The 249048-nt window shown below is 40.6% G+C and overlaps 9 protein-coding genes across 11 annotated transcripts; 5 read left to right on the forward strand and 4 right to left on the reverse strand.

The window, feature by feature from the left end:
• Nucleotides 1–13500: 13500 nt before the first annotated feature.
• Nucleotides 13501–20167, forward strand: LOC307130336 (C3a anaphylatoxin chemotactic receptor-like; the record flags this gene model as incomplete). The annotated part of the gene is made up of 4 exons (XM_079823300.1): nt 13501–13553; nt 14794–14869; nt 17902–17998; nt 19290–20167. 4 exons carry the CDS (start codon nt 13501–13503, stop codon nt 20165–20167), a joined length of 1104 nt encoding a protein of 367 aa, XP_079679426.1.
• A 13067-nt stretch (nt 20168–33234) lies between these two features.
• On the forward strand, nt 33235–54161 carry LOC307130337 (C3a anaphylatoxin chemotactic receptor-like; the record flags this gene model as incomplete). The annotated part of the gene is made up of 3 exons (XM_079823301.1): nt 33235–33537; nt 42812–42908; nt 53221–54161. The coding sequence occupies 3 exons, from the start codon at nt 33235–33237 to the stop codon at nt 54159–54161; spliced, it is 1341 nt and encodes a 446-aa protein (XP_079679427.1).
• Nucleotides 54162–114803: 60642 nt separating this feature from the next.
• LOC307130339 (C3a anaphylatoxin chemotactic receptor-like) lies at nt 114804–115927 on the forward strand (the record flags this gene model as incomplete). Its single annotated transcript, XM_079823303.1, has 2 exons — nt 114804–114807; nt 114930–115927. 2 exons carry the CDS (start codon nt 114804–114806, stop codon nt 115925–115927), a joined length of 1002 nt encoding a protein of 333 aa, XP_079679429.1.
• Nucleotides 115928–126513: 10586 nt separating this feature from the next.
• lin37 (lin-37 DREAM MuvB core complex component) lies at nt 126514–135797 on the reverse strand. Its single transcript, XM_079823674.1, has 11 exons — nt 135688–135797; nt 135033–135168; nt 132230–132304; nt 132063–132129; nt 129965–130015; nt 129800–129829; nt 129195–129280; nt 128600–128757; nt 127581–127712; nt 126903–126976; nt 126514–126796 (listed from the first exon to the last, which is right to left on the reverse strand). Exons 3-11 carry the CDS (start codon nt 132261–132263, stop codon nt 126718–126720), a joined length of 711 nt encoding a protein of 236 aa, XP_079679800.1. The 5' UTR covers nt 132264–132304; nt 135033–135168; nt 135688–135797; the 3' UTR covers nt 126514–126717.
• On the forward strand, nt 135231–155273 carry proser3 (proline and serine rich 3). 2 transcript variants are annotated; one of them, XM_079823649.1, is made up of 14 exons: nt 135231–135284; nt 135515–135606; nt 135697–135808; nt 137230–137519; nt 138418–138572; nt 138694–138809; nt 141499–141584; nt 146894–147027; nt 147345–147553; nt 148112–148581; nt 148707–148896; nt 149461–149611; nt 153155–153236; nt 155126–155273. In XM_079823649.1, exons 2-14 carry the CDS (start codon nt 135587–135589, stop codon nt 155154–155156), a joined length of 2046 nt encoding a protein of 681 aa, XP_079679775.1. In that variant the 5' UTR covers nt 135231–135284; nt 135515–135586; the 3' UTR covers nt 155157–155273. The 2 variants fall into 2 exon arrangements, with proteins under 2 accessions (XP_079679775.1, XP_079679776.1); XM_079823650.1 differs by having other exon boundaries at nt 135247–135284; nt 135576–135606.
• Nucleotides 155274–155279: 6 nt separating this feature from the next.
• On the reverse strand, nt 155280–157220 carry hspb6 (heat shock protein, alpha-crystallin-related, b6). The gene is made up of 3 exons (XM_079823676.1): nt 156730–157220; nt 156158–156280; nt 155280–155989 (listed from the first exon to the last, which is right to left on the reverse strand). The coding sequence occupies exons 1-3, from the start codon at nt 156886–156888 to the stop codon at nt 155822–155824; spliced, it is 450 nt and encodes a 149-aa protein (XP_079679802.1). The 5' UTR covers nt 156889–157220; the 3' UTR covers nt 155280–155821.
• A 4552-nt stretch (nt 157221–161772) lies between these two features.
• psenen (presenilin enhancer, gamma-secretase subunit) lies at nt 161773–169323 on the reverse strand. Its single transcript, XM_079824452.1, has 4 exons — nt 169210–169323; nt 168720–168819; nt 168527–168631; nt 161773–162806 (listed from the first exon to the last, which is right to left on the reverse strand). The coding sequence occupies exons 2-4, from the start codon at nt 168778–168780 to the stop codon at nt 162667–162669; spliced, it is 306 nt and encodes a 101-aa protein (XP_079680578.1). The 5' UTR covers nt 168781–168819; nt 169210–169323; the 3' UTR covers nt 161773–162666.
• Nucleotides 169324–170263: 940 nt separating this feature from the next.
• On the forward strand, nt 170264–222269 carry kmt2bb (lysine (K)-specific methyltransferase 2Bb). Of its 2 annotated transcripts, none has more exons than XM_079824453.1 (37): nt 170264–170700; nt 177082–177160; nt 177483–180785; nt 181033–181232; nt 182549–182653; nt 183002–183158; nt 188719–188929; nt 190262–190326; nt 190423–190680; nt 190831–190937; nt 191037–191147; nt 191359–191472; nt 192657–192806; nt 195183–195275; nt 196152–196269; nt 198657–198770; nt 199417–199622; nt 201100–201201; nt 201664–201774; nt 202945–203021; nt 203133–203353; nt 203437–203540; nt 203978–204115; nt 204282–204440; nt 204593–204710; nt 204827–204905; nt 205019–205179; nt 205259–205429; nt 205526–208547; nt 208648–208740; nt 209105–209214; nt 209334–209471; nt 209883–210135; nt 211116–211223; nt 212670–212753; nt 213282–213411; nt 219420–222269. In XM_079824453.1, exons 1-37 carry the CDS (start codon nt 170392–170394, stop codon nt 219693–219695), a joined length of 11355 nt encoding a protein of 3784 aa, XP_079680579.1. In that variant the 5' UTR covers nt 170264–170391; the 3' UTR covers nt 219696–222269. The 2 variants fall into 2 exon arrangements, with proteins under 2 accessions (XP_079680579.1, XP_079680580.1); XM_079824454.1 differs by having other exon boundaries at nt 192657–192803.
• A 114-nt stretch (nt 222270–222383) lies between these two features.
• igflr1 (IGF-like family receptor 1) lies at nt 222384–229192 on the reverse strand. Its single transcript, XM_079824455.1, has 7 exons — nt 229049–229192; nt 228525–228705; nt 228195–228252; nt 227941–228052; nt 227222–227314; nt 226285–226422; nt 222384–224677 (listed from the first exon to the last, which is right to left on the reverse strand). The coding sequence occupies exons 1-7, from the start codon at nt 229131–229133 to the stop codon at nt 224355–224357; spliced, it is 990 nt and encodes a 329-aa protein (XP_079680581.1). The 5' UTR covers nt 229134–229192; the 3' UTR covers nt 222384–224354.
• Nucleotides 229193–249048: the final 19856 nt, after the last annotated feature.

Below are 249048 nucleotides of genomic sequence, written 5' to 3' on the forward strand. Positions count from 1 at the left end.
AAAGGTGCAAGCCCACTGTAAGCACTCAGAGGAAACGCCCAGCGAACCGACAGATTTCTTCTGCTCGCGACCACCGCTGTAAAGCACCGTCACACCGACACTGGAACAGGTAAGCTGATCTTCTCGTAGAGACTCGTTTAGTTTGTGTAAACACACTCTTCGTAGGAACATGTAATGCTCGGCTCCAAAGTTGAAAGCAATATGCGGTACTTCCACTTCCGTATTTATACCCGCAATGCGGGGCGGTGCGTGGAATGCGTGCACCGCATGCCAATGTCCATTGGCTCGTTTTTAATACACTCGAAGTAGATTGGTCTCTGAAACAGATCCCAATTTGTCGGTCAGTTCCGACGTACGTCGAACGTGACCGACTGAAAGGGAACAGTACATTAGCATGACAAAAAACTCTGCTAGCTATTGAAGAAGATGGCCGGGACGAATCAGCACATTGGCATGACACAGTGGCCCTTAACCACCACATTTCTGTGTGGCTTTAAAGTTACTGTACAGTCGATTTACCCATAGTGTTTGCCTCAACTAGATAGACCATGTGAACTTGGAATATAAATCTGACGGCACACGACAGCCTGGCCTGCCATGAACGTGAGATGACGTTTCACGGCCAAATCAAATAACCAATCGGAGGAGAGCCCGTCTAGCCAAACATAGACGAAAAAGGCGGTACCTTCCCCTACCATCCTGGGAAAAAAAATATTGCCCGCGGGACCTCTAGACGCGCGTCAACGCGCCTTTCCATTGACTTAACATTGAAATCAAATCACTCGCTCCAGACACTCTATTTGCGTTTGGTGTGAACGCAGCATAACGTTAGCTGTCCGTCGATTATGCTGAATCAACATTGCTTGCGCTATGGTCCAGCCGTCAGCCCCAGCTCTGGGCTACAGAACGCGTAGAGACAGACCCACCTCCTTTGAATGTATTTTCTTTTTAACAGTTAACGTTACATGACCTACACTAGTTCTGGGAAAGAAAAAACCGAAAAATCTTTGTCTCAATAGACGCTTATTACAATAAAAAATTGTTTAAGAACATTCGAGAGAAAGAAAGTAATAGGAAGAGAAAGAGCAATCATTTGACAGTCAAAATCAAAATGAAGTTTAAAATAAAGCGGTTAAATACAAGCTTTTTCTTATGGTCTTAATTGAATAGGCAATTAAAGATTATTAATAAATATTAATCTATATACTATTATGAAATATTTTATATATTGTTAAGCTAAATCGCCCAGACCATTTAAACCTAAAGAAAACACAGTGTCCTCTCTGAAACATTTTTGAATGATGATCGATACAAGACACCTAAAAGCAAAATGGATTTGTGGTAAATTTTAGTAAAGAACACTGTAAAAAAAATCAGGTCCCCAATTGAAAATTTTCTAGTGAGCGATCACATCTAAATTTCTCAGTTGGCCAAATTGAATTAATGTGAATTGATGCATTTTAATTCAATTAAAATTCAAGAAATTAAATTTGGCCAACTGAAAATTTTAGATGTGATCGCTCACTAGAAAATTTTCAATTGGGCACCTGATTTTTTTTTTACAGTGAATGCATTCCATGCTGTGAAGGTTTAAAATATGAACAGTATGTAAGAGTTAATCAACCAATAATTAAATAATATAATTTAACATTGGATTTCTTTTAATTTACCCTTAATTGTAATCGCACATACATATAAACTTTCATGCATATACACCTATAAACACTCGCACTTACTTATAAACTTCCATGCATACACCTTGAACACTCGCACATACATATAAACTTCCATGCATATACACCTATAAACACTCGCACATACATATAAACTCGATGCGCGCATACACATCCATAAAACACTCGCGCATACATACAAAATAAAACGTGGATGCATGCTTTAGTTGTGTATATATGTATATGCGAGTGATTTCATGTGGATGTGCGTGAACTTTTCAGTGCAAACGGAAGGCATTTCAGTGTAAAAGGAAGTCATTTCAGTGTAAAAGGAAGTCATTTTGTGTACACGGAAGTAACCTGCCTATTTACCACATTTGCAACTTTGCAATCATGGAGAGGGATCGTGCTACAACTGAAGCAATTAGCATTTTGCGAAATGTGCTTGCTTCGCCCACTATTATAAGATCAATTGCTAATTCAGTTGAATCGAATGTGTCGCCTTCTGCTCAACTGCAGTCAGAATCAGAAACTGAATGGCGCACTTTGTTTTGGCCATCGGCGCCTGCTGTACAAAGCATCAATAACAGGCCAACATCATCTGCCGGCGAAGTATATCGCAGGGCTCTCAAGTCTCACGCATTGGGCGTGAGACACATGTATTTCAACCCGCTCACACTCCACACCTTGTATTTCTCACGCAGAGAAATTTCCAGGATAATGCCCACAAAATTGTGCTGCTATTAGAGGAATCAAGTGAGTTCCACATTGAGTTCAGAAGGCCCTGCCACGCACCAGCCAATCAAATAAAAAATACAGCTACCGAACAGCCAATCAGAAAATAGCATTGCTGTATCCGGGTAAGATTTAGATATTCCCGCAACAACAACGTTTACATTCTGCCACCTACTGGTGGTTTAGTTTAGTGTTTTCTTTCCAACATTTCTTAATTGTATATTCAAAAATATTCTTAATTGTATATTCAAAAATATTTAAAACAATCTCATAACATTTTTCAGTGTAAATGATTTAATTTGATTGGCAACAGCCCTACAGTGTCTTATTTATAGATACAATTTAAGAATATAAAATGAAAGCTGAAGCATAGCCTACATATATTTAATAAGATTATGGGAAAATGCCCTTCATAAAAATATCAAAGATATGCAGATTTAAATATCTCAAAGCTGATTGAACACTGGTGAGACTATTGCTTCAGAATAAATTATATTTACAACACAGTAAATTCTGAAAAAAAAATATTCCAAATTATTATGGATCATTAATTTGCCTCTTTCCTGACATCTTTCTTTGAAATAGAGAAATGCAAGAATTAATACTATGCGCACACACACACACAAACACACACACACACATACACACAGAAATGTTAAATTAAATAAATAAAAAATATATTATTTATTTATTTATACAAATTAGTGTCATTTTTCAGATGAGAACCTCGTACCCACCCAAACCCCTGCTGCCGTCACCAAAATCTCACTCTGAACTCAGTTCAAAACTTGAGAGCCCTGATATCGTCTTCATTGCACCTTGCACAAGCAAATAAAACACTAACAAACGTAACAGCTATTAAGGTCACTCTGAAATTGGTGTCGATCTGCATGAGCAAGACATCCCTTAATGACTTCCTTTTACACTAAAATGCCTTCCGTTTGCACTGAAAAGTTCACGCACATCCACATATGAAATCAATCGCATATACATATATACACAACTAAAGCATGCATCCACGTTTTATTTTGTATGTATGCGCGAGTGTTTTATGGATGTGTATGCGCGCATCGAATTTATATGTAGCCTATGTGCGGGTATTTATAGGTGTATATGCATGGAAGTTTATATGTATGTGCGAGTGTTTATAGGTGTATATGCATGGAAGTTTATATGTATGTGCGAGTGTTTATAGGTGTATATGCATGGAAGTTTATAAGTATGTGCGAGTGTTTATAGGTGCATGGAAGTTTATAAGTATGTGCGAGTGTTTATAGGTGCATGGAAGTTTATAAGTATGTGCGAGTGTTTATAGGTGTATATGCATGGAAGTTTATAAGTATGTGCGAGTGTTTAGAGGTGTGTATGCATGGAAGTTTATATGTATGTGCGAGTGTTTATAGGTGTATATGCATGGAAGTTTATAAGTATGTGCGAGTGTTTATAGGTGTATATGCATGGAAGTTTATAAGTATGTGCGAGTGTTTATAGGTGTATATGCATGGAAGTTTATATGTATATGCGAGTATTAATAGGTCTATGCGTGTGTCAAGTTTATATGTATATGCAAGTTATTCACAGTGTGTATGCATTCATTACTAACATAATATGTATTGGTATGGATTTCATATTAGTGTGCACGTGTATTTCATATATGTATTTTGAACATCCAATAGTATACATGTATATGCGAGTAATTTATAGGTGTAAATGCATGTGTGTTATGTATGTATTGATAAGCGAAGTTTGATTCAAATCATAGACAGTAAAAGAAATGGACAGAGCGACTCCATAGACTTCAACGGGGAGAACTGAAGTCAGGTAGAAGCACTCACTTCCTGATGGCTGAGCGTACTGCGCAGCCTCAGACTGAGCTTGACGACGTAGATGTGACGTGAGCAGCCTGTCCGACAGTGGCAAGTCTTCTAGTAGTTGTGCAACGTGAAATCTGAATCACCGAATCTTGCAGAGACAGAATCTTGCAGCACATTGAGAAGAGGGTGAGCAGGAGCAACATTTGATGAATGAAACAGGATCCGAAACATCTCTATCTGCGTTTATGCCTCCACGTCCCCCCGATTGCCTCATAGACAGTAAAATATTGCCTAGCTTCTCCTCGGGTCTATACGGTAATTTGCCCAACAGCGCGACACAGTCGCGTGGTTATGACGCAATCGTTAGCCTATATTTTACAAAAACAGCTTCAACGGGGCGATAGTGTATACAAGGTAATGGAGCCTTTTATACATTGTCGTGTTTGTTTAGAAATAAACAATGGACGAATGGAGTCTTTAAACGCCTCAGATGTCAAGATATTCACTGTCAAAGTGAGGCCAAAATGAATGGGAGTCAATGGGATGCTAACAACAGGTGATGGCTTGGTTAGCAATGGCCGCGCCTATGGGTGGTACGCTTTCCGGGGGCTGGGCTAGCCCCTTGATTTAAATCCAACGTGGCGCCTCTTCTTCTTCTTCTTCTTCTTGTTTTACGGCGGATCGCATACAAATACGTGCATTACCGCCACCTATGTCAGAAATGGACCATTGACACTTCCTATATTCCTATAACCAACATAAATTCCCCTTATTTACCCGCATAGAGACATCATCGAATTTCATCCAGCGCTGCATGTTCAGCTCCTCCGTCCACTCTCAGCCCCCATGACAGAAAAAAAAAATAATAATATTAATTTAAATACGCTTATTTAACCCAGTATTTCCCAAATAATCTACCAATAAATGTATTCTACTCCTATTACTCCTATCTGATTTTAATACATTTTGAATAGTCAACTTAACTCCTATATTATTTAATTCCTCCTTCAACTCTTTCCTTTCAACCTTATATCTCCTACAGTGCACTATTACATGTTCAACTGTTTCACTAACTTCACATACCTCACATAAACCTGTTGGATGCTTTCTTATTAAGTGCAATGTGCTATTCAATCTTGTATGCCCCAATCTTAATCTTGTAATCATATTCTCTTCAATCCTACTCCTACCTGATATTCTTCCCTTGTCCACTGTTGACTGTATTTGATGCATATGTCTACCTTTTAGTTCATTGTCCCAATACTGCTGCTATAATTTCAGAACATTCTTTTTAATAATTGATTTAATTTCTGACCTGCTAAATAAAATCTGTATAGCCTATCTACTATTTCTCGTTCTATTGCCTTTTTGCTAATGTATCCGCCTCCTCATTACCTCTCAATCCAATGTGAGCTGGAACCCACAAAAACTGTACCTCTAAACTAGCTTGTTTAATTGAATATAATTCTTGAATTATCTCTATTACCATATCCTGTCTTGTTTCTGACTTCATCTCCTTCAAACTTATTAGAGCTGAACTACAATCTGAACATATTACTGCCTTGGATATTTTAACTTCCCTAATCCACTACAAGCACAAATGATGAACACCTGTCTCTTGTTGCAGTAATTGGCGTGGAGAGAGAATATATACCGGGAGGAAACTAGGACAAAACAGAGAGAGCTGGAGACGGACAGACACACTTGGACTCGGCTGGCCATGGGAACTGCTGGAAAGAAAACTATTACTATATGTCTAAATAATAAGATGTATAAATGTATATTTAAATAGTTTATCAATCCTTTACTTACACTTTCTAAATGATCTGATGAATCACTGACAACTCCAAAATAACTGGTTTGTATATAATGTAATACTTAATTTAGAAATTATAAATTAATCATTTATAAAGTATGACAATACAATTATTAAACACATTATAGATATGCTTATAAATCAAGAATAAAGCATATATAGCTGTATTTATAAACTGCTTAGTAATGTCTATTTACGTTTTTAAAATTGATTAATTAACTATTTACTAATGATTAACTAATGCTTCATAGCGTGTAGTTATTATAAAGTGTTACCCATATAAGCATAAACTTGATTGGAGAGCACATTGAGAAGTCTTTTAAAACAAGATGCAAGTATGTTCTCTATATATGAAATTCATTTCTCCCAACCTTTTGTTAATTGCTCTACTTTTAGGTCACTGCAACTCCAGCAGATGTAGAGGGAAGCCTCTCTCTGCCCAGTACCCCAAGACTGATTGCACTTGGTAAGTCTATTAAAATGCTTTTTTTAATTGATAGGCTGAGATTAAAGTTGGCCAAGTCCAACATCTACCAGCAGACCGACACACGAGAGCTGAACGTCTGCTCTTGCATCAACACAGCATGCATGCGTCGCGGTGCTCTTGTGAACGCATGTTGGAGATTAATATTTTGTAAATAAAGTGGTAAATTATGTTTAATTATTTTAGGCAGCAGCCAATCCAACCAGGCTGTACATCACAAACACTTATCCTAAAGCTTTTAGGCTGCATTTATTTGATCAGAAACACAGTAATATTTTTAAATATTATTGCAATTTAAAATAACTGTTTTCTTTTTAAATATATTTTAAAATGTAATGTATTCCTGTTATCATAACTCCAGTCTTCAGTGTCACTTGATCCTTCAGAAATCTTTGTAATAAGATGACTTGCTGCTCAAGAAACATTTCTGATTATTATCAATGTTGAAAACAGTTATGCTGCTTTTTTATTTGCATTGAGAAAGTAATAGATGTTTTTTTTAAGATTCCAAAGAACAGTATGTATTTAAAAAAATCTGCTATGATGATGTCTGTTACAGGAGATTCTGTTCCCTTTCAGTCGGTCACGTTCGACGTACGTCGGAACTGACAGACGAATTGGGATCTATTTTCAGAGACCAATCTACTTCGAGTGTATAGAAACGAGCCAATAAACATTGGCATGCGGTTCACGCACCGCCCCGCAGCGCGGGTATAAAACACGGACGTGAACAACGCATACCGCTTTCAACTTCGGAGCCGATGGTTTTGCTGCTTACCTGCACAAGACTGTTTCTGCCGAGAGTGTTCAAGAGAACGAGTCTGGAGAGTGCTCTTCCTGGTGTTGGCGTGACGGCGCGAGTCAGCGAGTGGCCGCAAAAGACTTCCGGTGTTGGTTCGTTGGGCGTTTCCTTTGAGTGCTCACCCGCGGGCTTGCACTATCGGACCGCGGGGAGCCGCGGCCATCTCCCTGAGTGCTTCAGCACTATAAAAGAGCATTTTTCCATTCACAAAAGAGCAAAATACACGGTTTGACCCTGCGTCTTTTTCAAGATGTCATTCAAACCGTGTGTTTCTGGATGCCGTCGTTTTCTGTCCCCAGTTGACGGTCATGATCGTTGTCTCACGTGTTTGGGCGTTCAACACGCTGAGGCAGCGTTCGTGAATGACTCATGTTCCCATTGCGGGAACATGACCATCGCAGTGCTTAGATCTAGGCTCGAATACCTCAAACGGGGTGGAGTCCCAATGCGCATCTCCCGATCTAGCGGTCCTCCCGCTGCAAAGCAGAGGGCTGCTACTTTGGCGGATGCCTTTGGTGGAGATCTGAGGGTGACGGTCAGGGCTTCCCCGACGGGCCAAAAACCCCTTGGGCCCCTCCCACCCTCCGCTGCGCCGGTGGAGCTTTCGGAGGAGCGCGCTGGTTCTTCCCACGGGGGGCCGGCCGTTTCCTTTGGGGCTCCGGCTGAGGATATGATTTCACTGGCTGCATCGGAGGATGAGCTAATGGGTTCTGGAGATGACGACCCGGCTGCGTTGCCCCCTTCGGGTGTGGCAGCGTTGTCCGAGCCGGATCCAGAGCTTACGGCTATGCTCTCCCGGGCCACCGCGAGTGTCGGGCTCGAGTGGAACCCTCCACCGTGTCCCGAACCCTCGCGGTTGGATGATTGGTATCTCGGGGCGGCCCGTGCTGGTTCTCAGCGCCCCGCCCCAGTGCCATTCTTCCCGGAGGTGCATCAGGAGCTCACGAAGTCGTGGTCGGCGCCCTACAGCGCCCGCCATCGATCGACTGACTCCTCCATCCTCACTACCCTCGACGGTGGTGCGGCTAAGGGCAACGTGGGGATACCTCCGGTCGAGCGCGCCGTGGTTATGCAACTGTGTCCCAGGGCCGCGGTCGACTGGCGGAATGCCCCGCGTCTCCCCTCCCGGGCGTGTAAGTTCTCGCCCGGGTTACTGGGCAAGTCTTACGCTGCCTGCGGAGAAGCCGCATCATCGCTGCATGCCATGGCGCTCCTGCAGGTCTACCAGGCCAAAGCGCTCAAGGAGATGCACGAGGGTAGTGCCAACCCAGGGATCATGCAGGAACTGCGGACAGCGACGGACCTCGCCCTCTGGGCGACGAAAGTCGCTGCCCGCTCCCTGGGTCGGGCGATGTCCACTATGGTGGTCCAGGAACGCCACCTGTGGCTGAACCTGGCTGATATGCGCGAAACCGACAAAGTGCGGTTCTTCGACGCCCCTGTCAGTCAGGCTGGCCTCTTCGGCGACGCCATCGAGAGCTTCGCCCAACAGTTCTCGGTGGCCCAGAAGCAGACGGAGGCGATCAAGAACATCCTGCCCCGGCGGACCGCTGCTGCCTTCACCCCTCCGCCGGGTCCAGCTCCTCCTCCTGCTCGTCGCCGAGGGCGTCCTCCTTCGTCCGCCTCCGCCCCTGCTAAACCCAAGCAGCAGCCTCCACCCGGGAAGCAGGGCGCCGGACGCAAGGGGGCCGCCCAACCCGCTCAGGGCCCCGCTAAGTCTGCCGGTAAACGTAAGGGTAAGCGGCCCTGAGATGGGCAGCCCAGGGACGGATGGATCTGCTCGGAGGGAGATGGTGTCCGCACTCCTCCCCCCCCCGGAGGAGGACCGGGGGGCCAACTACATAACATCTCTGCCACTAGCTCCTCGGAGCTCAGTGGTACCCACATTGTCAATAAAAGAGCAGTTTCCTATGTCCCTGGGCCCCAAGAGGGCCAAGATCGTTGTGCGCGACGCCCCCGGGCCTTGCCACTCCAGTCTTCCCCTCTTCTCGCCAGGGGGCAGTGTGAGGCTAGAGGACGCCCCCGGGCCTTCTCTCCCACACACTGCCCCACCTCGGAATGTTCAGACCCTTCTCCGGGTCGCCTCCGGGCCGTCCGAGTCAGGTCTGAACATTCCACCTCGCTGCCTCACCCCGGGTACGTCTGTGGTGCCGTTGGTCCCGCTTGCTCAGTTTCTGGGAGCCTGGCTAGAGCTCCCGGGGCTGTCTCGCTGGCTCATCCGTACCATCAGACTCGGTTACGCGATTCAGTTCGCGCACCGGCCCCCCAAATACAAGGGCATCCTGTTCACCTCAGTGCGGAGCAGCGATGCCCATGTATTGCGGGCGGAGATCGATGTCCTACTGGCGAAGGGCGCGGTCGAGCCGGTTCCTCCAGCCGATATGAGGTCGGGGTTCTACAGCCCCTACTTCATTGTACCCAAGAAAGGGGGTGGGTTACGGCCAATCTTGGATCTGCGCATTTTGAATCGGGCCCTGCACAGACTTCCGTTCAAAATGTTAACGCAGAAACGCATCTTCGAATGCATCCGTCCCCAAGATTGGTTTGCAGCGATCGACCTGAAGGACGCGTACTTTCATGTCTCTATCCTTCCTCGACACAGACCGTTCCTACGCTTTGCGTTCGAGGGGAAGGCATATCAGTACAAAGTCTTGCCCTTCGGGCTGTCCCTGTCGCCCCGCGTCTTTACGAAAGTCGTGGAGGCAGCCATTGTTCCACTCCGAGAACGCGGCGTTCGCATTCTCAACTATCTCGACGACTGGCTTATACTCGCCCAGTCTCGGGAGCAGTTGTGCGAACACAGGGACCTGGTGCTCCGTCACCTCAGCCTGTTGGGCCTTCGGGTCAACCGAGAGAAGAGCAAACTCTGTCCCACGCAGAGGATCTCTTATCTCGGCATGGAGCTGGATTCGGTCAATCGGACTGCGCGCCTCACAGAGGAACGAGTCCAGTCAGTGTTGAACTGCTTGAATACATTCAAGAGCAGGACGGCGGTCCCACTGAAATTCTTTCAGAGGCTCCTGGGGCATATTGCATCTGCAGCCGCGGTAACGCCGCTCGGATTGCTTCATATGAGACCGCTTCAGCGCTGGCTACACGACCGAGTCGCTTCAAGAAGCTGCTTCAGCACAAACACGTACTGGTCCGCACGGACAGCACTGCGGCCGTTGCGTACATCAACCGTCAGGGTGGTCTGCGCTCCCGTCGCATGCTCCAACTCGCCCGCCACCTCCTCCTGTGGAGTCAGAAGCATCTGAGGTCGCTTCGTGCCATTCACATCCCTGGTGCGCTGAACCAGACAGCCGACAAGCTCTCTCGTCAGTGTCCACTTCCGGGAGAGTGGCGACTCCACCCCCGGAGCGTCCAGCTGATATGGGACCTTTTCGGAGCCGCACAGGTAGACCTGTTTGCCACTCCGGACTCGTCCCATTGCCAGTGGTACTATTCCCTGAACGGGGGTACCCTCGGCACAGATGCACTGGCGCACAGCTGGCCCCGGGACCTACGCAAATATGCGTTTCCCCCAGTGAGCCTTCTAGCACAGACTCTGTGCAAGGTCAGGGAGGACGAGGAGCAGGTCTTGCTAGTTGCGCCCTACTGGCCCAACCGGACCTGGTTCCCCGAACTTACACTCCTCGCGACAGCCCCACCCTGGCCGATTCCCCTGAGGAAGGACCTTCTTTCTCAGGGAGGGGGCACTCTATGGCACCCGCGTCCAGACCTCTGGAAACTCCATGTCTGGTCCCTGGACGGGACGCGGAGGTTCTAGGTGGCCTGCCACAGGCAGTGGTAGACACCATCACTTCAGCTAGAGCCCCCTCTACAAGGCGCCTCTATGCCCTGAAGTGGAACCTGTTCGTTGACTGGTGTTCTTCTCGCCGCGAAGACCCCCGGAAGTGTTCGATTAATGTTGTGCTTTCTTTCCTACAAGATGGGTTGGAGCGAAGGCTGTCTCCCTCCACCCTGAAAGTGTACGTCGCAGCAATAGCGGCGTATCAAGATGTAGTGGAAGGTAAATCCTTAGGGAAGCATGACTTAATCGTCAGGTTCCTCAGGGGTGCGAGGAGACTAAATCCTCCTCGTTCTATCTCGCTACCCTCTTGGGACTTAGCCCTGGTGCTCAGAGCACTTCAGGGCCCTCCTTTTGAGCCTTTGCAGTCCGTTGAGTTAAAAATCCTGTCTATGAAGACGGTACTCCTGACTGCATTGGCCTCAATCAAGAGGGTGGGGGACCTGCATGCGCTTTCGGTCAACGAATCGTGCCTAGAATTCGGGCCCGGTAACTCTCACGTCATCCTGAGACCCCGGCCCGGATACGTGCCCAAGGTTCCTACCACTCCCTTTCGGGACCAGGTGGTGAACCTGCAAGCGCTGCCCTCGGAGGAAGCAGACCCAGCCCTGGCTTTGTTATGTCCCGTCCGCGCTCTTCGCGCTTACGTTGACCGGACACAAAGCTTTAGGACCTCAGAGCAGCTCTTCGTCTGTTACGGAGGCCAGCAGAAGGGAAAGGCTGTCTCCAAGCAGAGGTTAGCCCACTGGATAGTGGACGCTATAGTCTTAGCGTACCAATCGCAAGACGTGCCTTGCCTGTTCGGGTTGCGAGCGCACTCCACAAGGAGTGTTGCCTCCTCCTGGGCGCTGGCTCAAGGCGCCTCACTGACAGACATCTGTAGAGCTGCGGGCTGGGCGACACCTAACACGTTCGCTAGATTCTATAGCCTCCGTGTGGAGCCGGTTTCTTCCCGTGTACTCGCCTCCAACGGCCGGTAAACGCGAAGTGCCCGTTCCTGTGTCGGCTTGCTATGCCACTCCCGCCTATGGCCGGATACGTGCGTTATTTTTTCTCCAGTTGTGTTCCCCAGAAATGGTGAACCCTGTCGAGCTCCTCCGTCACCCCTTCGGTGTCAAGACGTGGCGGCCGTCTGACACCAGGCCTGCACCCGTATGCTTGTGGAACGTGTGTGTTAGGCTGGGTCCATATGTAGCGGTTCCCTCACGGTGACCCCATATGTGTATTTCCACGGTACCTGCTACCCTACTCGGCTAGCCCCGTGTCTTTCCCTTGACAGAGCCCGCTCTGTCGTCTCTGGGTGTGTTCTTTCCCCCCTGGGACCAGGTTGGATCCACCCCAGAGACTGCCATATGTAGTTGCTACCCAGTCAGGCTAGTCCATATGAGTATTTCCACCTCTCCTCCTCCGGAGGACGTGGCTCCGCAAGCGTACCATCTCCCGAGACGGGCACGCTTTCCCAGCGTTATCCAATAGTCACGCTGAGTGGGTCTTGCAGAAACAGCAGTGTCGGACCTCCCTGCTTAAGCCCTGTCTGCTGCTCCAACTAGGAGCACCCAGTGAGCTTGAGCAGGGCGCTGGATGGGCTAGCACCCTGGCGTTTTTGTAGGGATCCCAATTCGTCGGTCAGTTCCGACGTACGTCGAACGTGACCGACTGAAAGGGAACGTCTCGGTTACGTATGTAACCCTCGTTCCCTGAAGGAGGGAACGGAGACGTACGTCCCGTCGCCAGGTGCTGTGCTTCAGCTGCAGGCCCGAGTCACATCTCGGCTCCTCAGTTGTAAAAGCGGTATGCGTTGTTCACGTCCGTGTTTTATACCCGCGCTGCGGGGCGGTGCGTGAACCGCATGCCAATGTTTATTGGCTCGTTTCTATACACTCGAAGTAGATTGGTCTCTGAAAATAGATCCCAATTCGTCGGTCAGTTCCGACGTACGTCTCCGTTCCCTCCTTCAGGGAACGAGGGTTACATACGTAACCGAGACGTTTTCATTGCTAAAAAATGGATGCTGACAATGGAGGGCAGAGTCATCATAGCAACAGATTTTCAATCTGCATTAGCTATCTTGTTTGGCTGCTATGTGTTCAATGTGCAGTACCAGGAAGAGGCAATGAATACGTTCATTCAGAGGTAATCATAAATTAATTAAAAAGCGTTATGATATTGACCAACAATGATGTAGAGCATCTGCATCTGGCGAGAGCAGGGGTGCCCTGTAAAAACGGCATACAACTTTTTTAAATTGCTAAAATGTGTAAAAAAATAACTAAAAAAAGTACTCTTTCGCACTTCAACGAATAATAGCACAATTATGCCAAAACGTCCGGTTTGTTGAGTATCCTCAAAAGAGCAGTCTTAAATGAGCGTAAAGAGTTGTGAGAAAATGGGACGCGTGCTCCACATGTGCAGCAGTGACAGCAGAATCAAAGAACACAGGTACAGAGAAAATGACCAGTAACATAGTTATACCCTTGCCAAAAAGTGTATTGATTGACCCTTTAAAAGGTATTTCAATAAGTAAAAAGGACTGAATGAGCTGTCAAATATAACCATCATGAATGAAATCAAGTAATATTTAGGCAGAAAGAACAGTTCAATAAATAAGTGGAGGCTTTAAATCACTTTTTGGCAAGTGTATAACTATGTTAATGGTCTAACTTGCCATTTAAAGGCATTTCAAGAGGTAAAATTTGTGGATAAGATATAATCTGTCAAATATAATAACCATGAATGAAATCACGTAATTTACCACGCACAAAATGTTATGTCTATTTGCAGGTTATGGCCATTTGTTCCTGATAAAAGGAGCTAGACGTGTAGAAACTGGGGCGATAGCTTTAACATGCTGCGCACGCTCCTTTTGCGCGATGACTTCTGGTTCATTCAAGCCAGCAAATTTTCGACGGAAAAGCCCATTCAACTTAAGAATGCGCTTCAGTGTCTTTCTCTTAATAACGTAACCATGTCTTAATGCCAGATACTGCACTTTATCTGTATATGCCATTCCTAATTCAAAGTAAAATGATGTTTCATGAGTCATATCCATTTCCGACTGCTGTGGTTACAGTAGGCTATACGTACCGGTGTGGTTCCCTAAACATAACTCGTGGCCACGAGAAATAGATGTCATTCTCTCAAAATATGAAGTCGAGGCCACGACATAATGATGTCGTTAACTCAACAAAATGATCTCGTGGCCACGATTAATTATCACGTTCCCATGACTTAATATGACATTCCCAAGAATGCATATCTCATGGCAACAACATATTATCACGTTCCCACAAGTTTAAATATTGTGGCCATGACAAAACTAAGTGAACCGAACATGTCCCCTCCCGGTCACTGTACTGAATCACCTAAGTGTTTCCCGATAAAGTATCTTCATTCACAAACCACTGTTATTTTAACAGAAAATCATGCTTAGGCTACTGGATGTTTGAGTTGGCATGGCAGAAAGCACGCAAAGAGCTGTCCCTTTATAATCACAAAAAATGTGTCCCTCGTTTTAATTGCAATCCCACAAAGTTCCATTATAATCTGTCTACACTGTACAATTAATTATTTATTTATATAGTACATATTGCTTTTATCAACATCAAAGTGCATACAGCACCATGTTATGACTGTTGGGAAAGCAGTGGTTTGATAAATGTGTTTTTTCTTGTGCTTGCAGGTTCATTCTGAGAATAAACCCTGATGGCACCAAATGCCAATCAAAATCACAGATCAGCCAGACATCTGGAAAAAGGGTCCAGAGAAAAATCGCCAGCCTAAATTCCCTTGTGGCATCTTTCATCAGAGAGCTTGTTGACTTCGATTGGCAAAATTATTGAAGGCTTGTTCTGCTTTTCAGCATGTTTTCATTTTTAGCCATGTTCAAGGACAACTCCGGTGAAAAATGAACCAAGAGGTAATTAACATATGGTTCCCAAATAGATAGTTCTCTGGGATGCGTTTTCATGAAAATCGAATGTAAAGAGTTTCATCTCTAAAAACAGATTAGCTTATAATGCTAGTATATGGGGCATAGAATAAGTAAAATTAAATTGCTAGTTAATACCACTAACAAGGCTCAAAATAGCCTCACATACAGACAGGAGCCATCTTGGAAAACAGCCTCGACAAGTTGAGCCACGGTTGAATAATCCGCCATCTCTTTAGTGTGTATCCTTTTGAAGCACTAGTCGCTGTTGCGTTCAGTTAAAAAAAAAATATATATATTTTTATTTATTTATTTTCTCTGTTGTGTTCAGTGCTTTCTTCCGGAAACAACTGACCATATGAGATTCCAAGTCACAGTTCATCACCAAGGGGGTAGCCTAGCCCCCGGAAAGCGTACCACCCATAGGGGCAGCCATTGCTAACCAAGCCATCACCTGTTGTTAGCATCCCATTGACTCCCATTCATTTTGGCCTCACTTTGACAGTGAATATCTTGACATCTGAGGCGTTTAAAGACTCCATTCGTCCATTGTTTATTTCTAAACAAACACGACAATGTATAAAAGGCTCCATTACCTTGTATCTTACACTATCACCCCGTAGAAGCTGTTTTTGTAAAATATAGGCTAACGATTGCGTCATAACCACGCGACTGTGTCGCGTTGTTGAGCAAATTACCGTATAGACCCGAGGAGAAGCTCGTAGGCAATCTTTTACTGTCTATGAGGCAATCGGGGGGACGTGGAGGCATAAACGCATATAGAGATGTTGCAGATCCTGCTTCATTCATCAAAAGATGCTCCTGCTCACTCTCTTTGTTTCTGCAAGATTCGGTGATTCAGATTTTACGTTGCACAACTACTAGAAAACTTGCCACTGTCGGACAGGCTGCTCACGTCACATCTACGTCGTCAAGCTCAGTCTGAGGCTGCGGAGTACACTCAGCTATCAGGAAGTGAGTGCTTCTACCTGACTTCAGTTCTCCCCGTTGAAGTCTATGGAGTCGCTCTGTCCATTTCTTTTACTGTCTATGTTCATGTAAAAGTTTTCACTGGAGGCAAGTTGCTGAACCCATGTGCAGTTCTTTATTTATCCAAACATAAATCTTAACATAAATCATAACTTGGCAAAACAACAAACAAAACTTGGCTGTGACAAACTAGACTGAATAAAACAGACTTGACAAGAAAACTCACCACCAACAGGTTACAACGTTAATAACAGACAAGGACACACAGCAAACATGAGGGCTTAAATACACAGACTAATGACAAGACAAGTGACACCTGTGAACAGTGATTAAACAATGAACCAATGACAGGACAAGACACAAGATCACGTGAGGGCATGGGAGTCACATGACAATGAAACACGACAAAACCAGGAAGCTAACAGAACAAGAAAAACTTAGAAACATGACAGTAAACGTGATGAACTAAAAACATGAACTAACACCAAAACACCCTGTGACAGTTCATCACTTAGCACAGCGTTCGCGGCTCGATTCGTTGAGACTGTTTTCCAAGATGGCTCCTGTCTGTATACGCGTAATGTACTGTCTTTATAAAGTATCTTTCATTATGCTACCGTGTTAGTGTGAGGCTATTTTGAGCCTTGTCAGTGGTATTAACTAGTGATTTAATTTTACTTATTATATGCCTCATAGACTAGCGTTATAAGCTAATCTGTTTTTAGAGATAAAACTCTTTACATTCAATTTTCTTGAAAACGCATCCCAGAGAACTATCTATTCGGTAACCATGTGTTAATTACCCCAGGTTCATTTTTCCCCAGAGTTGTCCTTTAAATACACAGGATGAATTCAAACACATTAGTAAAATGTACTTTTTAAAGTAAATGTTAAACAGTTAAACAATTAAACAGCATATTTGAATGACAAATGTTCATGAGGACTCATGATTTTTTGGAGGGTAAAAAACATAGTTTACAGTGCTGTAGTGGTTTTTCATTATTTAATCATCAGTTACACCTGTTGTTAATTTCATTAATTGGTTTGTCTTTTTAAACTCAGTGTTTGGTTTGGTTGTTTTGTTCCTTTGTTTTCTGAGTATTTTGAGTTCTGTGTTAAATAAAACTGACTGCTGTGATTAGATCCGTTTCAACTTCATTGCAACCTTACCTATGACATGTAGATTAAAATTAAATTAATTTTGTTTAAAGTAAATTAAGCTAAACTCAAATCGTAAAAAAAAATATAATTTTTTAATAGGAAATCATTTCTAATACTGTAAAGAAAAATACGGTACTTGTACTGTAAATGAAAAACAGTACTCATACTGTAAATAATACAATATACAGTATTATTTCTGTAAATGAAAATATGGTACTTGTACTGTAAATAAAAATACAGTACTCATACTGTAAATATCAATACAGTATACATTATTATTACTGTAAATTAAATTACAGTAATGATACTGTAAACACTTTTACAGTAACTTACTGGCATCCAGCTGCCAGTAAGTTACTGTAACATTTACAGCAACCTTTTTACAGTGTAGTGGAGTTACTATGCAAAAAATACAATTTTTAGAAGAGTTAAAATACTTTGAATTAAGTGTTTTGTTTTGCAAGAGATGTGATGTTTTGCATGTTGTGTTTTGTGGTTTTGTGTGAAGAGTTTCGAGAAATGGAGCCATAGTTTCAAAAATTGTGTAAGCATTTAAACAAAAAAAATTAAGAAAACTATAATGTTTCCTTTTTACTTCAGACCAAACATACTATTTTTGTGACTTTCAGATTAATTATAGAAAGATTTTTTTTATCAGTTCATGCATTTGAATGTAATATAGCACTATGCTCTGTGTTTGAGCTACAGGAACATTCTGTGGAAGGACAGGTTCTGCGGTACATGTCCACTTCCCACTGTGATGCCATATACCGCTGTAATCATTTCATCAAGATGGCCACTATCAGTAACAGCAGATCAGTCTAGGGCTGTACCAGGGTTTGCTGTCCAAGACCAACAATCTCTCAGCAAGACTAAGAAGATTCCAAGATACCGGCTTGTCCCAGTGCATTAACAGCTCAAAATGGGTAAGATGTTGTTGTTGTTGTTGTTGTTGTTGTTGTTGTTGTTGTTGTTGTTGTTGTTGTTGTTTTTAAACACCTCTCAGTAGTAAATGCAAAACTGTTTATGATACAGTCAATACAAACAGATACCGTGCCTGCTAAATCCAATTATATTATTAATAAGTATATAATAGCAAATAATACAATATTACAAACTATTTGTTAGTCTGTATATAAATGTATCCCATGAATACATTTGCCTCACAGTTTAAAAATTACACTTAGATTGTTGTGGAATATATAACAATATTGCATTTTTTCATTTACATAAGGGGCATATTATTTTTCAAATGAATAAAACTGGACAAACAATAAATCAATAAACAAAAGTTAGATTACAGAGTAGGAATGTATTAAATAATTTGGTGCCCGTGGCATTTGCCCAAACAATGTCTTCAAAATGTAACCGATAACTTCTGGAATAACACTATTTTAATGTTAGACTGAACTGCATTTGTTCTTCTTTCTTCAAGCGGTTTGCAGTCTGGATTGTGACTGATCTTCTTTATTTCATCTAACCACCTTTACACTGTAAAAATATTTTCAAAAAGTATATAGTACTCCTAATAATAAGTGCATTTTACAATATTTGTTTAATATTTGTTTTAAAACTCAGAAACTCTTTTTGTTGACTCATTGCTTTGATTTACAATTCACTCATAAACACCTCATTCACAATTTTTTATGTTTCACAAATCTCCCTAAAATCAACTGATGAAATTGAAATTATTTGTTCAAACACTGTGGTCAATATCTGGTGCTGATTGCCACGCAAATGCCCATAAAGCACGAGGACAATGCCAAAAGTTTCTTATTCAATACTATGGACAGACTCCTCATAAATGACAAGACAAAATATTTATTAAAAGATTAAATCAGATTGCAGAATTTATGTGAATTACTGTAGTTTATGTTAAATATCTTTGTCAGTTCCATTTTCCTTTTGTTGATGTTTTAATCAAGTTTTATGTTAGGTTTGTATCCCCAAAATCTCAAGAAAATGGCATTTTGGTGTGTGAAACTGCATGGAAAAATTATGTCGCACACGAAATACAGAAATGTTAAGATGATGCAAACCCAAAAAGCAGCACTCACATGTGTATTAATTTTTCTTTTTTTTTCTTTTTTTTGTAGAAGCCACACGTTTTGGATATGGAAACTTGACCAGAGGCACAACAGATGATTTCCTACACTATACAAACTTTGAGATCTTCTATATATCAATTTCCATTGTCACCTGTATAGTTGGTTTAATTGGAAATGGGATTGTCATATTTCTGACTGGCTGCAGGATGAAGACGACAGTCAACTCTATTTGGTTTCTCAACTTGGCGATTGCAGACTTCCTCTTCATATTAGCCTTCATCATAACAGATAGTATTCCTTACTTTTCGTACCAATCCTTTATGCATTTTGTCCACATGACGATAGCTCTAAATATGTTTTCTAGCATTTTATTTCTTGTAGTTATCAGTCTGGACCGATGCCTGTGCACATGGATGGTTGTTTGGGCTCAAAATAACCGAACTGTGTTTAGAGCCAGGATCATCTGCATGATCGTGTGGGTTTTATCCATCAGCTGCTGCATCCCTTTCTTCACTGTACATGCGTATTTGTTTCTGATCACATATGAATTTTTAGTGGGTTTTCTCATCCCCTTCCTGATCATTGCATCTTCATACATTGCTATTGGAGTACGAATCAAACACCTCAAAATGAGGAAGCAGCTCAGCTCGTACCGGGTCATTATCGCTGTTGTCCTGACATTTTTTATATGCTGCTTCCCATATCATGTTTTACATTTCTATGAAATAACTGCACCCATCGGGACTGAACTTTGGAATGCAATGAGAATCTGTTTCTATCTGGTTAAACTCAACAGCTGTCTGAACCCCATTCTCTATGTGTTCATGTGTGATGAATATAAGAAGAAGCTTAAACAGTCTCTGCTGCTGGTGCTGGAGACGGCGTTTGCTGAAGATCATCTGGACTTTAGAGGAAGGCAGATATAAAAGGATGGGCAGAACCAGACAAACACATTTTAACTGTTTGAAAGTGTCTAAAATAATTGCGACAACCACAACCACTGAATTCCATATCTAAAAAAACCTGTCAACAACAAAAACATCACTTTCAAAATTCATGTTTGTTGTATGACTGTGTAATTTGTGTTGAACCAAATGGTGAAAGTCTCTTCTAACGATTATGGGAAAATTATATGTGTTTGTGATTTTTTTATAAATACAAATATGCAACAGTTCAATTTGTTATGCTGATTTATGTTTGAACTTTATTCTGAATAAAACAAACAATATATCAGTGCATCAAAAATATGTATTTGATTGAAATTTTCTTAAGGATTTTATGTTCTCACAGAATTTTAGCAAATTCTTATTGAAGGGCTTTATTCACCTAAAACATCAAATAACAAATAATAAGTGATGTATAAAGTACTCAAAAGCCATACTTGAGTATAGATATCTTGCCAGAAAATTACTTAGGTAGAAGTTAAAGTCACTGTTTAGAATATGTAAAAGTTTTAAAGTATGTGATATGTATTGTACTTAAGTATGAAAAGTATTTTTTTTTTCATATTAAACGTACTTAAGTATTGAAAGTAAAAGTACAAGTAAATGCAAAACACAAAAGGAGTAAACAAATGATTTAAAAATTGTTCTATACACAGTTGGAGCAGCAAAATTGTGTTCAGTTTTAACATTTATGTTAATTCATAGTACAGTAACTAATGTAAGAGACAACTTTAAAATGTATTAGTAAATGTTGATGAACAATACTTTTATCAACCTTAGTTAATGTTAAAAATGGACTCTTATCGCAAAATGTTACCATTTCATAAATCCAAACAGTCATGCTTAAAGATGGCCATTTTCACACATAGCATTGAAAGACACATATGTAGGCCTATATTATATATAGCCTATATTTCACACTTTATTAGCTTCTACTTTAGAACACTTGATGGTTATCTAATCAAAATATGTTACAGATAGATATATATATATATACACTGAAAAAAAAAATGATTATTGCCCTTACTAAATTAAGCTTAATAAAATTTAGCTTTCCTAAATCATTTAAATTTAGTTTTTGAATTTAATAAAAGCTAAGTAAATTAATTAAATCCAGTATAAAAGTTGGTCCAGTGGCTTAAAACCATGGAACTGATATGCAGAAGGTTGCTGGTTCGATCCCAGCGGTCACCACCAGTGTGTCCTTGAACAAGGCACTTTTCTCCATGTTGCTCGGGGGGGGATTGTCCCTGTAATAAGGCCACTGTAACTCAGTCCACTTTGGATAAAAGCGTCTGCCAAATGCATAAATGTAAATGTAAAAAAAAGGTTGGTTCTCTGCGCATGCGCGTGAATACTGTTTCTTTGGCGCCTTTGCAGTCAGTTTCACGCATAGGTTTCACGCAGTGAGAGTTTAATCAAGTTTCATCATTCAATGGATTCGCACGGTAAGTAATATTTCATATTATACATTACTGTTTATCACAATAAATAGTTTTTTGACTATAACGTTAAAGAATATAAAAGGTTCAGAACCCATATTGGACAAATTCCACAGCGGCCATCGATCACATAAGTTACCTCGCGCGCCGGCAGCCTTATATACAAATACCAGTGATGCGCGGGTTGATCCAAAATGAGCGGGTGCCCGCGGCCACCCGCGGTTACCCGCGGTTACGAGTCATCCAAAAATATTTTTAATGATATTCGGGTCACGGTCGGTCGGATCGTCAATAAATCCTTATTTACCTTTTGAATGTTGAGCGTTATTAACTTTTGAATAAATGCTGACGCGGGACAAAATGCCCGATTTCCCAAAACGTTGAACTGAGCAATGCCATTGTACCATTTTAATAGGCTACTTTTAAACGCATTTAAAGTCAGTTTTATGTATTTTCTGAGAGGGGGCGGGATTTTTGTTGGGAAAGTCGGGGGAGAGACGCACACTTCGATTAGACTGGATAAACACATGCAGCATCTTAATTGTTAAGAAAATTAAACGAAATAAATGAATAAATCAAGCCTGTATTACATAACACTAGGCTATATCATACAGCATTCAGAAAAATAACAGTTTGCGCTCCTAAGGGCTTTCACACTTTTCCAAATGTTTTCCAAATGTGGGCTGATGAATTCTTCAAGCCGGGTCGAAACATAAACATCGCGTTCATCAATAATAGGCCTATGCATCTGGAGCTGAAATGGAAAATGATGGGCCGCCGCAAGAACTTCCTGCTCTCGCTGCTGCACCTCTGAGCGCACCACGCCAGGGCCTGAAACATTTTCTCAATGGCCCAATGAGCTACGATGAGCATTTACTACTTTTAAAAAATGCGGGTCAGGAAGCGGGTCGGGTACAATATTTTCTTCTTTTTTTTTGCGGTCCGAGTTGCGGGCGGGTTAGTTGAAAACGTCGGTCGGGTGCGGGTTGTTTAAACATTGACCCGCGCATCACTGACAAATACTACCGATTTATGTCATGTAATGTACTTTTAAGATATTTTTTGGCAAGAATGTTGCTTTATAAACGTAAAATATACCGTTTATTCATAAAGATAGCTCCTATTTAAAGTTGCTTCAACGTTTTTGAGCTCCAGTCGTCATCAGCCGTTCACACCGAGAACAGCTTTAACGTGAACCGCCGCCGGTGCTGCTAGAATCTAGCCTGGGAATACCCAGACAACTTCCGGCAAATTTAGATTTGCTCTGCAAGTAGTCTGGCAAAGAGCCCATTCAAACCCATTTCTAAACCCCAGAAATCGAGGCACCAATCAGAAACGTTGAGGCGGGCTTTACACGATGACGACAGCGCAGCGACAGTGAAGCAGATTTTGTACACTGACTACAAAGATGGATGCAGCAGTGGAACATCACTATCAGCTATCGCGGCTGTTTTAAGCGATTTAAACTTTCCCATTCCGTTAAAACCAGAGCAAAGAACAACACTAGAAGCCTTCATATCTAAAAAAAGATGTTATCGCTGTCTTACCGACTGGATTCGGCAAAAGTCTGATATACCAGCTTGCTTGTCTTAGCGAGAGCCCTCTGGTAGTGTTAATGTTTCACAAAATATAGTTTTAAGTCCTTTTCAGGCGAGAATGTAGTTGTTTTTAAAGCTCAAATCTGTGGTTTATTTATAAAGAGAGCGCCTTTTTGAAAATTTGATCTGCCGTTTTCGGGAGTTGTGAGCTCCAGTGGACCAGCGGCGCTCAATTGCTCAACCCCACCGAGAGGCGCCTTTCCTCGGCCAGTCCTTCTGCCGTCTGCCGCTGGCTCTGATGTGAAGATATGATTCGTCTTGTGTAGATCTAACGGCTGATCTTTGCTCTCATTAATCTATAATTCGTTCCCTGACAGATCGTTTTGTCTGAGGGCAAAGTGAAGTTTCATAACTTTATATTTGTAAGCTATTAAACTTTATCGTTGTAGTCTCCTAGCGCTGACTTTCTTTGACTGAATTGCTTTATGTATTGTATAGCTTCTTATACCTTTTACTTATACTTTTAAAATGGATATTGATCACGCATTAAACTAACATTTAACAAAAAGAGACTGGATTTTGTTTTATGTCATATCTCATTGTATTACAGTGATAATCATTGCCTATATTATGCACACATATTACATGTTTTTATTTTTTAATGTAAACGAAAAGAGGCCGGGTTTTTTAAATATTTCGTTTTGTTATATACATGCATTGAAGATAATATGCATTGCCTTCACTACATTTGTGTGGCTATAATATGTTTAATATTAACTATTACCGTCATCGGGAGTTCATTCTCCACGCAAGTCAGAAGTTCGCGTACAAAATATGTCATAAAACACCACTGCCTCATTTCATAAAAAAACAAAACAAAAACTTAAACATATTAGCCACACACATGTGGTTCAGGCAACGCGTAGTTAGGCCTACATTCATTATCTTATATATTTATAATAAAACGAAGTATAAAACACCCTGCCTCTTTTCGTTTACATTTTAAAAATAATTAAACATTAATATGTGGTTTAGGTAAGGTGACCAGACATTTCCTATTTGAGAACACAAGTACAGACCATAGACAGTACAGACAAAAACGCATATTGAGAAACGGCCAGAGTAGATGTTTCTCCGTCGCTCTGCATACGTCATCTCCCTCATCGCTCTGATTGGTTTTAGGTCTATCCAATTGCGCCCAGAGGCATTTGAGCGACGCCCGTTGGTGACGCCCCTTTGGAAATGATTTGTCTATGAAGGTTTGCCAGACCATAACTCAGTCACTACTGAGAATGGTCTGGTTTTAACCAGGCTAGCTAGAATCGGCTGTGGCTTCTAATGTGTCTTTGGTGGTTACACATACAAGTTAGCCGAGCGCCTGACGGTTTCAGTGGCTGAAAATCACTGTGGTGACACGTGAAACACGTAAATGTAGCGTTTGTGTAAGTTACATAGAAAAACAATGGAATGGAAAACGCGTTCTGTGTGAAAAGCCTCCAATAAATCAGTCAACGACTGTGTGTGTGTGTGTGTGTGTGTGTGTGTGTGTGTGTGTGTGTGTGTGTGTGTGTGTGTGTGTGTGTGTGTGTGTGTGTGTGTGTGTGTGTGTGTGTGTGTGTGTGTGTGTGTGTGTGTGTGTGTGTGTGTGTGTGTGTGTGTGTGTGTGTGTGTGTGCTGTAATATTTTATAAAATGTGGAGAATTTCCACATATTTCCTATAGTTCAAATTCACATTCACAGTATAGCGTTGGAATTCTGAACCTTTTTAGTGTTACACTTTAACAAGGGGTTACTATGATCCTGCAAATATCTTTACCACTGAAGCCATTCATTTAGCTAACTTTAATAGTCTGATAAATGTATCCAGAATGAACAATAATAATCATTGTATGCTTGCTTTTCTTTGAGGTGTTCCTTGCATAGAGTTTCCAGGTTCACATTTAGTCCAGTCCCAGAGTTTTGTTCCAACAATTTGCACAGTAAGTAGTATTTCAATATGGAACATCATTCAATATAGTAAACAATCTGTTGACTGATTTAAGAAAATAGTGGTTATGAAGCATTATATAATATGCTCAACGCTAGAACATTTATATTTGGTTATGGATGTTTTTTTATCTTTACTACAGAGACATCCCTTCTTTTTGCTAGCTTTAAAAGTGTGGTAAATGTATCCAGAATGGAGAATAATAATCATTGTGTGCTTGCTTTCATTTGAGGTGTTCCTTGCACATGCAAGTGACAACAGACGGAGTTTCCAGGTTCACATTTTCAGTCCAGTCCGAGAGTTTTGTTCCAACAATTTGCACAGTAAGTAGTATTTCATTATGGAGCATTATTCAATACAGTAAACAATCTATCTAAAAACACTAAACCAATGTTTTAACCATGCATGTAATACTAGCTTTTCCGAAATGTATGAAAGATTATTTTATAGAAGGTTCGAGTGGTGTGTGTATGAGAGGAAATGGAAACAAGCACAATATGGTGCGTGTCTACTGCTACGGAGCGAGCATATTCAGTTCTTTCCTATGCAAGTTGAGCATCTTCAGGTTCGCAAGAGTGAAGCCCCCCTAGTGTCAACTGGCACGGAGCAGGGGGAGCATTTTCAGTTAATTCTTATTAAAGTTGAGCGTGAAGTTCAACTTTCATAGGAATGAACAGAAAATGCTTTGCTCGCTTCATGCCAGTATTACCATTACGCTGCAGAACAAATATTGCCCAGCACTTGCCCTCCAACTTCAGGGAGAAACTGCTGTCTTTCCAGCGCTATGTGATAGGCCTAAGCGAAAAACAAAATATGGATCATGTGGATCAAACCCCTGTTTGTCATGCCAAAATCTGTCAGAAAATAAATCAGTCATTGTGAAATCTACTGGAAATGAGAACTACAGGTGATTTTAATTTTTATTGTATTAAAGTCTTTTTTTATTTTTTACCAGTATTTACCAAACGTACAATATAAAAATAAAAATGTGCAATGTGACAGTATTTTCAATTTGGTCCTAAAAAAGGGGTTTGTCTTATATTCAAAACAATGGGTTATAATTAAGGTAATTCATTTTTCTGCCAACTGTTTATGGATTGTAAATATTACAAATTAGATTTTTTTCAGACAAGTGATGTCCATATAAAGAGAGAGGCTATCCTCAGAGCTCGATGTATCTACCTCGGTGAGGATGAGGCATGCCTGGTGAAGGAGTACATGGTGAGTGTTTGTATTTTTCTGAAGAACAGTGGGCAATTTAAATGTGCTGGACAAACTAGTGATTCAACTATCAAAAAAAGTTGTTGCTCATCTAGGTAATCAGGGCTTTTCGTGGCTCATAAATGGTTAAAAATTTAAAAAAGTCAAAAAAGTTTTGTATGCTCACCAAGGCTGCATTTATTTAATTATAAGTACAGGAAAAACTGTAATATTGTGAAATATTATTAAAATTGAAATAACTCTTTTCCACTTGAATATGTTACAAAGTTGATTTTTTTTTATTTTTATCATTACTCCAGTCTTCAGTGTCACATGATTGAAAACTTTTTTTTTTTTTCAGGATTCCTTGATGAATAGAAAGTTCAAAAGAACAGCATTTATCTAAAATGCAAAGCTTTTGTAACAATACACTACCATTTAAAAGTTTGGGTTCAGTAAGAATTTTATTTTAATTAGAAATCAATACTTGTATTCAGCAAGGATGCACACATCAAGTATTTTTTGAGCATCAAATCATCATATTAGAATGATTTTTGAAGGGTCATATGACACTGAAGACTGGAGTAATGATGATAAATTTATGGGATGATTTTTGACTCAAAATGATTAATGAATGCACGCACAATTATCCATGTACTAGATAAATGTTATGAATGTATCTTACTAGCGACAAACAAATGCCATTCGATTTGAATCTGTGGAATTCGGGTCTGAATGATTGTGCAGCGATTTATACATGTTTGCGAATAAAAATGTTCTGTTCTGCATTCATAAATCATAAATTGCTCATTCAAAAAGTAATCTGTGCATTTGTGAATCAGGTGACATGCGTGCATTTATTGAGGTCTTGTTCGAGTGGATCGCGTTCGGTTCATTTGGATTTTGAGACTTCCTTTTCGCAGTTTACAGCATTTCAAGACCCGCACACACACAAACAACCAACTAACAAGCCCAGTGCTATTCATCAATGTGTAAACGATTTTAAAAATTTGCAAATGTGCGTTACTACACTGAAACAAATGCTTTTCAACTGGTGTCTGTAGAATTAAGATTTTCATTAACGTGAAGCATTTTGTACCAATAAAGTCATTTTGTGAGTATATATATGTGCTATTTTGTAGTAAAGTGTCATGATTTCCACGTGCAAAAAGTAATCCGTGCATTTGTGGATCAGGTTACGCGCATGCATTCATTGACTTGTTTGTGAGTCGATCCTATTTGATTCATCAAACGCTTAACGTGGCTTAATGCAGTAAGATGGTGATAATAAAACTATACATCTAATTGAACATCCACTTGCTATATTGCATGTTAAGCATTGTATAATGGTCTTCTATTGGAGAATAATGTTGTGATGATAAAATGTTGTTCATAACCTGATTCAATCTGCTTGCCTATACAAAGTAGCAAGACTGTGATTTTAATGTTAGCCTACTGTTAAGCGTTATCTTTACAACGAGGAAACATTCGCGTTTAGAGTTCATATTTTTCTGCTTGTCTGTAGCCTACAAAATATGTTTTATAAATAAAGTGTGTAGTGAATTTGGTGTTTTAATATCACTTTCTTAAGCCACTTTAAGCATAATATGGGTGAGAACGCTTGATTCCGGTGCCGGTGTCTGTTTTGGCAGATACTGCCATCTAGTGGCAGCAGGTTTTCTTACACATCTCTCTGTGTGTGGATCGTGCAAGGCCAAACCGGCGAAATGAAAGTCTCAAAATCCAAATGAATCAAATAGGATCGACTCACAAACGAGTCAATGAATGCATGCGCGTCACCTGATCCACAAATGCACGGATTACTTTTTGCACGTGGAAATCATGACACTTTACTACAAAATAGCACATATATATGCTACAAAATGACTTTATTGGTACAAAATGCTTCACGTTAATGAAAATCTTAATTCTACAGACACCAGTTGAAAAGCATTTGTTTCAGTGTAGTAACGCACATTTGCAAATTTTTAAAATCGTTTACACATTAATGAATAGCACTGGGCTTGTTAGTTGGTTGTTTGTGTGTGTGCGGGTCTTGAAATGCTGTAAACTGCGAAAATGAAGTCTCAAAATCTAAATGAACCGAACGCGATCCACTCGAACAAGACGTCAATAAATGCACGCGTGTCACCTGATTCACAAATGCACAGATTACTTTTTGAATGAGCAATTTATGATTTATGAATGCAGAACAGAAAATTTTTATTCGCAAACATGTATAAATCGCTGCACAATCATTCAGACCCGAATTCCACAGATTCAAATCGAATGGCATTTGTTTGTCGCTAGTAAGATACATTCATAACATTTATCTAGTACATGGATAATTGTGCGTGCATTCATTAATCATTTTGAGTCAAAAATCATCCCATATAAAACGGTCTGATGCTTTCCGGGTTGTATGAAGCCAGTCCCTCAAAAATACGTGATGGGCTCAGATTGGTTAGCTGGCCCAGTGTGTTCTGATTCGCTAACCGCAGTGCACGTTTGTCGGAAGCGATACACCCCTTTATCGGTAGACTGTGCTTTGGTCAGTATTAGAAACGATGGCGTCAATAAAACCATACCAATCTGAGCCCGAATCAGACCCAGAACATTTTAGTGAAGATAATCGAGCAGAACCTGTTCAGTCCTCAAGAGTAAAGACTGCGGATCTATAGTGATCGCTACTGAATGGCACTTTTGTATTTTTAGAACGATTATAGCCAAATATCTGTTGCAAGAACTATTAACCCAAAACAAACACTAAACACTGGCTTTACTATAGTAGCCATATCACACACAGAACCATGTTTAGCATGCCTGTAGATAAATAATACATAAAAGCTCTAATCAAAGAATCATTTACACTAATGCCAAGTTCGCTGTTGAGATTTTAACGTTAGGTGTTCGTCGGATAACGTTAAAGGGGTGGTAAAACACATTCTTTTGAAGGCTTGACTGTGTTTGTGGGGTGCACTGTAACATGTGTTCATGCTTCGTTTTAAAAAAAATTGCCTTATTTTTCATATATTTGACCTTTATTCTACACTGCTCCTTGTAAAACGGTCTGATGCTTTCCGGGTTGTATGAAGCCAGTCCCTCAAAAATACGCAGTGGGCTCTGATTGGTTAGCTGGCCCAGTGTGTTGTGATTCGCTAACCGCCTAGTGCACGTTTGTCGGAAACGTCTCGGCCCTTCCCTTTACCGGAGGCTGTGCTTTGGTCAGTATTAGAAACAACGGCGTCAATAAAACCATATTAGCCCGAATCAGACCCAGAACATTTGAGTGAAGATGATCGAGCAGAACCTGTTCAGTCCTCAAGAGTAAAGACTGCGGATCTATAATGATCGCTACTGAATGGCACTTTAACTTTTGTATTTTTAGAACGATTATAGCCAAATATCTGTCGCAAGAACTAACCCAAAACGAACACTAAGCACTGGCTTTAACTAGTAAGTTAGCCAAATCACACACAGAACCATGTTTAGCATGCCTGTAGATAAACAATACATAAAAGCTCTAATCAAAGAATCATTTACACTAATGTCAGGTTCGCTGTTGAGATTTTAACGTTAGTGTTTGTAACATTAGGTGTTCGTCGGATAACGTTAAGTATGAATGAGCATTTAACAGACTGGTTTGCAGAACAGCGTTGTCATCTGTTTACTTCCTTGCTACAACCTATTACAGGAAAACACATCGATGAAAAATAAATCAGACTTACAGGTTGTGGCCCGTAAACAGCTTCTGTTTGTAAATCCAGCTTTCAGGACAAGCCGAGGTGCATATCCTGTATTGAACTCGCGAAGTTTGTGGAAGTTTGTGTTGTCCTCCGTGAAATGTGCAGCGCGCGTCGTGCATCCACGCACCGGCAGTGTTTTTTTCACGCAGCAGACGTTGTGCAAATCTGGCATTGAAATCGCGAAGACGGTGGATGTTTTCCTCTGTTAGATGTGCTGCAGGGAGCCCTGCGCGCGCCTGATTCCCCGCTGTCTCATACACACGTACATATAACATGCTGTATGTTAAACGCTCTGCAACGCACCCCCGTCCCAAGGAAGGCTGAACAGAGCAAGTACCCCAGACCTGCAATCCGGATGAAAATAACAGCGTTTCCTTGGTATCGCGGCAACACCACTCCAGCCTAACTATACCACAACAGCGCCGCGATACAAAATGGCCTCACCCCCCCTTATTTAATATTCTCGGAGGAGGGGTTTATGTAAATATTGAGCCTGGTGATGTCACCAACCCTGGAGGAATGTGTGTAGTCGCCTGCTGGCCGTTTGCTGTAGTTCTTAGAAACTGATTTCTTTAAAAGCAAATAAAAGCAAATATCTCCCTTTGCTTTAAACTTTGAACGTTGTAACTTTGCAGATGTTGTTTATGCTCAAGCAGCAACATTACACGTTAGCTAAAGTTAGAATAGTGAAATCGTGGTTTTCCACCCCTTTAAGTATGAATGAGCATTTAACAGACTGGTTTGCAGAACAGCGTTGTCATCTGTTTACTTCCTTGCTACAAAGTACAATTAAGCTATTACAGGAAAACACATCGACGAAAAATAAATCAGACTTACAGGTTGTGGCCCGTAAACAGCTTCTGTTTGTAAATCCAGCTTTCAGGACAAGCCGAGGTGCAAATCCGGCATTGAACTCGCAAAGTTTGTGGATGTTTTCCTCCGTGAAATGTGCAGCGCGCGCTTCGTGCATCCACGCGCTGGCAGTGTTTGTCTCGCGCATCTGACGTTGTGCAAATCTGGCATTGAACTCGCGAAGATTGTGGATTTTTCCTCCGTGAAATGTGCAGCGGGAGGCGCTGATTCACACTGAACCGCTCATGAATTGCAACGGACGAATATTGTCCATTATGTCACATTTTCCAGTCTTCTCCTCCGACCCTGTCTGTCTCGTGCTTTATGATGGGCAGCATATATCTGAGACCTGTTCCCCTCTGTCTCCAACACATGCATATAACATGCTGTATGTTAAAATTATAACATGCTGTTTGTTTAAATTGAGATAAAATCAATTGAGTGCAACCACTTACGATAATTTTTTTTAGGCAACAGGTTGCGTGAGCTCTTGTTTGCACATGTTTACTTGCAGGCTTCCGAATTTATTGTGTAGTAAGTAACGAAAATGCTTTGGGGAAATGCATTGGAGTAGAAGTATACATTTTATATCGGAAATGTAGTGGTGTAAAAGTAAAAGTTGACAGAAATATAAAAACTTAAGTAAAGTACAGATTCTCCCAAAAAATACTCATGTAGATACAGTAACTAAGTATTATTACTTCGTTGCATTACACCACTGCAAATAATAAGATTCAAATTATAAATATAGCCTAATAGGATTTCTGGTATATATTCAAATATGCAATTATGATAAATTAGAAAGATAATGGTTGACAATGTAAGCAGTTTAACTCAGGATATACATGAAAAAAATGAATAAAATACAATATAATGTGTATTTATATTACTAAATAAATAATACAAAGTATAAATAAACACAAATAAAAAAAAGTGTTCTCTGTTATTTTGATAACAAATTCAGCTGTAGATAAACAAATACATGAATGAAAATGGCACAATCCACCCCACACTGAATACCCAAACACGCACACTTGAAGTATCAAGTATTCAACACAGCACTCCGTGCAAATACACAAAATCAACTAATAACCACAGCCGACCCCTCCCGTTTAAAGATCCAAACCAAAAAGAAATACACAAACAAATGTTGTAATATAACCCAAGAATCCACATTCGAACAAACAAAAAAACAAAACACACTTGGAATTACAAACAAAAATCACACTTTAACGAAATCAAACAAAATATATTTAAATCAAGGCAAAAAAAAAATACAAAAATAAAATGAATGGTGATGAATGAATGAATGAATGAATGAATGAATGAATGAATGAATGAATAAAATGAATGGTGGCCCTAGACCCTTCCAGAGCCCAACGGGAGCCCAAAACACAAAGACGTCCTAATGCCCTATGAAGCAGTGGTTGACAAATAGGTGGTTCGTGGAGATGTCATTTATATGCAAATTAAGCACTCAAATGAGTTGAAAGTTACATGAATGTGTTCGTTTGAGTGTGTCGAGTACAGTAGAGGTGTTTAAAGTAAAAAAAAAAGTTAATTATCATCAATAAACCCTAAGTCCACGACCCCCCCCCCCCCCCCCAAAACGGTGTCCAAACGGAGGCAGTCCGTAAAATTAGTGGGTAACCGGACAAATAGTGGTTCCGTGGGAGGGGGCGTGGCCCGGGGGAGGTCAGCGGGGGCCCGGGGGTCATTTGCCCACTTTAGTGGGTAATCGAAACAAATAGTGGTTCCGTGGGAGGGGGCGTGACCCGGGGGAGGTCAGCGGGGGCCCGGGGGTCATTTGCCCACTTTAGTGGGTAATCGGACAAATAGTGGTTCCGTGGGAGGGGGCGTGGCCCGGGGGAGGTCAGCGGGGGCCCGGGGGTCATTTGCCCACTTTAGTGGGTAATCGGACAAATAGTGGTTCCGTGGGAGGGGGCGTGGCCCGGGGGAGGTCAGCGGGGGCCCGGGGGTCATTTGCCCACTTTAGTGGGTAATCGGACAAATAGTGGTTCCGTGGGAGGGGGCGTGGCCCGGGGGAGGTCAGCGGGGGCCCGGGGGTCATTTGCCCACTTTAGTGGGTAATCGGACAAATAGTGGTTCCGTGGGAGGGGGCGTGGCCCGGGGGAGGTCAGCGGGGGCCCGGGGGTCATTTGCCCACTTTAGTGGGTAATCGGACAAATAGTGGTTCCGTGGGAGGGGGCGTGGCCAGGGGCAGGTCAGAGGTGGTCCGGCAATCGGGGGGAATTAGGAAAGCGTCCACTCGCAGGCTAAACGAATGGCTCGAGATCCCATTGAACTAATGGGGACGTGGATGCGGTGGTGGCGACACACTGTGGATGAAGGCGGCACTGCATCTGCGGGTCTCGAACTTGGGGGGGCCTCCGTCCGGCCCCCGGTGGGGTCAGGTCCCCCAAAACCCGACCAGGGTCATCGAGCGGCCGGGGAGGGTCGGCGGGCGGCGTCAGCCGCACCCACAAAAATTTCGGGTGGGCGGGGCGCACCGTCCAAGAACCCTCTACCACGAACCCACTGTGTAATGGACCGTTTGGACGCCTTACGAGTTTACGCACTATCAGAAGTAAGGGCACTGAGCGAGCTGTAACTGTCTGTGGAAGCCATTGCTAAAGGTTCGGTAAAGTAAAATTAACTTGAGGAATCGCACGGCGAACCTGCAAGCGTTGACATTAATTTCTTAATTTATGTCAGGAGTGCAAAATAACCGATCTGTAGGTAATGAACAATATCAACAAGAATCAAAAGCCACGTCTTCTCCGTTTTATTTGTGGTCACAGACATGCACTAACCTGCATGTGTTCGGGCTCTTAGTGAAACAGTGTGCATATTTGGAAAAATATATATAGATTTATTCTAGTTGCCGGACAGCGCTGGTTGTCACGGGCAACCCATGCAGCTTGCATTGCTCGGCACTTCAGATGTGCGGTCAATACTATGAAACCTCAAACGGGGTTGAGTCCCTTCACATATCCCCAGATCTAGTTTCTTTTCTGGTGCACCAGAAAAGGGGCTACTTTGGCTGATAAGCCTGGGTGACCTGAGGATTACAGTGAGGCTTCCCTGCCGAGTACATCTCTGTGGGCCCCCACTCCTCTATCGCATCGCAAGCATGTAGAGACTGTGTTCGTGGGTGGTTCATGTTCTCTCATGAGAGCATAACCATGTTGGCGTGTTGTTCATCTTGCCAAAAAGTGTGCATATTTGGACAAATATAGATTTATTATCACAGGTTTGCAAAATATTTCGTCATACAGAATAACATTTCTTTTCATTTCTCACTGAATTAGCCTATGCTGATCTGAAGAGCTGAATGACATTCAGAGCGATCTCTGTCTGTTCATCCTGCTGCATGCCACTTGTGATCTCAGAGCTCTCTCATTCGCTGTACTCATCCCTCATCTCATCTCTCTGTTGTAAACATTGCCAACATGTGAGCCAAGAACATGTCTCAGAACTGCTGTAACTGCTGCTGTCGGTATTGCTATATGTCCCCTGTGTCTGTGCATTGCCGGTTTGCAAATTAGCTAATTTTAATGCGCCTAATGACACTCCCCTATTTATGCGAACCATTCCCTCTTTCCACACAATACCCATCCCACCTTTTCGCAGTCGACCACGCCCCTTTTTGGAAGCCTTTTCAAATCGAAGGTGTGAAAAAACCCAGCTGCAGCAGGGGGGGGTTCATAACCCTTTAAAGAGCACCCATCATGGAATTTTGAAATTTACCTTTCATGTAGTGTGTAACATAGATCTAAGTGAACAAAAACATCCTTCAAAATTTGAAAGATGACAGTGCACCGTATATATAGTTATTTTCTTTCAAAAGTAAGAGTCGACTCCGAGTCATTTTTAAGAATCATTAGAAGACCGAAGCTTTTTCTCTGACTAGATGACGTCAACTTGTCAAGTTATTTGAATACGATATGCCCACTTATTGCGCTCCAAGACGCCAGTGAAAACTAGAAAACATCATGGCCACGAGACGCTGTGTTCTGAAGTGTGACTCAAAAGCATACTTTTTTTCATCTGCCCAAGGATGAGCATTTGAAGACTAAGTGGCTTGAAGACAAACCATACATCGTCGCGATTGTGTGTTTATTAGTCTTCAAATGTCTCTATTTGCATGTGTCGCAATCTCAGGAAGCTTTTATTATGGACTTCTATTATGGCACATGGTATCTTCTTCGTCTGTCTGTACATGGACTACATGTGCACAGTGCGCCATCCGGCTGCCAGTATGAATTGAAAACAACACATAAGAGACTCAATCGTGATTAGGATATATCTGCGCAATTTGAGGAAGTATTGAATAAAAAAAAAATACTCCTGTTTAGAAATTTGACACAGACATATGAGAATCTATCAATATGTCTCCTCATCTGCACACTTTTGAACTAAAAGCCCTGAGGGATGTTGATTTGTCGCGAGTCTTCGTGACGAGAATAGAGGAGTTTTTATGAATGAGATCAGCTGAGGCTCATATTACAATCAAACGGTACCGACGCGGTTTTCATATTCATAACTCCTGACACATATTAACAAATTACTGTCACTATAAGACTTTGATGGGCGTTCCGTTTCCGAAAATATCTGCACAGACTATACCAATCACAACTGACTGGGTCATCGGACCAATCACCGCAGATTAGCATCACGTAAAGGCGGGGTTTGAAAAGTGAATCACTAAAGGAATCATTTGAGAATCACTGTCAAAACAGGTAAAAATAAATGCATATTATAAGAAAACTAAAGTCTTTTGTCATTGCATGCATGCAAAACGTCTCGGGTTATGACTATAACCCTTGTTCCCCGAGAAGGGAACGAGACACTGCGTCGTCGAGTGACAACACTCTGGGAACGCCCACAGCGTTACGCATCTGAAGCATGAATGAAATCAAGCCAATCTGATTGGTGTTGCGTCGTGACGTAGTAGATGACGGCATACCCGGAAGATACAAAAAGGAAGCTGATGCAAACACACACTAGCTCTTTTGCGATGAAGCAAGCGCTCTAGCCGTGATAGGTGTGGCGACGAGACGCAGTGTCTCGTTCCCTTCTCGGGGAACAAGGGTTATAGTCATAACCCGAGACGTTCCCCTTCGAGGGAACTCGCACTGCGTCGTCGAGTGACAACACTCTGGGAACGTTAATACCCACTAGGCCACACCAAATCACCCCACGTCCCAGTGTGAAGCTGGGTACCCAGGCACACTTAGGACGCAAGAACTCGAGCACCAGGCGTCACCGGGAGGTGCAGACTGTAGAATCTTATGAAGGTGTGCGGGGTGGCCCACCCGGCCGCCTCGCATACTTCTTGAAGCAAGACGCAGAAAGAAGGGCCACTGAGGAAGCCATGCTCCTGGTGGAATGGGCCCTCACGGCCATGGGTGAAGGCAAATTGCGCACCCTATAAGCCGTGGCTATAGCCTGGACGATCCAGTTACTGATCGTCTGAGTTGACGCAGGCAGCCCCTTCTTGGGTGAGCCAAAGCACACCAACAACTGGTCTGACCTTCTCCAATGGGAAGACTTCTCTAAATAGATACTCAAAGCTCTGACCGGGCAGAGCAGATGAAGTCTCCCCTCTTCCGCCGTCAGGTGGGGAGGGGGATGGAAAGCCTGAAGAACCAGAGACCGGGCTCCCTGAGATGGAACCTTGGGAATGTAACCCGGTCTAGAGTGAAGGATGGCCCTTACTCTGCCGGGGGCAAACTCCAGGCAGGTTGGCGTGACCGCCAAGGCCTGGAGATCTCCCACTCTCCTCAGAGAGGTAATGGCGAGTAGAAAGGCCACCTTCAGGATCAGGTTCTTAGGCTCAGCCAGCTCCAGTGGCTCGAAGGGGGCCTCAGCCAGCCCTTCCAGAACCACCGCCAGGTCCCAGGTTGGGACTCTGGAGCGAGCTACCGGCCTCATCCTCCGAGCCCCACGGAGGAACTGTACAACCAGGTGGTGCTTCCCCAAGGGTCCATCACCTAGAGGTGCGTGGAAAGCCCCAAGGGCAGCCACGTACACCTTCAGGGTGGACGGGGTAAGACCAGCGGAGAAGCGATCTTGGAGGAACTCCAGCACTGAAGCAAACTGTGCAGTTAACTGGGTCCACCTCACGCTCTCTACACCAAGTGGAGAATACGTTCCACTTGAGGCTGTACAGTCTCCTGGTAGAAGGAGCCTTGGAGCTGAGCCAGGTCTCGACCACCTCTGCTGACAGGCCCGCCTCTAGGTACCGAGCCCCCTCAGGGGCCAGACCCAGAGGCTCCATAGCTCTGGCCGGGGGTGAATATTGTGCCCCCTGCCTGAGAGAGCAGATCCCTCCTCAGAGGGATCCGCCCTGGAGAGCCGTCTAGCAGAGCTATGATGTCCGAGAACCCTACTCGAGTGGGCCACCGGGGTGCTACTAAGAGCAGGCCGATGCCCTCCCGGCGGACCCGCTCCAGAACTCCCGGGAGCAGAGCGATCGGGGGAATGCGTACAGACGCAGCCTCGGCCACGTCTGCATCATGGCATCCAGCCCTAACGGAGCTGGATGCCTGAGAGAGAACCACAGTGGACAGTGGGACGTCTCTCGAGACGCGCACAGGTCCACCTCCACTGGGCCAATCTCTCGCACATGGCCTCCACCACCTCTGGGTGGAGTCGCCACTCCCCGGTCCTCAGCCCCTGCCTCGACAGGATGTCTGCTCCCTAATTTTGGTCCCTGGGAATGTACATCGCCCTGAGGGACGATAACTTCCCCTGGGACCACAGGAGGATTTGATGCGCCAGTCTGCATAGAGGGCGCAACCTCAAAACCCCCCTGGTGATTGAGATACGCGACAACCGAAGTGTTGTCTGAGCGTATCAGGACATGGTGGCCGCGGAGGTCCGGGTAAAAAGCTCCTCAGAGCTTTGTAGACCGCCAGCATCTCCAGGCAGTTGATGTGCCATGAAGAATGTCGGGTCTCCCACAGACCTCTCGCAAAACGGCCTTCCATGACCGCGCCCCAACCAGTGAGGGAAGCATCTGTTGAAGCGGCTCTCCGGCAACATGATGCTCCCAGCACCGGTCCTTGGGACAGGAACCAAGGTTTCCGCCATATGACGAGGAAACGAAGGCATTTGCGCGTTACCCTGATCATACGAAACGGATTTCCCCTCGGGGAAAACCCCTTGGCCCTCAGCCACCACTGTAGGGGTCTCATGTGCAGCAGGTCAAAAGGTATCACCTTGGACGCTGTTGCCCTGAGCCCCAGCAGTCTCAACTGCTTCACAGTGAGGCTGCAGCCTGGCTTCACTCAGGAGACCATCGCCAGTATGGACTCCACGCGTGAGGGAGACATTTGTGCCCGCATCGACGTGGAGTCCCCTACAACCCCCAGGAATGTAGTCCGCTGGGAGGGCGAGTCTCAGCCCCAAGCATCTGATGTGGGACAGAACGACATCTCGATGCCGAACCGCCACCGCAAGGGGAGAGTGCCAGGCCGAAGGGAAGAACCCGATATTGGTACGCTTCGCCCCCGAAAGCGAACCTCAGGAACTTCCTGTGACATGGAAGGATGGAATATGGAAGTATGCGTTCTTTAGATCTATCGTGACGAACCAGTCCTCGGACTGGATCTGACTCACGATGGCTGGAATTATGAGCATCTTGAACGTGAATCTCCTCAGAGACCGATTCAAGAGCCTGAGATCTATTATCGCACGCAACCCACCATCCTTCCTTGGAACTATGAAGTACCGGCTGTAGAACCCGGAGTCCCTGTCCGCCAAAGGAACCCGCTCTATGGCTTCCTTGGCTAACAGGGCTTGTACTTCTTGTTCCATAACCCGAACCTGCTCTGGGCCGACCACAGTCCGGACCACCCCGTTGAAACTCGGGGGAGGAGAACCGAACTGCAGCCTGTAACCCAGCTCTACAGTCTGCAGGACCCATGTAGATACACTCGGAGGGCATGACCATGCGCCAAGATAATCTACTAAGGGAACCAGCCTCTCGAGGCTGGCCTCGGGTGTCAACCGAAACTCGTTCCCGACCCCCCTGAAGCGGCTAACCGGCAGGGAGCAGTCGAGAACGATTTTCGGTGGGCGCACACGTTCGCTGCCCAGTCGCAAGTCCCCTTGGAGGCGACGAAGGCAGCGTGTGTGCGCGGGAAATCAGTGAGGCCCGAAGCGTCTTTGACGGCGGGAACACAGCACTGATTTCCCGAGAGCTCCTGGGGGAAAACGACCTCGGTCGCTCCTACCCGGGAGAGGGGGCTGGCCAGCAGGGGCCTCATCTAAGGGAGCAGCTCGACAGGGCCGCAACACTAGGGCGGACACTACGCCTAGCAACCGCCTGAAACTGATGTGTCCCGCAGGCCACCAGGCGGCGAGAACGACATCAACTTCAGGAGGGCTCCCTCTTAGATGAATATCCAGACAAGTCAAACACGCTTGGGTGACAGACTGATTAAAGTATCTAACTTATCAAAGTCAGAAAACATGACACTCAATTCCTCAGAATTAAATGTCATCATAATCACCCAACCCGTGCAACCTAGTCTGAATAACAGGCTGAATAAAAAATACATCTAACTCCTCACGTTAGATAATACTTTAATTTAATTCCTCAGAATTAAATGCAGCCATAATATGGTCTGAATGATAGGCTGAATATCTAACTCCTCAAAGTCAGATCATATATTATTTAATTCCTCAGAATTAAATACAGGCCAAATCATCAGACGATACTGTTTTATTGTATTTATATGGCTCGTAACCATACGTTGCCTCAGCAACGTGGCTCGAGCCGTTATAATACAATTGGCTTTAATTCCTCGGAAAAAAAGTCAAACAGGCGCGAGGCTGAAACACCCGAAAAGCGTACGGTAGTACGCGTCGAGATATTTCTCAATGAAAACAGCCAGCACCCTCAGGCGCTGACCGAATGCCTCGCACCCAACAGTATCCACAATACAGTGAAACATGGTCAGAAATGACACCAGACGATACTGTTTTATTGTATTTATACGGACTCGTAAACCACACGTTGCCTCAGCAACGTGGCTCGAGCCCTTATAATACAATTGGCCTTCATCCCTTGGGAAAAAAAGCCAAACAGGCGCGAGGCTGAAACACCCGAAAAGCGCACGGCAGTACGCGTCGAGATATTTCTCAATGAAAACAGCCAGCACCCTCAGGTGCTGACCGCATGCCTCGCACCCAACAGTATCACATTTCACCGTATCACGTTGTATCACTTTACTAGCAGACTCGAACCTACGCGCTGCCCTTTTTTTGTTTTTGGCAACGCGAGATTGAATCTTGCATAGGAAATGGCGAGCCTCGATACGGAGCACGTCTAATTCCTCAAAATCAGACAGCTCACGCATCGGGTCCTCCACCCCGGGGGAAGAAGCCGCAGCGCGGGCTTCCACACGGGGAAGGAGAACAATGGAACTGTCAAACAGGGAAGGAGAAGATGCCTCAGCACCCTCTCAAGTTCCCCTGACAGCCCATCTGCGAGTCCCATGATTGATCAACCGTGCTGTCTTTTTTTTTTTTTTTCGACAGACACAGGACCAGCCACGGGGTTCGCGAGCCCTGCTTGTGAACAACGTTGGTAGACAAACAACATCAAATAAGACTGACAAAACACAGAGCGCTTCGCTGAAGAGCAAAAAAGCTAGTGTGTGTTTGCATCAGCTTCCTTTTTGTATCTTCCGGGTATGCCGTCATCTACTACGTCACGACGCAACACCAATCAGATTGGCTTGATTTCATTCATGCTTCAGATGCGTAACGCTGTGGGCGTTCCCAGAGTGTTGTCACTCGACGACGCAGTGCGAGTTCCCTCGAAGGGGAACTGTTGTTGGGGACTTCTAAAACAATATTTGGAACATTTTAAATGCCATAATTGTTACAGTACACAGGAGGCAGACAGACGTAACAGGTAATGGTAGTTTATTTGACCACAGTAGAGCAGATGAAGTAACACAGGTGAGTAAACTGGTTGTAGATAGACGTTGAATGGATATGATAGAGATAGTTACTGTCCTTTGCTTTGCAGATAGATGAACGTTGGAGCTTGGAGATCGCTGGAGAACTGAGGAGCTGACTGGAACACACACACACAGCAGACGAGGGACACAAAGGGAAGGAGACACGCTGGAGACAGGTAAGTATGCAAAGAGAAGTCATTGAGGTAAGCATAGCACAGAGTATACGCGAACGAGACCGGACATGGAGTGCTGTGTGAGTGTGTGTTATATAGTGCTGGTGATGAGTGCCGTGATGAGGTGCAGGTGATGGTGATCAGAACTCAGGAGATGGCGTGCGTTGTGATTGGTGGAGGTTGGAACCTGACGTGTCTGTGACAATAATAGGTGCTCTTTAAGTCAGTTCAGTGTTGATTCAGTTCAGTTAAATAACTGTAAAATTCATCAATTGTGCATACATATACAGCATATTTATGCAGATACATATATGTGTGAGTGATATGACAGACTCCTACACTCCACTGCACAGAACAAACAAAAGACACAATATAGTAGTGTTTTACACTTTTCACATGTGTGTAGTTGACATGTATGTGGCTTACCATTTGATAGTGTGTATGTGTAGTTAGGGGAGAACCGGGGCGAAAGTAACACAGGACGAAAGTAACAAAGCGATTTTCTCCGAGCCCTGACTATATTTGCATTTCAAGTTATGACAGCACATTCAGCACACAACCCTTGACGGATCTGCCAAATATCACGTAATTCCGTCATTGTTTTCCGCGGTTAGGTCCGAAATATAGTTTTCAAGTACAGAAAGTAAATTAATGAAGCGGTACTTTTTTTTCTAATTACAAGTTGTGTTTCACGTGTCACAGTAATGATCAATCTACGGGTTATTTAGTGCTGTTACACACCCTGAAGGTTTGTCTTTTCAGTATAAAAGTAAATCGTGTTTAAATGTCAGGACTTCCTGTCGGGGCGAAAGTAACACGCTATTATATATATAATGCATATTATGCTAATTTAATTTAATTTAATTTAATTTTCATATTGTTCATTCTGTTGAAGAAAAAACTTATCAAATAGATTTACATTGCAAATAAAAAAATATTCTAAACAATTCAAGTGTGTTCTGTCAGGTTACATTTGAAACATTTGATAAACTTTAACATTTAAAATGAAAATGTAATTTAATATTTATTTTGCAAAGATAAAGGACAAAATATGTTGCAGTTACATATTAACATGGTCATAGTCAGGTATGTTTAAAAAAAAAACAAGAGTATCACAAAAAAATCTAGCTTGTATTGTTGTGTTACTTTTGACCCACCTGTGTGTTACTTTCGTCCCACCTGATGGGGTCAAAAGTAACAATGTGCAGCTTATGTTCAAAGTGAAAATATACTGTAGTCGTTCTACATTTGTACAAAATACCACCTGCTATTTATAGACCACACTTGTGAGTTATTTACCACAGCAAAAATATATCTCGTCTAAAATATTATCTTTCAAAATTACGTTTTTCTGAAAAATGGTACTTTCGTCCCTGCTCTCCCCTACTATGCAAAAGAACAATTTTTAGAAGAGTTAAAATTGTTTTGAATGAAGTGTTTTGTTTTTGCAAGAGATGTGATGTTTTACGTTATCTGTGTGTTTTGTGGTTTTGTGTAGAGTTTCGAGAAATAGAGCCATAGTTTCAGAAATGATGCAAGCATTTAAAAAAACAAACTGTAATGTTTCCTTTTTACTTCAGACCAAACATACTATTTTTGTGACTTTCAGATTAATTATAGAAGCATAATTTTTTCCAGTGAATAATTGTTTTTATCAGTTCATGCATTTGAATTGAATATAGCACCATGCTCTGTGTTTGAGCTACAGGAACATTCTGTGGAAGGACAGGTTCTGCGGTACATGTCCACTTCCCACTGTGATGCCATATACCGCTGTAATCATTTCATCAAGATGGCCACTATCAGTAACAGCAGATCCGTCTAGGGCTGTACCAGGGTTTGCTGTCTGGTATAAAACCAACAATCTGTCAGCAAGACTAAGAAGATTCCAAGATACCGGCTTGTCCCAGTGCATTAGCAGCTCAAAAATGGGTAAGAACTGAATGTGTGTATTATTCATATGACATATTTTCTTTAAACACCTCTCAGTAGTAAATGCAAAAAGATACAGTCAATACAAACAGATACAGTGCCTGCTAAAACCAATCAGTTTATTAATAAGTATATAATATCATATAATATAATATTAAAAAACTATTTGTTAGTCTCTATAGAAATGTATCCCTGCATACATTTGCCTCACAGTTTAAAAATTACACTTAGATTGTTGTTGAATATATAACAATATTGCATTCTCATTTACATAAGAGTCATATGATTCTTCAAATGAATAGAACTGGACAAACAATACATTAATAAAAAGAACAAAAGATAGATTACAGATTAGGAATGTATTAAATAATTTGGTGCCAGTGGCATTTGTCCAAACTATGTCTTCAAAATGTAACCTATAACTGCTGGAATAACACTATTTTAATGTTGAACTGAACTGTATTTGTTCTTCTTTCTTCAATCCGTTTGCAGTCTGGATTGTGACTGGTCTTCTTTATTTCATCTAACCACCTTTACACTGTAAAAACATTTTTAAAAAGTATATAGTGCTGCTAATAATTGCATTTTACAATTTTTTTTACAACCCAAATCAGAAAAAGTTGGGACAGTATGGAAAACGCAAAAAAAAAAAAAAAGTGATTTCTAAATTTACTTTGACTTGTATTTCATTGCAGACAATATGAACACAAAATATTTCATGTTCCCTTTCAGTCGGTCACTACGACGTACGTCGGTATTACTGACAAATTGGGATCACTTTAGAGAGCCCCTATCAGCTTCGAGATTTAGAGAACAGGCCAATGGGCCATTGGCGTGCGAGATTTGCATCTCGCGCTCCGCCCCGCGCCACGGGTATAAACAGGAAGCGAGAGCATCGCACTGACGTCATTCACTTCGGAGCCGAACGGCGTTGATGAAGCAAGCCTGCTTTTCTAAAAGAAAGCCTATCTGCAAGAGAGATGCTCCAGAGAACGAGAAGGACGCTCTGTGTTGGCGAAAAGGCACAATCAGCGCGACCGCATGTTCACCGCTGAATCAGCATAACAAACTGCTGTTCTCACAGCAACTGTCGGTTCGGTGAGGGCGTTTGTTTCAGTGAGTGCACCACAGGACTGCACTTACCACCTGTGTGTTGCCGCGGTCTTCCCCTGGGTGCTTCAGCACTGTTTAAAGAGCGTTTCCTCACAAAAGAGCAACACGGGTGTGACACTGCGTCTTTTTCAAGACGTCATTCCACTCGTGCGTTTCTGGATGCGGTTGTTTCCTGTCCCGACGGCCACGATCCCTCTCGCATAAACATGTTGAGACTGTGTTCGTGGGTGATCCGCGTTCTCTCAGGGGAACGGGATCACGTCGACGCGCTGGTCATCTCGCCTTCCGCGTGAGGGTTTGAGTGTTTGAGTGTTCAGCGTGCCGTGTGCCGTTTAGCTGCCGAGTGACAGCGCGGGTTGCCACGGCAGCTCAGCGCGCGTCACTCGGCGGCCACGCATGTTGAGACTGTGTTTGTGGGTGGTCTTTGCTCTCTAATGAGAGCATAGCCACGTCGGCGCGCTGTTCGCCTTGCCTTTTTCATGAGGGCTTGAGTGTTCAGTGCGCCGTGTGCCGTCTCACGGCCACGCCCACTGTCTCACATGTCTGCTGGTAGCTTACAGATGGGATTGCTGGTCCTAAAAAATAAAAAATAAAAAAAATAAATAAAAAAAAGGACCTAGCGCTTCATTTGGGTCTCTAGCAGAGGACAGATGTCAATCACTGCATCGGAGAGAGGGCTGTTATGTGTTGAAAATGAAGATGATGCTGAGATTCCCACTATAATAGTGGGCGCTCGTGCTGAATCCGATTCATACTCGACAGCCATGCTTTCCCGGGTGGCTGAGGCATAGTGCAACGCATAAATCGCCTTGCCTGCCCCTTGCCTTTCCCGGATGTGCGTTGGAAGGCTTTTGCATTATGGAACTATTGGTGCCAAAATATGGAACACCAATAGGGCCATAATCTGTATAAAGTTTTCCTCTCTCACTACCCTCATCGGTGGGGTGGCAGTGCCACTGGCAGGCCACCTCCGCCCTGCTTAGGGCATGAGGGTAGTTCTCAGCCGAGGTTGAGCTGCGCACAGCGCTGGCCCTTGGCTAGACGATGTCCAGAAACACCATTGACCCGGATTTGGTTCGGAACTGTTCTTCCCCCGGAGGAGGGCTGGGTGAAAACCATTAGTAATTCTGTTCCGCCACTGGGGTTAAAAACAGCCAGTGGTACCCAAAAAAAAAAAAAATATATATATATATATTAAAAAAAAAAAAAAAAAAAAAAGAGAAGAACAGTTCCAATATCTCTGGGTCTCGGGAGTTCAGGAATGGCAGCGTGTGACGCTACAAGCCTCGCCGCCCTCATTCCCCTCCCCACAAGAGGGCGAGAATGGCAGTGTGTGACGCTACAAGCCTCGCCACTCTCATTCCCCTCTTCTCAGCGGTGTGTGGACGACAGTGCGCAACGCTATGCCTCGCCGCTCTTGTTCCCCGCTGAGGAAGGAGGTGAGGCAGACCGTGTGCAATGCCACAAAGCCTTGCCACGCTCAGCCCCTCCTTCATTTGGAGAGCGCGCTGGGCGGTGTACAACGCTCCCATGCCTTGTCAGCCTCTGGTGCCTCTCCAAATCGCCAGCAGGGGGTGCCGGCTGTGGGAACGCACTCAAGCGGCCTTTCCACACTCGCACACCCCCTCAGCGAATGCAGGTCGTGTGTCAGACCCAGACCCCTACACGGACCACTCCCATGTCGTCCTGGGGTCCCTGCATTCCGCCTTGCTGCCCTGCTGCGGGTACGTCTGTGGTACCGATGACCCTGCTTGTTCGGTCTCTGGGGGCCTGGCTAGCGCTCCCCAGCCCGTCTCGCTGGGTCGTCTGTACCATCAGACTCGGCTTGCGATTCAGTTCGCCCGGCGTCCGCCCAAGTTCGGGGGCGTTCACTTCACGTCTATTGCGTGGGTGGATGCCCCTGTGCTTCGAACGGAGATCGCTGTCCTACTGGCGAAGGACGCGATAAAGCCGGTCCCTCCAGCCGATATGAAGTCCGGGTTCTACAGCCCGTACTTCATTGTACCCAAGAAAGGCGGCGGGTTACGGCCAATCTTGGACCTGCCTTACTTGAACCGTTCCCTCCACAGGATGCCGTTCAGAATGTTAACGCAGAAACGCATCTTCAGGTGCGTCCGTCCCCAGGATTGGTTTGCAGCGATCGACCTGAAGGATGCGTACTTTCATGTCTCGATTCTCCCTCGACACAGACCGTTTCTACGCTTTGCTTTCGACGGACGGGCATGTCAGTACAAAGTCCTGCCCTTCGGGCTGTCCCTGTCGCCCCGTGACTTCACGAAAGTCGCGGAGGCGGCCATTGCTCCCATGCTCCCATGGTGTTCGTCTTCTCAACTATCTTGACGACTGGCTGATTCTTGCCCAGTCGCGGGAACAGTTGTGCGAACACAGGGACATGGTGCTTCGGCACCTCAGCCGGTTGGGTCTTCGGGTCAACTGGGAGAAGAGCAAACTCTGTCCCGTACAGAGGATCTCTTTTCTCGGGATGGAGATCGACTCGGTCGCCATGACAGCGCGCCTCACCGAGGAACGCGTCCAGTCGGTGTTGAGCTGCTTGAATATGTTCAAATGCAGTACAGCGGTTCCACTGAAATAATTTCAGAGGCTCCTGGGGCATATGGCAGCAGCAGCCGCAGTAACGCCGCTAGGGCTGCTCCATATGAGACCGCTTCAACACTGGCTACATGACCGAGTCCCGAGATGGGCGTGGCACAGCGGGTCCCTCCGTGTCCAAGTGACGCAGAGATGCCGCCAAACCTTCAGCCCGTGGTTGGACCCTTCATTTCTACGGGCAGGAGTGCCTCTAGAACAAGTGTCCAGGCATTCTGTTGTCTCCACGGATGCCTCATCCACGGGCTGGGGTGCCACGTACAACGGGCTTGCAGTATCGGGTCTGTGGACGGGGCCCCAACTGCAATGGCATATCAATTGCCTGGAGTTGCTGGCGGTTCGTCTTGCTCTCAGCCACCTCAAAGGGTCGCTCAAAGACAAGCACGTTCTGATCCGGACGGACAGCACTGCGGCCGTTGCGTACATCATCAAACAGGGTGGTCTACGCTCCCGCCGCATGTCCCAACTCGCCCGCCATCTCCTTCTGTGGAGTCCGAAGCATCTGAGGTCCCTTCGTGCCATCCACATTCCGGGCCCGCTCAATCGTGCGGCCGACGAGCTGTCACGGTTGCCCGTGCTGCCCGGGGAGTGGAGACTCCACCCCCAGGTGGTCCAGCTGATTTGGAATCACTTGGGGCCGCACAGATCGATCTGTTTGCCGCCCCGACACGACCCACTGCCAGTGGTACTATTCCCTGCCCGGGGGAACCCTCGGCACGGATACCCTGGCACACAGCTGGCCCCGGGGCCTACGCAAATATGCGTTCCCCCCCAGTGAGCCTTCTTGCACAGACACGGTGCAAGGTCAGGGAGGACGAGGAGCAGCTCCTCTTTGTAGCTCCGTACTGGCCCAACAGGACTTGGTTCCCGGAACTAGTGCTCCTCGCGACAGCACCTCCTTGGCCCATTCCTTGGCCCAAGGACCTCCTGACTCAGAGACGCGGCACCCTGTGGCACCCGCGTCCGGACCTCTGGAAACTCCATGTCTGGTCCCTGGACGAGATGCGGAGGTTCTAGGTGACCTACCGCAAGCGGTAGTTGACACCATCACTTCCGCCAGAGCCCCCTCTACGAGAAGGCTATATGCGTTGAAGTGGAACCTATTCGTCGACTGGTGCTCTTCTCACCGAGAGGACCCCCGAAAGTGTTCGGTCAGATCTGTGCTCTCTTTTCTTCAAGACGGGTTGGAGCCCTCCACCCTTAAGGTGTATGTTGCCGCTATAGCGCAATCATGACCTGGTTAATGGTTAATTCATTAGGCAAGCACGATCTGATCGTCAGGTTCCTGGGGGGACGAGGAGATTAAATCCGCCTCGTCCTCCCTTTATACCCTCTTGGGACTTGACTCTGGTGCTGACGCACTTCAGAGGGCGCCCTTTGAGCCTTTACAGTCAGCGGAGCTTAAGATCTTGTCTCTAAAGACAATACTCCTGATTGCATTGGCCTCAGTTAAGAGGGTAGGGGACCTGCAGGCATTTTCGGTCGACGAATCGTGCCTGGGATTCGGGCCAGGTGACTCTCAGGTAACCCTGAGACCCCGGCCTGGATATGTGCCAAGGTTCCCATTACAAGTGGTGAGCCTGCAAGCGCTGCCTTCGGAGGAGGCAGACCCAGCCCTGGCTTTTCTCTGTCCAGTTCGCGCCTATGTTGACAGAACGCAAAGCTTAGGACCTCAGAGCAGCTCTTTATCTGTTACGGAGGACAGCAGAAGGGAAAGGCTGTCTCCAAGCTGAGGATGGCCCACTGGATAGTGGACACCATCGTCTTGGCTTATGAAGCCCAAGACGTGCCCTGCCCGCTCGGGATAAGAGCCCACTCCACTAGGGGTGTTGCTTTTTCTTGGGCGCTGGCTCGTGGCACCTCGCTGACAGATATTTGTAGAGCTGCGGGCTGGGCGACACCTAACACGTTCGCTATGTTTTATAGCCTACGTGTAGAACCGGTGGCTTCTCGTGTGCTCGCTTCCCATAGTCAGCTTCACTGAAGTGCCCGTTCTAAATGTCGGCTTGCTGCGCCATTCCCTTCCCCATGGAACGGATACGTGCGCTTATTTTCTCCAGTCGAGTTCCCCAGGATTGGAGAACCCTGTTGAGTCCTCCGCACCCCTCGGCAGTCGGATGTGGCGGAGCGTCTGACGCCAGGTCTGGCACTTGTATGCATTGGTGGAACTTGTGTCGGACTGGGGTCCGTATGTCGTGACCCCTACGGCGGTCCCATACGTGTGTTCTCCATGGTACAGCTCCCTACGGCGAGCTCGTGTCTTTCCCTTGGCAGAGTTCCTCTGCCGTCTCAGTTCGGTGTCGTCCCCCGCCTGTATAGGCCGGGGCCACCTCTGGGACATCCGTATGTTGAACTGCCCACGGCCAGCCCATACGTGTTCTCTCCACATGGTAACTCCCTCCGGGCATGATGTGGCTCCCGCAGCGTCCTTCGGGCACGCTTTCCCAGCGTTATCCAATAAGTCTGCTGAATGGGTCTTGCAGAACAGCAGTGTGACTCTCCCTGCGTGAATCTCCCCGCCCGCATCAGACCGGGGTCTGAGGGGCTCTCGCTGGGCACTGGAAGTGGTAGTAACTGTGGCGTTTTCCATAGGGATCCCAATTCGTCGGTAATACCGGCGTACGTCGTAGTGACCGACTGAAAGAGAACGTCTCGGTTACGTATGGTAACCCTCGTTCCCTGAAGGAGGGAACGGAGACGTACGTCCCGTCGCCACAGTTCCTTACCATCACTGCATGGCCGAGTCACTAGTTCGGCTCCTCAGTGAAAAACGTCAGTGCGATGCTCTCGCTTCCTGTTTATACCCGCGGCGCGGGGCGGAGCGGAGCGCGAGATGCAAATCTCGCACGCCAATGGCCCATTGGCCTGTTCTCTAAATTTCGAAGCTGATGGGGGCTCTCTAAAGTGATCCCAATTCGTCGGTAATACAGACGTACGTCTCCGTTCCCTCCTTCAGGGAACGAGGGTTACCATACGTAACCGAGATGTTTTGTCTGGTCAACTTCATGTCATTAATAAATAGGCATCCTTTCCTCTCATTCAGACCTGCAACCCATTTTAAAAAAAGTTGGGACAGTAAAGCATTTACCACTTTGTAATGTTGCCATTCCTTTTCACAACACTTAAAAGACGTTTAGGGACTGAAGACACCAAGTGATGAAGTGTTTCAGGTGTAATTTTGTCCCATTCTTCCTGCAAACAAGTCTTAAGGTGGGCAACATTACGGGGTCTTTGTTGTCGCATTTTGCGCTTCAAAATGCGCCACACATTCTCTATTGGAGACAGGTCGGGACTACAGGCAGGCCAGTCAAGTACCCATACCCTCTTCCTCCGCAGCCAGGACTTTGTAATGTGTGCAGAATGTGGTTTTGCATTGTCTTGTTGAAATATGCATGGACGTCCCTGGAAAAGATGTCTTCTTGAAGGCAGCATATTATGCTCCAAAATCTCTATGTACTTTTCAGCATTAATGGTACCTTCACAGAAGTGCAAGTTACCTTTCCCAAGGGCACTGACACAACCCCATACCATGACAGACCCTAGCTTTTGGACTTGTTGCTGGTAACAGGCTGGACAATCCTTTTCTTCTTTGGTCCGGAGCACACGGCGTCCATTCCTCCCAAAAAATACCTCACATACTGATTCATCTGACCACAGTACACGTTTCCACTGTGTGATGGTCCATCCCAGATGCCTCCGAGCCCAGAGAAGTCGACGGCGCTTCTGGACACTGTTAACATAGGGCTTCCTTTTGGCACAGTATTAGGCACTACGTATTGTGGTACTTGACAAAGGTTTGCCAAAGTAGTCCTGAGCCCATGTGGTGATATCGCTTATAGATGAATGACGATTCTTGATGCAGTGCCGCCTGAGGGATCGGAGATCACGGTTGTTCAGCTTAGGCTTGCACCCTTGTCCTTTATGCACTGAAATTCCTCCAGATTCCTTGAATCTTTTAATTATGTTATGCACTGTTGAATGTGAAATATCCAAATCTCTTCCTATCTTTCTTTGAGGAACATTGTTTTTAAACATTTCAATAATTTTCTCACGTATTTGTTGGCAAACTGGCGATCCACGGCCCATCTTTGCTCCTAAAGGATTAGACCTTTCTTGGATGCTGCTTTTGTACCAAATTATAATTACAATCACCTGTTGACATCACCTGTTTCAAATTACATCATTATTTAACCATTTTACCTCATTACTAGCCCTAAATTGCTCCTGTCCCAACTTTTTTTGAAATGTGTTGCAGCTCTGAATGGCAGGAAAGGATGCATATTTACAAATGACATGAAGTTGACCAGACAAAACATGAAATATTTTGTGTTCATATTGTCTGCAATGAAATACAAGTCAAAATAAATTTAGAAATTTGCGTTTTCCATACTGTCCCAACTTTTTCTGATTTGGGGTTGTAATATTTAGTTTTTCAAAACTCAGATAGAAACTATTTTTGTGGACTCATTGCTTTGATTTACAATTCACTCATAAACACCTCAAATTTGTAATATTTCACAAATCTCCCTAAAATCAACTGCTGAAATTGAAATTGTTTGTTCAAACACTGTGGTCAATATCTGGTGCTGATTGCCACGTAATGGCCATAAAGCACGAGGATAATGCCACTGTGAGGGACTCGACATGGAGGCAAGATGGGATCCAAAGGCTGGAAGTTTATTAGAAAACAGCAACCAAATCCTAGGCAACAGGCAGAGACGTAGTCGTTAAAGCAGGCAGAATAAACAGTGATGAGTAAACAGCCCAAAGCAACCACTGCAAAAGCGTAATCCAAAAGGCAAAAATCCAATAAAGCAGGCACAAAGGTCAATACTTCGCAAAGTAGCAGTGGAATTGCATGACTATTTATACAGGAGTGTAACAGGAAGTAACCAACGAGCAAGAGTCCAAGTTAGTATTAAGGAGAGGGTTCCCTCTGGTGGCTGGATGAATGAGTGCCAGCCTCTTCCATTACAGCCACAAGTTTCTTATTCAGTACTATGGACAGACTCTTCATACACGACAAGACAAAATATTTATTTAAAGATTAAATCAGATTGCAGAATTTATGTGAATTACTGTAGATTATGTTAAACATCTTTGTCAGTGCCCGATCCACTATGCACCGGCCCCTTACGCTCTCTCCTGCAGGTGGTGAGCCCACAGGAGGGCGGCCCCACGTCACTCTTTCGGGCTGAGCCCGGCCGGGCCCCACGACGTCTCGGTCCTTGATGTCATTGTAGTCAAAAAGGGTTTGTGACTAGGGGCTGCCCTTTGTCACCGGTTCTATTCATAATTTTTTATGGACAGAATTTCTAGGCGCAGCCAAGGGCCAGAGAGTGTCCGGTTTGGGGACCATTCGATTTCGTCACTGCTTTTTGTGGATGATGTTGTCGTGTTGGCCTCCTCAGACCAGGACCTTCAGCGTGCCCTGGGGCGGTTTGCAGCCGAGTGTGAAGCGGCTGGGATGAGAATCAGCACCTCCAAGTCCGAGGCCATGGTTCTCAGTCGGAAAAGGGTGGAATGCCCACTTCAGGTTGGTGGAGAGTTCCTGCCTCAAGTGGAGGAGTTCAGGTATCTTGGGGTCTTGTTCACGAGTGAGGGAAGGATGGAACGGGAGATTGACAGACGGATCGGTGCAGCTTCTGCAGTAATGCAGTTGATGTACCGGTCTGTCGTGGTAAAGAAGGAGCTGAGCTGTAAGGCAAAGCTCTCGATTTACCGGTCGATCTACGCTCCTACTCTCACCTATGGTCATGAGCTGTGGGTCATGACCGAAAGGACAAGATGCCAGATACAGGCGACTGAAATTAGCTTTCTCCATAGGGTGGCTGGGCGCTCCCTTAGAGATAGGGTGAGAAGCACGGTCACTCGGGAGGAGCTCAGAGTAGAGCCGTTGCTCCTCCACATCGAGAGGAGCCAGCTGAGGTGGCTTGGGCATCTATTTCGGATGCCTCCTGGACACCTTCCCAGGGAGGTGTTCCAGGCAAGTCCCACCGGGAGGAGGCCCCGGGTATTACCTAGGACACGCTGGAGGGATTATGTCTCCCGGCTGGCCTGGGAACGCCTCGGGGTTCCCCCGGAAGAGCTGGAGGAAGTGGCTAGGGTGAGGCAAGTCTGGGAGTCTCTGCTTAGACTGTTGCCCCGCGAACCTGCCCCGGATAAGCGGAAGATGATGGATGGATGGATGGATCTTTGTCAGTTCATCAAAAAATGTCTTGATGCTTTAGACTATTTGCAATTAATCACATTTTATTTTAGGTTTTTATCCCCAAAATCTCAAGAAAATAGCATGTTTGTGTGTGAAACAGCATGGAAAAATTATGTTGCATATGAAACACTGCAATGTTAAGATGGTGCATCCATAACAGACCTAAAAGCAACACTCACGTGTTCTCTCTCTCTCTCTCTCTCTCTCTCTCTCTCTCTCTCTCTCTCTCTCTCTCTCTTTTTGATGTTGTGTAGAAGCCACAAGTTTTGGACCTGAAAACTTGACCAGAGGCACAAGAGACAATACCACTATCCAATATGACAACTCATCCTCTAAAAGCTTTATCTTTTACCTATGCATTTCCATTGCCACCTTTATAGTGGGTTTCATTGGAAACGGGCTTGTCATATTTCTGACTGGCTGCAGAATGAAGACGACAGTCAACTCTATTTGGTTTCTCAACTTGGCGATTGCAGACTTCCTCTTCATATTATCCTTCATCACAGCAGATATTTTGCCTTACTTTCTTCCATACAACTACTTTATGTATTTTGTCAACACGACGAAAGAACTAAATATGTTTGCTAGCAATTTTTCCCTCGTAGTTATCAGTCTGGACCGGTGCCTGTGCACATGGATGGTTGTTTGGGCTCAAAATAACCGAACTGTATTTAGAGCCAGGATCATCTGCATCATAGTGTGGGTTTTATCCATCGGCTGCTCCATCCCTTTCTTCACTGTAAATGCACATTTTTATATATTTTTGGTCATATATGAATTTTTAGTGGGCTTCCTCATCCCCTTCCTGATCATTGCATCTTCACACATTGCTATTGGAGTACGAATCAAACGCCTCAAAATGGGGAAGCAGCTCAAGTCGTACCGGGTCATTATTGCTGTTGTCCTGACATTTTTTATATGTTGCTTTCCATTTCATGTTTGCAGTTTTTATGGATCGAATTGGAAAGCAATGAGAATCAGTTTCTATCTGGTTCATCTCAACAGCTGTCTGAACCCCATTCTCTATGTGTTCATGTGTGATGAATATAAAAAGAAGCTTAAACAGTCTCTGCTGCTGGTGCTGGAGACGGCGTTTGCTGAAGATCATCTGGACTTTAGAGGAAGGCAGATGCAAATGGATGAGCAGAACCAGACAAACGCCTTTGAAATGTTTGAAAGCGTTAGTCTAAAATGATTGTGACAACAAAATAATCTCACCAACACCAAAATAATTACAACAACCACTCTAGTCCATATCTAGAAACCTATCAACAACAAAAAACACTTTCAAAATTCATGTTTGTGGTATGACTGTGTAATTTGTATTAAAACAAATGGTGAAAGTCTCTTCTAATGATTGTGGGAACATTATATATGTTTGTGAAACTTTTTATAAATACAAATATGCAACAGCTCAATTTATGTTATGCTGATTTATGTTTGAACTTTATTCTGAATAAAACGATACTCGGTTACTTAATGTAACCTCGTTTCTCTCTAGAAGAGGGAACGAGTATTGCGTAAGTTCCTTACGCTACGGGAAAGTATTCTTTCTTCAAGATTTCTGAAAAACCCAAAATTATCCTTAATTTTGTAACATTGTCAACGCAGTGCGGCAGCCTGGCAGACCATAGCAGGCTATTCCAGCATGCTATTGGCTGCTCTGCTGGCAACTGCAGCAGCCTATCGGTGAGCCCGCGTGACGTGGCGACCAATGAGGGCGCTTTGCGCCCACCTGGCTTCATTTGCCTACAGGTGGGGCGTGGCCACGTGTATATAAGCAGGGCTCACGGGCTGCATGTTCGGTTTTCGTAGTTCTGAAGCGTAAAAGCCCGCGGGGCGCACGGCAAGGAACGCAATACTCGTTCCCTCTTCTAGAGAGAACCGAGGTTACATTAAGTAACCGAGTATCGTTCTCTTACGAGAGGTTCTCTCGTATTGCGTAAGTTCCTTACGCTACGGGAACATATTGTCAACGCCGTGCGCGCCTCGCATACAGCATATGTATCCTAGGGAACCGGGGAAAAAACACTGCTCGGGCAGGGTGGCCGGTAAAGAAAACGGGCCACCACATATACAGACACTTAATTCGAACTGACGGGTGGTTACGACGGGTGGTTACAACACCCTGTCCCATGAATGAGGGAACGGCACCTGCCGGTCTCCTTCAAATTCACCACACCTTGTCTCATGAATGAGGGAGCGGCAACGCCGGTCGCCTTCAAATTCACAATATCTTGTTATATGAGTGAGGTAACGGCACCGCCGGTCACCTTCAAACTCACAACAGCTCGTCTCGTAAATGAGGGAACGGCACCGCCGGTCTCCTTCAAATTCACATGAGCCTAGTACCGAACTTACTACCAGTATGTGAGCTATGTCTGCGCAGAACCACTGGGCAGAACCAACAGCCCTATTGAACTGATAACACTTTCGCCTGTAAGGCAGGAACTTCCAGATTGTAAAATCTCACGAACGTAGACGGGGAGGCCCAGCCTGCCGCCATACAGATATCGTGGATGGAAATCCCTCTGGCCCAAGCCCACGAAGAGGCCATGCCTCTGGTGGAGTGTGCTCTGACACCTAGCGGGCACTGCAGGTGTTTGGAAGCGTATGCAGTTGCAATCGCGTCCACTATCCACCTGGACAGGGTCTGTTTCGAGGAGGCGAGACCCTTAGTGCGCCCACCAAACGAAACAAATAGCTGCTCAGAACGCCTGAAGGCGGCGGAGCGTGTGACATAAACCCTCAATGCCCTGACAGGGCAGAGGATATTGCCACCGTCCCCCTCATCGGATGCTGGCAGAGCCGAGAGGGAGATAATCTGCGCCCTGAAGGGAGTGCCGATCGCTTTGGGGACATAACCATGCCTCGGTCTGAGAATGACCTTAGAGTCATTAGGACCGAAATCCATACACGTCGGGCTCACTGAGAGCGCGTGTAGATCCCCCACGCGTTTCACTGAAGCCAGAGCTATCAGAAACGCGGTTTTTAGCGAAAGGAACCTTGGTTCCACAGTCTCGAGCGGTTCAAAGGGATGAGCCTTCAGGGCCTCTAGGACCAAGGCCAGATCCCATATAGGAACCGACGGGGGCCGCGGGGGATTCATCCGTCTGGCTCCTCTGAGGAAACGGATGATGAGCTCGTTCCTTCCTAGCGTGCTACCTAGCGTCGTCTGAGCGAACGCTGCTATAGCCACCACATACACTTTGAGCGTGGAAGGGGACCTGCCCAATTCCAAAAGCTCTTGGAGGAAGGAGAGCACCCGCTGGACCCCACATTGCTGTGGGTCCAATCCCTTGGAAACACACCACTTAGTGAACACCGACCACTTAGAACTATATAACCGCCTCGTCGAGGGGGCTCTAGAGTGTGAAATCGTGTTCATAACCCCTTCGGGCAGGTCAACGGGTATCCGTTGGTCACCCATACATGCAGAGACCATCGCTCTGGATGGGGATGCCAAACTGACCCTCCTGCTTGAGAGAGAAGGTCTGCTCTCAGCGGAACTGGCCAGGGGGGTGAGTGCGACAGCTTCACCAGCTCTGGGTACCAAATCTGGTTCTCGCAGCGCGGTGCTATAAGGAGCACCGGGCGGCGCATTTCCCTGATTTTCGCTATGACCTGGGGCAATAGGGAAATCGGCGGGAAAGCATACAGCGGGAGGCTGGGCCAAGTTTGGGACAGCGCATCCTCGCTTTTGGACAGAAACGTCGGGCAGCGGGCGTTCTCTTTTGTTGCAAAGAGGTCGAGCTCCGCTCTGCCGAAGAGGCGCCATACCAGCTGGACTGTCTGGGGGTGCAGGGACCATTCTCCTGGGAGAATGAGGCCCCTGGACAGCTTGTCCGGGCCCACATTGAGGTGGCCCGGCACGTGTGCAGCTCTCAGAGAGCGCAGCGAGCTGTGTGCCCACACGAGCAGGCGTTCTGTCAGATTGCCCAGACATCTGGACCTGACACCGCCCTGCCGGTTCACGTAGGACACCACTGTGGTATTGTCCGACCGGACTAACACGTGGTGTCCTCGTATAAGCGGGAGAAACTGCCTGAGCGCGTTCTCTACCGCTATCATCTCCAAACAGTTTATGTGTAGGAGTTTTTCCTCGCTCGACCAAAGGCCCGAGGCTGATCTGCCCTCGAAAACGGCGCCCCAACCCGTGGTGGAGGCGTCCGTCGAGATGACCTTGCGGTGTGAGATGGCTCCCATCGTCACTCCCCTCTGGTACCAGTCGGCTACTAACCAGGGCTCTAGGGCTGACACGCAGCCCTGAGTCACTCTGATCCTGAAGCCTCCGGACGCCCAGGCTCTGTGAGGCACCCGGGCGTTTAACCAGCATTGCAGCGGGCGCATGCGCATTAAGCCCAGCTGGAGCACAGCTGCAGCTGAGGCCATACGTCCCAGCATCCTCTGAAAAAGCTTGAGAGGTGCGATTTTGCCCGGCCGGAAGTACGCAGCCATGCGCCGAACTTGGCGCGCGCGTTGGGGTGACAGGCGGGCTGACATTGCCACAGTGTCCAGATTCAAACCCAGAAATGAGGTTGATTGCGTGGGCACTAATGAGCTCTTGGTCCAATTGACCGTGAGCCCTAGGCTGTCCAGATGGCTGATCAGCATTGCCCTGTGGGCGAGGAGCTCGGCCTCCGACTGCGCCAGGATGAGCCAATCGTCCAGATAGTTCAATACTCGCATCCCTCGATTTCTCAGAGGAGCGAGGGCCGCGTCCATGCACTTCGTAAATGTACGGGGTGCTAGTGACAGGCCGAATGGAAGGACGGTGTATTGATAAGCCTGGCCGTCGAAGGCGTATCGTAAGAATGGCCTGTGACGCGGCGTTATCTTGATTTGAAAATATGCATCTTTCAAATCTAGGGAGATTAGCCAGTCTCTCGGGCGAATATGCGCGAGGATCTGCTTGGTCGTGAGCATCTTGAACGATCTTTTCATAAGAGCTTTGTTCAGACGCCTCAGATCCAGAATCGGTCTGAGCGACCCATCCCTTTTTGGCACGAGAAAATACCGGCTGTAAAAGCCTGACTCGCTCATAGAATGGGGAACCGGTTCTATAGCCCCTTTGCACAGCAGCGTGGCTATTTCTGCTCGAAGTAGATGTGCTACTTCCTCGCTCACTCTCGTCTCTGTACGCGCACAGAAGCGCGGAGGGCGGCGAGCGAACTGCAGAGTGTAGCCGTGCTTCACTGTTTTCAGCACCCATTCTGATACACCTGGAATGGCTTCCCACGCTCTCGCGTGCGCCACAGGGGATAGAACGGCCTCCGGGCTCGAAACGCCGCGCTTCGCGGGTTTGACGGCCTGTATAGGAGGGGTGCTGTGCTGTGGCTGTGGCTCTCTGTGCTGTGGGCCAGCCGATCGCTCGCGATGGCTGGCCGCCCTACACACTGCATCTCTGCCGCTTCGAGCGGGGAGTGGCTTGTGTGCGGCCCTACACTCATCGCTCCGGCCACCCTGGGCGGAAAACAAATGGTGTGTGGCGCGGCGCGTGGCGCCTGAGGCATAATGTTCGCGAAAATGTGTGAGCGCGTTTGAGCGGGCACAACTCTTACGCGTGGAACATGACCGGTTAAGAGTGGCTGTGTGACAGCGCGTGTGGTGGTTAGTCGTGGACGCAAACAAGCGGACACGTGACCTAACTCTAGCACTCGAGCGGCCGGTGGCCGCTTTATGTGAGTGGGGGACACAGGGTTTATAGTGCTTGTGTGCAGGGGTGAACACAGAAAAGTGGGCACATTTACTGCATTTGAAACACATACGGCGTGAGCCGTGCAACCAGAAATAATGCAACTTTTGTGATTTCTCTGGTTCGCCGTAAAAACGGTGGTTATTGACAGGCGAGAAGGCGTTTTTGCCGGCTCGTTGGCTGCGTGAAATCCATCTGCAGCAGCCACAGTGGTGGGGGCTGACAGGAAAGAGAGTTTTGACTTGGTGGCGCGAAGGGAGAGATCCGTCGCGCTTCGCAAATCCGTGATTAACTCAGCGTCACAGCTTTTCTCGTCCAGGTCGCGGAGGAGATTAGCTTGGAGGATTTGCAGCACGGCCATAGAGTGCAGAGCAGACGCAGCTTGACCGGAGGCAGCGAAAGCGCGGCCGATCAGCGATGACGTCACTCTGCAGGCCTTAGACGGGAGGGCAGCCTTTGAGCACCAACCGGAAGGCGGGCAAAGGTGCGCTGCGACCGCCTCTTCCACCGGAGGGATAGCGTTGTAGCCTTTCTCAGCCGCGCCGTCAACTTGTGAGAGCGTTGAAGAAGCCTGAGACGAGACCCTCGCGGAGAATGGCGCGTTCCAGGACTTTGCGAGCTCCTCGTGAAGCTCTGACAGAAAGGGTGCAGTCCTGGAGGTGGGCGCACGGCGGCGACTGTTTAGGAAGCATCCGTCAAGTCGGTTCGGCGCTGCCACCTTGGGCGGGGCCCATTCGAGGCCTAGCTGCTCGACAGCCCGGGTGAGAAGGCGCAAAAGTTCGGCGTCCTCACCCGCTCGAGAGTGTCCGGAGCCCCGGACTGAAGAGGTCGCGGAAGACCAGTCCTCGCTGTCGGAAGCCATGATGGAGCAGCTGTCGGCGCGTTCCGCGGCCGCATCCGCCTCATCCCCGGAGGCGGCAACAGAAATGGCGGCCTGGGGTGGGGGCGGGGAAGGCGAGAGTGAGGCAGGCGGGAAAGGTTCCGGCGAGCTTCTCTCTGCGAACTCCGGAGTCCGCTGCGAGCGGTGCTTCTTTCTGCGCGGCGTAGCAGGGACTGGAGGGATATCATCGTTGAACAGGACGAGTCGAGCCCGCAGGGTCGACATCGTCAGTTCTTCGCACTCCTGGCATCCGCCGGCGAGAAGTGCGGCGGCGGCGTGATCACGGCCCAGGCAGAGAGCGCAGATCACATGGCGGTCCCCGGAGCTGAGCTGCGCGTGACACGAGTCGCAGGTGGAACGAGACATTTTGCATCAAACGCTCGGCTCTTTTTGTGAAAAGTGTGACGCAGCGGCGACAACACTTGAGCGTAAAGGATATGGGCTGCCGGATAGCAGAGCAGGCACGGATGGCTGAAGGTGGCGCGATGCTGCCGGCTTCCTCAGGCGCTGTCCTCTGCTTGCTTGTCTGCGCGGTCACGGCGGCGGGTTCCAGATCCAGCGATGCGAAGGGCTTCGCTGAAGAAAAGAAAATCGAATATGCAGCCCGTGAGCCCTGCTTATATACACGTGGCCACGCCCCACCTGTAGGCAAATGAAGCCAGGTGGGCGCGAAGCGCCCTCATTGGTCGCCACGTCACGCGGGCTCACCGATAGGCTGCTGCAGTTGCCAGCAGAGCAGCCAATAGCACGCTGGAATAGCCTGCTATGGTCTGCCAGGCTGCCGCACTGCGTTGACAATGTTACAAAATTAAGGATAATTTTGGGTTTTGCAGAAATCTCGAAGAAAGAATACTTTCACGTAGCGTAAGGAACTTACGCAATACGAGAGAACCTCTCGTAAGAGAACAATATATCAGTGCATCAAAAATATATGTATTTGATGGAAATTTCCTTAAGGATTTTATGCTCTCACAGTATCTTAGCAAATTCTTATTGAAGGGCTTTATTCACCTAAAATATCAAATAACAAATAATAAGAATCAAATTATAAATATAACCTAAAAGGATTTCTGGTACATATTCAAATATGCAATTATGATAAATTAGAAAGATAATGGTTGAGAATGTAAGCAGTTTATCTCAAGATATACATGATAAAAATGAATAAAATTCAATATAATGTTGATTTAAATAAATAATAAAAAGTATAAATAAATAAACAAATAAAAAAACTATGTTCTCTGTTATTTTGATAACAAATTCAGCTGTAGATACACAAATACATGAGTGAAAATGGCACAATCCACCCCACACTGAATAACTAACATGCACACTTGAAGTGATACAAAGTATTCAACACAGCACTCCATGTAAATGAACAAAATCAACTGATAACCACGGCTGACCCCTCACGTTTAAAGATCCAAAGCAAAATGAAATACACAAACAAAAGTTTGAATTGTAACGGAGGCCAGCTAGTAGTTGCTGTGTGAGTAAAACCTCACTCCCCTGATCTCAAGAGATGTTCTAGCGACTGACACTAGTGGTTGTAGCCTTTAGCCTCCTTGTTAGAGCGTCCGACTCTCATGCCGGTGGACCAGGGTTCGAGTCCCGCTTGGAGTGGGTGGTTGGTACAGGAGGAGTTACATGACCCAATAATCCACATACGAACAAACAAAAAAACAAAACACTTGGAATTACAAACAAAACCCAAAAATCACACTTTAACAAAATCAAACAAAATATATTTAAATCAAGGCAAAAAATTTAAAATTAAACTGAAAATAAAAGTCAATTCTATAACAGTTAGACACAACAAATAAAATAAACAAAACACAAGTTGTGAAAAGTCCCTGGAGGAATATATAGACCATGCCCTTCAGTTGAGTGGTTCCTCATTTACTGTGGAAGCTGTGGAGGAGCCCCACAGCTCTTGTCCATGTCCAAAGTCCGGCGACGTCTCCTGTCCACGTCCAGAGTCCGGCAATAACGTCTCCAGCCTGTGACCAGAGTCCAGATAGGGCTCCAGCCACTGACCAGCATCCAGAGAGGGTTCCAGCCCCTGACCAGCATCCAGAGATGGCTCCAGGCCATGACCTCATAGCTCCGCCCAAGAAAAGGGTTAGGGTTAGGCAGAAGGTTATGCTACAATAAGTAATTGTCAATTGGGGTGGCTCTGATTTCATTTGAAACTCGTCTGTACCCTATCCTTCTACCTCTCCTCCCTCCTCTTACACCTTCCTCTCTCCTTCCCCTCTGTCCATATCTTCTTATTTTTTCTGTATACATTTGTTTGTAAAAAGGGTGCACAAATCATTGTGATTTTTGTAAAAAACAATAAAAGGAGCTGCAAATTGGAGGCAAGCTTGCGAATCCAAATGCAGTTTATTCAAGAATCCAAACATGAAACAAAGACTAGCATGGCTAAAGCTGGGCATACACTGTGTGATTTCTGTGCGATTTCAGCAAGGTTCCTACTCACACTGTACGAGTAGATCGCATACGATGTAAAAGTAAAAGCTCACGATTTATGTGCTCACACTGTGCGGTCTGATCGTCAAGCGCGACTTGTCTGCTCACACTGTACGAGTGAAATATGTATAAAAAAAAAACCGAGCCTAGTGCGACGATGGTGTGGGCTATAATAGTGAGATAGCCTATCAAATGCATCAGCTGTCGATATCAAGAGGATTTAGCATTTACAGTTTACCTATAAAAATTATTATTATTATTAGGGTAGGCCTGCTTAAATTGATATTACATTTAATTTGACCCCGCGATAATTTCATAACGCATCAATGCATAACGACACGCTGCATAATAAAAGAATGGATTAGCTTACTCCTCATTATTTAAAAACTTTTTGCCCAATTAAACAAGGAATAATTAAATTAAATTGTATATATAATATAATTATAATATAATTAAAATGATTGTCAGTCTATATGTCAGAACACTGCAATAATATCAGTCTCAATGAAAAGTAAGAGCCGCTTTTTTTTTAAAAAACTACTTGTTTAACACGAAATGGGCCTATTTCTCTTATTTTTTTCTTCACAATATGGGCCACAAGAGAAATATTAAGAATATGAATTAAGACCGTTATAGGCTACGTTATCAGCATATGTTAAAAATGTATCTCTTGTCTCTGTGGGAATATGCCCCGAAAGCTCGTCAGATTTGACTTTCACTTTCTGTAGCCTAGTGAATAGGTTTGAGACTTCACCGATCTTGCGCACATTGCATGAGATATATATATATATATATATATATATATATATATATATATATATATATATATATATATATATATATATATATATTGCGACGTGACATTTTGTGTCAAATGATGGACAATGGTTCACATTTTCCCGTGATAATAAAATTAAGTACATATTAAATAATAGTAAATAAAAGTAAATAAATAAATAAATTGTTAAAGTAAAACAAGTAAATTCTCAAGTAGCTAATGAATAAAAGAGGCACTTGTTTAGCTACTCTGTGGTTTGAAAGACTTAGATTATCCATTTTACAACATGGACTGGAGGCATGCAACAGTTTTTATGAATTGCTTCTATTTTATAACTGCCTACAGAACTTAAAGATCGTCCTCTTTTCGTTTTCTTTCTTGCTGCATTAAAGATGAAATGGTTCAACTTTTGCGCAGCTCCGCTTCAGCTGTGCGATAACCTCATGAGGGCCGACCAGAATTTCTGACATTCACCCGACCATCCGATTGCCAATCGGGACAGGTTTATTGTGTCTTGTTTCCCCCTGTACAATGCACGAACACCTCACGACAAACGACGCACGATAAAGCTGAAAATCGTCCCGACCCAAAAAAGAGTCGCACGAGTCAGAATTCGGCTCGAAATCGGACGAAAATCGCACAGTGTTCGCCCAGCTTAACAGAAAACACTCACCAAACAGTGTGTTACAAGGTTAATACCAGACAAGGGAACAAGGCAAACATGAGGGCTTAAATACAGAAGGACTAATGAGTAAGACAAGGGACACCTGTTAACAATGAACCAATGACAGAACTGAGAACCCACATTACTAAATTAACCAATGACAACATGACACAAGAAACTAGGGAATCAAAATACAATGGAGCACATGGCAGGATCACATGACGAACAGGAAACATGAACAAGACCGAAAACATGACTGAAATAAACTTGAAAATAAAAGGCATGAAGCGTGAACATGAACAAGACCCAGGATAATAACATATCCTCTCCTCTAACAAAACAAAAGTCTAGGAGGGGGAGGAATGGTGGGCCAGGCCCGTGCAGGCAGACAGGACGTGGAACCTGGCAAGGCAGAGATGGGCCTGGGAGCATGGGCAGACCTGGACCGTGGGAGGACCTGAACCGTGGAGCGTGGGCTGACCTGGACCATGGAGCACAGGAAGCCGTGGCAGTGTAAGAGGTTCAGGGGTCCATGGTGGTACAGGCAGTTCAGGAGGCCACAGAGGCGCTGCCTGATCAAAGTAACCCCCCCCCCCTAAAAAATATTGCGCAGAGCTCTGGGGTCATGGCCTGGAGCAATCTCTGGACGCTGGTCAGTGGCTGGAGCCCTTTCTGGACTCTAGTCACAGGCTGGAGCCCTCTCTGGACATGAACAGACTGTGGCAGGGCAGGCATGATGTGAACGATATCAGGCATGACAGACACTGTGGAACTGTGGGGCTCCTCCTCCGCCGTTCCCACAGTAAATGAGCCACTCAACTGAAGGGCATGATCAATACACTCCTCCAGGGACCAGAGGACCCCCCCCCCCCCCCCCCCCCCCAGGAAGCATTGAGCACAAGGGCTCGTTTAAAGGTCCCATGGCATGGATTTTTTTATTTTATTTTATAATGTATTCTGAGGTGTACTTATATTGTTACTATGATTTTTACATCATAAAATGTCATAATTTAGAAATAAAAGGCATTTTTTCTATACTGATGTTTGCCCACTGGCTGAATGCCCCGTTTAAAGGGGTGTGTCTGCTGTGTAAAAGTAAAAACGCCCACTGTTGTGATTGGCTGACATGTTTGCATTTGAAATGAGTGGAGGGGGCGTGGTTTAACAAGGTCTACTAGGCACAAGCCTGCCAGAGAGACTGATGTCACTTCTCATTAGTTCTCTCAGCACGTCTCAGTTCAGTGAACTGTTGTAGTTACTAGCATATACTTCAGCTTATTAGTTATTAGTGGGACTGTCACTCATTTCAGAAAGTTCGTAACTTTAGTAAATGATAGATCAGCGTTGACTCGAGATGTAATCCAGTTTATTGTGGGGATAGCTGGCTAGCCTAGCCCGGATACCCTCACGCTTACCCCCCTTCTGCTTAATCTCACGCCGTGCATGGTGCCTCCGCTGTGGGCGAGATGCAGTAGTGTGGGTTGGTAATGTTGACGATGGTCACGAGTCCGAAATCGGACGAAAATCGCACAGTGTTAATCGCCCAGCTTAACAGAAAACACTCACCAAACAGTGTGTTACAAGGTCAATACCAGACAAGGGAACAAGGCAAACATGAGGGCTTAAATACACAAGGACTAATGAGTAAGACAAGGGACACCTGTGAACAATGATTAAACAATGAACCAATGACAGAACTGAAAACCCACAACATGACACAAGAGACTAGGGCTGTGTTCGAAATGGCCCCCTATACCCTTAAATAGGGCACTATTTGAGGGAAAAGCCATTTGTAGTGGTGTCCGAAACCATAGTGGACGTTTTTGAGTGCACTCATTCAATCCCACAATGCACCGCAATAACAAGTGTACAGCCGATGTAGTACGAGCAATGGCTTGTTCATTGCACCAGCGCTGCGTAGACCAATCGGCTCATAAGTACCGCAAGACGTTTCGAGAGCAAACGACTCCTTATGCTTTTGAATCGCTCTCACTCTCAACCATAGACTGTGCTCTCAACGCACTGTGAGAGTCGCGCGCTGAATGAATTACTGCTGTCCGATTTGCCCCGTGTACCCTCATTCCCCATTACTTCACTAGTCCACTTAAAGGAGTGAATGAAATCGAGTGAGCGAATTCTGACACTGAAGGCGCCAGAGGGGATGCCGTTTTGTTTGAGCTTTGCTTGTTTGTTAAAATAAAATAAAATAAAATAAATGCTTACAGTGTGGTGATTGCTTTGTGTCACGCGCAGTGCATATATCTGCACGAGTATTCCCACAAGATTTTCTCTCAGAGCTGCTGCATCACCACGTCGCGCTTTTACGAAATATTATCTTCCATTGTTCTTCAAATTATAGAACCGAGAGAACAACAAAATGAAGATCTTTTCATACAACAAGACGTCCTATTCTCTTAAGGCCTGTTCACACCGGGACGATTTTTGCGCGCGTTTATCGCCGACGTTTAACGCCTTGTGACTAAACAAAGGGTGCCAATGTGAGTGTGCACATCGACGCGTAAAACAGCAGGCGTAAAAGCGTAATAAAAAAAAAAACGCCTCGGGTTCGTTTTCTAATTTTGACGCGGCGCGTTAAAAACTGGCCGACCAATGAGATCCGCGCTTTTGTTCACGTGCCTGGAGCTGCTGAAGTGACAGTAAAACACGACTTGGTGGCGCTCAAGCACAAAACGGTCTTGCCGAGCACACATTGATACGATGAAGAAGTAGTAAGTAGACAAAGAAGAAGATGAGCTGCTAATGCTGCTTGCCAGTTAGCAAAAAGTGTGTGAATGGTTTTGGCCATAGACATAATATGTCTTTGGTTTTGGCACGCATGTAAATACTGTCTCTCTTCTTCTTCTGTGTGACAAGCGAGTGTCAGAAGCGTAAAGTGCTGCAGCACCATCTTGTGTGGGAGCGCTATCTACTGAATGTGCACGTTCACTCGGCGCATCGCCAGTGAAAATCGCTTGGGTGTGAACACTCAAGACACGCCGAAAAATGTCACGAAAAACGCTGGCGATAAGCGCGCGCGATATTCGTCCCGGTGTGTACAGGCCTTTAAGCTATTCTCTTACGCTCTTACGCAATTTTCTTACTCTATTCTCTCTTCTATTCTCTATTCTCTTGTAAGTCAACAAGCCTAAAGTTAACCCTATAGCGCTCTCTACTTGTGTGGCACTGAACTTACTGGGAAATAATGTACAAGGAATAATAATAAAGTAACTCATAAGCATTTATTTTAAAAAATAACTTTATTTTGTTCGAATGCTATATATTATAGTAGTAGGCTACTATAATATATAGCATGGGTGTTGGAAACAACAACAAAAATGTGGGTGATCCTTTCACAGAAATTTTTTACTGGAGTAATTGAAACTGATTTGTGGTTAGTGGTTTTAGAATAAACACGAAACACACATGATCGCTGTCATGCGGTGAATCTGGCCAATCATGGAACAGCTGTGTCGCCATCAGAGTGCAGTCTGGTGCAGCCGCTCTAGAGATATGTATTAACCGGCTGCTCTCGAATCGCTCTTGATGACATACGTCACTGTCACGTGGCGTCGGTGCTACCTCAAGTCGGACAGAATTTCTAGCCAGCCGCAAATCGGTCTGCGCATCGCTGGATCGAACAAGTCAAACAAGCCTATTACAATGGAGCACATGGCATGATCATATGACAAACAGGAAACATGAACAAGACCGAAAACATGACTGAAATAAACTTGAAAATAAAAGACATAAAGCGTGAACATGAACAGGACCCAAAACAATTACAGTTAACTGTGAGAGCAGTGATCTGAGTTTGGAGAAATGTACCAAAATTGATTGAGAAAACTGTAAAACATTATATTGTGAAACAAATGATATAGAAACAAATGATAAACAACATATGCATAATTTCATTTGTAAATACCCTCCCATCCCCCGTAAAAGAAGTAGAAATTAATGAATGATAAGAAGTTATACTTCTATCTAATTTTCTTCCAGCATTTGATATTGCACACTTTAAAGCGGACCTGCTATGTCCTTTTACCGAGATTTTACAAGATTAGGTTTTCAAAAATCACATATTTTTACATTGTTGCAGCACCTCTCTTCACAGTCTGTGTCAGTAACACTCTGGGCTGTGTTTCCCAAAAGTATCGTTAGCAAACTTTGATCGCAAGTTCTATTAACTCTATTGGTAACGACGGAACTAGCAACCATAGTTGGATTTGGGAAACGCACATCTGTTTAGTTCTCGTCTCTATGAAGCCTCTACTCCTGAAAAGCACATTGTGCTCTGATTGGTCAGCTTGACCACTGTGTTGTTATTGGTCAACAACTTCAAGCGGGTTTCGCAAATGTCATGCCCCTTAACCATAACCACGAGTTTCAACACACTACTTACGCAACTCAACCAGACCTCACCCACTTTATTTTGCATATGCCTTGGGCAAGAATTATTTAAATGAGGAATACTTTCCCCAAAAAAGACTAAAATGTATATGTTTCAGGGAGTTCAGAATAGAGAGAACGTGAGAGACGAACGTGATCATATCTGAGCTCCGCCATTACTTCCGCCAAATGAGTTCAAATACGATCGTGGTCATAGATATATCGATCGTAGATGCCTCATTCTACTGATCCGTGCAGGCGCTAATGAGGCATCTACGTATACATCTATGACCACGATCTAATTTTACCTTACTTGCCGGAAGTTATGGCGGAGCTCAGAGACGATCGCGTTCGTTTGTTAAGAGGTAAAATAATAGCATAAATACTGCTTGGTTTCTCGCAGAAACTGATAGTTTTTGCTAGATAAGACCCTTATTCATCGTCTGGTATTGTTTAAAGCCCTTTGAAGCTGCACTGAAACTGTCATTTGGGCCGTTTGGGGTTCAAAACTTTAATTTCTTTTCGACTGCAGAAAGAAAGACATGGACATCTTGGATGACATAGGGGTGAGTAAATTATTAGCAAAAGTTTATTTAAAAGTGAACTAATCTTTTAATAACACTCCTATGTCTCCGATGCGGTGGCCGGGACATAAACCTACCAACATACGTGGCATAATTTTTGGAATGACTTATCGAATATTGCTGAACTACTGCACAATGTTTCAAACAAATGGAAAATTCTGAACAAAGACTTTGTTTTGGTGAGTGATTTGTTAAATGTCTCTAACATGACTGTTGCAGCTCGGCAAGTTCTCTCATGTGAGATGTTATGCGCACACTGAATTTGGCTAAAGTTGTTTTTCTTCTGCATTAGCCAATGTTTGAAAGATTTTTTTTTTGTGACTCTAATATAAATTTGTTAATAAAATAAAAGTATTGAAAGAAATCTTCATAATCATTTTTAATATGGCATTACTGTCAAACAGATATTCTAACTAAAAACAAAACGCATATTAGCTCCAATTTTGGTTAAAATGTAAAGTTCATGTATTTGCACAGGAGGTTAATTAGTTACCAAAAATGTATGCTAAGAATCGTTTTGGGAATCGGATCATTACTCCCAGAATCGGAATCGGATCGAATCGTTAAGTGCCTTAAGATTCCCATCCCTAATCACAAGCGCAAAAATGTGAAAGATATGAGTGACAGGTTTAATTAATCTATCTATAAATATCTTAATATTGATTAAACCTGCTAATTTTTTGGTCTTGTTGAAGAAACAGCTGGCCATTTATTTTATGATTGTGGTACAAGCAAAACATTTTAACCCTACTAATCTGACCCAGTTTTATTAGGCTTTTTTTCTTTCTTTTTTTTATCCTTGCGAAAACCCAAAATCGTGATCTCTTGAATTTGTTAATTTATTTATTTTATATGCAAAAAAATTTATCCACATGCAAAAGTGGCCTAAATCTCCTTTTATATTTTCCTCTTTTTCTTGTTAAATTTAACTCCTGTTTCATCCCTCAGGCTTACGGAATAACAAAAATTATTGCATTAGTAATTATTCAAAGATATCTAACCTTGTTATTGTTTTTTTCTGTGTATAATGTATGCAAACCCATGATATTTGTTTTGTTTTATCACTATGATAGTTCATTGTTAATGGTAAATGGACTACATTTATATAGCGCTTTCAACAGACCCATGACCATCCAAAGCGCTTTACATCTTGCCTCACATTCACCCATTCATACACCAACGGCGGTGTCAGCCATGCAAGGTGCCATCCATCTCGTCAGGAGCACCTGGGGTTAGGTGTCTTGCTCATGGACACCTCGACACTTGGTCAGGTGGAACTGTTCTGGTGTGGAACCATTTTTTTTATTTTTAACAGAGAGACTCAACTTAGACCTACTCAAATCACTAGAAACTTGATGAGTGAGAAAAAATTAATCTGCCATTAGGACAGCATCTGACATTTTAGTCACTTTATGTTCATTAAGATACAACCCCAAATCAGAAAAAGTTGCGACGGTATGGAAAACGCAAATAAATAAAAAAAGAAGTGATTTATAAATTTACTTTGACTTGTATTTCACTGCAGACAATATGAACACAAAATATTGCATGTTTTGTCTGGTCAACTTCATGTCATTTGTAAATATGCATCATTTCCTGTCATTCAGACCTGCAACACATTTCAAAAAAAGTTGGGACAGGAGCAATTTAGGGCTAGTAATAATAATTAAATAATGATGTGATTTGAAAAAGGTCATGTCAACAGGTGATTGTAATTATGATTTGGTGCAAAAGCAGCATCCAAGAAAGATCTAATCCTTTAGGAGCAAAGATGGGCCGAGGATCGCCAGTTTGCCAACAAATACGTGAGAAAATTATTGAAATGTTTAAAAACAATGTTCCTCAAAGAAAGATAGGAAGAGATTTGGATATTTCACATTCAACAGTGCATAACATAATTAAAAGATTCAAGGAATCTGGAGGAATTTCAGTGCATAAAGGACAAGGGCGCAAGCCTAAGCTGAACAACCGTGATCTCCAATCCCTCAGGCAGCACTGCATCAAGAATCGTCATTCATCTATAAGCGATATCACCACATGGGCTCAGGACTACTTTGGCAAACCTTTGTCAAGTACCACAATACGTAGTTACATCCACAAATGCCAGTTAAAACTGTACTGTGCCAAAAGGAAGCCCTATGTTAACAGTGTCCAGAAGCGCCGTCGACTTCTCTGGGCTCGGAGGCATCTGGGATGGACCATCACACAGTGGAAACGTGTACTGTGGTCAGATGAATCAGTATTTGAGGTATTTTTTGGGAGGAATGGACGCCGTGTGCTCCGGACCAAAGAAGAAAAGGATCATCCAGACTGTTACCAGCAACAAGTCCAAAAGCCAGGGTCTGTCATGGTATGGGGTTGTGTCAGTGCCCTTGGCAAAGGTAACTTGCACTTCTGTGAAGGCACCATTAATGCTGAAAAGTACATAGAGATTTTGGAGTATAATAAGCTGCCTTCAAGAAGACATCTTTTCCAGAGACGTCCATGCATATTTCAACAAGACAATGCAAAACCACATTCTGCACACATTACAAAGTCCTGGCTGCGGAGGAAGAGGGTACGGGTACTTGACTGGCCTGCCTGCAGTCCCGACCTGTCTTCAATAGAGAATGTGTGGCGCATTTTGAAGCGCAAAATGCGACAACGAAGACCCCGTACTGTTGCCCACCTTAAGACTTGTTTGCAGGAAGAATGGGACAAAATTACACCTGAAACACTTCATCACTTGGTGTCTTCCGTCCCTAAATGATGTTTTATAAACATAGTTCGGGAGGAGCACGTTCAGATAATTGACACAGGTGGAGAGCACTCAGCTAATCAACAGTAAGAGGTATATATACACGCAGCAGTCTTGCCTCCATTCATTGACAGTTTTCTAGCATCCCTCCACCACCCCTTCTCCACACTTTTATTTTATCAACCACTTACATACACGGGGGGTACTCTGGGTTCGGGCTAAATTCCGAGCTCGAAGCCCTCCCCCCGTACAGCACGCCAAATACGCATTTAAATTACTCTCCATAAATTATATGTAAGTGTGAACTCGTGAAACGTCTTTAAAGTGTTGTGAAAAGGAATGGCAACATTACAAAGTGGTAAATGCTTTACTGTCCCAACTTTTTTTTAAATGTGTTGCAGGTCTGAATGACAGGAAAGGATGCATATTTACAAATGACATGAAGTTGACCAGACAAAACATGAAATATTTTTTGTTCATATTGCCTGCAATGAAATACAAGTCAAAGTAAATTTAGAAATCACTTCTTCTTTTCTTATTTGCGTTTTCCATACTGTCCCAACTTTTTCTGATTTGGGGTTGTACATAGCGACAGAACTTGGAACACAGTTTTTAAATTCTTCCAGAAGAATGAGCTCTCTAAGCTGTTCCTTAGTTGTAACTTTTAAAGAGGAACACCAACGGTCAAACAGGTTCTCTTTCTCTCCAGCAAACTCAAGATACGTGCACTTCTCAGCCTTAAAATGACTCCTAACTTTCTGGCGATATGCCTCAGGTGCCAACTCATAAGCATGTAAAACAGCAGACTTAACAACATCATAGTCACCACTTTGTTCCATAGTCAACGCTGAATACACTTCTTGTGCTCTCCCTACTAATACACATTGCAAGAGTAATGTCCAAAACTCTTTTGGCCATCTCAAAGTCTCTGCAACACGTTCAAAATGTTGGAAATACTTCTCTACTTCCTTCTCTAAAAACGGCGGCACTAATCTAAGGTTTTTAAAAACATCAAAAACGGGTGCAGCAAACCGAGCCTCAACAGGTGACGCGTGGATTGGAGTTCCAGGTGGATTCGCATTCAGCTCTAGCTCAAGTTTTTTTAACTGAAATTCTCTTTCCTCCTTTTCTTTTTCAAACTCTAACTCCATTCTTCGCATCTCAAACTGCTGTTGTAACGTTAACTTCTTTAATTCTAAATCATTTTCTAACTCTAACTCTTTCTCTTTAAGTGCACACGCATCACGCTCAGCACGAAATCTTTCTGCATCAACACACAACTGTTTCTCTTGCAACGACATCTCACTAAACTTCACGTTTCGATCGGGACCACAAAGAGGAGAGGTTAAAGATACATCAGGATCAATAACATGAGCTCTTACCTCTAAAAGACCCCGCTCGAACAACGCAGTTTTCACAACTTTCATCAGTGTCTCTTTCATCAGTGTCACAAGTTTCTTATCATTAGTTGTTACCTCCACATCAAAACGTTCGGCAATCTGCAACAGCTCTTCCTTCGTACATCGCTCCAACAGTATTTCCGAATCTACAGTATTTTCCTCGACTACCGATGCCATTTCTGCAAAAAGAAGCAGGAGAGCAAACAACAACAATACAAACACCCGCGAGACGCCGCTAAGCTAACACATGAGATGCCGCTCAAATAAATATAATTACTAAACTAAATTAAATACATCAACTAAATTACTGATCTGCCCACATTGTCACTGTATGATAATTTAAATGAGCTAGATGACATCACCGTTTTCTCCAGAGCAAAAAAAAGCGCTATATAAATAAAGTTGACTTGACTTAAAATCCATCAATTGTGCATACATTAACAGTGTATTTATGCAGATACATGTAAGTGTGAGTGATATGACAGACTCCTGTACACTCCACTGCACTGAACAAGTAAAAGACACAATATAGTAGTGTTTTACACTTTTTACATCTGTGTGTAGTTGACATGTATGTGGCTAATAATTTGATAGTGTGTGTGTGTATAGTTATGCAATAACACAATTTTTAGAAGAAAGTTAAAAATAGTTTTGAATGAAATGTTTTGATTTTGCAAGAGATGTGATGTTCCCTTTCAGTCGGTCACTACGACGTACGTCGGTAATACCGACGAATTGGGGTCACTTCAGAGAGCCCCTATCAGCTTCGAGAACTTAAGAACAGGCCAATGAACAATTGGCGTGCGAGATTTGCATCTCGCGCTCCGCCCCGCGCCGCGGGTATAAACAGGAAGCGAGAGCATCGCACTGACGTCATTCACTTCGGAGCCGAACCGGCGTTTGAAGAGTACGGACTGCTTTCCTGATTATTCAGCAAAGACAATCACAGAGAGAACAGAGAAGAGGATCGTGTGTTGGTGTGACGGCACTTTCCAGCGGGACCGCGAACTCAAGCTGCAAGGAACAACTGCTGTTATCACAGCAAACAAAACTGTTGGTATCGGTGGGCGTTCCATTTTGAGAGCAAACACAGGCTGCACTATCCCCTGTGTGTTGCCGCGGTTTCCCTGGGTGCTTCAGCACTCTCTAAAAGAGCGTTTCCTCACAAAAAGAGCAACACGGGTGTGACTGCGTCTTTTTCAAGATGTCATTCCACCCGTGCGTTTCTGGATGCGGTCGTTCCCTCTCGCCCGCTGATGGCCACACTCACTGCATCACGTGCCTGGGCTTACAGCACGCTGAGGCAGCGTTTGTGAATAGCTCGTGTTCTCACTGCGGGAACATGACTATTGCGGTGCTTAGATCTAGACTCACCTACCTCCGGGAAGGCGGAGTCCCCCTCCCCATACCTCGATCTAGAGCTATCCCTAACCAGGATAGACCTACTTCGACGGATCACCGGGGTGATCTGAGGATAACGTTCAGGACAAACCCGCCTAGTGTCCCTACGCAGGTCCCTGAACCCTCACAAGCACCGCTGCCGGTGGCGCCACCGGAAGAGATCGCTGGTCCCGCCCACGGGCGCCCAGTCATCTCTTTCGGAGCGCCCGCGGACGAGCAGATGTCGATCGCAGCATCGGAGGGGGAGTTCCAGTCCTCGGAGGATGAGGACTCAGCTGTACTGCCTCCCTCTGGGAGAGTGGCAACGGTTGAGTCGGACCCCGAGTTGACGGCTATGCTTTCCCGGGCCGCCGAAAAGGTCGGGCTTGTGTGGAACCCTCCACCACGTCCCGAACCTTCTAGGTTGGATGATTGGTTCCTGGGGGGGGGGTCGCGCTGGTTCTCAGCGTCCCGGAGGTGCATGAGGAGCTTTCCAGGTCGTGGACGACACCCTTCAGTGCCAGAAACAGACCTGGAGGCTCCTCCCTCCTCACTACCCTTGACGGTGGACAGGCCAAGGGTTACGAGAGGATCCCGCCAGTCGAACGCGCCGTCGCGATGCAGCTGCGTCCGGCGACCGCCTCCGAGTGGCGTGGTGATCCTCGTCTCCCGTCCAAAGCCTGTACACTTTCGTCCAGTCTGACTGTGAAGGCCTACAGGTCTTGCAGACAGGCCGCGTCTGCCTTGCATGCCATGGCGTTGCTCCAGGTGCACCAGGCCCAGGCACTCATGGACATTCACGAGGGTAGGTCTGACCCAGAGCTCCTCCGGGAGCTCCGGGCGGCGACGGACCTCGCCCTCCGGGCGACGAAAGTTACTGCCCGTTCCGTGGGTCAGGCGATGTCCACCTTAGTGGTCCAGGAACGGCATCTCTGGCTCAACCTGGCCGACATAAGGGAGACTGACAAGAACCGGTTCCTGGACTCCCCCATATTGTCGGCCGGGTTGTTCGGCGACGCGGTCGAGAATTTCGCCCAGCAATTCTCAGCCGCCCAGAAGCAGACGGAGGCCATAAAGCATATCCTGCACCGGCGGCCCGCTGCTGCCTCCACCCAGCCGCCGGCTGCAGCACCTCCGCCTGCCCGTCGCCGAGGACGTCCTCCTGCGGCCACCCCCGCTCCCGCCCCAGCCCAGCAGCAGCCTTCCACCGGCCGTGGCTGTGGAGCCGGTCGCGGGAAGAACGTCCAGCCCGCTCAGGCCGCTGCCAAGCCAGGTGGCAAGCGCCGTCGGAAGAGACCCTGAGACGGGCCGCCCAGAGATGGAGGAAACTGCTCTTCAGGAGATGGCTGCAGCACCACTCCTTCCCCCGGTGGAGGGCCGGGGGAACACCATTTGTTTTTCTGTTCCGTCACTGGCCTCAGTGCCAGTTTTATTGCAAATTTTCAATAAAAGAGCAATTTCCAACATCTCTGGGTGCCAAGAGAGCACGTCTGGCGGTATGCGACGCTACCATGCCTCATACCCCTCAGACACCTCTCTCCTCGCCAACAGGGGGCGTCGGTTGTGCGGACGCACACAATGTGCCTCCCCACGCTCGCCCGTCCCCTCAGCGGATGCAGGTCGTGTGTCAGACCCAGACCCCTGCACGGACCACTCCCATGTCGTCCTGGGGCCCCTGCGTTCCGCTGCGCTGCCCCGCTCCGGGTACGTCCGTGGTGCTAATGATCCCGCTTGCTCGGTCTCTGGGGGCCTGGCTAGCGCTCCCCAGCCCGTCTCGCTGGGTCATCCGCACCATCAGACTCGGCTATGCGATTCAGTTCGCCCGGCGTCCCCCGAAGTTCAGGGGTGGCGAAGGACGCGATAGGATTGGTTTGCAGCGATCGACCTGAAGGACGCGTACTTTCATGTCTCGATTCTCCCTCGACACAGACCGTTCCTATGCTTTGCTTTTGACGGACGGGCATACCAGTACAAAGTCCTACCCTTCGGGCTGTCCCTGTCGCCTCGTGTCTTCACGAAAGCGCGGAGGCGGCCATTGCTCCCATGAGAGAGCGTGGTGTTCGCATCCTCAACTATCTCGACGACTGGCTGATCCTTGCCCAGTCGCGGGAGCAGTTGTGCGAACACAGGGACATGGTGCTCCGGCACCTCAGCCAGTTGGGTCTTCGGGTCAACTGGGAAAAGAGCAAACTCTGTCCCGTACAGAGGATCTCTTTTCTCGGGATGGAGATCGACTCGTCGCCATGACTGCGCGCCTCACAGAGGAGCGCGTCCAGTCGGTGCTGAGCTGCTTGAGTACGCTCAAACGCAGTACAGCGGTTCCACTGAAACATTTTCAGAGGCTCCTGGGGCATATGGCAGCAGCAGCCGCAGTAACGCCGCTAGGGCTGCTCCATATGAGACTGCTTCAGCACTGGCTACACGACCGAGTCCCGAGATGGGCGTGGTACAGCGGGTCCCTCCGTGTCCAAGTGACGCCGAGATGCCGCCAAACCCTCACCCCATGGTCGGACCCTTCATTTCTACGGGCAGGAGTGCTTCTAGAACAAGTGTCCAGGCATCATGTTGTCTCCACGGATGCCTCACCCACGGGTTGGGGTGCCACGTACAACGGGCTTGCAGTATCGGGTCTGTGGACGGGGCCCCAACTGCAATGGCATATCAATTGCCTAGAGTTGCTGGCAGTTCGTCTTGCTCTCAGCCGCCTCAAGGGGTCGCTCAAAGACAAGCACGTTCTGGTCCGGACGGACAGCACGACGGCCGTTGCGTACATCAACAAACAAGGTGGTCTACGCTCCCGCCGTTTGTCCCAACTCACCCGCCATCTCCTCCTGTAGAGTCAGAAGCATCTGAGGTCCCTTCGTGCTATTCACATTCCGGGCCTGCTCAATCGTGCGGCCGACGAGCTGTCACGGTTGCCAGTGCTTCCCGGAGAGTGGCGACTCCACCCCCAGGTGGTCCAGCTGATTTAGAGTCGCTTTGGGGCCGCACAGATCGATCTGTTTGCCGCCCACGACACGACCCACTGCCAGTTGTTTTATTCCCTGTCCGAGGGGACCCTCGGCACGGATGCACTGGCACACAGCTGGCCCCGGGCTCTGCGCAAATATGCGTTTCCCCCAGTGAGCCTTCTTGCACAGACACTGTGCAAGGTCAGGGAGGACGAGGAGCATCTCCTCTTGGTAGCTCCGTACTGGCCCAACAGGACGTGGTTCACGGAACTAGTGCTCCTCGCGACAGCACCTCCTTGGCCCATTCCTCTGAGGCAGGACCTTCTGTCTCAGAGACGGGGCACCCTATGGCACTTGCGTCCAGACCTCTGGAAACTCCATGTCTGGTCCCTGGACGGGACGCGGAGGTTCTAGGTGACCTACCGCAAGCGGTAGTCGACACCATCGCTTCCGCCAGAGCCCCCTCTACGAGACGGCTATATGCGTTGAAGTGGAACCTGTTCGTCGACTGGTGCTCTTCTCGCCGAGAAGACCCCCGAAAGTGTTCGATCGGATCTGTGCTATCTTTTCTTCAAGACGGGTTGGAGCGAAGGCTGTCTCCCTCCACCCTCAAGGTATATGTTGCCGCTATCGCCGCAAGCCATGACCTCATTAATGGTGAGTCCTTAGGCAAGCATGATCTGATCGTCAGGTTCCTGAGGGGAGCGAGGAGACTAAATCCTCCTCGCCCTTCCTCTATACCCTCTTGGGACTTGACTCTGGTGCTGACCGCACTGCAGAGGGCGCCCTTCGAGCCTTTACAGTCAGTAGAGCTTAAGATCTTGTCTCTAAAGACAATCCTCCTGATTGCGTTGGCCTCAGTTAAGAGGGTAGGGGACCTCCAGGCATTTTCGGTCGACGAATCGTGCCTGGAATTCGGGCCGGGTGATTCTCAGGTGACCCTGAGACCCCGGCCTGGATATGTGCCCAAGGTTCCCACTACTCCCTTCCGGGACCAAGTGGTGAGCCTGCAAGCGCTGCCTTCGGAGGAGGCAGACCCAGCCCTAGCTTTTCTCTGTCCCGTCCGTGCTCTCCGGACTTACGTGGACAGAACGCAAAGCTTCAGGACCTCAGAGCAGCTCTTCGTCTGTTACGGAGGACAGCAGAAGGGAAAGGCTGTCTCCAAGCAGAGGATGGCCCACTGGATAGTGGATGCCATCGTCTTGGCGTATGAATCCCAAGACGTGCCCTGCCCGCTCGGGATTAGAGCTCACTCCACCAGGGGTGTAGCTTCTTCCTGGGTGCTGACTCGTGGCGCCTCGCTGACAGACATTTGTAGAGCTGCGGGCTGGGCGATGCCCAACACGTTCGCTAGGTTTTATAGCCTGCGTGTAGAGCCGGTGGCTTCTCGTGTGCTCGCTTCCCATAGTCAGCTTCACTGAAGTGCCCGTTCTAGTGTCGGCTTGCTGCGCCATTCCCTTCCCCTGGAACGGATACGTGCGCTTATTTTCTCCAGTCGAGTTCCCCAGGATTGGCAAACCCTGTTGAGTCCTCCGCACCCCTCGGCGTCGGATGTTGCGGAGCTTCCGACGCCAGGTCTGGCACTCATATGCATTGGTGGAACTTGTGTCAGGCTGGGTTCCGTATGTCGTGACCCCTACGGCGGTCCCATACGTGTATTTTCCACGGTACAGCTCCCTACGGCGAGCTCGTGTCTTTCCCTTGGCAGAGTTTCTCTGCCGTCTCAGTACGGTGTCGTCCCCCGCCTGCATTAGGCCGGGGCCTCCCCTGGGACTTCCGTATGTTGTGCTGCCCACGGCCAGCCCATACGTGTTCTCTCCACATGGTAACTCCCTCCGGGCATGATGTGGCTCCCGCAGCGTCCTTCGGGCACGCTTTCCCAGCGTTATCCAATCAAGTCTGCTGAATGGGTCTTGCGGAACAGCAGTATGACTCTTCTGGCGTGAATCTCCTCGCCCGCTTCAGAACGGGGTCTGAGGGGCTCTCGCTGGGCGCTGGTAGTGGTAGTAACTGTGGCGCTTTCCATAGGGATCCCAATTCGTCGGTATTACCGACGTACGTCGTAGTGACCGACTGAAAGGGAACGTCTCGGTTACGTATGGTAACCCTTGTTCCCTGAAGGAGGGAACGGAGACGTACGTCCCGTCGCCACAGTTCCTTCCATCACTGTTGGCCGGGTCACTGGTTCGGCTCCTCAGTGAAAAACGTCAGTGCGATGCTCTCGCTTCCTGTTTATACCCGCGGCGCGGGGCGGAGCGCGAGATGCAAATCTCGCACGCCAATTGTTCATTGGCCTGTTCTTAAGTTCTCGAAGCTGATAGGGGCTCTCTGAAGTGATCCCAATTCATCGTATTACCGACGTACGTCTCCGTTCCCTCCTTCAGGGAACGAGGGTTACCATACGTAACCGAGACGTTTTACATGTTATCTGTGTGTTTTGTGTGTAGAGTTTCGAGAAATGGAGACATAGTTTCAGAAATTGTGTAAGCATTTAAACAAGACAAAAAACTGTAAAGTTTCCTTTTTACTTCAGACCAAACATACTATTTTTGTACAGTGATTTTTTGTTTTATCAGTTCATGCATTTGAATTAAATATAGCACCATGCTCTGTGTTTGAGCAGGAACACAGGAACATTCTGAGGCAGGACAGGTTCGGCGGTACATGTCCACTTCCCAATGTGATGCTATTCAGTGCTTTAAGTGGGCCGGTACGCGCCGGTACTCAGTACCGCCACTTTCAAATATAGCTCTTGAGCGTACCGCCACCTCTCCGTGCGCCCAGAACATGCTTTTAGCGTACCGGTACGCTCATTTGCGAGCAGAGACTATATTACCCATACACCCTTGAGTTTTACAAGTGAAAAGCGCATGCGTCACTTTTGCCGCTGTCAGTGTCAACAGCTGTGTCCCAAAGTGAAGGGTGCGCACTTCGAAGGCTGTGCACTTCGAAGGCCAGACCAGGCCACGCCTTCGAAGTGCACGAAGTGCATGAAGGGCGAACTGAGGGACAGGGTTGCCAGATCTGCACAACAAAACCCCTCCAATTCCTAATCAAAAGTAGCGGAATCACGGCCAAAATGGGCCAGCATATGCCAAAACGCGGGGGGCGCCCAGTACAAATATTGCTAAAGTAAAGACAACTTACACCTGTGGACTATAGGCTACAAACAAAACAAACCACATCAACAGTAAATGCCTCCCAATTCCAGACTTGGCAACACTGAACCGAGCGTCCTTGAATGGGCTGTAGCAGGTGTGTGACAACTGACAGCGGACGTTCGTGAGGAGATTTTAAAAAGAGAAATGGAGCAGAATTTATTTATTTATTTTTTGATTTTATTTTGACATGCTTCAAAGCCTGCGATGATGGGAGACCGGACCATAAGCACGTAAATCTGTATATATTTAAATATTGAATCGTTAAGTTGCAATTATTGTTTATTTATTATGTTAAATGTAACTGTTACAATATATTTTAAACATTTATATATTTACGTCCAAGTCTTTATTTAAGTACTTATTTTTATTCAACTCACATAATTTCAGATGCAATTGTAGCTACTTTTTGTGACATGCCAGCCGTCGACCGATTCAGCCCCGCAAACCTGCGGACAGTGGAAATATGCGCTCATCCCAGAAGAAGATGAAGATGATGTCCCGCTGGCACAGGCCTTACCAGGGTTTCTATTGTGCATTACCATCCCAGTCCAGCTCCACCAGCGTCTCCCGCTCAGCTCAATGAAAGTGTAGAAATGTGTTCTTCTGTTTCAGCTGTTAATTTAAATTTCTGTTGTTTCATATGTTTATTGTAGGCTTATGAATAGTTGTAAAAAGTACTTTAAGTAATGTATAGACCAATGTATTTTCATTTCCACATTTTAATTTACATGACAAGAAAATATATGCATGAACATATGAATTTCTACAAATTATAACTTGCATTACAAAAATAAACAGAATGTACAAAACAACCACTTCTCTTTTATTTAGCCTACACATTTCAAGTTAACGAAAATTAACAATAGACAGCAATTACTTGGTTTGATTTACAAATAACTTGCATAAAATAAAATAAAAATAATATAGAGAAATTGTTCTGTGCATCCCGGCCACGACTTTACATTCAGCCTTTGGAGGAGACTTTCGGTATAATGGACCGTCGTCAGTGAGCGACATTCATTTATTCATTCATATAAAATACTTAATTTTGCAGTAAAGTCAGCAGTTTTCGTTTATTTGCATTTTCACTTATAGTTTTGAGTGACAGATGTCGTATTTGATTTAGCCTATTTTTGTCTGTGACATATTTTAGGTGTTGACAGTATGCATATAAGAAAAAATAAATAAATGATTGCTTGGCCAACATAGCCTTTTACTTCAGTTATCCCCAGTCTCTCTCTCTTTCTGTAGAGGACATTTAAAAGAGAGATTCTGGAAACAAAATCTACATTTAGCTGGATCGGTCGGGAATAAAATAATTTATAGCGCGTGAGCACGGAGTGAATTTGAAGCGCGAGCGGGAGGGTCGCGGTGCTTAATAGATCTTATTGCGGGAGCGGGACGAAAAAACAGCCCCGCGCAGATCTAATTTGTAGCTATTTAAAGAAAGTGCAGAAATAAGAAAGATAAAAGAAAAAAAGAGCAAAAAAGGAGAGAATGGACTGATTCCTCTTCTTGAGATAAAGGTTGAGAAATAAATAACACTTATATGCAAGTTAAAATTGGGAAATTATCTTGCCAGGTTTCTCTACCACGGATGCACTAAACGTTTTGTTTACTTCAAGTTCAAGCGGTTGCGCCAGGCTACACTTGAGTTACCGACCGCTACCGTCTTTCACTGGGAAATTTAAACCCGCGCTGCAAGAAATCTGATCGAGTGCCGCGGGAATGCGGACCAGTCAAATCCTGTAATCACCAGTGTGCTATGAATTCTGGGATAGGGTAGGCTGCGAAGTTGTGGTAAGGTGAGAGGAAACATTCTTAGAACAACATTGTTGGAACGTTTTTATGATGTTATTTGTGCTTGACTGATGTTCTCATAATGTTGCGCAAAAACGTTCTCATAACAATGTTCTTGCAACGTCTTTATCATGTTATTTGTGCTTGACTGATGTTCTCATAATGTTCAGTGAAAACGTTCTCACAACAACGTTCTTGCAACGTCTTTATCATGTTATTTGTGCTTGACTGATGTTCTCATAATGTTCAGTGAAAACGTTCTCACAACAACGTTCTTGCAACGTCTTTATCATGTTATTTGTGCTTGACTGATGTTCTCATAATGTTCAGCGAAAACGTTCTCACAACAACGTTCTTGCAACGTCTTTATCATGTTATTTGTGCTTGACTGATGTTCTCATAATGTTCAGCGAAAACGTTCTCACAACAATGTTCTTGCAACGTCTTTATCATGTTATTTGTGCTTGACTGATGTTCTCATAATGTTCAGCGAAAACGTTCTCACAACAATGTTCTTGCAACATCTTTATCATGTTATTTGTGCTTGACTGATGTTCTCATAATGTTCAGTGAAAACGTTCTCACAACAACGTTCTTGCAACGTCTTTATCATGTTATTTGTGCTTGACTGATGTTCTCATAATGTTCAGTGAAAACGCTCTCACAACAACGTTCTTGCAACGTCTTTATCATGTTTTTTGTGTTTGACTGATGTTCTCATAATGTTCAGCGAAAACGTTCTCACAACAACGTTCTTGCAACGTCTTAATCATGTTATTTGTGCTTGACTGATGTTCACCGTAATGTTGCGCGAAAACGTTCTCATAACAACGTTCTTGCAACGTCTTAATCATGTTATTTGTGCTTGACTGATGTTCTCAAAATGTTGAGTGAAAACGTTCTCACTACAACGTTCTTGCAACGTCTTTATCATGTTATTTGTGCTTGACCGATGTTCTCAAAATGTTGAGTGAAAACGTTCTCACTACAACGTTCTTGCAACGTCTTTATCATGTTATTTGTGCTTGACTGATGTTCTCATAATGTTGAGTGAAAACGTTCTCATAACAACGTTCTTGCAACGTCTTAATCATGTTATTTGTGCTTGACTGATGTTCTCATAATGTTCAGCGAAAACATTCTCATAACGTTCTTGGAATGCCATAATTTTAGAAGTAATGGGAACAGAAATTATTATATTATAATATTAACAATTTTACTGATCTTTCTTTAATTAACATGGCTGCAGCTTTTATTTTTTCTTACCTCTTAAGTTTAACTTAAGAAATAAAATACACTCCTGAACAAGAACCAATAACTTTTATTCTATTTGTTTCCCTATATTGTCCTAATGACAAATTTATGATTGCTTTATAAACTACCCACACTCTGTAATAACTCATCATGTATTTTATGAACAAAATGTAATTTCTTTGCACAGAATAAGCCAGAACATATAGGCTATATCTTATTTTATATTTTCTGTATTTTAAAGGTTATGTCAATAACCACTGCATTACTGTAAAAAAGGTCGTTTTTCAAGCACCTTATTAAGACCTATATTTACACGCGCCCTCTAGTCGGCGTAAAAATAATGACAGTCTGTTGTCATTAAAAATGTTACCAATCAAAATGCGTGTTCATTTAAACGCAATGTGTGGACTTTACGTGAACATTTAGAATTTTTATGTATTTATTTTATTAACGACTACACTTTCCCCATCCCTAAACCTACCCTTAATGATCTAGTGCATAGAATCTTTATGAGCACATGCGTTCCGTTCCCTGGGATCGAACCCACGATCACATGATCACATGATTGTATATTGATATTGCAATGCTCTGCCAACTGAGCTACAAGAAACTGTAAATAGGCTTAAATTTAGGTTCCTATAGGTCCTATTTCAGGGGCGTGACAAACGACTTATATAGGCATATTGGTTGGAGAAAATGTTGCATTGTGAATGGATCGTCAGATTTTGTTTCCCAAAGACTTTTTTTATTCTTGAACACGGGTCGGCAGAATACACATGTCTGTTCGCTAACCACTTGACTACCACAGCCAAGGTAGCGCAAGTGCATTGATCTCGCGGCAGTGTTAATTTTGACAGCATATTTTGATTTAGTTTTAGTCATAGTCTTTTGACTAAAAAGCCATTTAGTTTTAGTCATATTTTAGTCACCTGAATTGTTTTTAGTTTTAGTCGACTAAATATCATAAGATTTTTGTCGACTAAATCTACAGTAGATTTAGTCTCCTAAAACCTATGAGTTTAGTTAAATTGTAATACATTAAGCATTTAAGTATTACATAACCGACTGCACTTGAACTGACATTTTGACATAATTTTGTTTTTGACATTAAAAATACACGAAAGAGAGCTCAATTCACTTTTTTGTTTGTTTTTAAAAACATCTATATAGTTTTTATAACTTTGCATTTCTGTTTTAGTTAGTATATCATGTTAAGCTAAAGCTTCAAATAAGTTTGTTTGTTTATTTTTTAAATTTCAGTTAACATTTATTTAATTTCAAGTAACAAAGATTTTTTTTAATGGTTTTAGTTAACTATTATAACCCTGACACTTTATTTAATATGTGTCAAATACTGGTCTTTCCTCCTGACTATGAATTAAATGGGAATTAAATTAAATACAGTTTATTGTGTAAGCAAAAATGAATATATAATACGGGACTTTTAATTATAAACCAGCTGGAAATACACCGGGACTCTTATTTTGAAATCTCGGCTTACTATTGAAGTTGCAGGAGTTCATTCAAGTTCAGATGAGGAGATAAATGCATTGTTACAACCGTCTAAAACATATTACTATATAAACATCGTAAAGTTAACATTGTCATTATTCATCAGCATTAGTAAACACTGGTCTGGCATAAGTGTGTTATTGATTGATTGAGCCGCTCTGGAGCGCTGGATTGGGGCGATCCTGTAGGCCGTGTGTTTTTCAGCGGTTAGATCAGTTCAGATCAAATGTGCTCATCTGTGACACAGGACATCAGTTCTGACCGCATCTCTTCCCTAATCCACCCTCACTTACATTTTCGTCTCGTTTTTATTTGTTGACGAAAATGACAGTTGATTTTCGTTATAGTTTTTGTCATCCAAGTTCCAACACTAGTTTTGATTTAGTTATCGTCTCGTTTGTCTCGCGGTCATACACCGATTGGTCTGTGCTGTGGTTTACTGTCTGTGGTGCTGTGCACTTCAAATCAAACATGCCATCTTCCACGTTCTGACGTCACCTCGGTGTATACTCATTGTGCAGCGCCATTTTCAAATCAATGGTATCCAAAGTCTGCAGTTCACCTTTCTATATGTCGACTTCTGAGGCCAGATTGCAGACCTTCTAAAAGGTGAGTCGATTAGACGTTAGTGTTTTTTGTTGTTGTTTTGTTATTTATGCAAAATTTGTATGACTGGGTAGTACTGCAGTCATTTCTGGGGGAGACAAATATGGGCTAACAGTTATTTGTTGTGATGTGTGATTTATTTTTAAATGGTTGGCGTGTGTTAAATTGAACTACTATTTGAGTGCAGATGGGCTTTGCCGCTTTATATTTTATGAATTAGTGACTCTTACATGTTTCATAATATCAATTTTAACTTAAAATACTTATTAATTAACATTAGCCGTTTCCCCCCTGTTGGACCAAAAGCAAGTGTGCCAGGGCGTGCTCTCTCTGTTGCTCTGGCAGCATTACTATTATCATTATTACCATTAGAAATAATTGTATGTTTAGTCTTAACCTGTGAATTTAATGCCATCAAAGTTCCATTCAGTTTGTAAAAAATTGTCAACAATATTTTCCCCTTGTTTGTTCTTTTGAAATATAAAGGCCATTAATGTCTTTGTCTGTAAAACAAACAAACATTTATTTGTCTGTAAATGTCATCACTAATTTTAATAAAATCAGGTTATTTAATTAATTCATATTTTATAATAGTTATTATTATTATTAAATTATTATTAAAGTTAATTAAATTTTTAATTGCTATACATTTCTGAAACTGTTAGTTGAAAGTTTAATTAGAAAATGAATCATCTGTATGTCAGTACTTACACACACTCTCTCTCTTTCTCACACACACAGTGATTTTTCAACAGTTTCTCAAACCTATCCAAATGGAGTTCGACATGAACAGGGTATGATCCTTTTTTGCCCCATAGCTTATATTTTTGGACCCCAGTTTATTTTTTAATAAAGCAACTCAAATATATGTACAAATACAATTATGCAAAGAAAAAAATCAGGCCTATAACAAATGCTGGAAAAGGACAAAAATATTCCAACAAAGCACTGAGTCAACAGATACAGTATATTTCAGAGCAAGCTAGTCCAAAGACTGCATATGAGGTATTGAGAAAATGAGCAGTATATTGTACATACTGTATGCTTAATCTTAATTTATTGTAAGTAACAGTAACATGTTTGGGTTTTGTGTATCTTTACTGGATTTTAAGATGCCTGTCGTCGAACACACCAAGGTGGTGGAAAAAGTAATTGAGGACTTCATATCAGAAACACTGAAGTTTGCTCACAGAGATAAGGTAAGGCTTTTGTAATTTTTGTAGTTTGTAAAAAATTAATAAAGAAAACAATGCAAATGATATGCAAATGATATACTAATACTATGTTTTGTTTCTACAGATGTCTCAATTTAAGGTGTCACTTCAGCCCGAAGCAGAGACTTCTGGAAAAGAGGACACACAACACACTTAATTAGTTGTTTTACACACAAAGTATCTCGTTATACGATTTGGAATGTTTCAGTTTGTGGAATGTTTGAGGATATAAAATGTGAAGGCAACATAAGATATCAGTTATGATATTGTTTTCATTTAGATGTACTGTATGTTACAATGCACTTATCCTTGGCAAAAGGTTGACAAATAAAATGTGAAAATATATTAAAATATGAAAAATGTTTGTGTAGTGTCTTACAGTTTTTGGTGTTGACAAATATAAGTAGTAATGTTTTATCAAATGTTATTGTTTGAATTGATATTTCTTTAAAAAAAAATTCCGAGGGCAGTGTTTGGAGGAAAGTTAAACGTTTTTCCTTGCATTCTCAAGATGACAGAAATGAATGTTCCTTTAACGTTCACATTAACCTAGAAAAACACATTAATACATGGAAAAAAACGCACATTTTAAACACTTAAAGAACATTAACTAATAACATTTTCATAACGTTTTCAAGATGATAGAATGGAATGTTTCTGTAACGTTCACATAAACCAAGAAAAAACGTTCTTAATACATGAAGAAAACGCACATTTTAAACATTTATAGAACATTAACCAATAACGTTCTCATAACGTTTTCAAGATGATAGAATGGAATGTTTCTGTAACGTTCACATAAACCAAGAAAAAACGTTCTTAATACATGAAGAAAACGCACATTTTAAACATCTATAGAACATTAACCAATAACGTTCTCATAACGTTTTCAAGATGATAGAATGGAATGTTTCTGTAACGTTCACATAAACCAAGAAAAAACGTTCTTAATACATGAAGAAAACGCACATTTTAAACATCTATTGAACATTAACCAATAACGTTCTCATAACGTTTTCAAGATGATAGAATGGAATGTTTCTGTAGCGTTCACATAAACCAAGAAAAAACGTTCTTAATACATGAAGAAAACGCACATTTTAAACATTTAAAGAACATTAATTTAATAACATTTTCATAACGTTTTCAAGATGATAGAATGGAATGTTTCTGTAACGTTCACATAAACCAAGAAAAAACGTTCTTAATACATGAAGAAAACGCACATTTTAAACATTTAAAGAACGTTAACCAATAACATTTGCATAACGTTTTCAAGATGATAGAATGGAATGTTTCTGTAACGTTCACATAAACCAAGGGAAAACGTTCTTAATACATTAAAAAAACTGGACATTTTAAACATTTAAAGAACATTCCGTAATAACGTTTTCATAATGTTTTCAAGATGATAGAATGGAATGTTTCCGCAACGTTCACATAAACCAAGAAAAAACGTTCTTAATACATGAAGAAAACGCACATTTGAAACATTTAAAGAACATTCCGTAATAACGTTTTTGTAATGTTTTCAAAATAATTGAATGGAATGTTCCTGTAACGTTCGCAGAGACCCCACAAAAAACGTTCTTAATACATTAAAAAAACTGGACGTTTTGAACGTGTTCAAAACATTCCCAAATAACGTTTTGATAACTTAAAGGGAATGTTAACAAAACGTTCTGACAACAAATTTTTGTTAGCTGGGGGTGTGTGAAACGCCACGTGAGACTGGGTTGGAAACGCGCAACCATAGCTGCTCGTTTAAAATCTATGGTTAAAATACAAAGCACTTGTGCCGCGGACGAGGACGAGAGACACCACTTCTACCGATGACAACAGCCGCATGTTGTAGCTGGGTCGTTCCTGTTATACAGTGACTTTTCTGTCTTTATGATTTACTTACTCATTTTTTCTATAAAATGAGTCACATAAGAAATGGCTTAAATTATAAATGTAGGTCTTCTTTATCACTTAAACAGATATAATAGGTATTAAAAATACTATTTTGTATTTTGCACACCTTTTTATTGATATATGCATTCAATTTTATCATGTCCTCAGTGCAAAGTAATCAACTTCCACAAGAACTATAAACCATGAAATGATGAAAATCTCAAAATATTTTTAGATTATGTTATAGAATAGGCTAAACTACCTCTAGTTATACATATAAATCATGTGAAACTATATATATATATATTTTTTTACAATTGTCTTCATTTACTGTGTCCCTGAAGTCATCTTCCACCCTGTAAGTAGCCTATGTATTTCTCGACTTCCAAAAAAGACCACAATTTCATTGAGACAATTTTCAGGAAATTACATAATTAGTTTTTCCTGCTGGAATTCAACCGCACAAACTTAAGTAAGCTTCAACTCACCTCTACCTTTTTTTTAGTTTTTGAAATGTTATCCTGCTTGTCCCACTCTTAAAGTTCCACCCTGTTAGGCTCTGTTATAAAGAATGTTTGTCCGGTCAAAAAAATGTTAAAACATATCTGACATAGTTATAAAAGTTCTGTTTATCTGTAAAAGGTTAGTTAGCTAAACGTTGATCCCTCAAAGAGCTACGGCTAACTTATCTTAAAATGTTCCACCCTGTTGATTCCGCCCTGTTAGATCTATAAACCTAACAGGGTGGAAATTCTAATAGAATAAATCGTATTGTGTGTATATTGCAAATTCTATAAACACATATATGCATATATAAATATTATATATAAAACCATGTTATATAGGTGCAGTGCCACACATTACTGATGGCAAATCATGCAGGACAATGAGGGAAAACTCATCCACTGTTATGGTCTTCCACCCTGTTAGGCGAGTCATTTTTAAATAATAATTTGACAGCAACGTTAAATGTTTTGCATACTTAGGTTTCATTTTGGGAGGTGAGGATCATTAAAAGCATATACAATATATGTTTTTAAACACATTTTTTTATTATTTACCATCCTGTTGGCAAAAATGGGTACAAAAAGTACCTGTTCTTAATAATCAAGACATTCTATTCATCAATAATAGTTTTGTTATTGTTTCAAGAATTAAAAAAAAATACCATGATGGCATAAGGGACATATACTATCCAAGAAAAACTTGTTATTGTTTAACATTTACATTATTAACATTTTGTGATAACTATGTATATGTCCCTAACAGGGTGGAACACCTTCACGGCCCGTGTCTAAACAATGAATCTACCCATAATTATTATTAATTATGAGCTTGACCAATATGTATTCCGACTAGTTAAACATGTCACCATTTTGGTAGAATGCTAAAAACATGAAAATCATGTACTTTTTTTTTCAAACATTTATGAAGCCAAAATGTTACCGCATACCAGGAATGACCCAGCTATAGTTTCTAACCGTGTTGCTATTTGATTAGAAAAAAGAAAGACAAAAGTTAACATTGGCCTGCATGGTAGCCTAATGAGGTGCCGTCAATGGTCTTGCTTTGTAAATAAACCCTTATTGTAACAAATTATATATTTACACAATTACAAGAACTATTTGTAAGTACTAAGGCTGAGAACAAGTTAGAAAGAGCTTTAAAATACGGACCTTCTTGAATTATTGACTAAACAATCCCCCCATAACCACGCCCCCAACAAAGCCCCGCCCCCTCTGGTGCTCTGTATACAGCTGTAATCATTTCATCAACTCTGATGGCCACTATCAGTAACAGCAGATCAGTCTGTAGAGCTGTACCAGGGTTTGCTGTCTGGTATAAAACCAACAATCTGTCAGCAAGACTAAGAAGATTCCAAGATACCGGCTTGTCCCAGTGCATTAACAGCTCAAAAATGGGTAAGAACTGAATGTGTGTATTATTCATATGACATGTTTTTTTTAAACACCAGTAGTAAATGCAAAAAATATACAGTCAATACAAACAGATACAGTGCCTGCCAAAACCAATCAGATTATTAATAAGTATATAATATCATATAATACAATATTAAAAACTATTTGTTAGTCTGCAGGACCGTGCACAGACTTTTTGAGGGGCAGTGGCCCAAACTAAAAAAAGTGGGACTTAAGGTGGTTGAGTATCATCAAACCTTTTACAATTATATTATAAATACAATTGTTTTGCTGTAGTGCTAATTCAATATATGTTGTTGTAATCATGCTTCCAAAAAGTTCATTTGCGCTACTTTGATCTCATATTTAATGTTTTACGAAATGTTGTACTTAATGTTGCAAATGAAAATTGCTAAAATTATTCTTTATATTTTGAGGGTCTTGTTAATGATTTTCAGTTTTGTTTAAAGGTGGGGTAGGTAAGTCTGATCTAAAACACTTTTGTCCAAATTTGTTTAAACTGTCTTTATATGTCAATACATAATTAAAATTTAAGTACTCTGAAAAAGAGAGTATAAAAATCGAGTGACTCTAGACTTTTTAATCTGCAATTAACACCGCTCATTATTTTCGTTCGGGCCGAATCAAGTGATTGGCTTGGGCGCCTGTCACTCTCTCTCGCTACCATGGCTACCGCCGCTTTTGCTACAGGATCTGCCCACATGCGCGCGCTCCAGTGTTGCCAAGTCGGGCTACTTCAACACTGTTGCCGCGGGCTGTTTTTCATGTCCGCGGGTTGAATCGACCCCAATTATGTGATGTTTTGCCCCGGGATTTGCGAATTTTAGCAGGCAGCCCTACCAAAAAGACACATATTTTACCCCCCAAATGCGATTTTTACCGGAGAAACACGATCAGGCTTGTTTTGGGCTAGTTTTGAGTAGCAATTGGGCGGATTTTGTTGTGAAAACCTGGCAACCCTGGCGCACCCGTTTGAGTTCAAGAGGCTGTATTTCTGCTGGACAGGTAATCTTTCATTTTGATTATACATTTTTTTGGTTTATGTTTTCATGAAGCATGTCTCACTAGCAAACGTAGCTGCCTAATATAGCTAACATAACATTTCTTAGCATAAAGTTACAATGTTATACACTTAGCGAGCCATTAGTAGAGATGATAAATACTCAATATGCTTAGCTCAAGTTGATCGCTGTCGTGTTGAATTTCGCAAAATGTAACTTTAGATAACAAAATGCATGTGTAAAAGCTAGTACACCGCATCCAGGAACTTTTTTTAGAACTAAGTTAGCTTTAGCTACTACCCTCTGTCTAAACTCTTCTACCATGTTCACCGGGAACTTTACCTGCACGTTTATTTCGGCCCTTGGTTTGTTTTTATATACTCTACCAATGTTTAGGCCTACATCTTGTATATGTGTTGTGTGTGTATTTTAAACTTTACCAGTATCGTTATTCTAGCTTGAGAGTGAGTACTAAAAGACATCTTATTTGTTTATATTCATAATGATAAAGTTAGATTTTTTTTATTACATGTGATTCTGACATGATGTCACTACATGCACTCCGCTCCTTCTTCTCCGCTCGCCTCAGGTAAATAATGCGTCTTCCTCCAGCTGAGCGGAGCGGTCGTTGTGGCGCGTTCATGTGTTTTGGGAGCGTGGCTTTGGAAAGAGCCCAGAAAGGAGAAGGTGGACTGAATGGAAATAATGAGCTGTCTTTAAAACAGTCGTGGGAGGTCTACAGGCACTCAATTTTCATACTTTCTTTTTCAGAGTACTTACATTTTAATTATGTATTGGTATATAAAGAAAGTTTAAACAAATTTGGAAAAAAAGTTTTTTAACCAAATCCTACCCTACCTTTAACGTAAATAAATCAACAGTTTTTCAATAACGGGAGATTATGTAAAAGTATGGTATTTGGGGTAAAAGGCACAATAATTAACGTGATAATAAATAGTTAGCTGACTTTAACATTTGTTGACATGACATGGTTAGAATAAGACAGTAAATATCATATATTAAGTTGGATGGCCACTTAGAGATGATCATCATATTTATAATTAAACCATCAGATTTAAAAATATTATAATAATCATAAAACATATATTTGTTAGGCTACTATACTGTAAAGTATTAAGGGATCGCATTCAATACTTTCAGAATCTTTACTTTGAAAAATATTGATTCTATATTTTTAATATATATATTTTTATATTTATTGAACAATAATGAATTATATTATTTATCAAAATAAACAGAAAATAGTACAAACTTTGCTAAAGAGATTTTTTTTGAACAAGTATTAACTTGACATGATTAAAAAACACATTTTTATTCGGGTGTGCCTTTAGCCCCATTGTACTTACTATGACACAACTCATTTAGAACATTTAGTATATTACCTTTTTAATTGTGCATACTGTTAATATGTATGTTATAGATACTAGTATTAACTCAGACAATTGATTCAAATGGGAAATATACTTTACAGGAGTGTGACTGTTTGCTAAATATTATATTCTTCTAAATATCCTATATGATGATTTACCTGCTGGTTGGCTGGAGCTTTGAATCCATATTTGCAATGTTGAACGAGCATCAGCCTTCCTTTGCTCTTTCTCGCTCTGTCTTTTTTTGTGGTAATTGTTTTTTTTGTCTACAAAGTGTGCTGACAACAGCAAATTTGGTGTTATTTATTTTAGATCAGATCAGGTACAATAATTTGATTAGACAATTAATTATGTTCCAATTAAGAACGTGGATATTTCGCACAAGATGTTAGCACTATTAGAAGACCAGGAGCAAAACAATACCGGCAAAAATACAAAAACAAACTACCAAATTATTAATTCTGCAGATAAACCCATTGTCTTTAATGTGGATTGTAGTTTGTAATCGACCTGTTAATAGGACGACATTCTGCGTCTCCAGAGAGCGGGCACAACCACAGCCACAGACTGTGAGCGATGCTGCGGAGCCAGCGGGAAAACATGGAGAGGATTTGCGGAATTTAGTGTATTTTTAGCGGAACAGAGCGTTTTTTTTATGGGAATCCACCAATACTTTCGGCGTGAGAGAGGGAAGGGGGGCAAGAGGGGCACCTCAGCCGATGAGGGCAGAGGGGCAGTGGCTCTAGTCACCAGGCCACCCCCCGTTGCACGGCCCTGGCCAGAGCTCCTGTTCTCGCATATTACGATCCTGAGAAAACCACTATGGTCAGCGCAGATTCGAGTAGTTTCAGGTTAGGAGCTGCCTTGCTCCAAGTTCTTGGTGATACAGCACATGCCATTGCATTCTATTCCAGAACCTTGACTGAAGCGGAGTGCAGATACTCCCAAATAGAAAAGGAGTGTCTGGCTGGTGTGTGGGCATGTGAGCGGTTCGCCCACTAGATTAGATTAGATTAGATTAGATTCAACTACCTTCAAGGCTTGGAGAACTTTTGCCTGCAAACAGACCACAAACCTTTGGTCCCACTCATTAACTCTTATGACATTGATCGTGCCCCATTACGGTGTCAGCGGTTACTAATGCGCCTCATGCGCTTCAATGTGAAAGCAGTGCATGTCCCTGAGAAATGTTTGGTGGTGGCGGACACACTTTCTTGGAATCCTCTTAGAGGGCACTGCCACTCAGCGATGGAGGATGAGGTGAAGGCATATGTTGAAGCAGTCGTCACATCGAAAGAGGTGTCACAATCAAAGCTAGATGTCATTAGAGAGACCACAGAGGAAGATGCAGATCTCCAGGCAGTGATAAGCTTTCTCAACAAGGGTTGGCCAAAGCATAGGGGAGAGCAGGCACGAAAGTACCATTTTTCAGAAAAACGTAATTTTAAAAGATAATATTTTAGACCGAGATATATTTTTGCTGTGGTCAATAACTCACAAGTGTGGTCTATAAATAGCAGGTTGTATTTTGTACAAATGTAGAATGAGTACAGTATATTTTCACTTTGAACATAAGCTGCACATTGTTACTTTTGACCCCATCAGGTGGGTCAAAAGTAACACAACAATACAAGCTAGATTTTTATGTGATACTCTTTTTTTTTTTTTTTTTTAACATACCTGACTATGACCATGTTAATATGTAACTGCAACATATTTTGTCCTTTATCTTTGCAAAATAAATATTAAATTACATTTTCATTTTAAATGTTAAAGTTTATCAAATGTTTCAAATGTAACCTGACAGGACAAACTTTAATTGTTTAGAATATTTTTTTATTTGCAATGTAAATCTATTTGATACGTTTTTTCTTCAACAGAATGAACAATATGAAAATTAAATTAAATTCAATTAAATTAGCATAATATGCATTATATATATAATAGCGTGTTACTTTCGTCCCGACAGGAAGTCCTGACATTTAAACACGATTTACTTTTATACTGAAAAACTCTGAAAAGACAAACCTTCAGGGTGTGTAACAGCACAAAATAACCCGTAGATTGATCATTACTGTGACACATGAAACAAGAAACACAACTTGTAATTAGAAAAAAAAGTACCGCTTCATTAATTTACTTGCCGTACTTGAAAACTATATTTCGGACCTAACCGCGGAAAATAATGACGGAATCACGTGATATTTGGCAGATCCGTCAAGGGTTGTGTGCTGAACGGGCTGTCATAACTTGAAATGCAAATATAGTCAAGGGCTCTGAGAAAATTGCTTTGTTACTTTCGTCCCGTGTTACTTTCGCCCCGGTTCTCCCCTATACCCTTCCAGCTGAGTGGTTATCATACCGCCAGGGCTTCCTTGTCTGTTGTCAATGGGCTGCTCCTGTACGAGGACAGGATTGTAATTTCTGAATCGATGAGGGAGGAGGTGTTAAGCTGAATTCATGAAGGGCATCAAGGTCTCTCCAAGTGCCGTCAGAGGGCAAAGATGTCAGTTTGGTGGCCTGCAATAGGTAATGACATTAACAGGAAGGTCTCAATGTGCACCTTTTGTTTAGCCCACAAACCCACACAAAGGAATGAACCCTTGATCACTACCCCCTTGCCTGCTGGTCCCTGGTGCAAAATTTCAGCAGATTTATGCAAGTTGAATGGTAAAACGTACTTAGTAGTCGTAGACTATTACTCGCGTGACATCGAAATAGCCCATGTTCAGACACCATCCAGCTTCCATGTTATCAACAGACTGAAGTGCATGTTTGTAAGATGGGGAATTCCCAGGGAGCTTGTATCTGACAACGGCACAAAGTTCACCTCGGCTGAAGCAGTTCTGTGCAGACTACGATTTTCACCACACAACCTCAAGTCCTCATTTCCCCCAAGCCAATGGAGCTGCAGAGAGAGTAGTTCAAATTACAAAATGGATTCTCAGCCAACCTGACCCTCATATGGCACTGATGTGCTACCGGGCGACATCCATTGCTGCAACTGGACTAAGCCCTGCCCAGATAATGACAGGTCGACAGATCCGAACCAACCTGCCAATGCTTGAAGAAAAACACCAGCCTCAACCCATTGATTACAAAGCCATGGAGTGGAAGGATAAAGCTGCAAAGGAATAATACAATTCTTCTATGATCGGAGACACTCTGCTCGTGTTTTACCAGAACTTCAACCTAGGGAGAAAGTTCTTCTTAAACTGGACAGTGAGAAAGGCTGGAAAACACCAGCTGTGGTGCTGAACAAAACATCTGAATCAAGATCTTACATGGTGCAAACACAGAACGGAGCAGTTCTACGCAGGAACCGTAAACATCTGCAAGCAATGCCACTGAAACCAGATGTTACTGGGTGCAGTGAACGTCAAGGAGGGAGGAATTCAGGCCCTCATGGTGGAGGGACAGAACATTTAAATACTCCTGTGGTTGCTCCTGCTGCTCCTGTGAAGTGGTAACTTCCAGTGGTAGAGTTGTGAAAACACCAAAACGTTACTTAGCCTAAAATCAGTTACAGTGACTGATTAGAGAGTTGCTTTGTTCTATTGTTCTGGTTGAAGAAAAAAAAAAGATAAAAGGAGAAAATGACACAAGAAATGCTATATCATATTGTTCTTTAATGTCTTTAATTGAAGAAAAAAAAAAACACAGTGACGTAGTTTAATTGTGTTGCATTTATTTTGTCATTGTGTTAAAGGGAAATAGAATGTTATTTTTCAAAGGGGGGAGATGTGTGGAACCGGCCTTATTATGTTGGCCAATCAATTGTACCTGTTGATGGGGACTCCACCCGCGAGGGGATATAGAAGGAAAAGCCCGGGAAAATGGGCCAGTGTTGATTTGTGCAGTTCATGCAGTATGTTTAATAAGCGCACAGTTGATAAGCCACTTAAGTGTTCCCTCTCGTGTAGGGTTGGGTACCGAAACCCGGTGCCAATATGGCACCGGTACCTTTATGACCGGTATGTACCAGACCGAATCAGAACACAGATTTCGGTGCCTCATTTCGGTGCCACTTAAAATCAAACGTGCTTTCGCGCTTTGGCCGGCGCTGAGCCAGAGACAGACATGCTCAGCGCTCGTCACATATCACAACTATTCAGTGTTTTCATCCACATCATGTTTATTTTAGGTTTCAGACATTTAAATGCTCATAAGTACTAGCAAAAAATACACAATGATGTCTATGGAAGCGGCAAAAACAATCCTTTCAGACAGTTAAGATAACTTGACTAAGTGTTTTATTCACATCAGATACACATTATATAGTGACTATACAGTTTACTCTATTCTTCTCCCAGTTCAGCACGTCACTTACTTTCATGTATTTCGTGAGATGAAGATACATGTATGTGATGTAAATCCGACAGATCCGATTCTCTGAGGCGCAAACTAACGTGGCGCCGCCCATCGCGCAGTATAGATCAACTAACACACATTTACTCACACACATATTTGAAAATCAGAATATCAGATAGTTCATGACATAGTTAGAAAGTTTGTGAATATTTTGATTAAAAAAGAAAAAGCGAAATAAACCCGATACAGCTGAGTGAGCTGTCATACAGCGCTATTGTAGCAGCTGTGTGTCATGTGAGAAGCATGACGCGTCTCCATGGAAACAATAAGGTGATGCGCTCTAAATTATTTAGCCAGAGAATATGGTCATATTTCTTGAAGCTGGTTTGTAGCATACCAAGAATACAGACTACTGCTGTTATTACTGTATTTAGAGTTAAATTAGGCCTATTGTAGTTGGGTTAGGTGGCTTTAGTTTTACTGTGAATTTGTTATGTAAATTGTGTTTTGTATTTTGTAGAGAAGTCGTGTGTGTGGGTGAAGGAAGGAAGAAGATGGGGTCGGCTTGACTGGGACTGTGCTCTTTAATACTCAAAACTGGTTGTATTATAAACATAAACAGCGCACGTGGGCGCAAAGACACAACAACGTGTAGTCAAAACTTTCTTTCAGACGATCACTCAGATTCCATGTAGTTTGCTCAGGCAGGCAGTGTGCACAGCGTCCCAGTCCAACTCTCTCTCCTCTCTCTCTCACAACCGCGGGTTTTATGGTCTCTCCACGCCAATTACTGGAACAAGAGACAGGTGTAAGTGATCTGCACTTGACCTACTTACTCACCGCTCGTCTCCGCAGTCTCTCTCTCCCGCTACAGACTTCGCAGAACAACGCCCCCTTCGCCACATACCCCCACCGCCCGCACCAGGCCGGGGAGCCATCCGGCCTGCAGCCCCCCCCCCCCCCCCTCCTGGAGAGGAAGTCAGCCACAGCCATCTGTGCACCCGGCCTGTGGACCACCTTGAACTTAAAAGGCTGTAAAGCTAGATACCAACGGGTGATCCGGGCGTTGGTATCCTTCATGCGGTGGAGCCACTGCAAAGGGGCGTGGTCCGAACAGAGGGTGAACTCCCGGCCCAGGAGGTAGTAGCGGAGGGTGAGCACGGCCCACCTGATAGCCAGGCATTCTTTTTCTATGGTGCTGTACATCGTCTCTCTCTTAGAGAGCTTGCGACTGATGTACAGCACCGGCCGTTCCTCGCCCTCCACCTCCTGGGAGAGGACTGCCCCCAGCCCCCTGTCCGAGGCGTCCGTCTGTAGGGAAAAAGGGAGAGAGAAATTAGGAGCTTGTAAGAGCGGCCCACCACACAGAGCAGCCTTTATTTGGGTAAAAGCCTGCTGGCACCGCTCCGTCCACTGAACTGTATCCGGCACCTCCTTTTTAGTCAGATCAGTCAGCGGGCTAGCGAGGTCCGAATAATTGGGTACAAACCTTCTATAATATCCCGCTAGCCCCAGGAACTGTCTAACCTCCTTTTTGGACTTGGGCCTTGGGCAGGTCGCAATAGCTGCAGTTTTGTCAATTTGGGGCCGCACCTGTCCATGACCCAAGTGGAAGCCCAGATATCTTACTTCCACCCGCCCAATCGCACACTTCTTTGGGTTGGCCGTGAGCCCCGCCCTCCTCAGCGACTTTAGGACAGTGCGCAGATGCCGCATATGCCGCTGCCAGTCCGCACTATAGATGATGATATCATCCAAGTACGCGGCAGCATATGCAGCATGCGGCCGGAGAACCCTGTCCATTAGCCGCTGGAAGGTCGCGGGAGCCCCGAACAACCCAAAAGGAAGGGTGACAAATTGGTGTAACCCAAACGGCGTGGTGAAAGCTGACTTTTCTTTGGACATTGGCGACAAGGGGATCTGCCAATATCCCTTAGTTAAGTCCAGCGTCGAATAAAAGCGAGCGGTCCCAAGCCGATCAAGCAACTCGTCCACCCTTGGCATTGGGTACGCATCAAACTTCGACACCGCGTTCACTTTTCTGTAGTCCACACAGAATCGCACTGAGCCGTCAGGTTTTGGTACCAAAACTATCGGGCTCGCCCAATCGCTGCTGGACTCTTCTATTACCCCCATATCCAACATAGCCTCTAACTCAGCCTGAACCACCTTTTTTTGTGTTCGGGTAAACGGTACGGCCGGCTGCGAACTACCACGCCCGGCTCCGTCTCAACATGGTGTTGAATGAGGTCTGTGCGACCAGGGAGGGGCGAGAACACGTCAGCAAATTCTGCCTGCAACGATTTAACGTCAGTGAGCTGCGACGGCGAGAGATGATCCCCCCCTGGGGCCAGAGCGAGCGATTGCGGTTTTTGTATCGCCTCTGGCCCGAGATCATCTTCCGCCGTCACGACCGTCGCTAGCAACACTGACTCTGCCTCCAACCACTTTTTAAGGAGGTTGAGGTGGTAAATTTGACGTGCTCCCTCCCTATCTGAGCGCACCACCTCATAGTTGAGATCCCCAACTCGCCGTGTGACTACAAAGGGTCCTTGCCACTTTGCGAGTAATTTAGAAATGGAAGTAGGGAGCAATACAAGTACCTTATCTCCCGGAGCAAATTGACGGAGTCTAGCCCCTCTGTCGTATAGCTGTCTTTGTCTGTCCTGGGCCTGTAACAAATTCTCCATTGACAGCCGCCCCAGAGTGTGGAGTTTTGTTCTCAGGTCGAGGACATACTGAATTTTGTTTTTACTCGCGGAAGGCCCCTCCTCCCAAGTCTCCCTAAGGACATCCAGCACCCCCCGAGGCTGGCGCCCATAGAGAAGCTCGAAGGGGAAAAACCCCGTGGAGGCTTGCGGGACCTCGCGGACAGCAAACATCAGAGGCTCTAGCCATTTATCCCAATTTCTGGCATCCTCGTGAACGAACTTACGAATCATGGATTTTAACGTGCGGTTAAACCGTTCGACCAAGCCATCCGTTTGTGGGTGATAGACGCTTGTGCGAACCGATTTAACGCCCAACAATTCGTACAGTTCGCGAATAGTTCGTGACATGAACGGCGTGCCTTGATCGGTGAGAATCTCTTTCGGGATTCCCACCCGGGAGATTAAAGAAAACAGTGCGCTCGCAACACTTTTCGCCGAAATTGTGCGGAGCGGGACTGCTTCCGGGTATCGCGTTGCATAGTCTACCATAACTAATGCAAAGCGATGCCCGCGTGCTGACCGCTCTAATGGCCCGATGAGGTCCATACCAATTCTCTCAAAGGGGACCTGCACTAGCGGGAGTGGGCACAATGGTGCTTTTGGGGTGGCCGGTGGATTCACCAACTGACATTCACGACAAGACGCACACCATCTGCGTACATTCTCGTGAATGCCCGGCCAGAAGAAACGGGCCATTAGACGGTTGAGTGTAGCCGTTTGTCCTAAATGCCCGGCCATAGGATTAGAATGAGCCGCCTGGAAAAGCATTTCCCGGCGGCTTTTAGGTACTAACAACTGGGTTGTATCCTGCTTTGATTGGGTGTCTTGGGTCACCCGATACAACCTATCCTTTAAAATACAAAAATAGGGATAAGAGAGCGGCTGGTCAGGCTGGAGGAGGTGGCCGTCGATGGAACGGACCTGATTAAACGCGTTTTTCAGCGACTCATCCCGGGACTGTTCCAGGGGAAAGTCATCGCGGTCTGTGAGAACGGGCATCTCCAGACCGCTCTGTTCCCCTGGACCGGCCCCCGGAGGTCCCGAATCCACCTCTCCCAACTGAGCAACCGTCTCTTTCCCCTTTACATGGTTTCCCCAAGAAGCATCCGCACACAAATGCCCCAACAATTTATTAAATGCTGGCCAATTGGTCCCCAAAATTAGCGGATGCCGGAGGTGCGGGTTAACTGCCACCTCAACACTATGCGTTTGTCCCCGAAATTGAATATCCACGGGCAACAACGGATAGTTCACCACTTCCCCGTGCACACACCTCACCGTAACCGTGCGGCCAGTACCCAATGCCACAGGGTGAATCAGGCTTTGGTGGATAGAGGTCTGGTTACAACCCGAATCCACCAAGGCCTGATAAGTACCCCCCTTGATACTCACAGGAATCAGGTACAATCCGGCTTGATCGGGGGCGGCTTGTGGAGCGTCGGGGACCCGGACCAGCGTCCCGACCTCCATGACGGGACAGCGGTCGATGAAATGCCCCGGATCCCCGCAGCGCCAACAAGCCGGCCCAGACTTCCCCGCCGCCCTAGTGGCCGGAAGTAGGTCTGGCGATTGGCGTGGAGAGAGCACTGGAAAGGAGGTGGAGGGATAGGGATCCTGGCCGGCTGCCGCTCCCCTCTGGATCGGACGGGGAGGGGCTGGCGATTCAGCGGCCCCGCTCGTTCTCCATCGTGGGGCTGGCCTAGGTGGCCACACCCCCCGCGACCTGGGAAGGGGAACAGGTTTGGGGAGAGAAGGGGCAGAGACAGCAGCAGGGCGAGAGAGAGAGAGAGAAGCCGATGGTAAGGGCTCGCCGACCCCGGTGCACGCCACCATGTGGTCCTCCGCCAACTGGATGGCCTGGGTCAGCGACGTCGGGCGGTGGCACTGGACCCACTGTGCGGTCTTCTGGGGAAGCCGCGCGACGAACTGCTCCAGTACCACCCGGTCAATGACTCCCTCGACGTTGCTTCCGCCGGCCATCAGCCACCTGCGGCATGAGTCCCGGAGCTGGTGAGCGAAGACGAAGGGCCGGCCAGAGTCGCTGAGGGTCAGGGTCCGGAAGCGTTGTCGCTGTTGCTCCGGACTCCGGCCGACCCGCTGCAAGATGGCGCGCTGCAGGTCTTCGTAGTCCAGGAGGTTCTGGACTGGCAGTTGGTGGCCCCTGACAAGAGCGGCAGTAGCCGCATGGGCCAGTCGGATCTGGGCCACCCCCGGGACTCGGCGGACCTCTCGAAGAGGTCGAGGAATGCCTCCGGATCATCCTCCGGACCCATCTTCGAGAGGCTGATGGTAGCTGCCGAGTCGGTGTTAGACGGGGGAGTGGCCGGAACCTCCCGGACGATCCAGCTCCGGAATAGCTCGCGGTCTTCGTGTTGAGCCCGGATGAGGGCCTCGAACCGTTTATCTTGTTCCACCCGGACGGCCAGCAGGTCCTCGTGAGTCTGCTGGTGAAGACCGGCGAGCGATTGGACCAGGTCCGCAAGCAGCGTTTTTGGCGGGGTCTGCATAGCAGCGGCACTCTTCTTCCTTCCCGGGTTTCGGCACCAGTCGTGTGTGTGGGTGAAGGAAGGAAGAAGACGGGGTCGGCTTGACTGGGACTGTGCTCTTTAATACCCAAAACTGGTTGTATTATAAACATAAACAGCGCACGTGGGTGCAAAGACACAACAACGTGTACTCAAAACTTTCTTTCAGACGATCACTCAGATTCCATGTAGTTTGCTCAGGCAGGCAGTGTGCACAGCGTCCCAGTCTAACTCTCTCTCCTCTCTCTCTCACAACCGCGGGTTTTATGGTCTCTCCACGCCAATTACTGGAACAAGAGACAGGTGTAAGTGATCTGCACTTGACCTACTTACTCACCGCTCGTCTCCGCAGTCTCTCTCTCCCGCTACAGACTTCGCAGAACCACGCCCCCTTCGCCACATATTTATTTATATTTACATATTTAAGTATACTTTAAACTTGTAATAAATTGTTCAATTTAAATAATAATAATAAAAAATCCATAAAAAGCCATTCTTTAATCTCATCCACCTCGTTTTGTGGCTCTTTTTTTAAAGTATCGGTTCAGGCACTGTTTAGGCACCGGTACCGTTTTAAAAGTATCAGTTTGGCACCGGTATCGGAAAAAACCCAAACGATACCCAACCCTACTCTCGTGACAATGTCTCATATATGAAATATCCTAATATGCTCATATAGAGTAAAAACATAAATGCACATATATGCACACCTATCAGAAATTCCATATATTGACATCTCTATTCCACATATTATATATGTTTAAATTATATATGCGACAAATCAATATCGCTGGCAAATGTCATAGAGTTTTAGTAGATTTTATTTATAAAACAAATTACATTTAAAATATAAAATATTTGTATTGTTACTTATTGTCGTGTGAGGCAAGGGATGAAGGACTCAATGATGCAGAGGTTAATGGGCTTTTTATTAGACTTCAAAAATAAACAATCAAAACACAAAACAAACCCCTTCATGCTTGTAACTGGCTTGCCTTAGTTTTTTATACAATAAGAAAGCCTCATAAAAGGGGAATTCACTTTTGCCAATAGTTTGTGTTCAAAATTACTGTAAGAGTCTCAATGAAGGAGTGAAAATAAATTGTATCTATTGAATCACTGAATGATAACAGTATGGACGAAATCCAAGACAGCATTGTGAATAGCAAAGCTCAACACTAAAAGCAAAACTAAAAGCAGCACTAGGTAGGTTTTGCTCTTGGGGTCCCCCTACAGTTGGGAAACAGTATTGTCCTCTACTACTGTCGTAAACTCTTGTCATCTTACATCAGTGGATGCATCGCACGTGCATTTGTTGACATGACAACTATGATAGCCCCCAGGAGTTCACATGCAGGTGTTCTGCTTGCGTCGCGTGTGAATTGTCTTCATCCCAGGTACAGTGGCATATGTTTCAGCATGTCATATGAATATAATTTCATGGGTTTTATTCTTTTCAAACGCTATATGATACTTCAATTCAATGTTTGAGTGGTAATATTCATACATCGTCAATATTATAATATCAAGCTACCATAGATGAATCTGCAAATTTGAAAAATCGATTTGCATTATAGCTTGAGGCAAGACAAATAAAAAAATATCACAGACATGTTAGGTATCCTAAAATATGATTTTGTACGTCTTATGTATTTACTTGCAAGAATGTTGCCCCTCCGCCTTCAGCTCACGCCAACGAGCAAACGCTGGCCCAATGTTGATCCTCGTCCTGCCTTTAATCCCATCACTTTCTAGTTTCCTCTTTTTGCTTTCCTCCGACAAAACCTTTCCTTTCTTATTATTCTGTGCTGCTTCGGCCATGACTATAACGTCCGGCAAACAAACGATAGTTGGGCTCGCTCGTCCGAATTTAAGGAAGTGGGGGTGGTGGTGGAAGTGACGTATATGCCGTAAAGCAGTCGAATTTTGTAGTTCTTTTTGTTCTCGGGTTACTACCCGAAACCCGAAGTTTAAAAGTACGATTAAAAACGATACAGACCCCGTCAGGCTATGGCAGACGTGTCATTCAACCTATTGTAAGTCGATGTATCATCACAAGAGTCTTGAAAATATATTATGAAGGTTGAAAAGTTACCTAGTGCTGCTTTAAGTAAAAAATCTGTAAATCTGAGTTTTGTAGTAGTCCCAGTCTGTGTAAAGTCCCAGCAGACAATTAAGATAAACAATCCTAAATCATAGATAAGGCACTGGCACAATCCGACACAGGTAAGAAGTAGGTATCAGCGCACTCAAGCCCCATAACAGAGTAATCTGTGAGCCTCTCTGCAAACTTCCAAACACTATGAATTAACATTTTTATGGGTACATAAAAATGTGCATTTGAATAAGATTGTAAAGCATTAGAATGTACAATTTACTTAATTCCTCAAACACAATGACTGCATCCGAAAACCTAAAGCCGTACACTGTAACAAATTTCTGTAGTTTTCACAGCATTATTACTGTAAAATGAGCAAATACTTACTGTAGAACCTGTATACAGCATGTTGCTGTAGATCTGCAAAGCATCATGGTCTTTTTTCAACGGCGGGTAAATACTACAGTAATTTTTTTTTTCCTGTGAATCACAATACAGCAATTTCTAGAAGATTTTTTTTCATCCAAGGAAAGCTACGAGATTTCCCACTTTCATCTGAATTTTTTACTCCAGAAAGGTAACATAATTTATTTCCAAAGTTTACTCTTGTAAAGTCACCTGTTTGTTCAACTTTAAGAGTGCACTGAGAGAGAAAAGAGTAATGAGCAGCACACTTCGTAGTAGGCCTAAACGTCTCATGTGTGTGCATTTTATAATTTTATTACCACAAATATTTCTGCATGATTTCGATATATTTTCTAGTCTGGCAACATTTGATAACGTCATTAATTTATAGCATTGTTAAATAAAAATTAAATTGGAATTGTGAATGTGATCTCTTTTGGTGCAGATACGTCACATAATATGATCACTTTTTTTCCTGTCACCACTTGCGCGTGAGGCAGTGAGCCTGCCGACTCTCGACGGTCTCGAGCTGAAAGAAAACGCAGCTGAGGTACGTTAGGCCTAATACTTAACCTATTTTTCATAGTGATTCACCATGATTTTTCTGAACGTAAACCCCCAGAAACGAGATTGGTGAAATGCTATTCAAACTTGTGGGAGCATGGCATGGGCTGTACTGTATTAAGATTTGTCTTATCCGGCAACATTACATTTTTAACGTCTTTAATTTGATTAAAGTCTAACGTTAGCATTGTGAAATGACATTAATTTAAAATGGTGTAATTTTTTGTATTTATTGGCGCGGTAGCCGTTTAATAATCTCTCGTTTTTTTCTCTTGCTTGCTGTTGCCGCCTGAGGAATCAGACATTGAAGTTAAGCGGGCCGAGAAAACGCAGCTAGAGGTAGCAGCTAAGTTACGTTATCTAACATATTTTTTATAATTTCATGATTTTTCTGAACTTCATTGCCTTCAAGCTGCAGAAACTATAACGTTAGATTGTTAATAGCCTAATTAGAAGTGCCTTTCCTGACTTTTGGGAGCATATATTGTATTAATATTTGTCTTATCTGGCGAAATTACATTTATAACGTCATTTTTTTTTTAATTCAAAGGTCCAGATTAGCAGACGAACTGGTAAGGTGGTCCAAAAAAAAAAAAACGATTGCCTCAATCCACACGTGGCATCATTCATCAGGGACTTCATTGAGTATGACTGGCAGAACAACTAATACCAGGTGAGACTTTTAATTGTTACCTTGAATACCTTGGAATAACTGGAAGCCAGTTTGGGTGGGTAGTTGGTGGTTGAAAGTCAGAGGTGGCCCGCAACTTGTCTATTAAAGGGATAGTTCACTTTAAAATTTACTCTCAAGGACTTCCAGTTGGGTAGCGAAACACGATGGCGGGTTAAGCAGCGAGCTCCCTTAAGTCAGTTTAAATAACTCCGCTAAACTCGATATATACTTTTTAAGAATCTTCATGTGTTGAGAGATGAGCGGAGGGACCAAATCTAAACCTAAAAGAAACCTCGAAAAGCAAGGTAAAGATTCCAAACGAACAGAGACAGACAGCATGCAAGAAAAAGTTGAAGATGGCGACGGAGAAACCACAGACTCACTGCGCGCGGGTTTAAACAGCATAAGTAAACAGATAAGGGAATTCCGCAGCGAGCTGAAAACGGAACTCGTGACGTTTAAAGATGAACTTAAAACTCAGATGAAAAGTGAGCTAGAGGAGTTTAAAGAGGACATCAATCAGAAACTTGCATTAACAACACAAGAAATGAAGGAACAAAATGCAAAAGTTGAGGCCACGTTGTCGCGTGTTGAAGAAATGGAGTGCTGGAACTCCGAGACTGATGGTCTGCTACACGATTTTATACAAGAACACAAAAAGATGACGGAAAAACTGAATGATCTCGAGTCACGGTCCAGAAGGAGTAACCTGCGGATTTTCGGAGTCCCAGAAAATACAGAAAAGGGGTCTGTTATTCAATTTGTTGAAGAAATTATCCGGAGAGAACTTGACATTGATATCGACTGTCAAATTCAGCGGGCACACAGGGCTCTGGCACCGAAACCCAAAGCAGATCAACCCCCGAGGGCTATCGTGGTCAATTTCTTGCAATACATTACAAAGGAGAACGTTCTGAGAAGAGCCTGGGAGAAGAAAATAATCTCACTCGGAGAGCGAAGGATTTTCTTCGACCACGATTACACCTCGGCTGTGGTACAGCAACGCAAATCGTACATTAAATCCAAGAAAATCTTGAAAGAAGCGGGGATCCGCTTTCAGACTCCATTCACTAAGATGAGGGTTCACTGGGAAAATGGAGTAAAAACGTACAACGAAGCGAAAGAGGTGGAGAAAGATTTGCGTGATAGAGGGTAAAAAGTGGATGATTCCGAAGATGCAGTGGGCCCAACAATGTTACTGGAACGAATCGAGGCACGGAAAAGTGTAGCATGGCAACGGGTCGGCAGAGAGCGGGGAGCAGAGGCAAGCAAAAGGGCACGGAAACGGCTGGAGGATTTTCGGCGGATGAGCCCGGTGAATCCGTAAGAGAACCTCTATGTGACGACGTGAAGAAGGGACTGAATCGTACAGTTAAGGAGAAACAATGTGCGTGAAGACCGGAATTTAATATGTAAAATAATTCGATAATACAGTAAGGGGCTTTCGTGTATATGCAGTGACTTATGGGAGACATGAACATTAACAAAATATTGATCTAGTATGGGTGCAATAACCTACAGCAGGCAGCACCTCATATCTAGAAGAGGGCCCTCCATTCAGCTGAGGCTTTCCCTCTATATGGAGACAGTGACTCTAAACCCTAAGTTATGGGGGAACATTCCTATCTGGAGGTCAGTTGATGTCTATACAGTTCATTTAATACTCCTTGGTTCATGTAAAAGTTGTTTAGTTGTTTATAGTTTTTTAAATGTTAGCCAGTGGGGTTATCATTATACGAGGATTGTTGTAGAGAGTTAAATGCAGGAGAGAGACATTGAGATAATGTCTTTGAATGTTAATGGATTAGGGAACCCAGTCAAAAGAGCTAAAGTGATAGCTAAATTGAAAAGGGAAAAGAAGCATATTTTTTTCCTGCAAGAAACACATTTGTCAAATGAGGAACATGAAAAACTGAAAAAATTTGGGTTTAAAAATATCTTCTATAGTTCATGTTCAAACCACCGCAAGAGAGGGGTCATTATCTTAATTCCAAAAGGTGTCAATTTTGAGTATCATAAAGAAGTAAAGGATAAAGAAGGGAGATGTTATTGTTAAAGGAACAATTAATAATAACTTGGTAACTTTGGTAAATGTTTATGCCCCACCGGAAAGCAATAAACAATATTTCAAAGTATTATTTGATATTGTGGCTAAGGAGATGGAAGGGGTTTGTACATGTGGAGGGGACCTAAACATAGTACTAAACCATGACCTGGATACTACAAGCAACAAAAGAAACAAAAAACATATAACAAAATTCATGAACCACATATGTTCAGAAATGGGCCTAATAGATGTCTGGAGGGAACTGCACCCATTAGAGAAGGATTATAGTCACTACTCTGCTACATATTCAGTATATTCTAGAATAGATTACTTTCTCCTACAAGAAGATAATAGACACCGGATACAGAATTGTCAAATTGGGGGTGGGGGGGAATAAACAATCTGTGGAGATTAAATCTAGGAATATTAAAAAACAAGTCAATTGTTGAGCAAATTCGAATAGAAATAAAAAGATATTTAGAGGAAAATAATAATGGTGAGGTGGACCCCTCTATACTATGGGATGCACTTAAGGCAGTGATTCGAGGGAAATTAATAGCTATCACAAGCACATTGAAAAAAGAAAGATTAGCTCATTATGAGAAACTTATTTCAGAACTTAAGCAACTGGAGCTTAAACATAAACATAATGCAAATAAAGAGGTGATGGCTTGGATTTCCTTCAGAGTGGTATAGAGTGTTCTATAAAGAACTGATGCCATTACTAAGGGACACTTTTAACTGGATCATAAAAGAAGGGAAAACTCCTCCATCATGGAAAGAGGCTATAATTTCCGTAATCCCCAAGGAGAAAAAAGACAGGGAACACTGTCAAAATTATAGACCCATATCTCTCCTTAATACAGACTATAAAATTTATAGTTCTATTTTAGCATCCAGAATACAGTTGTTCTTATCAGACTTGATAGATGAAAACCAAACAGGTTTGGTTAAAGGTCGTCAAACATATGACAATATAAGAAGAACTCTTCATATAATAGATAGGGCCCATCAAAATAAACTTCCTGTTGCTCTAATCAGTCTTGATGCCGAAAAGGCCTTTGACAGAGTCAACTGGGAATATCTTTATTTATCACTAGAAAAGTTTGGTTTTAATGTAAAATCTGTCCAGTGTATCAAGTCAATATATCAAAAACCGACAGCTAGAATAAGAATAAATGGGTCTTTATCAGAAAGTTTCCTCCTGGAAAGAGGAACTAGACAGGGTTGCTGTCTTAGTCCCGCCCTTTTTGCCATCTATATAGAACCCCTGGCTCAATTAATCAGACAGCACTCGTCGATTCCAGGGGTCGAAGTTAACGGTATGGAACACAAAATTAGTCTTTTTGCGGATGACATTATGATTTATTTAGCTGAACCCAAAAAACATTTTTCAAATCTTATGCAAGTATTAGCGCAATATAATGAAAATGCCGGATATAAATGAAATGTAACAAAAACCCAAATCCTTCTACTGAATTGTAAACCTAACACGGAACTCAAACAAAGCTATGATATTAATTGGGATGCAAAATGCCTAAAATACCTAGGTGTAAATTTAACTAAAGACTTAACAAAATTGTATAAAGCCAATTATGATTTAATCACTAATAATATAAAGACTGACATCGAGAGGTGGTCCACATACCCCATGAGCTTCAGTGATAGGATAAGAGGAATAAAAATGAATGTCTTGCCGCGCTTGTTATATTTGTTTCAATCCCTACCAGTGAAAATCCCCCCAAAGCAATTCTCTGAATGGGACAAAGTAATATCCAGGTATATATGGGGAGGTAAAAAACCTAGAGTGCGCTATTCAACTCTCCAATTACCTAAAGAAAAAGGTGGTATGGCTCTACCAAATTTTAAAAATTATTTCTGTGCAGCACAATTACGCCCCATCTTTTATTGGTGCACTCCTAGTTACATAGCTAAATGGAAAGACATAGAAACAAATACACAAGGTCTTCAAATTCAGTCATTTATAGGGGAGAGTGAACTTCATGGATATAGTAAGGACAGACTGGACCCAATAACGAAATTCTCACTGAAGGTTTGGCATTCTATTGTTAAACATTTAAAATTGGAGAAAGAAATTGGAATACTTAGGTGGATTACACATGATGAGGAATTTAAGTCAGGAAGGGAGGATCCAATATTTCAACAGTGGAAGGACAGGGGAATAACAGCATTGTGCTGTGTAATTGCAGGGGGTGAAATTAGAAGCTTCCAGGATTTAAAGGATGCATTTGGACTAAGAAATCATGATTTATTTAGATACTTCCAGTTAAGGGATTATTACAACAAAAAAAGGAAAATTAGAGAAATTAATATCCATCCCCGAACTAAAATGATGATGAATGCCTATAGTCTTACATTACCCAAAATAATTTCTTCTGTGTACGAGGCGTTGATTCAAAGCAGTCCCTCCTCCACAATATATATAAAATTGAAATGGGATAAAGAATTAAAAACTGAGATAACAGAAACGGATTGGTACGACATGTGGTTAATGCACCAAACTACTACCAGCTCACAAATATGGAGGGAATTTTGCTGGAAGTGTCTCATTCGCTTCTTCATAACACCTAAGATCAAAAGCAAACAAGTCTCCAGACAACAGGTGTGCTGGAGACAATGTGGACAGTTAGAAGCGGATCACACACACATCTTTTGGAGCTGTGAGAAAATTCAGTCATTTTGGGATGATGTACAGGTAGTTTTGTCTGAAGTGTTTGGATATAAAATACCTAGAACTTCTTTGTTTTTACTTATGGGAAATATTAAAGGCATAGTACCTAAAAGTGATCAATATTTATGCAAGATACTTCTTGCGGCTTGCAAAAAGAATATAACTAGGAATTGGCTTAAAGATACTACTTTGAATTGTAAACAGTGGTTTGAAATTATTGAAGAAATCCTGGCTATGGAAGAACTTACATATATTCTAAAGATGAAAAAAAGTACTTTCAAAAGAGACTGGGAAAAGTGGTTGATATATAAAGAACATAAAGACATCCTCATCTAAGTAAACCGTAATTGTTATAGGAACGATTAACCCCACAAGTTTGGCTGTGTTGTTCTGTTTTTGTTTATCTATTTTATTTATTTATTTATTTTTCCTCTTTTTATTTGGGGGTCAGTACATGTATGCGTATGTATAAGTACATTGATGTTTAAGTTTACAGTTGTGAACGCTGTATTGCATATATTTGATTTGTATAATCTCTTTTCTCCCTTTCTGTTAATATATATATATATATAATTATTTTTATTTTTTTTATTTTATTTTTTTCCTTTCATTGTACATTTTTCTCAAGTTGTTTCAAACCTGTATGAATTTCTTTCTTCTGCTGACCACAAAAGAGGATATTTTGAAGAATGTCGGTAACCAAACATTTAACTGGAGCCAGTGACTTCCATAGTAGGAAAAAAAAATACTATGGAAGTCACTGGCTCCAGTTAACTGTTTGGTTACCGACATTCTTCAAAATATCCTCTTTTGTGGTCAGCAGAAGAAAGAAATTCATACAGGTTCGAAACAACTTGAGGTTGAGTATATGATAATAGCATTTTCCTTTTAAAGTGAACTATCCCTTTAGGCCTGCCAAGCATCATTTTCAAATCATGCAGTTTTACAGCGTCAACACAAGGTGATTCAACAACACTGACATGAAAAAGAAGGAACATTGTGTGACAACACCAGCCAGTTAGAATACTTTTCCATTCACAACTCACAAACATTTACCATAAATTTCACTGTTTTATCACTAACTGTAAACATGGTATTGTGGCAGAAATGTGGGATATTCATGTACAATTTTATAATATTATTAATGTAGACAGTTATTAAATATTAAAGGGGGGGGGGGGGAACACTCAGTTTCAGTCAGTCTCATGTCAATCTTGAGTACCTATAGAGTAGCACTGCATCCTGCATATCTCCGAAAAGTCTTTATTTTTATTATAATTATAAAAGAAAGATGCGCTGTTCCGAGTCTTTCCGGAAAAAGCCGTGCGGCTGGGGGCGTATCGTGTGGGCGGAGCTAAAGAATGTCGAGCGCGCGCCGCTGTTACTGTGTTGAGTGCGTCTGAAAGCTGCGTCATCCCTAAAAGCGGGGAAAAACTTTATTCAACATAAAAAATGGCTTTTAATCAGATACAGCCATACATCTATGATCCGGAATCAGACCCAGAGGCTGAAGTTGAACAGGAGCAGCAGCAAAAACGACTAGAGCAGGACGTCAACTATGTGGTATAAGTTACACTAACTATATAATATGTTTAGCGGCTTGTGTTATTTAGAACACCATGTCAAGCGCGAGTGTTACAATGTGTGTGTGTGTGTGTGTGTGTGTATGTGTGTGTGTGTTTACGCGTGGTTTGTGAAGACATGATTTGTAGTAAGCGGACTGGTTTTGCGCGTCAGGCTAGTGTTTACATAGAAAGACATGGAATAGTAGCGCATTTGAATGAAGAACCGCGCTTATTTAGTTCAACATATTTCCCCATTCTTTGTGTATTGTTGTTTGGAGTGCTTTTACAATACACAAACATACACATATAGTGGCCAGCTAAACAAATGTACACACACTATACATCGCATGCTCCATTGATCAATACGTGATCATGTTTGGGCTACTTGATGGGCATAGGCAAAAACAGACATTTGAAGCAGTCAAACCTGCGGTTCCAACGTTGGGACCTTTATCGTTGGGACCGCTCCATCCTTCAGTATTAGGCGATCTGAAAATCCGGCGTCGAACTGGGCCATGTTTATAAAACAATCGGCACCGAAATGCAGGGAACAGACATAAATATTTGCGCAACTCAGTTGTTGATCCGGAAAAGCAAATTCCATCTGTACGAGCCAGCGCTTTGATGGGCGTAGCCTATTGCTTTCACGCTCTCTCTCTCTCTCGCGCGCGCTCTTCCGGTAGAATTGTCCGTACGGCCCATACAAGGAAATTCCGCCCTGTTGACGTCAAGCGGACCCATGATCGAAAAAAACTTTCCGAAACTTATGACTAACAGGAAGTACTAATTTTGGCAAAGAAATACTCCCATCAAACGTCCACCTTAGCTTATGAAACGGTGTCCATGTTTAGCATGGGAATCCAAGTCTTTAACAGTGCCAAAAGATCAGTATGCATGAAACAGCATTTCACCCCCCCTTTAAAGTAATGGCAAATGACAGAAACCAATACTGTCTAATAAGAGTCGAGTTGCAACTCCATAAGAATATTTACATTTTATCTTTTAAAAATAGGTTGTTATTTTTACAGATGTTACAGTTTGTGTTAACGAAAATAAATTTACATTTTACATCTTTATTCAAGCTATAAAATAAAGATGTGGGGGATGCTACTCCACAAACCACCAACAAAGCATATAAAAAAATACTAATATTTATTTAAAACTTGTATGTATATGTCATCAACCCATCTGTCTTGCTTTTACACTTTTATATTAATAATGAATTTCTTCCTCTATAGGGTAGAAGACTCCAGCCCAGGAAGTCCAGGTCAAGTTTTAAAAGAATAATAGTTATGAAGAAAAAAAAAAAACTTCTTGGAGAAAAACAATATTCAGGTTTGAAATCCTGCTGTTTTTAAAGGGATAGTTCACCCAAAAATGAAAATTGTGTCATCATTTACTCACCCTCAACCTGTATGAATTTCTTTCTTCTGCTGAACACAAAGAAAGATATTTTGAAGAATGTCGGTAACCAGACAGTTGATGGGTCCCATTGACTTCCATAGTAGGAAAAAAAAATACTATGGAAGTCAATGGGACCCATCAACTGTCTGATTACCGACATTCTTCAAAATATCTTTCTTTGTGTTCAGCAGAAGAAAGAAATCCATACAGGTTGAGGGTGAGTAAATGATGACACAATAAAAAATTTTGGGTGAACTAACCCTTTAAATCATTTAATTTTTATAGATTTGTAATTTTACCCAAACATTTGAATACATATTGATTGTTTTGTTTGCTCAGAAAAGTGTTGAAATGAAATGAATTGTTCACAGAGAAATGATAACTTATTGAAAAAAATGTATATGTTCAGAAAATATATAGGTTTGAAATCCTGCTGTTTTTAAATCATTACATTTTTATACATTTGTAATTTTATCCAAACATTTTAATAAATATTGATTGTTTTGTTTGTTCAGAAAAGTGTTTTTTGTATGTTCAGAAAAGTGATGAAATTAAAGGTTCACAGAAAAATTGTAACATTGAAAAAAATGATGCTATACTATTTTTATTTTATGAATTTTTTAAATTAAAAGTGAGAAAATAAATGGCATTTGTGACAGTGTCTTTATTTTACAGTACACAAAATTAATGCAGTAATCCCCATTACAGTAGTAGTTATGAAATGCAGTACTGTGATTATTACTGTAAAAAAATTTACAGTAATTTTAAAGTTACTGCGATTACATTTACAGTAAGAATACTGTGAATTGAAATACAGCAACTTACTAGCTAATTGCTGCCAGCAAGTTACTGTATTTTTCACAGTAATCTTTTTACAGTGTAGCTACGTCATAGGCTGTGTGTTGCACGCGTAGCCTATGACGTACCCTGACGTGCACCCCTCCAAAAATGTAACAACGAGTAAATTCTACACGGACCGCAAGCGCTGTGATTGGTCTGCAAGAACTTCTCCCTCAGGTGAATAAATAAATAAAAAATCTGTTATAGGAGTGTATGTGTGTCTGGAAATGGGATGGACAGACTCCTCATACACGACAAGACAAAATATTTATTTAAAGATTCAATCAGATTGCAGAATTTATGTGTATTACTGTATTACTGCAAAATCTCAAGAAAATTGCATTTTGGTGTGTGAAAGAAGCCCTCACATGTGTTCTCTCTCTCTCTCTCTTTTTTGTTGTTGTTGTTGTTGTTGTTATGTAGAAGCCACAAGTTTTGGACCTGAAAACTTAACCAGAGGCACAACAAACGATACCACTATCCAATATCACGACTCATACTATACAAGCTTTAAGATCTTTTACCTATGCATTTCCATTGTCACCTCCACAGTGGGTTTCATTGGAAACGGGCATGTCATATTTCTGACTGGCTGCAGAATGAAGACGACAGTCAACTCTATTTGGTTTCTCAACTTGGCGATTGCAGACTTCACCTTCATATTTTCCTTCATCATAACAGATATTATTCCTTACTATCTTTCGCACAACTCCTTTGTGGGCTTTTTCGACATGACGATAGCTCTAAATCTGTTTGCTAGCATTTTTTTCCTCGTAGTTATCAGTCTGGACCGATGCCTGTGCACATGGATGGTTGTTTGGGCTCAAAATAACCGAACTGTGTTTAGAGCCAGGATCATCTGCATGATCGTGTGGGTTTTATCCATCGGCTGCTCCATCCCTTTCTTCACTGTACATGCGTTTTCTGCTACGTTTCTGATCACATATGATTTTTTAGTGGGCTTTCTCATCCCCTTCCTGATCATTGTATCTTCATACATTGCTATTGGAGTACGAATCAAACGCCTCAAAATAAGGAAACAGATCAGCTCTTACCGGGTCATTATCGCTGTCATCCTGGCTTTTTTCATATGTTGCTTTCCATATCATGTTTGCAGTTTTTGTTTAATACCTGGAGTTTACTGGAGTGCCAGTGATAAAGAAGTACCGAAGGAAATAATATTCAGTTTCTATCTGGTTAAACTCAACAGCTGTCTGAACCCCATTCTCTATGTGTTCATGTGTGATGAATATAAGAAGAAGCTTAAACAGTCTCTGCTGCTGGTGCTGGAGACGGCGTTTGCTGAAGATCATCTGGACCTTAGAGGAAGGCAGATACAAAAGGATGAGCAGAACCAGACAAACACATTTGAACTTTTTGATTGTGACAACCATATAATCTCACCATTACAACAACCACTGTAGTCCATATCTACAAACCTGTCAACAACAAAAACATCACTTTCAAAATTCATGTTTGTGGTATGACTGTGTGTAATTTGTGTTGAACCAAATGGTGAAAGTCTCTTCTAATGATTATGCCAACATTATATATGTTTGTGAAACTTTATAAATACAAATATGCAACAGCTCAATTTGTTGATTTGTGCTGATATATTTTTAAACTTTATTCTGAATTAAAAAGTATATCAGTGCATCAAAAATATGTGCATTTGATTGAAATTTCCTTCAGGATTTTATGCTCTAACAGTATCTTAGCAAATTTTTATTGAAGGGCTTTATTCACCTAAAACATCAAATAACAAATTATAAATATAGCCTAATAGTTTTGAACATATTCTTTAGTCCTGTTGCACGACTCTAGTAGCTTGATTCTTCTACTAATATTTTATTTCGTTGTGTGTGATTTTTAGCCTTGTATTACTGCCATAGCCAATTGCAAAATTGCTTTTGAATAAGATAATCTGACGTTGGTATTACCGAGACAGCATTGCACTTAAGTTGCCTAGATCCAGGCATAAATTGGTTTTGATTTAAAGACATTCACGGCCTATCATCTGCGCGTTGAACTGCAATTATCAGAGGCAGCTGAGCGAACGAAATAGTGTATATATACAGTAGTCAGGTGTGTTGCCATTCGGGAAAGCGAACGGCTTTTGAAGCAGGTCGGCGGAGCGCGCATGTAAGTTTTGAACATATTCTTTAGTCCTGTTGCACGACTCTAGTAGCTTGATTCTCCTACTAATATTTTATTTCGTTGTGTGTGATTTTTAGCCTTGTATTACTGCCATAGCCAATTGCAAAATTGCTTTTGAATAAGATAATCTGACGTTGGTATTACCGAGACAGCTTTGCACTTAAGTTGCCTAGATCCAGGCATAAATTGGTTTTGATTTAAAGACATTCACGGCCTATCATCTGCGCGTTGAACTGCAATTATCAGAGGCAGCTGATCTCACTCAGCAACGAATAGGTTCTATTTAACGACACACATCATCAACACATCGCTCTGCACTGGCACTTTCCCTACCACTTTCAAGCAGGCTCGGGTAACTCCACTGCTTAAGAAACCCACTTTAAACGCATCACTCATAGATAACTACAGACCTGTCTCTCTCCTGCCATTCATAGCAAAAACTCTTGAACGAGTTGTTTTCAACCAGGTTTCATCCTTCCTCTCACAGAATAACCAGCTGGACTCGAACCAATCCGGTTTCAAAAGGGGCCAATCCACAGAGACTGCATTACTGTCGGTCACCGAAGCCCTGCGGATAGCTAAAGCTGAGTCCAAATCATCAGTCCTTGTCCTCCTTGATCTATCTGCTGCCTTTGACACGGTAAATCATCAAATTCTTCTGTCCACCCTCTCATCACTGGGCATCACAGGGACTCCGCTCCATTGGTTTGAAACTTATCTCACAGGTTGGTCCTTCAAGGTTGCCTGGAGAGGAGAGGAATCCCAAGCGCATCAACTGACCACGTGGGTTCCTCAGGGCTCAGTGCTTGGACCTCTCCTTTTCTCCATTTACACTACTTCATTAGGTCCCATCATACAGGCACATGGCTTCTCATATCACTGCTATGCTGATGACACTCAGCTCTACCTTTCATTCCAACCAGACGACCCCACAGTAGCTGCACGAATCTCCAGCTGTCTGGCTGACATCTCTGCATGGATGAGTAAAAATCACCTACAGCTCAACCTGGCAAAGACTGAGTTCCTCATCTTTCCCGCCAGTCCCACTATGCAACATGACTTCACTATCCAGCTAGGTGCATCCCTGATCTCCCCTTCAAAATCAGTCAGAAATCTTGGAGTTACATTTGATGACCAGTTGTCCTTCAGAGATCACATTGCTAAGACAGCTCGCTCTTGCAGGTTTGCGCTCTACAACATCAGGAAGATCAGACCGTTCCTAACAGAACACGCAACACAGCTTCTTGTCCAGGCCCTGGTTATTTCGAGACTGGACTACTGCAATGCGCTTCTGGCTGGACTCCCCTCTTGTGCGATCCAAACACTTCGAATGATCCAGAATGCAGCGGCACGTCTGGTCTTCAACGAGCCCAAAAGGACCCACGTCACACCACTCTTCATCTCTCTGCACTGGCTACCACTCGCTGCTCGCATCAAGTTTAAGTCGCTGACGCTTGCCTACAGAGCCACCACGCACTCAGCTCCTGCATACTTTGACTCGATTCTACGTCGTCACACCCCCACCAGAAGCCTTCGCTCAGCTAAGGAGCGAAGGCTTGTGGTACCATCACAGAGAGGCAAAAAATCCCTCTCCAGAACATTTTCATTCAACGTTCCCAGCTGGTGGAATGATCTGCCCACCGCCATCCGAAATGCGGATTCATTGACAACATTCAAAAGTCAACTAAAAACTCATCTCTTCCGTGAGCACTTAACCTCCAAAAAAAAAAAAAAAAAAAAACTTTCCTTTCCTCTTTTCCTCCTCTTTCCCGCCCTACTCTAGCCTGTGCTACACTGAGAAATGTACACGGACCAAGTATTTCAGGCACTTGTTGCGCTCACTCGACTCTTCACGACCAATCGCTTATTGTACCCCCAAGTTGTAAGTCGCTTTGGATAAAAGCATCTGCTAAATGCATAAATGTAATGTAAATGTAATAGGATTTCGTACATATTCAAATATGCAATTATGATAAATTAGAAAGATAATGGTTGACAATGTAATGTACACGAGTCCTCGTCCGAAAAACAGCCTATTATGACCTATTAGGGCTGGGTAAATAAAATATGGATTTCTCGATTTTGAAAGACTGAGAAAACTTGCATAATAAACTTGCGTAAGCAGCACGATCAAAACTGACCTGATTAACATGGAAAATGACAAATTTCACCATAAAATCATCTAGTGAAGTGTCCCGTGTTTCACAATCACCATATGACATCCAGCGCTTTGAAAAAATAAAATAAAATACACGAAAACACAACACTGCCAGAAGTTTTTGCCCAAACTTCAAAATCCTGTTTAAATGATTGAAACTAGAAGCATGTCTTCACTTTAATGTTACATTTATCATGTGAACTACTTATATACAATATGTTATATGCATGTGTGTATGAGACAGAGGGGAACACGGTGGCATTTGCAGCAGATATATGCTTCCCATCATAAATCAAAGCACGATACAGACAGGGGTCGGAGGAGAAGACCGGAAAATGTGACATAATGGACAATATTCCTCTGTATTTGCAATACACGAGCCGCGGTTCAGCTGCGCGAGACAAACGCTGCCAGTGTGAATGCACAACGGGCACGCGCGGCTCCCGCTCTCCATACGCACTGCTCCCGCTCTCCATACGCACTGCTTGCGCGTGCAGTGTGAAGCCGGTTACTCACGGAGAGGACACTTTTCACAGCCGACGTCACACTGAGCAAATCAACTGAAAATAGCCTTAATTTACATGTATTTCCCTTCTCCTAAATTTCCCACATCCCACTCAACTTCATGCTGAGATCACCCTAAATCTGTGTGATTTGGATGCAGATTCTCACTGTACAATGTGTTTGATATCGTTTGAAATGTCTTCATGTCTACAAAAATCTCATCCCCACAGAAATATACAAGAAGTTAATACGTTTTTAGAGCTTAGAGATATTTTACTCATGACGGTGTAATCATCAAAATTAAAATAAATAAACATTTTAAATATATCAGTCTGTGTGTAATGAATTAATAGAATATACACTCACCTAAAGGATTATTAGGAACACCATACTAATACTATATTTGACACGCTTTCGCCTTCAGAACTGCCTTAATTCTATGTGGCATTGATTCAACAAGGTGCTGAAAGCATTCTTTAGAAATGTTGGCCCATATTGATAGGATAGCATCTTGCAGTTGATGGAGATTTGTGGGATGCACATCCAGGGCACGAAGCTCCCGTTCCACCACATCCCAAAGATGCTCTATTGGGTTGAGATCTGGTGACTGTGGGGGCCATTTTAGTACAGTGAACTCATTGTCATGTTCAAGAAACCAATTTGAAATGATTCGAGCTTTGTGCCATGGTGCATTATCCTGCTGGAAGTAGCCATCAGAGGATGGGTACATGGTGGTCATAAAGGGATGGACATGGTCAGAAACAATGCTCAGGTAGGCTGTGGCATTTAAACGATGCCCAATTGGCACTAAGGGGCCTAAAGTGTGCCAAGAAAACATCCCCCACACCATTACACCACCACCACCAGCCTGCCAAATTCTGACTCTACCATCTGAATGTCTCAACAGAAATCAAGACTCATCAGACCAGGCAACATTTTTCCAGTCTTCAACTGTCCAATTTTGGTGAGCTTGTGCAAATTGTAGCCTCTTTTTCCTATTTGTAGTGGAGATGAGTGGTACCCGGTGGGGTCTTCTGCTGTTGTAGCCCATCTGCCTCAAGGTTGTGCGTGTTGTGGCTTCACAAATGCTTTGCTGCATACCTCGGTTGTAACGAGTGGTTCAGTCAAAGTTGCTCTTCTATCAGCTTGAATCAGTCGGCCCATTCTCCTCTGACCTCTAGCATCAACAAGGCATTTTCGCCCACAGGACTGCCGCATACTGGATGTTTTTCCCTTTTCACACCATTCTTTGTAAACCCTAGAAATGGTTGTGCGTGAAAATCCCAGTAACTGAGCAGATTGTGAAATACTTAGACCGGCACGTCTGGTACCAACAACCATGCCACGCTCAAAATTGCTTAAATCACCTTTCTTTCCCATTCTGACATTCAGTTTGGAGTTCAGGAGATTGTCTTGACCAGGACCAAACCCCTAAATGCATTGAAGCAACTGCCATGTGATTGGTTAATTAGATAATTGCATTAATGAGAAATTGAACAGCTGTTCCTAATAATCCTTTAGGTGAGTGTACAAGTTTAACTTTTTGAATGGAATTAGTGAAATAAATCAACTTTTTGATGATATTCTAATTATATGACCAGCACCTGTATAATAATTATTCTATGGGTATTTCATACTGGGTATAAACCTATATCTTCATATATCGTGAGGCTGTATATCTGTGCTAATAATGTATTGCCTTATATGAAACATATGACATCACTACTCGGATATTAGGGACATATATGTACATACCGGTATATTACATTTCCATATGGGATGAAAATTAAGGGAACATTCAATTATCACAGTATAATTCAATTTAAAAAGAGTCAATTAAAGAGCACCTATCATGGAATTTTGAAATTTACCTTTCATGTAGTGTGTAACATAGATCTAAGTGAACAAAAACATCCTGCAAAGTTTTGAAATATGACAGTGCACCGTATATATAGTTATTTTCTTTCAAAAGTAAGAGTCGACTCTGAGTCATTTTTAAGAATCGTTAGAAGACCGAAGCTTTTTCTCTGACTAGATGACGTCAACTGTTGACTCAAAAGCAAACTTTTTTCATCTGCCCAAGGATGAGCATTTGAAGACTAAGTGGCTTGAAGACAAACCATACATTGTCGCGATTGTGTGTTTATTTAATCGTCAAATGTCTCTATTTGCATGTTTCGCGATCTCAGGAAGCTTTTATTATGGACTTCTATTATGGCACATGGTTCTTCTTCGTCTGTCTGTACCATATCTGACTACATGTGCACAGAGCGCCCTCCGGCTGCCAGGATGAATTGAAAACAACACATAAGAGACTCAATCGCTCATGATTAGGCTATATCTGCGCATTTTGAGGAAGTATTGAATAAAAAATACTCCTCTGTTTAGAAATTTGACACAGACATATGAGAATCTATCAATATGTCTCCTCATCTGCACACTTTTGAACTAAAAGCCCTGAGGGATGTTGATTTGTCGCGAGTCTTCGTGAGGAGAATAGAGGAGTTTTTTTATGAATGAGATCAGCTGAGGCTCATATTACAATCAAACGGTACAGACGCGGTTTTCATATTCATAACTCCTGACACATATTAACAAATTACTGTCACTATAAGACTTTGATGGGTGTTCAGTTTCCGAAAATATCTGCACAGACTATACCAATCACAACTGACTGGGTCATCGGACCAATCACTGCAGATTAGCGTCACGTAAAGGCGGGGTTTTGAAAAGTGAATCACTAAAGCAATCATTTGAGAATCGCTGTTAAAACAGGTAAAAATAAATGCATATTATAAGAAAACTAAAGTCTTTTTTGTCATTGCATGCATGCAAAACTGTTGTTGGGGACTTCTAAAACAATATTTGGAACATTTTAAATGCCATGATAGGTGCTCTTTAAATTTCAAGAAAATATCAATCTGTACAATTAGAAAGCATAAAGCAGTGATTTTGAATCTGTTTCACCTGCTTTGGTGCAAATAAAAGTGACAACAGGTACTCTGGAGGGGCAATTAATCATCAAAAAGGGAATGATTTTGCAGGTGGTGGCCACAGACACTTTTTCTCTCCTTATTCTTCCTGACTGATTTGTCTGTAGTTTTGGGTTTTATTATGGTCATTGTTACTGTTTGTAGCATTAGGCTGTGCCTGCAACCCGATCAGGTTGCACAGGCATTCCAGTTCCTCAAGGGTGGCATGTCCATACATGTCATCACAAGGAGGTTTGGTGTGTCTCCCAGCACAGTTTCAAGAGTACAGAGGAGATACCAGGAGACAGGCCGTTACACGAAAGAGAGCTGGCCAGGGACATAGAAGGACAATAACCCAGCAGCAGGACTTAATATCGACTCCTTTGTGTGAGGAAGAACAGGAGAAGCACTGCAAGAGGTCTGCAAAAAGACCTCCAGCAGGCAACTAGTGTCCATGTTTCGAACCAAACTGTCAGAAACAGACTTCATGGGGGGTGGCATGAGACCTGGATGTCCTCTATTGCGACCTGTGCTCACAGCTCAGTACCTTGCAGCTCGATTGGCATTTGCCAGCGAAACACCAGAATTGGCAAGTCCGCCATTGGTGCCCAGTTCTCTTCACGGATGAGAGCAGGTTCACACTTAGCATGTGACAAACATTAAATATTCTGGAGATGCCATGGGCAACATTATTCAGCATGATTGGTTTGGTGGTCGGTCAGTAATGTTCTGGGGAGGAATATCCTTGGAGGGTCACACGAACCTCCATGTGCTAGCCAATGGTTCCCTTAGGCCGCGTGTCCACCAAAGCATTTTTATCCAGCTGAAAACACTAGGCGCTCTGCTGAAAACGCCTCGCTATGGGTGCTTGAGAGCGTTTTGGCAGTGCAGCGTTTTTTTTTTCAGTTGAGACTCTTTGCTTGTTATGATACGGAATATCTGCGGAAGTGTTACTAGTATCTCATTTCACCGATTGTTTTTTTCTGTATTGATTCTATATAAAAATGCGGATACAATGTAAAGTATTTGCTCTGGCTCTTGTTTTAAATTATTTTGTTCCGTTATTACACTGCTTGTTGTCATCCGTTGACGTTGTACAGTACAAGCAGAATGTTGCGGTTGGTCGGTGTTGTATTTGTCCTGCCCCCTCCTCCACTCTGATTGGACGGCTTGGTGAAAAGTGACAGTAGCCGCGTTTCCATTACAGATTTGCGCAAAACTTTTGCGATATTTTCTAAAAGTTGACAAAAAAATATTGCGAAATGACAGCGTTTCCATTAACTGATGTTATGCGACTAAAACCATTTTTTCCCTCTCGTGATAAATCATTCCAAAAATCATGCTACGTATGTTGTTAGGTTTATGTATATCCCAGCCACCGCACGCCATTATTTTTACTGGTAAGAGACGTGCATGTTATCCAAGCACTGCTGGCAAAGAAAGCACCTTATACTTGAGCGGCACATATGAGGTGTTATGATAAATTGTGGCATTTTGTATTCTATTGTTTTTTTTATGAGTTTAATAAAGAACTCGTCTTCTGTCCAAACATACCATCATCTGTAAAGAATGATCCACTTTTACATACGCCAGGTTATTGTGACGCATTGCCACTAGGGTGACCACCTGTCCCGCTTTGCGTTGTACCGCACAGCATTTTCACCCCTTGTCCCGCATGTCGCATATTGAGAAAATGTCCCGCATTTTCACCAGTCTTTTGATTTTTAATGATCATATTGAGAAAACATGCATGCGTTCTTTTGCCTTTTTAAGAAAGCATTTTATTTATTATTTTTGCGGCATCGTTTTTCACCTATATTTAACAGCGCTTCGTCAGAAGTAACATCCCGCCTTACACAAATACAAAAGCCATTTTTTAAACCATATCCAATGGTGTGTAACACGGTCACTAGTAGGTTGTGACGGCTGTCAATCAAAATGTGGAGCGGTGATTCGTTCCATGTGTTCCCTGTCAGAAAACGAATGGATAGTTCTGTATATAAATGAATATATATATATATATATATATATATATATATATATATATATATATATATATATAAAAACTACAGTCCCCCCCCCAAAAAAAATATATATATATTATATATATATAATATAAATAAAACAACATTAAATTAGTTAATCATATATATATATATATATATATATATATATATATATATAATTAACTAATTTAATGTTGTTTTCAAAAGTAGTTATCTGCATGATGCCTGCTGCCTTTGGGCTCAGTGATGTTGAATTTAAGATTATACAACAGTTTCAGGTTATGTTTTAGTGTTGCTAACATGTCCCACATTGTCCCACACAAACTTAGTAATCGTCCCACATTTGGTTTGTTTGATGGTGGTCACCCTAATTGCCACATACAGAGACGAGCAAAAAGTTTGAGTTTGCATGGTGGTAACTCAAAGGTTTTTTTTACCACTTCGTTATTTTGGCTCGGAATTTCGTTTTTTGGAAATATAAACTGAATTTAGAAATGCTTTTGAAATGAAAAACTTTGCGTTTAAAAAACAAAATATATTTTTGAAATGAAGACAGCGTTTGGAGTGGAGTGCAAAATAATCTGTTCCCTGAGTCCACGGCCTTTGCTGTTATCGTGAGTGTACACAAATACAAGTAGAGAGTTTACAGTTTATAATTATGTCTTGCACATCTGTATGGCTAAAAATGAATCTGAATATTGAGAGTTTCCTGGAATAAGGAAAAAATCCATCAAAAGTTGCCAACGACTTCGTCGGAAAGAGGGTTAAACAAAACGTAGCCTATTTAGTTTCATATAGCTAGTTAGGCTATGTCTAAATATTATAATAATATTTGTTTATAATATCTAAATATTTATTATAATCTTTTATATTATATTATATATTTTATATTATATTATATATTTCATATGTTGATTATGAAAAGTGAGCAGCATGAGTAAGGCAAATCAGATGCGCATATGTCTGGAGACATGGATTTTGAGCACAATTGAATTGTTTTCTAGAAAGTCTTTCTTTAAAATTAATTTTGTTTTGTATAAATTGTATTTTAATTTTGATCAATGTTTAATCAACTATTTGGCTGTAGGCTATATTTAATAAATAAGAAGCAAACCAAGATCGTCGGGAATGGATTGACCTAGTCTTTGAGCAAGGCTGAAACTATAGCGTCTTTCTGTTTTAATACATTTCTTGAATATATGTCATAATTACAGGCCTATAGATAGTTATGATATTTGTGGTTGCACCTTTTGTTCTGGTTGTTCACTTTTTTTTCAAAGTTACGCCACTTTCCTTATTAGAAGAAAATATATGTTGTCTTAACGACATAAGATCTCGTACATACTTGAGTGGAAAAATAATTATATGTAGGCCCTATGTGAGAGCAATGCGTGGCCGTACCAGGTGACCTGTAAATGCGAAAAAAACTGTTTCCATTGCAGTTTTGCGGAAATTTCCTTTTTCGAATTGCCTGAAAAACCACCTCATGCGGGCGTAAAAACTTTTTTGCGATATATGGGAGTTTTTGCGAAATTGACGCGTTTCCATTGGGCATATTTTCAATTCGCAATTTCAATTTGCGCAATTTGAAGGGTAATGGAAACGCGGCTACTGATGAGCGCCGAGTTTTACTCACAGTTGAACATTCTTCAACTCTCGGCGACCAGTAAAAAACGCTTTGCGCTCAGCGCCTCGTTACGCTCATGGCGTTCTAAAAACGCGGCGCTCCCATTGAAAACAATTGAATTTACACAGCTTTACTCGCTGTTAGGTACTGGGATGAAATCCAGTGGGCCCTGGGTTCCTCATGTGGCTAGTGTGTATAGGCAGTTTTTCAATGACGATGACATTGATGCCATTGACTGGCCCTCACGTTTCCCAGACCCGAATCCAATTGAGGTTTCTGTATATTTTACTATAACTCTTTACATAAATATAATTTTCTATTTAAAAATATAATTCCGTTATTTTAATAACCCAACTAATGACTCTTCTGCACTTTACAATAGGTTGCGCGTGAGGGGGAAAAAACGTAGCTTTCTTCCACTTAAAAGTTGTGCACTGATGATATCGTCCATCGGCACAAATGTGCAGTTTCACAAATCTGTTATCTCAGGATGTTACTGATTGACAAACACTGAGCATTGAAATAGCAAAGGGTCAAGAACTGTCATAAAGAATTCCTTAAAATTATTCAATAAATGCATTAAATTCACTTTCAGTACTGTAGATTTATTAGAAATCAATGTGGATTTGTTTTTTATTTCAACGGAAAAAAAAAGATTACAAAATAATTTACTCGCTAAATTTAGTTCAGCTCGCAATTCAACATTTTAGTTACAACTATTTCACTATCATGGACATTTCGTTTCATTTTTTAACAAATTTTTCTTCAGATGCACTGGAATGCGTGTGAACTAGCGTTCATACATTTCCTTCAGGATTTTTATGCTCTCGCTGTATCTCAGCTGGTTCTTGCTGGAGGCCTCCTTCCACCTAAAACACACATGAAACAAATGATAAAGAACATATGCATGATTTATGCATGAATACCCTCTCATCCCCCGTAAAAGAGTGGAAATGAATTAATGAGAAGTTATACTTCTGTCTAATTTTCTTCCAGCGTTTGATGTGACTGAAGATAAGAGGTGATGTGCCTGCTGCAGTGTCTGCGGACTGAAAAAGAAAAAGACCTTCAAATACCCAATGGATATGGCCACATGAAGCACACAAATAAGCAACATTAGAGTATTGCAAACTTTAAGGCCTGGTTTCACAGACAGGACTTAGACTAAGCCAGGCTTAGATCTTTGTTCAATTAGGACATTTAAGTAACATTTATAAACATGCCTTAGCAATAAACATTACTGGTGTGCATCTTGAGATAAAACAATGGCACTGAAATATTTTAAGATTTGTCAGTGCAAAGTTGCTTTCAGTTAAAACGGCTCAAATATGCATTTTAGTCTGGGACTAGCTTAAGCCTTGTCTGTGAAACTGGGGGTAAGACTTTTACAAAGTCTTGATTTTGTTTTTGGGGTCTACAAGAATAGGTTTTCATGTGTGCATGTTCAAAAAACACATTGACAAGAACAAGAAAACAGGTTTATTTATCACATTTCTAACAAAGATTGCTGAAGGGTTAAGCAGAAGTGTGAAGGTAACTTTATCTTCTGTATTTTAGTAGTTCCTGTCAAAAGGATTGCTTAAATGCAGATCTTCAGAGAATGATAAGCATTTCCTGAACACTATGTACGGCACAACAGTTGTCTTAGCCCACCTGGCTCTCTGCAGGTTTCTCTACAGGTGGAATTCTGACATTAACAGGTTCACCAGCTGAACCTACTGGACAGGAAACAGGTGGAGGAAGCCTGTACACGTTCTGTCCTTTGCCATTCAGCATGTCAGTCATCTGAAAGAACAAGAAACAAAGAACAGTTTCCCTCCATTATGATGCCTGTTGTGGCATAAATTACTCCCTTTTTCAAGGAAGTGAAGCCAAGGACAAAAGCCAAGTGGTGAAAGGAAGCCATAGAAATTCAATGTAAAAAAGATTAATTTATCTCTCCACTGGGTAACTGAATTCAGAATGGAAAGTGAAGTCAGATGTTGCAGCATTATTAACAAAAACATGCAAAAGCTTTGAACTTTACAATTAAAACGATATTATGCAGCAGTGGGCCAAGACATGTGTTTTTAATTCTATTGCCTCAAGGACAAACTTCTATTACAGAAGAATGAGGTGAACCAAGTGTTTTAAGTTCAATGCCACTCAAGCTGTCCGACATGATTTACAAAGATACGGTTATAAAATAAAAATAAAAACTTTTGAGAGATCACTCTCAGAGTAATTTATAGTCAAAGAAATACTGTGTTTAACTAAAAAAAATGTATCTTGACTGGAGAAATTGTAATGACTGTTTTAGGTCTCGGAAATGCATTTTTGGAGATTCCCTGTTTCTTGGACCGTGTGAACTTCATTGCCAGGATAATATAAACAAATGTTCATTCCGCAAAAAAACCTAACCCAACCTTAACTTGATTTACAAACATTTTTAGTACATCATTTATGCAAGTGTGCTAACAAAAATATAAACTTCACATTTCATGAATTCCACTGTAATTACATTACTGTAAGCATGATTTTGTTTGCAAATAGCAATGCGAGACAGAGTTTAGCTTGTATTTAACTTCCAAGTGCAATTATAGCCTGAAATACAACGGTGTTATTTTGAGTAGTTCAATGATCTAAACAGGATGAGTATTCAAAATCATTGCGAAGTGACTGAAGGGTGTGACCTCGTCCTCTCCGGAGCTGTGAGGGGGGCTGGGCGCAGTGCTTTCTCGCATAGAGGGGTTGTTTCTCATCCACGCACGACAAATGGGATACAGTGGCGTTGTGGTGCTGAATTGAGCCAAGTCCACACTGCGGTCAAATAACTTGATAATATATGCATCTGATGGAGAAGATGAGATGTGGAGCACATAAGAAAACAGGAAATGGGTCTTATGAGAGGAAGATAAAAAGTCTCTAAAACAACCACAAAATGTTCCCTGATATGAAAACCCAACAGCGCTTCTCAGAAATGATAAAACATGTTATTTATCTGTAAGATACAAAACTACCAATATACATTTGTCATTCATTTCAAATTTACCTGAATTCTATAAACCACCATTTGGTCTTTCCCTTACTTGGTTATTTTGACTTTAAATATTCATGCACAATTTAAAAAAGATAAGTGAGCAGCTGCCTGCCACAACAGCTAGCAGATAAGGCAAAATGACTTGCCAATGTGAAAACAAAATACCCTAGTTTGGCGGTTGCTGGGTGTTAATTTACCAAATGAGAGCAGTAGACAAAGCGAAGAGGCTTTTGTGATCTAGCAATTACTTTGTTTGTGCTGGTTGGTTTCTGCCAGACCATCATCCATCTCTTTACGCTTCTTTCTTCTGTGTTGTGGGAATCGTGACGATGGTCTGTGAAAGGAAAAAAGAGCCCTTACAGGAAAATCTCCCAACCATTTAGGAATGGATATTTGCTGCAGTGTAAGTATTACTATTGTAAATATTTACAAAGCACTCTCAAATGCTGAAGAGCTTTCAGAGGTTCACACGCAGCTAGGAAGGCTAGGCGACATAAGGTGATTGATATATTTGCAATATAAAATGAAAGGGTTAGTTGAACCAGAAATTAAAAACTGTCATCAATTACTCACTGTCACGTCATTCCAAACCCGTAAGACTTTCTTTCATCTTCAGAACACAAATATATTCACAAATGAATATATTTAAATTATATCTGAGAGATTTGGTCCCTCCATTGACAGCTACGCAACTACCATTTTTTCACTTTAAAAAGAGGTAGGGCTGTGACGGTGGCAGTTTTTTTTACCACCGCGGTGGTAATGGACCAACTATCGGCGGTGGCGCTTTTTAAACAAGTGGTTAACTTTTTAAATAATTTTAAATATTTTTTAATCAGAAGATTTTCCTTGCCTTTTCCCTGCAGAAGAAGGTGATAAATCCCTGCAAAAGAGAAAGGAAAGACAAAAAAATTGTGCATTACATATAATTGTTACATTAATCTTAACCATTTACACATTTCTAGTCAGGAGAAGACTGTGTTTATAGCAGTAGCATAAACATTCTGTATGTGCATACTTGCTCAAAGAGTCTGCCACCATTTTCCCAGAATCCTCTTCATTCTGCTCTCTGTGCAGGAAAAGGAAGGAAAAAGCACAGGATTATACAGATGCCAATTTCCCGAAAACAACTGCTCCTTAAATTCTGAAAGCCATTTACTGACCAACATTTACTCAAGACACAATTTCCTATTCTTGAATTACTTAACCAAATACTTTGCAAGGTTCTCAGGAAACAAATTAATGCATTAGTGTTAATGATCACTAATGTGATTTTCCTTAAAAAAAAAAGAAAAAAAAAGAAAGAAGGAAAACATGCTAATAGAGTATTACCGGAAATATATTTATAGCAGTAAATGACCTCAGACCATCAGGGTGGTAATTATTAAGACAGCTGAAATATAAATGGATTGTAACAAAGAAATTAATCAATAGTACACTAAGTATTTTCATATGGATATGGATACAAGCTCATTGGAAACAAAACCATAAATGGTCATTATCTTAAGAGAATCCAGACTCCCTAATCATTTCCAGTCACATTTGGCAGATTAAAGCTAGATGTTTACATTTTGCGATTATTTAAACAATCAAGCTGAGATTTACTCTATAGCATACACTGATGAGCCAAAACATTATGACCAGACATAGGTGAAGCGAATATCATTAATCATCTCCCAACAAGGCCACATATAAAGTTCTGGGTAGATTAGATAGCACACAAAAAATCAGTTCTTGTAATCAACGTGTTGGATGCAGGAGAAACGGGCAGGAATAAAAATCTGAGCGACTTTGACAAGTGGCAAATTGTTATGGCAAGGCGACTGGTGGTTATGGAAGGAATGTGTCACAACTGCTGCGTATGGGGTTAGCTGGAGACTAATCAGAGTGCCTATTATATGACCCGTCCACCATCGAAAGCGCCTACAATGGGTACGCGAGCCACGGAACTAGACCTCGAAGCAGTGGAACAAGGTCACCTGGACCGATGAGTCCTGTTTTCTTTTACATCACGTGGACAGCTGTGTATGTGCGCACCGGTTACCTGGGGAAATGATGCACATGGGACAACGAGCCAGTGGAGGGAATGTTCTGCTGGGAAACCCTGGTTCCGGCCATTTATGCGGACATAAATTTGTCACGTGCCAGCTATTTGAACATTATTGCATTCCAGGTACACACACCCCTTCATGACAAAGATGTTCCCTGGTGGAAGTGGCCTCTCTCAGCAGGATAATGCACCCTGACACACGTTGTTCAGGAATGGTTTGAGGAACATGATGAAGAGTTCAAGGTGTTGCCCTGGCCTCCAGATTCCTCAGATCTAAATCCAACTGAGCATCTGTGGGATGTGTTCGATCCATGCCAGCTCCACCTCTCAACCTACAGGACTTGAAGGATCTGCTGCTGACGTCTTGGTGCCAGATACCACAGAACACCTTCAGCTGTCTTGTAGAGTCCATGCCTCGGCAGGTCAGCGGCGAACCGACGGCATATTAGGCAGGTACATCATAATGTTTTGGCTCATCTGTGTATCGCTTTACACGAGGATACAGTATGTATGCAGGTAAAGTTGGATATACTTATATACAATTTTATATAAAATTGTGCAATAATAAGAGTTTACATTTTGCAACAATATGTTTAAGTCAAACACTGTGATGAATGACGCATAAACACTTTGAATATTAAAGTCTAGGCACTAGTCACTAATACTGTAGATCATACATTAATCATGTTCTGATTGGCTGTATTTTTCATCTTGCAGCACGTAACAGATAAATAATTTTAGAGTACAATATTATGATGTTGTACCTGGTTAGTGGTTAAAACACAGGCACTTTTAAAGAAAGCGCAGTTTCAGCACAGTCAGAACAAACTTTGCAGCTGTTCCATAGCTCAAACACAATGCAATCACTAATGTGAAATAACACCAAAAGGACAACAGATTTCTGTGGGAGTACATTGGGTGAGTATGCTATTAAGTATATGTTACCTCACATTCTGGTTAACTGACAAGAAGTGGACTCATCACTAATGAGCTTTAATTGCCTGAGGTCCATTTGCAGTGTTACAGTCTGAAGCTTTCAATGCTCAAGGCACATTAATGCACTAACCTCTCACTGTCACTCCTCTCAACCAGACCTTGCAATACTGCATCAAGGCGGTTTCGAGCCCCGGCATCTGTAAAAGAACCATTTTACCACATAAAATCACTTTTTTTCAGGGACACTCTACGTAGTTAAACAAAAATGGAACAAGAAGCTCTTGTTTGCTACCTCACCTGTTTTTTCAGTCTTGATTTTAGAGTGAAGCATTGTGCCTTCAGACTGATCCTCACACAACAGGGATTCTTTACCTGTAATATCATTCAGATGAGGATTTAGTTATTTGGTACTTACTAATGGCTAATATAAATTAAATTGGTTAAGTGAAATTACACAGAAAGAAATATAAAATTAAATGGATGGGCTGCAATAGATATTGACATTTTCTCATCAGGGCACAGGAACAGTTTCTACCCACAGGCCATTTCCCTTTTGAACAGTTAAATACCTCCCCCCCCAGGCAGATGCCTGTAAGTGCAATACTCCCACTGTTTAGTGCAATTGTGTGTTTGTGTGTGTGTGTGTGTGTGTGTGTGTGTGTGTGTGTGTGTGTGTGTGTCCCTGAACCACAAAACATAAGTTGCAGCGGGATATTTGTGGCAATAGCCAACAATACATTGTATGGGTCAAAATTATCTTTATATTATTATTTTATTTTTATTTTATGCCAAAAATCATCAGGATATTAAGTAAAGATCATGTTTCATTGAAGATATTTTAAATCTATAAATATATAGAATGTAATTATAATTAGTAATATGCATTGCTAAGGACTTAATTTGGACAACTATAAAGGCAATTTTCTCAATATTTAGATTTTTGTACACCCTCAGATTCCAGATTTTCATGCATCTCTTCATGTATTTCCCCGAGTATCTCGGACAAATATTGTCCTCTCCTAACCAACCATACATCAATGGAAAGCTTGAAAATGAAAATGTGCAAGTGCCATATATATTATACATATATACATTCAAGCCCGAAATTATTCATACCCTTGGTAAATATGACCAAAGAAGGCTGTGAAAATAAATCTGCGTTGTTAATCCGTTTGATCTTTTGTTTTAAAAATTTATAAAATTTTAACCTTTCATTGGAGAATGAGAATTTTCTCATCTCATTATGAAATAAATGTTTTTGTCTAATACACATTGCTCACAATTAATCATACCCTTTTACTCATCGTCTATAGTGTTAAGGTCAGGGACTGGGATGGCCATGGCAGAAACTTGGTTTTGTACTCAGTGACACATTTTTGTGTTGATTTTGATGTTTGTTTTGGATCACTGTCCTGTTGGAAGATCCAACCTTGGCCTATTATAAGATTTGTAGCTGAGACAGTCAGGTTTTAATTTTGTATCTGTTGGTATTTGCTAGAATCCATGTATCTGAACAAAATGTCCAGGATCTCTAGAAGAAAGATAGCCCCACAACATTAAAGATACAGCTGAGTATTTCATTTTACACATGGGGTACTTTTCATCCCTGTGTGCACCTAGCCCAGGGGTAGGCAAGTTCAGTCCTAGAGAGCCGCTGTCCTGCAGAGTTTAGCTCCAACCCTAATTAAACACACCTGAACCAGCTCATCAGTGTCTTCAGGATTACTAAAGCTACAGGCAGGTGAGGGTTTTTCAGGGTTGGAGTCAAACTCTGCAGGACAGCGGCTCTCTAGGACCGAACTTGCCTACCCCTGACCTAGCCCATCATGAGTGTTTGCTGACAAAAAGCTTTTTTTTTTTCTCTCATCTGACCACAGAACCATGTCCCGTCTGAAGTTCTAGTAGTGTCAGTTACTTTTCAAACGTTCTGTGGTCAGATGAAAAAAAGAAAAACAAAACAGCTTTTTGTCAGCAAACACTCATGATCTTACAACACTCAAGAAATCTTATAATGGGCCAAGGTTGGATCTTCCAACAGGACAGTGATCCAAAACAAACATCAAAATCAACACAAAAATGTGTCACTGAGTACAAAACCAAGTTTCCCAGTCCATGACCTTAACACTATAGAAGATGTGTGGGGTAAAATGAAGAGAAGAAGCACCAACATGGATCTGGGAATCTGAAGAGATTCTGTTTGAAGGAATGATCTCTGATCTCTTGTCAGGTGTTCTCCAAACTCATCAGGCGTTATAGAAGAAGACTGTTATCTTGGGAAAAAGAGGTTTCAAAAAGTATTTAATAAAAGGGTATGATTAATTGTGAGCAATGTGTATAAGAGAAAAACATTTATTTCATAATAAGATTTTTCCCCCATTTAAAATTCTTATTCTCCAATGAAAGTTTAGAATTTCATAATTTTTTAAAACAAAAGATCAAAAGGATTAACAACACAGATTTATTTTCACAGCCTTCTTTGGTCATATTTACCAAGGGTATGAATAATTTTGGGCTTGACTGTATAACGTGTGTATATATATATATATATATATATATATATATATATATATATATATATATATATATATATATATATATATATATATATATATATATATAGGGCACTTGCACATTTGAACTTTTGGCATGCCCCAAGCCCTAGTTAATTACTATCCCTTCTCTTTTTTTCCATTTACAATTTATATGTATATGTGTGTGTGTGTGTGTGTGTGTGTGTGTGTGTGTGTGTGTGTGTGTGTGTGTGTGTGTGTGTGTGTGTATATATATATATATATATATATATATATATATATATATATATATATATATATATATATATATATATATATATAGTTTCATAGTTTCAGTAAATCAAATGAAAAGTTTGAAAAGGGGAAGTCACAGAACTCATGATATACAAGGAAAAAAATACTCTTTTTGCTAATCAGCTAACGTTACAATGATATAAACAGCTGTCGTTAGCTAACGTTAGCTAGAACTCTTCACCGACTTCACAAATGCCTTTAAAAAACTAATACTGTAAATAATATAACGTCGTTCGTAGAAATACTTTATAAACACAAAACAACACGTTATTCACCTTTTAATCCTTGGCTGAGAGACTGACGACGAGCCGCTTGTCACAATCCGACTTTCCTCTTCCGCGCGCAATGAGATTCCCGGCTCGTCATTGGTTGCAGCGGATGAAGGTTCATCGCTCTTATTGGTTCAAATTGCTGTCGATCACAAAATACTAAATGTGGTTGGTTGGTCAGCTGTCTTCGACAACAATGTAAACAACAGTTTTCGGACTGCATATCCCAGGATACAACACGTTCACGCAATTCGAAAAGTAAGTGGAGACACTTGAGAAATATCAAACTATACAACAAATATGCAATGGTATTGTGATTATTTATGATAGGTATTGTTTTTAAGATTTTAAATCGCGTGTTCCTTAATAGATACTGAGCTAAATGGCCGTTTAATCCCCTAGTAACGTACTCACGCGACGGTTAGGATAGGTTCAGGCTCATAACAACGGATCATAATGTAGTTTCACTAAATTGTGTCTTTATGTAGAAATTCATGGATCCTACAGTATGATGAAACTCCACTTGCGCCCCTTGTTTTTATTGAGCAGAGCAGGTTTGCATGAAAACTATGAGATCAAGGTGAGTTGGATGTTAAATGCTATCAGAGTATCAGATTATAAACTGGATTATATAACAGATTGATGTAAAACACTTTCTCACTATTCTTAGCGGTGGAGCTGTTTTCACAAGACAGAATCCATTTCCTCCAAATCCTCCTTTGTCCAGGAGCCACTACAGCCCATCTAGATCCAGAAAAATCCCAAAGCAACAAAAAAGGCTGGTGAGAGAAGTGACTTTACATTAAACTTAGTTTTTATGTCTATGTGTGTATTTTGTGACGCTTTCCTGATTTGCATTGGATACAGTTTCGGTGGTTGTAGATTACAATTGGCAGACATGTGTTTGGAGTAGCATACTCTACTATCTGTATAAATGTACACTACACATGTGCATTTTGAATGTTAAACAAAATTCCTTTTATGGGACAAAAATGACAGTATGGAAGAGGATTACTGCTTGAAACGTTTACCATTGCATAGTGAATTGTGGTTCACATACTGTTTTTCCAGTAGTAGGCAGTACGCACTATAAACTACGTGAAAGTGTCTTGAGCTTGTGTTCACCACAGACCTTATTTCAGCCATTTAACCAAAACCCCATTGAAAAAAAACATTGACTTCGTGACTAGGGAACCAGAAGTGCTAAAGTGCGAACTCACTTCCACGTTTTGGCCTACAAAAGTGATGTCACTACTCTATAGGTTGAATGGTTGTGGTTTGCTATTGGTCGATCTCATGTGAGTTACAGATTGTCCCGCCCTCATGGCAGTAAACGCATCATCAGGGAAAAGATGTTGTGCATAAGGGAGGGAAAGTTGTTTGGATTAAAGATTATGAGGTCACATGTATTTATATAGTCAAGTCAAGTCACTTTTATTTATACATAGCGCTTTTTACAATGACAATTGTTTCAAAGCAGCTTCACAGTGTTAAACAGGAAAATAATGCAACATAATTTGCTTCAGCTGGACAGCCGCTCTGGAGAAAACAGTGATGTCATCAGCTCATTTCAATAATAATTATATAGTGTCGATGCGGGCAGATCAGTAATATAGTTGAATATTTAGTATTTAGTGTCCCCAACTGAGCGAGCCAAAGGCGACAGAGGCGACGGTGGCAAGGAACCAAAACTCCATCAGGTGACAGAATGGAGAGAAAAAAAACCTTGGGAGAAACCAGGCTCAGTCGGGGTGCCAGTTCTCCTCTGGCCAACGGACAAACAGTATATGATTATGATTCTGGCAACATTACAGGTCAGAAGTCACATTAGATCAAAATAATTTACAGTGGGGAGTCTAATTGACACAGTCTCTGCAGACATTTCAGAGATGTGTTGGTCTTGTCTGGGCGCAGGTCCACCATCTGATCTGGATACGGCCTGGATCCGGCTGACTGCAGTAAACTTCGGGATAAACAGAGAGACTAACATTAGCGTAGATGCAATTCTTCTGATGATGTAACGAGTACATCAGGTGTTATGGGAAGTGTACAAATTTTCCATTAAAAAAACGGTGACTTTAACAAATGATTGGTATCACAATGCTATGATAACTGGTATCTGAAAGTGCCGAGATTAGAGAAACATGGCCTTAATTTACTAAAGCACATGGTGATGTTGTCTTTTTTGCATTGCATATTGCAGGCCTTGAGTCCTGTCCGGTTTGCTGAGCCACCCAGTCATCCAGATCCTGCTACTCAGACATCACCTTTGAGAACAGAAGACCAGGTTTTCCATGAAAGATCACGTAGTGTCCTGCTCTGCCCTCCTTCGGCTACGGAACGCCAGCTGAGCTTCTCAGAGTCTTGGCCTTCTTCTGACCCGAGTTGCTCCACAGACAACACTAACGCTTCTCCTTGCTCTGAAGCTCAGAAGCTAGCCATGAGAAACATGGTTGTGACAACTGGGTCAAGGGAACCCTCAGTTCTTGCAAAGTAAGAGAAATCTTTATTGGCAATATTACTTCTGATTATAAACCTTTGATTTGAAGCAAAAATAATATTTGAAAATCAAAACAAAACTGTATTTATTCTTTTATGAGGCTGATCTGAACTACTCATCCCATGACGCAAAAATACTAGTGACTTTAAGTGATTGGATATAAAATGCTATATATGTATCGCCAGATTTTCAAATATAAACACCAGTTCAAAAGTTTGGGGTCAGTAAAAAATGTTTTTTAAGGAAATGATTTTATTCTGCAAGGATACATTACACTTGAAAGTGACATTAAAGACATTTATAATGTTACAAACGCTGTTCTTTTTAACTTTCAAATCACAGAATCATGAAAAAAATTATCACCTTTCCACTCAAAAGCAGCACAACTGTTTTCAACATTGATTATAGTAAGAAATATTTCTTAAGCATCAAATCAGTATATTAGAATGATTTCTGAAGGATCATGTGACACTGAAGACTCGAGTAATGATGCTGAACATTCAGCTTTAACATCACAGGAATAAATTACATTTTAAAATATATAAAAGTAGAAAACAGCTCAATTTAAATTGTAGTAATATTTAATATTATTACTGATTTTAGTGTATTTTTGATCAAACAAATGCAGCCTTGGTGAGCATAAGAGACTTCTTTTAAAAACATAGAATTTTTTAAATCTTGGTCATGGTAGGTCTGTTTAAACATTATTATTATTATTATTATTATTATTATTATTATTATTATTATTATTATTATTAATAATAATAATAATAAAAAAACGTTTCTCTATTGAGTTTTTTTACATCTGGAACAGGACTTTGTTGTTAAAAATATGGTAATTTCACACACTGTTCGTTATGTGACATCCTTCTTGCAATTAAATCCTTCAAGGTACATTGATCGCTTCCGTTTCGGGAAGCCACAGAGTCGAGAGGAAAGACAGCTTCAGGCAACTGAGGGAACAGATGATCAGCCGTTTTGGTGGATGTCCACATCCCCTCCGTCCACTTCAACACCAACGCAAACATCAGAGAAACATATCAGAGGTCTGCAGACTCCATTACTTAATACAGGCCTGTTCTTCTTCGAATGGTACATCTGTCATTTTTAGTTTGTCACTTTTCCTTTGTACTTAGTCTTTCTCGTGTGTGTATGTCCTGTGTTTAGATCTACATGACCTCATGAATGATGGCCCTGCCAGCTCCCAGAGCCCAATCTCAAAGCCACTGCATGATGAAACCACACTGTCTCCAGCTGGACACATGCTTGACCTCAGTATTCTGGTAGGTTTTGCATCAATTTGAACAACTGATTTGCCTAAAAGAGCTGAAGAACTTTTGCCCGTATGTTAAAGAGAATGCCAAACATTTTACAGTTCATAGTTATATATATAAAGAAGGTTATATTTATGTATGTAGGTCTTATACATGCAGTTGAATTGTGTTTATGAAGTAAATGAGAACACTAGATATATTTTCTCATGTTGCCAGATGTTGTAATGCAGTGTGGTGGATGATTTTTGCCATCTAGTGGTGGCAACTGGAAAATCTCCCTCCATGAGGGTTCTTTATTTAGACTTTAGAGCAGGAGTATATGTATAAAGCTTGGGGTCAGTGAGATTTTTTTTTTAAAGAAATCAATACTTTTATTCAGAAAGGATGCATTAAATTGATCAAAGGTTGAAGTAAAGACATTTATAATGTTCCAAAAGATTTCTATTTCAAAGAAATGCTGTTCTTTTAAACCGTTATTTTAATTGTAATGATATTTCACAATATTACTGTTTTTACTTTATTTTTGATTAAATAAATACATCCTTGGTGAGCATAAGAAACTTTAAGAGACATTAAAAAATCTTGCAGATCCCAAACATTTGAACTGTGTGTGTGTGTGTGTGTGTGTGTGTGTGTGTGTGTGTGTGTGTGTGTGTGTGTGTGTGTGTGTGTGTGTGTGTGTGTATTGAAAAAAAATTTAAAAAGTTGAAAGCAGTCTTATGCTCACCAAAGTTACATTTATTTAATCAAAAATATAAAAATAGCACTATTGTGAAATATTATTGCAAATTAAACAGTTTTCTATTTGAATATATGTTTTAAAATCTAATTTATTCTTGTGATCAAAGCTGATGCTTTGTATTATAAATAACACATTTATTAAAATAGAAAACAATTATATACAAAAATTGTAATGATATTTCACAATATTTCTATTTTTACTGTATTTTTATTAAATACATGCATCCTTGTTGAGCATTAGAGACATCTTTAAAAACATAAAAAAAAAAAAAAAAAGTTTCCAAACTTTTGACAGGTACTGTATATATTTAAATATATACAGGGCTCCAGACAAAAAAAAAATCAATTAAGGAGCCATTGGCTCATATAAGGGAAAATAATAGGCGCCAAATAATTTTAAGTGCCAATAAAAAAAATGGGTTTAAATTTGTCATGTGTTGTCACGTCTGCCCTCCTTTTACAGCATCAGTATTTTCATCCATCTTGTGGATGTCCTAGGAACTAAGATTCGCTTAAAGAAGGAACTGAATTGCTTTTCCATACAGTCACAAAGAATCATACTTTACACAGAATCTGAACCAGTGTCACACACCGTAATAATGTCAGCATCACTTGGCCAATGAGAATAGTTTGGCAAAAGGCAGAAAATAGTTAGATAAATTTGGTGAAAGGTAGCTCTTCACATGCAATTATATGGGCGATGTTTAATTAAATGTTTAGCTCCTTCCATTCCTTCTCATGTAGACAACAGGTTAAGTAAAAATATAAGGATTACTGCATATAGTGCATGATATAGTGATATGCACTGCATATATTTAGCAAAATGCGTTTTTCTATAGCTGTTTTTCTAGCTGACTAACGAGTTTATGAGCATTGCATGTCTTTTCTAAGGTTAATTTGACGTTACATGATATGATATACAAGCTCTTTCCATGGTCGAAATGCTGAGCGATCTGTCAGGCCACATTAAAGACCACCAAAACGACATTTATTGCTTGTATTTCGTGATAAAATTAACAAACACATTAAAAGGTGACAATTAAGTACAAATCTTACTGCGATTATGGATGGCTGCGCTACAAATAATGTGAAGTTCAGACAGTAACAGAAAACAGCACAGATGAAAAGATATTGAGGATACGAATCCATATCAGATTCAGTAGCCCTAGCCTACGTTAAGATTCGTAAGATTAGTTTGTGTCCACACAGCTGTCATGTTTATCCACGTTGTGTGCATGAAATCGACACTGCCTTTCTGCCCTTTTACAGTAACTTACTTGGCTGTTCATTCATTGACACATCTCCGTCACTTTCTATCTCTCTCATGCGGGCACAGTCGTTAGTGTTGTTGCTCGATAGAGATGAGGACTATAGAGAAAAGCCCGATATTTTTCATTTTGACACATGTTTCTGACACGAAATCCTCACTGTTTAACTTCCATGTTGCACTTATGGAAACGGCTCTAGAATGCCTCAGCATTAAAGGAAGAAGAACTCACTCGGACATAATCAAACCACCTGCTATAAAGCGTGTCTGTTGAGCATCAAATGTTATGTATTTATAAATTCCCCACAACAGAGAGTTGTTGTGCAACCCTTGGCACACATTCCCTGTTTTGAGTTGCAAGCCGTCACTCGTGGTCTTGTCCTCAGCATGATTTACATGCCTGATGGAAACTATCCCAGTCCTGTCCTTAACTGTCAGTGTTGTAAAGCATTGTATACAAGTGACTGTTTTTACTGGTGACAGTATTAGAGTTGTTGATAATGTCATGGATCTCCACCACAAATTTCTTAATTATCTGATTTACATTTTCAAATTTGGAGTGGTAGTGTCTGTATATATAAAAAACATAATATTGCAAAATATTATTACAATATTAAGTATTTTCTATTTTAATATATTTTTAAATGTAATTTTAACTTCCTGTAATCTCCACCACAAAATTTCTACCAGTCATTATCTGAATCATCTCACTGTGACCAAGAAGAACCAGAGATACTGCAGCTACAGGAGCGGGCCAACCGTTTACTGCAGAGGAGGTGAGACCCTCACCGCACATACTGTGAACACACACTCACTCAAGGGGGGGAAATATCATTTCACAAGTGATAAATAACCACCAACATGTTCAGTTTCCTGCCTGAGTGCCAGGACTCAATGTTCAAGTGTGAAAGTCAATACAGGAGTTTCACAATCAAGTGAGTCCATGTATTACTTTTATTCGGCAAGCATGCATTCAATTGATCAAAAGTCAAGTCACCTTTATTTATAGTCAACTTTATTTATATAGCGCTTTTAACAATGTAGATTGTTTCAAAGCAGCTTTACAGTGTTAAACAGGAAAATAATGCAGCATAATTTTATTCAGCTGTATAGCCATTCTGGAAAAATTTCAAGTATCATACAGTGACAGTGTGGGCTTTAGATCAATAATTTGATCAGTAATTTAGTTTAAATGGTTAATTTTGTTTATTATTTAGATGTATTTCGATGTTTAGTTGAAAAATTTAGTGTCCCCAACTGAGCACGCCAAGCCAGAGGCAACAGTGGCAAGGAAACCAAAACCCCATTAGGTGACCTAATGGAGAAAAATAAACCTTGGGAGAAACCAGGCTCAGTCGGGGTGCCAGTTCTCCTCTGGCCAATTAACAAACAGCGTATTATTATTATTATTCTGGCAGTTTTACAGCTCGGAGGTCATAATAGATCAGAATATTCGAGGGACCGGGGGCAACATGCTGGAGACGGGTTTATTGAGGATGATGTTGATTAAATAATTATTAAAGTGCAATATTCGAATGATCGGAGGCAACACGCAGGAGACGGGTTTATTGAGATGCCGTGTCGATGAGGCAGTTTCAGGGGGAGTCTAATCACGGTCTCCCAGACACTTCGGGGTCCTGTGTTGGTCTTCTCTGGGCGCAGGTCCACCATCTGATCTGGATACGGCCCGGATCCAGCTGACTGCAGTAAACCTCGGGATAAAACAGAGAGACTAACATTAGCGTAGATGCCATTCTTCTGATGATGTAACGAGTACATCAGGTGTTATGGGAAGTGTTCTCGGTTCCGGCTGACCTAGTTAATGCAGCCTAACAATCATTTCATTGAAAAAGTGTTTTATGTGTATGCCACAGTAAAGAGATGTGTTTTTAGTCTAGATTTAAACTGACAGAGTGTGTCTGCTTCCCGAACAATGTTAGGAAGACTGTTCCAGAGTTTAGGTGCTAAATAGGAAAACGATCGACCGCCTGCAGTTGATTTGGATATTCTCGGTATGATCAACTGGCCAGAATTTTGAGACCGCAGTAGACGTGATGGAGTATAATATGTTAAGAGCTCGCTCAAGTATTGGGGAGCTAAACCATTTAGTGCTTTGTAAGTAATAAGTAAGATTTTAAAATTTATGCGATGTTTAATAGGCAGCCAGTGCAGTGTTGACAGAACTGGGCTAATATGGTCATACTTCCTGGTTCTAGTAAGAACTCGAGCTGCTGCGTTTTGGACCAGCTGGAGTTTATTTATTAAGCGAGCAGGGCAACCACCCAGTAGAGCATTACAATAATCTAACCTTGAGGTCATGAACGCATGAACTAACTGTTCAGCATTTTGCATTGAGAGCATGTGCCGTAATTTAGATATATTTTTAAGATGGTAGAAAGCAGTTTTACAGATGCTAGAAACGTGGCTTTCAAACGAAAGATTGGTATCAAAGAGCACACCCAGGTTCCTCACTGACGACGAGGACTTGACAGAACAGCCATCAAGTGTTAGACAGTATTCTAGGTTACTACTTGTGGAGCTTTTTTGTCCAATAATTAAAAATTCAGTTTTTTTTTAATTGAGTTGCAGGAAATTACCAGTCATCCAATGTTTTATATCAGCTATGCATTCCGTTAATCTTGTGAATTGGTAAGTTTCTTTAGGGCGTGAAGAAATATAGAGCTGAGTATCGTCAGCATAACAATGAAAACTAACGCCATGCTTCCTAATGATATCTCCCAGTGGTAGCATGTACAGGGTGAAGAGTAGCGGTCCTAGCACTGAGCCTTGCGGTACTCCATACTGAACTTGCGATCGGTGTGACATATCTTCATTTACTACTACAAACTGATAACGGTCGCATAGGTATGATTTAAACCATGATAATGCAATTCCACTAATACCTACATAATTTTCGAGTCTATTCAAAAGAATGTTGTGGTCGATAGTATCAAATGCAGCGCTAAGATCGAGTAACACTAATAGAGAGATACAGCCATGATCGGATGATAAGAGCAAATCATTTGTCATTTATATAGCGCTTTATATTTATATAGCGCTTTCAGTTCAGTGTTTATTTAGTTCTGTTTAATAACTGTATTAAACTGTAAAGATCATCAAATATGAAATTAGTTCAGTTAAGCTGTAAAACAGCTAGCCTATGTAGAAAAAAGTGACTGACTTTTATAATGTTACAAAAAATGTCTATTTCAAATTAACCCTCTATGGCATGGTGTTGCCCTCAGGCAACAAACTACCCTTTTGGACCTCATACCGCCCCTTTAACTTTTTTTAATAAAAAGTGTGCATATATAATATAATATCACCTGACATGTCTGTTCAATGAAATGAGGGGCTGAAGTGGGTGTGACTTTTTGTTTGGGGGGTGGAGCAGTTCTTTTATGAAGCAAAGTTACATGGGACACTGTGTCATCAATTGGTTAGATAAATATCACTTTTTAACATGTTTAAATTGAAATAACTTTATATAAAAAAATATATGCATGTGCATCAGTATGTAAAGAAGTATGTTTGATTGTTTAAAGATTGAATTAGTTTTTATTTATATACTAAAACAATTTTGTTGTTTGTTGCCTCAGGGCAACACTGTGCAGTTAGACCACTTTTGTTCAGGTAGTATCATAGTGTTAGGACCATATGGTGCTTTCAAGTTTACCTGGGAAGTTTGTTTTTACAAGTTCAGAAAACTCAAAGAATGTGCATTGTGTCATTTATATTGTATTATTATTATTATTATTAACACCGATCAGGCATAACATTATCTAAACATTATAACATCCCTAATATTGTGTTGGTCCCCACTTTTGCTGCCAAAACAGCCCTGACCCATTGAGGCATAGACTCCACTAGAAGGTGTGCTGTGGTATCTGGCACCAAGAGGTTAGCAGCATATCCTAAGTCCTGTAAATTGTGAGGTGGGGCCTCCATGGATCAGACTTGTTTGTTCAGCACATCCCACAGATGCTTGATTGGATTGAGATCTGGGGGATTTGGAGACCAATTCAACACCTCAAACTCGTTGTGGTCCTCAAACCATTCCTGAACCATTTTTTCTTTGTGGAAGTGTGAAAGAGGCGAACAGCCACCAGGGAATACTGTCTCCATGAAAGGGTGTACTTGGTCTGCAACAATGCTTAGGTAGGTGGTACGTGTCAAAGTAACATCCACATGGATGGCAGGACCCAAGGTTTCCCAGAAGAACATTGCCCAAAGCATCACACTGCCTCCGCCGACTTGGACATCTTCCCATAGTGCATCCTGGTGCCATGTGATCCCCAGGTAAGCGACGCACACGCACCCGGCCATCCATGTGATATTAAAGAACACGTGATTCATCAGACCAGGCCACATTCTTCCATTGCTCCGTGGTCCAGTTCTGATGCTCACATGCAGGTTGGTGCTTTCGGCGGTGGACAGGGGTCAGCATGGGCACCCTGACGGCTCTCAATGAGCCTTGGCCGCCCATGACCCTGTCGCCAGTTCACCACTGTTCCTTCCTTGGAGCACTTTTGATAGACACTGACCACTGCAGACCAGAAACGCCCCACAAGAGCTGCAGTTTTGGAGATGCTCTGACCCAGTCGTCTCGCCATCACAATTTGGCCCTTGTCAAACTCACTCAAGTCCTTACGCTTGCCCATTTTCCTGCTTCTAACACATCAAATCTGAGGACAAAATGTTCACTTGCTGCCTTATATATCTCACCCACTAACAGGTGATGAAGAAATAATCAGTGTTATTCACTTCACCTGTCATAATGTTATGCCTGATTGGTGTATGAATATAATACATGAGGTTTTAGTTGTATTTAGTGGTAGTAGTTTTTTTTTTATTATTGTTTGATGTTTGTCAAAATAAAACTTTATCTAATGCAAATATATCCAATATCTGGTTCAGGGGTGGGGGGGCGACACATTTTATGATGGATGTATTATCAGAGACCCCCAAGCTCCCAAAAAATGGGGTGAAATATTTTTTTTCCCCAAAAAATGTAAATCCATGCCATAGAGGGTTAATGCTATTCTTTTGAGCTCTCTATTCATCAAAGAATAAGTCATATGGTCCAATCCCATGAATGACCAAGCACCCATGGAAAAACATGAGATATTCTCCATTAACTTTATCAAATCGAAAAATCATTTGAAATTCGGAACTTCTCTTATTGGTTACTTTGGGTCCCGGGCGGGTCATAATACACACAATTCTACCATTATATTTAGCATTCCAACATAACAACCTGACTCAAAAGCTTGTGCTTCCTGTTTCTTTGCACAATGATAAATTGCATTTTACGTAATTGACTCCAAAATCATCAGGAGTATTAGAGAGAGAGCGACTCGTGACAACACTCATGGAAAGAATATGTTTTTGCTTGGTTGGTAAATGTATTTGCAGTCCGTGTGTTTCACTTCACGAGACATGAATAACTTTTGTGAATGAATGAATGAATTCATCAAGCGTACCATCACGCAGAGAACAAGGATTGAGTAATGAGCATGTTAAAGGAATAGTTCACCCAAAAATGAAAATTCTGTAATTTACTCACCCTCAAGTTGTTCCAAACCTATAAAAGATATTTTGAAGAATGTTTGTAACCAAGCAGATAGAGCAACTATTGACTACCATAGTATTTTTTCCCCTACTATGGTAGTCAATGGTTGCTCTCTCTGCTTGGTTACAAACATTCTTCAAAATATCTTCTTTTGTGTTCAGCAGAACAAAGAAACTCATACAGGTTTGGAACAACTTGAGGGTGAGTAAATGATGACAGAATCTCCATTTTTGGGTGTACTATCCCTTTAAAATGTTTTAAGGGGCATTTGTTGTGTATGTGTCAGTGTAAGCACCTTGTTTAGCTTGTTTATCATTTGGTTAGTAATGTATTGTACTTGCAAGTTTCCTAAAAAAGGTGCGACAACACCTATGATATCAACACCTATGATATCAATGTCATGAACATAAAAGCGTAATTTGGTTGTTGCATTATGACTGCAACTGCATATTCCACCTTGTGATTTCATTAGCTTTGACTAGTTTAGATGACATTTAATCCATGTGTTTTCAGCGAGCACTCTCTCAGCAGTGGTTCTGTGCCTATCAGCTCTGAGGGTCTGGGCTGCTCTGATTTCTCCTCCCCCGTGAGCACTGATGAGCCGGTCCGAAGACCAGTCGTGTCCACCTTAATGGGCTCAACCAACAGTAAGTAACAGGTGTAAAACCTGAACATCAACACATTTAGTGTATGTCATGTAACATGCCGCTCGCTATGTATCCTTTTCAGAACATCTTCGTGTTGCCGATTTCAAAACATATCCTTATCAGATTGTAATGCTCCGACACCTCTTACCACAAATGTTGTAAAAAAAAGAAAAAAAAGAAGTGGTTTTGTAAACGCGCTCATGTAACTAAAAACAATCCGAAAAGGGTATAATTGCCATTTTGGCCTGCTTGGTATTTATATTAGAGTAATAAAAGTGCATTATATATTTTTGTTTGTTGGTTTCTGTCTCTTAAAGTGGTTTTAGAGCCCAGCTTGTGTGAGGGGTCAGTGTCTTTTCCACCAGCAGTTGGTTCTGAGGGGTCAGGTGTCCGTCGTGAAGATGACATCCTGTTTCAGTGGCGTCTAAGAAGGAAGATGGAACAGGCCAGACGATGGGGTCAGGAGGCCCCTTCCCACAATTCCGTTCTTCATATACCTCTATCACACACTGTAGTAACAAACAAGGTGAATCAATGCATTAAGGCACATCAGGGTTACTTTTTTTTATTTATTAATATGTACCCAAAAGTGAAATGTTTAAGAATATTTTAGTTTTTTGCAGTTCTTTATATTGCAGTTTCATATAATAAATATAATATAATTAATATAATAACCGTTAAAAAATGTTTTTTTTATATATATTTTTGAATAATGCTGAATAAAAGTATTAACTGTTTTTTTTTTTTTTAAATTATGTAATTCGTATTTTTAAAAAAAATATATATATATATATATATATATATTTATTTATTTAAATTACATCCAGATAAATTTGTTCCATAATAACATTTCATTTGATTCACTGCCTTGACGTCAACAATAAAACATGGGAATTGTTTTAAGGTTGATTTACTTATTTTGCTGTCATAAATGTATGATTATATATGGTTAGTTGCATTGGATAAATTGCATTTAACTTTGTTAATAGAGCCTGTGACCCACCAGTTTTAGATTTTGACATTTACTTTATGCAGATCCGAAATCTTTAATGAATACATTTTTTTCTGTGTTTGCTCTCGGAAGGTACAACATAGCACTTTAAACAGCACGCCTCATCAGAGAGCAAATCTCTCATTCACTCCGGTCACCTTCGCTAGCCTCGAACCTCCCGTCCCTGAGTCTGCTCTCCCCATTTCAAGCCCCAGCATCTCCAGACTCCAGCCTGATGTCACCCAGGAGCAACCAGACCTCGATATCCCACCCAAACCCCTTCCTCAGCGCTCCAGGAAGACTGTCAAAAAGAATCTTGAAACCTCATCTGCCCAATCACAGCCTCACAAGCAAATCAGAACACAAGTCAGCATCCCAAAAAACACAGAAAAGCACGGCAGAAGGCAGAGGTCCTCTTCTCCATCTCCACAGACATCTGATAGCACAGAGGACCGGTGGCCGGCCCTTCAGGAGAAGAGCGTCACAGCAGTCAAAAGACAGACTGAAAACGAGAGACGTGAGAAGAAATTTGCAACTTCAAGCCGAAACAAAAAATCTGAACGGTACTTTAGATGTTTTACATAATTGTCCTAAACATACTGTGTCCAAACCAGGCATAACATGACAAGTAATTGTAATATTAATGTTTAATATTAAACATTTGCTAATTATTTTCTTGCATTTCTAGACAAGGCGGCGAGCGAGGCAGCATTCCAATGAGGGTTAGAAATTCTAGGGGTTATGAAGGGGTCAATTGCAAACCGGAGGAGCCGAGTGTAAAAAGCAGGTGGCAGGAAGAGGATCAAAGTTTGACACGAGGAGGACGGTCTGGAAATCAAGCACCACCACCCTCACCTATACATAATGCTCTGGGACAGGTTTGTGTACAAGCTGTTTAAATGACATCTTTCTGCGGTAGAAAGACTGATTGAGAGATTACATGAGATTCATTTCAGTATGTTATTATCAACATATCTTCTGATGTTCATTCATTAGTCATTCATTTATTTTGCGCTGTAAAGAAGTAAATGGGAACAGTCCGTCAGTTCACATGCTGCTTGAATATTTATTGTTTGAATTTTGTAGTAAAACTGACAGCATTTGAAAGCTGAGACTTTGTTTCATATCAAAAGTAACAAAGCACAAAAAGTTTATTGCGATTATTGGATGGGAGGCGCGCTACAAATAATGTTTATTTAAGTTTTGGTCACGCATCAACTGAAAGCAGCAGAAGACTCACAGATTGATTCTTGAGATTTAAGAGTCCATATCAATTCATCAAAATGAGAATCAATTAAAATCGAGATATCAATATTTTCAACCCAGCCTATAAAATAGCCAGCTAGTTATCAAGACATTTATTTTGCCATAATAACCAACTAGCTGTTTGTTCTTGTGAAACAGACTACCAAATAGTAAAATGCTTTCCTTGACATTGACAGGTTGTCTCTGAGGTGCTTTTTGCCGAGACTCCAAGTTCTTCAGATTCCCCAGCATATACCCCACCTCCACCCCCACAATCCCCTGCTGCCTCTTATTCTGGTGCGCAGCAACCCTTGGAGGTCATAGATCAACTCATGCAGGATGCAGAAGGTAGGACAACCTCATGCACTAGCTGTAAAACTGAATGACAATGTGTATTTAACAGGAGTTGAGTGTTTTAGCCTGAACCTGTTATAAATTGCACGACTGGCCCATCAGAGTGTGCTTCGAACAACAGAATGCAATGTAGCTTGAACTTATAAGAATGGTAGTACATATTGTAAGAAAATGACAAAATGAAAAACATTTCCAAGTTGTTGAATGCTTTATTTTTATGTTTTAATATATTTATAAATACATTTTTTATTATAAACACTAGGGCTGGTCCGAATACCATTTTTTGAGCTTCGAGGCTTTGGTAGTGATCAACATCGAATATTCGAAGCTTCGGAGGGAAGGAGCTGAACATATCCTTCTCTCTAATAAAGGCTGGAATCTGGAGAAGCGGCGAGCCTCACGCGGGCAGGGCTTTTATGCTCCGCGAACGGGCAATGAACTAGTGATACAAAACGCACAGATCTGTTACGTCCCAGTTTTGATATATTATAGTAGCTAGTAAAAATAATTCTGTTCAGTTATAGAACAGACTAAGAGCCCCTATTTCTGCCCCTGGGGCCGGGCTTCGGGCCCATTTTCACGTCATACCTCAAACGCAGGCTTTTTCCTTAATTTTATATTTTAGACATTCATTAATGAAAAGAAACAATGAGGTGAGGTGTGCAGCGCTGGTGGAAACAACATGAGACTAACATGAGACTATGACAACACGACTGTCAAGATGGCTCACAGTGTTTAGAGTATTGCCGCAAATGAGTAAAGCAAGCCAACACGCAAACTGCCGAACCTCTTAGATGCTCAAAAACACAATCATCTTCATTAATGAGACTCAATGCTCTTACAGTGCTTAGGTCACTCGTTCTGATATTGCGGTCTTTGATCTTGAAATGAGCTGATGAATAGCCTATAATGCAGCTCATATCTGTTGCTTTCGTTGACATGAACTCCGTTAAATGTGCATATAGTGCAAGAATTGAAGATCGGATTTATATTAATTTTGTGGAGAGGTGTAAGTTAAGACAACCAGCCTAATTTTTATTTATTTCTTTTTGAACACGTTTCCTCAAAAAAAAAAAAGTATTATAAGCAAGACAAGTTAAGTGTTGATCAATGAGACCAGGCTGGATTTAAGAGGATAAATGGATCAAACATGTGTTGTTAACTCACTCAGTCCGCTTGGTCGTTACTTAAAAAAAGGAAAACTTTAATTTAACAATCAAAAAAATGCTTTAAACATTTTTCTAAATTAACTTAATAAAGAAACAAAACGAAATATAACTACTTTGACATTAAAAACAAAACTGAACTATTTTAATGGCTGCAACAATGTGTAATAGGGAGGAATGTTTAATAAAAAAAAAAGGTTCTATATGGCACTAAAATAAAAAAACAAATTAAATAAAAAATAAATTAATTAATTAAAAAAACACGTCACGTCACTTCATTTTATTTGTTTCATTTGCGCCATTGCGAGCAGCATCAGCCTCAGCTTGTCAAAAATGCCTTTTTACTGTGGTGGTGGTGGTGATAGTAGGCTAAATGTTTAAACCAACATTGTGATGCTTGAAGTGTTTTATATCTATGGATTTCATTACAAGTAAGACAAGTCCAGTGTTGATTTGAGAGGCTAAATTGATCCAACATGCGGTTAACTCACTGTCAGCTGCTGTCCGCTTGGTCATTACTTTAAAACAACTAAAACTTTAATTTAACAAACAAAAAAATGCTTTAAACATTTTTCTAAATTAACTTAATAAAGAAACGAAACAAAATATAACTACTTTGACATTAAAAACAAAACTGAACTATTTTAATGGCTGGAACGATGTGTAGGCCTAATAGGGAGGATAAAAAAATAAAATAAAAAATAAAAAATCACGGGACTCGGATAGTTTTGGTAAGCTGTAGGACACGGCCAGGCTAGGGTCTAAGACTAACTACAATTAAAAAACTGAACGTGCCACTGGAGCCAAACTAACGGCCGTCTCAGCACATCAGCAGCAGCAGTCAGATCATATTCTACACGAGAGCGAGGAGCTAAATTACAAGATGATCGCGGAATATTTGGTTTTAAAGCGATGTAAAAGCGCCTACTTAAGGGAGTTTGTCATTGTACTGTTTTGTTGCTATGTTTTTCATTATAGAATAATAGCTAATAAACCCACAATTCAAGCAACCCGCCCCTGAATTGGCAAACCGAAAGTAAACGCGGCGCAGAGCTGCATGCGTTCAGCCGCTCAGCGCACAAGCAGCATTGAGGGAAACGCTGAGGGAATATTCTTTCACCGTCACATCCCTAACGTATAAAAAGGATAATACATTTTGATTATATTATTCTATTTTCCACAATGTCAAACGAATGCAGTTTAACCCAAAATGCAAGCTCAGACATGGCTTCTGCCACATAAGCTTGTGCAGTTGTGCGCTCTGGTGCACTGAACACTAAGAAGAAGAACACTAAGAAGAAGCAAATATATTTATTAAGTATAACGAGGCTATTAAAATGGCTTGGCTATAAGATAATTGAAAAAAAGTATTGTATTTTATAGTGATTTTATAGTGTAAACATATGTAAGCGCGAATGAGAGCCGTTTTGAGCGGGATGCCAGGTGTTCACGAAAAAAACAACAACAACGAATATTCGAATCACAAATTTGAAAATCGAATACCAACCCATCGAACGAATATTCGAATATTCTGGTCCAGCCCTAATAAACACTACTTTTAATGTTTTTGAAATGGGTCTCTTATGCTCACCAATTAAACTCTGCATTTATTCAAACATACAATAAAACAGTAGCCTAATATTTAAATATATTATTACAATTTAAAATATGTTTTCAATGGAAGCTTGTTTCCACCACAGAAAAAAAAAACATTTTAAAAGATAATTGTGACTGTTTATCTCACAATTGTGAGTTTACAACTTGCAATTCTAACTTTTTTTTTTCTCACAATTGCGAGATATAAAGTCAGAATTGAGAGAGAAACTCGCAATTGTGAGGGAAAAAAAATCAGAATTGCGAGAAACAATTGTGAAATATATCTATTTTTTTTTATTCTGTGACAGAAACAAGCTTCCATATTATTCTATTTTAATATATTTTATAATTTAATAATTTCCTGTGATGGCTAAGCTGAACTTTTAGCAGCAATTACTCCAGTCTTCAGTGTTGATTTGATGCTCAAGAAACATTTCTTATCACTGTTGAAATGCTTAATTAATATATTTATTTATTTATATTATATATATATATATATATATATATATATATATATATATATATATATATATATATATATATATATATATAATATATACATTTTTTTTTTTTTTTTTTTTTCAGGATTCTTTGATGTATAAAAAGTATAAAAGAACAGTATTTAATTGTGACCGTGTTTACTGTCTTTTTTATTTTTAAATGTAATTTTCTTTTAAAAAAAACTTTTGAATGGTAGTGAATATAAATATAGAAACAAGTTTTTTTTTTCTTTTCATTCTTCCCTTATCCTGATATCACATATCTTACATAACAGACTCAGATGGGCAGGAGTTTGAAGACGATCCTTTGTTGCAAGTCCTCAGACAGCAAAGGAAATGGGTGAAGGAAAAACTTTGGTGAGAATATCTATGCTTTATCTATTAGACACATTTTTGGGGTAACACATTACAAGTAAACCGCGAGTTACATAATCAGATTACTTTTTTCAAATAACTAGGGAAGTAACGCATTGCTTTTAAATTTACAATAGGATATCTGAGTTACCATTTTAAATAAGTAACGCAAATTACTTTCCATTGATTTGACTGAAAGCTCTCCTGTCCCCATGTTGAGAGAAATCGTGAGTAAGTGCAAAGGTGTTGTACCAATAAGGAAATTGAGTGTTGAAATTTCTTCTCTGTAGCAAATTAGCTCAAAAAAAGTGAAAAGTGAATTAATAATATTAAAATCAACTAACCTATTTGTCCAGCGAAAACTTAAGTTAATTGTTAATTCATTCTAAATGTTCATTTCCAGGGTATGGGAAATATCTTTCTTACTGTACAGTATTACTCAGAGCATGTAGTCAAAATCTGCATAATTAGGGACTCCAGTATATGAGCATGAAACATGGACAACTTTACGTGTGACGTGAACAAGACTTTATTAACTAGACTAAACACTTAAACTACTCTAACACACACACACACATGCATTCAGTTTAGCAATGGGAAGAGAGCTGAAGCAGAATACAGGAAAGCAAGAAGTTATAGCGTTGTTTGAAATTCAGCACATCAACAGCCTTGAGCAAACCATCAGTTTAGTTCTAACACCCTTCACACCCCATTTGAATTAAACTGTCCTGATGAAATTTTTTGAGGCTTTGCTGATGTTGTCTCGAGGAGAGCGAACCAGTTGGAGTGAGAGTATCTTTGGTGAATGGAAAGACAAGGCCGCAGCCTGGCACAAACTTAAGGATCCTTAGAAGACTTCTAGCTCAGCATCATCTTTACATCAGAAATTTCTTAGGAAAACGGGGAAAACTTGGTTGATCTTATGATCAGTGATCTTTTAAAGTGTGAAGATGTCACACCCTCTGGAGGTGTGTGAGCCAATAATGTTCCTTTGGAGGGAAATTTTACTATACTTTGTCCTCAAGCAGGGCATTTGATTGGGTGTTTGAGAGAAGATTCTTAAAATACTAATGTGTCACAGAGTTAGCCAAATATAATGTAAATTAACAAATAGGGGATGAAAATTGGAGTTCATGGATACCAAACGTGATTTTAGTTAACCATAGTGTGCAATTCTGAATTAATATATAGGCCAAACCCTATAAAAGGAAAGTCATGAGATGGGGAAAATTGGATACATGTTTGTACATTTCTCAAGTGGTTATATATGAATATATAGGATTAAAAGGGTTTATTAAGTGACGAGAATTAAGTAAATTCCTTTGGGTCATAAACCTTATCAGTAACCAGAGCTCCATTTGGGAAGTCAGTTGCAGTTTTGGGGGATGGTTCACAGACCTTTGTTTGGAGAGTGAGTTTGCTGGATTATTCATTAAATATAATGAATAATTTGTGTGTGTCTGATTGGTCCAGATGCTACATGTGTTTTATTCTTCTGCAATCCAGAATAGCAGCATAGCTGAAAAGTTAGTCGAGCTGCGACCTCTACTGTACAGATGTGATATTGCGTTTTCTTCAGCCTGAGGCTTATTCATTTCACTTTTGGTGTGAATGGGCTTTTACATTTGCCAAAAATAGATTTTCATTTATTTATTTATTTTTTTTTAAATCAAGCAAGCCCAGCCCAGGTGAAGAAAAGTAATGCAAAAGTAACGTAGTGCATTACTTTCCATAATAAGTAAGTACATTTTTACGGAGTAGCGCAATATTGTAACGCATTACTTTTTAGAGTAACTTTCCCCAACAATATGGTTGGACATACTTACACAAATCTGCATTGGTGAATTACTGCGTCTTTAGTGACTTTTACCAATTTTTATTTTATTTTCCAGTGAGGTTGACATGATGATCCAGCAGCTCTGAGGCACCCGCTTAATATATCAAAGATGCAATATGTGTCGAACACATTATCATGTTTATTTATTTATGCTGTTTTATGTTGTGGATTCAAACATGTATTTCTAAATAAAGACCTTTGCAAATACACAAGTGCTACATTGTATTTATTATTCAAACTGTACATCACACAAATATTAGATGAACAAAATGATAACATAATTATTTCAATTTTAAAAATATGTACAATCCCAACATAGCCTATCAAGATTAGCTGAATAGTCTGTGCAATTTTGTGAGTGAGCAAGTGTGACGTAATGCGAAACAAAATAATGGGTTTGTATGTTTGACACTGTATAAGCCTTGTTAACGTGCGGACTATTGCAGGCTGTGTGCTAAACCGACAGCAAGTGTAAAGAAAATGTGATCCAGTCGTCTTGTTGGCTTGGAATCAAGTATGTTTAGAAATAGATGTTTGAGTAGTACACCGCCACAAGGGGGAGTGAGAGGAAGCAAGTCTGTTTTGGTCTTTTTACCATTGCATTTTATGAGAAACCGAAAAGATAAGCACTTTAAATGCCTTGCATTAACATTTTAAGAGTGCAAAGATTCCAAACGTGTGCGTGTGTGTGTGTGTGTGTGTGTGTGTGTGTGTGTGTGTGTGTGTGTGTGTGTGTGTGTGTGTGTTCACATCACGATCCGGTGTGATTTAACAGTCTGGAATTGTCTCCTTGTGTCAGAGGTGCCGAGATTACTAGCATTCCTTCCGGTGACATGGCCGATTCCAGTGCCATGATGTCCACTCCATTTGGGATCCGGTATCGCCGGTTAAACTGACGTGTCACCAGTCCTGAACCATCCTAGGATTTGAACAAACACATATATCATCTTTCATGCTCTTAAAAGTCATGTCTCAAATGTCCAGTACAGAGTGTTTTATTGCAGGGGTAACATCTGATAATCCTCCTAATGCATGTTAATATGTCCGCGTTACCGTAAAAAGAAAAAGAAGCCGCTGGGTATCTTACCTTTTTTTGTTCATGTTTTCCCTCAACCACAACATAATCTCCAACCACTTTAACCAGCAGCTCCTCGGGACTGAAGTGTTTCACATCAACTTGCACAGTAAATCCGTTGTGATCACAGGTAACCTGAAAAGAAAATGAATTGAATAAATTGCCAGTACATTTTTAATTCCAGAAAATTTAGAATTTTTTTCATCCAAATTTTGGCATTTCTTATAACGGCAACATACTTATTTTTATAGACTTTAAAGCTTTATATTTTTATTACCACTTGTCCTGTTACAAAATTTTCATATAATTTATTTTATAATAACTTAATTGAAATAGTTTATTTACTTTAAGTGTAGAGCAATTTATCAACAAGTATATTTGTCATAGTAAAGAAGTGTTTGTAGTTTTGTCAAATGTAATGAATTTATCTAATGTAAAACACATTTTAATTCATTTATTTTTCTATTTACTTTAATAAAGTGTGTGATTTATGACCGTTGCATCTAAGTCACCACGTAACGTTACTATTATCGCGAATACCGTGATGAAGTTGTTTAAGAAACAATATTACTACTCTAAGTTACCTGTGCTGCTCCTGTGTGTTCGGAAACCGGGATTAATAGTTCAGTCGGTGTCCATGAGTAAGGTCCAATCGTCCCGTTCAACCGGGGGAATAATGGCGGGAGAACCCTGTCCCATGGGATACCGCTCACAGGAAGAGAAGGAGGCAAGTCGATGTCCATTCTTTTCGGATAAATGTGGAAAAATAACCACCACCAAATAGCCAAATACTGCTTCAGAAAATTCAGAGTGTGTGACTGCTTGGTTATTAAATGGGAGTCTAGTTGCTGCGCAACTCTTGAGAAGAAAGCTGTTAGAAAAACTGTTGCTCTTCAAGTTAGTTCCTTGGATATTTATATCTAGGCTTTAAACGCCGCCCCTTCACATGAGCTCTCCCTCTAAACAAATGCCGTAAATAAGTGGATTGATGGTGCTGTCAGAGATCTGAGATACTTAATCACGGAGCACCAAATGTGTTTTAAAGCTGCATTTGTTGTTATGGAATGCCAATGACAGGAGTGGGATTTAACCCCTCCCCTTATTCCCATATCCACCTTATGTAATATTTCGTTCATGGGGAACACGATGGTCTTCATTCAAGTCATGTTTCCCTTCTCTGTCATCACCTTGGCTGTTTTATATTAAGCAAAGAGAGACATTGAAAAAGTGAATGTGCGACTATTCAATGTCGAAGGGTCGTTATATGTGTGTGTATGGTGAGGTGTCCGGCTATAAATAAGTAGGAAAGAGTGCAAACTGCTATGGTCATATTTATCCACATGACACAGCACGTGAGGATCAAACAGTAAAAAGAGGGGTCTTAAAAATATGTATTATTTCTTCCATTATGAGATTATACATTTCAGCATAGTTTTCAAGCACTTTCAGTAACCACAAAAAAAAAAAAAATACCCCGCGGTTGCTCGAGCAACACGACCGGCTGGTAGTGCGTTTTCGTGTCGGTCGGCACATCGATAACAGACGAGTTGTCATCATTATTATTTTTTTTTAATCTTTTTTTTGTCATTATCTTTTATATTTCGCGAGTACATCACAAAAGTGCACCCACATGAAAAAAACTATAGTAAAATTACTCTAGTAGCCTATAGTTTTTTTTTTTAACCATAGTAAAGATACTACAGTAAATTGTAGTAAAGTATTTACTACACTTTGTTAATTTACTGTAGTATATTTACTATAGTACGGTTCAAAAACACTTTAAGTTTTTACTAGCGTAGCCTAATTTTACTGTAGGATAGCCTACTATAGTATTTTTTCATGTGGTCTTTTATACGCATTTTTGCGTTGGGGCGCCAAATATGGTCGTGCAGAGACAGAAAAAAAAATCCAAATGTCGAATATTAAACAATAAAACACTACTGTAGATAACACACATTTGTATAATTAGACATTCGACTCAAATCTATAGGCTATTACAAGCTCACATTTGCATTGTTGTTTGTCTGCACGGTGTAGCTTACGGAAATGAATCATGGTTTTATTGTAGTAAAAGTGTAGCCTAACCATGTTGTTGTTGTTGTTGTTGTTTTTGGCAGATTGATTACCGTTTGTATAACCACAGTTTTACTTCGAATACCAGGGTTTAATTATGGTTAGTGTACCAATTTTTTTTTTTTTTTTAAACCCATAATTATGTTAGTGATTTTCTCCTTACAGCTCCTATACACAAGCTAATATGCAATTAAATTTAACCTGAAATTATAATGTAAATAATGTTATTTTTATTCAAATAGTATTAAAATACTTTAACCTGAGGCTCATATGGCTATTCCAGAACCTGAAATATACGTATTCTGCAATATTAAATGGACACACCCGCTGCCAATCGGTGGCATTTTCTATCTCAGTGTTAATGAGAAATGTGGTTGGCAGGCATTCCTAAGAAATGCACGATGCCACATCGCTATTAGTCTGTTTATCAAGTAACACGTTGAATGCCATTACATAATACAAAACCTAAAGAGTAAACACATCTATTAAAAAAGTCCTGAGCTAATGATGGAAAGAAATTTGGGCCTGATACATTACGGGAGATGTCTTTCAGTAGAAGGCAGCAAAATCTACACATTTTGACAAGTCTGTTCAAAGATTTTAAATCTGTCCTGTCCAATGGATTCATGTTAACATTATTATGTCACACTAAACACTTGGTCCTACTGCTGACCTCCAACAACAGAATAATTCACAACTCATTTCTAAGGACATCTTCTACACATGGACCGTCATCAACTTTCTAATGACCACATGGCTTATAACAGGTACTTTCTGGTCCTTGGATTTAAAACATGACCACTGTGTTCTGGCAGGAGTGCAAGTCATTGGGGCTGAGGATAACATGCCCTTCTGCTGTTGCCATCCGCTGGTAGCAGAAGCAGAACTTTCTGTTTGTGCACTTGCTATAGGCGACTAAAAACAGCACCCATGAAGATCCACAAGGGGCTTAGTGTTCACTCAAAAGTTGGATCGAATTTCATAATAGGCGCCTGTAAGGGGTTACACATGAGACAAAGGCTTCATGCGTCGATATTACAGAGTCTGGTATGCAGTGGGTTTAAAATGATTGCAAGCTGTGTTGATTAGTAAGCAAGAGAACAAGGGAATTCGCTCATCGTGTGGATTTTGCTAGAACCCTCTTGGTCATTTGATGCTTTCATTTTCCACTCTCAACAAGCTCTAAAAATGGAAAATGGGTGGCTGATGAATGCATTATAGACTTTTTTCAACATTGCACTTGCAAAAAAGTTTGGCCAAAAGTTTCGGGACCCCTGCCTTTACATGGAGTTGGCCCACCCTTTGCATATAACAGCTTCAACTCTTCTACACTCTAAAAAAAAAAGGCTCGTAAAAATGGTTCTTGGCTCATAATCATAGGGGAACCTTTTTTTGTGCTATATAGCACCAATTTTGGTGCTTCAGTGGTTCTTCAGAGGTGCTATATAGCACCTTAGTCAAAGAACCGGTGAAGAACCTCTGAAGAACTGGTGAAGAACCACTGAAGCACCAAAATTGGTGCTATAGCACTTAAAAAGGTTCCCCTATGATTATGAGCCAAGAACCATTTTTGGTGCCATATAGAACCTTTTTTTTTTAGAGTGTATATGAAAGATTTCCACAAGGTTTACACTCTTAAAAAAAAAAAAAGGTTCTATATGGCACCAAAAATGGTTCTTGGCTCGTAATCATAGGGGAACCTTTTTTTAGTGCTATATAACACCAATTTTGGTGCTTCAGTGGTTCTTCAGCGGTTCTTCACTGGTTCTTTGACTAAGGTGCTATATAGCACCTCTGAAGAACCGCTGAAGAATATTTTTGGTGTCATATAGAACCTTTTTTTTTTTTGATTGTAGGAGTGTGTTTATGGGAATTTTTGACCATTTTTCTAGAAGCGCATTTGTGAGGCCAGGCTCTGATGTTGGACGAGAAGGCCTGGCTTGCAGTCTCCGCTCTAATTGATCCCAAAGGTTTTCTGTCGGGTTGAGGTCAGGACTCTGTGCAGGCCAGTCAAGTTCCTCCACACCAAACTTGCTCATCCATGTCTTTATGGGCCTTGCTTTGTGCACTGGTGCGCAGTCATGTTGGAACAGGAAGGGGCCATCCCCAAACTATTCCCACAAAGTAAGGGGCTTTAAACTGTCCAAAATGTCTTGGTATGCTGAAGCATTAAGAGTTCCTTTCACTAGAACTAAGGGGCCAAGCCCAACCCCTGAAAAACAACCCCACACCATAATCCCTCTCCATCAAACTTTACACTTGGCAGAGTGCAGTCAGGCAATGCACCGTTCTCCTGGCAACCTCCAATCCCAGACTCGTCCATCGGTTTGCCAGACAGAAAAGCGAAGATTAGTCACTCCAGAGAACACGTGTCCACTGCTCTAGAGTCCAGTGGCAGCGTGCTTTACACATCTGCATCCGATGTACTTGGTGATGTAAAGCTTGGATGCAGATGCTCGGCCATGGAAACCCATTCCATGAAGCTCTCTCAATCTCTGTTCTAGAGCTAATCTGAAGGCCACACGAAGTTTGGAGGTCTGTAGCTATTGACTATGCTGAAAGTTGGCGACTTCTGCACACTGTGCGCCTCAGCATGCGCTGACCCCGCTCTGTGATTTTACGTGGCTGAGTTGCGGTTGTTCCCAATTGCTTCCACTCTGTTATAATACCACTAACAGTTGACCGTGGAATATTTAGTAGTGAGGAAATTTCACGAATGGACTTATTGCACAGGTGGCAACCTATTACAGTAGCACACTTGAATTCACTGAGCTCCTGAGAGCGACCCAAATGTTTGTAGAAGCGTCTGCATGCCTAGGTGCTTGATGTTATACGCGTTTGGCCATGGAAGTGATTGGAACACCTGAATTCAGTGATTTGGAGGGGTGTCCCACTCCCAATACTTTTTTGCCTGTTCCTACCAGACTCTCATACATTTGATTTGTACAGAGTCTGGCCCAGTATCGCCGCTGGCCATTTTGATGCCCTATGCGTGATCACTTTATGATGCCCGCGGTCGCGGCGTTCGCGAATTGCGGGCATCATAAAATGCGAGCGGGGGGTGGGGTGCTGAGAGCATTTTCTTGTGGTGCCCTACGCGCACTGGTCTGGCCACTCTCCATTGACAAGCGTTAACTTCCTTGAAGGCGGGTAGCCGGGTACTTGAAGTTTAAAACTATTGGATCTGCCCAGAGCCACTCTGGATCTGCCATAACCAATCGCTAACGTTTGGTCGTGACGCATGTCATTTCAATCTAGCGCACGACATCAACGTCATCGTTCTCAGCCACTCCCTCTGTTTGCTGATTGGACCGGTTAAAATTTGACCAGAGAAACCAGAGAATACACCGCAATCCCAGATGGAGTACTGGAGGAAAATGATAATTGAGCGGACATACGTAGGAGGGCGGAGGCAGGCTAAATACTTTTGGGAATATAGTGTATATCCATTTATATTAAAAAAATATATATATTTTCGCTCTAGTTAAGGTTATCATCACTGATTTCTTGCCTTGCAACACATTTATAAAGTACAAATATTCCATGCAGTTTCTCATATTTATAATCATGATTTATATGTTTATAATACAATTACACAAATACTGCTTAAAGTAGTTTTAAAGAGATCACACACTAGGACATAAACAAGGTATAAAGTAAATTTTAACAAATTTTTAGCTTGTTAATGGCCAAAATCTCCCACCACTGGACAAAAAAAAGAAATATGAAAAGAAAAAGAAAAAACTTTAAGTGGTAAAATTCTGCCTCTTCTTAACTTACAAGCTTAGAAAAAGTGTATTTTTAGATTATATATTATATTCATATTTAAATAATTCATTTTCATAGATTTCTGTATTTCACATGATTTCACAAGACAGTGACACTTGCAGGAAATTTTCGGATTTTATTTGGAATGGTGCAAAACACAATTTTTCTTTTTGGACAAAATAGTTTTTTTTTTTTTACTGTCCATCCAAATGATTAACATGTAGCAGAAAACAAAACAAAAAAAACCAAATGGCCTTTTTCTTCGTGAACAATAAAATTACATGTCATATCAACTGGCAAAATAAAGTCCGAAGACTTTATTTTGGATGGACCTGTCTGGTCCAGAGATTATTTTTGTCATATATTCTTTTCAATGCATCGACAGAGGTCAGAGAGATGATAATACGAATGTGTTCTGAAATATAACATCATAAACATCTCAGCTAAAACTAATAAAAAGGAGGAACAGGCAATAAGTAGTAGCAGTAGTGCTGGAAATTAACTCTGTGCATCCATGTCGGTATTATCTCACTCGGTCAACAAACGACTTCATCAGTTCACAAAATACCACAACTCCCAGACAGATCCAGTTTATCTTCTATGTGACGACAGTGGTCAAATTAGCCAAGGAGCATGTCGATGGGAGGAGAAAAAAAACTGAGGTATCGTAAAGCATCTGATCAGGCTGTGCCGAGCGGAATGGTGAAGGAGAGGTAATCTCCCACCTCACCCCACTGTGCTCTGAAATGCTGGAATATGGTGATCCACGTCGTCAGCACGGCCACCCACAGTAAAAGCCCCAGAGCTGACTTCTTTAAATCTGTTGAGGGCAGAAGAAGCAGCGGTATACATTACATCCTAGATGTCAAACACTGAAACGCATATGCATCAGTCACGGACAGCACGGTGAGCTGTGAACTCTAGTCATGGATAATGGTATTTAACCCTATAAAAGGCTACTATATCATTTCTGATACGCCTCTAAATTATGAAACTGCTAAAGAAATACACAATCTTCAACATGCCTTCTGGCCCCCGATTGATTCTTTTTTAGCAAGTAAAAGGCCTCTTAATTCTAAAAACCCTTTGCTCATGATTTACGTGTCTTTTTGCAGTGAAATCACGATTTTTATCAAGTAAACATAAGTGTATTTTTTTTTAAATATTGTTTGTAATATTTCAAAATTAACACTAGACTGAAGCAACTTAAAGGGACAGATCACCCAAAAATGACGATGACGAAAAACGATTTACTCACCCTCAGGTGTTCGGCCAAAAGTTTACTTGATAAAGTTTTAAATATGGATATTTTTCTTACACAAATGCGTCAATTCGCTTCAGAAGGCCTTTATTAACACCCCGGAGCCGCTTGCAGCACGTTATACTTTATTTGACGGACAGATGCACTTTTTATGGACTTCAAAAATAGAGCAACTATGAATCCAATTCTAATGCTTGGATTAGCCTGGACTTTTGTAATATAACTCTGATTTTATTCGTCTGAAAGAAGGATGTCATATACACCTAGAATGACTTGAGGGTGAGTAAATTATGGGCTAATTTTCATTTTTGGGTGAACTATACCCTTTAAAGGGATAGTTCGGCCAAAAATGACGATGACGAAAAATGATTTACTCACCCTCAAGCCATCCTAGGTGTATATGACATTCTTCTCTCAGACGAATACAATCGGAGTTATATATATTTTTTTAAATGTCCTGACTCTTCCAAGCTTTATAATGACAGCCCAAAATGTGAAGCCTATAAAAGTGCAACCATCCATTAAAAACAAAATCCACCTTCTGAAGCGATGCGTTTGTGTAAGAAAAATATTCATATTTAACACATTATAAAGTAAAACATCTAGCTTCCGCCAGACCGCCTTCTGTATTCAACTCACAAAAAAAATGCAACTTTGAACTGCGGGAGGCGTTACACTTTCTGCGCAAGTTGAATAAGGAAGGTGGTCTGGCGACAGCTAGATATTTTACTTTATAAAGTATTAAATATGGATTTTTTTTTTTAATACAAACCCATCACTTCGCTTCAGAAGGCCTTTATTAACCCCAAAGAGATGTGTGGAGTATGTTTAGAAGGGATCAGGGCCGGCGTTTGCTATAGGCGAGCTAGGCGGTTGCCTAGGGCGACAAATGTGTTGGGGGCGCAGCCAGGCGCCCTCTTGTGGCGCCCTTAAACTTACTTCCCATTAAGCATAGAATTAAAACAAGCGAAATAAAACATACTGTTTATTAAACATGATCATCCTTGGGCGCCCCCTCAGCCGCACGTTTAATTACTTAACCTGATTATTAGATTGAATTGATAGTGAGTATTGTCGAACACAGGCGTTCAGGCGGTTGGTCAGGCATGTGCTCATCACTGGCGCGTTCTTCAAAAATGAAGCGGTCTAAACCCTCGAGTGCACAGGGACGGAAAAAGAGAAAGGCAGATGATCAAAAGAAAGCCCAGTATAGAGGTAAGTCTTCTCATCTCAGCCATAAAGGTGTCAAACGAAATAAATTTACTTCGTATTATCGATATTATCAACTAATATTGGACGGCATTGGACGTTTTATTGCTGTCACTAAGCTATCACTAGCTAGCTAGTTATCTACATATTACTACGCATTTCACTGACAATAAGGAAATCCAGACGAGCCAAATTTTAATGCTGCGTCAATTTTGAAGGTGAATAGAAATGCCAGAAACAACTGTTCATCTTTTATTATTTAAGATAGGGATAGAGCTACAAGAACTTTTATATTTTAATTTTGTAGTGGTAAGTACAGTGTATCCATAATAGCACTTTTGTTTGTAGAGGGTATAGTTAATCCAGTTTATGGGTCATAATTTGCTTAAGTGTCTTTACAGGTGCTTAAGAGAGTTTTTGCACTGTTTATGGAGTTAATATTTGGTAAATATCCTTGAACATTCTTTCTAGCATTTGTGTATGAACAATTTATTGCAGTTGATCCTTCAAGTCTTAATTTTCTTGATTAAGTGTTGGAGTGACTATAAAAGCCTTTTTGTTTGTTCATCTATAGTTTGAGTCATAATTTGTTAAATATCCTCCAACGTTCTTTGTAACATTTTTGTATGTGCAATTTATTAGAGTGTATCATTTAAGTCATAATTAGCTTTTTAAGTCTTGGAGTAACTATAGGAGCATTTTTGTTTGTATAGTTTTTATAAATACTTAACCCATTTGTGCCCAATTTTTTTCTGAATGGCATGTCCTGCATTTATTTTCCCCAGGTTTTTGTATTTTTTCTTGAAAATCGTATTTGAATCTGTGGCAACTATAGTTGCCGGTGGGCAAATATGTTGTAGCCTATGCACCCCTTCAATGTCAAATATGTATAAGAGGAGAACATTTAGCATCTAAATCAAAATAACTGCTTTCAACAGATCAATCTGTATTCATAATCAAATGTATTATGTTTGACTAAGTATACTAAAAAACTATAGATCTGTTGTAAGATGTGTTTTGTTTGGATGATTCTAGAGACCTTCATGATTATGTTGATATATGTCAACAAAAAATACTTATTAGTAACATGAAAATATCCTTTCTTTGGGAGGGTTTGCCTTCGTTGTGCTCCCTGGAAGTAGGGGTAGGAAGTGGGCAGTCTCATGTGACAGGAAGGAAATTAATACTTTTTTTTTTTCTTGAAATCCTTTATTTGGTTGTCTGCTTGTGTGTCATTAAGATATAAAACATGGAAAATATCTAGAAAAATACTTACAGAAGGAAAATGACAACTATACACTGGCAACTATAGTTGCCGGTGGGCTTAACAATTAAGGGGGGGGGGGGGCGCAAAACCCAATCTCGCCTAGGGCAACCAAAGAGCTAGAGCCGGCCCTGGAAGGGATGGATGCACTTTTTGGGCTTCAAATTTTGGGCTGCCATTATAAAGCTGGGAAGAGCCAGGACATTTATTAATATAACTCTGATTGTATTCGTCTGAAAGAAGAAATTCATATACACCTAGGATGGCTTGAGGGTGAGTAAATCATTGGCTAATTTTAATTTTTGGGTGAACTAACCCTTTAAGTTAACTTGAATATCCATACATGTTCGAATGTGAGTATCACATGATACAAGTTATTGAGGAACGTTTATTTGTACATTTCTCAATCATCGTTGTATTGCATCACATTATATCTTTTGCTCCACACAATAAAAACTAGAACTATGATCATAAAACTAAACATTTATCATCTTACAAAGACATATTATTGGGAGATATAGAGTGATAACTATATGCATTTTATGCAAAAAGTCTGCTATACTGTTATAAAGATCTCATTGATTTACATTACAAGCATCACAATCTTACTTTTTGGGCACTTACTTTCCCCTCCTCCCCTATATATATATCATACTTTATGAGCCATAAAAGCCTTATGCATCAAATATGATAAGTAAATACATATGCAAACCTTTTTTTTAAATAATATATATATTTAATAAAGGCCATAAAAACTGAGGTGATTATCTTTGGTCCCTCCAAAACCAGAAACTCTATAGTCAGTTACTTAGACAATCTCACTCCATGTTGTCTCATGCAAAAAATGTAGGTGTTATTTTTGATTCTGAGCTTTGTCTTGAAAAACAAATTAGCTCAGTTGTTAAAAACAGCTACTATCGATTGAGAATAATTTCCAGACTTAAATCAACTCTTTCCTTTTTAAGATTTGGAGAAATTTCACGGCTGGACTATTTCTAATTCTTTATACCATGGTCTTCCTCAATCTTCGTTGGCACGTTTACAGAGGGTTCAGAATGCAGCAGCCAGACTGTTAACTAGTGCAAAAAAACGTGATCATATCACTCCAATCTTGGCTTCTCTTCACTGGCTTCCTCTTTATTTTAGAATTCAATTCAAAATTTTGCTGACTGTTTTTAAAGCTCTTAACGGACAAGCCCCATCTTACATCTCCGATCTTGTTCATTTGAATTCAGCTCCTAAGTCCCTCAGATCAGCCAATAAAGCTCTCTTATATGTCCCACAGTCACGACTTAAAATGAAAGGTGACAGAGCCTTTGCAGTTGCTGCTCCACGATTATGGAATCAGTTGCCACCTGACATTAAGTGTGCTCCTTCGGTTTCTGTTTTAAATCTAGACTCAAGACACATCTTTACGTTTTAGCATTTCCTGCTTATTCATTTATGGATTAGTAACGTTTTTTCTTATTCTAATTTTGATTGTTATTTTTATTATTATTTTATTTTAATGTATTTTATGATTGTTTTGTACAGCACTTTGGTCAGTGTATGCTGAATTTAAATGTGCTTTATAAATAAAAATGTACTTACTTGCTATAACCTATTCTCACTTGTGTGATACACTGCAAACTGTCCATAAAGGCCACCTCGTAATGTTTTAATAAAATATTGTGTTATGTACATTTATGCAAAGCAACTTGCATTACATTTGATCAGTTAATATATTCACTATATAGTAGCAACATTGCATTTAAAGGGATAGTTCACCCAAAAATGAAAATTAGCCCATAATTTACTCACCCTCAAGTCATCCTAGGTGTATATGACATTCTTCTTTCAGACTAATAAAATCAGAGTTATATTACAAAAGTGCAGGCTAATCCAAGCATTTAGAATGTGATTTATAGTTGCTCTGTTTTTGAAGTCCATAAAAAAAATGCATCTGTCTGTCAAATAACTGCTCCACGCGGCTCCGGGGTGTTAATAAAGGCCTTCTGAAGCGAATCGATGCCTTGGTGTAAAAAATATATCCATATTTAAAACTTTATAAAGTAAACTTTCGGCCGACCGCCTTCCCTGTTCAAAAAAAGTTAAAGTTAACTTGATAAAGTTTTAAATATGGATATTTTTCTTACACAAACGCGTCGATCCGCCTCAGAAGGCCTTTATTTACACCCCAGAGCCGAGTGGAGCAGTTATTTGATAGGCAGATGCAGTTTTTATGGACTTCAAAAACATAGCAACTATTAATCCAATTCTAATGCTTGGATTAGCCTGGACTTTTGTAATATAACTCCGATTGTATTCGTCTGAAAGAAGAAAGTCATATACACCTAGAATGACTTGAGGGTGAGTAAATTATGGGCTAATTTTCATTTTTGGGTGAACGATCCCTTTAATAGATGCAACAATGCTCACCATAATGCAGAACTATATTCACAATAAAGCATGATTTCTCAAACCGTATTGCTTAAATATAGCATTATATTTAATACAAGTGATTGATGGACTCAACTAACTCCTGGACTCAAAATATGCCCTTAAATGTATAACAAGGCTTGCATATAAACACACTTGAGTTCACACAAACTCGATCGGCTCAAGAATTCCAGCGAGGGAACAGCATCCAGTTCGTCTCTGGTTTTTTTGCACTGACTTGAAATCTGAATTTAAACTTTTTTTAAGAGACATTTTAAAACAGGTTGCGGGAAGAGTTGTAAGGAAGAATATCACCCACAACAATGTGGTAAAACACAAGTCTCGTGAAAAGATGTGACTCATGACATCCATTGTGTCACATACTCACAGGATTTGATCTGTGGTTGTTCGGTGTACGCAGGTTTTAAAAAGGCCTCTTTGAAAAACCACATCACATTAACCAGCCAGAGAAAGGGGAGGAATGCAAAACCACCTGAGGAAAAAAATGAGCACATTGAAAACAACACCACTCGTACACAAAACATCGAAACGTGTCATGATATGCCATTGTCACAACATACATAGGTAGTATCTTCTGCAGAGGCTCAGCTTCTCTTCGTTTGGAATACGTTCAAGATTCATAGTGTGGAGTCGGTGTTTGTTGTGATGGCGGTGGGGTTTCTGTGAAGAAAAGAGTTCGTTGATAAATCCAGAACTGATCGATATCCTGAAACATACTGCCATCTGCCTCCTCAAAACAGTACTGCCATAACACAGTGATTCACATGATTACAGCTACAGGGAAATGGAGATTACTGCGAAACATCATGCATTAAAGCCCCAGTCACAACTTTGTCATATAATCTAACCATCTAATCAGGAATGCACTTGAGACACTGCTTGGAAAACAGTCCAAATGACCAGAGCACTAAGATGAAAACCCATCTAACCTACACCTCAGTCAAATCAGCATTACTGGACTGCGAGCAAACAATAACCGATCGCATACGGCAGATTGCCTTCTCTAAAACCGTAAACTGGTCGATTGTTTTAATGAAGTTGGGAGGATACCTGAACAGCCGAGCTCAGATGAGAAAACGGAGGGTTTAACACAACAAAGGCGAGGGGGAAACAACTTTTATGGTTCCGCTTCCTGATGAAAACTGTGACGTGACGTCACTCCGCGACGTTGCATGATGGGTAATGGAGTTTTCTAGAACAGGCGTGAAGCGCGTGACTGGTATTCGTACAGCATTTAACCCTTTGGTTTAATAGCGTAATTGGCGACTGTCACAAGAAACATGGTTCAGGTCGCTTTTCACCCCAAATTCAAGACCAAAAAAATAATACAACAATATATTATTTTGTTTCAAAGCCTTGATGCCTATTCTGGGACCATTAAGAGGTTTTTTTCTTCCCTATTTGCAATTATTTGCATTAAAACAATAAAATTACCGATACTAATGTGTCCATGCTTTTTTTATTGCCTTTATTCTTACATTATTAATTTTTTACAGTATTACAGTAAAAACCAGGCTACTACAATCCAATCATTTTAACCAGCATGAACTACAGATATAAATAAATACCTGTTAATATAGTAATACTAAAAATACTATATTTAAATATTGTATAATATTTGTATTATTAAATATTCGTTATTTTGGCATTACAATAATGCAAATTTACATGAACAGTGTGCTAGATGTTAAAAATCCATGTATGGAAAAGGATTTTAACCTGATACAACATAAACATAAAGGCTCATTTTGTCTGTTCAAATGGTTTAAATCGCTGAAATGTTATAATAAATGAATGGAATAAACCATAATGATATTATTTGCAACACTAAAAAAAGGGTTTACTTCTAGCCTGAATCATAAATATTCCAAATAATAATATTTTACCCAACACACACACAAAACAACTATAAATATATTTGTTTAATAAATAAATAAATACAAATGTTCGTATGTATCAAACTTACATCCATTGCTGTATTGTATATTTTGAAATTGTATATAAAAAATATATAAATAGTATAATACAAATATTTGTTTAATAAAACAATGTGCATATATAATGTATATTCAACATTTGTCTTGACTGTTCTGTCCAGATGGTGTGGAAGCGCACTTGAAGCATTCCGAGCCTACACGTCCCATAGTGCACCGCGCGTCCACCCCCCTCCCATCAGCGCTTTCCCTCTTCTCGCAGCCTGAGTTTCTGTCTATCGGTGTTGTTGTTGATGCGATGATGGCGGCAGCGGGATGCGGATCAGCAACCGCGGCTGCCGTTGTGGGCGCAGGCGGTATGGGCGCGGCGCGGGGTCGCTTCCCCGGTCGGCCTTGGTCGTCGCGGAGCCGTTTGCGTTCGGAGAAGCGATGGCAGCTCGGCCGCTCTGGGACAGATCTAGACGAGATCTCCTCCAACGGAGGCCCGAGGCCCACCTGCCTGGTGCTCGCGCTGAACGAGGACCAGTCTCACTTGCGCCTTCTCGGGCTTGAGGCGAGCTACAAGAGCCTGGGAGAGGCTGGGTACAGCTCGAGTGGGAGCGAAGAGGTGAGTGCTTGGCTCAAACGGCCGTTTTTTACTGTCGGTTTCAAATGCACCAGCGCGAGCGTGTTTTACGCGACCGTGTTTCATAGGAAGGAATAAGAATACAAGTAGCGCGAGTGCAGTCACTGCCGTATAGCGTTACATTAAAACACGGAGGGGGAGGGGGGCAGTTACTGTAGCATTGTAGCTCACAGCAGAATGAGGGTCAGAGATCATGCAGTTTGATTTTGTTTATGTATGTATGTATTATTATTTCATACAGCTGTACGTGTTGCACATAAGCCCCACCGTATGCGTTAACTGATCCTCTGTGCACGTGCATATTGCTTTTCCCCCTATGCATGCACCAGTTGCAACACCCAGTTTGCTGGACTTGATTCTTGTGACAGATTGCTGATAAGAGCATTCGGTGCTTGATCACCTGCAGTGAAGAACAATGATGTTAGTTTGATGCATAGAAGGTCATTTCACGACAGTCAATGAATATATATGTGGGAACAGTGACTTTATCAATGCAAAGCTGGCCTAAACTTTTACTGTGTTGCTTATGCTTTGTGGGATTTGTCTCAACACATCAGGCAAAATCCAGTGAATTTATTTTATTTCATCTGTCATTTGCATCTTCTTTTGACCATTTTGATGCATATTAGTCTGTCTCAGTCATTGTTTTGCAAATTACCCCGTGTATTTGCAACAAATGGTGTAAATGCATATTTTGATTGTAAAACAATGTAGATTTGTTATAATATTTGTAAATATTAGGCCTAATATATGTAGATTTCAGGTAGAATATAAATATTTAGCAGGCGTATTTTATTCAAAATACTTACAAATACTTCCCTGGTATATCTAAGGTATGTCTTGTTACCTAATCATTAGGGCTGTGCGATATTGAAGAAAAATGCGATATTCGATATGCGATACGATATTGCTTCAAGTGTGTAAAATCTATTAAAAAAAATATTTAAAAACTGAGAATGACACCATTTATGTGTTTCACATTCTTTCTGGGAAAAGAAAGCATTGCTACAACTTCTGAAAGTGACCAGCTGTGTTTTAGCAAAAATTAATGTCACAAATCTGACAATATCATTTTAACATCAATGTAAACAAACAAAAAATGTAATGCCAATATTTAAATACCAAAAACTCTTTGCTTGTCTTGGTAATATATAGTTATATCAACCTAAAACTTAACATCAAGGACATCCAGGTACACAAAGACACCTGAACTAGGGGTGGATGATTATTTTTGTTATTTTAATTTATCTTTGTTATTAAAAATAAGAATAAGTCATTGTTTGACAGACAGCGGCAGGTTTATTGTATTAGCAGGCTCACTTTAAGACCTAATGCTTAATAACTGAACTGAAGGGATCACCCGCGAGATGGCAATGAGTTGTTTTTTTCAAGTTATTGCGTTTAATAACTCTTTTTAATGTCAAGCAAGTCACAAAAGTAACAGTCGTGTGCCCAGTCTATTCTCTGCTATATGCGTCAACCTAAAATGTACATTTTTCACAATGTTGAAGTAGATTAGACTACGGTATTAAAATCATTCAGATATTGAATGCTGTTGCCATATGCATATCGCAATATGAACATTTGCCATATTTCGATATATTGCACAGCCCCACTCATCATTCTGTAAATTTTCATAATGACATGATCATCTTGTTCTGATGTGAACTTTATCACACTCAAATATTTAGTTAGGTGTGTCAGTAGGTGACAATCTTAAATGGTGAGCCCTGTTACAATGGTTTTGTAACAGTAAACAACAGACCCTTTTCACGTAAATCCTAAAACATTTTTTGTATATTAATTTAAAAAAAAAAAGTACATTTATAACACTAATACTTTGTATTTTATTACTTTTGCATCAAATTACAATAAAAAAGTTCCCGCTGCTGTGAGGGTGTTTAGTAATAGCGTCTATGGGAGTGATGGTAAAAAATAACATATTTCTCTCTTTTCACTGCCGTTATCAATCTCACCCTATTTTTTCCCTCTTTTTGAAAGTTGTGAAAACATTACTGTGGCAGTTTTATTTTGCTATGTGAGCAATTGGGCACACACACACACAAAAAGTAATGTATTCTCTCTTTCACAGCTATAATATTTAACCCAACTATGACGACTTCCGCTCTGAGAAACCCAGAAATGTGAAATTATCAAAAACTGGACATTTGTAGCAATGTAGGCGTTTTCTTTCTGTATCGGCATCATCACCTTGTGCGATAAAATTGACAAACCTGTTAAGGTTTTTTTTTTGTTTTGTTTTTTTTGTCATAGCTATATCATATCAGCGTAAGGCCTATTAAATGTTGAAAATTTAGTGTGAACTTTAATGTTGAACGCTTGTGTAATCTAGTCATGGTTGTAGAGAGTGTAGTAACTGTTTCAGTTTCTCCATTTAATTAGGCTGATGTATTTGATGTGGATTGATTGGCACAGCAAGTGTTTAGTGTTATGAATATGTACAGGGTTTCCACGATAATGAATTATTACTGTGATTTGCACACCTGTTAAAGTCATGGAAATGTGTGTAGTTTTAATAGTTGTGCTTGGCCTTAGCCAGAAATGCTCTTTGTGAGTGCACAGTATGGATTATTTTTAAAAGTCCTTATCCAGTAATCTTGAACAATGAGAAGTCATATGAATTCATTGGTCAAAAGGCGTGGGAACTCTGTTTGCAGCTTTTTTTCCCCCCCCTGGTGCACTTGTTTCACCTATGTATCATTGGCATGGAAATGTGCTATGGTTACTTGTGTTGTGTTGTCTGAGCAGAAACATGCAACTGAAATGAAGGAGAAAAAAAAGATGATCAAGGTCAAAGTTTTGTGGACTTTGAAGGCTTGAAGACGCTCTCACACTTGCCTATATAAAAATAGATACAAGGCCATTGTCTGTGTATTAGCTTTTGTGAAGTTTACAGTTTCGCTTTCCGGTTAACAACTAACTTCTGTAAACTTGAAGTTTAGAGAAGATTTTAGAGGGTCACTGTCTGCCATCATGCTGTCTGTCTGTTGTAATATTGTGTGTAGGACATGGTATTGGTCAGTGCAGAGTATTTGACCATGTATGTAAACTTGTCAAAAGGCTTTTTTTTTGTTTTGTTAAAATAACAGAGATTGTGTTTAAGTAAACAGTACTTTACCTGAGGGCTTTTTCTTAATACTAAATAATTAAGCGGTTATTTTCAAGTTCACTAGTGTGGTTAACAGCAGAGTTGTTTCACACAACAGAATAGTGGAGTTGTTTCAGTTCAGTTCTTTCTTTCTTTCTTTGAGCATGAACGGTGTTCTGTGAAGTGTGAAGGAGAGTTATGTCTTCTATAGTTCAGTGTTTTAACACTTGTAAGGCCTAATTCTAACAAGGCCTTAAACCTTTGTCAAACACAGAAATGGCACAACTCTGTTGTAGTGTTCTGTGTTTATATTCATTACAATATTGATTGTAAGATGAATCTTAAACAAGACATTCACTTATACTATGATGTCCATTTATGCAGAAAATAGTCACAAAACTTTTATGAAGAACAACCCCTTTATACATGTGCAGTAGTCTCGTAAAAATATGTACTACCTGTTTTAAAGCTTCAGCAACGTTTTGACAAATATGTAAATGTATGCATTTGAATATCTTGTTTTTTCCTTTTTTGTTTGGTTTTATTTAACTGACATTTTCTGACATCTGTTGAAAAATGTGGGGTCTGTAAGAATTTTTTTAAATATGTCTCTTATGCTCACCAAAGCTGCATTTATTTGACCAAAAATACAGTAAACGGTAACAATTTAAAATAAAATGTACTTTATTTTTGTGATGGCACAACTGAATATTCATCAGCCATTACTCCAGTCTGCAGTGTCACATGATCCTTCAGAAATCATTTTAATGCTGCTCAAGAAACATTTATTAGTAGTAGGGATGCACCGATATGAACATTTTGGCCGATACCGATAACCGATAATTCTTAATATTTGAAAGCCGATAACCGATATATTGGCCGATAAATCTAAATACAAATTTTAATAAACTCTGAGAACCTGATTACAAAAACAAAAGGCTCACCATTAAAAGCCATGTCCCAAACACTTCAACATAAATCAAACCTATACACTACAGTAGCCTATTTGAACCAGTGTGAGATTCCTTACCTTTTCAAATTAATTTTACACTCCTATGGCCAAAAAACAATTTTTTTTTAACACTTTACAATAAGGTTTAATTTTTGTTAGTATTAGTTAACCAACAATGTGAATGAACAATACTTCAACAAGATTTATTAATTTTAGTTCATGTTAATCTCAACATATTCAGACCCAAAGTTGTGTCTTTTAACATTAAGTATGAACTGTGAATGGACTGTTACAAAACACAAACATTTTATTACTAAAAGAAACAAAGGTTATTGCTCTCTGTTTGTTCATGATAGTTAATGTTACCAAATTTGTAAAATGTAAAATTTGTAAAATGTTACCAAAAATTATATTGTCTAAAAAATAAAAATAATATACCTAAATAATGCAAACAAGTAATTGAACAGCATTACTTAGGCTGCATAATAAAGAATCAGAATGCAAGTGCATGAAATAACCTCCGCACAGACGATAAAGAAATGGTTTTAATCAAACCATATTGTTGATGGAAATGATACGAGAACAATAAAAGTGCTAATTATAAAAAATAATGCTTCTGTGTTTTTGAAAAAAAAAATATGTTTAATATTACAGTAATAGTAAACATCTGTAATATTAGTCTAGTTTATTAGGAATAATGTTGCTGTTTGAGAGCGCGCTGAAGCTGGAGAGAATGAACGAACAACCATAAACTGAAGCGCTTAGAAGTTTAATTAACAACTAAACGCATCATATATGAGAACAATCAGATATTTATACAAAATAAATATAATATTACAACTTATATTAGCACAAAATCACGCATAGGTGAAGGGTTATAACTCCTGTGGATGCTCTTCCCCTGTTTGAGAGCGTGCTGAAACTTAAGATGATCACCGGTACAGTGAAGCACTGCGGGTTATTGACTTAACGAAACACATCCTATATGACTTTAATCAGATGTTTATACTACAAAAAAGTAATATTACGACTTACATATGCTTAAAATGACGCAAATGCACAAGCGAACTTGACTGTGCTGGTCAGAATGCGTTGTTGACGCTTCCCACAACAGCGCGCTGAAAAACAACTAAACCCAGAGAATTCACTTCGTTTTATAACAGAAATATTCTCATTGCAGTGTTATGTATAGGACAGTCCCAGTAGTTATTAATGCTGTGCATTTCTGTTTGAAATGCGCGCGCCGGTACAATGAAGTGCTTTACTGCATCGTTAATTAACTCAACCAAACGCATCCTATATGGGATTATATACACAAAATAATAAATATAATATTACAACTTACAATGGCACAAAAGGCTGTGAATGCACAAGCAAACTTGACTGTGCTCGTCATGAAGGTGTAACTCCATGGGCGCGCGCTGAAGCTAAAGACCGGTACAATGAAGTGCTTTACTGCATCGTTTATTAACTCAACCAAACGCATCCTATATGATATTACATACACAGAATAATAATAAATATAATATTACAACTTACAATGGCACAAAAGGCTGTGAATGCACAAGCGAACTTGACTGTGCTCGTCATGAAGGTGTAACTCCGTGGGCACGCTCTTCCCTCAACAAACGCGCTGAAACACAACGCTCTTTTACAGCCTATTCTATTCTCATTATCATTTTATGTAGATTATAGAAGACTTGCGCTGCACATGTTGCACATAACTGTATTTTCCTTTTCGAAGTGATTCCAAACATATTTAGAGCAATTCAAACCCATCATGGTGGACAGCGCGTCCGTCTCAGCTGAAGGAAATAATACATTATCTATCGGCTTGACTATATCGGTCAAATTTTCTTATTGGACCGATAACAATAACATCAAAAATAATCATTTATCGGCCGATAACGATATGTTGCCGATATATCGTGCATCCCTAATTAGTAGTATTATTATTAGTGTTGAACACAGCTGATTATGTGCTGCTTAATATTTTTATGGAAACCGTGATACTTTTTTTTCTGGTTTCTCTGATGAATACTACAGAAATGTTAAAATAACATTATTTATACATGTCTTTACTGTCACTTTTGATCAATTTAATGCACGCTTGCTGAAAAAAGTGTTAGTTTCTTACAGACCCCAAATTTACGAATTTATGTAATGTGTACTATATCACAGTAAATGGTGATGTAAACCAGCCGGAGGATTGCAAAGACAACAAACAAGTAAAATGTACACTTGAAACAAGTTACACATGTTAAATTCAAATGTGTTAAAGCTTGCTTCTCTTGACTTTCAGGGAGCTGAATTCAAAGGATTTGAAGTTCAAAACGAAAATGACAGCGCCCCGATTCGGGCTGGACGAAATCCATGTAAACGTAAGTGTGGCTTCAGATGCAAATAATTCAGAAAATCTCCAAAAGTCTGTGTTTGTATAGCTTTTTACCTTGAAATGATCCCATACGATTCAAGTAAAAAAAACATTATTTTTTATCTTGTACAACAGAGCATCACTTCAAGGACTCTAGAACAAAGTGTTGGCATAGCTCATTTAAAAGATCTTGTTATTCCAGTCTCCACTTGATTGTCACTGTAGCTTGTGACTTACATGTTTGATTCACTTGACTATAATTAACCACTGTGAATGAATGTAATTAAATTGTAGTTGAACTTAATTCCATCTTGAATGGTCTGTTTCAGGTGGTCGTGCTTCAGCAAAGTCGTCAAGGAGGATACGTCAAAGGCTGGCTCTTCCAGTCTCTCCTTTAGTGGAAAGCACAGGTTCACAAGATCCTCAAAATAATTCAGGTTCTGTTCAGCAACTACACAGTCAAGAGTCTCTAAAGGACACATCTGTAGATGATGATGGTGGTGGTGGTGGTGGTGGTGATGGAGGATCAGAGAAGCCCACAAGGAGAAAAAGGGGGTCAACAAAACAGAAGACCCAATCAACTCCAAGGATCACAATCAAGTTGGTGGCCAAAAAGACAGTGGTTACAGTCCAACGTAAATCTGGTAAAAAACAGAAGGAAATCAAATCTGAAGTTACAGAGAGTCAGTGTGCCCAAATCTCAAACGCTCATGTGAAATTAAAGACAAATGTACCAGCCAGTGAATGCAGTGCTGTTGAAGCAAAGGAGGAGGTTTGTACCAGAAGACGAGGAAGATCTGCTGACAAGAAATTAGAATCCACTCCACAAACAGATCCTAAAAAAGAGGCCAATGACCAAAAACTGAAGCTGAGGAAATCAACTCGAAGGTCTCAAAATCCCCCTCCCAATGAAAGTACGGAGCCAAAACCTGATGATAAGTCAGCACAAGAGGCATCAGAGGTAAATAAACTTGTGATTAGGAGACAACGCAGAAGGTCCTCAAATATTCCACAGGAATCTGGAAACCAGAGTTTAGCAGAGTCGCTGTTGGAGGTCTCAACAATTGATGAATCCAGGTCACCTTCAAAGAAGAAAAAAAAGAAAAAGAAGAAGAAAAACCGTAAAGAATCAGAAAGGAATCAGGAGTCTCATTCGCCATCAGCAAAAGATCTTGGCCACTCAGCTGATGATCCTCAAAAACTCGCTTTTGACAATGATTTTGTCGGAATTCCAGGTTTGAAGCTGACCAGAATACGAAACCCCAAAGCCCGGTCTCGCAAGAAACGCTGCAAGTTTGTGTGGACTCTTACACTGGTGAAAAGCAAAAACAAAGATACCCACATCCAAGAGAATCCAAGCAAAACCCAAGAAAGTAAAAGCAAGAAATCCCAAGTCCAAGATGATCCCAACAAAATACAAGAAAACAAACCCCAAGATACTCAAGTCCAAGAGAGTCCAAGCAAAGCAGAAGAAAGCCCCAGCACAGAGGCTGAACTTGCTTCTAAATTTGATGAGGAGGTAGATGTTTCTACAGAAGCAGAATCCACACCCGCTCCTCCTAATACCTTGGAAGCTAGCTGTTTGCAGGAGTCGCAAAACATAGAGAACACTGTCTGTGATGTATTTCCTGAGATCCCAGAGAACCCAGTGGTCATTGAGAAGGTTGAGGAGACCTTAGAAAAGGAAAACAAGGAGGTTCTTGAAAGGTCAGAATTCGAAAGCACTGAAGCACATCCAGATGAGGCCACTCAGACGGACCCTGAAGATCTGATCAGTAACGATACCGTTCCACCACTTCAAATCAAAGTTGTCTCCTCCCCAGGAAAAAATAACAGTCTAAAGCAATCCTTTTTAATTCAGCAAGTTACAACTTCACCTGAAATAAAAGAACCTGCAAAAGTCGAAGACCATCAGCACTCAGAAAAGAGTGAGAATGCGTTGGAAATTACTGCTACCACTCCCGCCCCCAAAGTAAGCAACAAGCTATGTCAAAACACTGCTCGGAAGAAGCGTACAAGACGCAATCACTGGTCAATTTACAGACGAAAGTGCAGGCGAAAGTGCAAGTTGAACGCATCTCAAGAAAACCCTGCTTCTGAAATTGCAACTGAAACTGAATCTCAGGTGGAGGAATCGCCAGTATCGCCAACAGCAGAGCCAGCACCTGTAGAATCCAAACCAAAAAGCCAATTAAGTGAAGTTAAGCAGAAAAAAGGTAGAAGGTCCATTCCACCAGCTACAGAATCATTACCTGAAGCAGCCGAATCTCAGGTCATCGAACAAACTGTTGAATCACCTCCAACCAGTCCTTATCTTGGGACAGACCCCCAGCCAGAGATAAAACTTGAGACAGAAACAATTGAAGCTGAAGAGGTTCTAGTTTTAGAGCCTTCCGTTAGAGATCACCCACAGGTACCTCGTCCCTCACACAGGCAAATAAAACGGGTCAAACGTAGAAGAAGGTCTTTGATTGGACGGCGAATAAGAAATCCAAAATTGCAAAAGAAGAAGTTAGTTGAGGTTAGCGACGATTGCCCCCCGGTGACGGGGTCTGAAGTAGGAGAGTCTAAACTAGTTGGTATATTCTCAACAAAGTACAAGAGGAAACCGATTTCGAGTCTTCAGTCATTAGAGGGTAGACGGAAAAAAGCGAAGCTCTTATCCAAGCAGGTTGAGAACACCAGCGGAGATCAACTTTCTGATCAGACAGAAAACGAATCTGTGAATGTGAAAACGGACCAAGATCAAGACACCCAACGCAGCAAAACGAAGTTTGTGAAAACCATCAGACATTTCATAATGCCAGTTGTTACTGCCCGATCCTCTCGGGTTATCAAAACTCCAAAGAGGTTCATGGATGATCTTGGTATGTCAGATCTTCCTCGCAAGAACTCCCAAAAGAAGCTTGGTCTACAATCGAAATCAAAGAAACCTGATCCCAATGAAAGCGGTGAACCTGGATCCCTTCAGTCTCAGGATGAAGATGAAGTGAGTGAAACTGATCTTGATTTGTCTTCAACTTTGGAATCAAAACCTAAATCACCTGATGACACTGACATCTTCAGCGAGGAGAAACAGCCTGGGAAAAGGCGATCGCTACTCAGAGATCCAGGATTCAAATGGGGAGTGCTGGAGCCTGCCAATGACGATGTGTATACCTTTGATGAAGATCTTGACAAGGAGTTGGAGACCTTACTATCCGCCAAAGATTTTACAGTGGACTCGTTGCTTGATCCCGTCCAAAAGAAGAAAAAATCCTCAAAATTCAAAGCTCAAACATCAAAATTTAGGTTATACAAAAAGCTTAAACTCAAACAGAGTCTCTCAAGGCGTAAAAAGACCCCAAAGGACAAAATAGGCAAAGTTGTATCATCCCCTGCCAAGACACAGAAGAAGGAGATGGATGAAGGGGCCAGTCTAATAAAGTCTCTCAGAGACATGAAGAAGGAAAAAGCAAAACTCAAGATTGAGGATCTCAACGCCCCTGGGGTTGTTCGCAAAGTCTCCATCTGTGTCCGAGCTCTGAGTGCCAAGTTGCTGGCGCAACACCAGGCGAAAGACATCCAAGAGGATGACCTGCCAGATGAGTTTTCCATTCATACAGACATCTCTCTTCCCAATAAATGCAAAGGTAGGCAAAGAGTTTAGTCTAAACCTTTAATTATTAATAAATGCTGACTGCCTTAAAGTACACTTGAAATCAGAATGACTTTTGTAATACAGTACATGCTCCTGGTCTTGTTATAAACGCACATTATTCAGAATATTTTTGTTCTAAATTTAGAACAGTTAATTTAATGCAGTTCATGTTATAATGTTTTCTACAACAATTGAGTAGTTTGGCCTAACGTGTCCAGCCACATTTTTTTCTTTCTCAGACTTTGATAAGCTGCATCTCACAGAATCAGAAGGACTGATTTCTGAAGACACTCAGAAACATGCCGTTGACATTGAGGAGAAAACTACCACCCAGCGCCCTCGGCTTACAGGAGCCAACAAGCGCATGTTCAACCTCCTCAAGAAAGCCAAGGTTCAGCTCATCAAAATAGATCAGCAGAAACAGCTGAAATCATCTGGGGTAAGTCTATTTATCTGAATGTGAATGTTTCTATTAAAACAAACCGTTTTTCGAAATACTAGTGCGCCTTTTGGGTCATGGGTTAATGTGACACAGGTGTAGTATGTAATGGTAGGTAATTTTTTTAAATATTTTTTTTCTTTTTATTAAGCAAGGATGCATTAAATTGATGAAAAGTGACCGGTTCCACAAAAACATTCAACATTGATAATAAGAAATGTTACTTGAGCAGCAAATCAGCACATTATAATGATTTCTGGAGGATCATGTGACACCAAAGACAGGCATAATGGCGCTGAATATTCAGCTTTGTCGTCACAGGAATAAATTATTGTTTTTTTTAAATATATTAAAGTTAAAAACAGTTAATTTAATTTTTTTCAATATTTCACAATATGTTTCATAATAACCATGTTTATGTTTAATATTTCACAATAATGTTTTTACTGTATGTTTTTATCAAATAAATGCATCCTTGGTGAGCAAGAGACTGCTTTAAAAAACATTAAAAAATACTGACCTCAAACTAGTGCTGGGCGGTAAATCGGTTTCAATTTTGCGACCGATATGTATTTTTCAAATACTGCCATACCGGTGTGTTGCTAAAACAGCTGCTATATCTATTCAGTGGCCATGACTAGCGCTATCTAGAGTGTATAGTGAGCAGTCCTCTATTAACTGCATACCCTTCTTACACTAATGGTAATAACTTTATAACACAACAATAAATTACTCACAAAACAAACTTTAATACTGCAAATACTATATAGAGCCATATGATGTCCGCGATGCAGAAAACACGGATGGAATCACGGAATCCAGTCACAAATGGAGCTTACTGTTTACAGCGAAACATCACAGAATTTTCTAAATTTGTGGAGTAATAAATCAAAAGTAGGGCTAATACAATGAATTAGATATCGAGACGGACTTGTGTCATCTGAATGTTAAAGCTAAAAAGACTGCTACTGTCTGTGTGACTCCGCGTCTGCTGTCTCCCTATACATGGACACATGACCTTAATCTGCAGAGCTGTCTCTTCATGAACATTTCACTGTTTAATTTGATAACATTTATTTATAAAGGTTTTTATAAAGGTCAAGTGAAAAAAAAAGTGATATACCGTGAAACCGCCCGAATCTTTAAAAAAAAACGTGATATAGATTTTTTTATCAAACCACCCAGCACTACCTCACACTTTTGAACAATAGTGTATGTATAAGAAATTTTTACTCAGTAGGTGCTTTTTTGACATATGTATTATTGAAGGTCTATTAATATTGTTTTAATCTGTTTTCACACCTTGTTTGTGGTAGCTCTTGCCAGAGGGTAGAATTACTGCAACAAAGAGACAGAGACGAAAACCGAAAGAACGGCTTGAAAATGCGTGTCCCAACAAGACTGATGCTTCTCCAGAGCAGGTATCAGGTTTTTCCTTTTTTTATATATATATATATATAAAACAAGAGGAAAGAAGAATCCTACTGAATAATAAATGCACTAGAATCCTATTTGATTCTTATTTGATCTCGTTATACTTTTGTATTGGTACTGAAATATGATAGTAATTCCGTCAGCAATGTTGTACATGTTCTTTCAAGATTTTACTAGGTCAGTAGGTAACTAGGTTATGACATAATAAATATGTGCGCGCTAATTGTAATTGGCATCAATTTGGAAAACATGATGCCAGTAAAATCAGTATGATAACAGAACAGAAATTGTTCACTTCTTTTGTTTTTTTTATACTTTTCAAATCTCACCAATAGGAACCTGCCAGAGGGGGGCCTCGCATTAAACACGTATGCAGAGCTGCAGCTGTGGTTTTGGGTCAGCCTCGTGCCATGGTCCCCGACGACATCCCCCGACTAAGTGCTCTACCTCTGCATGAGAGATCGGACATATCCCCTTCACCTGCAGAAAAAGGTACCATTGCTTACTCTGCAAAGATAACCAATAAACCCAAGAGAGGATTTCATAATATACCTCAGTTAGTGTAAAGCTAGTAAAAATCAATATTTTAGATGTTTCTTCTGGTATTTTCTACAGTATTGCTAGTTTAAGATGCTTCCTTGTGGGGCTGAGCAATATCGTATTTGCGATAATATCGTGATATGATAAAACGCAATTTCTGGTGACACGCGTGAGTAAAGCAGTCAGCTCTGAGGAAGCATCAACTTGGCACACTACAGAACAGAACAGTTTATGTTTAATCTATCTGGTATTTTGTCGGTCATACTATACAATAGGGGTGGGAGAAAAGATTCTCTCAAATGATTCTGGATCGATTCTGAGCTTAGATTTTAACCGCAGGTGCGCGATGGCGCTGCATGTAGAAACACCCATATTCTGATGGCTTCCAATTCCTCACACACACTCGCACCACTCTAACCTTCTGTAAGATAATCTTGCATAAATTTCGGAAAGGTTGAAGCGACTTACAATGACCTTCATGGGCTTCATTGCACAGGATGCACTTGATGTTCCTCTTGCAGTGCGCGGGCTCACTCGCCAGTATTTTCCTTACAAATGCTCGACGAAAGCATCGTTTATGTCGTTTGGAATGCAGTGGGCTTATATATTAAAAATAGGAAACTCACTGACAGAAGGCTGCTTTTAATTTTCTCTCGCGCATGCGTCTGTGAGAGACTCCGTGTACGTGGATAAATGTACTTGCATCTTAAAATGCTTATGACGCGAAATTAATGTAAACCCAGACAGTTATGTCAAGACTTAATGGATTAAATAGACAGGACAAACCACATCTTATAATTAGGGATGGGCGATATTTTATCGTTTGCGATATACCGGTAAAAATTCTCCCCACGATAAGAATTTGTCTTCCCGCGATAATAACGATAAAGCCTCGTTGATGGCGCGACCCATCCGCACAGTGCCGCCGCTGGCCGTTATTACTTTATGATGGCCGCGGTGGCTGCGTTCATCACTTTGTAAAGCTGAACGGGGGTTGGAGAGAGAATTTTCTTGTGGTGCCCCCCGCAGCATTCGGTGCCCTAAGCGCGGCGGCACTGAATCCGCATCTCACGTGCAGAGCGAAAACAGCGAAAGCTGCGGAAGAGTTCATAGCTAAACGAGGGGCTACCTGAGGGCAATCTGAACCTGTACATACAGATGTATTTTCACTCGCTGAGCACTTGGACTGAGCGCTTAAGAGATTCGCTCTGTCTCAATCGATTGGTAAAGCACACTATTTCAGTTCATCTCAATGAATGCGCAGTGTATTTGACGCACATTAAACACTAGTGTGAGGCGCGCGACTGAGAGCGCTCAGTGTTTCACACACACTCAAAGAGAGAGCGAGAGAGTCTTATACCACACAGAATTGACGTGCTACATGTAAACAATATCCTTGGTTGTATTTTCCTGTAAAATAATAGCGTTTATTGGGAATTATTCAGCCTTTCATGAACAGGAAGAAACGAATGCACAAACGGGAATCTCATTGGCTGGCTGCACTGTGTTTTGATTTCAACAAATCAGTTTGAATGAGCGCTGACAACGTGATTAATATTCATGAACCCAGAAGCTCATTAATCCTTAGGGCAGTTTATTTTTATTAGTTGAAGAATTCGTGGTATTATTTTCTTATCAACTCAAATTACTGAAGTTCTATCATTAAATCATTATTTGTAACTTTTTTGTAATCTGAAGACATTTTTGGGATAATTACTTTTGCTGTTTCTGCTATTTTTACCACTGTTTGCACTATGAGTGTATGAATAAATACAGAATCGGTTTACACGTAAAACTTGTCATTGATTTGAATTATTATTGTTTGTATTGTGTGATGTTTTTCAGCACAGTTGCACTATTTAAACATTACCTGCACTTTTACAGAAGACAATTATATCTGCAACTTTTCCATTTCTGAAAAGGCTGGTGTGGAATTTTACATAAAAAAAATAAATGTATATATATTATGTATTATAGGAGCCTATTTGATGACATGTACGTTTTACTTAAGATCATTGTTTGTTTTTCTGAAACTCGCAAGAATGCATGCAGCTTTCACTTGTATCCAAAAACATGGGGAATGATACTACATTTATCGTCATTGATATCGTTATCGCAATAAATTCTAGAAAATATCGGGATACATTTTTAAGTCCATATCGCCCATCCCTACTTATAATTCAAAAGAGATCTGTGAATTAGTGTGAATTTGGGCTGCACGATATGAGGAAAAGCTGCGATGTGCGATAACATTGTTTAATATTGCGATGACGATATGACTTGCGATAAATATTCAAATGTGAATGTTAGCTATACTGTTCCCATGTCTTACTTTAAGGTCGTGTTCAGTGCTGGGCAGTAAAGGAATACATGTACCGGCATTACGTATTCAGAATACATATTATGAGTAACTGTATTCCGTTACAGTTGCAATTTAAATAGTTGATATTTAGAATACAGTACATTGTTGAAATCAATGGATAACATTAATGATACTTCTCTGTTTCATGAGTTTATTTACTCTCTAAATAAATTAAGGCAACTCGATGCATTTCTCAGAAGCGCCAAAATGAAAACGAAAAAATGCACGGTTTGCATAATCAGTCACAATGGAGTCGGAAGAGGAGCAGCGGGAGCTAGAGGTAGAGATGGAGCCAGAACAACAGAGCCAGGGCAAGAAATCGTTTCTATCTTGGAAATTCAAAAAGCCTTTCATATTAAAGAAAGAGAAGGGTGAATGAAATATAACACTGCAGTGTAACTGTGCAGTGGCGCGGTGGTTGGGGGTGGCGGCTACGCACGCACGCCTATATTTTTTTATATAACATATATTATATATATATAAATTTGTTAGGCTATATATTCGTTAAATATATTATTCGTTTATAATTTTTATATAATTTATTTAATTGAGATTGAGGTGTATACATACCTCAATTAAATAGCCTACATTTTGAAAATAAGAAATATAAGGCTCAAACATGCGTGTTGATTTTAGTAGGCCTACTTCCGTCAGTGAAACAACATACTACAGCCTGTAAAACATTTAAATAAATATCTGTAAATAATCGAAATATAAATATAAGTTAAATATTAGTTAAAGAAAAAATGTGTTTATATTTCCCCACAGAAGTGCGTCTTATGCCTTATCCCTTGCGCTGAAAGGGATGACACGAGCAGGAAAGAAGCATCGTTTTCTAATATCTTCAAGTTTTCTCCTGATGTTACAAAACTGATAGGCTACTTGTTGTAAAATGTGAAGAACGAAATTATCTTCCGCAGGGTCAAGAACGTAGGCTTTGTTTGAATATGCGCTGTGAGAGAAAGCGAAACTAAAAATCTCCGACGTGAATGAAAAAACGCAAAAACCTGACCAAGTCTAATAGCAAGAACAAACTGTGTTAAATAACGTAAAGTTTGAAGTAAAATGTATCTGTAATACTCCGTTTTCTATTTTACCACAGTAGGCTAAATGATGCTAATAGCCTACTCCTAAATAAATCAAACAAGGAAGAAACGTTTAATGCCCTGTGAGGGACGTAAATGAGGATTTGGGAAAATAAATAAGAGATTCCATGTCCAGTAGAATAAAATGGAGTAAGCAAATTGTTAAATTCATGGAAAATCGTGTGACCAGATCGCAAAACGCAAGCAAACTTAAATTTGGCTCACCACACAAAGCTTCCTCTCTCGTTCGGCATGAATCCATATGTTTCCATGGCTGTGATGTAACATTTAATTGCGAACCTATTATTTATTTTGTAAATAAAGCTTTAGTGCTTCACTCGTGTCATACTATTCACATAAAACAGCTTCACATACACAAAAAAAAAGTGTTTTGGCCGACCACCGCCGGTGCTACCTGCGTTGTTGACGTGCAACTTTCCATTCTCCTATGTGCTGATTTACCAGTCCAAGAGCCGATGGCCCCGTTTGACGTTAGCTAAATATTTTATAATATATGTTTAGTAAGCAGGATTTGATGGCCGCATTCCTTCACTTATAAAATGCAATTCAATGTGGAAGTAATCCAAGTATTCAGAATACGTTACTCAGATTGGCGCATGTAAACTGTTTTCCCTTATTCATCGTGTCAGGCTGTCTGTTGCGATGTGTTCATCGCGCGAGTTCATATCGCGATGACGATGAAAATTCGATGTATCGTTCAGCCCTAGTGTGAATGTTGCTTATTAGATCTGCATGGTATGATGCCATCATAATAATCAAACTAATCAAAATGGAAAAAATTCAGATAGCCAGGCTTCTCTAAAATACTGAAAGCACGCTTTGTTTATTGCTTGTAATATTTTTTGTTCCTCTTTATTAGGGCTGGGCATTGACACGATTATTGTGGATATATATCAGGAAAAAATTCTTAACTAATGCTGTAAACTATACATGGTAGTCAGTTGGTACATTTCTAAGATTGAAGGTTAACATTAACTGATTTAAATACAAACATAAATTACACTCAATTATGTTTTTTATAATAATACAGTTATAATACTACCTTTACAATTACATAGTCATACTTCTACTCAAATTTTTTTTGAAATATAAACATTTAACTGCTGGCAATCAAACTTTACAGATTTATTCAAACATGCATTAATATTGAAGAACATTAAAAATGATAATAGATAGCCTATGTAATGTGGTGTATATATTTATCACATTCCTCATCTCTAGGGTTCCTTTTTTCTAGCTGAGAGCTATTTTTTAAATTTTCATAATAAAATGGACCTAATTTGAAATCTGAGACTTGAAACTTTTCAAAATAACGAAGCACAAAGATTATTGCGATTTATTGGATGGGAGGCGCTCTACAAAGTTATGTTCATTCATGAACCGAAAACAGGATGACTAATTGATTCTTGGGATTTAAGAATCTATATCGGCTTATAAAAATGAGTATCGATAATTTTTTTTTTTTACCCAGCCCTACTCTTTATTATTTACTAGCTTTTATGTTTTGAAGCTATATTAGTTTTTATAGTTAAAAAGTGCTTATAATAACATATGTAATGAAATAAATAAAAAAAGATTTTAAGTTTTATTAATAAAATAAATAATAATAAAAAATAAAATAAAAATCGTTTTGGATCTTGAGGTGCCTAAAGATTCCCACCCCTACCATACAATGATTTATTTTTTTCTTTGTTGAATAATACAGAAGATAAAAAGCTTAAAAAATAATCGAATATTAAATCGCAATCACAATATTGGTTAAAAAAAAATCGCAATTCGATTATTTTCCAAAATCGTTCAGCCTTACTTGTTAATCTGCTGTTTATATATTCAGAGCTCATCTTGCGTGATTTTTTTTTTTTTTTAATAATACATTTCTGGTACGTTTCAAATTCTAGTGAGCTGCTTGACAGCATTGCCTTATTTCTGCCTTAAAAAGTTAGACAGCATGGCAGAATTCACCAGCACTAATTTGTTGATAGTATCTGATACCTTTTGTTAATGTATCAAGGCTGTGTTTTGACATTTTCCGTCACTGTTGCAGGAGTCGAGTCTCACTCTGACCCTGAAAGCCCTGTATTACAAGAACACAGGACACCAAAGTTTCGTCGTGGGAGAGGTCATTTTTTTGGGAACCGGTCCCGACGGTGTGGGGAGTGTAAAGGTTGCCTGCACGAGGAGGACTGTGGCAGATGCATCAACTGCTTAGACAAACCCAAGTTTGGTGGCCCCAACACAAAACGGCAGTGCTGTGTGTAAGTATGCTAGTTTGTTATTTTTCCCAGACTGCCTGACACTTCATAGTAAGGCCTTTCAGGCACTGTAGTTCATGGGAGAAAACAGTTTTTTTTTTCCTCTCTGCTCAATTTGACGGTACTAAAGCATACAACTACCATAATATGTTTTGGAATAATGTTATATTTAGGAATCATGCTAAGTTCACATACTTGAATGCTACAGCTAGTTATTCTACTTTGAAATGAGCGTCCAGTGTTTTATTGTCTGTTTTTGTTTTGGTCTGTGTGATCCCGCCTACTGCCGATTTCCTCAGTAGTATTTTAACAACCTGTGTTGCCAGTTGGCGGGTACAACAGTGTATTGTAGCCATGGAAGGCAGCGAACGAACTGGGTCAGAGCCTCGGCATCCATCTAAAAATCTCTATGACCAGAGGCATATTAAAACGCAGATACATTAGCTGATCATCTTAGAGTGTAAGGCTCGCATCTTCCACTTTCAATTGCGCTTGTTCCTGTTGTGTGTCCTCAATCTGGCAACCCACGGGGGAAACATCTCTCTCCAGTATTTAGAATTTGGTCTGCAGTACCCATTTCAAACACTAGCTGTCAATATAACATAATGTATCTTTAAAGTGGGCCTCTTTAAATTTTGTAAAAAAAATATTTTTTTAATAAATATTAGCTACTTTTCACAACAACCAGTTTTATTCCAGTAGTATTATTTATATACAATTAATATATTGTAATAGCTTTTTTGGTTTTAATTTTTATTTAAATTTAATTATTAGCAATTTGGTTGTGCTTTTGTGGGGTTTTTTTGTGCAGCTTTAACCTATTTTCATTTCAGTTGATTTTACTACATAAACATTTTAATTTCAGTTAATTGCCAAATTAACATTTATCGTTTTCATTTAGGCTGCTTTGGTGTTTCATCTAATATGTATCTTATTTTATTTCAGCTTAATTTCAATTAACAAAAACACTTTGTGATAGTTTTAGTTTTGTTCAACAACAAAAAAAACCCCACCATGCATACAGGAAAAAAGTTTTCATAGGAAAACAAAATACTGCACAAAAAAAGTGTCCATTTTCATCACTTAATATACAGGAAACCGTCTAAAAATGGCATTATCAAAAATTTGTTTTAGTTTGTTATTTTTCCTGTTTATGACAATAAAATTAACTTTTTTTTATGGCTGCCCCTGTTTTAATGACATTTTCTGCAACAATTTTCTTGCTTTTGTCTGATTCAAGGTCCTCATATTTTTCGAACTTGGAATCAACGCAGTCCTTTCCAAATTAAATCTCTCTTTCTTAGTATTATTATAATTTTTTTTATTTTTTTAAAGATACAAGAGATGTGATCAGGTTGAAGAAAGGAAGGCCTTGAGGCTAAGTGGCAAGCTTCAAAAAGGTGAGAACATATTTTAGAGTGAAAGCCAACGTACAAAAAAATGAAGTGCTATGTTTATTCTCTGTACATTTGGTATAAATGTGTCATCATTTTCAGGGCATGGGAAGAAGCGCCGCTCCTCGATTAGTGCGGTGGGTTACTCAAGTAATGAGGAAGGTGAGGGTGGCGATGGAATCGTGCGGACATTTCCAGCCTCTCTAGGCGACAGTCCATCTGTGCGGAAACAGCCGCGGCGACACGTAAAACCACGTTCCTACTGCGACCTGTTGGATTATGACTCCGACTTTGACTGGATAGGAGCTTCAAATTCCACCTCCCCGGGCCGCAGGAGAACTCCTGGTCTTCGCAACTCGGGTTAGACCTCGGCTTGTAGACCGGAATCTATTCATAACGGGTTCAGTTTATTTAAAAAGTGGAATTGAAACCAGAAATCTTGATTCTTTCACAATTATTTACTTTATTGCTCTCAAAGTCCCAATTCTGTTTTTATTAAATGCACCACAGATTTTGTGTCATTTGACGACTTCATTGGCGATGCTTTTGACGAGGGAGTGCGCCATCGCCGACCTGGCTTCCACAAGGTTCCACCCATCAAACGGAAAGTTGAGAAGGTATTGATATCGGTGGACTCTCTCAAAAAGTCCTGTCCTCATTCATCCAAAATGGCATTGAAGCATCGAATGCAACTTCCATTGTTCCTTTGTTTGTAGAGCCCTCAGGAACAGACGCCACCCAGCGTCCTCGCAGCCCTCGCCAATGGTTTCGCAGAGAGGGAACAGGAGCCTGCAGAACCCACACACAAGATCCGTGTTGATTTTAAGGTAAATATCCATGCTCCTTGACAAAACAGAGAATAGTCAAGTTCTGTTTTATTTGTAATCTACACAGATGTTTAGATGTCAGCACTGCAATGGTTTGCCACACGATGGCAGCACTGGATTCTGTAATAGAATAATTAGGGCATGGCCAAAGCTTGCAGCAGAACTATGTGGTGCTAAAATGTTCCTCACTCCTCTCTGTTTCTCTCCCCAGGAGGACTGTAGTGTTCAGAGCGCGTGGGCGACCTGTGGTCTGAGCATCCTCACCTCTGTACCCCTCGTGCCCCAATACGTCTGCCTGCTGTGCGCCAGTAAAGGCCAACATGAGGTACGTCCTGACCGCTCTTCACTTCAGCAACACCTTAAAGCTGTAGTCTACGATGTTGAAAATCAGTCGAGAAAGCCTGAATTTTAAAAAAACTCATCCCGCCCCTCCACACGCACACCCCTCCCCTCTGTGCTACCTGATCCCTCCCACCGGGAAACGACCTGAGCAACGTAACTCAGTCAAGCAGGAGTAAACATTGGAACAGAGATGTTGATAGCTCAAAGGCACACGTTTGAGTTCACGCCCACGCAAGATTAGCAACACATGCAATGTTCTATCGGCTCGAACAGAAAACCGCTAACGTTAGGCCTATTGAAATAGTCAAGCACTTCAAGAAATATAATTACTTTGACCCGTGATAGGCGATGCTAAACGGCTAACATTCCAATGCCGACCGGCAGCATGATCATGTTGTCATGCTGATAAAAAGCTATTTATGTAATACACCACACCATAAAAGTATAAATAAATGTTTACCTGCTCAACAAATAATCAGCGTCGGTTTTAAGTCCAAAGGTTTCTCTGAAGCTTCCTCCAACGGGCAACGGTGGACCCTATATTGATTCGGCTTTGAGTCCGGCGTTCTTCACATTTATTTTAAATATCTGCTCTTTCCTCAATTGACTTTCTCTTTATTCCAACCTTGACTGTTGGGGCGAGCAGGGGCCGCTTGCCGCTGTCTGTTTGTTGGTTTTTCTCCATTGCTGAGTTGACGCTGCCTACTTGCCAGCAAAATTTAATGTCGCAGGAGGGGGCGGGGTGGGGTGCGGTCGGGGGGAAACGCGAGTGGAGCAGGGATTGGATGAGAGCAGTTAACCAATGTAAGCTGTCCGGCCGGACAGCTTACATTGGTCAATTTCTCTGCGGGTGTACACCCAATAGAGTGAATGGATTTTTTTCATTCTTTTTTCTCTTCATATTGTTAGGATTGTACTGTAGAACCATAACCAGCATCTAAACGAGATTATTAATAATGAACAATCTTTGAAATCGTAGACCATAGCTTTAAGAATGCTTTATTTTAAATGAATGTTTTGTTTATCTTACCACATTGCTAAATACTTGATTACTGATGATGCATGGAAAACATCTTGGAAAAACCGAGTGAGTCTCACCAGTATTGTGAAAACCTGGAAGTAAAATCTTGTTTTTTTTTGTCATCATGACAACCTTATGTTATGCAGATGCTGTACTGTCAAGTCTGCTGTGAGCCTTTCCATCGCTTCTGCTTGGACCCTTCAGAGCGTCCACTGGAGGAGAACAAGGAGAACTGGTGCTGTCGTCGCTGCAAGTTCTGCCGCGTTTGTGGCTGCAAGAATAAAGAATCCAAGGTAGTTTGTGAAGCTTCAAAACATGATCTTGATACCAGAGGGTGATAATGTTGTGTTTGTTCTGCACCTTCTTCAGGTAGTCTCGGGTCTGGTACCCTGGTGCGCTCCCAGGTCCACATGACAGCTTTCACATTACCAATTTTTCATGCGAACCGTGCCCTATTCTGAACTAAACAGCCAGTGTAAAAATACACTTTATTTCTATTTTTAAAACAAGAGAAATCACTGCTTATTCAGAATTTTTATGCTTGGGATTGAGAGACATGAACAAGTTCTTTGAAAAACATCTATGACCTTTGATATATGTCTAGTCTTCATGCTCTGTTGACTATGGTTTCACTAATAATAAACATACATTTGAAACATAAAACATGCATATTTGTCCATACCCATGTTGATTAGAGTATTAAAAACGTGAAAAATATTAATTTAAGGTACATTTAGAACTGATAAAAATGTGCGATGAAGTTGTGATTAATCGCGAGTTAACTCATGGCAATCATGCGATCGATCGCGATTAAATATTTTAATCGATTGGCAGACCTAAAAAAAAAAAAAATATATATATATATATATATATATATATATATATATATATATATATATATATATATATATATATATATATATATATATATATATATATATATATATATATATTATTAATTCAATTTATTAGACAAGCTTTTTGATTATTAAAATGTAATTATTAAACCATTAAATTCAGAAAAGAAAAACTTGAATTTGGGAAAAAATAAAACGCCATTTGAGAAAACAATTACATGTATTTCATAGGGGTCTAAACTATTTTTTTTATTTTTGTTAAACTTTTAATAAATTACTGTTAAACTTTATAAGTTGCATGATTTCAATTAATTAGATATGTTTTTTGGTTACAAAAATGTAATATAACCATTAAAATGGAGTCCAAAAAATTTTAAACGGAAAAAAATCAGCAGAAAAATAAATTTGGGAAAATATTAAACTGATTTCTTAGACCCCTATAAAGGTCATTACTCAAAAATAAGAAGCTGAAATTGTCCTAACTGAATTTCTTCTGGGGTGTAGAGCAGTTTTTTTTTTTTACATTGTTTGACATGCCCTACTATTCAAAAGTTTGGGGTGGGTAATTTTTGTTTGTTTTTGAAAGTCTCCTATGCTCACAAAGGCCGCATTTGATCAAAAATACAGCCAAAACAGTAATATTGTGAAATATTATTACTACTATTATTATTAAATATTTTTAACGTTTGCAGCTATCACTCCAGGTTTCTGTGTCGCGCGATCACACAAATAATTCTAACGCCCGTTTCACACATACTCCGTTTGCAGTGCGTATGCGGTGCATATTTTTTTCCGTACCCATGTTAACGGATTACAGCTTTCACACTGCGCGCGGATGCTGTCCGTCAGTCCATTCCAGGTGCGTTGCGTCTGCAGCAGTCCGGCGATCGTTTCCGTACCGAGTCTATTTTTTGCTGTGCTGCACTGCTTAATTAAAGTGACAGCACAATGTTCGCTTTAAAATAAACATGTACTGACACGAAAATCTAGTAATTTTACCACAGATGTATGTCATTTAAAATATACTCTGTTTCAAAGTCAACACATGGCTTTTTTTTCTCGGGTAAAGCAAGGAAACGACACCTTACCTGGCATTTAGGTTAAAAAAATTGAAATAATGAAGAGCACACGTTCCTGGAGGTGGATAAACAAAAAGGTCTTTATGACCTGCTTTTAAAAGGGTTTAAAAACGAAAGAGAAGACGAGAGTCGGCTGTTTCTATTGTAAGTTTCTAATTTAAAATGTTTATAGGCTATAAGTTATATTTCAATGTTTTGCCACTTGTGTGAGCTAAAGTAGGCTATAGGCTATATAAAGTTATGCTATATAAATATAAAGTAATATTGAATAAAACGTTGTTTAAATGTACTACGTTAAAACGTGACATCTATGAAAGTGTAAACAAAGAGAATTGCAATTCTGACAAGCCATGTTCAGTAACAACTTTTGGATTTGAAATGAAAATAATAATGAATAAATGCTGTGTTTGTGGTACAACCGCGGATCAGTTGCGCGCTGCAAACGCAGCATATATGAAAGCACAACGGCGCGTGCTGCTCCTGCACCGCATACGCAACGCAACACGCACCGCATACGCACTGCAGACGGAGTATGTGTGAAACGGGCGTAATATGCTGATTTGATTTTGGGCAATTAATGCATTGTCCCTGAATAAGAGTAATGATTTTTTTTCAACATTTGGGAACAGTTGTGTACACGTGTTTCTGTCTTGTATTAACAAGAGGGAAATAGTCATCATTTTTGATGGAAACAGATGGTCTGTGACCGCTTTCTCACGGTTCAATGTTTTTGCAGCCTCTGCTAGAGTGTGAACGGTGTCAGAATTGTTATCATCCTGCCTGTCTGGGTCCCAACTACCCCAAACCCAACAAACGCAAGAAGCCTTGGGTAAGTTGTCCACAGAGGGACTTTCCTCCACACGTAAGACTTACAAGGAAGTATATTTTGACGTTTCCATGACATTGCTTTTTCTTTAGAATATGTCAACACAAGCAACAAAAAAATGTGCAGCATATATAGCATAGCACTTCAGTTAGTATCAGGTGAAACAACAAATACAAGACATTGAAGTACAAATTCATGTTTGTATTGTATAATTCAGTTCACCCACAAAATACATTTGTCATTTTTTTTTATTCACCATCCTGCTGAACCAAACCCTATTTTTCTGAGAGATATAAAGTATTTATAATGACACACATACAGTCAAACCAAAATGTATTCAGACACCTTCAACATTTTCTCACATTATCACCGTTTATTCGCTATAGTTTAGAAAATGGTAATAAATTGTGAGTCAGAACAAATTAATCTTGATAATGTCAGATAACTTTGATAGAAAGGTATGTAATAAATGTGCATACCTTTTAAATAATTAAGTACACAATTAGATAATAATACCAATTTAGGTCAACCAATGACCAAGCAATGCTTCATTTTGTTCAGTCTGTGGTGTAAAAGGTGACATTAGCAATTAAAGAAAAAACACTTGAGCAAAACATGGTCAGGTCAAAGTGTCTGAATAATTTTGGTCCCAAATATTTATCAATTTTACGGGTAGTCACTGTATAAGTAAGTTTTGGGTATAATATGTCACAGTTTACTTTTATTTTGCTATCTTCATATAATTTTTGGTTTTACTATGTAGTAATGTTTTAGACTAGTAGATTTATTTTTTTATTTTTGGTCAAACTGTTTTTACAGCTTCAGGATGATGTTCGAGTTTATGCAGGAAATGCTGATTGTGTGATGATTGTTTTATAGGTGTGTATGACATGCATCCGGTGCAAGAGTTGTGGTGTGACTCCAGGAAAGAGCTGGGACACAGAGTGGAATCATGACAAGGGTCTGTGTCCTGACTGCACTAGGCTGTTTGATCAAGGTGAGAATTAGAGGTTATTTTATATAGGCCTATTATAAATTAAAAGAACAAAAATGCATTTCCAGCTGTTTCAGGATCTTTCAGTGTATGTTAGATATGTCATCACCCATCCAGCCAGATTAGCTCAAGCTACAAAATAATGTACTCTTTCTTGAGTTTTGTAATAACATTATGATTTAATTTGGCCTGCCTACACACTGCAGTTGTTTCAACAGCTGAATGTTGCAGGTGTTAAGTTTCCTGAATTTTGTTTTTGTCATTTGGATGTTGAAAGTTTATAATGTGACGCAGGGTTTGTGTAAACTGTTTTTTTTGTTTGTTTTTTTTAAACAGTGAAGTTAAACGTTTTTGTAATATGTATAAGATGTGAAATGGAGTTAAATTCTGTATTTGTGACCATGGACCACAAAACCAGTCATAAGTCGCACGGGTATATTTGTGGCAATAGCCAACTATACATTGTATGGGTCAAAATGATAAATTTTTATTTTATGCCAAAGATCATTAGGATAATAAATAAAGATCATGTTCCATTAAGATATTTTGTAAATAATAAATACAAAAATGTATTATTAGTAGTTATATGCATTGCTAAGGACTTCATTTGGACAACTTTAAAGGCGATTTTCTCAATATTTTGAGTTTTTTGCACCCTCAGATTCCAGATTTTCGTGAAGTTGTATCTCGGCCAAATATTGTCATATCCTAACAAACCATACATCAATTGAATTTTTTATTCAGCTTTCAGATGATGTATAAATCTCATATTATAATATTTTACCCTTATGACCAGTGTTGGGGGGTAACGCATTACAAGTAACTTGAGTTTCGTAATCAGATTGCTTTTTCAAGTAACTAGTAAAGTAACAAATTACTTTTGAATTTGACTTACTTTTTCACATTTATTTGACTGACAGCTCTCCTGTCCCCATGTTGAGAAAAATCGAGAGTAAGTGCAAAGGCGTTGTGTGTAAAGATTATTGTAGTTCCAGACTAAATGTGAGCTTTTATTCATCTCACTTGCACAATAAAGATTCAGTACTCCTCAAAATGAATAAAATCAGTCAAATACAAAATCAGAGTACTATGCAAACCTCCGATAATTAAATATTTAAATAACACAAATATTTTAATGCATTTAATCTACCTTTATTGACCAATGTCTTGCTGCTAACCTTCGATGATTCAGTGAAAGCAAAAATGGCTTAAGATTTTTTGTTTTTATTGGTGAAGTAAATGTTAAACTTTTTTTCTCCTGCGTCCTTCAAGCGGCAACCTCCCCCAGTTTCTCTTGAAGCCAATACGGAAGTGACTTAAACTGCAATTCATCGACTGGCCACTAGGCCACAGGCTCCAAAAGGGAGCAGAATATCATAAATGCCCATCTTTACAGCAGAATAAAACATGTTTACAGCCTGGTACAAATTGTGGTTTTGGTCTATACGGCTAATTTTGCCCTTCATGACAACTGTGAGTGGGTGAATTTTTTATAATTTACATTATCTAAAACCTTAAAATTCTGCATAATTAAGGGCGTGGCCACTTTAACTCATTTTCTGTTATCCGTGAGTGACACACGATGTGCTGCCAAGATGGCAACGGCCAACTCGACCCTACTTTACACTTAATGACCCTACTTTACACCATTAACATGCGTTAAATTGCATTTTTAGGCTTATTATTTCAGTTGTAGTGTGAAGAGGCCTTTACATTTGCACAAAAATATTTCAAGCCCAGAAAAAAAAACAAGCCCAGCCCAGGTGAGAAAAAGTAACACAAAAGTAACGTAACGCATTACTTTTGTTAAAAAGTAACTCAATTAGTTATTTTTAAAGGAGTAACGCAATATTGTAATGCATTACTTTTCAAAGTAACTTTCCACAACACTGCTTATGACTGGTATTGTGGTCCAGAGTCAAATTTGCGCTTTCGGATGTTTGCGAAAAGAAAACTTTCCACACAGCGCTCAAGTAACGAATTTAGTTCCATTTTGCGTCTTGCGCTTGAATATTTAAGGGGGCAAGGATTAAACTTTTGTGACAATGCAGCACTGGCCAGTCAACTGTCCTGGGCGTAGTTCACATTGATCTTCTCACAACATGGCATTGATAGGATTCATTAAAATGTTACCGGCCAACTAGCGATTGATACGGTTTCATATACTCACCAAAATTGACTTGCATTTGCCACTTGGCGAGTGTTAATTTTAGGCCCTGTCTGTAAAGATAATCTCAATTTGGGGGCACACTCTCATGGAACTTTAGAACATGTATTTACAAATGAAAAAAAAAAAGTCTACCACACTGACCTTTTAATAGCCACCCTTTATGTGAAAAACACCAGGTGTGAAACACAACCGCACAAAGTAAATGTTTCTGTGTGTGTAGGAAACTACTGCACCATGTGCTTCAAATGTTATGAAGATAATGACTACGATAGCCAGATGATGCAGTGCTCCACATGTAACCACTGGGTCCATGCTAAATGTGAAGGTCTGACAGGTGAGTGACCTCTTCAGATCTTACCTTCTGCTAAAGGCTAGGCGGAGTGGGATGGTCAGATGAACCATTTCATTTTATCTAATTTAATTACATTGTTTATTTTATCCATCAAATGTATTAATACATTTGGACTTGCAATCTAACTTTATCATGATTTCTCTCATAATTTCAATGACCAATAGCTCCAGATACCATTGGTTTGTAAATAAATATTTTACACTTATTTATTGTGCCTTTTAGGATAATTGTTTGGGACACAGGATTGTTTGTGGCTGGTGTATGAAATCATTCCTTTGTATTCAGAGAAATCATAAAATGTGGCTTTCCAATAAACATGTCACGCTACATCAAAATGACCTCTCGTTTCTCAATACTTGCGACATTTTTCATGCCATGCTATGCACTCTTGCATGATTTCCCCGACCCAAATGTTTAGCAATCATTCCCATGTAATTTTGTTTTTATTGAACTAAGCATTCTTCTAAGTTGCTGAGAATTTTGTATTTTTTAGTCACAGATCACTCTGTCAAAGAAGTAATTGAGAAAGCTTTTTTTTTTTTTTTTCTGGTGAAAATTTTCCAAGCTGAATTGCCAATAGGAAATCTACCTCTTGTGGCTGACTCCCAAATTTTTTGTTTACTCATAGATGACTTGTATGAAATCTTGTCGAGTCTGCCTGAGAGCGTGGTGTATTCCTGTCAGCCGTGCTTACGAGAGCAGCCCAATGGAGAGGACCCTAATGGAGCGGGGTGGAGGGAACTGCTAGACCAGGAGCTGAGGACCGGCTTAGAGAGGGTGCTGGCTTGCCTGCTGAGCTCCACCCTTACTAATCACCTGGTCACCTGCAAGCAGGTTGGCATCCCATCTCTCCTAAACCTAGTATGCTGTACTTGGTTTGCAGCAACCGGATACTGTCGATTGTTCCAAAAGCATACAAATACATTTCCAAAATATTTATTTTGGCAAGCATGTTCCTTCCCAAGCTCAGGGTTCCCATGGTCCTGGAAGTCATTGGAATGAATAAAGTCTTGAAAGTCAAAGAAAAGTCATAATTTCCAGTGTTTACTGTAGATTACATATACGGTCTAATCTGCCCTGTCACATTTTCTAAAAATGTAGATAGCGCTTTATACAATACAGATTGTTTCAAAGCAGCTTACAGCGATAAACTAGAAAATAACAGACTCAGTTATACAAACAGAATTAAATTCTGCTGTAAAGCAGCTCTGAAAAAGACAACATTGTCATTATTCAGTTGTGCAAAGCTACTCAATGAACCAAAGTCTCACAATGAACCTAAAACACACTTTTCATTATAATATAAGTGGTTTTGTCATCTGTAAATCGAACTAAAATCAAAAGCGTTATATGGCTTTAATACACTTATTAAAAAGGATGCAATTTAATTAAGTATATAGTAGAAAAAAATATTGATTTCTCGATTTTAATCGATTCTCATTTTTATGAACTGATATCGATTCTTAAATCCCATCTATCCTGTTTTCAGTTGATGAATGAACGGAACTTTGTAGAGCCCCTCCCATCCAAAATATTGCAACAGTCTTTGTGCTTTGTTACTTTTGATATGAAAGTCTCAGATTTCAAATTAATACCAGTTACAGCACGAAATAAACATGAATGAACTTCTGAAGGTTTGTTAAAAGATGCATCACAACTTTCCATAATACGGATCGTGTCGCATGTAATCGCTCAATCAGTGTTTCAACCGCGGAAAGACGTCAGTAAAAGAGCTTGTAAACAATGTCACATAACGTCACATTTTCCTCAGAAAAACCATATCCAGTGTTCATAAACTCCAGTCAGCTAGAAAAATTAACCCTAGAGATGAGCATTTTGATAAATAAATGCACCACATTACATATTTATTATAATTTTTAATGTTCTTCAATATGAATGCATGTTTGAATAAATCTGTCAAGTTTTTATGACTGCCACCATTTCAATTTCAAAAACAAATTGGAGTAGAAATATGATCATTATTGTAAAATTAGTATAATTATAACTTTATTATTATAAAAAAATATATTATGTAATTTGTTTATTAGTTTTATTTGTTTAATATGTTTTAAGTAATTTAATCAATTTTAACCTCCAATAGTTAGATAGATTGATGTTTTTAACTTGCATTTAACACTCCAGCCCTGCCTTGTGAAGCTCAATTAAGAGGAAATGTCAGTGTTTTGTTATATTTTAAACAAACATTTGAAAATTTATGTTTAAACAGTTTACTCAAAGTGGGTTCATTTACAGGAAATGAACAGAACATAAGAAAAAACTATGATTAAATGTGCCTTTTTATCTTTTGTAGTGTGCTGCACTGGGTTCCCCGATCACTGGAGTTGAAGATTTGGCTGTTTGTGACTTGCATGCTATTGGAAAGAAGTTTGATGAAGGCCTGTACACATCCTTGGTCAGTTTCTCTGTTTTTCTTGAAAACGAACTTGTTTTAGGTCTGAGATTAACAAAGAGAAAACTTCCCTTTGCTTTTTGAGACAGAAGAAAATGTTAAAGATTTCTAAACAAATGGGAGTGTAGGGTTGTAAAGTACCATCATAAATGGCTTTCACTTTAGTGGTTTTGACAAATATAGTAATTAGTCCACATTCTTCGGGTCAGTGTGGCTGTGCAGCTTCACCATGCTTTTCGAGTGTGTGGCATCTGATATTGTTCATAAACTAGGGCTGTATTTGTGACTGTAAGCAATTACTGTTGTATGTGATTTTGAGATGTCAAAATTTTGAACAAATAAATAAATGTACATTCATTTCTCTTGCCTGCTAATTGCTAGTATCTCAGTTGGCACACATTAGTCGACTTCAAATTACCAGGGTCGAAAATAAATAATAATTTAATTTGTGTTTTTGTTAATCAGAAATCCTTCCACGAGGATGTGGTGAAGGTGATTCACAGTCACTTGGAGGAAGAGGAAATTTTACCAGAGGACCAAAGACCCACTGCCCTCGCCCGCTCGTATTATATCACGGTCAGAATCTTGAGTATTTATATTTTCATGTGACAACAAAGTTATTTTCACCCAACCAGTCAGAGAAGTTTAGGTCATTTAGTGAAAAAAAAAATCACCAGACATTAGTATTACTAATGATGCACTGCTTAAATAAACACATATTTATTTATAGTCAAGACATGACTGCAAAGATATGACAGGATATGACTGTTAGTTTTATCTTCTTGAAAGAAAAATCTTTTTACATTTTATATTTGCATATGATTATTTTTTACTTTTGGCTAGGGTTGGGTCTACCTGAGAATGCATCTAGTGATATAGACTAGTGCCTGTGAATATTAAACCGCAAAAAGACTATTTAAATATGAATCATGCGTGTGTGAATGAATGGCACAGACATGCATTTTAATTTACCTCTCACACAGAGACACAGAATCGCGCGAGGGTCGCGTGTTTCCATCTCTGCCGTCTCATGAGGTCATGAACGTCATCTCCAGAGTCGCTCTGAGAGTCACGTCATGAGCATTTTACCGTTCTATTTGTGAAAAACTATCATCATATCATAAAGGCACAGAAACTCAAAGGTCTTTACCCGTCAAAATAAAAGTTTGGTATTAAAATATATTACTGTTCTACAGTAGAATTTAGATATGTCTCAATGTAGTAATAATAATAATACTAGCACTTTGTTTGACAAAAAAAGTTTAATTAAATTAAAAGATAAATTAAATTAATGTTTTATGTCTTTATTTGATTACCAGAAAATACACAACACAGAATTTGTGGGAAATCTTTTCATAGAAATGAAATGGAAAAAAATAAATAATAATATATATTAAAATTATAGTTTTTTATGAATTCAATTAATTAAGTAGCTAGTAGCCTACTCTTTACAGCTAAATATTACAGTAAACAAACATCACAGACAATGGCAGACAGCAACCAAGGCAGCTCTGGCATAATGTCAATAACTTTTCTATAAATTACTTAGTTTCTTTACGGTTATTGACGTAAACATCCCTAAAGTACCAAAAAAAGGTCCAACCCTACTTTTGGCAGTCTGTCATGAAAAGTGTCGGCAAGCTATTCTAAATATCAGCCTAGAAATACTCATAAGATACTTTTTTTTGTGATTCTTCAACTTGGCTCTGTATTTGTATGCATTTATATAATTTAAATCCTTTTCAGCTCCTAGAGGAAGTTTATGGTTGGTTCAACAGTCAGGACCCTAAAGTATGGGATCCACGCTCTAAACATCTGCCAGCGTACGTATCATCAAATTCTTTCCAGTCTCGTTCTTTCCAGAAATGTCATTGTATATTTTGATAATCACACATGCCTTCTAATGCGTTCTTGCACTATCACTTGTGCTGCAGTGGGATGCTTTCACATGCCGTGATGCCACCAAATTATGAACATGTTTATGCTCAATGGCGTGAGAGAGATGGCTGTTGCAAGGCTTTGGACGGCACCCCAAAGATAACTGGAAGACACGTGGATGTTAAAATGGGGGAAGAGGAGGATCTGTCCACGCCTTTGGCCCATAATCCTAAAGGTCACTTTATGGACATAAGGGCATTCCGAATGAATATGAAAGGTAAATAAACACAAGTATAAAATAAAAATTGTAACTATTGTTTTGCGCATATGGAAAGCTGAGATTGTCATGCTTTCTCCCAGGGAAAAAGGGTCGATCATCTAAAAGCGAGATGGACACAGGCTGGTCCAAAGACGACGAGAGACAGTGCGCTCTGTGCCAAAAATATGGTGATGCAAAGGCCAGCGTAAGTACTTTTAAAGACAGTAACTCACAGTAAACTCGCAACCCCTAATAGCTTGTTACTGAAAGGTCCTAATATGGATTTTAGAGATGGTACCATGGTAATGCCATGTTTTTTTAAGACGCACACCATGAAATATTACAGTTTTCTATGTAGTACCATGATGTACCATGTAATTACTATGGTATATGAATATAGTAATCATTGTAGCTGTCAATATGGTATGCATAAATGGCATAAATGTAAGTATCATAGCATTGCAATCTGATGATATCGCTGTACTGTCACAGTAATTTTTGTACGGGTGCTTTCAAAGTTGTAATTTTCTGATGCCATGTCATTCGATTACAGCATACAATTCTTACTCTGGTCTGTGAAAGATATTATTAGTGTCAGCAAATTCCAAATTGCAACCCTGTATTATGCATTTCTCTTCCCAGGATGCAGGAAGGTTGCTCTATCTTGGACAAAATGAATGGGCTCATGTGAACTGTACCATGTGGTCTGCAGAGGTGTTTGAGGAGGATAATGGCTCACTTCTGCATGTTCACAGTGCTGTAGCACGAGGTCGTCAAATGGTATGTTATCCATCTCATAATTCTGGTTCAACAGCTATATTAGATTAGCAAACATGCTGCTTAATGGATTGTTACTGTGCATGCAATAGAAATGTCATGTTAGTATTTAAACATGAACAGTTTATTTGCATCTGGCTTTGCTAATGTTCCAACTTTCCTTCCACAGCGCTGTGAACGGTGTAATCGAACTGGGGCAACGGTAGGTTGCTGCCTTACTTCATGCCAGAGCAACTACCACTTCATGTGTGCCCGCTTTCGCAACTGTGTCTTCCAGGATGATAAAAGAGTCTTCTGTCACAAGCACCGTGACCTTATAAGTGGAAAAGTAAGCTTTGTTTAATTGCATTTAATTTAGCTATGTAGCTGCTTATTTAGTAGTGGTTTGTTATAGTTGCTTAAAATTCTGTCAAATCTAATAGGCCTTATGTGCACATTACGCAGTTTGTTTGAGAGAACAGTTTTTTTTTTAATCACCAGATGATCACTGGTCAAGGGTTCGAAGTACTTCGGCGAGTTTATGTGGACTTTGAAGGGATGAGTCTTCGCAGAAAGTTTTTTAATGGATTGGAGCCGGAGTCAATTAATTTAATGATAGGTTGGTGTTTTTGTCCTTGAAGGTTACATAAATAAAATAATGTAATGTGTAAATATAATGCATTATGATACAAGGAGGTTTGTACAATGTTTCAAACATAATTTTTCAACTTTTAGGTTCTTTGCTGGTAGAAAAGCTTGGAAAGCTGAGTGAATTATCTGCCTGTCATGGGAAACTTTTCCCTGTGGGTTATGAGTAAGTAGCTTTTGATTTCCTTAGGAGTTTGCTCCTGACATAGTGGATGTACTAGACTTAGCATTTCCACTTGCTTGCACATCAATAGAGTTTTTGTTTCTTCTACTTTTAAGATGCTCTCGCTGGTATTGGAGCACTGTAAACCCCCTTCGCCGCTGCAAATACACATTTCGTGTTACTGAGGTCCGGACACCAGTTCAGGAAAAAACAGTGGAAGAGTCGCCCGATCATGGAGAAAATTGCACAATTGCCCACAGTCCATGCCCGCAGTCAGGTGATTACTGCATAATGTTACTTCCTGCAAAGTGATGTCTTGTACATTTTTGAATAATTCCAATATATATTTCCATTAGAATCTGAAGCCCTTGAAGTGGATTTGTCCTCAACAAATCCTTCCAGTGAAACAAATTCCACCTCGGTATCCGTCTTTGCCAAACCAGACCTTGGTGCCCGCCCCAAAATCCCTTCATACCCCCAGAACAGAAGACCTGCTGGAGGACTATCCAGACCACTGCCCTCTCCAGGTAATAAAAATCTATTTAAGTAGCATTGCACACTTGTATTGTCTTCACAAAATTTTTATTTTGATAATCTATTATTTACTTATTTTTTTTAATCAGGAGCTGCCCCTTCCAAACCTCATCACATCCTGACTATCAGTGATTTGGATGACACTCGAAGGCCACGGCGGCATAGCCCACACACCCAGAACAGCGGTCCCCGCAGTCACATGGCCTCCCCTACTCTTGGATCCCATGCAGGCCCAATTGCATCCAGAGCAGGTGGTTCCCACCCCCCTAAAACCTCCCAGCCTACCTCCTCAGTTTTCCCCCTTGGTGCTACTGAAAACCTGCTGACCTCTTCCTCAGCTCGTCCTGTCGGTCGAAGTGCTTCCTCAGTCCGGGGTTCTGGAATATTGACGCCCCATTCTACCTCAGGACTTTTTTCACAGTCCACAAGGCAAGTTGGCATTGGCAGCACCCCTTGTACCAACCGATCCCTTACATCTCCCACCCATTTCTCCTCAAGACCACGGCCTTTTGATTTTAATCAGATAGACTCTGTAGAACTTCCACACAATTTTATAGCATCACCACAGGAGCATCCAGCAGAAAATGGTGCCTTGCCATTAGGAGACCATTTGGGTACTCAAAAAGGTAATCATCTAGACAGTGAGAGAGATTTCCCTTACACATCCTTCCATTTAGAGGCAGACCTGACTGTAGCACCTGAGCTGAGAACAGAGCTTGAAATTGAAGAAACAGTGAATGAAGGCGTAGCTATGAACTGCAGTGCACAAATTGTAGTTGAAGGTGAAGACAACCAGGAGGACTTCTGGGAGCCAAATGAAGAGAAGTCCAAAATGTCTACACAGAGATTGTCTTGTACTGTTGATGCTTGTAGAGAAGACTGGGGTCATAGTTCGTCTGATGAGGACATGGAGAACTACTTCAACTTCACCCGCACAGTGGTTACTTGCAAGGCTCAAAGGGATGCCTCACAAACTCCTACATCACCATCTTTGAGGCATATTTCCCAACTTGATGGTGTGGATGATGGGGCAGAGAGTGATGCAAGTGTGGCTAATAATGATAACCAGGGCATGAAATTGTCAAATCAAGCCCAAAAGCCACACAAATCACTCAACGCTGTACCTCATGAACAGACGGCTAGCAATGGGCTGTGTTTGACTTTTCCAAGTCCTGTTTCTGATATTTCTTCAATTAGTTGTCGGTTGGAGCCAGTGTCCCACTCAGAGGCTGTTGCTGATCAGGATTACTTTGGTCTAACTCAAACATTTCAATCAAACCCTGTGGTTGTTGGACACACACAAGACCTAATGACTAATTTTGTTGACACAAAGTCATTTTCTACATATGGTAATGATTTCCAATCTCATTTAATTGTTGAGCCAGAGATGCCTTTAATTCTTGAGAGATGTGATCCTCTTTCACCCAATGCACATTTCACAGAGCTGGTCCCAGTCCAGGATTCTCCAGGTGACCCACAAGAATCTAAAGAATTGTACTTAGATCCTAGTAGTGGCCACTTTGTGTCATCTATGGATGACTCTACAGTTTATCCAAACAACCATTTGCAAGAAGGTTCTCTTAACTTAGGCCAAGTTAATGGAAATCAAACTCCACTGCAACCAAATCCTGTTCCTTTCACAGAGTTGTCCAAATCTGCATCCATTTGTGAACCATTATCCTCTGATTCATCTGTACAAGTTCCTTTTGCAACATTCCAAAATCAGGCACCTCCTGCAAATGTTTCGTTGTACCCTGTCCAAACTCCTGAGGGTAAGACGGTCTTGCCACCCATGGAGAGTTTCAGAACCAAATTACACCCACCTGCTGAACCAAGGCATCCTACCCCTTCAGTTCCTGGAGGGGCAATGCCATGTGCCCCCACAAATACACCACAGAAACCAGAGTCAATGCTGTCTGTGCCGTCAGCCACTGGTGTACCCCTCGGGACTTATGGGCCAGTTTTGGGTACAGTGTCTGTCCCATTGCATCCCACTTACCCACAGCCTATCAGCTCTACAGCAGTTGGTGTAGTCTCCTCATCCTCTTCCCAACCATCTGCTCAGTGCCAAGCAATGCATACTGCCATTCAGACAGCCTCTTCTCCAGGTGTCATCAATGGGTACAACACCACGCCTATGCAAAGAGAAACTGCTCCTGGACGAACGATTTCCATCAATTTTTCTACCCCCAGATCAACAATTGAACCCCAACAACAATTGGTTACTCAAGCATTACCAGGTCATGCTATTCTTACTGTAAAGGAAGTTGGTGGACCTAATGTGGATCCCACACCACATGTTTTACTTGTTAATCGTCTTGGTCAAATTTTTGTCAAAAACCCAGAAAGCAACACCTTCCAGCTGCCGACTCCACATTCCCCTTCATTCAACTGCGTAACCCAAATCGCGAGCCTCTTGCAAAGCAATGCCTTGTCGGCAACACTTGCAGCAGCCGGAAACTTGCCCACAGTTGCGGGTGCCACAGTTACAACCCAAGTCCACCAAATTGTGAACCCATTGGTACAGACCTCCAATACCATTACCCAGCTACTTACAACCAGTAGTAACGTAGCAGCTTCACTACCAGCAGATGTTAAGAAACCACGTAGGAATGCCAAAGCTTCTGGAGATGGAGTGAAAAAACCACGGAATAAGAAGGAGTCTTCCACACCTAGAAGGACAAAGTCTGTTAGCACACCTGGGCCCTCTAGCAAACAATCTATGAATCAAGCAACAACCTCCTCAGATACATCTAATCAAGCAGACAGTGCCCAAGCTATCATCAACCAAGCCATGGCTGGCTATTATGATCCCAACAAAACTGTTCCCCATACTATTACTCCCTCATCACCTCGTAACACTACCGTTGTTGGGCGAACTCCGAAAACAAGTTCAGTTGTTTTACCTGAAGGTCTCCTTGTTGAACCAGAGACAAAGGCTTCTCCACCAGCTACACCAGAAGAAGCACCTCGACCAAAGCAGGTTCGAATGAAAAGAGTGTCCTCTCTATCTGACCGTATTGCCACCAAGAAATCAAAATCAGACTTTATGGACCTGTGCAGCCCTAGTGCATTGGAAGAACCACGCAAGTCAAACTCTGTATCATCTAGGTAAATGGAATCAGTAAGAATTTACTTAAATTGAAGGATATTTTCTGTAATTTCAAACTTTGGAATATTGGAATATTCATTTGTCTTTTTTCCACTGCAGATATGGAGTTCGCATCAAAACCCCAACCGTCAAGGGAATTCTAGACTTGGACAAGCTGAATGAAGAGCGAAGTAGTGACTCTGAGAGTGCAAGGTGTGCAAGGCCTTTGAATGAAAATTGAATTGGAGTTGCCCCTTTTTTGCAATTCTAAAAAATACATTTGTCAAAAATCAGCACGACCGTTTGCTTTCCAAACACTAATTCCATTGCATACTTACAGTACTTCACACCACATGTCTGTTTAAAATTGTAAAGTAAGAATACTGAATGCTTTCATAGTAATAATAACAAATACCACAGTATGTTTTTAATGTGGGCAGTTTGTTTCACCGTTTCCACTAATGTCTGTCATTCGATTGAGTGGTGACATTATGTTGATGCATGGAAAGAACATGTCAGATACTAAAATGGCCTGACTAATCAACTAATATGTGACCTATCATTGATATTATTTTAGGCCTGGACCTTGGGATCGCCTTTCATTGCCTCGAGGTGGAGACGGCAACAAGCCAGCAACTTGGGATCCTGCTAACCGTAGTGCACTATCTGACTGGAACAAATACTCAGGTATATTTTAATGTAATTATGTTTTACTTTTTTAAATTGAATTAAATTTCATTTTGCTAACTTTAAGGTCTTTCAACGGATCAAAGAATGAGATGTTAAAAGATATTCTTTCTTTTTAGGGATGCTGTCCTGTTCAGATGACGAGATGCCTCCATCAGATTGTGAAGAGTATATTCCTCCCAGCCGAGACCATCCCCACCTACGCTTTGAGATCGCTAGTGATGACGGCTTCAGTGTAGAAGCAGACAGCATTGAGGGTAGGAGGTCATGTCTTAGCCTGTGGTTGGAAAAAAGTAGTACTACGTTGAACTATGTTGTGTTTCACTTGCCAAAATTGACCTTTTGGCTGGTAAGATTGAGGAGCTGCAAATTGTGGTTTAAATAGCTGTTGACCTTGTTGTTACCTGATTCAAGCAAAGTGAGCTAATTAAATCAAAGACATTTAAAGGCTAATTTACACTGCACTGACCAACACTAATCATATTACAGTACTTCACTTATAAATATATTAGTTAATAGAAATTTTGACCGGTAAGACATTTTTGGTAAAAAAAAAAAAGGTATTTGCTGCTTGCCATTGGCACAAAATGTGTACCATTTGTGTGCTAATGTATTTGTGAACCAAAAATGACTAAGTTCAAATTTTTTTCTCCCAAAATTCTCAACAGTGGCTTGGACCACTGTTATCGAGGGGGTCCAGGAAGCCCGTGCTGTTGCTGGACTGAGGCAGCTCACTTTTTCGGGGTTGAGCGGGGCTCGTATGATGGGAATGCTACATGATGCCGTAGTCTACCTGGTGGAACAGCTCCAGGGGGCCAAACGCTGCCAACGCCACACCTTCCGCTTCCACAAGCAGGCCAGTCAGGAGGAAGATCTGCCCGTTAACCCAAGTGGCTGTGCCCGCTCTGAAGTCTACCTAAGGTCAGTTCACCGGTTTAACTGTTGAATAATCTAAATCATTTATGAAGTGGTGGTAACCAAGTGATTAATAATTAATAAATAAATAAAAATTATGATGATGATGATGTTCTACAAGGCAACAAGCAGTTTACTGACTTCAAAAGCCACTTTTTGTAGTGACTATTCAATGCTTAACTTGTCTGCTACAATATATACTATTACTGCTTATATACAAAATAATACTATTACTACTTATTGACTTCTAATGACACTTTGTAATGTTTAATAATAATATATTACTAATAATAATAATAATAAATAAAAGTAATAATAATGTATTATTATTACATTATTTAAGGGTCTTTCCCAGCAAATTGATATTTGGTTATTTATTGGCATTTAATTAATTAACTCCTCCACAATACTATGTTAAAAGTACCACTAATTAATAATAATGATTATAATAATTACAATGATTATTCGTAATAATACATTTAATTGAATTTCATTTCACTCACTTTAATACTACTACTACTAATATACTATTATATTATTATTATTTTAATTTAATTTAAGGGTCTTTTCCAGCAAATTGATACGTTAATATTTGCTATTCATTTAAATGATTAATGGCCTTAATGTGTAATTATTTCAATTGTGTTTTATAATTGATTTGACAGTCCTAGTTCACAGCCTGGAATCCAGTTACTGGGTTTAACATTGTGCCTTAAATAAGGAACTGAAGAGCGTGGCATTGTAGGGGGGACTTTCCCCTATATCATTAGGTTTTCTAAATGACTAATGCCTTGCAACAAGGCGTTTTGTGATTTCCTTCTTGTTTTACCATACCAGTGAATGGAGGGCATTTAGATATGTCTGGAGATTAACAAGTGATGTTATCTAGAAGCACAAGTTCTGTGACGTACATTTGCGTGCTTAAAAAAAAAAGGGATCTTTTCTGAGTGAAACTGCTCACACCTACTCTTGTGTCTGTTTAACAGGAAGTCTACCTTTGATATGTTTAACTTCCTGGCGTCACAGCACAGACAGCTTCCTGACACCGACCTGTATGATGAAGAAGAAGATGAGGTTCTTCTCAAATCCACCAGGTCAAATAAGTTAGAATTTTATGAATGAAAGTTTTGTTTCTCTGATATGACGCACATAAAAGTTATGAGAAAACCCTGATAGAGGTTCACAGTAAAACATGAATATTGTTTCAGAACTGCAACGCTTAATGCATGATGTAGCACTTTGCTTACCTTTTTTTTGTATTTTTTAAAGTGCCCCATTATGCTATTTCATTCTATTTTATTCCCCATTAGGCTGTTGTCTCCTACAATGGGTTTACATCCATCCAAGATCAAAAACATTTACATTTTCTAATAATATACATTGCAGCATCACCTCTTTTCTAACAGTGTCTGAAATGACTCGATAAAGGATTCAGTCTCTCGAAATCCCTCCTTTTGAAAAACCTACTATGCTCTGATTGGTCAGATGGCCCAGTCTGTTATGATTGGTCTACCGCTTACAGCACGTGTCTGAAACGAAAATGGCCATTAACATATCTGAATTTCAGCTACAGAGGCACTTATGAATGAATGAGGCATTTATATAGCGCTTTCATATGTACTACTGTACACCCAAAGGACTTTACAACTATGTCAGGGGTCTCTCCTCAACCACCACCAGTGTGCAGCTTCCACTTGAATGATACAACGGCAGCCACAGTACAGCGGCGCCAGTGTGCTCACCACACCCCAGCTATTGGTGGAGAGGAGAGAGGGTGATAGAGCCAATTCAATGGATGGGGGTTATTAGGAGGCCATAATTGGGAAAGGCCAATGGAGGGAATTTGGCCAGGACACCGGGGTTACACCCCAAATCTTTTACGAGAAGTGCCATGGCATTTTTAATGACCACAGACAAGTCAGGACCTTGGTTTAACATCTCATCCGAAGGAATACAAATACAAAGTGGATTTTTGCTTTTTGCTTTGCCAAAAACAGCGACAACACATACCAAACTCAACCACAGTGTCAAGAGTCAAAGTAGACGTTGTTCACTGGCAGCCAATGAAATCCCATATTATGCAAATTTGTTAAAAGCCTTTGTAGGTTCATGCAGAACGATTTGTTTCAGTTCAGAATCGGCTCTTTCTTTTGGGAGACAATAATGGGCACTATGTATCTTTAAAACTTTGCAGACCTTTTACAATTTAAAGCAGCTATAGTTCACACTGGTAATATCTTAAAAAGCCTAATAGGGGCACTTTTTAAAGTAATTTAAGTAGGTCACCTTGAGAACTTAAATACGAATGCTGATGTATTTGCTTTTGTTTCGCAGATTGAAAAATTGACTTGCTTTTGATGACTTAAGTTGTGTTTTTTTGTGACATTGTGCTTTTCACATTCCTTTCCCCTTTTTTAATCTTTTCTTGGTTGTAATTCCTCTTTCTTGGCTAATTCTCTCAGTATTGACCTTTTTGAATGATTCATTAGGAAACTGGCTTAATCTCGTGACTAATAAATAAAATCAATTGCACTTTACAGACGTGCAACAAGTTTGGAGCTTCCTATGGCCATGCGCTTTAGACATCTGGAGAGGACATCCAAGGAAGCAGTTGGCGTCTACAGGTGGGTTAACAGTTGAGGAACTGAGTCATAGTTTCAGTTCCGTCTTTAAGCCCCATATTTGAGCAACATCAGTTGAGAAGTTAAGTATTGTTTTTACATTTTGCAGAAGTCAAAATGTCATTATCATATGTTGGGATGAATTCACCAATCGCAGGAAGGAAGAGTTTAGTTTTTGTTTCCAGGTGATCTCCCAGTAATAAAACCCTGTTGACTTGTCATAAAGATGCGCTTTAATTTTGAGAAACCCTAGGATCTTCAGAAAATACTTGTCTTCCCTTTTATACCTCTAATGACATATTGCAGTCTGGGTTCAGATAAGGTCTCCGTGGTTTATATATGGGGAATGTGTTTTTGCCATGGAAATTGATTTATAATCTTTGGAGTCTATTCTGACACCCTTTCCCAGTGCTCGGTTGGATTTGCAACGATTTAGTGCATTTTTGTTTTTCCTCCGTGTTCTCTGGTTGTGTTGCCAGTATTTTCATTCAAAACAACTCACATTCACTGTAAATGTTATCCCCGTCATAGGTCTGCAATTCATGGGAGAGGCCTTTTCTGCAAGCGGAACATTGAGGCAGGGGAGATGGTCATCGAGTATTCAGGCATCGTTATTCGTTCTGTTCTTACGGACAAGCGTGAGAAGTATTACGATGGCAAGGTAAGTGGAAAGGTGCCATTTTTAAATAGATGCATTTATTAGGGATGTCCCAAGCTGATCTCAAGGATCGGTATCGGGGCCAGTTTAGCATTTTATATATTTTTTTACTGATCGGTATCGGTTATCCTAAAGCCCCGGGTATACTTCAATTTCCATGTCTGGACGCGTCTTGTGCGCAGTCGTGTCCACACACCTTTCAAAGTATAACCAACCGCAGATGAGCACGGATGGCCGAGTTTGACACATGCGCAGTACAATTGTTGTGACCTTTCTGGCGCATGCACTGTTTTGCGTGCACCGGCCGCACCGACGGGGTGTGCAGACACCCGCGAACCCTCCTGAGCATAAAAATTATGTAGCGCGGACGGTGCACGAACGCGGACTGCCGAAGTATTTTTTGGGCTTAACCCTGTAAGACCCAAATATAGAAAAAAACCTGTCAAAATTGTTTCCACCTTATACATGTTGTTGTAGGAGGCCTCTAATGCAGAAATATATGTTTTTTTTTTACATTTTCGATCTTTTAATACGTTTTTAGGGGAATGTTGTAATATTGCAACGTTGGGTCTGTTGGGTAGCAGTGATTTCACTCACTGTCTGAATGAATGTAGAGAACATCTAAGGGTTAATTTGCAGGGTGTAATGATTATATTAGTAGCATATGTAACATATAAAAAATGTTTAGATTGTATTTACAAAACATGATTAACTGAATGAAAACTTTGGAATTTATGTAATTTAGCTATGTTCATAGCCATATTCAGTTATGATAGTCCCAAAGGCAGTTCTTATCCTCAGAGAAGCAGAGGTGGACATTGCACTTGCAGCAAAGTGTGTTGGTGTAGCCTTTACCACAGTGTCTGCGGCATCCTCTATTTTCGTCATATCTTCCAACACAAACTTTCAGAAATACTCCAGTGGTGTATTAAGCTCGGCATCATTAGTGATACGACCTGACAAATCAGTGTTTGGACTGATAAAATCACGGGGCATGGTTTGTGTTCTTGAGGGACTTGATTTTGTTGGCGTGATGTCCACATAATCATCAGATGGGTGGTCAAGGGTTTTTTTTTTTTTTTTACTTTTCCAGTTCACAGGCATCTCCACATTCGTTCAACTTGTATCAGAATCCATTTCAAAATCACTGTTCCCTTTTTGGATGCCATCAATGACATCATACACTTTGTAGATAATACAGTCTTTCCTGGCTGGTGACATTCTGAAATGGGAAAAACACTGGAAAAAAAACATTTTCCATATCCCAATGATACTTACACATTTAAAGAATTCACACGTTCCACAAAATCACACCATACCATCTGGCTAGCTTATTGTGCCCTCTTCTATCATGCTAATAGCACTATTACCCCCCACATTCCTGAACATTATCACCTGTCCCTCATGCAGGAAGCAGATATTTGGGCAAACAAAGCCGATAAAAGAAAACCAGTTAAGTGTGTTTTATAAATGATAAGAGACAGATAGTTTCAAATACTGCTAAATAAATACTTTCAAATTCTCAAAGAAATAATGTATTCCTTAATTCAACTTGAACTTATTTAATAATAATTAAATGATGATTAAAACTCAAAATTGTAACAAAGATGACATTTTAAAACTTGCAAATGATCAAAAACATTTTCTTTTAGTATTTACTTAACATGGAACAGGTGAGAAGTACATTTCATCCATGTAATATGCAAGGTGCACGGGTAAATTTTGCTACCCCTTTCACCCAATGTTGTAAAATTACAACATTGACATTACAAGCTCAAAATCTAATATGATTTAAGTATTCAACAGTACCTTAATATCTGCAGGATCTAGACATAGTACAAATCACATAAAAAAATATTTGGGGGAATTTTACTTACTTGAATGTCGATTTATCCAGTCCAGTAAAACTTAATGATCTGCTTCAAGTCAAATCCGCAGGTTGTGTGAGTTCGTGGCCAGGTAAACAGGCCTATTCACACAATTTTTCCACCCATTAGCATTGCAAGACTGAACAATAGGACCTATTAGTTGTGTAAATGTGGTCTTGGAGAGAAAAAACTGCCATTATAATGAATGACGCTGTTATGCTGCACAACGAAGCTCTTACTGTATTCATGTCCATGTCGTGTTTGCTGTTAGTTGTGGTGAAAGCATTTTGAGAGAGAAAACGCGCTGCAATGACAGAGTCGACGTGACTGGGACTGTTTATTCAGAACTCTCAGCTACAAATAAGCTCGCGTTAACAGCACAGCGCTCTCAACAACTCAGTACAATAAATGTAGAGAACCCCGTCAAAATGATGGCTAGACTTAACTGATGTTTCAGGAGTTTATTGAAACCGTTTATCTCCAAAAATCACCGTGAGAACTGAACAAAAAACCTCTTACACAAACTCTCTCTCCATAGCACTATCAATAACAATACAGCGAAATACACAAACATACTCATTTCAAATGACAGTAAACAAGCACATACACCCCTATTGTCTTTTCGGGGGGTGCTAAACAAACTGTAAACTTTAAATCCGCTTAAACCCACTGAATGATGAACCGCAAGCTCTCACGAGCGCTCCCTCTTTTTTCAAATCGCTCCGTAGACTGCAACAACCGTCAAAATAAAAGTCCCTACTTATTTACACAGATAATACAGACCTAAAACCATTTAAATGCACAGAAATGTAAAAAATGTACACAAAAACAAATTATAAGATACATTACAATGAAGTCTGTTACAATAAAACTTCCTCCAGCTCTCCGTGTTTCACGAGTTCCCAGTCAGTCTCTCGCTCTCATGCATGCAGTGCCTCGCTAAACCACGCCTCCTCCGCAACATAATCTAACACTTATTTCAAATGCAAAGATGTCAGCCAATCGCAACAGTGGGCGTTTTTACTGAAGTCTCACAGCAGACACGCCTCTTGAAGCAGGGCATTCAGCCACAGGGCAAACATCAATATAGAAAAAATGCCTTTTATTTCTAAATTATGACATTTTTTGATGTAAAAATCATACTAACAATATAAGTACACCTCAGGAAACATTATAAAATAATAGAAAAATGCCATGCCATGGGACCTTTAAGAAATGACTCAGACTGTGTAAATATGCTTTCAGTTGAGGCGAATGAAGTCTGGTTTCACGTTACTTTCACGTGCACCGCCGCAGCGCACACACACAGTCTCTAGACCAGAGCCGTTGACTAGAGACACGAGACGAGAGCGGAGTCGGCGCATGCAACAAAACATATCGGACCCATTTAAATTCTGCACGGAAGGCTTTATTTCAAAGCCATATGGAGGAGATAAGAAGGAAACTCTGGCTTTACCAAACAGAAAGGCTCTAGTCAAACTGTGATATTAATGAAACGCTATTGGCTGTTTCAAAAAAGGGGAGGAGCTGCTAACAGCTGGAACTGTTTCAGGGGAAATTACGTCAACACATTGAATAATGCTGCGTGTTTCAAGGCACTTCAGTGGGCCTTTAAGAGGGTACGCCAACCGTCATTAAAAGGAAAAGAAGAAACTCAATGTGTGCGCGTGAATACGGTCTGTTGTAACATGTCACATCCACGTTCAAGGTTCTGTGTTTAGCGTATTTGATGAGCACTTTTGTAAAAAAATCACTTGAAGGTGATTTATTTACTGTTTATTTTGATCTACCATCTGTATTTGAGATGTGCACTAGGAAAATACAATATTCAATGACTCGGATCGGGGGCACAAAAACCTTCCCTAGTATTTATTACCATCTCTCAGTCGATTACCACCATGTTAAACAACAAATGGGTTTTTGGTATTCATATCTCTCTGTTTTTACTCCTCAAAATCTAAAGAAAAACAAAAAATAAATAAATGTTCCTTTAAAAAGTGTGCCTTTTTATTCATTACTAGAATACCAAAAAAATGTACTTTATTATAATCCAAAAAAAAACATTTTAAAATTATTTCTGTCATGTTTCTCATATTGCCTTTAATTTGTTTTCACCTCAATTTATATTATTTTAAAATACAGTAAAAAATATTGTGAAACATTATTACAATTTAAAATACATTTAAAAAATATATTACAAGAGAAAAATGTTGATTTATTTCTGTGATGTTAAAGCTGAATTTTGAACATCACTACGATTTTATATGATACCGTTTTTATTCCTTTTATTGATGAATAGAAACCATTCATTTCAGCATTCAAACTTGATTGTATAGATGTATTTACTGTCAATTTTGATCAATTTAATGTAGGGCTGCAACTAACGATTATTTTGATAATCGATTAGTTGGCAGATTATTTTCCGATTAATCAGATACAATTTTATTGACAAAACACACCATTCCATATCCTGCCCAATACTGTCCTTCAAACAAACGTGTCAGCTGAGTGCAATGCAAACATGCATAGTGAATATATCTACCATTACATAAATTAACCATGGTTTTACAACAAATAAAAGCAAAATAATAATAATAAATCAATAACAAGGTTATTGAAGTTATTCCATGGTAACCACATATTAACTTGTCTGGCTATCACCAGACCAAGCTCAATTTAAAATTGAACATTGGTCTGGAGAGTCTGCTCTGTATTTTCTACTGCACACGCGAGCATAAATGCGCATAAATTAAATTACTCTGTACGCAATTGGATAGTCCTTCAACCAATCAGACGACAAGAGGCGTGATAAACAAGCATAATTCAAATTACTCTGTACGCAATTGGATAGTCCTTCAACCAATCAGACCACAAAGGCATGATCAATGGACAACGATGTTAATCTATGGTAGCTTGATATTATAATATTGACGATATATGGTTATTACCTACCACTCAAACATTGAATTGAAGTATCATATAGATTCCGTAAAACGGGAACCAATAGACTAGGCTAATATAATGACGCTGGCTTGTAAACGTGAGCATCGCGATCATTTGGCGTTTGAAAAAAATAAAACCCATGAAATTATATTCATATGACATGCTGAAACATGAGCCACTGTACCTGGGATGAAGACATTTCACACGCGACGCAAGCAGAACACCTGCATGTGAACTCATGCAGTGTTCAGGGCTATCACGCCGCATTCACACGGGCCGAGAAGCATTGACGCCGACGCCCCGTGTGAATGCGGCGTCATGGTTGTCATGTCAACAAATGCACGTGCGATGCATCGACTGATGTAAGATGACAAGAGTTTACGACAGTAGTAGAGGACAATACTATTTCCCAACTGTAGGGGGACCCCGAGAGCAAAGCCTACCTAGTGCTGCTTTAATCAATACGGCAAAAGCATGGTTCATTTTCTTAAGGGTATGTCTGTGCTAGACATTATAAAAAAAGTTAGTACGCAAAAGGAGTTTAAAGCCCTACATTAAAATGATATTAAAGAAATACAAAAACACAAAAAAACACAAATTCAGTGTTACCACATAAGAGGAATGTTCTGCAGGATCACGCACACATTCGCTCTGGACACAGTATCCTGTTACTGTTATTTTGTTTATCCTGTAGAAACGTCTTACATTTATATTCAAATGACACGCTGTTATCCCTGTACAGTTACTACTCTCATAAAATATATGAATTACGTGTTGACTTTTAAACCTAAATTTAGCAGCTTAAAATAAAGATTCCTCATGTTTCTGACACTTGTATCATGTGCCTTTTCTGCAGCAGCTCACTCTGTTTTCACTCCACTATTTCTAGATGCACATTTAGTCCATAGAAATGCATTATTCAGTGCTGTAATTTGTATAATGACTTTCATTATCGATTTTATCGACTAGTTGTTGCAGCTCTAATTTAATGCATCCTTGCTGAATAAGAGTATATTGATTTCTTATTAAAAAAAAAAAAATTCCTTGCCATATTTTTCTGTATATATTCATATGGTTTAGATTAATTATTTGTTTCATTATTTTACATAAAAACATCTTTTGGGTTCACCCTGTACTAGATATGTGTCAGGGTTTGAATATCAGTCTCATACCACCTCTTTCCTCTGCTCTTCCTACCAGGGCATTGGATGCTATATGTTCCGCATTGACGACTTTGATGTGGTAGACGCCACGATGCACGGCAATGCAGCACGGTTCATCAACCACTCCTGTGAACCAAACTGCTACTCTCGAGTCATCAATGTGGAGGGTCAGAAGCACATAGTCATTTTCGCCTTGCGGAAGATCTACCGTGGAGAAGAGCTGACCTACGACTACAAGTTCCCCATTGAAGATGCCAGCAACAAGCTCGGCTGCAACTGTGGAGCCAAGCGCTGTCGACGCTTCTTAAACTGAGGAAGAGTGATGGAAAAGTTGCAGTGCAACTGCACGACAATGGAGCTAGACGGGTAAAACACTGGGCCGAGGCTTGACGGGTAAAGGGGGTCCAAGCGGAGGGTTTGAAAGCTCAACAGTCACCCCTTCAAAGTCCTTCATTTAAAAGGACCACTAACTTTTAAACTGCTGTTGTGGAGCCATTCATGTCCTTGAATAGTGATTCCTGCCAACCTACATTCAGTCCAGTAGAACAGATAACGCATGAGTTATGTGTGGAAACATGATCATGGCCTTTCAAGAACATTTCCCGTTGTGCTACATCCTTTGTGGTTCACTGAACGTTTTGTCGGAATATTAGTGGTTTTGAAAAGAGTCTCGGTCTCAGTCATAGCAGTGGTTTTTTTTTTGTTTTTAACCAGTTCATAAGCAGCAAAGTCAAACAAAAAAGCGGCAAAGATTGAACTTTAGCCAGAGTCGTTGTATGTTTTGCAGCAAAATTGTGACTACTTTTAAATTATTCCTGTAGGCGTTTTTATGCTTTTTAAAAGCTGAATAGAAATGGCCGCTGCCAAGATTTCAGGGCATTCTGTTCCCGTAGCTGACCTTTAAATCTCAAACCTCCTTTTTTTTCTTGTTCTTCTTCGAGCCGACCTTAAAATGCTGGATTCTGAAGATCTGAACAGAATCGCCTCTGTGCTTGAGAGAGTTTTCGGTGCGGACCACGTAGTGTGCGAAAGCTCAGCGGCAGTGAAGATACTCTGTAAAAACATGCATATTACTAATCTAATGATGTGAACGTATTCATTCAGATCTGTATCTATCGATTTTATTTTAGATCACACTTTTGTGTTTAACTGAGAAAGACTCACACTGCTCAGGACAACATTGTAAACCCCTCAGTATAACCCTTGGATCCAGTTTCACTGATACGTTGTTGAAGCATCTAGTGGTCTTCTCATCCGCTTGAAAACCCCTATAATCTTCTCAAAGGCTTTTATTTGTAACATTTTCTTTTTTAATAATTTATTTTCCGTCGCGTTTTTATAGGCATGTCTAAACACTTTGTTATTTTGGTCTAAAACTGTATAGGTGGTTTTTAAACTTGATGACCTCCATGGTGCTAAATCAAACATAAAGTCCTAAAGGGGAAACGACGTACTTCCTCTGTTCCATGTCTCTAGAAAACGGATGCAAGCTGTAATTGCTGCAACCGGTGTTAAAATAGCGAAGCAAAACCAGAAATGCTTTCTAGCAATGTGCCCATATATGTCTATGGTGTGTTCAAACCCCATTCCGAATACTCAAAAGAGCAACGTTTTAGCATGTTTGTGCTTTTTATACCTCTTGAGAGCCTTGTGTCGAATCAAAATCATGCCTGGAGAAGCGTAGAAGTATATTTGTGTTTCTTTTCATCGTGTAGTAGAGGACACTACTTAAGCTAATCGTGACTAACCGTATCCTCATTGCGTCACAGCTTTTAAAGGTGTGATGACGTCGTGGATTGTTCCTGCAATAAAATCATTTTTTTGCCACAATTGCACATACAATTGGAGCTCTACATTTACTGCTTAAAGTGTCCTATAGATGTAGGACCGCAAAGGCGATGTATACTGGTGACTTACAGAATCTATATATATATTTATAGAAGAGTTATTGAAAGTTTTTCAGCAGATGGTGGCACTCGGCACCTTAATTTTCCTCGAGAGATGTGGAGTTGGTTATCTTCTTCATGTAGGAAAAAATCAAGCTGATGCCATCGTTCATCGAAGCGTATAAAAGATTGTTCGGACTGTAGAAGCGTTCTATTTATTCCTGTTTGTCTTTAATGGGGGTTTATACCCATAGGTCTGTGCTTTTTGTATGTGACCAAGGTCTTATCAGAGTTTTCTTCAGGGTTTCCCCCTCCCCCCCTCCATTTTATTTCCTTTTTTTAACTTGAACATTGAGGACGAGTTCTTGCAACGTGGCCTTTCTTACAAGGTGATGTTTTGAGCCAGCTGTTTGTTTTATGTGTCTTAGCTGTCTGCTTTTATTTGACTTCCTAAAAGGAGTCGTTTTCTTCCCCCTAAAATCACGTCATCATCTCCAGCTTTTTCTTTGTTTCCCGTGTTTTGTGTGGAGTGGGCGTCTCCATCAAGAAACTGAAATTTAGCAGATCTCCGATTTTAATCAAACCACCCCAGACTTGCAAGGATTCTACCTCAAGCTGTTCAGACAACGTCAAGTAATACTAATGCAAAACTAGATTTGCTTGGTCTGTTCTGTCATGCAGAGTCGGCTCTTGTGCAATGAAGGATGCAAAGCACTAGTCAGGACCTCCTGTGATAATGTGTTTCCCAGAGCTTCTTGGGAAAAGAAAAATCTCTCTGTTCCTGTGTAGGTTATTTAAAAAAAAAAAAAACAACAGCAACAACAGCGTTGTGTTGAAAGACTTAAAAATAAAAAAATAAAAAAAAATGTCTTTGCTACCTTGTACAGACGACCCCTAAGTTTGTAAATAGTTGTATACATATTTCTAAACCTGTTTAATTTTTCTATGCACTTTTTTTATTTATAATGTTTTTGCTTAATAAAGATGTACAATGTTTGAACAAAGTTCAAGATTTGTTGTGGTCTTTGAGCCGAACGTACAAAAGCATCAGTTGTGCACCAAAGATTTGTATATGATTATGGCATTAAATAAGAATAAAAAAAACCCTAAATTTTAGGAATTGGAGTAGTAATTTAATAAAAAGGCAGAATATGAATTATGCAGGTAACATTTTGATATACACAAAACTAAATATGTAGCATAGATGTGATCTAAAGTGAAAATGGAATGTTTAAGGAGTGTTTCCTTCGATTCTAAATGCTTCCACATGGGCTCCAGACGCACACATCTGTTACACATTATTCAGGGGTCTTTTTCTATTATGATTTCAGTCAACACAACTCTCTCACAACTTGTCTTGGAACACCACAGTAAATTGCGCATATCTCAAGATAAAACTTAACCAGATTTCAAGTGTTGAATAGTTACGAATTGCAATGACAACATTATCATTTAGAAGAAGTACAACCCCAAATCAGAAAAAATTGGGACAGTATGGAAAACGCAAAAAAAAAAAGAAGTGATTTCTAAATTTACTTTGACTTGTATTTCATTGCAGACAATATGAACACAAAATATTTCATGTTTTGTCTGGTCAACTTCATGTCATTTGTAAATATGCATCATTTCCTGTCATTCAGACCTGCAACACATTTCTAAAAAAGTTGGGACAGGAGCAATTTAGGGCTAGTAATGAGGTAAAATGGTCAAATAATGATGTGATTTGAAACAGGTGATGTCAACAGGTGATTGTAATTATGATTTTGTACAAAAGCAGCATCCAAGAAAGGTCTAATCCTTTAGGAGCAAAGATGGGCCGAGGATCGCCAGTTTGCCAACAAATACGTGAGAAAATTATTGAAATGTTTAAAAACAATGTTCCTCAAAGAAAGATAGGAAGAGATTTGGATATTTCACATTCAACAGTGCATAACATAATTAAAAGATTCAAGGAATCTGGAGGAATTTCAGTGCATAAAGGACAAGGGCGCAAGCCTAAGCTGAACCACCGTGATCTCCGATCCCTCAGGCGGCACTGCATCAAGAATCGTCATTCATCTATAAGCGATATCACCACATGGGCTCAGGACTACACTGGCAAACCTTTGTCAAGTACCACAATACGTAGTTACATCCACAAATGCCAGTTAAAACTGTACTGTGCCAAAAGGAAGCCCTATGTTAACAGTGTCCAGAAGCGCCGTCGACTTCTCTGGGCTCGGAGGCATCTGTGATGGACGATCACACAGTGGAAACGTGTACTGTGGTCAGATGAATCAGTATTTCAGGTATTTTTTGGGAGGAATGGACGCCGTGTGCTCCGGACCAAAGAAGAAAAGGATCATCCAGACTGTTACCAGCAACAGGTCCAAAAGCCAGGGTCTGTCATGGTATTGGGTTGTGTCAGTGCCCTTGGCAAAGGTAACTTGCACTTCTGTGAAGGCACCATTAATTCTGAAAAGTACATAGAGATTTTGGAGCATAATATGCTGACATCTTTTCCAGGGACGTCCATGCATATTTCAACAAGACAATGCAAAACCACTTTCTGCACACATTACAAAGTCCTGGCTGCGGAGGAAGAGGGTACGGGTACTTGACTGGCCTGCCTGCAGTCCCGACCTGTCTCCAATAGAGAATGTGTGAGGCATTTTGAAGCGCAAAATGCGACAACGAAGACCCCGTACTGTTGCCAACCTTAAGACTTGTTTGCAGGAAGAATGGGACAAAATTACAACTGAAACACTTCATCACTTGGTGTCTTCAGTCCCTAAACGTCTTTTAAGTGTTGTGAAAAGGAATGGCAACATTACAAAGTGGTAAATGCTTTACTGTCCCAACTTTTTTTAAATGTGTTGCAGGTCTGAATGACAGGAAAGGATGCATATTTACAAATGATATGAAGTTGACCAGACAAAACATGAAATATTTTGTGTTCATATTGTCTGCAATGAAATACAAGTCAAAGTCAATTTAGAAATCACTTCTTTTTTTTCTTCTTTTTTTTTGCGTTTTCCATACTGTCCCAACTTTTTCTGATTTGGGGTTGTATAATACTGGTTTGTTTTCTTACAATACCACACAAATTATTCTTCGACACCAGCAGGGAGTTTTGCCAAGATCTCCACGGCATCGTTGCGACTGATGGTGGTTAACAGCTCAGCGAGGTGGCCGACGGTCCACTCTGGGTTCTTGGTGACGACACCCTCCAACACGGCGACAAGGGGACTTTTGTGGTCCTTCATGGAATATGCATAATTGATCCAGGCAAAGGAAAAAGAGCACTGGGCGGCAAGGTGACGTGTATTCTTAGCACCGGAGATGTCCGGGTCTAATACCTGCATAAGCTCCTCAAGAACATCCAGGTTATTCAGCACGGTTTTCAAAGGCGCACTCTGGATTTTGGGAGCTATGAATAGAAATGTAAAAAAATTAGGGGTTGCACTTTATTTCGATAATCCGCGGCCAATTATAAGTAACTTTGCTACTACATGTCAACTAACCCATTCATTTATTATTATTAGGTTAAGAGTTAAAGGTACACTACACTTTTGTTTTTTTTTAAATAGGCCCATTTTCCAACTCCCCTAAAGTTAAACAGTTGAGTTTTACCGTTTTCGAATCCATTCAGCCGATCTGAATCTGATGAGACCATTAGTATCTCGCTCAAAAAAATGACCAAATAGTTTCGATAGTTTTCCTATTTAAAACTCGACTCTTCTGTAGTTGCACTGTGTACTAAGACTGGCGGAAAATGAAAAGTTACGATTTTGCAATGATATTATGCAACATAACCAATGTGACAACCTGCTTGCCCAGGGAGCATGCTGGGTACTATTTTCAGGTGCTGCGTAATATCCTGTGTAATGAGAGAATAGTTCCTAGCCATATCGGCCTAGAAAATCACAACTTTTAATTTTCCGTCGGTCTTAGTACACAATGTAACTACAGAAGAGTCAAGTTTTAAAGGACAACTCCGGTGAAAAATGAACCTAGGGGTGATTAACGCATGGTTACCGAGTAGATCATTCTCTGGGATGCGTTTTCATGAAAATCAAATGTAAAGAGTTTTATCTAAAAAAAAAAACGATTAGCTTATAACGCTAGTATATGGGGAACAGAATAAGTAAAATTAAATTGCTAGTTTATACCACTTACAAGGCTCAAAATAGCCTCACACTATCATGGTAGCATAATGAGGGTCCCTACATGCAAACCGAAGCATTGAGAACTTTGTAAGTGTACAAACAGTTTAATAAGAAGATACTTTATAAAGACAGTACATTACGCGTATACAGACAGGAGCCATCTTGGAAAACAGTCTCGACGAATCGAGCAACGAACGCTATTTTCGAGCCTTGTTAGTGGTATTAACTAGCAATTTAATTTTACTTATTCTATGCCCCACAGACTAGCGTTATAAACTAATCTGTTTTTAGAAATAATACTCTTTACATTCAATTTTCATGAAAACGCATCCCAGAGAACGATCTACTCGGTAACCATGTGTTAATTACCCCAGGTTCATTTTTCACCGGAGTTGTCCTTTAAATAAGAAAAATATCGAAGGTCTTTGGTCGTTTTTGAACGAGATGCTGACGGTCTAATCCAATTCAATGATCAATGCTAAGCTATGCTAAAAGTACTACTGCCAGATTCGGAGACCGGCTGAATGGATTTGAAAACAGTAAAACTCAACTGTTTAACTCTAGGGGAGTTGGAAAATGAGCCTATTTAAAAAAATAAAAAAAAAAGTGGCGTGTTCCTTTAAGGTTAGTAGAATAAGATGACATGTACTTGCATATGATGTCTGCATCCTTAAAATTACCATTAAAAATAGTGTTTGCAGATATTAGGCAAACAGTACTAATACTGTAATGACTGCTAGTTAACATTTATTTGCAAAGTTACTTATAGTTGGTAGAATGTGGACTATAGAAATGTTACAGGATATGTTATGGAAATGTGGTTTCATCTAGGGTCAAATGAAACTAGTTTGTTTTTTCGTATACCCACCTAACAGATACGCCGATCCAGTACTGTGATCGTTATTGTCGCTTTCTTTGATCATATTGTATGAGATGGACTGTTCATATCTGTTGATGCCCTTTTTGGACAGGCTTTCCCGAATTGTTCCATTACGTTTTTGAAATTCTGTGAAACATAAGAGATTCCTGTTATTCCTGTTCTTTAATCTTGTGAAATACATATTGCAATGTAGTAGCACTCAAGACTTTGTGATGTAGCAATTGCAAAAATGTAATACTAACATTATGACCTAATATTGTGTTGGTCCTAGCCTGGATGCCAGCCGAACTTAGCCCCGCCCACAACATTTTAACTCAGGCAGTTCGGTCTGGAATTGATCCGTAGAGAAGTAATTATGCCCGAACAGAAACTGTTCGGACCAATGAAATTGTGAGGGCGGGCTTTAGACATTGATGGACAGATGATAAACAGTAACGTAAGCATCCACGTCACCAAAGAGCGCATGGGTTTAATTTTTTCTAATCCTAAACGGAGAACTTGTTCGTATATGCATTCACCTTTACTATTTCTCTCAGAAATGATGATCGTGTTGGTAAGTACTCTGTGTATCCTTAAATTATTTTTTACAACACCGGCAAAGATCGTTTACACTCATCTTTTTCTTCTAACGTTAGACTACTTATTCCAGCGCGCGGGCAGACAGGGTTGCCAAGTTTTTACAACAAAACCCGCCTAATTGCTACTCAAAATAGCCAAAAAACAAGCCCAATAGCTTTCTGCGGGGGTTCTCTGGGGAAAAAAAGGCATTTGGGGGGTAAAATATGTGTTAATTTGGCAGGGCTGCCTGCTAAAATTTGCATTCCTGGGTCTGTATTGAATCAGCCTCAGTCATACATGACAGGACACATTAATAATGATTCAACTTTCAGGATATCCTTCAAATGTGTTTTTTCCTGCAACTGACCTTTATTCAAATGGTTGATCCTCCTCCTCTTGATAACCAAGAACAAACATACCAGAGTGAGAGCAGATAAAATCCCTAAACATATATAGATCGCTGCAAAAATGCAGGAAAGAGAGAGAAAAAAACCCCATCAAATTTACTTTTGTTTAACAAAAATGTTTAACATTTTTTCTTTCTCTCGACTCATATTGTGTGTCCGTATTGAAAAGGCTACATTTTAACAGATACATTTGAAAAGATAAAGAGCAACATCAAGCACTGAATACTGATATACTGTAAATATGTACTCTACTGTTCAAAAGTTTGTGGTCAGTTAAATTTTTTTAAGAAATCAATACATAATAAATTCAGCATGCATGCACTGGAGTTATCAAGAGTGACAGCAACACATTTTACATTGTTACAAAAAGCTCTATTTAAAATAAATGCTGTTCTTTAGAACTTTCTATTCATTAAATAATAGCCTACTGGGGAAAACATATCAGGGTTTCTACAACAACAACAACAAAAGAATCAAGCAGCAAAACTGTTTTAAATATTGATAAGAAATGTTTCCAAATCAGCATATTAGAAATTTCCAAGGATCATGTAACTGAAGACTCGAGTGAAAATGTTGTTTTTTTAATACAATATCTCAAACTTTTGAACAGTATATATGTATGGTATTTGTAAAGATGAAGATACTGAAAAATGAAAAATACTGAAATGCCAAACAATACCTGTCACATTTATGGCATGATGGGGGTTTTGAAAGGGGGTCGGAGTTGGAGTTGGAGTTAGAGAGGTTGTTGAGCTGCCAAAAGAGGAATTTATGGAAGTCCAACTCACAGTCTAACAAAAAAAGAAAAAGTTTACACTAAAAATGTAATTTATTAAAGCATAAAACATCTTTCAGTATTAGATGAGAGAGCACTATTGGACAAAGGGAGAGCTAACTCGAAGAAAAGTTAGTATAACAATCTTTATAGCCTACTGTTTTCACTGTGGTCGGCAACGGCTGAGGGATGCATGTTCCTTTGAAAACCTGCTCTCTGCAAAAAGGAACATATCCATATCCAATATCAATAATTGTAGGAATAAAAGAGACAATTTAAAGCTCACTTTTATACTGTATTGCGCTACTTAAATGGGATCAAAATAACACGCAAACCGTTATAATTAACTCGCTTTCGATTTTCAAGTTTAAAGATTATCGTACACTTAATTTATTTTAGTGCTGGTAAAAAAAACAATACGGTCAAAACTAGTAGGCTAGTCTATATGAACAAAGGTTTTTTTTTTTTTCAATCAAAGTAAAACATACCCTTGTTTACAGCAGATGGTATCAGAAGTTGTGCTGCATGCAATAAACTGTGTTATGCAAGGGCGACAGGTTTGGCATTTATCGGAAGATCCGTCGTTAAATGTTCCTTGTCTGCATGGTCTGTAAGGTGACTGGGTGAGTTGATTGTTGGACCACCCGCAATTTTTATTAAATTCGAAACCTGCGGTCAAAACAAAACGATGAGTAAAATGTTTCTTCTTCTTTTCCAAACATATTGTTTTACAAAGTTTAAAACTATTATAAATGTTTGCATTTGCGGTCACTTGAGGACGAAACAACAACAACGTCGATGTATGTACGGCTACAGTGTAGGCTACCACTTTATTATATTGTAGGATTCGCATAACACGAATAGGCTATATCATAAAAAAATTTTTTTTTGCTTTTGGCTTGACAAACTGCGCCACTAAAATCAACTAGGCTATAGCCTACTCTTTTTAAATGTAGCTAAATAATGGACTAAGAGGCGATTTAGCGAACACTGAATTTGAAACTTAACGTACCTGCGCGGATTGCATATTTAGTCTTACAAGGCTGACATCTACCAGCATCCAAGAATTTCTCATCTATACAATGTAGAGTCATCATTGACGCTGATGTTGTGAACGGTCCTTGACGTGTCTGCTGTGCACTATAGCTCGATTCTGTCTGACAGTCTGAAGAGAACCAGCATTGAGCTGAAGGTGGAGGAGGAGGAGTTGGCGTGCTGTAAACTTGTTAACATTATTAAACCGTGCATAACCATTTCAGACATTGGTAGGGTTGCCACCTTCAGTGTGGCAAAATAAGGGACACCCATGATTCACGACAATATAACATATAAAATGTTATATTATTTTACATTTGATTATTTAATTTATTTCTAAATAACTCTTTAGTAGCCTATTTGGTGCACTTTAAAGGGACAGTTCACCCAAAACTAAAACATTCTGTCATCATTTACTCTCCCTCATGTTGTTCCAAACCTGTATGAGTTTCTTTGTTCTGCTGAACACAAAAGAAGATATTTTGAAGAAAGTTTGTACCCAGGCTGCTTTGGGGGCACCATTGACTTCCATAGTCGTAATGAATCTTCCAATGTGTTCAACATAACAAAGAAATGTATACAGGTTTGGAACAACTTCCTGGGTGAGTAAACGATGAAAGAATTTTCATTTTTGGGTGAACTGTCTCTTTAAGCAGTCATTCTGAACCAGTAATAAAATTGTCTTTTTTTGACAATTCTGAAATTAAAAAATGGCATTTATTTATTAATTTACTTAAATTATGATTATATTATACTTTATATGGCAGGATTATTTGTTATGTATGATTAAAATGATACATTAATAATAACATTAATTAGGCTAATCTATTAATTAACCTGTCTAATAATATATTAGGGGTTAAAAGAATAAAATGGGATTTTATTTATTTTTTTCATTTAGGCCTACCAATACATTTTTAGGTTTCAGGATTTTTTTACCCAAACCCGTTTAAAGATGATTCTAAACTATGTTATGAAAGATATAATGGAATTAATTGATATATAATTTTACTTTATGCAATATGTGGGCAAAATGGCCATACATTGGTTTTCCCAGCAATGTATATTCACTGGATCTAATTTGCATATTAATGTGCTCTTGGAGCAACATGTAATGAAAAAATATGTATAATAATGGGAGTTATAGTTGGCAACATTTTCATAATAATAGCTACTGTATCTAATATTGGTAACATTTTACAATAAGCTCTCATTTGTTAACATTAGTTAACATGAACTAACCATGAGCAATACATTTGTTATAGTACTGATTCATCTTTGTTAATTTTAGTTAATAAAAATACAGTCATTCATTGTTTGTTCATGTTTGTTCACAGTACATTAGCTACTGTTAACAAATACAACTTTTGATTTTAATAATGTATTGTTAAATGTTGAAATTAACATTAACTAAGAGATTATAAATGCTGTAGAAGTATTGCTCATTCTTAGGCCATGTTAACCTAAATAGTTAAATAATGTTAACTAATGAAACTTTTTTCATAAAAAAAAGAGTTCTTACTCATGTTTTTGCATTGCTTTCCAGTAAAATTATCTTAACATTCTTAAATCAAGATACAAGTCTGAAAGAAAATCAATGTTAAGTTTCTTTTTAAAAAATTGGTCCGTTGGATCAAAACAACAACAACAACTTAATCTAAAGGGAAAACAAGATGATTTTTTCTGACCCCCATTAGTAGATTTTTTTTAAGCATTTTTAGAAAACAAGACTTAACATCTTGTCATTTTACTTCTTTATTTATCTTTTATTTAAGAATTTGTAGATATTTCTAATGGAAAACATGACAAAAACACTAAAAATACTAAAATAAAACTAAAAATAACATTAGTTTAAAGGCATCTTTACACAACCAAGTTAACGGATTATTTCACTTCAAAATGAAAATTTCTTGATATTTTACTCACCCCCATCTCATCCAAGATATTCATGTCTTTCTTACTTCAGTCGAAAATAAATTAAGCTTTTTTGAGGAAAGACAGGAACATCTTGGATGAGATGGGAGTGTGTAAAATATCAGGAAATGTTCATTTTGAGGTGAACTAATCCTTTCAGGCTGCTCTGTGCCTGCACTAAATTCAGTGTAAAGACGCAATACTGAATAAAAGCTAAAATGAATTATCCTTGCTCTGACCCACATCATCCTCAAAGTATAATTGCTGTGGAAATGCATTTATGCCACCTCTGAGCAACATTAAACAGTATAAGACACCTTCAAAAGTACTTCTGTGCCACCAATTGTAGTAAAAACAATTGCCTTTTAGCAATGTCATGATCTAAAAAATGCATTTATCAGTTCATTAACCCCAAAATCTACTGAAATATGCAAGCAATCACAAGTTAAACCTTTGGTATGCCTTAGTCATATAAGAGTAGTATATAAAGTTCATTGGAGGCTCATGTAGGCATATTAATGTCTGTTTCCTGATGGCAAATGATAAGGCTCAATCCTGCTGAGTCAGCCAGCAGATGAATAAGCTGTTTGACCGGCCTTACGGAAAATATATTCAAGTGTGCTATTATTGTACTTCTTTAAACTAAAAACAAACAAGCATACTGTCACTCTACTTTTTATGTACTTCTCAGAAATATACTTAGCATTGCACTTAAAGCACCTTAACTTATACTGACAGAAATAAAGGTCTAAGTATATTTGGCCTATACTTGTACTCAATCTTTTGATAGAGATATACTTAAAAGTATAATTAAGTATTCTAAGTATACTTGGCTTGTTGTGTTTAATCTTTTGTTTGATATTTTAGTAGGGAGAGCAGGGAAGAAAGTACAATTTTTCAGAAAAACTTAATTTTAAAAGATAATATTTTAGACCGAGATATATTTTTGCTGTGGTCAATAACTCACAAGTGTGGTCTATCAATAGCAGGTGGTATTTTGTACAAATGTAGAATGACTACAGTATATTTTCACTTTGAACATAAGCTGCACATTGTTACTTTTGACCCCATCAGGTGGGTCGAAAGTAACACAAAAATACAAGCTAGATTTTTTTGTGTAACTCTTGTTTTTATTAAACATATCTGATTATGATCTTGTTAATATGTAACTGCAAACATATTTTGTCCTTTATCTTTGCAAAAAAAATTTTTTTTATTGCATTTTCATTTTAAATGTTAAAGTTCATCAAATGTTTCAAATGTAACCTGACAGTACAAACTTGAATTGTTTAGAATATTTTTTTATTTGCAATGTAAATCTATTTGATACGTTTTTTCTTCAACAGTATGAACAATATGAAAATTAAATTAAATTAAATGAGCATAATATGCATTATATATATAGCGGGACAAAAGTAACAAGTGTTACGTTCGTCCCGACAGGAAGTCCTGACATTTAAACACGATTGACTTTTATACTGAAAAACTCTGAAAAGACAAACCTTCAGGGTGTGTAACAGCACTAAATAACCCGTAGATTGATCATTACTGTGACACATGAAACAAGAAACACAACTTGTAATTAGAAAAAAAGTACCGCTTCATTAATTTACTTGCCGTACTTGAAAACTGCATTTCGGACCTGACCGCAGAAAACGATGACGGAATCACATGTTATTTGGCAGATCTGTCAAAGGTTGTGTGCTGAACGTGCTGTCATAGCTTGGAATGCTAATGTAGTCAGGGCTCTGAGAAATTCGCTTTGTTACTTTCGTCCCGGTTCGGCTAAATACTTTTTCCACGTTTTACATACAGTCTTACAGACTTACATAGTTTTAAAATATTGATTTATAAAGAAAACAGATATGTTCCCAATTCTGAGTATCTGAATTTTTGTGTAGGCTAGTCCACTGGTGGTGTACATAGAAATTTACTTCAAATCTACTTTACTCTTTCCCCGCCACGCTGACTGAATTTTCTGGCTATCCATTTTTTCACTTTTATATGTTAGGGGGGCGCTATGACACATGAAAGAGTACAGAATCTCCTGATCAAAACACAGCCAAAGAAGAAGCAGAAACAAGTGATGGATTGGGGGTTGTGGCTAGAATGGATACAGCAACGTCCGGAAGTGAGGCAAAATCTCACGATAAAATAACAATAAATGAATTCTCTACTTATCAGATTGTGTTTTATCAACGTCTACACCTACCCCAACCCTAAACCTACCCTTACAATATTGAGAGCTATATCCTATATATTATAAGCAATATTGTAGCTGTATCCCGTCTTTACCGATAGATTGCTTATGCAAATGTAAATACGCGATCATCAAAACTGCCTAATGTTACCTAATTAAATATCAAACCCATGAAGAGGAAACGAATGGGAAAGCTTTGGCGGTGTTGATTGACTCGATCTACTCCAGACTCTAATGGGTGGGTTTGTTTCCAGACATTGTTCTGAATCCGAAACAGAATTCAGTCTTTGACAAACATTTTATCAGCTTTTAGTTTAAAATGTTGCTTTTTTTTTATTTGATTAAACTTACCCACATTCAAGTGTTGATAAAAAATTATGCATGAAGTTTGATGTTGTTCACTTAAAGAAAACTTACAAGTATACTACTAAACTAATAGTTTTCTGATAGTAAACTTCAAAGTGTACTTTCATAAACTAAAAAAAAAAAACCTTATTAAATTTCTACACTAGTATACTTATAAGCTAACTTGTAGTACAGTATACTTTTATACACTAAAAAGTGGGCCAATTTTAGTCCCAAACAGTATTGAAATAGTACAAGTTTGCTAGTAGGCTACATTGACATTAGTATACTTACAACATAAAATATACTTGAACTTAGTATATTTAATAAAATGAACTTTTTCGTAAGGTTGCTTCATTGGTTCGCATCCAATACATATATTTTCCTTTATAAATCATTTGACAAACATTTATTTAAAAATTATTATCTTGGTGGTGTTGAGCAAACCTGGAGATTGAATACGCCACCAGACGCACACTCCCACATGTAGGTTAACATAGCCTCATTTTGAAAATCATGTTGTAATCATTTACTCATTCTTAAAGAAACAGATTAAATCAAAATGAAAATTCTGTCATCATTTACTCATTCTTAAAGAAACAGATTACATCAAAATGAAAATTCTTTCATCATTTACTCACTCTCATGTTGTTTCTCATGTTGACTTTCTTCTGTGGAAAGAAATAACTAAGATATTTATCAGTAAACAAATATCAGTTTTTTTTTTTTTTTCAAGCAATGAAAAACAGTACAGAACAGGTCCAATTTTGTTCTCAAAATATTTGCTTTTGTGAGCACTGTAGAAAGAGTTCCTAGGTTTGGAACATAAATGATGACAGAATTTTCATTTTTGGGTGAACCATCCCGTTAAGTCATTTAAAACCTATTTTTATCTTTTTTGGAGCACTAAGTGAAACATAAACTGCTATTTTTTATAGACCAAAATCAGCACCATAAAATGGGTCCATATGGCTTGTTTGCTATATTACAAGTTATTTTATAATTTTGTGCGATGAACACACTACAATTTAAGACCTTAATGACTGATAATCACTGTGAAGTCCTGTTCACTACAAGGACAGAAACTATAACGAGAACTATAATATTGTAATAATCCTTCTAATTTCATTGGAATGGCAACGTTCACACCACATCTATAGCGATAAAAACACAACTAGTCAGAACTAGTTTTTCTCAGATGATGAATAAAAACATTGGCAGTAATCAGTATCCACCCACATTTAAAGGTCCCGTTTTTCGTGTTTTTTTGAAACTTTGATTGTGTTTACAGTGTGCAATATAACATGTGTTCATGTTTCATGTGTAAAAAAAACACAGTATTTTTCACACAATTTACTTATCTGTATACTGCTGTTTTCACTGTCCTCAAAACGGCCTGAGAATTTCCTCGTTCTATGAAGTCCCTCCTTCAGAAATACGTAACGAGTTCTGATTGTGCCAGCGGTTCCCGTGTTGTGATTCGACAGCAGCTTAGGACACGTTGCCCGGGAAGGTCACGCCTCTCACCATAACGGGGAGATGAACGCGCTCATACAGCCCCTGAAGGCCAAACAAAGGTGATTTGACTCCGGGATGAAAATAACAGCGTCTGAACGACATGGCGACAAACGCAACCGAACCGAACGCAACATTTCCTCTTCTCCACGAGGGAGCAACAAGACCACGCCCCCTTTTTCGCGTATTCTTGTGGGCGGAGGTTTGTCAACAAATTGTTCTACTGACGTAATTAAAGCAGGAAGTACCAGGATGTAGTCCAAACCGACCGTTCGCTGTAGGCTTTGAAAGGGAACTTCTGTTAAATAAAATATCTCGCTTGGCATTGAACTTTGAGGTTTATAATTTTACAGGTATTATTTATGCTCTAACAGCAACATTACACACTAACTAAAGTTTGAAAAATGGGATCACGAAGAAAAGGACCTTTAAAGAACTTGAGCATTTCAAGCAGTGGACGACACCATTGCAGCGTGCTTATAATAAACAGATGATAGTTCCTTCTTGGTTTGAATGGAATTGAACTCTCACATCTAATAAAGTTGCCATTTAGCAATCGGCCACAAGATCCAAGAGAATAAATCCTCCAAATCATTGAATTCAGGTGTTCCGATCACTTCCATGGCCAAAGGTTTATAAAATCAAGCGCTAGGCATGCAGACACTTCTACAAACATTTGAGAAAGAATGGGTCGCTTTCTAGAGCTCAGTGAATTCAAGCGTGGTATCGTGATAGGTTGTCACCTGTGCAATAAGTCCATTCGTGAAATTTCCTCACTACTAAATATTCTGTGGTCAACTGTTAGTGGTATTATAACAAAGAGGAAGCAATTGGGAACAACAGCAACTCAGCCATAAAGTGGTAGGCCACGTAAAATCACAGAGCGGGGTCAGCGCATGCTGAGGCGCACAGTGCGCAGAAGTCGCCAACTTCAGTCAATAGCTACAGACCTCCAAACTTCATGTGGCCTTCAGATTAGCTCAGAGAAAGGAACTCTTAATGCTTCAGCATACCAAGACATTTCGGACAATTTCATGCTCCCGACTTTGTGGGAACAGTTTGGGGATGGCTGCCTCCTGTTCCAAAATGACGGGGCACCAGTGCACAAAGCTTGGTCCATAAAGACATGGATGAGCGAATTTGGTGTGGAGGAACTTGACTGGCCTGCACAGAGTCCAGTCCTGACTGCGAGCCAGGCCTTCTTATCCAACATCAGTGCCTGACCTGACCATACAAATAGGCTTCTCGAAGAATGGTCAAAAAAAGTCCTATAAACACACTCCTAAATCTTGTTGAAAGCCTTCACAGAAGAATTTAAGCTTTTATAGCTGCAAAGGGTGGGTTAACTCCATATTAAACCCTACGGATTAAGAATGGGATGTCATTTCAGTTCATGTGCAGGAGGCGTAGGAGGGGGAATTCCTCCAACTGAAGTATAGTCTCAGATCGACTTGCTACAAGAGCGGCTCTGTCTGACCGTCTGTACTAAGTCTGGGCTGTTGAGAAGTGGGGAGTTTGAAACCAAACGAAGTATTAAACTAATATAGGAACAACAAATTAAATGTTACAAAAATTAAATATTTGCCAATTGTCACATTTTGGAATCTTAAAAGTCAAGTCAAGTCACCTTTATTTATATAGCGCTATTTATAATGCAGATTGTTTCAAAGCAGCTTCACAGTGTTAAACAGGAAAATAATGCAACAGAGTTTGATTCGGCTGGACAGCCACTCTGGAGAAAACGGTGATGTCATCAGCTCATTTCAATAATCATATAGTGTCGATGCGGGCAGATCAGTAATTTAGTTGAATATTTAGTGTCCAGTTCTCAGTTCTCCTCTGACCAACGAACAAACAGTGTATGATTATGATTCTGGCAACATTACAGGTCAGAAGTCACATTAGATCGGAATATTCCGAATATTTGTCCAGTTCCATCAGTCAATCGGATTGAAGATTATTATATTTTCATAATGTAATAATTTTCTCATAATGTAAAAATTATTACATTATGAACTCAAGATTTTTTTACATTTTGATAAAATCATTACATTATGAAAATGTTATTATAATAATAATCTAATAGCCTTCTTATTACATTATGTGCAGTTTTTACATTATGCGCAATTATATTATGAGTTTCTACAGCACGTATTACTTTTTTAAATAACATTTTATTTGTATTAATTTATTTTAGTTTCAGTAATTTTGTTGTCATTTATACTATAGCTTTAATTCATTTTTATTTCAATTGTAGTTTTATTAATTTTAGTAGGCGACTTCTTTAGTCATCTAATATTGATATTTCATTTCAGCTTTATTTCAGTAGTTTTAGTCAGCACTATTTACAGCAATGAAGATATTTACCATAATAGAAATGACCAGAATTACCATAAAAAAAAAATCAAAGGTAAAAGAATTTGGGTGGGTGTGTGATGAATTATCATGAGAGCAATGTTACAATGATTCATTATTTCAAATTATGAATAAAATAAAATAACATGGGCAGATTATAAATAAAAAGAAAATAACATGTTTTAATGATATTCTCATTCATGATATTCTCGCACTTGTAGAATCTAATCACAGATCCAGTGAAGTGGTAGGCTATATTGCAGTATAGTGCCATCGTGTGGTTAAAGTTAACTTTACGTTAGTGTCACTATAATAAGACGTAGGCTATTATTGGTTTCTCAGATTGTTTGACAACTTTGTTTCGACAGGAATGATGTGGCAAGCAAAGATGTTCTATATCGAGACGGAGATCAAATGGGGGAGCCCGCTTTGAGCCGTGGATGACATGGAGAAAGGGGCGACCCGAGACACAGTAGCCTAGGCTATATATCCGGTGCCCAGTAGCAGTTTTGGGCACGGGCGAACCGGGCAGTCGCCCGGGGCGGCATTTTTTCATGACACATGGGGGGCGGCACGAGTAGTTAAAAAAACCCCAAATCCTCTGCGCCGCGAAGCGGTTTTCTGTCTATCGTTTCACTGAGTGGGGAATTGGTAAATTGATTCCCTCAGCACAGTCTGCAGCAGCAGGCGCCCCTGCTTGCAGAGAAGCTGCCGTGCACTTTGGTTGTGTGTGAGAACGGGGGGAGTGGGCGCAGGGAACAGGTCAGGGTATATTCTGGCAAACCGTTTGCCAATCGCGTCTAGCAATAGGCAAAGCAAACTGTTGTACACGCCATATTCGAACACGTGATGGATAACTCGCCAAGCAAATCATTCGTTTACATTTTCCCAGCGCGATATTGATGAAGGAATTAAGTATAAGAGAATGAAGCAGCAGGAGGCGGGTCAACAGTTAACAATTTCAAAGTTAAAGTTAGTAACTTAGCACTTTGTGTTTATGCCACGAGAGTGTGCAGCTGTAGCCTGTAAACTGTAGCCTACATTATGTGCAAATATGTAGGCTACATAACTTAGGCGACCATACGTTCTGATACAGATGTATATATATATATTATTTAAATGTTCTTTCTGTTCTATTGTGTCATTCATGTATGCATATATACCCTGAGCTCCTGAAAACCACAACAAATTCCTTGGTGTATTTGTAAAGACTTGGCGAATAAAGCTCATCCCCTCACCCCATTTACATTTAAATTGTAAGTTTTAAGTTTAGCATGTAGATGGTGATGCTGCATCATCAGATGTATTAAGTGAAAGTATTAATTAAAATAATAAATAACATTGAAGAACATTCTGTTTACTCCATTTATGCCCATTTTTAAATACCCATACTTTAATTGGAGATAATATGTAATAACAGCAACAGCGATTCAAATTGAATGATTTTACTCAAGCCTAGAGGTTTTAATGCATATGTAGCTAAGATATAACACAGACTGGATGTTTGCTTCTCAAGCCACCAGTGGCGCTCACACGGACATTGACTCATTCACTTCCTCTGTATTGGATCATATCAATACCACCATCGACAGTGTTACAACCCAGAAACAGATCACCACATACCCTAATCAGAAGCCTTGGATGAACAGGGAAGTTCGACTCCTGCTGAAGTCACGCAATACTGCCTTCAGATCAGGTGATGCACAAGCCTACAGTACATCCAGAGCTAACCTGAAGAGGGGCATCAAAAAGGCCAAGCACTGCTACAAGCTAAAGATAGAGGGTCACTTTTCCAACTCTGACCCTCGACGCATGTGGCAGGGCATCCAGGCCATCAGTGACTACAAACCCACCCACTCCACCCCCGCAGCCACTGATGTCAACTTCCTGAACGAGCTAAATTACTTTTATGCTCGTTTTGAAAGAGACAACAGAGAAACTGCCACCAAGCTCAAACCCTCAGCTGACCACCCACCAATCACACTCTCCTCCACAGATGTCTGCAAGGCACTGAGCCGGATCAGCGCACACAAGGCTGCTGGACCAGACAACATCCCTGGACGTGTGCTCAGGGCATGTTCGGAGCAGCTCGCTGGGGTTTTTACAGACATTTTCAACCTGTCTCTTGCCCAAGCAGCTGTACCGACATGCTTCAAACGCACTTCCATTGTGCCAGTGCCGAAACACTCTAACCCGAGGTGCCCTAATGACTACCGCCCTGTAGCACTCACACCCATCGTCATGAAGTGCTTTGAGCGGCTGGTCCTGGAACACCTAAAAGACTCTATACCATCCACATTGGACTCACACCAGTTTGCCTACCGCAGCAATAGGAGCACAGAGGATGCCGTTTCCATGGCACTGCACTCTGTGCTCACCCATCTGGACCATAAGAACACGTATGCACGCATGCTGTTTGTTGACTTCAGCTCAGCATTCAACACTGTCATCCCATCCAAGTTAATAGCCAAACTTGGAGACCTGGGCATCAACACTTCAATGTGTAACTGGATTTTGGACTTCCTAACTGACAGACCCCAGAATGTTCGTTCAGGATTCACCTGCTCCACATCCATCACACTCAACACTGGTGTACCACAGGGCTATGTGCTAAGCCCGTTTCTCTACTCCCTCTTCACTGCCGACTGCAAGCCTGTGTATGGATCTAATTCCATCGTCAAGTTTGCGGACGACACTACGGTGATTGGTCTCATCAGCAACAACGATGAGACTGCCTATAGGGAGGAGATCCAGCACCTGGCCACATGGTGCGCTGATAATAACCTGCTCCTCAACACCACCAAAACGAAGGAGCTCATCGTGGACTTCAGGAAGGAGTCAAGAGGCACACACGACACCATCCACATCAATGGAATGGCTGTTGAACGTGTCTCCAGTTTCAAGTTCCTGGGGATCCACATCTCGGCGGACATGTCGTGGACGACCAACACCTCCAGCCTGGTCAAGAAGGCTCACCAGCGCCTCTTCTTCCTGAGGACACTGAGGAAGAATCAGCTCTCCTCGGCTATCCTGGTGAACTTCTATCGCTGCGCAATAGAAAGCATCCTGACCAACTGTGTGGCAGTGTGGTATGGGAGCTGCTCTGTTGCGGAGCGCAAGGCACTGCAGCGGGTGGTGAAAACTGCCCAGCGCATCACAGGGACTCCACTACCTGCCATCGAACACATCCAGAGGAAACGCTGTCTGCATCGAGCTCGCAGCATCCTCAAGGACTCCTCTCACCCAGCCCACAGACTGTTTTCTCTCCTGCCCTCCGGCAGGCGTTTCAGGATCCACCGGACCAGGACCAGCAGACTAAAGAACAGTTTTTTCCCCAGAGCTGTCTCTTTATTGAACTCAAACCCCCGTTGATCCACTTCCCTCATAAATTGCTAACTCTCCTACCTCACATCTTCCTTCACTTTGTTATTTGCACTACCGACTGTTTATCACAGTAACAACTGTTTACATATGCATCTTGCACGGCCATATCTTAACTGGATTATGCTCATTTGCACTGCCGACTGTATTTATAGTACCAATGTTTACATTTGCATTTTGCACTGTACTCCTAACTGTAATATGCAACCACTTTCCACTGCACTTTACACTTTTTTTTTTTTTCCGGATAGCTCTGTCCATAATTTATTGCACTACCCTAATCCACTGCTATTCCTCATATTAGCCTAGCATATTATTGTATACCTCTATCTGTAAAATTCTGTTTATAGTAATAGCCATCTGTATATTGTATTCATAGTACATATTCACCTGTAAATTCTGTTTATAGTAATAGCCATCTGTATATTTATTCACTGTACATATTCACCTGTAAATTCAGTTCTGTTTATAGTAATAACGTCTCTCTATTTATACATATTTATACATATTCAGTACATATCCATGTCCTGCACTTACGCATCCATTGTATATCCTGCACTTGCTGCTATTGCACTTCTGGTTAGACCTAAACTGCATTTCGTTGCCTTGTACTTGTACTTGTGTAATGACAATAAAGTTGAATCTAATCTAATCTAATCTAATATCTGTAATGTACAACTTTCTTATTGAATTATTTAAATAACCCCATGAACTACAACATAGTGAGTTACATTACAACAGTAAAATTAGCAGAAAATTCCATCAATCAGAGAGTATAAAAAGGTAACAAAATAGCTCTTTATCTCTGCCCTCTCCCATAAAGCACTGCAAATGACGTAATTGAGTTGATCTGCCTACGCTCACAAAATAACTACTGTACATGTTTGTATGTATGTGCATATTTTGCAATATAGAAATTTATTTTTGTCTTTCAAAGATGCTTTTTTGTATGATTCACATCGCAGCTGTTAGCTTGGTTCATGGCTTTTTTTTAAATGAGTGGAAAAAATACTTCCAGAAACCAGCATTTCTGAAAAAGGGGGTGGTCACTAATGCACTCTGTAAGTATTATACATTTTAAAATAAAAACAAGTATTAACATGCCACTTTGTCTTCTGTGCCAGTTCTTGGCATTTTCCACAAATCAAATCCAAAAACATTAATGTGTCCACAAATCCCTCATTAACAAAAACATATTCAGCATATTACAATGTCATAGATTGCTATTTTCCAGAGACACAAATTTGATAAATTAACAAAACTGTTTCGAATGACTATATCTCACAAATGCTGATATTCATATGAAATTACAAAATTAAAAAGAGCACAGCCATTCATTAAAGGTGCAGTGTGTTTTTAGCGCCATCTAGCGGTGAGGTTGTGAATTGCAACTGTCCTCCGCTCACCCCTCTTTTTCGAAGCACATAGAGAAGCTACGGTGGCCAACACAGGACAAAGATGTGGTCGTCTGAGACAGCAGAGAGTAGCTAGCACTCTGTAGAGAAGTTTGTCCGTTCAGGGCTACTGTAGAAACATTGCGGCACAAAATGGCGACTTCACTGTAAGTGGCTCATTCTAAGATATATATATTGCGCTGGAACAAGTCTGAAAAGTCAGCTGAAAAAGATTGCATATTTTGTTGAATGTCTCTGATTCTTTAGTGTTGTTCATGGACTTGCTTCTCTTGTTCAGTGTATTTAGGGTTTAGAGCTCCACCTAGTGGAGAGTTTGAATTCTGCAATTTCCTGTATTTACATGAATCAGGAAGTAGTGAGTGCTCCATGCGGGCAGCGGTAAAGATGGCTCTCTTAAATCGCCAAATATCACTGTAATCTTAAACTTTGCAACAGCATCGCTTGTAAGTATTTGTTGATATACATTGATGTGCATAATGTTTTTATATAATTGCGAATTGTTTCAGTTAAAAGGAGTTATTAATCATTTTCCATATAGGACATTAGCGTCATACCGTAATCATTATTTACATTACAAAATATCATGTTCATTTACAAGTATCACAAAATACTAGATTAATGTGGATGTTGACATGCTGTAATTGTTCATTTCTGGATGTTATTATTGAAATATGTTTATTTGTTTATTTGTAGTTTCACTCTATACCCAAGACCATTAAACCTGTGGGCAATCAAACTTGTTGTCTTCAGAGTCGTGTGAGGGAAGGGAGTTTATCTGACTGTTAAAACAGAAACTATGTTGAGGACAGTACAGTGAAAAAGCGGCTGCAGAGGAAGTTACAGCAGCAGCTTGAGAAGATTCAAGTAAATTGATAGAGTATTGTGTGAGCAATGGAGTCCACACCCTCACTCAAGACCAGATCGTATTTATCGTGTTCACGATCAGGCAGCTCCTCTACAAATGCTGCTGCTGCTATGGCGAGAGCAAAAGCTGAAGCAGCCAAGGCACGTTTATTGTATGCAGATGAGGAGGAAAAAATAAAAGTGGAGAAAGCCAAATTGGAGGCAAAAATGGATAAAATGGTGTTAGAGAGAGAAACTGCTGCAGCAGTAGCCGAAGCAGAGGCTCTAGAAGCAGCTGTTGACACCAGCGTCCATAGTAAACATGATCCTCCACTGGAAACAGCTCCTGTTGATGTTATGCAGCGGACATGTGAATACGTTGAGCAGATGAATCTACATGCAGTCACAGAATCAGCATCAAAAGCAGAGCCACTCCCTCCAGACGAGACCATACAGCCTAACACAGAGTTACGAGTAAGAAATTCTGTTTCTGCTATACGTTTCAAGGCAGAGAGTTGCTCAGACGATGCTGAATTTGATCACATGCGACCAAGGAAAGATTCTGCTCAACCATCACAACTCACAGCAAGTACATATCATCCTTCTGATAACATGACAGATGATAACCAGCGCAGAAGGCACACACGTTTCACCCAGTGCAGCACACTGCCTCTCACAATGGCAAGTCCAACACCTCAGCCTTCCCAACAAGACAAGACAGACATTTCAGACTTTGTCAGATATTTTGCTTGCCGTGAACTTGTTAACACTGGTTTAATACAGTTCAATGACCAACCAGAAAGCTTCAGAGCCTGGCAACGGTCCTTTCAAAATGCTGTAAGTGGTTTGAACTTGACACCTAGTGAAGAAATGGACTTGTTAGTCAAATCGTTGGGAAAAGAATCAGCTGAACACGCTAGACGCATGAGGTCAGTACACATTAATCAACCATCGACGGGTCTTGACATGATATGGACTAGACTGGAAGAGTGTTATGGTGCTCCAGAGGTCATCGAAAGAGCTCTTTTCAAGCGTGTTGAAAATTTTCCGCGAATTTCAAGCAGAGATTATGCAAAGCTTCACGAATTGAGTGATCTTCTAATGGAAATGGAGTCAGCTAAAGCTGATGGATACCTTCCAGGCCTGTCATACCTGGATACAGCTTGGGGCATCAATCCCATAGTTCAGAAGCTGCCATTTAATCTACAAGAAAAGTGGCTGTCACATGGATCTGCTTACAAGGAGAGGTATGCTGTATCATTTCCCCCCTTCGAGGTCTTGGTTGACTTTATAAGTCAGCAGGCTAGAATAAGGAATGACCCTGGGTTCAATTTTTCTAATCAAACAGATTCACTTTATAAAGCAGACAAGATCAGTTGGAGGCCAAGCAAATCAAGAGAAGTCTCAGTTAACAAGATAAATGTGTCTTCCCCTCTAAATTTTGACACTGACAGAGATGAACGGAAAACTGAGGATGCTGAAAGACTTTGTCCCATTCACAAAAGACCTCACTTGTTAAGGAAATGTCGTTCCTTCCGTGAGAAGCCTTTGGAGGAACGTTTTGCTTTTTTGAAAGAAAAGAGAATCTGTTTCAAGTGTTGTTTAGCCACAACTCACACAGCCAAGTACTGCAGATTTGTGACCAAATGTTCTGAGTGTGGAAGTGAGAAACACATTTCTGCGCTACACCCAGGCCCAGCTCCAAAGGCTCAAGAAGCAGCCTCCTCATCACAGCATGGCGGGGAGGAAGTTTCCATGCCCCCAACAGAAGTGGAAGCTCACTGTACTGAAGTTTGTAGAGGTAACCTCAGTAATAAGTCATGTTCAAAAATCAGCTTGGTGAAAGTCTATCCCAAAAGCCAGCCTGAGAAAGCACTGAAAGTCTATGTGATCCTTGATGAGCAGAGCAATAGGTCATTAGCTCGTTCTGAATTCTTTGATGCCTTCAAAGAAAATGGCTCAGCTTCTCCGTATACCCTTAGAACTTGTTCTGGAGTGACAGAGACTGTTGGTCAAAAAGCATCTGGCTACCAAATCGAGTCTGTAGATGGAAAGGTAATCCTCTCCCTTCCAAGTTTGCTAGAGTGTAACAACATTCCGGACAATAGGGCAGAGATTCCCACACCCAGTGCTGCTCTCTATCACTCTCACTTGAAGCCTATAGCTCCACTCATACCAGAGTTAGACCCAGATGCTCCTATCATGATTCTTCTGGGTCGTGACATTATCAGAGTACATAAGGTTCGCAGACAGGTAAACGGTCCTCATGATGCTCCTTATGCACAGAAGCTTGACCTAGGATGGGTGATAGTTGGCAATGTTTGTCTGAACGGCATTCACAAGTCTACCACAGTGAGTACCTTCTTCACCAACACAAAAGAGTAACGCCCATCCATCTTTGATCCCTGTCCAAATGTTTTTTATGTGAAAGAGAGAAACAGGAACGATTTTAGACATTACAATGGTATGTGTTGTGTGGAGCAACTTGTTAACAATCACAAAGGAGATCAGTTTGGTCGAGAAGTGTTTAAGGTTACCTGTGATGACAACAAAGTAGCCCCATCTATCAATGACCTGTCGTTCCTTCACATTATGGAACAAGAGCTGGATAAAGACGAAAGAAACAGCTGGGTAGCACCATTACCTTTCAAAGCTCCAAGGTGCAGACTCCCTAACAACAGATGTCAAGCCATGAAAAGGTTGTCAGCCTTGAGACGTAATCTAGAGAGAAATCCAGAGATGAAACAGCACTTCTTTACCTTTATGGGCAAAGTTTTTAGTAACAAACATGCTGAAGAAGCTCCCCCTCTCATGGAAGGAGAAGAGTGCTGGTATTTGCCTCTCTTTGGGGTATATCACCCTAAAAAACCCGGGAATATAAGAGTTGTCTTTGATTCCAGTGCCCGTCATGAGGATGTCTCGCTGAATGATGTTCTTTTATCTGGACCAGACCTGAACAACACCCTTCTTGGGGTGCTTACACAGTTTCGCAAGGAAGCAGTGGCCATAACAGCTGACATTGAACAAATGTTCTACTGTTTCTTAGTGAGAGAGGATGACCGCAATTTCCTAAGGTTCTTGTGGTTCCGTAATAATGACCCATCTGAAGACATCATTGAGTACCGCATGCGGGTCCATGTTTTTGGAAGTCCATCTCCTGCTGTAGCCATCTATTGTCTCCGGCAGTCTGTTAAAGATGGTGACCCTGAGGTGATGAACTTTGTGAACCGTGACTTCTATGTCGACGATGGTTTGAAGTCTCTTCCTACAGTCAAGGCGGCAGTGGACCTGCTAAAAAACACACTTACCCCTTTTCCACCAAGGCAGTGCTAGAGCTAATTCAGAGCCAGAGCTAGTCCCGGTTCATAGTTGGTTCGACTGAGGAGCCTTCTAAGAACCGGTTTGCTTTTCCACGGGCTGAGAGCCACAACAGAGCCATGTCTTACGTCACTGTATACGTCTCATCTCTCTCAGCAACGCTAGCGAGGCAGCGGCAATGTTGCCAAGCCTGTGGTTTTGCCGCGGGCTGTTTTTTCATGTCCGCGGGATGAAGCGACCCCAATTATGTGATATTTAGCCCCAGGAATGCGAATTTTAGTGCCAAAAAACACATATTTTACCCCCAAATGTGATTTTACTGGGGAACCCCCCCCTGGAACGCGATTGGGCTTGTTTTGAGTAGCAATTGGGCGGGTTTGTTGTGAAAACCTGGCCACCCTGGGCAGCGGGAAACACAAACACACCAGGCTTGTTCGAGATGCATCGTCACTGCGCAAACCGATCCACGTATGATATAAAAAAAACGCATGAGTGAATCAAAAGCATAAGGAGTCATGTGCTCTCGCTGGACTCGTTATCATACGGCGATCGGTCTCTGCACAGCACCGCTGCGAACAAGCCTTCCATCAACAATGCAAACGTTGCGTTACTATTGATTCACATGGCTTTACAATCCTACATCGGCATCAAAACATAACGAAAACACAGCAAATCCAACGCATTCATGTAGGTCGCCGTAATTTGTATAGACGGAGATTACAAACGAACAGCAGCTGTTAGCTCCATTAGCTGCTATTTCAAAAATGGTGGATCTAAAGTTTGTGTTCGTCTTGTTGACCCCGCCCCCAGCGCCTGACGTAATCGGTTCTTACTTCTAGCCCTGTTCTAGCCCAGCAATGTTTTGGTGCTACTTAAGAACCACTTTTCCTGGCTCGGAGCCGGGGCTTTGTGTGTGGAAACACAAAGAACCGATTTGAAACTAGGCTCTGGCTCCGATCTAGCTCTGGCTCTGCTTTGGTGGAAAAGGGGTAACAGAAGACTCTTGCTGGTTCCAACTTACGGCTTCACAAGATAGCTTCAAACAGCAAAGAGGTTCTAAAGGCCTTTCCACCTCAAGATCATGCCAGTGATCTCAAAGATTTGGATCTTGGATCTGACATGCTTCCTACGCAGCGCAGTCTGGGATTGAATTGGAGTCTGAAATCTGACACCTTTACTTTCGAAATAGCTACTGAAGCAAAACCCTTTACTCGTCGAGGTGTCCTATCCACCATTAATAGCATCTTTGACCCCCTTGGCTTTGTTGCTCCAGTTACAATCCAGGGCAAATTAATCATGAGAGAACTTAATAGCCAGAATAATGACTGGGACTCCCCTCTTCCCAAGGAAATGGAGGAAAAGTGGGACATGTGGCGACTTTTACTTAAGGATTTAAGTAAGCTTCACATTCCAAGATGCTGCACGAACATATCACCTTCTATAGCTACACAAAGGGAATTGTTTGTCTTCTCAGATGCTTCAACAAAAGCAATAGCTGCAGTTGCCTACCTTAGATTGACAGATTCATTGGGAATCAACCATGTCGGCTTCATCATGGGGAAAGCAAAACTCAGCCCTGAGCAAACAGTTCCCCGGCTTGAGTTGTGTGCTGCGGTTCTGGCAGTAGAACTAGCAGAGTTCATCACTTCAGAAATTGACATACCTTTGGATGGCACTACGTACTTTACGGATAGTTAAAGTAGTTTGTTAAACATTGTTAAAGTAGAGGGCAGTTTATCTGCCAGTGAGTGTTGAATTTGGATTAAAACTAAATTCTATTATTTTAATAGAGCTATTACACATTTATTTAAAACCTAATTTGCAGGAACTTTAACTTTGAAATTGTTAACTGTTGACCCGCCTCCTGCTGCTTCATTCTCTTATACTTAATTCCTTCATCAATATCGCGCTGGGAAAAGGTAAACGAATGATTTGCTTGGTGAGTTATCCATCACGTGTTTGTATATGGCGTGTACAACAGTTTGCTTTGCCTATTGCTAGACGCGATTGGCAAACGGTTTGCCAGAATCACTTTTTTACGGTCCATGTTCTCTCCCAGAAGCAGAAGTTTGTTTGTTCATCTGAGCCTCATTGGTCTGTCACCACTCGTCAATGTCAAAATATTTGAGAAAACCAATCAAATCAGAGAAGGCGGGCTTTATGTTCACACAGAAGCTGATGAGGCGCGAATTTTAGCAGTGCGTCTCGACACATTTGATCACCTTCAAGTCAGAAATGTTGAACAAATTACAAAAATATTCTGGCAAATGAATAAACTTTTGTCTAATTTCGCCATCTTTAATTGAAAATAGGCCTATGTAATGTGAGTCATAATGAAATTAACAAACAAAGAAATATTAACAAACTATAACAAGCTAGATCAGGCAAGATTAATGAGTGACATTGTGAATTAATATAATTCCATTTGTAGCTCAGTAAATAAAAAGCTTAGTTTTTTCAGCCTGTATTGGGCTTAAGATTAGTAATGAATGTGTGCATTTTGTGAATTAATTTATTCAACTTAGTTTACCTAGCTTTCCTGTTAGCCTTCAGTAAATTAACATGTCTACGAAAATGATTAATACATTTAAATATCAGTTAACCATGTTTACTAGGCCTACTTTCTTCACTGATGAAAATGTCTGCCCACTGACATGGTTTTCAAGCTATTGTTATCACATTTTTTGGCCT

Source organism: Gobio gobio (assembly GCF_949357685.1).
Source record: "Gobio gobio genome assembly, chromosome: 8".
Classification (NCBI taxonomy): Eukaryota; Metazoa; Chordata; class Actinopteri; order Cypriniformes; family Gobionidae; genus Gobio; species Gobio gobio.

Excerpts from the sequence above, each read along its gene's own strand:
- psenen (XM_079824452.1), bottom strand. The coding sequence starts at position 168,780 with ATGAATCTTGAACGTATTCCAAACGAAGAGAAGCTGAGCCTCTGCAGA. Across the intron at positions 168,632-168,719 it reads CTGCAGAAGATACTACCTAT|GTGGTTTTGCATTCCTCCCC; the intron begins GTATGTTGTGAC and ends TTTTTTCCTCAG. Across the intron at positions 162,807-168,526 it reads ACAACCACAGATCAAATCCT|ATTTAAAGAAGTCAGCTCTG; the intron begins GTGAGTATGTGA and ends TGCCCTCAACAG.
- hspb6 (XM_079823676.1), bottom strand. The coding sequence starts at position 156,888 with ATGGACATCGACTTGCCTCCTTCTCTTCCTGTGAGCGGTATCCCATGG. Across the intron at positions 156,281-156,729 it reads AACACACAGGAGCAGCACAG|GTTACCTGTGATCACAACGG; the intron begins GTAACTTAGAGT and ends TTTTCTTTTCAG. Across the intron at positions 155,990-156,157 it reads GAAAACATGAACAAAAAAAG|GATGGTTCAGGACTGGTGAC; the intron begins GTAAGATACCCA and ends TTCAAATCCTAG.
- lin37 (XM_079823674.1), bottom strand. The coding sequence starts at position 132,263 with ATGCTTCACTCTAAAATCAAGACTGAAAAAACAG. Across the intron at positions 130,016-132,062 it reads GAGAGGAGTGACAGTGAGAG|AGAGCAGAATGAAGAGGATT; the intron begins GTTAGTGCATTA and ends TTTCCTGCACAG. Across the intron at positions 126,977-127,580 it reads AGAAACCTGCAGAGAGCCAG|TCCGCAGACACTGCAGCAGG; the intron begins GTGGGCTAAGAC and ends TTTCTTTTTCAG.
- proser3 (XM_079823649.1), top strand. The coding sequence starts at position 135,587 with ATGAAAACTATGAGATCAAG. Across the intron at positions 137,520-138,417 it reads GAACCCTCAGTTCTTGCAAA|GTACATTGATCGCTTCCGTT; the intron begins GTAAGAGAAATC and ends AAATCCTTCAAG. Across the intron at positions 147,554-148,111 it reads ACACTGTAGTAACAAACAAG|GTACAACATAGCACTTTAAA; the intron begins GTGAATCAATGC and ends TGCTCTCGGAAG.
- igflr1 (XM_079824455.1), bottom strand. The coding sequence starts at position 229,133 with ATGATGACTCTACATTGTATAGATGAGAAATTCTTGGATGCTGGTAGA. Across the intron at positions 228,706-229,048 it reads TAAATATGCAATCCGCGCAG|GTTTCGAATTTAATAAAAAT; the intron begins GTACGTTAAGTT and ends TTTTGACCGCAG. Across the intron at positions 228,053-228,194 it reads TGCCGACCACAGTGAAAACA|ACTGTGAGTTGGACTTCCAT; the intron begins GTAGGCTATAAA and ends TTTTTTTGTTAG.
- kmt2bb (XM_079824453.1), top strand. The coding sequence starts at position 170,392 with ATGATGGCGGCAGCGGGATGCGGATCAGCAACCGCGGCTGCCGTTGTG. Across the intron at positions 192,807-195,182 it reads AGAATAAAGAATCCAAGGTA|CCTCTGCTAGAGTGTGAACG; the intron begins GTTTGTGAAGCT and ends ATGTTTTTGCAG. Across the intron at positions 212,754-213,281 it reads GAAGCAGTTGGCGTCTACAG|GTCTGCAATTCATGGGAGAG; the intron begins GTGGGTTAACAG and ends TCCCCGTCATAG.